Genomic DNA, 288,358 nt, shown 5'->3' with positions numbered 1-288,358 from the left:
CCTCCCCTGTTTTCTTGACTGATTCAAATATTAAATATATAATGCAGACTCACCTCATAGTGGAAAATTAATTGCCCCTCGGGAAGACTATTGTTACCTCCAGGGTACAATGCCTTATAGCCCCCTATCGGTAACAATAGTCTTCCCTCTGGGCAACAATTTCCCACTATAGCCCTCCTCTCCAGTCCATATTTACTATATATATATATATATATATATATATATATATATATATATATATATATATACACACACACACACACACACACACACACACACACACACACACACACACACATGTCTCAGTACATGAGTTAAGAGCTGTATTGATTTACTCACAAGTTAGGCTGTAATTTGATTGCTGAATCTTTTGCTGTTCTAAGTGCATTGCAGTTCTGACATGAACTAGTAAAGCTTTACACCCACTCATGGAGCACTTGATCTCATATGAGCACCACAAGCAGTATGCTTTCCCATGGGCTTTCAGTTTTCTTACAAAGACATCAAGTAGGTAGTCTCCTCTGTTTTTTTCCATCCACTTCCAATTCAATTTGTTCTTGATGTCCTTGTCAATTTATTTCACATTGTCTATTCGCTGTACAACATCCCTCTTGCTAGCCATGGTTAACTGAAAGCAAGTCTTTTATCTCTCCGTTAGCCTACATTGTACACAAAAACATAATTTATGAAAATGTAACAGATACTAAAAAGGCTGTTACCATAGCCACAACTTTTATTTTACTTTTTTTTTCTGAGGAGTCTATGCCTCCTTGCAAAACATTCAGGGGTCCAGTTACAATTTGTAGAGGGTAAATAAAACAAGCTATTTTTTTTATATGATTTAATTAATAATGTAGTTATCTTGGAATTTATTTATTTTAAATTAATTTTCAATATTTTAATTATCAGTATTTATTAAAGTTTAGAGCTTCCTACATGGGAACGTCTTCATTATAGGAAGCTCTGCACTAGATTCTTTTAACATTGTTAATGCAAAATATTAACTACAAAAATCTACTTGTTCTCCACTGCTCTGTGATTTGAAATAAATGAAACCCTCTTAATAATTTTACTTAACTGTTCCACCCAGCATCTAACTTTGGGTCAGACAACTCAAACAGGAAAGGTAGAAGCAGCAAGTAAAAACCAGTCAGCAAGGGAACAAGAATAGTCGCAAGTACGTTTATTGAAATATAAAAATATCAAACAGTAGAACAAACGTCAATGTCTGCATCACATTGGCCTAATTGAAAATATATTCAGCTGTAAAGCATGTTTTGTCATAACTAACTCCAGCATTGTGCAATTTGCATGTTTTGTGATTTATTGACCTTCTACAAACAAGGATTAAAACTTCCCACTGATACTACATATTTATGAAAACAAGATATATCGGGTACAAAGTCAAGGCTAATCCACTCACAAAAGTAATTAAACCCCCTATAAATGTTGTGGATGGAAAGCGATGGGTTAGGGTTAGGGTTAGGGTCAATAAGAAAACTTGGCAACTGACATAATAAATAATAAATAACTCAGTACAAGTGACAGTATTTGTAGACGTTTCAAGTAAAGGTATATTCTACTGATGAGTAAATAAGCACCATACCCTGTGCCATTTAGTGGCTGTTCAGTCTGTGTAAAGCACAGTTACAATCTAATCCAAGGAATGTTAGGTTACGGATGTAACCGTGGTTCCCTGAAAGAGAAGACGACCACCAACAATACTTTTGGGATATGCCTGCCACAGGTCAGGTATTCACTGAGCATTTTATGGCAGAGCTGACGATAGGCCCCTCCAGGGAGTGACGTTCTCGGCCCCGCCTCCCGAGGGAACAAACAGTCATTCCACGGAGCTCACTTCCTCTTTTGCATCAAACCCGCGGAAGTGACCGATGCAACCTCGCAATGTTTGGTGGTCGTCTTCTTTTTCAGGAAACCAGGGTTACATCCGTAACCTAACGTTCCCTTTCAATTTGAAGACGACCACCAACCAATGCAATACCAAAGCCGTTGCGAGGGAGTGTGAGCAGAGACAGCAGACGTATCACTACTGCAAAACTAGAATTTGTGGTGCGAGCGTGCAATCTTGGTGAAAGTATGCGGAGTAGCCCAGCTAGCCGCCGTACATATATCAGTCAGTGAGCCTTCTCTAAAGAGGTGGGGGTAGGCTGGCATTAGTATACGCAGTCGAAACTGTGTCCACAATCCAGTGAGATAGCCGCTGTGTCAAAAGGGCTTGATCCAGGGTCCTTACACCATGACAAACGAAGAGCTGGTAAGACTGATGCAGAGCTCTCGTTCTGCTAACATAACATCTCAATGCCTGAACTGGGCAGATGGAGTTTAGTCTCCAATCCTCCGATGAAGAAAAAGAAGAGGGATGGAAAGCCTCTAGTTCCACTGATTGATTTAAGTGGAAAGATGTAACCACCTTAGGGATGAAAACAGGGTTTGTACATAGCGACACCCTGTTTCCATCATCCCAAACACGCATACAGGAGCTGTGCACCGACAGAGCCTGGAGCTCACTGACTCGCTTTGCAGAGGTGATGGCTAACAAAAAGGCTGTCTTCCTGCAGAACCAACTCTATAGAATGCATAGTCAAAGGGGGCCTTAGTGAGAGCCTCCAGTACCACATCTAGGCTCTACTCGAGGAGGGCACCCTTTCTAGGAGAACGTAACCGCCGGGCACCCTTGAGAAAACGAGTTGCCAAGACATGAGCACCTGGGGACACTGAGACTACAGGGACATGGCACACAGATATGGCTGCCAAGTACACTTTTAACGTAGAGGGGGCTTTACCCACCTCTAGCAGTTTTTGCAGAAATTGTAAAATGACTGCTATAGGGCAAGAGATTGGGTCCTGACCGTTGGTCAGACACCAGTCTTGAAAGTACCTCCATTTGTAAGCGTACACCGACCTTGTGGAGGAGGCCCTAGCATTCTGCAGTGTACTAATGACTGCATCTGAGAGCCTAGGGCAGACAGACGGTCCCGTTCAGGGGCCAGACCCATAGTTGGAGTCTGCCTGGTTCTGAGTGCCAGAGAGTGCCTTTTGCCTGACTGAGGAGATCCAGGCGTCCAGACAAGGACATGTCTCCCTTCGAGCACCGGAAGAAAATGTTAGAGAGTGAGGTGAACCACTCGCAGCTCCAGCGCATTTATATGCAGGGATGTCCAACGGCCTGTCCATGACCCGCAGACGCCTCTGCCTGCCCAGACTGCACCCCAACCTAAGTTGGATGCTTCTGTCGTCACCACCTGACGGCTGTGGATCAACGTCAAAGTACTTGGAACTGCAAACACAAGTCAAAAAGGAAGTTAGAAAGGCCAAGAGAGAGATAGAAATCAATATTGCTAAGGGGGCTAAAACTAATTCCAAAATATTTTTCCAATATTATAACAGCAAGAGAACATTCAAAGAGGAGGTTAAATGTCTAAGAGACACAAATGGCAAAATCATAGATGAAGAAAAAAAATAGCAAATATATTAAATGATTACTTTTCACAGGTTTTTACAAAGGAGGACACGGACAACATGCCCGACATGTCGACCTGTTCCTATCTAGTTTTAAATAACTTTAGCATAACAGAGGCAGAAGTGTTAAAGGTACTAGGAGCTCTTAAAATAAACAAATCCCCTGGGCCAGATGAGATCCTCCCAATAGTACTCAAAGAAATGAAAGAAGTTATTTACAAACCGCTAACCATGAGCATGCAACAGTCTCTTGACACAGGGGTTGTACCGACAGACTGGAAAATAGCAAACGTAATACAGATCCACAAAAAGGGAGACAAAACCGAACCAGGTAACTACAGACCAATAAGCCTGACTTCTATTATATGTAAACTTATGGAAACTATAATAAGATCCAAGATGGGCTGAATGGCCTCCTCTCGTTTGTAAACGTTCTTATGTTCTTATGTTCTTATGTTCTTAACCCCATCCTTAGCATACTCAAAACCAGGTGCATCTCTGAAGCCACCAGTTCAGGTAGGAGCGCTGACTGCAGTACTCCATCTAGGTACACCGTTAAAAGGCCTGCCGTATTGGCCAGGCGTGTGACTTGCGCTTCTGCCGCATATGCCTTCTTTAAGTGGGTCTCTGTTACCCTGCATTGACCTTTAGTCTTTAGGTAGACCCCCTACTGGAGGAGCCTACACCAGGGCCGCGATGGTCGAGGCCACTGGTGGAAATTCCGTCAAGCCCAGTGCCACTTCTTTTTTTTCTTTTCTTTTTTTAAATTTAGTAGTCACCAAATATTTTTATTGTTTTGTCCCCAATTTAGTAGTGTCCAATTATTTTTAGGCTCAGCTCACCGCTACCACCCCTGCGGTGACTCAGGAGGGGCAAAGACGAACACACGCTGTGCTCCGAAGCATGTGCCGTTAGCCGCCCGCTTTTTTACAAATTGCAGACTCACTATGCAGCCACCCAGAGCTACAGCGTCGGAGGACAACACAGCCCTAGGCAGCTTACAGGCAAGCCCGCAGGCGTCTGGCCAGACCGCAGGGGTCGCTGGTGCATGGTGAGCCGAGGACACCCTGGATGACCTAGCGGGGGCTGCCCGTTTAAGCACGCTCGGTGCTGAGGCCGGGTGGTTCCAAGTGGACCGTACTTCTTCTAAGAAGTCTGGGAACACTGGGAAGGGCTGGGAGCAGGGGATAGGAGGCTGAATGTTAAAAATCAATCTGCGCTGTTCGGGCGCTGCTTTCCAAGGTACCTGCAGGAACTTGGAGGTCTGCTCCATAAGTGCTGGGATCGAGTTTGAGATACAATATATAATTGTAGCCTGGAGGATAGTATTTCAGCTGTCACCAGGGGGAGCTGTTTTAATTGTAAACCCCTGGTGAAAATGTCTCACCTTCTATCACAAAGAGGTGACCTCTCACAGATCAAAGGTTAATGCTAAATCTTAGTTTAAACTAGTCATCCAGTGCTAATTTCACTTGATATTGATTGCTAAACAATGGTTAAAACTTCTTTGATGGATATTGGTTGCAGAAAATGTTATTTTTTAAAACACAATTTAAAGAAAATGCATATGAAAATGTGGGTTGTGATGCAGTATTACTCGATGACAGTGTATAAGTGTATTTTTAATGGATGTACTTATAAAGTAATGTACAGTGTGCATTGGTATTTTGTTTTACAAGATGTATTTTAAACACTTTTTGATTTATTTGATGCATGCTGATCTAAACTGCCTGTAATATGGTATAACTATATTTTATTGTTGTGCTAAGTTATAATACTAATGTTAATGCTTTTGTTTTGATTATGACGATTGGGAAAGACATCACCTGTTTGACTGCTGAGATGTGATACTGCATGCAAAAAGGAAAACAAAGCAAAATAAAACTGTTGTTGATAACATGCATTAAAAAAAACTGTTAGGTTATTTTTAATTTACATTAAAACTGAACTGAAAGAATAAAAGGGCTAAACAATCATAAAATAACTCAACGCAAATCCACTACACAAACTAAGGCCTGAATACTATTCTAAAAAAAGAAAGGATTTTACTGGTTACTGGTTTATTTTTTATTTTTTGTTTATTTTATTACTGTCATTGTCTCCAATATATTGGAAGGCAGAGTTAAAGAGCCTCCTGTTTTCGTAAGGCTATCTAAACCGGTCATACATAATAATATTTATTTTTATATAGCGCCTTTCATAGTGGACCACCAGCACAAAGCGCTTTACAGAGGTAGGCTGTGAACTGTGCATTACATCATCCAGAAATTACATGCACAGTCACTTACAATAGGACATTGATTTAACATCTCATCCGCAGGATGGAGCACAAGGAGGTTAAGTGACTTGCTCAGGGTCACACAGTGAGTAGTCAGTGGCAGAGGTGGGATTTGAACCAGTGACTGTCAGTGGTAGAGGTGGGATTTGAACCAGTGACTGTCAGTGGTAGAGGTGGGATTTGAATCAGTGAGCTTCTGGTTACAAGCCCTGGACTTTAACCACTGGACCACACTGCCTCCTTATAAGGTTTGGTAATAAGGTTTGAACAACTCAATGATCCCATTCATAGAAAATCAGTGCGCTGGTCTGCATGTAGAAAATATTAACTTTTGCAGGGTGAATAGGTTAATTATCGATGTACTTTCAATCACGTACTTCGGCACGTTTCAGTTTTTATAGTGAGTCAATACGTAGTGTATTGGGTGTCTCTTATGACATCTAGTATAACAATAAGAGTCGTCTTACACATAACGTATTAACTCATGTGCATTTTCATTTTATGATAGTTGTATTATTGTTTGAATTAATTTTGTTGTCATATTTTTTTTGTTCAAACATTAAATTCAATAAAAAAGAGTTATAGGTCTAATAAAAAGTTCTCAATGGAAGCACATTCACATTACCTTTCCTTTTAGCTGTTTTTTTTTTTTTTATAATAACATCATCCATAAAAGTAATGTCATTGAAACAGTTAGGAATTAAGTTTGTTCTGAAACCAGGTCTTTCATGTCAATTCTCTGAAGAAAATCAGATTGGTGTAAGGAAAACATATGGTCTGTTTTGCACTGACTACTTATTAAATTTGCCACAACTGTCTCATTGGATAACAAGTCTCCCAGCTAAAGGAAACATATGCCTTTGAACATTTGTACTGAAATAGGCAACAAAGGTCAGAGCAAAACCTTTAAATGAGAATCTTTTGGTAGGTACAGAACACTTTCCCTTTGGAATACCCTTTGAATTTCTTTCTTGCATTTAGAAGAAAAGAGAGATTTAAAATGTTTAAAGCACTCTAGTCCGATTGTGAACTTCCCATGGTTATTACACTAATGAACCCACACCATTTTGTAACAGAGCAAAAGCTTACTATATTCAACAATGTAGAAAAAAAACAGTTTAAACATTAACTTCAGCATTTTAGAGAAGCAACTACCTGGATAGAGTACAACGTTGAATTCCTGCAATTGCTCACCAATCTTTTTTTTTTTTTTTTTTTTACTGCAATAGCCACAGCCTTAATCTGGCAATGTTTACAATGTGATAAGAGGTACTCTCCTGACATTCTGTCCAGAAAGTAAGCTGCAGGTCAAAGATAATAGTCATATTCTTGATCTCTGTGCTTGGTTTAATGACAAGATTGTCAAGTTAATAATACTTAAAGAAGCTTAAAAAATGACAAATATTTCTTTATCAGTGTCTTCAAATTAAGCTGGTAGCCAAAGAGCATCTTGCACTCTTTTTATACTACCTAAATATTACAGTCATAACGTTTGAAAAAACATGATAACCGTGGTTTCAGAATGTATAGATTTAGGTGGTGTAAATAAGATCTATAAATTTGACTGTGGGGAACTTTGCCACATCTACAATTTGTCGTTCAAGAGTGATAATACAGCTTCAGTTTTGATAAAACTAAAATCTATTATCAGCATAAAAACAAATGTCTTCTCCATGAAAAGCAGCAGTTGCAGAGCCTGATGAACTGGATTAATTATGCAGGTGTCAATAGGTCAATTATCTCTGTACTCTTAGTCAAGGTACTGTAGAAATCAATTAAATAACTTTATCAGTGAGTAAAAATAAGTAAAAAGCTAAATAAAATAGGCAAGAAAAAATACAGTTAAATAGAGCAGTACCTGGGGATGTCTAAGGGAAAAGTTTTTGTTTGACAAAGTGTGACCAAGTGGATAATGAGTCCGAAACAGGTTTTTAGGTGTAATTACCCCTGGATAGGGTGACAGTTTATTTACAAAAATAAATAAAAGTTAACAAAACAATCAGGGTCAGGGCATGAGGATTAAATCAAAAACAAAACAGGATCTGGTTTAGGGACACGGACCGCACCGCTCGCCTGCCTCCCCTCCATTCCTTAATTGTAGGTCCTGTTTGTAATAGGTCCAAAAACAAACACCAATGGTTAATCTCTTTTGTAATCCCCATCCTCATTCTCTCTCTCTCTTGCTCTCACTCTCTCCCGTTCATAAATCCGAACACCAGCCCCGAAGTACAACAATGCAGTTCCCTTTGTACTCAAAACCCCGCCCCTGAGATCAGTGAAACATCTATCCACGAACGGCAGGTGTTTTTAATAAACACTTTACCTGAGTGACTGGGTTTAAAGTACCTACACTGTTGCCCCACACAAAGATGGTGTCCTGGAAAAACATGTCTTTGGCCCAGCGCCCTCTGTTGTCGGGAGGCTGAATAACAACACAATACCCCTTTCTCCCATCACACAAAGGTAGATATTATTTGGGGAGCCTGGGTACATGAAAAATCATACTGTTAGTTGGATGGGAAAATGTTTATTGCATGTAAATCATTATATTATGGAACACATTTTTAGGTTTTCAATAATCAGTATAATAATTTGGATTAATGGACTTGAACATGCTGAACTGAAAAATGCTCCGAATCTCATTGTTGGGTAGATTTTCTATGGAAGGTTCCCAGCCCATAATAAAGAAAAGGAGACTCTCACTCTCTAAACTAGGAGGGCTATCCTTGCCTGTTCTTGAGAAATATTATTTGGCTACAAGGCTATATTTGGTGCGATACTGGATTTAAAAAAATGTTAATGCCGAATGTACCCACATGAAACCATTTGGAAAACAATCTGACTATTTACTTCTCCTAACTAGTCTCAAAAAAATATTTAAGCATTTTAAGTATTTGTCTTACCCTCTAAAAAAATAGGATTATTTAAAACTGGAAAACAAAGATATTCTGTCCACAAAATAGAAAAAGCTGGGTATCAGCACTGCAGGATATCTCTCACAATGGCACACTGTTATCATTTGACACAGCACAGTCACAATACAATATAGCAAAGGACTCCTTTCAAATAAGACAAGTCCTATAAATGACCACAATATAGCCTACACACTAATAGTATATGTCCAATTGAATAAAAAAGACCATGAAGCTGCAGGTTGAAAATAAAAACGAAAGCATAAAAAAATGTACAATATTAGCCACTTGAGCCCTTTTTACATAAAATATAGTATCCCAAAAAAATATAAAGGCCATACAGACACCACAGAAATAAGAAAAAATAAATAAATAAATAATAAAGAAAATACATAAAAAATCGGACGAAATAGCAGGTCAGAATAAAAAATTAAACACGACAAAATGTATGCAATAAAATTCAGAACGGAAGGCTTTATATTATAGCCTAGTAAAAAACAGGTGTGTGGGGTCTTTGTAAACACTGATATAATATTAAACAAATTTCGCTTTGTATTATAAGCTTTCACAATTATTTTCAGCAAATCGACCATGTTGTGGTTTGAGAATGCCAATGGTTCTCTGACCTCTGTTTTAGATATTCTGTGTCTTCGTTATTTGAAAAGACTAAATCAAGGCATGCCTCACCTCTAGTCGGTGCCTTTACAAATTGCATTAGGAAGCAGTCATTTGTCATTTCCACCATTTCAATTACGTTTGTCGTGCTCCCCACCGGGTTTTCCCATTTTATATGGGGGAAGTTGAAATCCCCCATTAGTATGGCTTCTCCTTTGCTACACGCATTTCTAATGTCATTGTATAACAGATTATTTTGCTCGGCATCTGAATTTGGCGGTCTATAGCATGCTCCTATTATTATGCCCTTTGAATTTTTGTCCATTATTCTGACCCATATTGATTCACCGCTGTTTTCTTTATCCAGATTTAACATCTGGGCTTCAAGCGCTACCCCTCCAGTATAGCGCTACCCCTCCGCCTCTTCTGTCCTGCCTGTCTTTCCTATACAGGGTATACCCACTAATATTATATTCATCTCCATCACTCTCAGATAACCAAGTTTCTGTAACACCTATCACATCGTAGTTACTTGTTAGTGCAGTAGCTTCAAGTTCTAACATTTTGTTTCTGATACTTCTAGCATATACTGTATATAAATGCATTGAATGGCTGTCTTACCTGAGTTTGTTGACCTTGTTTTGATGTGGTCTCCCTTCTGTTTTTTTGTTGATTTCTCCCCCCTTCTTTCTAGTTTAGTCTTCTGAACCTCCTTAAGGATCCTTTCTCCGAGTAGATTGGTTCCCTTTTTATTTAAGTGTAGTCCGTCCCACCTATATAGATAGTCCTTGTTGTAGAATGTGGTCCAATGTTCAAGAAAGGTGAAGCCTTCCTGTGTGCACCACGATTTCAGCCATGCATTTTGATTATGTTTTTCTAGCTGTCCATATTGTCCTTTGCAAGGTGCCGGCAGTATCCCAGAAAAAAAACAGTTTTGGTGTTGTCTTTTAATTTCCTTCCTAGCTCTCTGAATTTGTTTTGCAGGTATTTTGGTATGTCTCTTCCAATGTTGTTTGGACAGATGTGAAAACTAGATGTCATGTCAATTTTAGTACTGTTTAGCCAGAGAGCACACGCAAACACAATAAAAGGAAAATTTGCATTGGGAAACGATAAACGCTGAAGTTTTGGGGAGTGTCATCAGGTGCAAGTGGTGTGGGGAACAAAGTGATAGTCCAGACAGTAATTTCTCCCAAAACGATCCGTGTTTTATTTAATAAACAAAAGAAGCCACCCCTCTACCAGCAATGGTATAGGGGGTACATGGCGGGCTTGTGAACCTAAACAAATAATAATAATATAAGGACTCTGTCCCGTCCTATGTCCTCCGTGCACGAAAGTGTGCGTGCTCAACTCTAGGGGATCATGGTGTGTGTGTGTGTGTGTGTGGGTGTGCCGTGGAAGGAAGTGCTCAGGGATGAATGCTGGCTCTGAAGCGACAGCTCCTGGGTACTTACTCCTCCTCTATAAACCACAAAAACAACACATAACAAAAACAACAAACAATACAGGCTCTGGCCATATGTTACGTTTTCAGCACAAGGGGCTGTACTCATGTAGTTGCGTCCCCTTTGTACTAACCAACTCCTCTCTGCAAGAGCCTGGCGTCCCGGTGTACCCCAACGATGTCTGGCCTGCAGCTGATCGCATAGGAATTGTTTTGAGTATGCGCAACTACGTGCTTCCTCCAAGATGGCCGACTTCCTGTTTCCGCCCACCACTGACCCATCTATGGGGAAGTGTACTACCCACCTTAAGCAGTGCCCTTTCTGGTCGGGAGGGAGATTTACAGCATCGATTCTTTCTCTCTTTATCACAGGGAGAAATAAAATATTCAAGATGAATAACAAGGAAGATGGAGTGTACAACATGGTCTTTCACCAAAAATAGTGGGTATACGGTGTCCACTCATCCAAAAAAGTGAGTGTATGCTGTTCAACCTCACCCACACCGAGTTTAACACTGGAAATAAGCCTAAAATCACCAGTGTAGAGTCCAATAGATGGCTTTAAAAAAAAGATACAGTTAGAAAGGTGGAGGGGCGAGGGGCCGTGTCAGTTGGGTGTTAATCTGAGAATTAGCTTGACAACTCAAATTTGAATTGGTTCAAGGACGACATAAGATTAATTTATGAACTTTAAATAAAACCAACCCTGTAAAAACATCATTGTTACTTAACATTAATAATTATCTTCTGAATTGTAATTGTTTTGTTCACATTGTTTCTTTGCTAAAAAAACCAAGGTGATACTTAAGAGGAGACAAAAAAAGGTGTTCTCTGACAACCATTTTACTTTCCAGTAGGTTTGCAAAAGTTATTTAGAAAACAGACCTTTCTGCATTGACAGAGGGCAAGAGTCAACAAGTAAAGGCTGGTTGATGGACAGAAGCAATTACGTGTACAATCTCTGGCATATAGAAACACACTTAGAACAGATAGAGAGATCCCTTGCTTGACTACTAAATAATGCATGCCCGTAATATTTAAGTTATTTAACCAATGATAATGAAAACCATTACAAATACCACACATGATTGTCAGCGTCCTCTCAGCCTGCTGATCACAGAATGTGGATTGCAGCCAACAGTGGGTGTGAAGCAATAATTGGATTTCTGTGTTTTAACTTTATTCCAATTGTCACACTCCTGGGTATCGGGAGGTGGCTATCCTGAATTATTTTCTTGCAGAACAGACCCCTGCGCCAATTTGACATGAGTACACTTCAAATAAATTGTCATTTAATTGGGTTAAGACACTCAGATTCAATTTATCTGGACAGGTCTCTTAAGTATCCACAGGGCCAACAGAAATACAGAGAAGGAACCAGACACCATTTTTAACAAAAAGTTGACAGGTTTTATTTAGTTGTACAAAAAGTTAAATAATCTAACCGCATCATTACCCTCCCTAGTATCAGTAGCACAAAGACTGTACAGTGGGTTGAATAGTATGCTTAACAGTATTGTATATTTAATACAGGCATCGTTTACAGTCTGGGTTGGACAAAACCCTCAGAGACAACCCTTGCTCACACAACCACAGGCTAGACCCTGTGGGAGGATTCCACATCCACTTCTAACCTAACCTTTCTAGCTTGTAGCCAATAAGAACTCCAGAAACTCTGCTCTGTTACATTGGTTCCGTGACCCATATCTCATAAATTGCAGCCAATCACCAAGGTTAAAGGGGGGAAGAATGTGGTGGGCAGTGTTGTGTGATACATTACTGTTTACGGATTGTCGGTGAGATGAGATGAGATTAAAAGCTCTAAAACCATGAATGCAAACTACCCTGGCTCTTTTGCATTGTGGTTTAGATGCTCGCTTGTGGTGTGCAGGGTCGCTAGTTCATGCCCAGCCCCTGCCCTGTTATATCCATAAGCTTGTTTCTCCCCAGATCAATAATGTTAGTAAACAATTGAGAAAGGAAACTGACCCAGCAAATTCACTTAATTACACTTATTATGATGTCATTTCAACTGTATAGTTTATAGTTATTATCGCACAATCTTTTGATTCATACACACAAACAATCTCTTTAACAATAATATTGGTCAGGATTAGGGTGACCACCCATCCCTAATTGGATGGGACAGTTCATCTTATATCTTATTGTTATAAGATATATAAGAAAAAAATTGCTTTGAAAAGTGTAATAGTACATAAAAATATAGTGCCTTGCAAAAGTATTCAGACCCCTGACCAATTCTCTCATATTACTGAATTACAAATGGTATATTGAAATTTCATTCTGTTTGATATTTTATTTTAAAACACTGAAACTCAAAATCAATTATTGTAAGGTGACATTGGTTTTATGTTGGGAAATATTTTTAAGAAAAAGTGAAATATCTTGCTTGCATAAGTATTCAACCCCTGTGCTGTGGAAGCTCCCAGTTTACACCAATGAAAGAAATTGCCCTAACGAGGACACAATTACCTTACCATTGGCCTCCACCTGTGAACCATTAAAGCTGCTGTCACATTTTCTGGATAAAAACCCCACTGTTGAAGGATCATTGGTCAAGCTGTGAATCTGAAGGAAAATGAAGACCAAAGAGCATTCTACAGAAGTTAGAGATAAAGTAATACAAATGCATAGATTAGGGAAAGGGTACAAAATAATATCCAAGTGTTTGGATATCCCAGTGAGCACAGTTGGATCAAAACTCAGCGCTCAAACAAGAAGGAGACTTGTGAGAGAAGCCACAGAGAAGCCAACAATCACATTGAAGGAGCTACGCAGTTCAGTGGCTGGGAGTGGAGTAATGGTGCACCAGTCAACCATATCAAGAGCTCTGCATAACACTGGCCTGTATGGGAGGGTGGCAAGAAAGAAGCCGTTACTCAAAAAGTACCATCTGAAAGCACGTCTGGAGTTTGCCAGAAAGCATGAGAGTGACCCAGCTGCGATGTGGGAAAAGGTTTTGTGGTCAGATGAGACCAAAATAGAGCTTTTTGGCCAAAACTCAAAGCGCTATGTGTGGCGCAAACCTAACACTGCCCATGCCTCAAGACACACCATCCCTACAGTGAAGTATGGTGGTGGCAGCATCATGCTGTGGGGATGCTTCTCATCAGCAGGGCCTGGGCATCTTGTTAAAATTGAAGGAAGAATGGATGGAGCAAAATACAGGGAAATACTGCAAGAGAACCTGCTTCAGTCCGCTAAAAAACTGAAGCTTGGGAGGAAATTCACCTTTCAGCAGGACAATGATCCCAAGCACAAGGCCAAAGCAACATTGGAGTGGCTCAAGAACAAAAAGGTGAATGTCCTACAGTGGCCCAGTCAAAGTCCTGATCTCAATCCCATTGAGAATCTGTGGCACTATTTGAAAATTGCAGTCCACAAGCGTCGTCCAACCAACCTGAACAACCTGGAGCAAATCTGCCAAGAATGGGCCAAAATCACTCGGACACTGTGTGCAAAGCTGGTACATACTTACCCCAAAAGACTTAAAGCTGTTATTGCAGCGAAAGGTGGCTCTACCAAATATTAATGTGTGGGGGTTGAATACTTATGCAAGCAAGATATTTCAGTTTTTTATTTTTCTTAAAAAATTTTCCCAACATAAAACCAATGTCACCTTACAATAATTGATTTTGAGTTTCACTGTTTTAAAATAAAATATCAAACAGAACGAAATTTCAATGTACCATTTGTAATTCAGTAATATGAGAGAATTGGTCAGGGGTCTGAATACTTTTGCAAGGCACTGTATATACAGTGCCTTGCATAAGTATTCACCCCCCTTGGACTTTTCCACATTTTGTAGTGTTACAACCTGGAATTAAAATGGATTTAATTAGGATTTTTTGTCACTGATCTACACAAAATAGTCCATAATTTCGAAGTGGGGAAAAAAATCTACATATTTTTCAAAATTATTTACAAATAAAAAACTGAAAAGTCTTGATTGCATAAGTATTCACCCCCTTTGCTGTGACACCCCTAAATAAGCTCTGGTGCAACCAATTGCCTTCAGAAGTCACGTAATTAGTTGAATGGAGTCCACCTGTGTGCAATTAAAGTGTCACATGATCTCAGATTAAATTATTATTAATTTCTTAGCAGACGCCCTTATCCAGGGCGACTTACAATGGTTACAAGATATCACATTATTTTTACATACAATTTCCCATTTATACAGTTGGGTTTTTACTGGAGCAATCTAGGTAAAGTACCTTGCTCAAGGGTACAGCAGCAGTGTCCCCACCGGGGATTGAACCCACGACCCTCCGGTCAAGAGTCCAGAGCCCTAACCACTACTCCACACTGCTGCCCATAAATACACCTGTTTCTGAAAGGCCCCAATTTATTAGCGAGCATATCTAAACAAACAGCATCGTGAAGACCAAGGAGCTATCAAAACAAGTCAGGGATAAAGTTCTGGAGAAGCACTAATCAGGGTTGGGTTATAAAAAAATATCCCAAACTTTGAACATCCCCCAGAGCACTGTTAAATCCATTATTAAAAAATGGAAAGACTATGGCACAACCGCGCCTAGAGAAGACCGTCCACCAAAACTCAGTGACCAGGTAAGGAGGGCATTAGTCAGAGAAGCAACAAAGAGGCTAATGGTAACTCTGAAGGAGCTAGAGAGATCCACAGCTGAGATGGGAGAAACCGTCCATGGGACAACTATAACCCGGACGCTCCACAAAGCTGGGCTTTATGGAAGAGTGGCGAGAAGAAAGCCATTGCTGAAAAAAACCCATATCAAATCCCATTTGGATTTTGCCAAAAGGCATGTGGGAGACACAGCAAACATGTGGAAAAAGGTTCTCTGGTCTGATGAGACCAAAATTAAACTTTTTGGCCTTAGCGCAAAACGCTATGTGTGGCGCAAAGCCAACACTGCTTATCACCCTGAGAACACCATCACCAGGGTGAAGCATGGTGGTGGCAGCATCATGTTATGGGGATGCTTTTCATCGGCAGGGACTGGAAAACTGGTCAAGATTGAGGGCAAGATGGATGGAGCCAAATACCGGGAAATTCTAGAGGAAAACCTGTTTCAGTCTGCAAGAGACCTGGGACTGGGGCGGAGGTTCACCTTCCAGCAGGACAATGACCCTAAAAACACAGCCAAAGCTACACTGGAGTGGTTTAAAAACAAGAACCTGAATGTCTTAGAATGGCCCAGTCAAAGCCCAGACCTCAATCTGATTGAGAATCTGTGGCAAGACTTGAAAATTGCTGTTCACCAACAGTCCCCATCCAACTTGACAGAGCTTGAGCAATTTTGCCAAGAAGAATGGGCAAAAATTGTAGGATCCAGATGTGCAAAGCTGGTAGATACTTACCCAAAAAGACTCACAGCTGTAATTGCTGCCAAAGGTGCTTCTACCAAGTATTGACTCAGGGGGGTGAATACTTATGCAACCAACATTTTTTTTTTTTTAGTTTAATTAACTTTTGTGTCACAATAAAAAATATTTTGCACCTTCAAAGTGTTAAGTATGTTGTGTAAATCAAATGGTAAAAATCCCAATAAAATCAATTTTAATTCCAGATTGTAACACTACAAAATGTGGAAAAGTCCAAGGGGGGTGAATATTTATGCAAGGCACTGTATTCTAGAAGGTGAACAGGAAGGCAAGGAAACATTAAAGACAAACAAAACAGTCACACTTATGCTTCTAAAATAATTTCTCCATCACATACAAATATTGTAATGGCGCGTGCAGTCCAAGATGTTGGGGCTGCGCTGTTGCTGGTTCAGTCTCGCCAGCAGCACCAGCCCTGCAGGGCATTGAGCTCCTGTGTGCACGGTGCAGAGAGGCGGTGCAAGAATTATGTATATGTATACACTAACTAGAACATTATATATCTATAGCTGCCTAAACTGTGAAATATTTCAGAACATTTCTTTGTAAGAAACTTTGAAATAAATTCCTGTGTTAGCCATTTGGTGTATTGCAGATATGGGTCAAACTGAGTATCCAAAAAATTTAGAAATTGATGTGATATTTTTTTAGTGAAACAACCAAAATGAAATAAGAAAAAATCTTATCAGCATATAACATAACTCAGCCGAGCTGAAATTTTAATGTATTTTTTAATATTTTTGTTAAAAAGTGTTTTAGCACATACATCTGTCATTACCGTAACACAACTAAAAACTGTTGTATAAAGAGAAATATACATAAAATCAATTAGGCATTATAACATTACACATTAGTGAGCATATTAATTTCATATTTCAAAAGATCAATTTTGATTTTCACATTTATTGACTAATAAAATTAAAATTAAACTTAGTTTTGGCACTTTTATCAGGTTATGTACTGATATTTTTAATTTAAAAATATGTTAGCAATGATTAAAAGGGGTTCATATTTTTTAAATATGAACCCCTTTACCCTTTGCTAATTTAACTTTCACTCCTGCCAATGCTGCTGCAGTTTTATTCACTAAAATAACTATTGTTACGGTAATTACATTACAGTTACAGGAATGACAGCTTGTTACGGTAATGACACTTAAAGATTTAAACAGTGATTTAAAATAAATATGTAAAGAAATAAACCATTTATAATGACACTACACAGATTCCAAAATAGGTTTTACTGGAAATCGTAAAACACATTGGGGCTGATGTAAGGATAGGCGTTGTGCAAAATTGCCTAGCGGCCAGGCAATTATTTTGTACTGTGGCCAACACACACAAATGATGAGCTGCAATCATGATAATGAGGGTCGCAATGAGCGCCGCCTGTGCATCGAGGTATTTAGCAGACACACTTACAGCCCAGAGATGAAGTGAGTTAGGCGTGCAGAGAGCAGTAGGCACTGTATGAGATTTGTGGAGCACGAAAATCAAAGCAAACAAAATAATATGTCCGAGGAAGGGCAGCAAAGTCACACGGAAAAGAAAAGGTTTTTGGGGGGGGGGGGGTTTGTCGTACGACACATTCGCTTGTCACATCGCGTCCGGTGTGTAGAGGCCTTTACTCAAAAAAAAAAGTGTAAATACAGTAAAGCTTTAGGCTATGCACTGCCTGGCCACTTTACTGTGTGCATTTCTAACCTGCTGGATTTGTAGGTTGAGTCCTTTTCACCTTACATAACCCCCTTACTGACTAAATATCTTGGCAAATAGAGCAAAATATTTATATTGTATATTAATTATTATTAATAGGCACATATTTAAATCACAAGGCCATCTTATAAGGGAATATGCACCCCCAAAATATTGTAATGACCCGAGCCCTTGATGATAAAGCATGACGGTGACGGTGTTGCCAGGTGCAAGTAATAATCAATTTATTAATCAAAATAACACGGTCCCTATTCGGACCAAGACCATGCCACAAAAACAATAAAAAGGCCCTAACTCCTTCCTTTACCCATTGAACCCCGCTTTCACTTTCTCAAACTCTCACTCTCCCTTGGGCTGTCATCCCACGTCACTCCCAGGCTTCAGTCTCTCTCAGTCTCTCACAGGCCCAATCTCACTGGCTATCTCTCACTAGAATTCTGATTGTGCTTGGTTCCTTGATGAGAAAGTTTAAGAGCTGGAAGTGGGGACACTGCAGTTTTATAAAAAATCACCCTTAAATGTTAATATTGCATACAAATAATTATGCATATTTGCTAAATGTTAATGAAAACAGCTAAAGAAATAAATGTATATTGCATCTGACAAAAGGTGGGGATTCAATTTCTGTAGAATGACTCATATGCATTTTCATTTTTGTTTTTCTGAAAGAAAAAAAAAAACATTTTGTGGCATGCAACTGATATAATATTGTGTTCAAAGCTACCTAAGATGGGATTTTGTAACCTGACAAAGTGCCCAAAATGCTAATTGTGATACAAAATAGAAACCTGGTCCACACCGGGAAACACTGTTCCTTGAAACATGCTTTATTGTGTATACACCTTCATCCCACACTAGATATCAACAAGTAACAGCTGTAGAGCAGCCCACAGCTACTCCAGCTTAATCCTGTTCCTGTGGTAGTCACTGTAGGCGATGCAGTATGGTACATTATTTGGGAAGATAAGCTTTCCTCATTTTACTTGAAGCATTTATCCCAGAATTAATCCAACAAGACCCTTTAGGGGTTGGTGGCTTTCATATAAAACCAAAAAATGACTCACACCACCAAACCACTTCTGGTAGCTAATATTTTGAATTAGAAAAAGTAATTTGGTCTGACATTGATAAACACAACGCGCCGGTTAATATATTGTAACCTATCTATATGGCCTATGTTTCTCTGTTAAACATTTCAAGATCCAATTTATTCCAAACTGCCCCAGTTGACAGGATGGTCACCCAGGCACCAATTTACATGCGTTTTGGGAATGTCCCTCAGTGAGAAAATGTTGCTTCCACATGGGCTCTGTTTCTGGTCTGCTTGGGGTTATAGTTTCCTACATCACTTTCTTTTTTATGTGATAACTCAATGTTAGGTCAATCTCTGCTCCAAAAATACTACATGACTGCAGCAAAAAAAAAGGTTATTCTGTCCTCCTGGTTTGCTACAGATGCCCCTTGCCACCCTTGGTCTTATCTTTGTGTAACAGGATAGCTCAAATACACAATACACATTTGCACTTCAAAATGATGCAAATCATTGTCAAATTACATAAAACACTTTTCTGGAAGGTACAGTTTTAGTCCTGCCCAATTGTAAATACAATATCAGTACCAGTATGAGTACCTTTGCACAGACCAGGTTTGTGTAATGTGAAGCAACAACCACAAAAAACAGCAACATTTCCATTCTTAAATAAACTTTTTTTTTCTTTCATGTGCAACGTTTTGTACATGTCATTCATTTTTGTTACTGAAGATCTTTTCTGTTTCATTAAAAAGTTATATTAAGGCTTATATACAGAGAGAGATACAGATATTGTTTCTTTCACACACCTTTATTAACCACAACATTGTTTTGTTAATTACATTAATGAGTAGTTCCTTATTCATACATATGTGAAATAATATTTATAAATGCTACACTTGTTAACATCTGTCACAGCTTTAGTGATATGCAAATTAACCTCTTCATCCCAACCAAACAATGGACGGATGGTTGTTCAAACTAGCATAAACTGTTTAAATATTCAACTTGTATTTTGTGAGATCAAGTGAATATAATTGTTCTTTGATCCATTTTTCTCAAAATGTAGACACTTTTAACCCCAAAAGAGTTATCTACAGTATTTGCGCTAGCTTAAACACTTATCAGTAAAAATTGTATTACCATGCTAAAATCAGTGATGGGAAAACTCTAAATCAATAAGTGCTGCAGTTTTCTTTTCTTCATCTTGATTTATTTTTCAAAGTCTATAATGTGTGATTTTTTCATGTATCTCATGGGATGAAGAAAGTATAGAAGTGTAGAATAAAGGCAAACTACTCTTTATACTTTCTCTTACATAAGTCAGCTTTCAGGTTCACTTTCCTCTCTTTAACGGAAGGGATTCAACAACTGAATATTGAAGCTTCGCATTGACCAATGCTGTTTGAAACAAGGAAAAGTTTGAATGACAATTAATTTAAAATTTAATATAGTTGATGATATTCCATTCATTAACTATTTTAAATTGTTTATAGATTACTTAATGCAGTTCAGAAGGGAAAAGCTGATTTGTATTACGGTACTTAACTTTTTGAAGATGTGTTGGACATGGACATTTACCAAATTCCAGAACAGAATGAAAATACCAGAAATGTAAAGAACAAAGATGATCCAAAACCAATACCAATATAATACTTTCAAGCTGCACACACACACGCACACACACATATATATATATATATATATATATATATATATATATATATATATATATATATATATATATATATATATACACACACACACACACACACACATAAATACATACTGTATATATATATATATATATTTTAGCTGAGAGCCAGCTGCCCAACGTTTCGATATGTTGTACATATCTTTCTCAAGGGAGCCTGTGTTTGAATCCAAACATTGGAGGTATTTATAGGTTTTTGACGGCATGACAACTACTTGTTATTGTTTACATTCAAATCCATGATTTATTCTTACATGATGTAATGGTGTTCTATATATTGTGACATCATTTTTACTTCTATCTTTGAATCTGTATTAATTCTAATTAACACTACTTTATATAAACTTATATTTTTATTATTTTTAGGATCAGTCTAGATTTGGCCTCCCCAGCGCATCAGCATGCACAACTTTTGAATGAATTTTGTTTATTTATTTAAATGTTATATATTTATTGAAGTTAATTAGTTCATTCTTTTCTGTTGAGTCCCGCTGGCATAATCGTGTTCAGTCTATTTATCCATTTACTTTCTTTTATTCTTCTATATGTCGCATTGTCTAATTTGAGCTGTTCTAATACTACAAACTTTACATCATTTATGTCATGTCCCTGACTGGTGAAGTGCTGTACTATTGGTTCATTCATTTTTTTTATTTCTAATTAATGAAAGGTGGTTCTGAATTCTTTTATATAAAGTAGTTCCAGTCTCTCCAACATATTTGATTTCATCACATTTTTCACAGGCTATTCCATAAACAACATTGCTGTTATTACAGTAGGTATTAGTTTTTAGTGGATATGTGGTGTTCTTATGTTTAATTATATTTTTACGTTTGTCAATGTATTTACACACTTTACATCTACTAGTGCATATGTTCGTAGAACCTATTTTGTCAATTATTCTTTTATGTTTACTGTGAACTAAAATATCACCTAAATTAGCTTCTCTTTTGAATGCTACAACTGGGGCCTTAAGAAATACTTTTTTTTAATTTTTCTGAATTATGTAGAATCCACAAGTGTTTCCAAACTATCTTAGAAATATTGGGCAAAAGTTTAGAGTAAGTCATTATTAATGGGACTCTTTTGACCTTTTTATCTCTATTTTTAGATTTCTTTTTAGTTTATCCACTTTTCTTAACTCCGTCTCTATAATTCTTTCTTTGTATCCTCTTTTTTTAAGATTTGTTTTTAATACATTTCTTTGTTTTACATAGTCACTTTCTTTTGAGCATATTCTTCGTATTCTTATTCCTAGACCCTTTGGGATTGCCCTTTTAGTGTGTATCGGATGTGCAGAGGACATGTGTAAATACTGGTGCATGTCAGTAGGTTTACAGAAGAGGTCAGTCTCAATTGAACCTTCTTCAATACCAATACCATTAAAGGAATTTTAGATTTTAGAGAAACATAAAGACAACTAGCTGTGAATGCCACTTTTGCTGAAAAGTTTGTTTTTATGACTTGAACGTCAATTGCTTTACCTTAGAAGTGTTTAAAATTAAAGATAACATACCACTAGAGTGCAGACATCCAAGACCACCAATCAAACAGCAAATTGTAGATAAACAATGTACCCTTGTAGATGTTTTTAAGACAATTCAGATATACAATAAGATAAAAAACAGTCTTTCTTAACTAATCACACAGACACATGTAATACAGTTGGAAGTCCGCCTTGGTTGACTTTTGGAGCGCCCAGTTTGGACAACTTTTATTGTAAAAGTGAAAGGCAACAACTTACAGTTATACATTTTTTCAAAACAGAAAGGCATTTTTTTTTTTTTTTTTAAACAATCCACGAGCCACCCAACACTAAAACCTTCAAGGTGAAGTGAGGTGCACCTGTCCTATGCAGGACTGTCACATGTAAGGGGTTTATCCAGCCATGTAACCTGTGAATTGAATGACAACAGAGGAAAATTATATATAATTGAGTGCTATGTTATTCATAACTTATTAAAAAAAAAAAAATAAACTAGGGTGCTCCGTTAGCTAAGGCGACTGAACAGAACCCCTAGTTGCTGAGTCTTATAATATGCTTTAATTAACACCTTGACACACCTTAATACTCCTATCCTCAATTAGACTTAACACCTTTATCAACACCTGCAAACCGTTAAGAATTAGTATACTGCACTATTCAAGCAGAACCATCACTAAACGTATTTACTTCCCTGCAGATTCTGCCGATGGCTCTGTTTTTCAAGAACTTTGTTCAGTTTCAAAGCACTAACTCTGTCTAGCATTTCACTGTCAGTTGCAGACTTGAATGCCTGTATCATTAGGGAGGATTTAGTGCAAGGCTGTGAAAGACAGAAGGAATCTTAACTAAATCTGAGCTAAATCTACCTCCTGACTTGGAAGGGCACTAAGTGAGGTTGGTGGTACACTTTCAAAGGGATGGGCCGGCGCAGTGGTATTACGGAAGGCCATCTTGGTGAAAGAGTGTAGCTTTAAGACTGCTGAACACGGCGACTGGATAGAGTGTGGTGCTGTACTGATTACAGGGAGGAGTTTACCCTTACGCTGAGAGAGTAAGAAGCCAGAGCGTTGTTGTTTTTGTTGTTTTGGCAGACGGAAACCTGGGGAGCTGAAGCTATAGAGCCAGCACTACTACCTGGAGCCCCTACACTGCCACATCACCCCAACCTGTTCCAGTACTATGAGCACCCACACTTGCACACCCCCTCAACCCGTGCACCTTGGACTGTGATTGTTATTGCATTATTTTAGGAACCTTTTTCATTTGGGACTGCAAGTCCACCATTTAATCCCCAATACAGTTGCTGGTAGAGGGGACAGTTTTTTAAATAAAACGGTACCTTTTTGGTAAATATACTTTCCTTGTGGACATTTTATTATTACAGCACCACTCACATCCTGACAAAGGCAAAGAAATATGCAGAGAGATGGAGTTTATTGCATGGAGACCTGTTGCCATGTGAAAGAATAGAGTCTGAGTAACCAAGTATGGTTACTGTCTATCTTTACAGGACCATAATAATAATAATAATAATAATAATAATAATAATAATAATAATAATCTTTTGGTTATATGCTTGGAAAATTAAATAAATTATCTACAGTGTAAAAATAACTACTCTGTTTTCTTGCTCAACAGCGCCCCTCTCCTTTATAGTTATCTTATGTCATGCAGCTCATGAACATATGTTGTGAGCTTATGAGGATTTTATTGACAGCTATGTCAAGCCATCATTATATTTGTAATTATTTTTTGATGAGTGGGGATTTTGTTTCCAAATCACAGCAAAAACTTGTATTAATAAAACCATTGGATAGACAGTACATCTTCAAAACCTGAAAAGTATAATATTGTAAAGGATAAGTGTGTTTGTGAGAGGGACATTTCTTTTAAATTCAAAATGCATAACCCACAGCTGCATCTTGCAGACTACTTCTAGAGTTGTCTAATTTAATTATCAATCACTAATTATGCAATTAGCCCCAAGTGAGATGATGAGGTTACCACCAGTAATGGGGATATAGTGTGACTATACACATATATACACACTTTTAGCCTAATGTCTGCAGTTACCAAAATACATGTATTGGCCAAACATACTGTATAGCTTTACTATAGTAAATGGATGTTTGTCCAATATTTCTTAACTTTATTTTTTAGGTACATATGTGGGTTACGGTATTTTACAAACAACACATATTTATCTTATTGTGGACTCTGGCATTTAAAATGTCTAAACGCATTTACATGAGCAATTACACAAGCAATCTTAAAATATAATCTATGAAAAATGCCAGTGGGCTATATTTATGTGCTTGTGCATTACACCTGTTGCTCTATTCCCTGAATCATACCTTATATTATTATTATTATTATTATTTATTTCTTAGCAGACGCCCTTATCCAGGGCGACTTACAATTGTTACAACCTATCACATTATACATTATACAGATATCACATCATTTTTACATACAATTACCCATTTATACAGTTGGGTTTTTACTGGAGCAATCTAGGTAAAGTACCTTGCTCAAGGGTACAACAGCAGTGTCCCCCACTGGGGATTGAACCCACAACCCTCCGGTCAAGAGTCCAGAGCCCTAACCACTACTCCACACTGCTGCCCATGGTCGATTTGAGTCAGTTAAATGTACAGTCTAATAGAGACTGTGTCAGTCAACACAAATCAGGAGTGCTTGAAGAAAAATATCCTATTCATTGATTCGTGGAGGAAAAGCAAACAGCCAAGCATTAAAGAAACCCATGGCAGCCCAGGCTTCTGCCTCCCAATGCAATTCTCTGTTGCTGCTTGCAGTGCTTGATGCTGTTTCCAAAATGCCCTTTGAGGACTGAAAGTTAAATTGTGCAGGAGCTGAGATCACAGCTTCAGCATCATTTATCATCTTTGGATCTGGCAAGTATGACAACCATCTGACCAATATGTCACTTTCTAGGAATTTTTGGTTGGATGGAAGTTGCCGGCAAGGGGACCAGAGCATATTACTCATGGGAGGCAGGGAAGTTTTCCACCTCTTCTAATTTAGCGAATACAGTTTGCCTGGAAAAATGTGTAATTGAGTGTGAGAACAGAGTCCACACGCTTTAATGAGGAATAAAGTTGCTGCTTGTGCACCACATGCAATTTTCTCAGATGTTTACACTGGTGATTACTTCATTAGTATCTCCAAATGTTCCAGGGAAATTCCCCAGTTGGCCTTTCAATAGCACACAGGGAGGTGCAGTGTTCATATTGGTACACTATTAGGCCTCACACCTCATCAGCCAGATCTGCAGGGCTGTAAACATCAAGGAAATCCTGTCTTTCAGTCATTAATGACTAGGGAATTGATCGGTGTACATTAGCAAATTAATTATTTTGAATACTGTAAAAATATATTTTTTTTTTTAGGATTAATGTCAGAGCCAGTACAGTGAGCAGAAAAGCAATATAAAACACATGAACCAACTTTTAAATGTCAATTTCAGTTCAACATTAACAGTTATTTTTATTCATATACAGAAAATCTGTCTAATCCAGCCTCTCTACATACCGGCATTCAGTATAATTCGACATGAATTTTGTGTACCAACCAAATCTACAATCCGGAACCTTTCTATTCTAGAATCCAGCATGATTTTTAAGTCTCCTGCTTAAAATCAATGTACTGTAAATCTGACCGGTGCAATCCGGCACCAGGTAATGTTTTTTTTTATTTTCTTAGTTTAAAACAAAACAAAGCAAGGAGTTGTGTATATACACACATGGTCCGTTGGTGCTATTCTGAAGTGTGCATTTGTTGCACAGCAAATTAATGTCTGAACGTCCACACAGAGAGCTATTACTTGAAACTAAATGTGCACTTATCCAAAAAGCTGAAGGTTGACCAAAACCAACACAAAAAGTGAACATTTCTAAATCACAAGGCAAACCGTTTCAGATATTCTGAAAAGATGCCTACTTAAAAGCAACACTGAAAAAAACAGGACGCTAGCAGAAAGCTCCTGAATTCCCCATGCAGGTACAGTACAAACAAGGGAATGTCTTTCTATGAGCATGGCTTAAACAGGCTTGAGTTAATAACAGGTAAAGATTTTGTTGAGACATTGTTGTGTTTAAAGTTTGCTGAGGCATTATTGTATTTACTATACTGTGTATGTACTGTAATTAAGTTGTTTTTTAAAGCATTCAAATACAGTAGTTTTGTTATTTTACCTTTTTTAGGTACAGTGTTAGATTTGTTTACAGTAACTCTGTAACCCGGTCCTAAACGATGCCAGATTGGGAAGGTTTTACTGTACAAATAACCAGAACAGGATTAACAGACTTGCAGTGTGAAGTAGTGGTTAGGGCTCTGGACTCTTGACCGGAGGGTCGTGGGTTCAATCCCAGGTGGGGGACACTGCTGCTGTACCCTTGAGCAAGGTACTTTACCTAGATTGCTCCAGTAAAAACCCAACTGTATAAATGGGTAATTGTATGTAAAAATAATGATATATCTTGTAACAATTGTAAGTCGCCCTGGATAAGGGCGTCTGCTAAGAAATAAATAATACTAATAAAAAGGAAAAAAAAAAATATGAGGAACTCATAATTATTGTGAAGGACACTGGAATTTCACAAAATGTTTGCCAAATGTTGATATTGCTCTGATATTTCCAGCAAATTAAGAACTAACAGCAAGCAAAAATAGAAAGCAATGCATCATGGAAGATAAAAAAAACAAGCAGAGACTATATAGTGACAAAGAAAATTGAGTGCAGGCTGCATTGTTCAGAAAAAAACAAAGAGAGGGGAGGTAGAGCAGTCAGGTGGAGAGGCAGTGGTTCATGCCTCCAATGAAAGCTCTTTACAACCAACTAGTTCACACAAGCAACCAGCCTGTACCAAGTATTCTGTGTGTTGTATGTATTGCATGTTTATTAAAATGTTTTTTTTTCTATTACTTTTAAACAAAATTTCTTCTGAGAAACCCATTGTTCCTTTGACTAACTTCTGTTTGTAATAATATCCTAGATAAAATGGAAATTGTATTGGATTCATAGGGCTAGCGATTTCAAGTCTATATACACACACATTCTATATATATATATATATATACAGTGCCTTGCGAAAGTATTCGGCCCCCTTGAACTTTGCGACCTTTTGCCACATTTCAGGCTTCAAACATAAAGATATGAAACTGTAATTTTTTGTGAAGAATCAACAACAAGTGGGACACAATCATGAAGTGGAACGAAATTTATTGGATATTTCAAACCTTTTTAACAAATAAAAAATTGAAAAATTGGGCGTGCAAAATTATTCAGCCCCCTTAAGTTAATACTTTGTAGCGCCACCTTTTGCTGCGATTACAGCTGTAAGTCGCTTGGGGTATGTCTCTATCAGTTTTGCACATCGAGAGACTGAAATTTTTGCCCATTGCTCCTTGCAAAACAGCTCGAGCTCAGTGAGGTTGGATGGAGAGCATTTGTGAACAGCAGTTTTCAGTTCTTTCCACAGATTCTTGATTGGATTCAGGTCTGGACTTTGACTTGGCCATTCTAAACCTGGATATGTTTATTTGTGAACCATTCCATTGTAGATTTTGCTTTATGTTTTGGATCATTGTCTTGTTGGAAGACAAATCTCTGTCCCAGTCTCAGGTCTTTTGCAGACTCCATCAGGTTTTCTTCCAGAATGGTCCTGTATTTGGCTCCATCCATCTTCCCATCAATTTTAACCATCTTCCCTGTCCCTGCTGAAGAAAAGCAGGCCCAAACCATGATGCTGCCACCACCATGTTTGACAGTGGGGATGGTGTGTTCAGGGTGATGAGCTGTGTTGCTTTTACGACAAACATAACGTTTTGCATTGTTGCCAAAAAGTTCGATTTTGGTTTCATCTGACCAGAGCACCTTCTTCCACATGTTTGGTGTGTCTCCCAGGTGGCTTGTGGCAAACTGTAAACGACACTTTTTATGGATATCTTTAAGAAATGGCTTTCTTCTTGCCACTCTTCCATAAAGGCCAGATTTGTGCAGTATACGACTGATTGTTGTCCTATGGACAGAGTCTCCCACCTCAGCTGTAGATCTCTGCAGTTCATCCAGAGTGATCATGGGCCTCTTGGCTGCATCTCTGATCAGTCTTCTCCTTGTATGAGCTGAAAGTTTAGAGGGACGGCCAGGTCTTGGTAGATTTGCAGTGGTCTGATACTCCTTCCATTTCAATATTATCGCTTGCACAGTGCTCCTTGGGATGTTTAAAGCTTGGGAAATCTTTTTGTATCCAAATCCGGCTTTAAACTTCTCCACAACAGTATCTCGGACCTGCCTGGTGTGTTCCTTGTTCTTCATGATGCTCTCTGTGCTTTAAACGGACCTCTGAGACTATCACAGTGCAGGTGCATTTATACGGAGACTTGATTACACACAGGTGGATTCTATTTATCATCATTAGTCTTTTAGGTCAACATTGGATCATTCAGAGATCCTCACTGAACTTCTGGAGAGAGTTTGCTGCACTGAAAGTAAAGGGGCTGAATAATTTTGCACGCCCAATTTTTCAGTTTTTTATTTGTTAAAAAAGTTTGAAATATCCAATAAATTTCGTTCCACTTCATGATTGTGTCCCACTTGTTGTTGATTCTTCACAAAAAATTACAGTTTCATATCTTTATGTTTGAAGCCTGAAATGTGGCAAAAGGTCGCAAAGTTCAAGGGGGCCGAATACTTTCGCAAGGCACTGTATATATATAATGAGGGGTGGGTGTGTGTATATATATATATGTATATATATATATATATATTGCAAAGCACCTTTGACCATTGTTCCACGGTCCAATTGATGTGTTCTTGGGCATATTTTAGCCTTTTAGTCTTGTTCCCCTTTTTTAACAGAGGTATTCTTACTGCAACACATCCTTTAAGTCCTGATTTCAAGAGTGACCTTCGTTCTGTTGATTTGACGGACAATGACACCTGTCATCGATTGATGCGAGCTATTTCACTCAATGTTTTTCCTTCTTTATGCAAGTCACGGTTGTTATAATAGTAGAAAACTCTAGTGGAGGCTAATTGCCATTGATTGGTGCTCAATTGGAAACGTGAGGGAGTACAGCTTTTCTTGTTTTGAAATCAACATGTAAACGAATGGATTTACCTGCCAATAAATACTTCTTAAAGTCAATATTGAGTACGAGTAACAAGTTTTTACACAAGACTATTTTTTTTTTCTCGAAACGATTCACACTTTATATTTGTCCATATATATGGAGAACTGGTTATCCAATTGTCATGAAACCTGGAATTAATATTATAAGCATAAATTGTTGAGAATATCAGATTCTATGGATATATGGGTATGCCTGTCTGTCCATCTGTACTGTATGTCACACTTATATTTTATTATATTCTGAAGAACTGCTTCTAATTATTGTTAATTCTTTTTCTATACAATTGCGTGCCGACTGTTGATTCACATCATGGTCATTAACTTTTTGCTTATCATAATGCAAATAACCATTAAAAATACTGCTGCCCCCTTCTTATCATAAGAACATAAGAAAGGTTACAAACGAGAGGAGGCCATTCAGCCCATCTTGCTCGCTTGGTTGTTAGTAGCTTATTGTTCCCAGAATCACTAAGCTGTTTCTTGACAGATCCCAGGGTAGCAGCTTCAACAACGCTCTCTGGGTAGTTGGTTCGAGACCTATTTTCTGTTCTAAATACCCCTTTATCTAATCTCCATTTGTGACCTCTGGTCCTTGTTTCTTTTTTAAGGACGAAAAAGTCCCCTGGGTTGACATTGTTAATACCTTTTAGAATTTTGAATACTTGGATCATATCTCAGCATAGTCTTCTTTGTTCAAGACTGTATACAATGAAGCTGTGAACAGCCTTGTCAACGCTATATTAAATACATAAATCAATTATTTAAAGAAACATAATGTACTAAATCTGTGATAAGTGATGTATAATGTTACAATAAAGTTAATATCAATCAATTACATCAAACTGACTCTATATAGGTACAGTAGATAATCCAGACAAATGTAAATATAGGACGTTTAAAAATGATCATTAATAAATTGAATATTGTTTATATTGGTGTTTACTCTTAATGGTTAATTTGATGTGAAAATGATTAACTGCACAGACATACATCATTTAATGAGATGTAAATAATAATAATAATTAAAAAAAAAAAAATTGTTTATTTATTACCTTAAAAATAAGTACATAAATAAATAAATATATGAGTGTGTTGTCATGGCAATTGGTGATCAAAGAAATAATAAAATACAATAAAACAAAATAAAATCAATAAATACAAATGTCAAAGCCTTAAAGTCATAACTTTGAAGTAATAACGCATAGCATGTGTTATTAGGGAATGATGTGTTTTCAAACATTGTTGTGTTTTCAAGCACTTCACTGTGCTGCGATGCAAGGTTTGGAGAAGGTGTTTCTCTAGAAGCTGTGAGTGACCTCAGAAAGACAGCAGCCAGCGCAGCAAGCTGTGGGTAACAGAACGCAACCTCCCTCTCCAAACAAAGGATATTGCTCTTCCTTTATACAGGTGGCCACTCTACAATTAGCATGCAATTACCTAACTGGGGAATGGCCACACCTGTGATTGTTGGCAGGGATAAAATTAACCCTATCCCTGCCAAACTTACATTTGCCCTGCCACAGTGCACATTATTTTTACTAGTACTCATAGGCACAGACTGGTCAGTGCTTTTTTGGTTTAATTGCATGTATTGCTTAATTTAGTTTATTTTTAGTATTACAGTACTTATCATTTAAATGCACTTCGGGGTCTATTCATAAAGGTACTTGCCGAATACCCTAGTTAATTACATTTAGTTTTAAACTAACGAAAGTCGTTCATATTGCATTCATAAAATTATCTGTGCAGATGAGTGACTAAGAATGTGTATATAGTTGTTCAAGAATGGAATCCGTCTCCTTCTGATGACATCATCAGCCCTATAAATGTTCCCTGTGGGCCTAGGTAGCTGTTGAAAATATAAAGGAATCTACGGACAGCAATACAGAGGTACACATAAGCACGCCTAACAGGCAAAGGAAGAGGAGTTTTCTGGCACATGAAAACTCGTTATTGATTGAAGATGAAGAATTTAAAAATATTGAAGATTGAAGATTAAAAATAATTAGCTTCTAAGGGTGTTTATGTTTAATAAAGGGGAAAACATTCTAGCCTAAGTTATAAATGGTGCCCTCCCTCCCCCTCGTTTTTCAAAATATTAGACTGTGTTAATCTCAGGGACAGCAAAATGTATAACATAATAATAAAATATTTGTAAAAAAAAAAAAATGGTATGGTTTTGTGACAGGGAACCCTGTCGCTGGTTCATGGAGTGTATGTGTGCCTTCTGGAAAGCAGCAGCGATGCGCAGTAGGAGATGCATTCCTAAGTGACCAGCTGAGCAGTAGGCTCGTTCAGCCTTGTGCAGATCGGGAGGTCTGGATTGACTAGGGGGCGTGCCCGGGGATGCTGCACAGAGCTCAAACAGCGGCTGCGCCACAGCTTGGGGCAACTGTAATGCCACAGACACACAGACGGGCGCTGGAAGTTTGTTTACATCAAGGAGGGAGTGTCCGCTCGGCTGGAACTACCACGGAACCCTTCAACTGGAAGACAGTGCCTGTGAAGACGTTTGCCCAGCCAGGACTTTCGTAACGGCCCGTAGTCGCAGGACTTTGGGAGCAACAGAACAGAAGTAGGTCAGTTTAGGGGATGTTTATCCTAAAACAGTCTAGAGAGGGTTACGTAGAGTAGCAGGTTCCTTTGTTTTGTTTTGTTTCTTTATTAAATGTGACACTAGGGCTACCATTGCTGGTACACTAGTGTCAGCACTGTGTTGAAATTAATCTGCATACCTGTGCGGCTTATCAACACCAGTGCTCTGTGTCTGTCTTAGTGTTTTCCAGTGACTACCCACACACGTAACACATCACCCTGTTACAGGTTTATTTTTTAAATGTTCAGATTACTTGTTTTGACAATGGTGATCACTTTATATTTTTAAACAAGGCTGTTGTTAATTTAGACTTGACCGCACCAAGCGTTCAATAACACAGAGTTGTCAACAGCATTTTGCTGTCGTTCAGGTTTATCATTAGCAGGTTGATGTTCAGAACTGATGAAAATGTTATGCTAATGAGGTATTCGTTAACCTTTTTTTAAATTTGTTGAAAATATTCCTTCAGGAACGAATGTTCTTGTGGCTTAACTGCACATGTCAGATGTCCCTTATGAATAGCAGTGGTTGTTAAATAAGCAACTGTGGTCAAAATCCGATCATGTACTCCTGTTTTCCCCTTACGACAGCCGTTAACCCTTTATGAATAGACCCCTTAGAAACTAGCGAAGGAAAAAAATGCTAACAAGTGCCATGCAAATTCTAAATCACACATACTGATACCTTGGCTCATTAAACTGGCCATGCATACATTAACACTGATACACAGGGTGCACGTTATATTCTAAAAATTACGGTATGCGCACATAAACCCCAGTATGAAAATTGGCCCCATTATGTCTGGACGTTTTACTGAATAGTGACATCAAACAGGGAAACAGTATGGGTCAAAAGACATATCTCTATTTTTGATTGAACACCACCACTTAGTTTACTGACAGAGAAGCTGGATCCCAGAGACCTAGTTTTAAAATGCACCTTCTTCCATTCCCCAACAAAGTATGTCTTTATTAGTTTGACATCAAAGTAGTATAGGTCATATTTAACATGCCTCCACGCATATACATTTTAAAAAGACAGACATGGGTCTAAAGGGACCACAACACATTAGTCTGAAGGAGACACAAACAATACAATATGTCACAGTAGACTCACAGGTTTTGGTAAGATGCAGTCAAGGAAACAAGTCACATATCTGCAGTGTATGGTGGCTGTGTTTTAGTGCAGTCTTGGTAGAAGTAGAAATTAAATGTTAGTTACCAACAGTTAGCTTCCCATTCAATAAGTGAAAAAAGTGTGTGTATTTGTAATTGTTTTCATCTACTGTTATACATTTCATCACAGATCTACCTAACAATTCCTTCTCATGAATGCTCTGCCTCCTTCATCTCTTGTGTCAACTAGGTTTGATTGTTTCAATACCTTGTCATAGACATCAAGGGATACAATTTGTTTTTTATCTACAAGAAAATCCACTAGCGGGCTTAACAGGCAACATGGGTCAATGAGTGTACATTATTCAAATATTAGAAATGCTAGAGCGAATACAATAGAAATAAATGACAGACATATCCATAATAACGAATGTTAACCTGTAACCCCACTGTGGAATTCATAGACCAAATAGTAAACTAAATCCCAGAAGCCGTGTTTTTTTATTTATTTGCCAGATTAAAAATCCAAGTAAAACATATGCATATTTAATTCATAATTGCCTTCGGTAAGATGCATTTTGTAAATGTTGCTAGATCTGTACGCAAAGCCCTGGGCAAATTGTAAACTTAATTATCACCGTAAGGAAAACAATGCAATCGTGTTAGCTGATGTTTAACAGGATTTGAAGCCCTCTTAAACAGTTTCAGATTACAAAGCATATTCACTTATTCTTACTTGTTTTTAGTGAAATAGCTAATGCTGGATTCATGCCTGTTTTTCACCAATAATTTTGTCCATATGACTGAAGTTTAAAAAGTCTGGGATTACCTTAAAGCTGCAGTGTTCCGAAATGATATTGAAAGTACATTCATAACAATGGCAATGCTTTAGATTGATTAATTGTTTACTACGTTCTTAAATACAGTAGTGCCTCCTTTCAGGATCATTCATTATAAATACCTGTCAAAACTAAATACACTGGGGTTTTTTTGTTATGTGTTACAAGGGCGCTATTTACAAGCATTTTTAAAGCATGCATTACACAGTAATTAACTTGATAAACTGCATGCTACTGTATGTGAGAAAGGTAGGTAATAAATAATGGCTATAGTTATATCATTAGAACGCTTGTATAAAACTTTGGTTGACATTTGTGTTTGAGAGCTGAGTGGGAAAAGAATTCATGCAATATAAATAACGTTTAAAGGGTTGCCTAATTACAAGATTTCTCTATCTTTATTTGTTAAAACTGTACTTATTTTTGTCACATTTTGATAACTTGTCTAGTGTGTGAGAAAACTGCTGCTATGAATGATTTCAATTTCTAATGGACACAAGACCAGTAAGACAATTATATACATTAATTGGAATATAAAGTTGTAAACAAGCACTACCAATTAACCACTGCTTTAGATGGCTACATAATTGTTTCCACTATAATGAAAAAATGCAAGTCAGTATTTGCTTAGTTAAACCCAAGCTGGGTTAAAGTGACTTATGGTTAGTTTGTGGACAATAGCACACACTATGTCTGGTCATGTGACATTCCATTAGCCAATAGGACTACACGTTTCAATCTAAGGGATTAATAATTACATATACTGCCCTCTGGTGAGTCTGGAACAAAAGCCTTTAATCATATATAAATTAGTCAATATTGCCTTGAACTGTTAAAGCAACAAAAGATGGTTTCTTTATAATAACACTGTATATCTAGTTGCATCATCTTTTCTGTGCTGTTGTCTTTGCCAAATGATGACTGATTGGAAAGGTAATTCTCTGCTGCAGATTTAACCTGGCTTTATGGTCGATGTTATAAATTAAACATCCCACCCTGATTGTTTGATCAACTCAGAAAATTAGAAGCATTAAGAGGGAAACCTGTTAAGGGGCAATGACACAGGACATAAAGAATTTAAACTGTACAAGGAAGCAGATTCAGCTCCCAGAAAATGCTTTTACCTGATTAACTGCACTTCTGAGTTACAGAATTCTGTTTCACAGTCAGCTTCATTGAGATAGATGGCTGCACATACAGTTTCTTCCCATCTTTTCTGCTGATCCTAAATCCTGGACTGCTTATTCCAAAGACTGAAGCTGATAATGAATATATATATATATGGTGTAAGGAAATGTGAAAAAAATGTGTCAGTCAAATAAAAAGTAATATAATATAGTTATACAAATAATTGTATTCATAGGGCTACATTTTGCAAAAACTGCAGATTGTATTTTATTGTTGTCTGAAAATTATTTACAAAGTACAATAAATGGTAAACATCAGTAGAATTCTGACAAAAAGATCTTCTGCGGGCGTCATGCAGTGACAGAAACAGGTGGTCACAGGATTGGCATCATGCTTTTCTAAGAAATTTTTCAGTTCTTCCTTTGGTTTGTGGATACTGGGAGGCAGTTAAAGTTGATCTCAGTGTTGGTATATCAGTAATCTGACAAACAGAAACACTTCACCTGGGCTACACAATAAAAATGAGATACATTGCCAAGGAAGGCCATACATGTATGTATTTAAATTGATTGATCAAAATGAATGTTCCTAAATGATGACATTCTATACCATACTTCATTGTAGACATAGCTACTATCTGGAAAATCATATTCAAACGTGTATTTGTTAATCATCATTGGTATGTATGGTTTGTGTTTTTGTTTAAATTCTGCTTTGCTATCTCACTGATTGACTATTGCTCCTCGCAGGGCTTGGTGCTGATGAAGCTGAGACAAAGTGAGATTTTTTTTTGTTTCTCCCGCCTGTCGTGGCTGGTTTCTGACATTTTCCAATGTTCTCGTTCTCTTTGTTTAGACACTTGCTATGTGCAGGTGTGAACTGCAGTGGAGGGCTTTGTTGGCATTTGTTACCAGATACAATAGTGTCATACCAACTGTTATTTTCACACCTAAAGTATTATTTCTTGCACTCCATGTAGAGTGACGACAGGCTTGGATAGTCCATAGTCTTGGATAATCAGGTTTCAGGTAATTGAGTGACACATGTATAGTACTGTTATCACTAGTGGGGGTTACACACACACTGAAGGAATCTGTTTGCCAGATGTTTTAATCATTTTCAAGATAGAGCTGCCAATTGAACCAGTAAACAAGGGACATAATAAAAGTGCAGTCACAGTTTCCCAAAATAGTATATCAAACTACTAGTACTGTATTGAGGTGTTCAGCTTAACACCAAAGTAACGCAGATGTGGAGATCACTGGGGTGAGATCACTGAGGTGAGATCAATGGGGTGAGACAGCCCAGTGCCAGGTGCCAGGTGGAGACATGGCCACAAACTTGGTATGCTGTGCTTGTCAGTACAGATGCTAAACACTGCAAGAGTCAGACTCACTTGTACAATAAGTTACAGACCTGAAGTACTGTATTGCCTGCTTCCTTTTCACCAGTTATATTGTCTGTCGATCTACTTACACAAGCGACACACACATTAATACACAACATACTGTACAAATGTTCTTATGGTGACACATTTTGTGTTTAAGATGACTGTATGTGACATCTGTAGAGCATTTTAGCATTTTTGTATAGGCCTAAAAAACCAAAGCCATCAGTGGCACATGTGAGAAATGTAATAATAATGCAACCTGTGCCACCTGTGTTTAACAAAATACTTTTGAGAATACAGTGGATTTCTATTAGATCTGGACCCAAGAAATACAGTATGATTGAGCTGCTATATAGAAGCCACAATGCAATAAGCTAGACTGTCAAAAAATAAATTGATAAAATAACTTGCATAACTGCAAAGTGAATGAATTGTTAAATGCTGGCGTTTTACCTGTTAATTTATCTTTTCACCACTTAGTGCAGCTGAAGATAATTATTTTAGCATTACAATTTTAATGAGTTATACATCATTAGTACCCATGCAGCTGCACAAAGCATCCTATTACAACAAAGATTACAGCGATTTACTCGCTTTTATAACTTTTCAGATTTTAATCTTCAACACACATTTTTTTTTTTATATTGTGTTGCAATATCACATACTGTACTGATCCATTATTAAACAATCCAGCCTTGTTTGGCTGTAAAACGTTTTTAGATACTCAACGTGCAGGTACCGGTGTATGTTTACTGCTTTCTAGACAGAATACACATGCAGGAGGCAATAAAGATACCAATGATGGAATATTTAGCTACAATTTACAAACTAAAGGTGTATTGAGTGGCCAGTATTTTTTATTACGACTATCAAGTAACTGCATTGTATTATTATTAGATTATTTAATCCTGGCATCCAGCTTTACCATAAAAATAAAATAAATCCTAATTATATATATTGGGGGGAAGAAGAGAAAAAAATGTAGTCCAGGAGGGGCCAAAATACTTCATACCCCAGAATGCCACAGGAGGGAGCCAGGATGAGAATCACCTGGCTCCAATCTGTAATGATTATCACCTGATTAGCAGGCAGGTATATAGGAGATCAGAAATGTTTGTTCTAATGAAAAAACGGTGACATTTCAAAATCCAACATGCTTTAAATACTACTGTACAACTATTATTGCTTCCGGTAGACTTTTGCGATTTCATTCTGTAGTTTCTTTGATTACATGATGTTAAATAAAACATCAAAATTATGTTCATCTAGTTTTCTTTTTTTATTGTCTCAATCCAAAAAAAATATATAGGTGATGCAAAAGTTGTGGCCATAGCTGTACCATCTCTATCAGCAAAATGTAATAGTTGATAGTTTTCAAGCGCAGACGTTTAATATTTAATATCTAAAATGTAATACACTGTTAGTACTCATGAACACAAACTAATACATTACTTTAGTATAAAAGTATAATTAATATAAAAAAGAACTAAAAAACCTCACCAAAGAAGATCCCCCTCATGACAAAAGAAATAACATTCTAAATTCTAAATTCCTTTTTCGCCAGAATACTTCTATTTTCGCCAGAACACTTCTATTTTCGCCAGAACAGCTTTTATCGTGTTCCTGTTATCGTGTTTTGTGAGACGAGTGGCGAAAAAAGATTTTAAATGATAAAATAAACACAAAACGAAAAGACAATGTTACAATCTTATGGAGTCCCAATTATATACAGACATGTCATGGTTTACTAAAGATATATGATTTTTATGCAGTTTTTTTTTTTTTTTTTAACTGAAAACAAAACGTCCTCCTCACGAACAAAGATTTTTTCCTGATGAAAGAAGATTAGACCCTCGCAAAAAATAATCTTTCTAAAGATCAAACATCTAACTGCAAGAGACTAAGCATGCAAAATTTTCAAGCTAAATTTAAAATCACTCAGGAACAGATTCATATTTTTTCACCAAACCAGAAAAAGGCACTATTCTGGGCCAGTCCCCTTGTACCCTAAAATTGTCAAACTATAATTTCAAACCGTTTTGGAGCAGGAGACAAAACAAACAAACAAAAAAATAGCAAAAAAAACCCCTATTTTTAATTTTATTTCACTATCTGGATCTCAGAATCTGCATATCCGAGCAGAACAAAATGGCCCACATAAAGAGATCTAATCAAAGGGACCACACATCCAAATTTTCATGCAAATCCATTGAACAGGGTCAAAGTTATTAAAGTACAGAAATTGGGGTTTAACATTAAACTGCCTACCAGCCCTAACTATAGTGGAACAGTATATCTAATATAAATCAGTGATTGGAAAACCTGGCCTGTGATTGGTTAAAACCTCATCATAAAATGGTGATTAAAACATCACTGTTTTATGACTTCCTTCATTTCAAACAAATTAAACTTGACGAAAATAACTACGACAGGCAGGATGTAAACTGGATTATGGACCAGTCAGCAAACCAGACTGAGATGGAGAAAAACATTGTTAACTATATGGTATGAACTTCAAAAACATTTTCTGTTATTTATTTATGTTATTTATGTATTTATTTACTTATGCTGTATCAGCTATATTTAAATAAAATATATGAAGTCGTATTTAATATCCAAACTTGCCTCATTTATTTTCTTGACTGACTCATATATTAAATATGTACTGCAGATTCAGCCGTAGTGGAAAATTAAATGCCGCTGAGGAAGACTATTGTTACCTCCAAGATGCAATGCCCTCAGCCTGCAGCTTCTTAAGAACATAAGAACACAAGAAAGAATACAAACGAGAGGAGGCTGTTCGGCCCATCTTGTTCGTTTGGTTGTTAGTAGTTTATTAATCCCAGAATCTCATCAAGCAGCTTCTTGAAGGATCGCAGGGTGTCAGCTTCAACAACATTACTGGGGAGTTGGTGCCAGACCCTCATGATTCTCTGTGTATAAAAGTGCCTCCTATTTTCTGTTCTGAATGCCCCTTTATCTAATCTCCATTTGTGACCCCTGGTCCTTGTTTATTTTTTGAGGTCAAAAAAGTCCCCTGGGTCGACGTTGTCAATACCTTTTAGAATTTTGAATGCTTGAATCTGATTGCCGTGTAGTCTTCTTTGTTCAGGACTGAATAGATTAAATTATTTTAGCCTGCCTGCATATGACATGCCTTTTAAACCAAGAATAATTCTGGTCGCTCTTCTTTGCACTCTTTCTAGAGCAGCAATATCCTTTTTGTAGCAAGGTGACCAGAATTGAACACAATATTCTTGATGAGGTCTTACTAATGCATTGTAAAGTTTTAACATTATTTCCCTTGATTTAAATTTAACACTTTTCACTATATATCCGAGCATTTTGTTGGCCTTTTTTTTATAGCTTCCCCACATTGTCGAGATTAAGACATTTCTGAGTCAACATAAACTCCTATATCTTTTTCATAGATTCCTTCTTCAATTTCAGTATCTTCCATATGGTATTTATTGCCTGCGTGCAGTACCTTACACTTTTCTATATAATGTCATTTGCCATGTGTCTGCCCGGTTCTGAATGCTGTCTAGATCATATAAGTGGACATTTAAAATCAGAAAACACATTTCCAATAAACACGAGAACATAGTCATCAGTTATCAATTAACAATTAACACATTTTCTTCAATAGCAGCGACAGCAAACAGATAAAAAAAAGACTTTTACATTTATAGTATAATATAACGCAGTCTATCTCACATATCAGTGAATATAAACCTACATTTCATATTAAGGGACACAAGTTCAGTTCCTCATTAAGTCCAAGTGGTTCCAATGTTTGAAATGCAAGTATCCAATGTGCCTCTCTCTGCAATAAGAGCTTTACTAAACTTCCACAAAGAACAGGTACATTAACCTTCTCCACACCCACAAACCTTAGTGAGTGTGGAGAAGATCCATGTCCACCTTTTTATAGATTTAGCAATAGAATAGTCTTGATTATTATTTCTAATAGCTTCTTTATGTTCGCCCTTTTTGTCTGACCAATGTATACCAGCCCACAAGGGCATGTCAACATATAAAGTAGACTATGCTCCCCTGCCACCAGAGCCCGCTCCTTCTCCACCCTTGCTCCGCAGTGGTGGAATGACCTTCCTACAGATGTCAGGACTGCCCAGTCCCTGACCACATTCCGGCGCCTCCTCAAGACTCCCCTCTTCAAAGAGCACCTGTAGAACTCCTCTGTTTGTATCCTGGGACACTATCACCCTTCATGTAAATGTGCTTTATTTTGCTCTTATCTGCCCCCTATTTTACTGCATTTAATCCTGTACTTCAGAATACTGTAATCTGCCAAGTGTTTAACCTGTAGTACTTTGTATTTAATCACTTCCTGATGTAACTATCACTATTTAATCATATCCTGATGTAACTATCACTATTATCTGCTGTATTATTGAATTGTGGTTTGTCACACTTGTACTTTGCTTGAACAAAAGTTATTGTATTTCTTGTATTGTAACACTTGAAATGTATTTGCTTACGATTGTAAGTCGCCCTGGATAAGGGCGTCTGCTAAGAAATAAATAATAATAATAATTGAAATTGATACAACCTTTAATTTTTATTTTCTTACCAGATCTAGGATTGGAAATCTGGTTGGTAATGATTTTATTGGAGCAATGCGTACACTGGCCACATTTAAAATTACTATCAGGTGGAGTTGACAACCATGTTTTAGTTTGATCTATTTTAGGACTAAATGAATGAACCAGTTTGTCTCTGATGTTTCTAGCATTTTTTAATGCAAACCATGGTGAAGTATCTTGTATTGTTTCTTTGAGAGAAATCGCTTCTAAAATATGCAAGTATCCTTTTCACATCGTTAGATGGGTGATTATAGTCATTCGAGAAACAAATAGTTGTATCGTATTAGTACTCTGTGTTTTCTTTTTAAGTAGAGTTACGATAAAAACATTTAGCTTTCTGCATTGCTTCCTTCAAAATATAATCATCATATCCCCTAGATTTAAATTTAGAGTGCATTTCTTCCGATTTAATAGCAAATTACGATTCTGTGCTACAATTTCTTCTTGCATGTAAAAATTAACCCTTTGGTATATTTTTAAGCAAGTGGATTTTTACTTTTTGCGAGAAGTATTACGGTCGTTTGATTTCGTAAATACAGTAGTTTGTAAAGTATTTGTTTCATCTTGGTAGATTTCTAAATCCAAAACATGTATTTAAACAGATCTGATTCACATTTAAATTGTAAATTAACATCAACTGAATTAATATAATTAAGAAATTGATCAAGTTGTAATTTTGGTCCTGACCAAATCAATAGTATATCATCAATATAATGTTTCCCTATGAAAATAAATGGTGAAATGGTATTCATCTCACTGTAAATCCCATATACAGGTCTGTATAATTGGGAGCAAATGACGCCCCCATTGCTGTACCTTTCATTTGTAAAAAAAAAATTTTTGACCCTCAACGATAAAATAATTTGAATTTAGACACAATCCTAATAAGTCTATGATTAATTCAGAGGGTGGATTAGCGTCAACTGGTCTAGAGTTTAAATAAAATGTAACAGCATCAATGCCACCTGTATGTGGGTTATTGGTGTACTGACTAGTAACATCAACAGAAGCAAGGATACTAAAAGAGTCAACTTTTAAGTCATTAATACAGTTCAAAACATCACGTGTGTCAGACAAATAAGACAGAAGTTCACAAACAAAAAGTTGGAGAAAAGAGTCTATGTATTGACAAAGGGTTCAATAACTGAGCCGATCCCTGACACAATTCCTTCCTGGAGGATTTATTGGGTCCTTGTGAATTTTGGGAAGACCATAGAAAGTCGGACGAATTGGATGATCCACTTTTAAAAAGTCATATTCAGTTTTGCTGATCCATCCATTTTTCAAAGTTTGATCTAAAATTGTGTCCACTTTATCTTTGATCATAGATGTGGAATCAGTTTGCAATAATATATAGAAATTGTTGTCCCTTATTTGAGATAGTATTTCAGTTCTATATTTCTCTGCTTGCATTACAACAATTGCTCCACCTTTGTCCACAGGTTTAATTATCTCTTTGTTTAAATTAAGTTGCCTTATGGCATTTTACATCAATAGCTCTTTGGTCACATACATAATGTTATTTACATTTTAAATAGCAGACAGGCTTGTTGATTGTTTGAGTAGTATTGTCATACCCGATACTAACTTTGTAATGTAAGTCATGTGATTTCATAAAAACGCCAGGTGCTCAGTGTTTGGTATTTGAGTTGAGTTAAAATTGCCAAAATCACTTGATTAAGAATCTGTGTAAATAGCCATTCGAAAAAATACATGATTTTAATTAACGCAAGAATAGCGAAAGATACGATCATGCCCTGTTGAGTAATGAAGATTGACTGATTGGTATTGGCATGATTGAAGGCAGCCTGTCTGTGAGAGAAGTTGCCCAGAGAATGAGATGTTCTGCTTCAACATTCAGCAGACTAGTCCAGAGAAACTAGGAAACCAGGTCTGTAAGGGACAAGCCACGTCCTGGAAGGCAGAGGGTCACCACACTGACCCACCACGTGGTGAGCGTTATGCTGACTGTTGCATTGTTCAAGCCAACCTGTGGGGTGGTGGAAGTGTGATGACATGGAGAGGAATCTCCTTTAACACAAGAATGCCTTTGGTGCAGATTGAGGGCAACCTTACTGCTCAGCGATAAATTGACAAAGTCCTTGAGGCAATAGTTTTTCCGTTCCTGCAAACCAATTGATTTTCCAGCAGGACAATGCGAGACCACGCAGTGCTAGGATTACAACTACACGACTTAAAGAAAACAATGTCGAGGTCTTGCCGTGGCCACCTTCTTCTCCTGACCAGTCCAGTAGAACATCTGTGGTACCAAATCGCCAGTGCCATCCACAGAGACAACCGCGACCAGCCAGTCTTCACCAGCTGGCTGCAGCTGCACAGGAAGAGTGGCAGAACATCCCACAGCAGTCTATCCAGAGGCTGATCAGGTCTATGCGTCAACACTACCAGGATTGTGTTAATGCTCAGGGATATTATACCCGATACTAACTTTGTAATGTTTTCATTATGACAGTGTATCATGTTTCATACTGAAAACTTATCATGATTCATTGATCTGTATTTTTGTTCACATTTTCAGTGGTTTTGTTTGATATCTATGTTTAAAATATTTGATTAAATCCATATATATATATATAAAATAAAAATGTACACGAAAGGTTTAAAAGATAAATAAATATTTTATTTTCAGGACGTTTCTGTTTAACAGCTGAAGAAGGGTTTTTGCCCGAAACGTCCTGAAAATAAAATATATTTTAATCTTTTAAACCTTTTGTGTACATTTTTTAAAAACCTTTTCTTTCATATGCCTTCAATTTTGTACACTTCAGTTGTATGTGTGTATGTATTATATATATATATATATATATATATATATATATATATATATATATATATATATATATATATATATATATATTAAAATATATATAGATAGATAGATAGATATTTAAAGAATACATTTTTTTTTTTAAAGGATACTTCAAATTGAAATAAAACCATACATTGCATCACTGTATGAACTATTGGTAAAATAATATGTTTAGATATGTTTTAATTTTGTTTGCTGTAATTTACTCTTTTTAATTTTTCAGTGACAAAAATAAAGTTCATCTTGAAAAAGAAAATCAAATAAAGGCTATTTTTGTGTGAGAACAAAGGACGCTGATTAATGAATGTGTATCTTAACTACCAGCTTTAAATGGTAATAGCTGCCAATGGTTAACTAGCCCGATTGACAATGACTTTAAATAATGGAGTTGTCAGTGTTCCCTCTAACCTTCTGTAGCTTTTTAAAGTTTGTCACTTTTTTCTTTTCCCACTTCTTCATTATAAAATAGAATAAATTAAAAAGCTGAAATGAAAATCAGGCTGGCAGTTTGTTGGGAAGATAATTTGTTATTGTATGCATCCTGAAATGATGATTACAAAGGTGACCTGTGATCTCCTTGATTAACAAGAGTTCATTTTCTTGAGCAAGTCTCCTGACTGCCATAAACACAATTCATAATTCTTGTTCAGCATACATTGCATGCCCTTCAAACTACTTTACTGGAAAATGCTTGTTCTAAGTTAATTACCACATTTTAAGCTTCTGCAAATAAACATAAATTACATATTTGTTTTTCAAAAGATTGTGTTCCGCAGATGGACACCAATGCCAAGAAAACAAGTCATGAAGCATTTTGATGGTGCTTTTACATGCACAGTACATACTTTAATCATTATCAGTATTGAAATGATTCAAATTATAAGAACAAACTACCAAATGTGAGCCTCATTTTCCTCTTATACATAATTTAGAAGGCCTAAGGATAAAACACAATTTCTATTACCTAAATGATGACATGCGAAATGCATTGTAGGATGTCACTTTCATGACTAGAACATTTCAAATGCCTCCTATTACTACACTGCCATCTCTTTTGCAATATGATTATTGTCTATTTCTGAGTGATTCAGAGATGTGTAATGGCTTACTCAATTAATGACAATACCTGTATTATTAAATAATATTGTGTTTACGAAGTTATATTACTGCATACTGTAGTCACTTGAAATGAACCATTTAAGGAGAAATAAACCCTGTAATAATGTTCTCCCATGAATTAGCATAGCCTGTAAATTAAATCAACAGTATGCATACTTTAACAGTTGCAGTAAACTGTTGGTCTTGTATGTGCACCCAGCTTTCTGTTCTATATGATAGCAATACAATAATCTGTTGTACTTCCGTGTTTTGTGTAGATGGATATGATTAATTGTTTGTGGTGTTTTAAAGCATACTGCACACACTAAACAAACTCTTTAATAGTAACCTCTTGTTGTTTGTTATTTAAACTATACTATATATACTGCATATACAAAGGCGTTTAACGGGCTAGTCTATTTCTTGCATATCTGTAAATAATTGGTTTAGAGATTTAAGACTAGTTTTTCAAAAACTGGCTTATATTAAAGATTGGCCTGCTGTCATTCCCTCGTGCTCTGTTTTTCATCTGCAGCTTTTTACATTACATTGTCCTGTTTTGATCTGCTATACCTTATGGATTTATTAATGCTGATCCGTAAAAAAAAAAAAACCCATAGTAATCTCATGCCTTATGAAAATAGAATATATTTTGTCTAGATTATCATTTTCACTATGTTGGAGCCATGACAGCTCATTATGGAAGTTCTGAAGAAAAAATAACTGAAACAAGGACATTCCTAATGGTTTTCTATTATGGTAAAGCCGTTGTAAATCATGGATTCCTATATGCTGATCCGTAAAATGCAATACCCAATCACATTATAAATAGAGAGTATTACATATACACATTATCAGTCTTACTATGGTGGAGCCATGATAAATTACTGGAAAGTTTCTGAACAATGCAGTACAAAAAAGCTAGTATTCTTTTTCTTTTTTTAAACTGTAAAAAGGTAGCAAATCTTTTTCAGTACTCTGGGTCTGGGCCATAAAGAAGCTGTGTAGGAATGGTAAATATAACAGGAATCTAATGATTCCCATATAAGAAATACTATGGTACTTTCCAAAAACAGTACAGTATCCTACAATATGATGAAGTATTTACTGCAGTATACTAGTGTTTAAAGGGGGCAGTAATAAGAACATAAGAACATAAGAAGGTTTACAAATGAGAGGAGGCCATTCAGCCCATCTTGCTCGTTTGGTTGTTAGTAGCTTATTGATCCCAGAATCTCATCAAGCAGCTTCTTGAAGGATCCCAGGGTGTCAGCTTCAACAACATTACTGGGGAGTTGGTTCCACACCCTCACAATTCTCTGTATAAAAAAGTGCCTCCTATTTTCTGTTCTGAATGCCCCTTTATCTAATCTCCATTTGCAACCCCTGGTCCTTGTTTCTTTTTTCAGGTCAAAGAAGTCCCCTGGGTCGACATTGTCTTTACCTTTTAGGATTTTGAATGTTTGAATCAGATCACCTTATAGTCTTCTTTGTTCAAGACTGAATAGATTCAATTATTTTATCCTGTCTGCATACAACATGCCTTTTAAACCCGGGATAATTCTGGTTGCTCTTCTTTGCACTCTTTCTAGAGCAGCAATATTCTTTTTGTAATGAGGTGACCAGAACTGAACACAATATTCTAGGTGAGGTCTTACTAATGCATTGTAAAGTTTTAACATTACTTCCCTTGATTTAAATTCAACACTTCTCACAATATATCCGAGCATCTTGTTGGCCTTTTTTATAGCTTCCCCACATTGTCTAGATGAAGACATTTCTGAGTCAACGTAAACTCCTAGGTCTTTTTCATAGTTCCCTTCTTCAATTTCAGTATCTCCCATATGATATTTATAATGCACATTTTTATTGCCTGCATGCAATACTTTTCTCTATTAAATGTCATTTGCCATGTGTCTGCCCAGTTCTGAATGTTGTCTAGATCATTTTGAATGACCTTTGCTGCTGCAACAGTGTTTGCCATTCCTCCTATTTTTGTGTCATCTGCAAATTTAACGAGTTTGCTTACTATACCAGAATCTAAATCATTAATGTAGATTAGGAATAGCAGAGGACCTAATATTGATCCCTGTGGTACTCCACTGGTTACCTCGCTCCATTTTGAGGTTTCTCCTCTAATCAGTACTTTCTGTTTTGTACATGTTAACCACTCCCTAATCCATGTGCATGCATTTCCTTGAATCCCTACTGCATTCAGTTTGAGAATTAATCTTTTATGCGGGACTTTGTCAGAAGCTTTCTGGAAATCTAAATAAACCATGTCGTATGCTTTGCAATTATCCATTTTCAATGTTGCATCCTCAAAAAAGTCAAGTAGGTTAGTTAGACACGATCTCCCTTTCCTAAAACCATGCTGACTGACTCCCAGGATATTGTTACCATATAGGTAATTTTCCATTTTAGATCTTATTATAGTTTCCATAAGTTTACATATAATAGAAGTCAGGCTTATTGGTCTGTAGTTACCTGGTTCGGTTTTGTCTCCCTTTTTGTGGATCGGTATTACTTTTGCTATTTTCCAATCTGTCGGTACAACCCGTGTCAAGAGACTGTTGCGTGGTCTTGGTTAGCGAAAGAGTTGTTAATGTATATAGAAAGAGTTGTTAATGTAAATGTAAAAAGCTGTGGAATAAGAGAAGGAAAATGGTGTCCAGTAGTTTTAACAGATCACCCAGAGCCTTTTAATCACTGCTGGTTCTGTGAATGTACAAGATTATTCAAAAGTTATATTTAATAAAACTGCCCACATTTACATAAATACAAACTAAGCACCCTGAAACGCTGAAAATCATGGTGTGATTTTGGCACATTATACAGATTAGTGTATATTCTCATGTTGTCCTTCGGGGCCTTAAATTCCTGTGACTTGAGTTGTCTTACACAATGTCTTGCATACATTAAATCAGCTTCAAATGTTTGTCTATTGTGAATTTGAACACCATTATTTAGTCTCACCTGTAAATAGTTCCCATAGGTATAGTATTATGTTTTTTAATAATCCAGTATAGCGACCAGTGGAAGAGATCAGTATTATAAATTGGGTTATGTGGTAGACAATGATCAGTATGGACAAGCTCAACCAAGTTTGCCAATGTCAGTGGTTGAGGATGCTATTGAGGAAGGTTAGCAGAAAAAGTTAACAACAAAGGTTAAGCCTTCAGTGTTATGTTCTGGTATATATAGCATGCAGGACCTGAGGTCAGGACTTGAATAGAGAGATGCAATGATACATTTTTCAAAACTTTTGCTCTCCAAGATCTACATGGGTCAATATCCATAGCAGCATTGTATTGCACAACACTGCCTGTTACACATCAAAAAAGCGAATTGACAACCAATGAGGTAATAGTTTAATTAAACATTATTAAACATAAACAAATAACACATTACTTTGGTCCTTAAGCCTTTGCATTGGCTTCCTATCCAGTCCCGTGTTTCCTTTAAAATATTATTGTTGACCTACAAGGCTTTGCACAGTCAGGGTCCTAGTTGTATAATGGACCTTTTCATCCTTACATCCCTGGGAGGCAGCTTAGATCCTTTAACTCTGGATTGTTAAAATGCATGCTTCCAAAACGTGTTATGCTCAGAGGGCGTAGTTTTAACTGTGTTGCTCCTTTTCTATGGAACTCACTACCAACTTTCATTAGAGAATCCACAACAGTAGCCAAATTTAAAAATACCCTTAAGACGCACTTATTTTCCGCTGTCATTTTTTAACTCTACTGCGGTCTGCACGGTTTATTATAATATACTGTACTTTTATGTTGAGTGATTTTAGCTATATTTACATATTTTATTGTATTTTATTTATGTATGTATCTAAGTTGAACTGATTAATTGTTACTCATTGTGTTTTGTAATGTTGATTTGTGTTTGATTGTTTTGTACAGCACCTTGAGACACCTAGGTGTGAAAGGCGCTATAATAAAATAGTTATTTATTATTATTATTATTATTATTATTATTATTATTATTATTATTATTAATAAATAGACAGATTGGGGATATAAGTGGCTCAGACACTTTGGCCTTGATACTCTTACCATATTTGTGGATAATTAAGTGATTGGGATGTTGAAGACAGATTTGTCTCTGAGCCTCTCAGAACCACAGCCAATCAGATTTGAATGTAAATTAGTAAGGATGGGGCATGTCTATTTTTAATAAATTTCCCAAAGGGTTGGTACAAACCCATAGGAGTGTAAGAAGCATTATTTACAAGACAGAAACATGTGATGCATCTTCACAGGAATTTCAGTTATACCTCAGGGACAGAAAGTAACTACCCAAGCAGTTATAATATGGCACGGAACTGGAAAAGCAAGGAGAAGAGTGAAGTAAGATGGTCTTTATTAATGAGTGGGTCACAATACCAGAGATGAAGAGTGATTCTAAAACTGAGATTGAGAGGGCAGGCATATAAAGGCTGTTGGTAGAGAGATGTATTTCATATATGGCAGACTAGTTTAACAGCAAAGCAGTGAATGTGGGATTCCTCAGTTTAATACCCTTTTCCTTGAGTGTTCCAATGGTGACATTTGGAAAAAGACCAGATGGAAGACCTGAGGGCAATAGTAATGTAAATAACAGTGGTATGATGCTACGTCAGCTTACAGTAGACCAAGAGCTAACTATTCTTAACAGAGATAATTTGTATCAAGTCAAATGGGCAGATGCTCGCAGGAATGCTTAAATATAATTTTCTATAGGTGCGTTTACACTAGTGTTCTGGAATCTTTCTGATAAGATTCTGGGACAGTCTGTACCAGAACGGTACTTTTACAGCAGGGGGTACTTCTCACAGGAGCAGACTCTGAGCATGCGTAATTTGAAGTGGAAAGAAAAAAAAAAGAAGCTGACGCCCTGCTGTAGTAACGATTGTAGTGACAGATTTTTCCGCTGCCCATTTAGTGCTTGTTGGATCCTGCCTTCGCTCCAGATAGATATTAAAACCCAGTTTTCTTCATCAGTGAAGTTGCACAGATTTAGCTTTTATTAATGAGCTCCCCTAAATCCCTTGTTTAGAAAGATACAGGGTATTGTGACAGAGTAGCCATCTGCCATGTGGGTGCCAGTCGCTGCTGAATGTTGCTATTAAATGTTGTTCCGAGATTATATATATATATATATATATATATATATATATATATATATATATATAGTTATTGAATGTTATTGGTGTTTTTCCCCAAGATATTTCCAAAGACTTTTAGTAGTAAAACCTAGCATGAGCTATTGATCCTTTTTGTTGTCCACAATTCCATTTAAGCCAACAACAAACATTTTTTTTTTATTCTTATATAAGTTATCCACTTAATGTTGTGTCCTTTTCAAAGGTCAAAATAAATACTAACAAATGTAAGTTACAAACCATTATAGCTCTGCAGAGCCGAGACCTCTTGAGGTTTCCTCTGTGCAAAAAAAAAAAATACGACACACAAACACACATATCTTCAGACTGTACTGTAATTGGTCAGCATCAAACTAATGCACTTTATGATTGGACGTTTGATCGTATTTTTATGTGGCAGCATTAATATAAAGCAAACTATGGAAATATCTTGCATTACATTTAAAAGCAAACTGTTGCAAATATTGATAATCAGAAGTGGTTGAATTCAGGAATCACTGCATTTCATCACATATACATTTTACATTGCTTCCATTGGTGAGAAAAGGGAGAATACTGCAGTACAGAACACACAAGACAGATGCAGGTATAATGTGCAAGCAAGCAACTATTAGTTAATGAAATAACTAATAGTTGCTTGCTTGCACATTATACCTGCATTTGGGCACAGTGGAGACTAAGCAATTTGCAGTAGCACTGACTTTCTTTTAAAGAAGTTGCATGTCAAACCTGGTCACAACATAGATTCTCTGTAGACTGCCTTGGTCTGACAAACATGAGAAACATATACTGATTTGAAAGGGAGTGTTTTACGATTGGAAAAATGGGCAAAACATTTAAACTGACAATACTGTATACTAAATAAAACATTTAAATACATAGAAGCCATAAATTACATACATGTCCTTACACAACAAAAAATTATTTTAGAGGTAAGCAAAAAATTGGGGAGCCATTTGGGGTAATTTTAAAATTCACATTTATACTTATTTGTAAAGCTGCACTCCTGATTCAGATCACATATCAGACATACTGTCCTACTTATGAACATTAAACACTTTGCCTCAGATCTGTGATTCAGTCAATTGATCCAAAAAGTGCCAGACCATTGTTTAAATCATTTAGAATCAAGGAACTTTCTAAAGTCTTTTTAGTGTATTTTTTATTATATATATTTAATATATATTTATATATTTATTTAAACAGAGCCACTGTTTAGCTCAATTGAACAGCCCCCGTATTATTGTTTTTGGTAACTTTGAATAAACTTTAAAAATTGATTATCAGAAACATTGACAAAGTCATGTGAACTTCAACGGTTTTCCTCTGTTGGACTGGGTCCTTAACAACATAATTGTCTTATTTTCAAATAAAGCTGCTATTAATGTTATAATATCTAGTAATGATAGAAGAATACAAGCAGCATAGTTTTCTTTTAAATTATTATTATTATTATTATTATTATTATTATTATTATTATTATATTTAAAACTATTATTTGGTTAATGAAGCTAAGTTTAAGAAATTATTCTTGTACCTTTACAGTGACTATAGACAATTACTCCTGCAAAATTAGTTCAGGTTGGTTTGCTAGAATAATGAACCGGTGGGCTGCAGAATCAAACCGAATACATTACAGAATTTACGCACAGTCACTCCATTACATAAAGCAATCAGCTACCAGGGTTGTATAAATTATTGTGAGCATGTTAAAATGTTACAGAGGCTGAGTGCATTATTACTTGGTTCTAGTCACTTTTAGTATGTTATTGTTATCAGTGACAATAGCTTATAGTGGTATCCCAGTTTATTTAAATCTATATCTCTAAAGTATATTTAAAAAGATTAATAAAATGAAATTGACTGTTGTATGACATAGTCGTGTCTTGCCCTCTGGCACTGTCTCAGAAGTTAATTTCCTACGTAAACTTTTTTTTTTTTTTTTTTTTGTAATTCCCTCTCTCTCTCTAGTGATGAGATACACTTCAAAATATTTGCCAGTGTTGTTCAATTGCAGCTCCCCTGCTTGCAGAAAGTCAATAAAGACTGTTAGAACACTTTTTTATGGTTTGTTTTGTATTGATGGGGCCTTTTCTTCTAAATGCACTGTAATTGATAACTGCTCCTTGGAGAGTTTCTGTAAGGAGGCGCCGTTTTGTTTTGCAAAAAGCTGGTAGTTTCTGTAATTCCTGGTGTATAATGTATTTATAATAGTATCTACTGCATGTAGAGATTTTGAATTGTTAATGTAAATTGTTAATGTCCTCCCAATAAGCAATGACAGTAAAGCTGTCAGTAAAGCTACTGAGTTCAGAAACTGTTTTAGGGATTGCTAAGCAATGTTGTGTACATATTTAAGCCTAAAAGAGTGTATTCAGTCTTTGCTGACCTATCTTATTGTCAGTGTCAGCAGTAGTCCTGTTTGTCACATAAATATTTTTCAGAAGACAAGCTTTTTGCACCACTTAATACTGCTATAATCTTTGATTATGTGTTGCTTTGATAGTAGACAGCGATCCCACCTTAGCCTGTAATTTTGCTTCATTCTAAGCAAAGAGCCTTTTGTAGACAGCAATCAGAAAAATGGTTCACATTCAGCAGTTCTTGCATGTTCAATGCTGAAAAAAAGCTAATTATGTAGGTTGTGGTGACCTACTTTTTCATGGTTCTGACAGGAGTCTTTTGTACAAGGGATATGTACTGTAAGTACTGAAAAACACTAATATTACAGTAGTTACTACATTTTTAGTTGCAGCTTATAAGTCAAGTGTTTTTCTATTTGCTATGTGTTTTTGGTGGCAGGCAGTAATGGTCTGAAAAAATACTGACCATATAAAAAATAATAGAGTAGAACTGTAAGCACACATCTTTTCTTTCGCTTTGCTGCTTCTTCACTACCATATTCTGGAACCTTTACTGCAGGAGGCTTGGTGGTCCAGTGGTTGAATAACAGGGCCTGATAATACTGACTCACTGTGTGTAACCCTGAGCAAGTCACTTAGGGGCTGATTTAAGGATAGGTGTAGTGCAAACACTTGCGCCTGCAAAATCAAAATTGCCAAATGGCAAGGCAATTATTTTGCACTGCGGCCTATGTAAGCTTAAGAGCAAATTACTCAACACGTAAATAAATAGTTGCAATCGTGATAATGAGGGTCGCAAAGTCTTTGGTGAGTCAGCAATTGCCCAAGTGCAAGGCAACATTCTTACATCTCATTTGAGCCCGCTTAGTATCCAGATCCTGCCCAATTCCATGCTCTTTTCTTCATTTGAATACATTTCAATATAATTTAAATTGATTCATTATGGCAAAGTGCTAATTTGATAGCGGATGCAAAACAGCAGGTGAAAACCATTCTTTACATACGGCGCATTTTTAGTAACCGCTAATGTCCCACTTAATGCAGATTTTGGCCACAATATGGGTGTTTTTCAGCCGCAAATCACTTTGCAAGTATCCTTACATCAGCCCCTTAACCTCTTTGTGCTCTGTCCTTTAGATGAGATGTAAAACTGAGGTCCTATTGTAAGTGACTCTGCAGCAGCAGTTACTGATGTATAGTTCACCCCCTTGTTTCTGTAAGGCGCTTTGGATAAAATAATCTGCAAAATGTCTAATTCATAATTAGAAAAATAATAATTAATAAAGGTCACATGGTCTGATTGCAACTGGACCATTGAAGTGAGTTTGAACTACGAGTCATGAAACATGATTAAACAGGAAACAGCAGCCACTTTTTTTATCTGTATCTTTGCATTAGAAAGAGCTGTATATTCCACATTGAAGTATAAAATATAATCAAAGAACCAAACAAATAAAAAGGAACCCGTGATGACATTCTAGTTAGAGGCAAGAAAATGAATTTTGAAATCTTGGTTAGCACTCTTTTTGATCTGCATCAGTTTCAGTTTTGAAGTTGGTTTTACCTAACAAAATCATAACAACATCTAATGTAAACTTCTGGGATGAAAGTTTTGTCTTTTTTTTAAACTAGATTGTCTGTACTCACATTATTTATTTATTTTTAGTGCCCTGAGGCAACTGCCACCAAACTACATATCCAATCTTTATAACTGTAAAGTTCATTCTACATCAAGGAGGCTTTCTTTGTCAGTGGATTTTTGCAGTCAGGAGATGCAGTTTTATGAGCAAGATTCTTTTTCAAGTCACTAGTTCTTATCAGAAGCAGCACAGTGTGTGTGCTACAGTTTTGTTTATTCAGAGACAGCCAGAAAATTAGTTTCAGATGACTGAGTCAGCACATAAGCTTGATGAGCATCCATCACTAGCTGATTGGGGGCCCTAAGCGGCAATATTTTTTGGGACCCTCGGTTTCTATTTTTTATTAACCTCTCCTTTAAGTTGTAATGAATGATTTGAATGTATTAATAGTCAAACATCTGGAGAGTTAATATTATTATTCGTGGTCAATCCCAATAGCAAGAAAGAACCCAATGTTAAGATTAACATTAAGACTGATGTGTAAAACTTTTATTTATATGTTTTTAATTACAATAATTACTGTATTATTAGAACGCTCGCTGTGCCCCCCCCCCCCCCCCAAGAGAAAGAAAGTTGAGAACCTCTGACATACAGAGTAGGTTTTTTTTTTTTTTTTTTAAGATTTAAAATGCGGTGTTGGTCTTGGTAGGGAATTGACAGAAATTGTGTTCTCAATGTACCAACGTTATCAACTCAGATTAATAAATACGTACTGATCTTTTCAATACAAATAAAAAAACTGGTATGAAATTATAACATAAGTACTCATCCGATGTTAAGATATTGTAGCGATCTGTGTACTTCTATTTCCCTCCCCGTATTCCCACTGTTCCTTATGTGTTTACCTGCTGTAATTGTGCTTCCCGCTCTGTATTCCCGCCACCGCTGTGTTTACCGTCTGTGTAAATTCAGCTTGCTTGTGTGCGTTTGCGACTCCCCTGTGTGTGTTCACATTGGTCCAAAGTGTGGGGCCGAGGACCAATGGGATGTGTGTGGGCTCGGCGCCCTGATTTACATACACAGGTGGAGCTAAGTGTATAAAAGTGGCTGTGCCCGGCATTCTATGTCACTGTCTTGTATCCTGCATTGCTGACAGAGCTGTGGACTGTGCGTGTGAGAGAGCATGCTAATAAAAAGCATTACAAGAAACAAGCATCTTCCTCTGTTTTCTGCCTCTTGCGTAAAACGCTACAATATGTACAGATAGAACATTATCATATGTTTTTAATTAAAAAGTTCAAAACCCATACCAATAATAATAAAAGAAAATGTTAAAGATTTTTTCTTTCTTTTGTATGGATTCCATCTCCATTTTTTTTCTTTTTCCTTTTTTTCTGGCCCTGACGGGTAAGGTCTTTTCAACATCATTGCCTTGGCTTCGCAGCTCCGCTATACAAATCATGCACACTGTGCATTTACAATACTGCCCTGTGAAGACCTTACTGTCACAGCAAACCCTGCTGTTTATAAATGTAATCACTCATAGCTTTATGAGAAGATATTTGATTATAAAAAGTAAGCAGTTTGTGTACCAGTCAACCTTATTCCCTCCACCACCCCCCCACACCCCCCCTTTTTTATATAAATAAACTGGCTAAAAGTGAGGTTTCTGCGCACTGCCAGAGACACATGTCTCATTCTTTTACTAAATTTGTGTTTCAGGATCACTTTCATTGAGAAAAATACCCTGTTATTATATCCTATTTTTAAATGAGTACAATACTAAAAAAAATCAAAGTTCTGGTTTAAAAAAAAAACAAACCTAAATCGGGGGCCTCTTGACCTGCTCAGGCCCTAAGCAGTTGCTTTGTCTGCTTATTCCTTGTACTGTTACAAACATAACAAAGGTAAACAATACAATGGCACTTTTTCTCAAAGCATTCATTCCCTTTAATTACTTTAACCACACTAGTTTGTATGCCTGTAGGTTATTTACTTTAATTTCCTTCTTGGATTCAACCAACCTTTCTGTCTTTCAATACATCTATGCCTCCACCTACAAATCTGTCATTCTACTCCAAAATAACAGAAGGCTCTAAGTACTTCAGCACACAAATGTTTAATGACTGAGTTGTCTAGATCTTAAAATGGTGAGTTGATGTCATAGGTTCTGAACCTCACCGAGGCAAGAACAGAACTAGACACAAACACAGCAGGGCTGCGTATTGAGATCTTTGTGTAGAGTTAATGAATCTGTTTTTGGTTTTTTTTTTTACTTGACACCAGTGGCACTTATAGGAACAATACTGAACTATATAATTTACGTTTTTGTAGCATGCATTTCATTCTGATTAAGAATCCTGTGATTCTTAAGAATCATAAATCATATAAATCACAGCACATAGTCACATAAGTACAGTATTGTTCATTTATGCTTTATAATTAATATTTTTAAATGAAATTAAATCAATCGTGTAAAAATATATCCAAGCAAAATGCAACCCAGAACATGCCCCAATAAGTTTCTTATTGATAAATAGTGTGGGACTTTAATAATAAGCATAATTTTAACTGAGATCAACCGGCTCTGACAAAACAAGATTCATAGTACAAGGCACAAAAAGGAGAAAGTTCTTATTCAAATGATCAATAAATGAGGCATGATTGTTGAATACGAAGATGACAGTGATTTTGAAGGTGCAAAAGCAACAAGTTTTGTTTTCTTTCAGTTGAACAAAAGATTCCTTCATAATCTAGATGTCATCATTATAGGAATACATTATTATTTTTTTTTATAAAAACAATAAAAAAAAAATTGAGAAGAGCACATTGTATTTACTACCGGTATGTCAAATATTAAACAATATATTCTGTTTCTACAATGTACATTTTCATGCAAGTTCATTGAGGGTATACCATATACCCGTTTCAAGTGGATTCAGACTTGTCTGATAGAAGGAATAATTCATCTTTTAGACATCAAACCATTCTTGCCTCCCTTCCCACAGACCCTCACTGTGTATGTAGGTAGAAAGACAAAAAAGGATGCAGATTTTGCTCTCATGTTTACTCTACTTTTAATAATCTTTTTTTATCTTAGCATTTGTATTATTTACACTTTCATAACCATTAATAAAAGAAAATGTAAGTTATATTTTGTATTCAATATAAGTATATATTTGTTAATATGGAAATATAAGAAAAAGAAACGTCAGGGATAAGAAGGTTAAACATACGGTACTATGATAATGTTCATATTAGAAACTGCTAAGATATATTCACTAGAACAAATGTGTTTAGGACAAAGGCATCAGAAAAATCTATTCTCACTACAGTAACTATCTTTTCATTTAAGAACAAAATACAAAACACTAAAGTGTTCATTAATACTAAACCATCTTTTACATAGGTGAATTAAATCTATTAACATATTTTATGTAATAGTTTGCTCTTTCATTTTTGTAGCTCATTGGAGGTGGCTTTCGTTTCACAATATACAGGGTAGTAAAGCTATTTATAGATGGCTGGCTATATAAATATGACAGTAACCATTTATAAACTAGGGTTGTGGTGTGTTTTTGCTTACATATAATTTATTTAGCAATAAATAATTCAGCAATCATAAGCTGTAAAAGGACACATTTAAAATCCACATTGAAGAATTTGTGTGTGTGGTTAGGTGGGAGGCATGACTAATGTATTAATTTAAAGGGGTCAGCCTTAATGGAAAAAAATGCTCAGTAGTGCATGTTTTTATTTATTATGAGGAGATTGTAAGTGTAAACTGTACCTCCGAATTCCGTTCATGTATCTTCCTCTTCCCTTTAGATTTAGATCCAGATTTTATGGATACTGTATTATAGAAAATAGTCTTAAAGACTATGTAGGTCATGATCTCACTTCAAGGTAACATTTTTAGCGTCATTATGCTCAGAACAGAAGACAATATCCTGTCTTGTGAAACCATCTAATAATACAAAAAGCTAAATACACCAAAAGTTATTTGTGCTATCTACTATAAGGTAGAAATTCCCTATACATAGATTGAAGAAAAAAGGGGTAGATCATTAAAGTCAACAAGTCTCTTCTTTTCTGGTTGACATTCAAATATTACCCCACAAGGAGGACACTAGGGCTGAACATTACAGGTTGTAGGTCCTCTAGCCTCATTGACTTAACAATAAATGATCAAGAAGCCGTAGGGAAATCTGTCTGTATGAACACAGTCTGTTTGTCTGGTTACCGTGGTCTGAATATGAAGAATAGTATACAAGGAACAGCATCAGTGGAGTCTGGAGCAGCAGAAAGGTTGTACATGGAGTGACGAATCACTGTACATGCTGAGTAAAGCAGATGTCTGGGTCTGGTGTCAACCTGGTGAACAGTACAGTGCACAATGACAAAAGTTAAACTGGCAGCTGCCAGTTCTATCATGTTTTGGGCCACCTTCTATTGGCTTGGACTTGGACCAATACTGTATTTACAGCAAAGGGCACAAACAGTCGTGATGTATTGGTTCATGACATTTTAAGTCAGTGAGCCAGGTGTTCTTTCTCGCTCTGTAACCAAGTGGTTTCAGGTAACTCTTCTGTAATGGCTGGCCAAAGATCTGACCTGAAAGGCATAGCAGGTTGTGATATATATATACACTGACAACTGATCACAACTGTCCAGTGCTGTAGATAAGAAATATAATGCAATACTACCTGCAACCTACAAAAATCGTGCATGAAGTGTGTCTGGAAAAATAAAGGCAGCACTTAATGCAGTTTTGGTGCTATCCCTCACCACAGAGGTAAAGGACTGGGACAGTACAGAATGTGTTACTCAGCATAAAAGTAGCATTCCTTGGAATTATTTGTTAGATAGTAACACATTAATTTTGAGGCACTGTCTCTCATTTGCCTTCTTTTCCTGTTGGCTGCTTAAGGCTGTTATGAATTATTTTTTAATTCAGGGTCAGAATTAATAAGGTCTATGCTTGAGGTAGGAAAGTCACAGTGAAGATGGCATTGGAGAGCGTTGTTAGGGAGTGAATAAGGAATTACGAATAATCTGAGGCAGCATTCCCCATTTGAAATCCACTGATGGTATATATATATATATATATATATATATATATATATATATATATATATATATATATATATATATATATATATATAAATTTGATCCCACTACTTGAGTTTCTTTGTATGAAATTAACTGTTAGCTGATGTCTTCAAAAGGGGGTTAGGATGGAGGCTTTATTTTACTTCCACTGTGTGTACCTAAAGTAGAATTTAAATCAATATATTCAGTTAGCACAGTCAAGAATTATCATTCACCAAGATTTGAAAACAAGTTCTGTATTTTGCTACTTCAGTAGATGTGTACAGTACTATCAATCCAAATGAAATAGAAACATTTGGATTTGCACTTTCCATATGTTTTTTAGGGCTGGCAGATGGAGTAGTGAACAACTCCTTGTATGGGTTCCTGAGTAATTACACTGCTCCTGGATTGTATACTCTGGGGCATATTTATGGGTTTGCATATGTTATGGGGTGTAATGGTCACCTAAATATAATTAGTTTAACCAAACAGCATTTTACTGGTTGTCTGATACTAGCTGGATTCTGGGCTGTGATAGCAGTGTAAGCCTAAAGTTTGCTGACATTGTAAGAAAGGTAGATCAGCTTTGATTTCTTACTATTTCCTCCTTCTTGTTTTACCACCAGACTATGCACATATAACACCATTAGAGATCATAGCACTCAGGGACTGAGGAAGGGTTTTTTTTAGTATTATTTTGCATGTGGAACTACTTTGGAGATATTCTGAAGGCAGTCCCTTCATGGTGTAAATAGGATTGTCCATTGCACTGTGGATTATAAATAAAGTGATGGAAAACCCTGCTTGCCACTTCTTTTGGTTTATGTGGCCATTCCTGATTGGATTAGTCTTCATAAACCTTTTAGAAGGATGGGTTATCCTTCATGTTCTGTATTCCATTGTACGAGCTGTTTTTTAAGATATTACATGGAGTGGATGTCTCCACTCTATCCCTGTCTCTGGAGGTATGCATACCTGCACTGATAATAATATTGACCTTAAAAAGAGACCTATCAAGCAATGTTAATGCTTATATTGAGAGTGAGAGTGAATATGTAGTTATATTATAAGTATTCAATATGTGTGGCCTTCTAATTATTGTTGTTTTCTTATCTTAATCAGATGCTTAAGAATGTGAATAATCAGACTACAAACGTAATTATGATCATTCATTATAAGGACACACTGACTGTATATTTTACATGTACTAGCCCAGTGGCACTCAGCTCTGGCCCTCGAGATCTATTCCAGTCCTGGTCTTTATTCCAACCAGTTAATTTCCTCTAAGCAGCTTCAATAAACGACAGTACACTAGAACCTGCTTGGAGTAAAATCCTGGACTGGATTAGATCTCGAGGGATAGAGTTGAGTACCACTGTACTAGACATTCAGTAATTTACTCCCTGAATATTGTGTGATAGTGACAGTATACTTTTTTTTTTTTTTAGGGAACAAAGGCAAATATAATTTTATCAAAAGCAGTGACATTCTTTTCTTAATTGAATGTCTTTTGGTTATTATTTTAATTAATAAATCAGACATTTGTATTCATACACAGTTGAACAAATGCATGATAAACACATGTACTGTGCATTTTTCTAGATCTGAAACAGTAGCTTTTTATTTTTAATACAAACCTTGCATGGGGGCAATATCTTATTTAATTTCGACCCATAATTTCTGAACCTTAATAATACAAGTTTATCTTCAAACAGCAGGCTGTTCGATTCACAGGGACTGTTGAGCAGTTGATTCTGCTCTTATGAACTTACTAAACAGTAAAGCAATTGTTATATGTGGTCGTTCCACTTTAGTAAAACATATTGTGCTGATAAGACAACTCTGCTTGCATGAGGAAATATCCCCCTGCCCAGGAAAGTTGGATAAAACCACCACTATGTTTATCAGCCAGAAGGAATGAGCAGAGTTCTATTCTCAGGGACAATGCTTTCCCAAACAAAGAAACCATGCATTACCATGAATATTTCAAGTCCAGCTGAAGAAAAAAAAAATGATATTCAGTGCAGCAATAGCTCAAAGCTTACAAGTACATACCGGCTTGTGTTTACCAACACTAAAGACCTATACAGCAGTAATCTTGTGTATACCTATTAACGGTATATGTACATCTTTCAGTATAAGACAATTACATTCTTTCATTTTTTTTTAACCTACAATGTAACTCTGTGGGATAAGCTACAGCTGGAGGCCATTATGATAGAAACCCAGCAAAATTCTGAAAATAACAAGGAGTTTAATAGAGCTCACATTACAACAACATTATTCAAAGGTTACTGTTTGCCTTCCCAGATATTCAACAGCATGTAATTTAACAGGATTTTATAAACTGGGATGTCTTTCTTTTTTGTTCATTGGGTAACATGTGGCATAACTCCCCTAGAGTGCGAATTAAAATAAATAGATATTTCCAATAACAGTAAATTACTGGGGGATAGTGTGTTATTTAGTCAGATAGTGCCTTAGCATTGTTAAATTCAGTGTCTTCCGCTAAATTCACTTTTCTGCTGTATGGTTGTTCATTCAAAAATACCAGTTGCAGACTTAAAAAATTCCAGGAGGAAACTGTGCAACTCGTCCTTAGAATGTACAATAAATGTAAGTCTACCCTTTTCTTGGAGACAGTTTTGTAGGATATTCACAGCCAATTTAGAAGCCTTTATGTTTTATTCCCCGCTTCGGTCACGTTGGAGTTGATTTAGTTCTGGTTCCGTTATTTTCCTGTGCCGTTTTTTCTTTTAAAGACATTTGAATTACTGGGATTTTGTCTGGTTCAGGAAATTCATCATACCATTCTTCAGCAGTTTTTCCATTAAAAACATTATCATTTGATTGTGGGTCTGACATTTGTTTTAGTTTGTGGTTACTTATCGATATTAAATGTTAGGACAGGTAAGTGGCGGAGGAATTTGAATCAAAGGTGATGTGCCTGTTGAAAGGTTGTGTGGGATTAATGTATGGCTGATAGAATACAACTAACCAATCAAAGAGCAGGATTTTTCCAAGCAGGTTTTCATTTGTTATCATTTTGTTAAGAAAGAGTATATATAGGTATACAATGTGTATTGTCTACTTTTTGTTTGATTAAGTAGGAAAGGAAAAATATTTTCTATTACTCTTACTATTTTCCATGATCTATGGGCAAATAAATCTTCTCCCTTCTTGTATTTATACAGTTTAAAGTGCAGTCTATTTACCCAGTTACTTTTTACAGTAACCCATTTTCCTTAATGCTGTGGAAATGTCACAAATGAAAGATTTGCTATCAACTGTGTATTTTTAAGTACATCTATTTTCCAGTTAACTAAAGAAATGGGTTTATTATAGTCTATAATTGGGTTTACACATTTACACATCTAGGAAATGTTATTAACTAAATTGCAGGATAAATAGGATTGTATAAAAGGAATTTATCAAATCAATAGAGGCGAAGAAAGGATTATTTACTGGCTTCACCAGAACGTTTTTGGAGAGAGATATTAATATCTGCAGCCACTGTCCTTGAACTAATTAAAACAAATGCTGAATCACTTAGAAGTCCTACATGCTAAATAAATAAAACAATAACCATGCAGTGGGAATATATACATTTGTTCATTCCCATTAACAATGCTAACATGCTTGTATTTGTATATATGTGCCTAGCTGTGTTACATGCAGTTAGTTTCACAGTGGCTAAGCAATTAGACACCTAACAATACAGTTCTATAGCTGTGATCCCATTAGACTGCAATTTGAACAACACATAAAACAAAGCATATACTGCCCTCTGATTACTTTTTAATTGCGATATTCACGCGATGGTGGGAAAGGACACGACAGAGCAAAACCATCAGTGTTTGAGGGCATGGTGGTTATGTATACTAAATAGTTGAAGGATTACCATTCAATTACTTGATATTATCCACTCCTAGTTTTAATACATAATATCATTCTTTTTTTATTATACAACAACAAAACACCACTCCTCCATTTTATTTTATGAAGGTCAGCCATTTTGTTACTACTCAATAATGGTACAGCAAATAAAGCACAGCTGAGAGATGATTCTAATTGATGACACCTGTTCTAAAACTACTGCTAACTAATGCAACGCTTCACACAGATGCTCAAGCGCTGCTCTTTCAATCGACTGCAATGCTTATTTCAGATAAAGGTAAATAGGTCTTTAAAAGGTTGTTGTGTAATAGTGATGATGGCATTGCTGTGGCATGTTTCTCTGTCATAACGAAACTCCTTCATTCAACTAATGACTTGCCACAGCAATGCCATTAGATGCTAAATCCCCCAAAAAAAGTGTCACTACCTTTACATTACAAAAATACAAAAGTAATAATTACATTTTAAAATATATATATATATATATATATATATATATATATATATATATATATATATATATATATATTGTAATATAGCGGGTTGTGAGAGATGGCAGGGAGGGGGTTAAAACCTCCCTGCAAGAGAAAAGATGTGAGAATGCACCTTTTGGTTAATTGTTTGATTGCATTGATTTTTATTGTTTCATTTAGTTTGCTAATTGTAGAACCAGGTGCGGGATTTAAAAGGAGAGCAGGCAGTCTGCTCGAGGCTGCTGAGTAGAAGGAGGCAGAAGGAAGGTGCTCTGCTTCCGAGCAGTCCTGAAAAGTAAGTGCTGGAGACCTGTGAAGTTTGTTTGTGTTTGTGGTGTCAGGTAAACGGCTTAGCCGTCCTGCAAGTTAGTCAGGGAATAACCGGTATAGTTAGTGCTCCAAGAGGAGCTAGATGTTTATTTTGCATTTTGTTTTATTTTGTCTTTATTAAAATATAGCGCAACCACGCTGAAAAATCAATTTCTGTGTGTGCTGGGTCGTATTTTTAAAGGGGCACGAACCCGAGTGAGTGCAATCGTGTTACAATATATATATATATATATACACACACACAAATTGCAAAACTTGCTTAAAGCATCTGTTATAACTAGGCTTGCAACTTTTCGATATTAATCGGTAAAGCTCGTTAAACGTCGAATTCCCCAAAAATATGAGTTCGACTGAAATAAATTTATATAGGATAAACGTCGGTAAAACCACTCGCTATTTTTTATTTTCTTACCAAAAATAATCATTTAGAAATCATCACTAGTTTGTGTAGTTTTCATACTTAACTTTCTGTCCCGTCTCCGTTCCGCTCTGAATGGCTAGAGGTCGCTGTCGGTCATCTCAGTGGTCCCTTCGTAGGCTACTGTAGTTTAACTGTTTCACCCTGTTCTGACAGATCTTGTTGACTGAAGCCAGGGCCGGCGCAGGGATTTTTGCAGCCTGAGGCAAACTAAATTTTGCCGCCCTCCCTTTTCACTCTTTTTTTTTTTAAATGTGTATGTATATATATATATATATATATATATATATATTGTAATGAACTGCTGCATTGGAAGTGAAACAAGACTCAGGCAGACCAGATGGGATTACAAATTTGCTGCTTTTAATTACTGCACTAAATAAAATAAAATAACAGCAAATCTCTGTTTGGGCCGGGGTTCACGCCAAATCAATAAATAAAAATAACTCCCTCGCTCTCTCTGCTTTCTCTCACTTTCCTCTTCTTTTTCTTTCGTTCAACACTCTCACTCGCTCTTGTTCGCTGTTCTTCCGACTCACTCTGGGCTCTTTCACCGCTCCACAGATAGGCACTCGTTTCAGCCTCCCCCCTACTAATAGCTTGGGGGAGGGTCCCGCACACACATACACACACTAACGGCGTGCCCTGTACCCTTACAATACACAGAACACTAAACGAGACACAACAAACAAGACACACAAGACAAATGTCCAGGACGATGCCATCGTCATGGTCGTTACAATTTAAAGTATAAACAAATTATTGTACACCAGATGATGTTTTTTTTTTTACATCATCACAAAACTATATACAACTATATTCAATCATCACTCTGGTTACAGATGGTAGTGACATCTACTGTCAGCTCTAAAATGACAATATTTATGATCATTGGATTCTACCACCATGCATGAGCTATACGCAGGTTACTTCAAACACATCCGATTTGCATTGTACCTTATTCGTTTGTACCGTATTGCGTTCCTTAACTACTATAAAACTGGTATCTAACGTGTAGGTTAGTGATAATTGTGCACAGCAAATCCTCTGGTACTTTTTTCTATAGGCAGATCCTTGACTTGAGAATTAACTTTAAATAACAGAATCTTTACCGATGTGTTATAAAAATGCTTAAATAGCATGAAATCATTGTCAGGGAAATCCAATAATGCCCCACCCCATTTGAATACGCAAGGAACTGCATCCTTTGCTTACCCTGTTCTGCCTATATGGTTAAGCCGACCCTGACTGAAGCAGTGCTAGAATGCTCTTGTTCATTTAAATGAAATCAAGACCTGCACCAACTGTGCACTTTCATTTGCCAGCTACACTGCCTGTCATTCAAAGCGCCTACTTTGAAATTAGCAGGTGTAGGTAAGCTTTTGCTATAGGTCTATAAGTATACGGTGACAGTTACTAGTTTGATTTGAAAATGGGGCTCAAGAAGAAAACACTTAATGAATATTGTACACAATACCCTGACTGATGGCTGAAGTCTCCGCGGTAGGACGAAGCGGGCCAGTCTGCCTTGCGTTCCAGTGAATCCAGCTGTGCTGGTTCCGCTCTGACCAAACTTTTTTTTTTTTTTTTTTTAAAGCATAAAGGTCGATTTCACCCATTCTCTGCTTGAACTGAAAAGCAAAGATCGAAAAAAAAAAGGTAAATTCTTTCTAAAATAAACCCTTCGATATTAATCGTCGATTTGGCAAAAAAAATAATTATTGAATAGTAGTAAGCCTAGTTATAATACACACCAATTTCTTGCCTGCTATTGTGGAACTGTTCGCTCCTAACAGACCGTTCGATCACTGTTCTGAGGTACCACGAGAGAGCCCCTTTTCATATGAGTCACTTGTTTTCAATGGCTCTGCATTCCTTCATTTGCATTTTACCCGTGGTATGGAATGCACAAGTGTAGCATTGAAATGCATACAAGCAACACTCAGTACATTTTTCTTAAATTATTGTAAAAATATATATTTTATTAAATAAGAAAATACATGTTTACTGTAGATTTTAATCTTTCGCACAATTTGACACCTAAAAGAAATGGCAATTCATATTACAGTAGGTAAGATTTACTGGAAGTATCTGTGTATGCTCTATGTTATTTAAGTAATAATCTACAAAATGTGATTCACCTTTTTAGTACCAGAACTTTATAAGAGGTATTTACAGTTAACAAACTTTGACAATACCCCACTTGGAGTGTTGATAGTAAGCAGTTACAATGTCAGATACACAAGTCATGTAAACACAATTTTAATTAAGTAGCTCATATTATTGTAGCTGGAGTCAAGGAAGCTGTAATGTCAAATGATCATGTAATTTCTACGGATCCAGGTAACAAACAAAACAAAACAAAAAGAAAAAAAAAACAACAACACAGGCTTGCATTCAAGATGACAGCCATACAATTGAGAATATCTATCTATCTATCTATCTATATATATATATATATATATATATATATATATATATATATATATATATATATATATATATATATATAACCATTGAAATGATTGCAAACAACATCAAAATGGTAGTGGAGGGATTAAAAACAGGTTTATTTGTATATTGTTGACCATTCTTCCTATTATTGCTAGAACCCACCTACACAAATTCAAATTGCATAATATGTCGCCCGCACATTTATAATTTGACAAATTGTATAACTGTGCAGCTATGAATTCATGCAGTATCCTCTGAAACAAATAACCATTCCTTTCCACACATACAGGCTTTCTGCACAGTTATAGATCGGGTTGTTTTACCTCAACCTTTATAGAACAGTCCCGAACACAGCTGAAACGGGTTGGATTCTGAATTGCCTTGGGAACAATTATACATTTAAATAATCTAATGCAATATTGTCAGAAACGAGCCACCCCTTTAAAAAAACACCAACGCTCTTATTAACTCTACCACAGCACGAAGTTTGGTGACGACCTTTAGGAAGTAGATATGGCCAAATAATTGCAACGCCAAAAACGAATAAAAAAAAGAATCAAATACAAGATCGAGACTCTGCCTCTTCAACACCTACTTAGTAAGCACATTTCCAATCCTCCCAACCCCCACAAACCTCCTTAACAATAACCAGACCTGTGACTTCCCCGGTGTGGTGCTGATGCGATAGCTCCTTCAGGCTCAAGAAACGGTGGATCCAGGGCACGTTTACCACCCTGCCTCCCTTTCTAAACTGGAAGCAGTGGGCAAACGGTGGAAAAAAAGTACCAGACGCAGCAAGTACCGTCCTACGTACTTTATCTTTGTGGCTGTGACGTGATATTGCAGCCCCAGTCCTGAAGCTGAGAGAACAAGCAAGCCAGAGTGCTTTCCGATCTCACTCAGCATTCAAACATCTTCAGTCCATCAGCCAAGCATTTTTTTTTCGACCTGCTGCCTGTCTCGCAGTATCTCTGGAGAGACACGCGGATAGAAAACAAGAAAGGAAAGAAGACCCATTTATTTGCTTGCATTTCATTAAAAATATATATATATATATATAAATATATATATAATTATATATTCTGCAGCGATTTGTTTATCTCTTTTAATTAGTTTAATTGAAGGCACTCGCAATCTTTTTCCTCCCTGTAATAAAATTTGGACATTTGTGGTTCCGTTTTAGTGGAAGAAGCAAGGGGAATGAGCCAGGCTGGAGTTTGATAGCGCATTTCCCCCTACAACTCACCGTCTTTTTGTTGAACTGGACTTTTACTGCAGGCAATGGGAAGTGTTCATTTTAAAGAAGGCAGTTTTTTTTTTTTTTGTTATAACTAATGTGTGCTAGTATGATGGAAAAATAGCCACCGCTTCAAGAGTGTAAGGTAATTTATGTATGTATGTATGTATGTATGTATGTATGTATGTATGTATGTATTTACTTATTTATTATTATTTTTATTTTATTTAATTTATTTTTTTTCCGTAAATTGTACAGCAAAATTCAGCCAGGCAACTGCTTAGTTTAGGTCCTCGAACAGGCGCCTGCAGCTGTAGTTTGAAAGTTTAAGTGGCCCATTATATAAAAAGAAGAAAAAATATGTTTATAATCAATTTAGTATTGGTAGTTTTTTGAGCCTTAGTAATATGAGTTTGGCATTATTAAAAAATATTATATTGGGGTTAATGAGAATTTAAGAGAGGTGAAATTCAGTGTGTTTTTAGTAGGACGTTTGCTAAGGATGGAGTTATGGCGCCGTCTATGTTTCATTAAATGTGTGTCATCGAGACTGGAAATTATCAATTAAGATGCCCAGGCTAAAAACATTTTCTTGGAAACTTATCTTTGATTTTAAAATGTTTAGATTTGCCAGCAATTTATCGTGTTTAATTGTTTACCTTTAGGCTATATTGTGCAAGTATACGCATGGTATACAAAGATTACATAATATTGTTAAAACAAAAAAAACAAAAAAAACAAAAACAAAAAACAGACATCAAATATAGTTTTTGATAATGAAACACACGAAGTATCTATAAAAAAAGGTTCACTGCTTGTGGAACACTGCATATTGGAATGTTGCGCACCAATCGGTACTGTATTACAAGACATCAGCACAAGTCCGCTGCATAATCTACATACAATAAAGAACATTTATATCGGTGGTATAGTTGATTCTATAATGTAAACCAGTTATTTCCCAATACATATAAATCAGAGCAATTTAGAGGCTCCGCTTAGAGAGTTTCTCGACACCATCTTCTTTAGCATTTCAACGCCTACACAGTCCGCTGTGACAAGGCACGCAGCTGCATTGCCTGCAGGATTATTAATGCAATCAATCAGAGGGACACCGCACACCATTTTTAGCCAGTATGGCATTTGTTTTTATGCAAAACGTTAACAACATGTTTCAGACCTAAATATGAAATATCCATGACAAAGATGAGCGCATCCTAATAATGTAGAATGGGGCAGGTGAAAACTCCCACCCAGTGTATTTGATTCGGTTGTATTTTAGGGGGATAGTTGGTTGGTGGGTGAATTATTAAAATGTAAGTAAAATGTGTTATTTTTTTACTTCCTTCATTAGCTTCCACGAAGCTGACTAGGAACACTTGACACTTGATTTGATTAAAACCCCCAGCTTTTATGAGATGAACCGAAACACATGTTCGTTTACTTGATTTATATCATTTTCACACTTACTTGAAATTAAATAGCACTTAGTGACTCTGTTGAATGTTTTCCAAAGATGCATAACTTCTGATTTTATTGGGTGATCTCAACACTTCATCTGAGTCTACAGTTAGATCCCTAAAAGCCGGAGTATTAGCGCAGTGGGGTGTTGCTTTACAAACCAGGAAACATAGCATACTGGTTTATATTACAATGTAATTATGTGTTACAAATACACTATATACATCTGTTTATACTTTTTATTATTAATTTATTTTATGTAGATTGTATATAACAATGACGCGTAGCCTACCTTAAGAACCACGCAGCATGAATACGAGTACGATAATTACTGCAGTGTGACAAACGATTTACTTTTGTCAGTAGACAGTGGAAGCATTATCAGACAGACCTGGCAACACGCAGAACATAATGTATGAGCTAAACTCAAACTGTTTAATGGCACCTGCTGATTTCAGTAATATCCCAAGTCCTATACAAAAGCCGTGCATTATATGGAAAATTAAATGGTAATTAATATAAGCTCTTATTTTCATGTTAATCTGTTTATTGGTGTTTAATATAATTGAAAACTTGCCCACGCCGAATTCTATTTCAGACTAACTGGCATTATGGTGCTGACATTAAAGTAACAGAGCACAGTGATATTGAAAATAATGAACTGCAGCCGGTGTCTGTACATTGTCTGTAATACATTCTGCATATTTTGAATTGTTTTTGGTTTTAATACAATGTTTTATTTATATTGCTCTATGTTAGCTTTTCTGTAAAATACAATAAAAATAGCATTACCAGCATTATCAACACGAAGAAAATACAAGAATACAATTGTTACTTTTCCAGATATCCTCAGGTTACATCATTCAATTCAGCAATACAAAAATAAATAAGAAAAAAAAAAAAAATTTAATGTATGGTTTCCACATGGTGGCGCTGTTTGCCCAAAGTTAATTGTATCCTTCAGACAAAAAACTGGTTTCTAGAGTGTGTTAACCTATCAGAGAGCTGGCCAGGTATTTTCTTTCTTAATTTTATTGGACCGCTAAAACATAAAGATATTAGAGTCTAAGGGAAAAGGGAGGTACAGGGAATAACCATCAAACTGTCTATGGATCAGACGTTGCTGTCAGGGTTCACTTCAAGACTGTCTGTGTGTCCTCCTGCAATCTTTTAGTGTGTTACTTGCATTTTTGTTTCCTTCTTGCAGGCCAAATGACAAAGGATGAAGGCTATTCGTAACCTGCTGATTTATATATTTTCCACCTATCTCCTTGTTATGTTTGGATATATTGGTGCACAAGACTTCTGGTGTTCCACTTTGGTCAAGGGAGTCATTTATGGATCTTACTCTGTAAATGAAATGTTTCCGAAAAACTTTACAAACTGCACTTGGACATTGGAAAACCCAGATCCTACCAAATACAGCATCTACCTGAAATTTTACAAACATGACCTAAACTGTTCTAACTTTTCTCTGTTGGCTTATCAGTTTGATCATTACTCTTACGAAAAGATCAATGATTTGTTGAGGAGCAATGAATCCATCGTTCACCTGTGTGATTCAAAGAGCAGCTACATATTTCTGCAGCACGACAAGAATTTTGTGCAGCTGCGGAGGGTCTACCCGCTTGATTTCCCTGGATTGATACAGAAGAAAGAAGATGTTCAGAAGTCAGTTTTGGAGTTTTTAGTTCTAAACAAGGTCAGCCCTAGCCAGTTCGGCTGTCAGGTGCTGTGCACATGGTTGGAGACCTGTTTGAAAGCTGAAAAGGGGACTGTAGAATCATGTGGGATAGTGTATACAAAATGCAGCTGCCCTCAGCATTTGGGAGATGGAGATTTAGAAAACGTATTTCTGCTCAATAACGTGGTGTTGCCGCTAAACGCTCAAACAGAGGGATGTCTAACCCCACAGCTCAGGACTGCACAGGTTTGCAACCTCAGTGCCGAAGTCAAACGACCGCCAAAAGAGGGTGAGCATGTTCATTTTCACATCATCATAGTTCAGTGACGATATGACTGTTTCTGTACTTAAAAAAAAAAATCTAATCTATATAGGTTATTCCATAATGTAAACAATGCCATTGCATTACCCTCAAGAGTAATGCATGATAATTGAGCTTTTAAGGACGATCTATGCAATACATTGCGTCATTGGCTGAGCTGATCTGTCAGTTTACAGCGTGGTGTGATTGTTTTGATGCCTTGTCTTTACAGTACTGGCTAACCTGCTCTTTCCATTATTTTATGAACGCGATGAAGAACACTGGAGAGGGTTGCACTCTTGGCAGAGTCTTGATAGCTCTGCATGCTGAGCATGTGGCAGAAACACGTACTGTGCAGACAGTCTAGGCGTTATGTAAGAATTTCATGTCAGATTATATATATTATTTAAAATATATTTTAGTACCGTATAGGCAGGTATATACAGGTGCTTCTCTAATGAAATTTTCCTCCCACCCCACTTTTAAAAATTCTATCATGATTTCTAATTCAACAGTTCAAAATACATACTTATAAAATTAGGCTGTTGTGTTGCTAACCTCCACATTGTCAGTACTGTAGGCGCAATGCAATTTCCCTCTTTCCTACCTGCTCGCTATTTAAATCACAGGGTCTATTCAATTGATATAAACGGGTGAATCTAAATAATGCCACCACTTAAATATTACACTTGGACCAGAGCTTTGAAACTGACAAAAATACGCTCAGGAGACTCACACACATTGTTAGAGATGTTGGTTTCCTCAATCAGCCTTTGTTGTTTTTTTATTGAAAGAATGGTCTATTTAGATCTGCCACTGTTAAGCAGTAGTTTTTTTTTTTTTGTCTAAGTGGGACCCCATTTAATGTGACTTTTGTCTGACATGACCCCCATTGAAAAATGTTCTAATCATAGTTCATAATACTTATTTTTTAATGAATACACAAAAAAAATCATGACTAATAAAGCAAGATGCTAAAATGCTGAAATGTCTAGACTGTAAAATAACTAATGCTACAGTATATGCACTGTAGCCATTAAGTATGGTACTGGTTTTCTTGTGATGTGCTAATTTCTCAACCCCACTGAAACCTTTCCATGACCCCCTCAGAGGGTTACGAGCCCCAGTTTCAGAGTTACTGGTTTAGATCAATTGAGCATTGACCAGCTCCCCTGACTATTTTACTAATTATGGTGGTTGTAATACAGGGATCCACTGTATAGGGAATTTAACTTCAGTAAGAAATAGTATTATATTTATGCAAATGCACAACAGGCATCATGATTTTGAGGCTTTGTATATGAGTTAAAATCTCTCAAAGAAATATAGTAATAATAACAATAAACCAACCCAGGGTTTTCTATACAACACCCGTCCTGCTTCTCAGTGATTTTATTAGCTGCTGGAATTGCTTTTGTCACACTTGGCAGCCATTTTAATGAGGTCAGTATGGAGCATCCAATGAAAAAAATCATAGTGACACAGGTGTGCGGCAACTGTTTGGTGAACGTGTTAGAGTAAAGCCAATGGCAGACATTGTACTTTTCTAAAGAGTAGTTTTCTGTTGGTCTGAGCATATCCAAAGTAATTCAATTAAAATCACATTTTGAGTTTGTCCAGATGAATAAAGTTGGCGACAATTATCAGAAAACGGTTGGATGAGCGAGGGCATCATGTGGGTAATGGCATTTTAGAATGGAATACTGATTAGAGGGCACTTTTGTTGTACAGCAAGTATTATTGCATCAGCTACCTAAAGGATGACTTCCATCAGAAAGCTACAGATGAAAACTGAAACTCTGATAAACAGATAAATGTTATTAATTTCCTTCCATTGATTCTTCCTAGTGCCAGTGCAACAACACAAAGATAACAAATCAGAATTAAAAATTGTCATGCAATCATTCTCTTGTGCTTGTTTTTCCACAGTAGCTCACTTTTTTAATATTGGTACCAGTCGGATGAAAACTGATGCATTCCATTAGTTTTTGTTTCTGGCAGATGGAAATGAAGCACTTAGTGTATTCTGACAGACAGAAATACATTTTCATAAAATTCTGAATCATGAAAGAATCCAAGAGAGGCTATCAAAAGTGATTGTTATTTTTGTTCTGCCATTGTCTTTAAACATCAGTCAAGGTTTAAGAAATAACTTTCCTAGTTTTATGTTTTGCTATTGCATATTTGTTATGGTTCACCTTAATCTTATTTGAAGAAATTGACACAAGAATTGTATCCAGGGTCTTTTGTGCTGAAACTAATGTTTCAAAGCTAATTTTGTAATCAACCAAGCTATATATATTTCTACATAATCTGATGCCATCTTTTTACTTGCTAGTGGCATTTAAATTAATAAAAAAAAAAAAACTTGGAAGCAGTATTTTAGAACAAAGAAAATATATAAAATGTTTGTTTATTTGGGTAAGATGAAACCATATCAAAGTGTATCAATCTAAGCTTTGTTAAGGTTCAAAACTTCAATTAAATATAAATGATTAAAGGCAAAGGGGGGATTCTTCTGTTTGATAAAAACATGTTTTTTCTCAATATGTTGATAACCGCTTATCAGAGCCTGCATCAGCTTTAATGTTTAAAGATTTTACTTGAAGTTCCTATTTTTAGCACAGGGATGAAAACCCACCTTTATCTGGATAGCCACTAGATCACCAGCAATTGAAGTGAGCACCGTTGTCTGTTGCTTCCTGCATCAGAGTCAGCTAAGGGTTTTCTGATTAGAAAACTGTGATTGCTAACAGCTCACGGTGGCTCTGTTTGAATGAAATGGGGGTATTGTGGTACTGTTGAACGTACAGCACTATTTGGGGTTTCAGTTCTCCATTTTTATATATTTTAGATAAAGAATGGTTAGATTGAAAATACATAAAGCAAATGAAAGTAAATTATTTTTGATTCTGATGTTCAAATCTGTATGCAATTTAGCTTATCTTAAAAGTGCTGTGCAATTATTATAATCTTTGCTATTGTACTGATTCATTCTTCAGTTGGAAGTGTATTTACCAATGTCTCCAAATCATTTTACTAGCTCATTTGAGTATTATATTACTTTTGATTGGTTTCTAGTTACCAATGAATATTCATAGTAGTGCTAACAGAAACAAAATGTTAGAACTTGAAGCTAGTGCACTAACAAGTAACTACGATTTGATAGGTGTTACAGAAACTTGGTTGTCTGAGCGTGATGGAGACGAATATAATATTAGTGGGTATACACTGTATAGAAAAGACAGGCAGGACAGAAGAGGCGGAGGGGTAGCGCTATACATAAGAAATGGTCTTGAATCTTGAAGCCCAGGTGTTAAATCTGGACGAAGAAAATAACACCGAATCAATATGGGTCAGAATAATGGACAAAAATTCAAAGGGCATAATAATAGGAGCATACTATAGACCACCAAATTCAGACGCTGAGCAAAATAATCTGTTATACAATGACATTAGAAATGCGTGTAGCAAAGGAGAAGTCATACTAATGGGGGATTACAACTTCCCCCATATAAAATGGGAGAACCCGGTGGGGAGCATGACGGACGAAATTGAAATGGAGGAAATGACAAATGACTGCTTCCTAATGCAATTTGTCAAGGCACCGACCAGAGGGGAGGCATGCCTTGATTTAGTCTTTTCAAATAACGAAGACAGAATAACTAAAACAGAGGTCAGAGAACCATTGGCAAACTCAGACCACAACATGGTCTCATTTGAAGTGATTTTTAAAACCCCAAAAGTAATGACTAAAGCTAAGGTTTACAATTTTAGAAAAGCAAACTATGAAGGTATGAAACAGAGACTAACAGAAGTAGATTGGAGTAAAATAGAGAAAACATCCACAGAAAAAGGATGGCTGTTTTTTTAAAATGTAGTCTCTTGACACAGGGGTTCTACCAACAGACTGGAGAATTACAAACATAATACTGATCCACAAAAAGGGAGACAAAACCGAACCAGGTAACTACAGACTAATAAGCCTGACTTCTGTTATATGTAAACTTATGGAAACTATAATAAGATCCAAAATGGAAAATTACCTATATGGTAACAGTGTCCTAGGAGACAGTCAGCATGGTTTTAGGAAAGGGAGATTGTGTCTAACTAACCTGCTTGATTTTTTTGAGGATGCAACATCGACAATGGATAATTGCAAAGCATAAAACATGGTTTATTTAGATTTCCAGAAAGCTTTTGACAAAGTCCCGCATAAAAGATGAATCCTCAAACTGAACGCAGTAAGGATTAAAAGAAATGCATACACATGGATTAGGGAGTGGTTAACATGTAGAAAACAGAAAGTACTGATTAGAGGAGAAACCTCAAAATGGAGCGAGGTAACCAGTGGAGTACCACAGGGATCAATATTAGGTCCTCTGCTATTCCTGATCTACATTCATGATTTAGATTCTGGTATAGTAAGCAAACTTGATAAATTTGCAGACGACACAAAAATAGGAGGAGTGGCAAACACTGTTGCAGCAGCAAAGGTCATTCAAAATGATCTAGACAGCATTGAGAACTGGGCAGACACATGGCAAATGACATTTAATAGAGAAAAGTGTAAGGTACTGCACCCAGGCAATAAAAATGTGCATTATAAATACCATATGGGAGATACTGAAATTGAAGAAGGAATCTATGAAAAAGACCTAGGAGTCTATGTTGACTCAGAAATGTCTTCATCTAGACAGTGTGGGGAAGTTATAAAATAAAAGGGGTCACAAATGGAGATTAGATAAAGGGGCATTCAGAACAGAAAATAGGAGGCACTTTTTTACACAGAGAATTGTGAGGGTCTGGAACCAACTCCCCAGTAATGTTGTTGAAGCTGACACCCTGGGGTCCTTCAAGAAGCTGCTTGATGAGATTCTGGGATCAATAAGCTACAAACAACAAAACGAGCAAGATGGGCCGAACGGTCTCCTCTCATTTGTAAACTTTCTTATGTTCTTATGTTCAAAATAATTTTAAAAATCTCAAATGTATCCTGTGGAAACCAAAATATATGCCCATAAATAATACTAGTATGTAAAGGGCCAGGATTAGATTAGGTTTACTGTCTCTTTAAATAAGAGGTACTATACAACAAATACGCATAAATATTTAAATGCTTACCTTAAACACAGTACATGCTAAATTGTAGAACATTTAATTTTTTATGTCCACCTTTTAAAGACATTCTATTTTCAAATCAGTGAGTTATCAAACAAAATAAAAACATAAATAAATGTAAAAATAACAAAAGACAGTGAAATGCCCCCTTCTTGTACTAGACAGACTGATCTTTAGCAAAAATAACTTTTGAGCTCTCTTAAAGTGTCGTGGGCTAGTCGACGAAACACCAAGGACGGAAGGTGCCCACTTGAAGACCCCAGAGAAGAACCCTACTCAGCTCAGTCCAGACGGTTGTCATGCAGATGCGCTTGGGAGGCCACACAGTGGTTGATCCCTGGAGCCAGCATTGCAGCCGTTGTGTGTACTGATGTGTCAGGGAGGCAAAATAGGCTGATCCCTGGAGCCAGCATTACACTTCAGCCATCAACACCAGGCAGAAAGATATCTACATCATCAGATAGAAGGAAACGCAGATGGACATTAGTCTACAGCAAAAGAAGCTATGTCAGTTGGTGCTTATCTTGGCGAGAGAGCTGAGTCAAATATCAGCATGAAGTTTTAACACCTACTCTCGTGTAATGGAAATCTAATCTTTGATGCAGCTGGTGTCTTTTTCTTTTCACGTTCTCCGAAACGTGTGCCATCAGCCCTCTTCTTTTCACTCTGCAGGCCCGCCATGCAGCCACCTCAGAGCTACAATGTTGGAGGAAAACACAGCTCTGGGTAGCTTATAAGCAGGCCTGCACCCGGCCAGTCTACAGGGGTCCTCCCCACCCAGGCGGCGCTCGGCCAATTGTGCGCCGCCCCCTGGGAACTCCCGTCCACGGTCGGCAGTGGAATAGCCTGGACCCGAACCAGCGACCTCTAGGCTATAGGGCGCCACTCGGTCATTGAAGACATTTTAAAAAAGTCGTGCAGCTCTATGCAGTGTGTTCAATCATTTACCGGAAGCAGCTTAAACTGGCTGCAAGGTTCCTAAAGCAGATTGGGTCTTTGCCGACCGGATTATCGAAAGTGCCATACCGAGAGAGAACTTGCACGCAAAATCAGATTTTTTTTTTCTTGTTGAAATATTTTTAGATGATTTATCAATGTTTTATATGCGTCCACATGGGCGATGATAATGATGATCAGGAGGCGAGACCTGGTGATGAGAGTAAATGCTGGAGGTGATGATCTTGAATTGTGTTTTCGCTAATCATCCCGGTGGGTGAATATGTCACACAGACCCAAGGTACCGTCTGGTATCTTGTCTACGGTGACAAACTGTGCCTTAATCTACCTCCCATTTCTCATTATATCGGCTGCTGCATACTATGACTGAATGCTCACGAGATTATCAAACAATTCGCCCCGAGGCACACCAGTTTGATCGGCGGCAGCCATGTTGGGAACTTTAACGTGCATGTCATGTCTGAGTGAAAATGGATGGTTTTGTGACAATTGCTATTTCTTATGAAATCACTATATTGAAATGAACATTTCGATAGTAACCTGGTCGACAAAGACCTAATCTGCATTCCTAAATGTATTGCAGTGTATCTGTAAGACAAGCGTTTGCTGTATTTATTCAAGTGGTAAAAATATGTATATTTACACTGTTCTTTCAGAAATGTGAATTTTCAAGGGGAAATTTATAGTATTACACGGCAATGGGTACATTTCACTATAATCATGAAATTCGTGATAACTGTGAGGTCAGGGTTCCAGTCATGGAATGTGCTAGATTTCTCTTGATTGCAGTGTGAAAAATCAAGATGATTATCTAGACATGTTACCCCATATAGCCCCAATAACTTGAATGTCATAATTAGATCACAATTTCATAAGCAGTTGACTTTATACAAATTTAAATTAATTGTTACATAGGATAGATGCCATTTAACAGTGCAGTAGCTTTTTTAATTTAATTAACATGTTGTTCTATTTAATAAACTGTTGAGAAGAAAATCACATTATAGTAATGTGCATTCTTTAAATTAAAGTATATACAACAGATAAAACATTACTTATATACATATAAACTTTAATCAAAGTTATGATTAAGCTATCTTTGTAATTTAATCGGTACTGTGGCACAAAAATGGAGCGGAGATAGAGATGAAATGGCATTCTGAAGATATGTCATGTCCGTTATATAGCGCCTGCCCCATCGCCACATGTCGGCATACATTTCGGGGTGTGGTATCGTCAACATATTTGCCGAAGCGATTCTGATGACAGTGCAGTGTGGTCCCAAATAGACAACTGAGCACTGTGTTAAGACCCGCTGAAACCAGGTTTAAGTGGTGAAGTCAGGAACTTTAACAATTGAACACACTATAAAAAGTAAAGTAGTCCTAAGTAACAACTGTGTGTGTTTGGACTGACATAGAACAAAACATAAGAAACTAACAATATTATTCGTAAATTAATAATAAACAAATATATGAATTAAAAAAATCCTATTTTGCAGATACAATGGAGTACTATATTTATTTTCATGAGGACTGTAGCAATTTATTTTCATGGCAATTATTACAAGTGAAAATATTTACGTACAGTATATGGAGAGCAGCATAACAGGAGCGCCACTTCTGTATGTGTATGTCTGTCCTTCCTTTCCCTGATTGTTGTTAGTGCTGTTTGTGTGTGCATGTATCATGTGCAACTTTAAACGAGTTAACGACTTAACACAATGTATTTGCTTTGTTTCCGTGATTGAAATAAGTCACTACTATCGGCAGACCTGAAACAAGATATCGGTTTCGCTGCCTGATAATGTATGAGCTTAACTAGTTTGAAACTAGTGGTCCTCTGAATGTGGTCTGTCAATGTAAAATATTCTACTTCCTCACTGTCCTATCTATTTATTTAAATTTAGTATAGCAAATAAAGATAAAAAAATAAAATAATCGAGGAAGTGTTTGCTCTCAGTGGCAATACAGTAACCACAATACTATAGCAACTAGTCTCCGTTTTGAAGGACGAGTTGAAATCAAACAACTGCACGCAGACTGATTAGTTTCAGCAACTTTATTTAAGCATATCACAGTAACAACACAGGCACGTCGCATCTCTTCAAAAGCCAGGAGAAGGAGGCTTTGACTTTATGAATACACACTGTGAACAAGTAACTGAACAAACAGCACATTCAGGATTAACACATGCTGCAGATAACTAGATTATTTTTAATTACTAAAACATTTTACTTTATTTATTTTGCTAATAAATGTTAGGACCTAATGTACACAAATGCACAAACATGCACTCAAATGCAAAAAAAATAAAATAAAATAAGCTTAGCTATACTTTTATTCTTTACATGATCTTTTCACAAATGGCTGGGGACGATAGTTGGGGAAATATTCCATGAGAATTAAAGCCCTGGTTATATTGAAGCTCTAGTACATTACAAGCTCAGAGGAAACTTGATGCGACACCTCATGTCCCGCTAGAAAATGAATCAGCTGCTGCTACTGGTAGACAGATCAGGGAGGATAGTAAGTATTTTACACTTTACTTGTAGTAATGTCAGTGCAATGAAATAACGTACCTTGTATAATTATTATAAATAAATGATTGCCCTACATGCCTCTACCTCTTCTATTGTGTCGTGAAGCATGACCTACTACTTGCTGTTCTGACTTGCACTGTGATTTCTTGCTCTGTGCTACTGCTGCTCGACATGATCGCCACTTCTACATTCAAAATGGAGCTTGCGGTGACGCAAGCGCATTCTGTCTCTTAAAGGGATTGTTGCCTGGCCCTGATTGGATAGCACATTCCCCAACCTCCTCAGCATTGATTGGCTGTCACTGCGCCACTAAACGTGCTTGTGCTGGGTTTTTATTTTGATCAGAATCACACTTTTGGAGAAGCCACGGCCTCTGGGGCTGAAGCGTTTGACTTTAACTGCTGCATCTGCGATTGCCCTCGTTTCATCAGAATCGAGCCCTTAGAGTTTGTTAGTCATTCCATTTTGTAATAATTGGTGAATTACCTTTTTTCCTAATATTACCCACAGTAGCAACTTGGGCCATCAATTAAATTAGTACAGTGTGTTGACAGTTTTGCTGAAGAAAAGTAATCTTCTTTGTCCCACATAATATTGTTTGTGTCTAACTCTAAAGATGCTGCAGCAGCTACTGCTGCTTATCTGTCTTTTCTCTGCAGCATCCACCTCCTTTAGTGAATTAACCTAATCAAATGTTAATACTTCTGTTCAAAGAAATACACTCCAGTAGGGAATTACAGCTATTAAGGAGTAGTGATCACAGGTCTTATATTAAACGATTAACTTCTTTGGGGGGAAACAAAGAGCAAAGTTTGGTGCTGTATGGTTGAACCAAGAAACACTGTGTGCATGTGACCTTCTGGCAGACAATAATCCCCTTAAAGGCAATGCTGATCTTTCTTATATGACTAATAATCTCCAAATGTCAAGGTAATCACTGCTGTAGCTTTGTGTTGTAAATTACACAAGAGAATTTCACAGGGGGAAAGCTGCTGTCTTGTCACAGCTGTACTGCTGTTTCATGTGTGCAATTATTCATCTGAGAAAGGCCAGCCAAATGGATTTACAAAGGGATCTAGCCCATGAGACTAATTCCACTCCCAAGGTTGAAAATAAAAATGACAGCTAAGTGATACTACATTGGTTTCTGATTTAACAGCTGACAGCATTGAGATAAGCAGGTAAAATGACCGTCTGCTGGTAAAAAGACTCTTTAGGTTAATTTGGATTAAAAAAAAAACCTAGAAAATAATCAAACGTGGTAAATGGGGGGGGGGGGGGGGGGGGAAGTTATCGAAGGACGAGGCCAAATGCCAAAGATGTAATGGAAATAAGTATAACGTTGTATTTGTTGTTTAAGCGTTAATACATATTGTTCTCTATCGCATGAGTTTTCTTGACTGAACTAATACTATTTTATTTCCAGGCGTGAACAATTATGTACAGTACAGCTGAACAGTCATCAGCAGACATATTATCCTTTCCAGACTCAGCATGCCATTTTTGCAGCTTGCACACTGACTCAGCTCGCCAACCTGTACCTAACCACCAAATGTGGCTTCTGAAGGTTGATATTTTCTGTTTCGTTGCTGCAGTGTCTGGAAGGGGTTAAAATATTATTCTCAATGCAGGTTGTATTCAACAGCAGATCAGCAGTAACATTTAATACAGCATGTCTAAAAATGGAAGAACCTTTCAGTATTGGTTACATTTATATCTGTCATCCTTGATTGATGGTTCACTTAGGGACACTGCATGGCATAAGCTACAGGTTCAGATATGACACATTTTCACAGCAGGGGCATGAATGACAGAACATTATGAATAGCTTCTCGTTTGTGGGTTTGCAGGTATTTCTTCTTCTAGGATCCACTGCAAGAAGAACATTGATTTGACTTTAACATTTTTATTATAGTTTAAACAGACCTACATTTAGTCTTCCTTTACAGATTGAGTAATACATAGACAAGCTATTAGTATAGTCAGCTCCTTAATTAAACTGCTTGGCTTTTATACTTTTAAAAAAACATATATTTTGTACAATTACTCAGAATGTATAAGGATATTTTATAATGCATAGAAATGAAAAGAAAAATAGTGAATGAATAAATAGCAATTTCCAGCCACAGCCTTTCATCTTTAGTTTTGTCTCTGCACATTCCAAACATTTGCAACTGAAGAAAAGGGCATCCCATGGTAATAACGGTAGTTCTAAAAAAGAAGTAATTATTTTTAAAACGTGGTTGAGCACTGCTTTATATAAACTAGTTATATGTAAAAGCGCTGAAGTCTGACACTTTTAAATGCATTCGAAAACAGTATTACTGAACTCTGTAATGGTAAATTATAGAATGCTGTGTACTCCTGCGTGGTGCATGCTTTCTCTATACAGGCCACCAGGCTAAAGCTAATATATTTTGTTTTGTGTTTTGTTAGTAGCCGAATAAGGACTTGTGTTAAAATAAACAATTATTTATAAATTATTATCAAGTATCAATTATTTGTAAATAAGAACATATGAACATAAGAACATTTACAAATGAGAGGAGGCCATTCAGCCCATCTTGCTCGTTTGGTTGTTAGTAGATTATTGATCCCAGAATCTCATCAAGCAGATTCTTGAAGGATCCCAGGTTGTCAGCTTCAACAACATTATTGGGGAGTTGGTTCCGGACCCTCACAATTCTCTGTGTAAAAAAGTGCCTCCTATTTTCTGTTCTGAATGCCCCTTTATCTGATCTCCATTTGTGACCCCTGGTCCTTGTTTCATTTTTCAGGTCAAAAAAGTCCCCTGGGTCGACATTGTCAATACCTTTTAGGATTTTGAATGCTTGAATCAGATTACCGCAGTCTTCTTTGTTCAAGACTGAATAGATTAAATTCTTTTAGCCTGTCTGCATATGACATGCCTTTTAAACCCGGGATAATTCTGGTTGCTCTTCTTTGCACTCTTTCTAGAGCAGCAATATCCTTTTTGTAACGAGGTGACCAGAACTGAACACAATATTCTAGGTGAGGTCTTACTAATGCATTGTAGAGTTTTAACATTACTTCCCTTGATTTAAATTCAACACTTCTCACAATATATCCGAGCATCTTGTTAGCCTTTTTTATAGTTTCCCCACATTGTCTAGATGAAGACATTTCCGAGTCAACATAAACTCCTAGGTCTTTATCATAGATTCCTTCTTCAATTTCAGTATCTCTCATATGATTTATAATGCATATTTTTATTGCCTGCGTGCAGACAATAAAATGCAGAGAACTGCTGTGCACCACACACTTTAATTGAGACTCTGTGCGCACATACAGGACCAAAAGCTGCTCAGGGCCCAGGTAAGTTTAAACTTTAACTGATAAGAATTTTTAAAGCCAGCTGACCCTAAGTTTCTTTGGTCTTACTTGTGTAAAAGCAGTATTAAATACTAGTAATAATAATGCAAAAAAAATGTATCTGCAGTATGTATTTAGAGTATTTTGTCTTTCGAGTATAATACCACTGTAAAAGTGCAAACAACACGTTCAGCAGGTGACAGAAACAGGGACTGAGCAATAGTTCTGAAAATGACCCTACCAGTGAGCGAACTGGCATTTAAAATAGGATCTGTAATGCCAAAACACTGCAGCTGCAGCATCCATAGTTGTTGACTGGTAAAAATATACTTATATAGAGATTAAAATGGAGCAAAACATGGATCAAAATTCTCCCAAGGTGTAACAGAAGTTCACAAATCTCAGTAGGAAATGTCTAAACCTAAATAAAACCAATAAGAAACCAATCAGTGTTAACAGGTTTCTAACAAACTATGTGAAAGCTGCTATTATAAGTAATGTAATTATTAGGGGTGGGCATCGATATGAAAATTGTATATCTATATCGTGCACGTATTCCGATATCGATATCGATAATATCGAAGTCTTCCAAAATACAAAAAACTATTATAACACAATTGCAATATGAAACATATACATATAGACGTTAACAGATATTTACATAAGAAAAGCAATAACTTACTTTAACTTAGTATTTTAATATCCATGGAGAAAACAAGGTCTTGTTATATTGTTTTACTATTCCATGCCATCATCAGCTACCTCAAAACTGAAATATTTATATACTGTACTTCACTGCGCAGGCTAGCCAATCTGGAAGTAATTTAGTCTTCTTTAATGCACGACACATCTAAATGTATTAAGTAGCCTACGGTGTCATGCTGAATGTTGCATTATTTTGTGATGTGTTTTGATGTTTTAAAAGTACTTCTAATTTATAATACCTAAAGTTCACATTTTAAAAATACATTACTAATAGTGTAAGTAATCGCATGGAAAAAATGCAATGAACCACACTGACGCATGCTCACATCTCAAAATAATCAAAGAGTGCTTAATGCAACATGCAAATTGCACGTTCTGAATGGAAGAAAAAATAATAAAAAATAATATATACATCAAATTATTTAAGACCATTTTCCTGTGTATTATGTTTGTTTGTGTTAAGTTTGTTTTTGGATGTGTATCCCTTTTAAAAAAGACGGTCCTGTTTCTTAATTAGTTGATGCACGCACTTTTTGAAAACAGGATATATAAGTGATTGGCCGGTGAGAGGAAACAGGTGAAGAAACGGGAGTAGAGGAGAGAGGGTACACAGGTTATGGATTTGTTGTTTTTCTTGATTTGTAGCTATTGAATGTTTTAAATACATTTGTTAATCAGGTTCTTAGAAAAAGAAAAATGCCAATCAATGTAATAAAATGGTTAAATAATACTTTATGTGTGATGTTTGCCTACAAGGCTAACAATGATTGGTATGTATAGGGTTTGTTGTATCTTAATATAAAATAAACTTGATTATACTGTGTTTGTATTTTTAGCAGTATTAGCAATAAAAAGTCTCTGCGAGCATACTTTTTTTTTTTTTTAATCCCACGATATTGCGATATGGAAATTATTATCGATATCATATCAAAATATCGATATTGGTGCCCACCCCTAGTAATGATATATTATGACATTCCAGTAAAGTGCAATGAGTGATTGCGTTTAATCATTTAATAATGTGTTATTGTAATAGTATTCTATTTTTGTGTTAATACTTATTTGAAACATGCAGAATGCGGGTGTGGGAGGTCCAAGGGTGTGGTAAAGAGCATTTACAGAAAAAAGTCACACAAGTCTGATAAAGTTCAAGTTCAACATTGTTTTTATTTGTATACACCGTTAGTGATAAAAACGTCCACAAAGTAATAATCCCGAAACAAAATAATAAAGTCTGAAATCACCAGGTTCAGGACAACCCCATAACCCTTCCGCTACGCCGGAGCTAGAAATAGTTTATATAACAATGATGTAATGGTGTCCCCCTTGGCAGCAATTGTGACTGATATAAAGAATCAGATGCTCTACCCCATCAATCTCCTGCGAAAGTCCGGACTTGTTAGTGCTGGAGCCTGACTCAAATACGTTTTGATGGACTCAAAAGCCTCCTGGCAGTCAGTTGTTCACTTCACTCAGTTCAGGTTATGCTTCCTTGTTAAATCAGTGGGGAGCTGCCACTGTGGAAAAATTTTGAATAAATCTCCTATAATATCCCACCAACCCCAACACTGATTTTACTTGCGTTTTAGTTTGTAGAACTGGTGAATCTACCAATGTCTGTATTTTTGACAGGACTGGCTTCACCTTTCCTTGTCCTAAAATAAACCCAAGGTATTTAGTTTCATTTTTTCCAAATGCAATTTTTTAAAAAAATTAGCCGTAAGACCGGCTCTTTGAATAGCCGATAATACACCACTACATCATCTATGTATGCAGCAGCATACCCTCGATGAGGCTGTAATACTTTGAAAGGTTGCCGGTGCCCCATGTAAACAAAATGGCCTGGTTTTAAATTGGTACAATTCGTCGGGTCAATAAAGCACTCTTCTCCTGATTTCCAGTGATAGTGGAATTTGCAAATAGCCCTTTGTAAGATTGAGAGCTGAGGTGAACTTAGTGCCCCCTAGCTGGTTTAGGAGTTCATCCACATGGGGCATGGGATACGCATCGAACTTGGAGATATTGCTTACCTGTCTGTAGTCGACACAGAAGCAAATGGTCCCATCTGGTTTATCCACCAACACGATTGGACTGCATAACTAACTCTGTGAAGGCTCAATTACTCCAAGCTCGAGCATCGCCTCCAGCTCCCGGTGAACACCCTCCCGCCGACTTTCTGGAACCCAAGATGCTCACCCTCAACTTTAGCTGAGTTTGTATTTTATGTTCGATGAGGTCAGTTCTTCCAGGTCAGTCTGAAAAAACCCCATCAAAGTGTTGTAACAACTGGAAAACATCATCTCTCTGTGCAGGGTTTAAATTATCCCCCATTGGAGCCTCCGCTGCTTGCAGTGGTTCATCACAAGGACCTAAATAGATATCCAACGAGATAGGGGACATATAAAATTCTTCCTGTTCTTTCTCCTTTCGTTGGTCCGACAATTGGATCTCATAATTAACTTTCCCTATCCGTCAAATTACCTCAAAAGGACCCTGCCATTTAGCAAACAGTTTACTCTCAGCAGTGGGGAGAAGCAATAGTATTCGGTCACCTGGATGGAACACTCTCAATCGTGCAGACTTGTTATACTGTGCTTGTGGTGAATGCCGCACTGCGTTTACATTTTCAACCAATTCCAGGTGGTCTCGTAATTGTAGTACATACTTAACAACAGTATGTGCTTTTGGAGGACTTGCTTCCCAACTTTCTCTAATCAAGTCAAGAATGCCCCGCAGTTGATGGCCATGCAGTAATTCAAATGGGGAGAACCCTGTTGACGATTGGGGCACTTCTCGAATCGGAAAGAGAAGGTAGGGCTGCATCCTAACCCAATTCTTTGCAACATTCATTTTAGGGTCTGATTAGGATCCACAAGCCCATCAATCTGTGGGTGATAAACCGATGTTCTGATAGAGCGAACCTTAACCCTTTGCGGTCCTATGTCGGACCTGGTCCGCCATTGCAATTTTCCCTTTCCGGACCAATGTCGGACCCTGTCCAATATCATCAAAAAGATGTAAAAAACAGGTCTCTAGTCATTTTTTCTCCGGAAAAAGCCGAGAAAACCATTCAATGGCCGAGTGAGACCGATAGGAGCCGAGAGAAGCCGGAAAAAAAGGGGCGTATCTCCTGAATACAGATAGATACAGACAGGAGGCTGTGTGGTCCAGTGGTTAAAGAAAAGGCCTTGTAACCAGGAGGTCCCTGGTTCAAATCCCACCTCAGCCACTGACTCATTGTGTGACCCTGAGCAAGTCACTTAACCTCCTTGTGCTCTGTCTTTCGGGTGAGACGTAATTGTAAGTGACTCTGCAACTGATGCATAGTTCACACACCCTAGTCTCTGTAAGTCGCCTTGGATAAAGGCGTCTGCTAAATAAACAAATAATAATAGCCCCGGCACCACATAGGTAACACGGACATAAACAAACAAGATAGCTGCTTCTGCATCCAGCGCTCAAAGAATATCACAGACATTTGCAGAGCTTTTTTTTAGAAGTTACAGTAATAAAATAATGACTTGGATCGCATTATTGAGGAGTTTGGTGATAAAATGAGTGATCAGGAGGTGATTTATCGGTATGCACTACTAAGAAGAGGTATGTGAAAAATACAGCGAACAAGGGGTGGGGCAGGGCTGGAGATATGCAGTGCCTTTTAAACCTGTTTTACTGTGAAAAAAAAAATACTTTTAAACAGCGCATCTAAAATAAAATGCAAGTGTGAAAATAAATTGGACCTGACTCGCCTGAGACGCGCTGAATAAATGGACCGCTAAGGGTTAAGTAACCCACAAACGGGTTTCTCTGATCAGTAAGAATCTCCTTCGGAATGCCAACCTGAGAAAAAAGTTTTACTAGTTCAGTGGACTGACTCTGCAGTTACTCTACGGAGTAGCACGGCTTCGGGATATCTTGTGGCATAATCCACAAAAAACAAAATCATTATCTGGTCTCCGTGCCATCCTAAGGTCCCAGTGTATCCATCCCAATCCATTCAAAAGGAGTTCAAATGAGCAAACCAAACAATCTGCTATATAATTCCTTATACTGCGGTAAGTGCTCAGCCAGTAAAATCTCGCTGGTATGCGATCCTCCGTCTTTTCCATGCCGAGGTGACCCGAGAATGGAATATCATGGGCCAGTCTCATCACGGAAAGGCTTTGGAACCAACAACCGTGCGATTATATTACCAGTCCCTTAGCCGGTCATTCTCCACAAAACAAGGATACACTATTGGGGTTGAATTTTGTATGGGGTCAATTTCCAGGCCAAATCAATCTCACAATTCCAAAAAACAGGGATCATAGATACTACCCCCTACTGTTGTCCTCTGTGGAGCTTTGTTCACCTCTTCTTGTAGGTCACATTGAATACCACCCCCTTTCCCTTCCTTTTTTCCGCTTGGCCAGTATTCAGTCATTCCCCTGCCCGAATCTCTCGATTTTCCTCTGCTTTTTCCACTATATGCTCTCTTTTGCTTTTCCTAGAGCGGGTGTCAGGGGAAAAATCTCACCAATTGACTTTTCACCTGTCTGATTACTCTGAGTAGTGACATACATGGGTCGGGCCATAATCAGGTTGTCAAAATAGGGCCAGTCTCACCCTACTATTGTCTGATATGACAATCTTTTTGCAGCTGCCACGATTACATGTGCACTTTGATCCTGAACGCGGATCCTAACTTTAATGGTACCCCCCAAGAGCGAGGTTCGAATAATAGATTGCCCACACACCAGGCGGTGACATCCCGGCTAAGGACCTGAAGCAGCTGCTCGATTACCAGACAGTCCGTAATTTCTGTGACAGTCCTGGTCTCTGTCTTTAGTCAACACCGATAAAGTTGGTGTAAAGTCGGTGCGGCCACCCAGGTTCATATTCCTGGTGGAATATTGTATTCCCGGAAGCGCAACCGATATGTCTCCTCTGGTATGCCCAAGCGGTGAAGTATAGCACTTTTTATTAGTTCATAGTTTTGTGCGTCCACAGCATCCATAGTTCTGTAGGCTGCTTGAGCTTCCCAAAATAGACATGGGGCCAGCTTAAGAGCCCAGTGTTCTTTTGGCCACTGGGTGGCTTCTGCTACCTGTTCGAAAGTCACCAAATACGCTTCAGGGTCATCTTCTGCAGTCATTTTCATGAGCTTGGGCTGAACAGAAAACATATGGGTAAAGATGGCTTCCAGGTTTCCCAAGGATGACATCTTCTCGACCAGGCAGCCGAAGAACCAAGCCTGTTGTCCCTCTCATCACGGTTCTGCTCCTGTCGCTGGGGCCATTTGAGCAAGGTTTCTGCATCCATTTTTCTGTAATTTCTTTATTTGTTTACCACTAGAGGGCGAAATCCTATCAGGAGTCAGTTAGCACAGCGCCACCACCCATCGGGAGGCCGAACTTCACCAGCCTTATACTTTAACCTGTCACAGCAGGATATTAATTTTCTTGTTTATGCAGTTCAGGATCCTGCTGAGAAACCATGTTTAGGGCTTGAAGCAGATGGTTGTCTTTTAAACTTATGGCCTACAGTTTTAGTGAATGCTTTGTGAATTATTCTAGTCTAAGGAATGCAAAATTGGATAACTATAGCAAGGACAAAAAGTAAAAAGGAAACCTAACAGGCTCAATTCGATCATGTGTTTTATAAAAATAAAACAGGTTGTTAACATACATTCATTATCTGCAATGGTCCCTCTTTTAACTGATAATAGTTAATAATAATTAGGTTTAGGATTGGGACTTGTTTTTTGGTAATAACATTAAATAACATTGAAGAAGATAATTGTGTGTAAAATTACTAATCTCAGTAAAAACAAATTACTGATAATAGTTACATAAGAACGTTTACAAACGAGAGGAGGCCATTCGGCTCATCTTGCTCTTTTGGTTGTTAGTAGCTTATTTATCCTAGAATCTCATCAAGCAGCTTCTTGAAGGATCCCAGGGTGTCAGCTTCAACAACATTACTTGGGAGTTGGTTCCAGACTCCCACAATTCTCTGTGCATAAAAGTGCTTCCTATTTTCTGTTCTGAATGTCCCTTTATCTAATCTCCATTTGTGACTGGTTAAAGTAAAGTATTGCCCCAATCCAATTTACTTTTTTAGCTGGAGGGAATACTGAAGGAAATTATACAGTAATGCAATTATCAAAGCTAATGTGGAGCAATATTTACTGGGATTCAATGAACACTTCATCAATCTCCTGCAGCTAAAACGTTAATTAAATTGTGCCCTTCATTTGGAAGAGTGTGCTAATAACAACAGAACCTGTCCATGAGTGTTCTGTACCCTTGCATGTCGCTGTAATTTTCTGAAGGCTTTGCAGTAGTGCCAGGCAATACCCCAACCCCACCAGCCCTCCTATTACTTGCTGTCATTGGGAGATATATTACTTTGCACACCACTTAACTCTGGCAATCTTTCTTACTTCAAGCAAAACTGCATTTTTACAACTAATATTTCCATCACTGTACATATCTACAGCATTGATTTGCTTCCAAGTATCCAGTTTTTTTTCTTCATATTAGTACCCGCATGTTGTTCTGCTTTGCATGCAAATTATCCTTACATTTTACATAAAGCTCTACCAGTTTGCATATTTCATAGTCATGCATTTTTCTTTCTTGGCACAGGGCTCCTGCATTTCCTGGGGACTGGTTTATTCACGTGCACAAACCTTGTGTTAGTAAATTTATGTTTAATTTACTAAACATTTAAACATCTCTCAAAGTGTCCAATTATCGATAAAAAAAATCGCACACTGAAAGTAACATCTATATTTGGAACGCATCATTTTGTGTAGGGTTTAACAATTAAGCAAAATGCAGTACCTTGGAAAATGTTTAAACGCTGAATGATTAGCACCCCTATTATCAATGACTGCATTTTAATTTAAACAGACACATTCTACACAAATGTATTTGTGTGAGAAGTTTAGTTGTTAGCTGGAGAACAAAAATGACTCAGTGTTTCAGTGTTTTTTGGTATTCAGTGGAGAAAATAAGCAGGCTTTTTAAAGACTTTCCCTTGACACTGCTGCAGTTTCTGTTAACATGAACGATGGTGGCTTTTGGACTTTTAAAAAACATGTTTCATGAAAGTGTTACTAGTCAGTAAGGAGTTGTGGAGCTAGGGTGACGGACTCTGGTTACAAATGGAAGATATGTTGTAAATGTTATATATTGGCTAACCATTTACTTACAGATTTTTTGTAATGGGTTATTACGAATGGTAATGGGTATTATATGTCTAATAATTACACCCCCAAAATAGGACAAGATAATTTATGGTTTATTCATAGCACTGTTAATCTTTACATTATATTTCACTCTATTTCTTATAAAGGGTATGTTGAAATAGAGGTGAATAGTATGCAGTACCCTTATTTATAGAAATCTGTAGCAAACTTAAATGAAAGAACACATAAGTGTAGTATCAAATCTTGTAAAGATGTCAGTTTATTTACGACTACAGTTTGCAATTTTTAAATTGTTAGTCAAGGACCCATATATAGTAAAGTATGGTTCATCTACAATTTACTTTCAACTGATTGTTTGGGCATTCCATAAATATATAATACATGTCTTTTATTTGCTTCATTATTGCTTACATAATTATTTCAGTACATCACTGCTTACTAAATGCGACACACGATTTATCTGTGTTGATCTTAATCATGCAGTGTTTGAATTATTATTACATTTTCCTTGCATGAGATGGTTCCAGGCTGTATTTTTTTCTGAATCCGTTTCCTTCACATTAACACATGTCCATGTTTAAATGTGCAAGTTAGTTTTGACTGTATTGAATTACATCTTTCCCAGCCATCATGACAAATGTATAAACAATAACCATAAGTGTACAGAATATAAATATATCATGACCGATCTATATTTACAAACTCAGATAGCTTGGCTGCACGAGTGAAATTATCATTGCACTACTTTTTCAAAAGACATTATAGATACAACAGAAGGGTTAGCAGGATCCTTGCACATCTTTTTGTTTTTAGAATAGTGTGTATTCTGCTCACTCAAAGTGTTGCATATTTTATCAGATCAGGGCAAATGGAAGTATTCCTATTTATAGACTATTAACCCTTTCCGGTACATTGTCGGACTGGGTCCGACATTGCAATTATTCCTCACAGGTCCTTTGTCAGACTGGGTCCGACATCATTATAGCAACGCAAAAAACTGGTTTCTAGTCGTTTTTTCTCCGGAAAAAGCCGAGAAAACCATTCAATTGCCAAGTGGGAGCGACAAGAGCCGAGACAAGTCGAAAAAAAAAAAAAAAAAGGCGTATCTCATGAATAGTCATACATGGTATCTGGTATCAGATAACGGGGCGGGTCGTAAGTAAACAAGTTGGCTGACTGAATCAGCGCACAGAAAACACGGACATTTGCAGAGATTTTTTGAGATGTTATAGTAATAAAATAATGACTTGGATCGCATTATTGAGGAGTTTGGTGATAAAACGAGTGATCCGGAGATGATCGATCGGTATGTACGACTATTATTATTATTATTATTTATTTCTTACATAGGTGAACGCTATAGCAAATGAAAGGGTGGGGCGGGGCTGGAGATGCCTAGTGAGTGCTTTGTTGATATGCAGGGCCATTTAAACCCGTTTGACTGTGAAAAAAAATACTTTTAAACAGCGCGTCTAAAATTAACTGCGCGTGTGAAAATTAATTAGACCTGACGTGCCTGACGCGCGATTAATAAATGGACCGCAAAGGGTTAAAGCAATTATGCTTCCGCAAGACATCCTACACATATAATGTATATTTATTAATGTAACTGACTGAATTCACCGTTACTGAATAATGGGAACTATAAGACGTTGTTTTATAATATAAAATGCACCGCAATAAGGACTTCCTGTAAACATTTTATTATTTTTCTTTTTTTATCTGCCGGCTTAATAACTGTAAACTAAATGATAAAATGTGAAATGAGATCCTGGGTCTGGGGGGAGGAGGTGATGGGCAGGTTCCTGAAAGAAAAGAAAGAAAGTTTGTTTGTATCTGAATGGCAGGGTGCGCAGTGACAGCAGAGTTCATTGAATGGGGGCCTACGGTCAATGAACTTGCAGCATCTCTGTTAAGAAAATAAATAAATTAATACTAACTTTAATCCAGTTATACGGTGAATTTGCACTTAAAATAATCTAACCAGGAAGTTGGCACAGTTTCTTTAACTAAGACTTAAGAAAGATTGGCCGGGAATGTATGGGGATGTGAGAGGGTTTTGTCAAACTTGTCCGGACTGTCAGATTTCTGGAGGAAAGGCAGCAGCTCATGCCCCCTTGATTTCATTACCAATCATAGATGTTCCATTTGAACGTAAAGGAGTAGATGTGGTAGGCCCTACTGAATGGAGTAAAGCAGGAAATAAGTATATTCTGGTGATTTGCAACTATGCTACTAAATATCCAGAGGCTTTTCCAATAAGGGATGTGAAGGCAAGGCAGGTAGCATCAATGCTGTTGCAACTGTTTTCTAGAGTTGGTTTACCATGAGAAATTTTAGCTGAACAAGGAACAAATTTTATGGGCCATACCTTGTGTCAGATGTATCAGCTGTTAGAGATAGGGAGAATAGAGACCACCCCTTACCACCCACAGACTAATGGCCTAGTAGAAAGATGCAACCAAACATTAAAAGAATGTTAAAGAAGTTTGTTTCAGAAACAGGCAAAGACTGGGACAGATGGCTACCACACTTGCTGTTTGCCTATCAAGAAGTAGGGCTCCTGAGTGGCGCATCCAGTAAAGGTGCTCCGTGTGGAGTGCAGGATGTGCCCTATAGTCTGGACGTCGCGAGTTCCAGTCCAGACTATTCCTTTGCCGACCGAGGATGTGAGCTTCCAGAGGGCGGCGCTCAATTGGCCAAGCGCCACCCGGGGGGAGGGAGGGTTAGGTCGGCCAGGGTGTCCTCGGCTCACCGTGCACCAGCGACCCCTGTAGTCTGGCCGGGCGCCTGCGGGCTTGCCTGTAAACCACCTTTAAAATGCCATATGGACTTTACCAATTCACTGTCATGCCCTTTAGGTTACATGGTGCCCCAGCAACGTTCCAGACTGATTGATCAAGTTCTGAGGGGAACTTGATCAGTACAGCACAACCCCACCACCGCGTGACCGAATAGAGCGCAACCCCATCACCGCGGGACCCTTATTTTCCAACCGAGCAGATATTAGTGTGACATTGGAACTATTTTTGTTAGAGAGGGAAGCAGAATGTTGTTTCACTTTGTTTTGACTTTATTTATTTTAGTAATGCATGCCAAATAAAAAAAGGTGCTTTGAACGTGAATTCCTTCTGAAGTGTCCTTTATCGAAACTCTGCATGGAAAATACGCATTTAATGAAGAAGAGCAACTTGTTAAGATAATGTGTAAAAAAATAAAAATAATAAATAACAATAACTTGAAAAAACCACTACTTCACAATAACTTATGACCCTGAATGCATCTCGGGCAGGCAGCAAGTATAGCTACAAAGTTGTGTACAGTGATGCACTGTAACGGGGCTCATGGTGGTGGTCTGTCACTGTAAAGGTGTCCTGCGGTAAGGGGGCCAGTGGTGATGGGGTTGCTCTGTATTGGGTAACGCGGTGGTGGAGTTGCACTGTACTGGGTCACACGGTGGTGGGGTTATGCTGTACTGGATCATGCGGTGGTAGGTTCGCTGTAATAGACGCGCTGTAGGGTCTGGCTATGATCAATAGTCATATGTTGGAAGAACACCTGAAACATCTGAGTGAAGTGCTGACCAGGATAAAGGGCGCCGGTTTAACCATCCACCCTTGAAAGTGTTCTATCGCCAAGGAAGAGACCAAATACCACGAGTATGTGCTGGAACATAGAGTGATCCAGCCTCAAGTTGGGAAGGTGGAGGCGATAAAAATTTAGGAGGGACGGACAATGAAAAAACAGGTGCACTTGCTTCTTGGGTTGTTGGGGTGGTATAGATGCTTTATTCCCAACTTTACAGCCAGAGCTGCAGTCTTAACAAAGAAAGGAGGCTCTAATAATGTGCGGTGGATGACCGAATGCGAGATAGCCTTCCAGAACTTGAAAGAATCACTGTGTCAGGAGCCTGTGCTACAGAGCCCAGATTTTAACTGGCTCTTTACAGGGCAGACGAATGCGGAAGTGGGCACCTGACTCCTTCAAATATTAATGGACTTAATGGACCAGAAGTTTGTGCTTGAAACTGATCATCGTGCATAATCCTAGTTGGGACAGATGAGAGACTCTAATGCCCGAATAACACGATGGTTTCTGGCAATGCAGCCTTTTGACTTTGAGGTGCGCTATAGAGGAGGGGCACAAAATAACACAGCGGACTTCCTGTAGAAGGGGGTGGGGGGGGGGGGGTAATGTAAAGGACTGAATTCACCGTTACTGAATAATGGGAACCATAAGACATTGTTTATAACATAGAGTGCACCACAATAAAGACTTCCTGTACACATTTTATTATTTTTCTTTATCTGCCAGCTTAATAACTGTAAACTAAATGGCAAAATGTGAAACGAGAATGTACTTACCAATGTGGGGGGTTAGGATCCTGGGTCCGGGGGGAGGAGGAGATGAGCAGGTTCCTGAAAGAAAAGAAAAAAAAAGTTTGTTTGTATCTGAATGGTAGGGTGCGCAGTGACAGCGGAGTTCATTGAATGGAGGCCTACGCTCAGTGAACTTGCAGTGTCTCTGTTAGAAAATAAATTAATACTAACTTTGATGCATCCAGTTGAGTTATATGGTGGATTTGCACTTAAAAGAATAAAGAAAGGTCTAACTGGAAAGTTAGCATAATTTCTTCAACTAAGACTTAAGAAAGATGAAAGTAAAACTTACCGATTTGGGGTTGCCTGTCTCTCTGTGTGCGTGTGTGGTCAAAGGGGGTGTGCGCGATTGAGGCGCACTTTTTGAAAATGGTAGGGGGCGTGCATAATGCTATGGGGAGGGAAGTATCAAAGAAGAACAAAAAGAAGACTCGTTAAAAGAAATGTAATGTTTATGTATTGCCTAATTTAAACTAAGATTTCTTATTTGGTATGTTCCAAGGGGAGGGGCTAAGTTTGGGTATAAATAGCCTGTATCAAGCCCCAGTTGGGTTGGTTTTCTAAAGTGGTTGGTGCTGTGTAAAGGGCACCTGATTCTCCGAATATTGCTTCATTTTACAGTCAAGTGTTTATTGATTAAAAAAAAAAAAAGTTTTGTGGTGCGGTCCTGTTTATTTGTGGGCACAGTTGTACAAAGTGCAGTTCTGTTCCTGTGTGCCTCACTCCTGTTTGGATAATAAAAGAAAGCCATCTTGCCGAAACAAAAACTCCTCTGGTCCTCGCTTGGTACTTCACAACATCTTGCATTTCGCACACCGGTCCCTAACAATTAAATTAAACAGTTTTTGTTAAGTTTCTGGTTTACATTTTAATCGATGTATATGTATGTACTGAATACGAGACATTACTCATAAATAATCAATCCATATTACTTTGTATGTCTGTTTAATAAACAAATATATTTACTGTTAGTTGCTTTATACGGCGGCTCGTTGAGACCAATGAACAAAACAAAAAGAAAACAACCCATTGTTATATCAAGATCCTGAGATGAATGATCTTGTGATCTCAACATAACGAATAATTGTTCCCTCCAATGGCCTCAATGGGCTGCTGTAGCTTTCAGATACATTTTGATTTTTGTTGTGTAGTAAGTCATGATTTTTGATTAAATATCCAATAATGAATCACTACTCCATGTTTGTTTTATAAGAAATGAATCTAGTCTGAAATCATCATTAAAACATTGAAATGACATTCTCTTAATTCAAGAACAATGATTTAATCTAGCTAATGCATTTTACCCTGAGCAATCTAAAAAATCTGAAACTGCCCCAATTACCCCACTTGACCCTATGTACAGTATATTAAAGCGAGTCATGTCATTTAGCTTTGAAAGAAATCTGATTTGGATGTCTAGGTGTTCAAAACGTAATTTTTGGTCCTGATTACCTTCCCTACAGGAATAAGATATGGGTAGATACTGTTTAGGGTCCCCATTCAAGCGTGTTCAATCATATGATTTATTTTCTCCAAGCTCCTAGCCCCCTATAGACCTTTTATATTGCATTTGGGTATAATCAATTTTATGAGATTATGTATGTGTGTATATAGACTGGAGAGGAGGTCTATAGTAGAAAATTATTCACCCGAAGGAAGACTATTGTTACCGACAGGGGGCTATAATGCCCAAAGCCACAGAATCAGTCAAGAAAATAAGTGAGGCAAGGTTGGATAGTAAAAACAACTTTATATATATTGTTTAAATATAGCTGATACAGCATACGTAAATAAATATTGACTTATGTATTTTGTTTAAATGTAGCTGATACAACATAAGTAAATAAATAACTGAAAATGATTTTGAAGTTCATAACGCATAGTTATCACCATAGTTATCAGCTCTCCATGCAGCTAGCTGACTACTGCATAATCCAGTTAATATCCGGCCATTCGTTTACATAATTGAGTCAGAAAACAGTGACAGTGACGTTTTAATCACCATTTTAGTGTATGGAGTATGTTTTGTAATTCATTTTCTGTTAAGTCACAGAATCAGTGTTCAGCCATAATGGAACTAATGCAATTCCTTGTCGAAATGTATTTAGTTGTATCCTTCAGTTCTACAAGAATGCAACCATATCTGTCATCTAAGCATTTGATATGCCATCAGTACAGTTAACCAGGTTATGTTTCATCGGTTCAAATTAAGTGGTACGAAATTATCCTCATGTCTTCAGGTGTTGACTGAGATTTCGGTAACTAACAAATCATACACACCTATAAAGACAGCGATTTAAAAAAAAAAAAAAAAAGGAAAGTTTTTTTATCGTTGAATCCTGCATTGTATGTATGACCTTATAAATTATAAGGTTACAACCACAACCAAGCTGTTTTGAAAATGAAAGCTAATTCCAGCACGGTACTGCTACATTTAAAAGTTTCATGCAACGTGTTATACTATAAATATGTATGCTTGCACCCTGCCTTTTCACTGCATTTTTAAATGCTGTACAATTTTGAAGAACAGAATAAGGGATATCAACCAAGATTAAAAGTGGCAGGGGGCGTGGCAGGGGGCGTGGCCCCTGTGTGGGTGCCTTTATTTTACAGCAAGACGTTACAATATGTAACACGTTAAAATAGAAAAATATCCCAGGAGTAAAGAATAAGCTGTGTAGGACTTACTTTACCCCAGTGAATTAACTACAAAACAAAGGATGCCAAATAGCAGTTCAAGTTAAACGTTGTTTTGTTTATTCCCGAAATAGAGTACATAAAGTTCACGCCTCATATTATTTATTTTTCCTTTTTTTCATTCCTTGCCATTGCCGTTTCTTTACAGTAAACGGTGGCCATATACACATCTTCATAGAGTAATAACATGAGGTTTATTTGTGCCTTTTTGTAGCTGAACAAGCAAACGAAAACTGAAATTTTACTTTAAACACTTCAAATAAAATAAACATGGAAATGGCATAAAATGAAGGGGAAAAAACTCACTGTTTTGGTTCTCGTTTATTACATTCTACATAACAGAAAGTCGCAACAAAAATATATCATATATACAATATATAAAAAACACTGCACTGTTTAAGCGAGGCATTTCAGAATGACATGCTTGCCTGTTTTCTATCTCATGAGATTCTGACTCGGTCTAAGAGTAGCACAATGCTTTTTAGACCCAGATGGCCTTCCATAGATATTCCTATGCCTGCGTGCGCATAATCTGGTTTGTTTACTTTTTGCTTTCTAAAACTTTTAAATAGAGGCTCAAGAGCTGCTGTGCTGATCCTGTGTTTTTTTTAAATATATTTATAATTTATTTATTTGTTTATTTATTATTTTTATATATTAATCTCTTGTTCTTTTTCATTTGCCATTTTTGAAACTGTCGCGCAACTTCTGGTGAGGCGGTAAATAAGAGCAAGGTATTTTTGTCATTTCTAGTGAATACGAACATCTGATTTTTGTATCCGAATACATGTCAGAAAATATTTGTTCGAATATTCGGATATTTGTCCCAGCAGTAAAGAAAAACTAATACCGGTAATTATGTATATGTTCACTCAGGGTTGGTCATATGAACTACAGTGTAAGGTATCAGAAAAATAAAAATAAAACTAGTAGCAAATGAAGAGTTTTGGGAAGCATAATGCTACTAAATATATGTTAACTTCAAGGCCTGTTTATTACCTACCTACTGTCCTGCCATAGTTATGGTTGCAATGTTCTTTCCATTATTATATATACAGTATATATATATATATATATATATATATATATATATATATATATATATATATATATATATATATATATCTGTTTCCACTGGTATACATTTAAATGCATCTAAAGAAAGAAAAGCAAGCTCCCACAATAAAATAGGGCATAGTGACTTTACTTCAAAGTAAAACAAAAAAGTACATGCTATACAAAAGTAAAGGTCAACAGGCTTTGTAAAAAGCTTTAGTTTCTGCATTAAAACAAGGACTGCTTTTAAAGTTCAGTGTTTTTGAAGAGAAAAATGACAGTCTTGTTAGATGTAAAGTGTTCAAAGTAAGAGGATTCAGTGTGAAAGGTCTTGATGTGAAATGTGATCTACAAGTAATAATTATGCACATTGAGCAGCAGAGTACAAAAGCAGTCGTTTTCAATAGTGCATCACTAGAATTTTAATTGTGATCCAGATTCTGTATACACTGTTTGGAAAAGCTTTTGATATATCTCATGGTTGCTTTTGTTTTTCCAAAAATACAAAAAAATAAACAGAAATGTTAATAATTAATTTTGTTATGAAGCATGTCGTGAATATTTATAACACACATTTAATTGAAGTGTTATCAGCATGACTTCATATACATCCTCGTCATGCACGTTATTCCCTTGATGAAAGTAAAATAAAAAAAAAACACTTTTGTATAATTTGGACGTGTTTGAGACCCTTGCAGCACTGAGTCAAACCAATTCAATGTACTGAATGCTTAGCATCTTCTAGTTTGTTGTCAAAATATATTTAAAAGACTATAATTGTAATGAGAACACGTCTGCCTTTTATATGGATTATTAAAGCATGACAAAGAGCACATTAAAATAACCCAGAGCCCAAATGCCACACAAACATCTACTGCAGTTATGAATGTTGGTTCTTCAACTGTTTTCTCATTTTATTATTTGATTTTGCTACAGCAGTTTGAGAATAAACACTGTTTCCAGTCCATGTTCACTTTCTGTGTGGTAGACGAGGTTAGGACCCTGTCTTACCCGACGTAGGGTTCTCTCTGCAGCAGAATAACTGAATGTGAAGGGTTGGGTCCTGTAGTACAGGAATTTAACTAAAAGTATTGTGACGGGATAAAGTGAAAATAAAGTAACAGATAAGAAATAAGTTGCCTTTTTTGTAAGAAAATTGTTCTTTAGAGAGGTGGGAGTACAGCCAAATGTTCAGCATGTTACGAGACTTCACTGACAAGCAGCCGCTGGCTTAATTGTTATATAGTAGTAAATAGACTACAGATGGTTGTTGCATGGAATGGTTGCCAAATGCACAGGCACACATACTGCAGGTCATAGTTTGAGGCACAAACTGCAATGTATTCTGAGAGGTCTGTAATGAAAGTAACTGTTTAGAGCTAGCAACAAAGAACTTGGTTTAAGGAAGTAAAGCTGAAATATAATTCTTAGTAGTTTGTTGCTGCTTTAGACAATTAAACTGCAACCAGCGAATGAAAGAAAAAAGGAAATTGTTTGAAGCATGCAAAATGATAGAATCATATATTGTTAATTTTAATGTGACAATGAGGTTGTATTTTTGATAAAATGTATAGTTATGTATTATTTCAATAGTTTTTTTTTTTAACTCTGGCATCGTAGGTGAGGCTAAACTGCTTTAAAAAAGGTAATGTGCATTTACAAAAATCCAGTATCATAGCCTTGACTTCTTAAATAGTAAAACAAACAAATGCATAGAAAAACTCTATTGGCAAGAGTTCCTTTCAATATATCTGTTACGCATTTCAATAAACTTTTACATGAGGACCGAAAGACATACCTTTGTAAAGTACAGAACCTGTTTATCAGATGGTTGAAGGATATGTATTAATGCATTGTAAATGTGGGGTACACACCACTCTTACAAGTCAATGTAATTTGCATTAAAGGGGTTACTTTGTGAGATGGTGTAGACCTCATTTGATCAAAACAGTGCTGCTTGAAAAAGATTATTAGCACCAGCAATGCTTACAGAATCAATAAATGCTTGCTTCCTATCAATTCACAACGCTATGGCATACGATTATGATGCACATACTCTCGCCCTGCTAACGTAAGCAGGATAATGAGGGGTGCAAACATGCTTATCTTCTTAAAGAAATGTACACATCTGAGGTTTTATCACATGACGCTTAGTCAATGCAACATGTAGATTGTAAAGGCTAGCAACATTTTGGAGGCATTGACAAAGAAAATAGTTAATATTGTTTATGATTTATATGTAATGGACAAAAGAAATCTTAGAATGCTTTTTTTTGTTTTTTCTTCGAAATGAGATTGTATTTTAAAGTGCCTGTCTTCCAATTAAGGATTCAGGGGAAGTGTTATAGTCTCCTTGAATGTACGGTGATCACAGACATCCAATTATAGATAATGGGCCACTTGAGCTCAGGGTGATCAGCAGACTTGGAAGTTGTCTATAGTTTACCAATGTCTATTAATGGGAGTGACCCCAGCCTCGATACGCTTGTAACTGTGAAACCCTTGTTTGTTACTATTACTAGATGAAAGGTTCACCATGTTTGGGCTGTAGAAGGCACTATGTGGTGATGTAGCGGATCCTGACATATGAGCATAAGTCCTCCCCTATAAGTAAGCATTGCATACTTTATATAAAATCCATATCCATTTGGTGAAACTTCTCAATCTCTCACGGGTGGTTGCTGTCCAGGGTGCTCATTAACACTGAAAGCATGAGAATGTGCTCGAGTATTTTAATTAGTGTGAGAATTTATTGTCGGTTAATAGGTGATTAACCAATTCAAATCTATCAAGAGTGAAGAGCGTGGCAGAGGAGCTGTGACCAAGAGCCTGTGTATTTCAATGGGAGGTGGGGCTGCCCTTTTAAGCTTAACTTTTGTTTAGTGAAGAGTGTTACTCTTTTTGAACTCTGTACTTCAAGCCTTTCCTCTAATGAGACACAAGTCGAATAAAAGTGGGCAAGAGTAACACACTCTTTTGTGTCCCTGCTTGACCACAAGCTACCATTTCGCAGTTACCTAAATTTAGTACAGTTTTGAAGTTAATTTTAATATCTTATGACATTCTGAATTCATGGACGGTATTCTCAAAGAAAATGTATATTTTTTGACAGGAAAACAAGGATGTCCTGAATGAGCTTCATTGTAGCACGATTCACAGTCTTATTAAAAATACATGAGTTACAAACTTTCACAGCTTTCACAGAATCAAAAGTCGTCTGTCTCCATCATCCGTCCGCCCCCCCCCGTCCATCCCCCCCGTCCATTCCCACCCCCCTCCCTGGTACATTTTCTGATGTGGGCAGATGAAGTCAGTGTTTGAGAGCCATATGTGTACATTTGTCTATTAAAAATAAATATTTTTTCCTTCAGAGAAGCTTAATATGGTCTGGGAAATTATTACTTGTTTAAAATGGTTTAAATACACTTTCATAATGATAATTTATTATGCAAAAATAAAAGAAAAACTTATTTCAAAGGAAATAATTATCTTTTTAATACATTTAGTATACTCCAAGTCTCCCTGAAAACATGCAAGGTTGTGACACAGCCCTGCGCGTTCATCCCCTCATGGGAAACTCCAATTAATTTCCCACCACTACATTCTGCCATCATTTTGTAATTTTAAATATGCAAGCCTAATAGTTTCTACCATCAGAACCAACCAGTGTACTGAAGAGCTTCTAAAAGGCATACAGTGTTATGGGCCTAAGCCAGGAAGTATACTATCGAACATGACGTGTATTTGCCCAGTAAACATGCCTGATAAGTATGCAAAAGTTCTTATTGTATCTTGCTCTTATTGTATTACTTGTATTGTAACACTTGAAATGTATTTGCTTACGATTGTAAGTCGCCTTGGATAAGGGCGTCTGCTAAGAAATAAATAATAATAATAATAATAATAATAATAATAAAAAGTCTCAGTAACACTACGGAATTGCTCCTCTTGAGTATCCTGTGATTTCTGCAGTCTGCCCTTGTTAGTTACAAATTAAGTGCTGTGATTAAACAGAAGAAAAACAGCCTTAAATAATTAAATGTGTTTCCCTAGCCCTAATAAAAAAAGCTTTTTTAAAGTTCTGATATATTATAGTCATTAACAAGTTGGTTTATAGTAACCTATTTAAGAACAGTATAGTTTAGATGTGATGTACATTTTTAATGTACCAAAACAAGCTTTAAAAAAAACATTTATTGATTAACTTGAGGTTAAAACTATTTGAATAGGGTCCAATAGTATTTGTAGAACTGTATTGTTTTCAGTACTTGTTTGCAGATATGTAAGTTTATCTTCCAGGGTTTGGGGTTTTTCTAGTGTTAATTCATTATCATTTCTTAAATTCGGTAGACATGTACAGCTAAATACTGGTATGTTGTTAAAAAAATTGTTTAAGTTCTACTGGTAAACTGTTCCAAGAAGAAAATGCAAAGATAGCGTGAGTCACAATTATAAGTACCATGTTTTTTATCCTTTAAAATAGCAAGGTCATAGTCAAGGTTATTGAGACATTTGTATGCATCTAGACATGCAGACTTAGTGCTCTAAGCCATCCAAAATAATTTAAATCCTCTCACTGGTGGATAGTTCAGATTCATAGGGCTAGATCAAGGATTCTGTAATTTCCTACAGCGGGCAGTTAACATCTTTCAATAACTTCATACTGAGCAAGTATTTGTACAACAAGAGTTCAAACAACCTCAACATTTCAACATGTGATATACTGTACCTTCATGGTGAGCATTTGAACATTATTATCAGTGGCTTAAGTGAGTGATAAATAAAGTTTTAAAATATACATTTGCTCTTACTAACACTAGCAAAATATAACTTGGGAGTTGAAAATGAGATTTGGTTCAGACATGGCTAATTTCTATTTGTTTTAGTAAACATCCGGATGTGTCATTTGGTTGACGATAAAACCTATTTCTTTTTTATTTCAAACAAATAGACGTGGGGTTCATAATACAGGTGCACTCCACTTATAACGGACTCCAAGGGACCATGGAAATCAGTTCTTATAAACGACGTACGTAGCAAACACAATTCACAATGCTGTCTGTAACTGCGAACAGAAGTACCTTAAATATAAACAATACAAGAAAGCTTAACTGCCAAAGAACGGGAGTTTACATGCCCCTGTGGGCCGTACAATGTAATTAGTAGTACCATTTTACGAACTTATATTTTTGCTAAATGTAATAAAAATTGTATGTGCTATATGTTTAAACTGTACGACGGTTATGCCAACAAAAGCATAGACGAATAAAAGTAAACAGCAACTATTTTTCCTGCCTGACATCACAAATGCCGCCATGATGCAGCAGTGTGGAGTAGTGGTTAGGGCTCTGGACTCTTGACCGGAGGGTCGTGGGTTCAGTCCCTGGTAGGGGACACTGCTGCTGTACCCTTGAGCAAGGTACTTTACCTAGATTGCTCCAGTAAAAACCCAACTGTATAAATGGGTAATTGTATGTAAAAATAATGTGATATCTTGTAACAATTGTAAGTCGCCCTGGATAAGGGCGTCTGCTAAGAAATAAATAATAATAATAATAGTAATAATGACTGTCATTTACTGTCGGATGTACCTTATTTGTGCAAAATATCTGCCTGTGGAACAGGAAAACTGTACGTATTAAACAGTACTAGTATGTATTAAATTGTACTTATTAAATGCCGGACCTGCCTGTGGAACAGGAAAACTGTACGTATTAAACGGCATATACGTTATAAAGTTTTAACCACAGTAATTCCCCATTAAAACCCATGTTGTCTGGCAGGGACATGCCTCCTCAATACGTTGTAAACGGAACTCCGTTCTAACAGGGTGCGTATAAGTGGAGTGCACCTGTATAAAAGATCTGTGTAACTCATAACCCACATGGTGAAAATGAAAGTTGCAAAAATATTATATTATATTATCATTCTTTATGTTGGCTGTTAAATGGTTTTTGGTGGCCAGTTTACTGCATGCGATGAGCTTCCACAGTTGTCCTACTTCTGTCGGTAAGTCTTAATTGATTACCTGCTGGAAGGGATCGAGGCAACAATAAGCAGTTTACTCAAAACTGTCTGGGTACAGGGAAGATGGATTTTCCAGCCCTGCTTTTAATCAGATTATTGCATAAACCTGAAGGCTGACTGACAATCATTTTTGCTGGAAAGCCCTTGAAAAAAGCTTTAAACAGAATTATTTTTGCAGGACCCACCTACATAGAGAAAAATATATCAAAGGTCATTAAAATGTTTTTCTCCACTATGAGCTGCACTGATCTCCTTGTGAACACGCAGTCGGGTTTTCTCAGTCGCCTGTGTGGTTCATCTATTATCAATAACACACCAGGGAACAGGAGAGTGACATTTCATTTATTTTTCAAATTTCAAAACTGAAAATGAAATTAAATCACTTAGTCATTACGTTAAATCAGTTGGCAAATTTGGAACATTTTCTGCTTTTAAATTGCAGCCATTAATTAAAAGTGTGACCTACATTCCATTTTAGCCCACAAGCTAAATCGTGACATGCTAACTGGTAGGGCTACACACCTGCAATATGACGTTTATGAATCTCTCTGTGTGGTCATTATCCAGGATTTGCTTTAATAATCTTCAGGAGGTTAAAGAACCATCACAAAAAATATTAATGTCAGGGTGTCAGTTATTCTTATAAATGCAACCTCAGGCATTGAGCACAACCTTAAAAAGCTAATATTGCAGGATTAAGTGTTTCTCAAGTGACGGCTACAAAGAATTAAGTAATCTTCGAATGGTATGTTTTTGTAAAGAGATTCCACAGAGAAAATAAAAGCTAGCAATAACCTTGCAATAGAAATCTTAGTTAACAAATCCCTGGTGTGTAAAGCCCACACACTTTTCTAAATGGCGTTCTGAATACACTGTAGAAAATACGTATTGTCTATAATAATCTATATAAAACTGCTTATATTCTGTCATGTCCCTTTGTTTTGTTTTTTGTTAGTTTTGCTTCCCATTTGTCCGCATTTTTGTTAGATATTTAGTTTTTTTTTTACTTCAGCTAGAAGTGTATAGGATATATCATTCCAAGCGTTTGACTTCCATGGTCACCATCTCCAAATGAAAATGAAAGCATGAAGGCAGAAGGACGGAGGACAGGAACAAGATGTCAAATGTCATCTAACCGAAGGTTGTGGATTACTTCCATTTGTAAACCCTAGTTATATCCATATTGATTATGAAAACTACAAAAACGATTTTAAAAAATTGTTTAAACCTAAAATAGGAATTTTAGAAACTGAGATAAAGTAAGAGGCTTCCCCATAGAAACAACAGCTGTTTACTGTGGCATTACAGAAAAAAAGCTATGAGAAGCCACCTGTGCAAGTTTCTTATTGCACTATCCATACTCGTAAATGCTGGTTGATTTGTGGGCTTTAAAAAATTGTCGTTAAAGTTCATAACTGAGGATGGCTATAGTCATCCATTAGGGCAAAAGGTTTAAGAGCAAATCCCCAGTCATGTGTTCAGTGCTTGTTTATTTATTTGGAGGCATATTAATTCTTTTTGGTTGTTTTTCTAGCACATTCCTCAGTGTATTCATTAAAAATAGGGCTACTGATTTCAGTTTTTCAAAAATGACGAATTACGTTTTTTGAACGTTTTATCAATTTATTGATAAACATGGCATGTGAACATAAATATACTGTTGACAATTAAAATCAGTGAGTTTATAAATATTACCTCAATTTACTTTTTTTTTATTTTATTAAAGCCAATCAGACTCTTTAAGTTTAAATGAGACTCTTGTTGCTGTAATAGTAAGTAAATCACCTGAAGACACTTACATGTCATAATGTTTATAAACATCACTTGGCTCATTGCTGGCATTAAAATAAACATGAATACTTAATTATATGTCAACAGTTCAGAAAACAAATGTCCAGCACTGTTGTGAGAATCATATTTACAGTCTTCCATTAACACTGTAGTTCAGTCTACAAATGAAGGTGTTTTGAAAAGACCTGTTTAGCTTATTGCTGGCATTATAATAGCAATAAAACATATGAAACAGTTAAGTCACCATCGAGCAATGTCATGTGAGAGTAATCCTATTTACAGTGCTCCACAAATTAAGTTTAGCGTTTTACTGGCATTATAATAACCAGGGTAAAATATGGAACACTTTGATAAAGGCGTGTTGACTGAGTCGTTGCTACACAGGTTCACTGCTGTGTATCACCCAATTATAATTTAAATAGCACCCCTTTTAATGTAAACGCATAATTAATCCTCCCAATTGTTTCTTTGCTAATTCTGCCTTGTTATTTGTTAAATTTAACAAGAGGCGTATCTCCAGACAGAATGTCTTTATAAAACAAATGTGTAGTGCAGTGATTACATCCTTTACACAATAAAGTGATCAATTTCCTTTAAAAATAGCTTTGAGCTTGTTTATTCATAGTTAGATAATACAATTTAATTAAGAAACGGTCATGGTTTAACATTGCAAAATATAGCTTTGGTAAATGCAGGTAGAGTGGAAAGAAATAAACTAAACAATAATGAAATACACAATTAATTTAGATTACTTACGTCGGGAAATGTGGCAATATGACCTTTAATGGTATTGACTCGTACATGGTCAATCGAATGACAGCAACATTTGCAGAATAGTATCCCACAATGCTCTTAGATAACCAGAAAATGTTTTAGCTCTGTCTTTTGCTGAAACTTTTTTTCTTCGTTGGCGCAGTTGCCATGTTGAGTTTCAGCAGACACATGATGAATTAACTCAACTTGGCTGAGTGTAGTGCAAAAAAAAAAAAAAGTAGAAAACTGGAGTTGCGAGGGAAAAACACGACATTTTCAGTTTTCAAAATGCCTGATTACGTTCCCAATGACTAAATATCAGTAGTCCTATAAAGCCTGGGACACACATGTGCGGAAATACCGCAAAATTGGTGCACACATTAAAACAGCGTATGCGGTGGCAGTTTCCAAAGTAAATCATGGCCCTGCCAACACAGCCAAACTGGCCACAAATGATGGACACACAAGTCTCCCAGACATACGATGAACCTCGACCTTGTGGAATTTTCTGTTTGCAGGTATGTGCTTCAATGGCAATAAAACCTGTGCTGTTTTAATTTTATTTCTAAAATGAGGCTTAAATTAATAAATCATGTAATGTAAGTGATAAATATCTGACATCCCTACAGTCGGTGCAACTGTAGCCAGGCGTTGTTTTTCCTCTCAGTGTCCTTGTAGTACCTGTTCTTTGGATCAAACAACTCTGGGTAATGCGAAACTTCAGTTTAAGTGGTTCATCCATGTTTTCACATTCTGAAGTTTTCACTGTGATCACTCCACATTATATTGTTCAATTCCAGTTTCTAGTTATAACTCTATGAAACTGCCACCTCTTGTTTTTGTCAGATTTGAATGGTTTCTTGACTGGAACTTTAACCTCGAGGCCAGCTTCTCATAGCAACCTCCTTGCATTATCAGGTGTGTTTTCCCTCGCTTCTGTATTAACTTAATTGGAAGTTTTGATTGTCAGTTTTTTTCACATTGTTCTTTTCTACACATTTGGTGGCCTTCTTTGGCCTCCCATCAAAGTTCCAGATTTTGCCAGTCGTCTTTTCATTCTTTGTACTGCACCTGTGTTCTTTAAACAGCACCTTTTATCTCCATTTGAGCTCTAGTTTCTGTTGACGGTTCACACATTTGGTGAAAAAAATAATAATTAGAGGAGAAATAAAATGCATTTCTGAGGCCTAAATCATTTTTTATCCTTAAACAAAATATACAAAATATATATTTTTTACGTTTTTGTTTTGCTCTCCTAAGCTATAGAGGAACGTGCAGGTCACACTTAAAACTTCTGATTACTATTGCTGGTAGCCAGACTCGACAGCGTGAAAAGAAAGCTTTGAGCCTTAGAAAGGCTGTGTGCCTGCGACTGAGTCAACCTTTAGGGAATGTAAACAAACCACTGAGGCCAAATGATTATGACATGTGCCCTGAAGTGTAAACTAATAGAAAAATGTAACATACAGTCAAACAGGAATAGTTGACTATAAAATGTAATATGATTGTGAGAAACTGTGGCTTTTAAGATTTAGTTACTGTGCACAAGTAAAAACCAGTAAAACAGTTGTTTAAAAAAAAAAAAAAAAAAGGAAAAGTTAAACAAAATGTCACTAATGTAATATGGTAATTAATTGCATTATTTAATAAATATTTTTAATAGATCATGTAAGAATAAAACTGTGTTGCAGTTTGTGCAATAACATTATGTTGACTATAAAAATGTAATTCCTTACTTCAAGATTATTAGATCTAAGCAAATAAAATATCCGGACAACTAAAAGTGCCTCACAGTATATTCACCAAAAGCCTTGTCATCTTGGTGCTGGAACAATTGTTCAGTATGATACAGACTCGGGAAAGTAGCTCCTTAATGTATTTTGTGTCACATATGTGCACAAATCTGAACTGGAGAATACTCCAGGGAACAATGATATGATATGATGCGAGTCTAGCAGCTATTACCAATCTATTGAAGACGGTGAAAATACTTTATTTTCCACTCAACTTCATCTTGATTCTGGTCCTTGAATACAAAGGAGGAATGAAAACATGTTTTGCAAAATCAAGTGTGCAATTGCTGTAGCAAAACTACATTTATCAGCTACTGTAGGTTGCTATGGTAATACAAGTGTGTGGTTTGTCATACTTTGGCAGTGAGGATTTACATAACTAATCTGTCAGTACACAAACTGTGATTTGCATGAAGAGTTTAAAGAGTAAGTAGCAGGGTTTCAAAAAAATATAGTGTAATAAGTCACCACGTGTTGCTACAACTGTTTAAATAATGTACCTGTAATTGTTCTTTTCACTGTTAACATCCTGATAACCTTTTACACTTAAAACTTTAAAGTCTGTTTGAGATCTGTCCTCTAAATCACTGCAGGAAGCTAAAAATAAAGGTTTGCCACACAAGGCGAGCACTGGCCTCATTAAAAGAGACATCCCGCTGCAAGAACCTACTACCCTACGACAACACTCTCTATACTGTTTGGGATCAACATCTGCTAAACTAACCTACTGGTTGTTGCAATGGTCCTGTTTGAACAGAGCTTTCTCAGGCACCGTCTTGCAGTTAAAGGGCTCCGTAGTAGTAATCCTGCAGAGCAGACTCTCTTCTGGATATAAACGAAGCGCCCATCTGGGTAGCATTGCGGTGCAGTCGCCTTGAGCTGCACGTAGCCTCCCCGAACACACCCCCGAGCCAATCCGGACCACCCAATCAGCTCAGCGCTGGGCGAGCCTAACTGCTCAATTGGTTGCCTAGCGTCACATCTCCTATTACACGTCCCAGCTGCACACATCTGCACAAGAACCAGCAAAAGGGTTCACCCTGTTACACACATCATGGATCATTATTGCTGTGTTACCTGTTAGAAAATGTGGGCAATAATCCTTACACTATCAGTGGACTAGAGCGGCCATTTTGAAAAGAGCTTTGAAACAGAATTTAAAGTGTAAACAGTTGTCAGGATGTTAACAATGTCAAGAAAAATTACAAGTACGTTATTCAAACAGTTGTAGGAACACGTGGGGATGTATAACGCTATCTTTTACAGAGCCCTGCTACTTCCTCTTTAAAGGGGATGTCAAAAACAGCCAGCAGCGCTGTGGTGCCAGTACATGTTATAGTTGTTGCTGTTTTATCTCTTTTATGCCACTGGCATTCTTCTGAGACTAATGTGGAATAGATCAGTGTGCTCTGACCAGTTGTCTTGTTTAGGTGACAACTGAATTACTCAACTCAAAAAAACATACAAAGCATGTTTGGTTTCCTAAGGTAAAACTTGTAGGTCTATTCAAAATTGACTGGTTTACCACCCATGTGGAGATCATAGAACCTTCACTAAATAAATAGTTTTTTTTAGGAATGGTGATAAAAGTCAAATGTGGTGATGATGAAGATATTATACACATCGTTTGCAATCCCTAAACATTTATGGCAACATGCTTTTGACATGCTGGTTTTTTTTTTTTGTTACCAGTAGACACAAAAGTCATCATTTGATTAAAATGATGTGTTCAAGTAATGTTTTAATTGTAATAGGCCTAATGCTTTCAGTTTATTTTTGAAGTATACTACAATATATAGATGATTGGAAATATCAAGATTTTCTACAGCTCATGAAGAAGGGATATCTATGTAAGGTTAATAGCACACTTACATGGATGTATCAGATTTCAAGTGTAGTACCGGTATAGTTGTTGAAAAAACTGAAATCAGAACTATATAATGTAATATTCTAGCTGATTGCAGTTGAGTTACCTGGCACCCTAAGTGCACACTTCAGTGTGTTACTTACAGTCCATTGCTTCTGTAATTATATATATATATATATATATATATATAGGGCGGGCTCATTTTGGAAAAGACAAATCAATTAGCTCGTATTCTCTACTATTACTTCGCTGTGATGACAATAAATAAATAAATCATATGACAGCGCAATATTATGAACTATCTACACAGCACCAATTACCACAGCTCTTTCCGTAAAAGTTTTTTTTTCTTTTAAATTATTATTATTACCGCATTAGCAACAACGTGGTGTCTGAGCAACAGTCCTTGAAACGAATACAATCATACAGTGAGCAGGCCCTCTACAGAGATTGCAATAATCAGATTCCCACACACACCAAATTACTGTAAAGTAACAAATGTACATATAATTCTTACTTTCAACTGACTATTCAATACTGAATATAAAAAGCATACGCTTCCAAACACCAAAAGCAACTAGACAGTCGCACCCACAGTTTCTCATTCAAGTTCAGCGCTGGACTGTCTCCAGTCCCCAGGCTCATGCACTCCCTTACATAACCCCCCCGCTGTTTCCCGCCGCTATCCAGGTCATCAACCAGTCACATCCATGCTCTGCCAACTCCCAAAAACAGCAACACACATTCTCCCCACTCAATCACTCACTCCCCCTTCCCATGCTAAGTAACGGCGTAACCCGTTCTGCTTACAATACATGTAACATAAAAGACAGACGAGACAAACTGAACAGACAACAAGTCCTGCAACAAAGCACTTGTCCAGGTATTTTTTAATTTGAAAGTAAAAATATATGAAAGCATGACAACCTTTATGTACAAAAATTGTCACTAATATATAATTGCACAAGAACTGCTGAGTATTTATTTTAATTTCATACAGTATTAAATGGCAGTGTTTATATCTGATAGTGAAAAAGAAATAAATAAATATCAAGATAGATAAAGAAATAAATGTATTGATTTGTGTATTCCTTTATTTCAATATTTATTAAAGTATTTATTTATGTTTTACTTTTACCAAATAATTAGGCTATCCTTCAGCATAGCTAATTCTCAGACATTAACGTTCCTTTTTGTCCAGTGGGGACCACAAATAGCATTACTCTTATCAACCAGTGTTGAGAGGAACCGTATTTCCTTGCACCAATAAGGACCACAATGAGCATTACACTGAAAGGAAACCAAAATGCTTCAGAGATCAAGATCAGAATCCATAGGCGGAATGTGAGTCTTTCGTTTGGGGAGGCTATTCCACACTTTCCCCCCTGCATTTATTAAACCCAACGATGTACAGTAAGATACACACACATTATATATATATATATATATATATATATATATATATATATATATATATATATATATATATATATATATATAAAAATTTAAGACTTACATTATTTTTTTTATTACTCTGTTAATAGTGAGTCTCAATACTAAGTTTCATTCATTGTGTTGAGTTTGAAAATAGTCGGACTGATGGACACAAATAAAAGTTGTAAACTGGATTCATTCTCCTGCGACTTTTTGAGAACTTGTATAATAATTTATAGCTCAAAACCACTCAGGGATGCTACATATATATTAGACATTGTTTTTTTTCCAACATAAGGCGGCCAAATAAATTAAGCTTAATATAGCACTAGCTTGTACAGTACCTACACCAATTTCGAACACCATTTCCATCACTTCACACCAATTTAAATAAAATATTAATACTGACAATTAAGCTTCTAAACACGCACTTACTATCGTACTTATAATCAAGGGGCATTCAACGTATTTCATAAGGTATATTTGCAAAAAAAAAAAAAAAATGCCCTGTTACTGAAAACTTTCGAATATCTATATGGGGCTCAGATCGGCAGGAAGAATGGGCGTTACAATCTGGCACCACAAACTGTGTTCTGAAAGGTGACATTTGTTCAAACAGTCGAAGGAAGTATGTTCTGACTGTAGTGTCACAGTTATCAAATTCTCACAAAATGATGAAAACAGACAGTATGCTACGAAAATATTTTGCCACAAGTTCGATAAAATCAGATTCTGATCAAGCAGTTTGTATAGATAACAGCAATTTGAATAAATGTAGAAATTGTGAAGAGGATGTTCAAGGCAAGGGAATCAGATCGGCGGGAAGAATTGACTTTAAACCAGCCAAGCATTGTCTCCTCCAATGACATTGAAATGCAACTAAATCCTGTATCTATACTAGTGTTGATTTTGATATCCCAGCTGCCCTAGTGGTCTGGCTGCGCAGTAGGGAAACAAGAAATACAGTGGTTTGCAGAAGTATTCACCCCTACCAATAATGTCACATTTTGTTGAATTACAAATAATTTATGCACAGTTTTTCAAACAAACTTTTTATATTCAAAGCTGCAGTGGTTAAACTGAACACTGTTATATGAGGAGGAGGTTAAATGTCAGCAAAACTTGCAAAGAAAATGTACAAAATGAAATGTACTGGTTGGATAAGTATTCAGCTCCTTAAGTCAGTACTTGGTAGAAGCACCTTTTGCAGCAATTACTGCTAGTCTTTTTGGACAGGTCTCTACTAGCTTTGCACAGTAGGATGGTGAAATTTTTGCACATTCTTCACAGGAAAATTGCTCCAGTTCTTGTTGAGGAATCTTCAAGTCTCGCCATAAATTTTATTGGATTCAAGTCAGGACTTTGACTGGGCCACTCAGGAACATTAATTCTCTTTTTGTTCAACCACTCCAGTGTGGCTTTGGCTTTGTGCTTCGGGTCATTGTCCTGCTGAAATGTGAATTTCCTCCCCAGTTTCAGAGTCTTGGCTGACTCAAACAGGTTTTACTCAAGGATTCGCCTGTACTTTGCACCATTCATTCTCCCCTCTATCCTGACAAGCTTCCCAGTCCCTGCTGAAGAGAAGCATCCCCATAACATGATGCTGCCACTACCATGCTTGACAGTTGGGATGGTGTTGACTGGGTGATGTGCAGTGGTGGGCTTGCGCCAGACGTAACACTTGGAATTTAGACTGAAAAGTTCAATTTTTGTCTCATTTCATGTAAATGTATAAACATGTATTATTCCAGTAAGCATTAATTTCTGTTTTCTATGGTTTAAAAATGTGCAGCAAAAACATGTTTTATAAACAAAAGGAGATTTATTACAGCACTGAAGGACACTGTCTGTAGATAGAAACAGAAAGACATCGAAGAGTAAGTTTATATATATATATATATATATATATATATATATATATATATATATATATATATATATATATATATACAGTGCCTTGCAAAAGTATTCAGACCCCTGACCAATTCTCTCATAATACTGAATTGCAAATGGTACATTGAAATTTCGTTCTGTTTGATATTTTATTTTAAAACACTGAAACTCAAAATCAATTATTGTAAGGTGACATTGGTTTTAAGTTGGGAAATATTTTTAAGAAAAATAAAAAACTGAAATATCTTGCTTGCATAAGTATTCAACCCCTGTGCTGTGGCCAGCTTCTAATAGCAACATCCTTTCATTGTCAGGCGTGTTTTCCCTCACTTCTGTATTAACTTCATTGGATGTTGTTTTATTTATTTATTTATTTATTTTAATTCAGAATCGGCAATTGTATTTTACCCCTTTTCTTCCTAATTTGAAATGCCCAATTCGTAAGCCTTGCTCACTGCTGCAACCCCTGCGCTGACTCAGGAGAGACGAACACATGCGTCTTCTGAAACGTGTGTCGTCAGTTGTCCGCTTCTTTTTACTCTGCAGCCCTGCTGTGGAGTACCTCAGAGCTACAGTGTCGGAGGACAACACAACTCTGGGCCACTTGCAGGCAGGCCTACAGGAGCCTGGCCAGTCTACAGTCTACAAGGACACCCTGGCCGACCTAAGCCCTCCCCACTCTGGGCGGCGTTTGGCAGATTGTGTGCCGCCCCCTGGGAACGCAGCTGGCAGTGGAATACCCTGGACGAACCTGCGACTTCCAGACTATAAGACGCATCCTGCACTCCATGCGGAGTGCCTTTACCGGATGCGCCACTCTGGAGCCCTCTTCATTGGATGTTTTGAATGTCAGTTTTTTTCACATTGTTCTTTTCTACACATTTGGTGGTCTTCTTTGGCCTCCCATTAAAGTTCCAGATTCTGCCAGTCGTCTTTTCGTTCTTTGTACTGCACCTTTGTTCTTTACACAGCACATTTTATCTCCATTTGTGCTCTAGTTTCTATCGACAGTTCACAGATTTGGAGGAGAAATAAACTGCGTTTAAATTATTGTGTCAGGCAAAAATAATTTTAATCCATAAACAAAATATACAAAATCTTTTTTTTTTTTTTTTTTACATTTTTGTTTTGCTCCCCTAAGGTATAGAGGGACTTGCAAGTCACATTTAATACCTCTGATTAAGTAAAAAAAAAAATGTAGACACACTTAGTGACTGTGTCTTGTGTTGGCTGCATGTGCTATGGACATATGGGCTTCTTTTTGGATTTCACTTTGCATGTTGCTCCTATTGTGTCCTGCAAGTTGTACATTCATGTTATTATTATATTTGATGCTATGTCATGTTGAATTGGCCTAATCGCTGTATAATCCCCCCGTGGGCAGTACATCATTTTAAAATCTTATCACTAATATGTGAAATGAATCTAGTGTGATTAAAAAAAGCTGGAGAACTATATAGTTAATTGAGTTGGAAAGACTATTAGCAATGTTTTTAATTCCCTCGAAACACTTTAGCTGATGCTCTAAAGCAGTTTTTGATTAAATATATTTCAACTATTAGTAGGTCATTTCTGGTGACACATTTCAAAACATGCCTTTAGTCTTAAAAAAAAATGTAATTTCACAAAAGATCTGTCTCTTTGGATTTTCAGAGTCTGTTGAAAATCAAAGTAAACATGCCAATTGTTAAATATCCTAGGCATTCCAGAACCATTGTGTGTGCTTTGTTGAGGAGAGCGGTTCTCTAAAAATCATTAGCACAGCTTGTGTTGTTTGCTCATTATTATGCAGCATGGTAACCTGTAACTGCCGAACCTTATGAAAAGCCTTTTCACAGTAGCTGTAAATAGATGTTAATTGCATATTTTTTCTATAGTACTCAATCAATCTTCATCCTGGTTTATTGTATAAGTTTGTAAAGTTACATAAGTGTATACCTTAACTAGAAGAAAAGAAAAAACACAAGGCCTTTATTGTACACTGGATGACACTGCCATTCCCTCTTGAACTGAAAAGTGTCTGAATCCCTGTGTATTAATGTACCGTATGTGAAATATGAGTTTTATTTTGTGTTGTAGCATGGTTTTGCAAACCACAGGCCACTGGGAAAAGCAAAACATGTGTCTACTTTATTTTTACTGGGGACTGAAGACTAATTTGACATGTGGCTTGGACTTGACACATGTACAGTTTGCTAGCCATAACTGAAAACAATGGTCGCTGCTGTTTCACAACTAACTACTGTAAAGAAAAACAATAAAACCTATTGAATAAACATATTTATTTCTAAGACAGTAAGATTTCACTAACAGGACCGTAATTAAATGCAAAACAAAAGCTATTTTAAATGATCTAATTAACCTTTCAGTATTCAACTGCTGGGTTGCCACCTAGGAAACCATACTCTCTAATGACTTAATTTATTAGTACAGGTTTTTTAATTTTATTTTTTTTAGCATTTTGTCAGACAGTAAAAATTTGAACTTTGAAAGTACAGCTAAAACACTTTTTACTAGTTCTTGATCTTCAGTATCTTCAGAATGAAACTCCGTTTTGTTGAAGCTATTATTGCAGTGAAGACAGATTTTAACCTTAAAGTATTTATTCACTTTTTAAAAATTGAATAGTGTTTTTTTTTTTTTAAGTTTTAAAGCAAAAATACTTTTCATTAGGTTGGGGGTGGGTATGCTTTGACACAATAGACATTGCTGAGGTGGAATGATTGTAACAGGCATACAGATTGAGAATTTTTAAACATAATATTTTGCTTTAAGATATCCATCTTTCAAATTTGTATGTGTGATACATTTTGTACCAAGTGAATAGATGTGCACAAGAGGTAAGAGTCTTGTCATCCTTTACATTTTTAGACACACTTAGAAAACAGAAATTAACTGTACTGTCAAATTCTAAGCAGTCATTTCCCTCTGCGCCTCAGAATAAATTGACATATTTTTCTTTGTGTTTGTGGCTTATTTTAAATCTATATATTTTCAGTCTCCTTGGACGTTGGTTGATTGATACAGTGCCCCTCTACCAAGAGAGCCATCTTGCAGTAACTATTCACGGAGTGTTAGCATGCATATAGTCAATGCTCGTTATCAACATGTTCACTGAATGAGGTGCACATCCTGTAGACAGGCAGCACAGCATTTACATAAAAGACATCTCAATATAGGTCCATTCATGGGAAGTGTGGACCTATGCTAAATGTGATCAGTATTTAAAAATTCTTAAACAACGCTGTCACCGCTAGCAATCTCCGTAGCACAGAGTGCTATTTGAAATGCTGATCCCATTTAAATTAATCTATATGAAAAAAAGAGAAAACAATAAAATGGTTTCAAATAAAGTGTCAGTTGTATTTGTTATATTAGCTGAAACATTAACCTGTTATGACTCCTTAGATCAGCTAACAGATAGAACAAGAATAAAGAAGCAGACAGTGAGGTTTTAGCCTTGGTCCTTGGTAACTTCAGAGCCCTGAGTCTCTTGAAGACTGTTCCTGGTGTAACAATATTAATTCATATTAGTCTTACTGGGGAACTATACTCACCCTACCTATGTTTTTGAGGCAAATAGATAAGATTTTTTTATTTTTAATTTTATTTTTTGTGCTTGTTAAGAACTAGATACACCATAAAGAGTTTTAAGTTTAATACAGAATATACATATATAAATTATGATATAAATAGGATAGCTGATATTATGCTATTAGATTTGTATAGAACATAATACAGTATGTTCTGACAAAGCTACATAAATTACTTCGCCCTTTTCATATTGTAAAATATTGCTCTGACATAAGTTATTAAGTCATATCTAATAGTCTAGCCTCAGCTGTCCTACAGATACAGTATATATCACTATAGATGAAAAATGTGTCTTCTAGATTCTAATTGACTTTTAGCTGAATATAAATTGATGAGATAAAATGAAGATGTAATCTTATTTTTTATATCAAATGAGATTCAATATTACTTTGTATTCCCCTAGTTTATTTGCATTAAAAAAAATCCCCAAACCTTACTTAAAATTGGTTATATTTAGGCTTGAATTTTTCAGTTTTTATTTTTTGTTCAGTTCTGGGGGGTATTTATTACTATTTGGCAAAATCAGTCATTTTCAGTTATTAAAAATAAACACCACTCAAACACATCCATTTTCAGTTTCTATAATCATTGAATGTACGCTTCACTACATATGCAAACGTTAACTTACTGTGTTGAAGTGAGGATTCCGGCAATGTAGAACTCTGCATGCAGCTTGAATCCGAGAATTGTGAGAAGTAACAGAGTTCATTTTATGCCCTTTGTAGAAGCATAGCTGTACAGCAGTTTTATATTTACAATACGTTTTTCAGTTTACCACTGAATAAAACTATAACGCCATACAAAATAACTGGCTACGACATGTTGCTGGTTTGTTTGGGTTCGTGATTGTTAAGTCCGTTGCTAAGCAAATGACGCGCATTACATAGTGCACAAAATTGATGATTGGTCAGTTGCAATTAGGGATGGGCAATTCCAAAAATTTGAGTCGATTCCAGAATTGATTCCTGATCTGGGAATTGATGAAATCGACATTGGCTTGGTTTCCATGCACCTGAAAATCGACTCTACAGTCATGACTGTGTGACATTATCACACAAATACATCGTGAAAGGACGATAACATAGCTGTAAAAACCCATGTAAACTGGAGCAGGAATCGTGCTTGTGGCTTATGATCAAGATCCCATTCTTCTGACTTAATATGACCTAATCTCTAGCAGAAAGGCCGTACAAAACAACAACACACACATACACACACACACACAGTACATTTATGGACTACTTCAACACTAGAACCGCCGCGGTTATAATACCTGCCGATGACCGTCATTATCACGGCACGTTTTAAACGTCATCAATATTAAAATGAAAGACAAACTATTGGATACAACTCAAGCACATTATGTCAAACATTTGCACAGCCGAAACGCCATATATAAATGAACAATTATACACATAAAAGGGTTTATTTTCTTACTTACCACATATAAAGCACTACTTAAAAAAATGAAAAACTATAATAAAATGAACATTTCAAAAGAAACTAGTGTGACATTATTTTAAATTTGTTGCCAAAACCTACATTTATCGGTTTAAAAAAATTAAAATCGGATCTTCTAAATAGGCCTTCGGGGGTGTTTTGGGCTATTATCGGTTAAAACTAAAAACTCCAAGCCCTAGTTATATTGTGTAGGTAATCATCACAAGCATCTAAACAGCTAACTTCCAGTAGACCTAAGAATGAATGCATGAATACCAGTAGACACAATATAAATTACTCTTTGCTTTGCATGTTTTACTATCTCTATCCTCGTTTTAAGAATATTTTACAGCTCAATATACATAATCTTTATGGTGTTAGTTACTAAAATGCGTTCCACACTTAGTAATCTAGAAATAATTTTTATTTCAGAGGAAGTGAAATCCTATTAAACTTGTGTGATATTTCTGGGTTAGCGCTGTCCATGGAACTGCAGTAGAATAAATGTAATCCTCTCAGACCTGCTAATAAGGAAATGTGCAAAGATTTTTCAGGTGTTGGAAATTGAAATTAGCATCACTATTTTTTGCTGCACCTTAAAAAGTGGTAGAATTTACATATATATTGTGAAATGGTTTTTTTTTGCAAGTCTAACTGGTTTTAGGTGCTTTGTAATTCAGTATATGTACAAGGTCTTTTCTGTTTATGAAGGTTACTAAGAAGTGTAGTGCTTATGTAAAAGCTTTTAGCAGTAATTCAATTTGCAGACCAGAGGAGAATCAAGAATGTACTGGAACTAAGCAACTTAGTGTTATGATGGCAAGTAAAAAAAAAAAAACAGAGTGTAATGTATAATAATCTGTCAGAAGAGCAGCAATGATATCTTTAAATGTGTATATATTTTCAGCTGAACTAAACTAAATATATACATTTACATACAGTGCTTGCAAGTTGCATTCGAATGTCATTGTGTTTCTACTGATGAACAGGCTTGTCCTTGGTGATGGGTTTTCAGAACACGCAATTAACCTATAGATTTAATGGATTCCATTGAGCCGGTTAATCCAAACTACAAGACGGAAACTGGTTGCTGGCTGTACTTTACATGGAAATCCTCCTGTCATGCTTGATTTATATAATTTTAGCTCTTTACCTGAGTGTCGTGTACACAAAAACCATACATTTATTTCTGTTTCAGCGGACCAGCAAAATAGCAAACCAAATGGGACATGACAACCATCAACATTTAGGAATAAAGTGCAAAAATACACAATCTTAAAAAATAAAAAAATAATAAGCGATTTTATCTTCGTCATAATGGCATCGTAATGCTGTCTGGCTTTATTGATGCACCAAAACAACTGCCTAATGCACTTCACTTTGTGACCCCTTGAGCTGTTACTAAAAGGAAAGGGGTTCTGATACAGTATATTAGTACAGCCCTATAACCCTGGAATCTAGCAACTCCAGCTGGGCAGGGTTCTTCACTGACCCTGTGTGGCAGAGAGCGAATGAATCCGAGTCAGCAATCTAACTCCTGACATGTGAGGCCACGGTATAACAGGAACAGTGTGCTCCAGACTGGATGGTTTGGCAGTTCATTTCAGGGTCAGTTGGAAGTCAGCCATCCAGGAAGGGTGGAGCCATAATACCAGAAGTCATTGCCTTAATAAAATTGAATATTGTAGGCAATGTGTCAGTCATAGATTGGAGGATACATGATTGCACTCGCTACCGAAGGGGGCGTGATTGAGGGTATATCAGGGGATGTGGCTGAGCAATCTGTTCCTTTGTGATGGTTACGGATGGACCTGTAAAAGAAGTACAGAGATAAAATAACTGTGAGTGTTTCGTGTTTTGTTTGTTTGTTGTTCTAACTGTCATTGTTTGTCATTGTTAGCCTAGCTAACACTAGTGGGGAACAGTCGCTAAAGGCCAGCACTAAGCCAGACAGCACTGCACTACTGTTCACTAAGAAATTGTATTTCACCACTTGCACCAAAGCACTTACTCTGGACTTGTGATCGTGTTTGTGTTCTGTGTGTGTTTATACCGTGTTTATTATTTCGGGACTATACCCCATGGTTTAAACTGTGCAGTACACATCGCTGTGCATTGCCAGGGATTATTTTTTACGGTCGACAAATGACCGTGATTATAAAAACAAATAAAGAATTGTTTGGACTGTGAACTGTGTTGTTTGTCATCTGTTTTACGCATTGCATCACCTCTACACCTGTGCACTGCAAACCCACTTTGCCACACCCTGTCATTGGGGTGATTTATTGTTTCTTTGTTGATCTCTGGCAACAAGGAGCCTAGCATGTCCTTAGTGATGGAGAGGAAGAATATCATGAGCCAGCCGAATGAATAGCTCTGAGATCTTGCAGCTGACTCAGGTGTGGGGATTGACAGCCTCTGGCAGAGAGGCTGCTTATAACTCCAGTCCCAGCCTGCCGCAGCAGGAACCGCTGTAGGCCATGGTAATTACAGGGGACAAAAGAACAGAAAATGTAAATTAAAAACATTGATGTCTCCTGATGAAGAAACAAACAACAATCTGTCCCTCTTAATTACAAAGTACAAAAAGGCTTACTGCCGGTAATACAAACAGAATAATAATTAAACAAACTTAAAAAAAAAAGAAATGATAAAAGTGGCAAGTTGTTTTTTGATATCAACGTTTTTTTTTTTCTTTTATAGCCGACAGTAATATATATTTTGCATTAAATAGTTTATAAGGATTTTAATATATCTCCTATATTGCTTTTTCATATTACAAAAACTGTAGATTAAGGCATTTTCATGGACAGGATTACAATAGGGGAATAGACAACATGCTGTTGTACAATGGAAATTTTAGCAGGCATCTTCTGTGTACATATCTTATAGCCTTATTATATAAGTTACAGGAATGCTAAACAAGGTTATATTAATGTTGTAAACTGTTACTGGCATTAGCAGCATTTTCACAGACCCTTTTTTCTTGTGTTGGAATTGAAATTATATATATATATATACAGTGTATATATATATATATATATATATATAGACGTGCTCAAATTTGTTTGTACCCTTACAGCTCATTGAAATAATGCTTCATTCCTCCTGAAAAGTGATGAAATTAAAAGCTATTTTATCATGTATACTTGCATGCCTTTGGTATGTCATAGAATAAAGCAAAGAAGCTGTGAAAAAAGATGAATTATTGCTTATTCTACAAAGATATTCTAAAATGGCCTGAACACATTTGTTGGTACCCCTTAGAAAAGATAATAAATAATTGGATTATAGTGATATTTCAAACTAATTCGTTTCTTTAATTAGTATCACACATGTCTCCAATCTTGTAATCAGTCATTCAGCCTATTTAAATGGAGAAAAGTAGTCACTGTGCTGTTTGGTATCATTGTGTGCACCACACTGAACATGGACCAGAGAAAGCAAAGGAGAGAGTTGTCTGAGGAGATCAGAAAGAAAATAATAGACAAGCATGGTAAAGGTAAAGGCTACAAGACCATCTCCAAGCAGCTTGATGTTCCTGTGACAACAGTTGCAAATATTATTACGAAGTTTAAGGTCCATGGAACTGTAGCCAACCTCCCTGGGCGCGGCCGCAAGAGGAAAATCGACCCCAGATTGAACAGAAGGATAGTGCGAATGGTAGAAAAAGAACCAAGGATAACTGCCAAAGAGATACAAGCTGAACTCCAAGGTGAAGGTACGACAGTTTCTGATCGCACCATCCGTCGCTTTTTGAGCGAAAGTGGGCTCCATGGAAGAAGACCCAGGAGGACTCCACTTTTGACAGAAAAACATAAAAAAGCCAGACTGGAATTTGCTAAAATGCATATTGACAAGCCACAATCCTTCTGGGAGTATGTCCTTTGGACAGATGAGTCAAAACCGGAGCTTTTTGGCAAGTCACATCAGCTCTACGTTTACAAACGAAAAAATGAAGCTTTCAAAGAAAAGAACACCATACCTACAGTGAAACATGGAGGAGGCTCGGTTATGTTTTGGGGCTGCTTTGCTGCGCCTGGCACAGGATGCCTTGAATCTGTGCAGGGCACAATGAAATCTCAAGACTATCAAGGCATTCTGAAGCGAAACGTACTGCCCAGTGTCAGAAAGCTCTGTCTCAGTCGCAGGTCATGGGTCCTCCAACAGGATAATGACCCAAAACACACAGCTAAAAGCACCCAAGAATGGATAAGAACAAAACATTGGACTATTCTGAAGTGGCCTTCTATGAGTCCTGATCTGAATCCTATCGAACATCTATGGAAAGAGCTGAAACTTGCAGTCTGGAGAAGGCACCCATCAAACCTGAGACAGCTGGAGCAGTTTGCTCAGGAAGAGTGGGCCAAACTACCTGTTAACAGGTGTAGAAGTCTCATTGAGAGCTACAGAAAACGTTTGATTGTAGTGATTGCCTCTAAAGGTTGTGCAACAAAATATTAGGTTAGCGGTCCCATCATTTTTGTCCATGCCATTTTCATTTGTTTTATTATTTACAATATTATGTTGAATAAAAAATCAAAAGCAAAGTCTGATGTCTATTAAATATGGAATAAACAATGGTGGATGCCAATTACTTTTGTCAGTTTCAAGTTATTTCAGAGAAAATTGTGCATTCTTCATTTTTTGTGGAGGGGTACCAACAAATTTGAGCACATCTGTGTATATATATATATATATATATATATATATATATATATATATATATATATATATATATATATATATATATATAAACGGACAAACTAAGCTACAGGACAGGACAACATTTTGTACTGAAACCAACATGTATTTCTGTGGTTGCCTGTTTATTCCAAATTGAGGTTTGAAACACCAGCAAATAACCAAAAGCCCTTCAGTTTAAGAAAAAGGAGGACTACCCTAATATTGCCTTTCTGTGACACCACTCTTTGATCTTTTTATTTCATTAATTCTATGGCTCTTCTAATTAAAAGTGGCTGTGTGGCTTTGAAGAGGTGAACACTGGCATAGACGAAAGCAAGTTGTTAGTAAAGAATACAGGGCTCCCCCCTGGTGCTCAGGGAGAGCCGCCCTCTCGGAGGTGAGACCGAACCGATCGACCTCCCAGGCTGGGAGCACCGAGCTTCCTCCAAGGATAACCTAGTGTTAGAAAACAGAGATTTGAGTAAAGAGAAACAATATGGAAATGCAAAAAAGCAAGATGGAGAATGAGTGTTCAACCTGCAGAGATGAAAAATCTCTGCTAATTGCCGCTTTTCCGCTTTTACTCAGCCCCGCCAGGGCTAGTGATGTGATCAATGCAGATCCAGGGGGAAAAAAAAATCCCAATGCTTTTTTTTTTAAGCTATTAACACATTTATGACAGTTGGTGTAAAGGGTTTTTGCAGTGTAACACCACTAAATTATTATACAAATCGATCTCGGCAAAGTAACAGAAAAAAAACTGAAAAAAATAAGGCATTTGCTTTTACATTACATACCCCAAACAACGGGGGAAAGAAAGGTGCCACAAAAATAGACATTAACAAGAACAATTGAAAGCGTACATAGTTCTTTTGTGACCTTTAACAATTAAAAGGGAGTGACTTTATGATGTAAACAAGTTGCATTTGAGATCCAAAGGAACAAGAACATTAAAAGAAAAGACATGCTGTGCAACATTTATTTAGGGAAAAATAGGTTTCACTTGAAACTATATATATATATATATATATATATATATATATATATATATATATATATATATATATATATATATATATATATATATAATTACCTCAACTTTATTTGACTGAATACTTGCATCAAGTTTCACAGACCCTAATTTACCTAATTTTGCTTGGCAGGTGCTGCTTTGTTCACTCTCAAGTATTGGCATCTCTGGGTTTGTGAAACCAGCAGTTGAAGTTCACTTATTATTTGGTATACATTCTAATTTCAGGTGTAATCTGAATCTTAACTTCATTCAATTTGGGTTCCTGAGCAAAAAATCCAACAAGGCAGTGGATCCCAGATTCCTGCCAGTTTTCAGCTTTTTTTTTATTTTTTACTTCTCCTCACTTTCATCTCTGAAATAGGGAGGTTAAGTGATAGATTGGCTGGATGAACTAGGGAGGAGCCCCTGCTCTTGCCCCCCTGAACAACACATAATGGTTACAATTAAACTTGATTTTCATGCGTATACAGTATTAAACTCTGTACACATGCACAGTACAGCTGTTTACTTATTTGACGTTGGGTTACAATGAGATGGAATGTATTTACACATTAACTCTGGCATGTCTGCAAAACCACATCCATTGTCTTATCATAATGCTGTGAAATCTTACATACATACATATGATGTGCGTAGCATCAGAATTCTCAAAGTAATGTTGATGTCACTAAGTACATATGTTAGATTTGTATAGTTTTATTCCATTATTTAAAAGTTTGGCACCAAGATAATCTGCTATATATATCTTTTTTTTTTTCAAAAAGTCAGTGAGCATTTTTGTACTCAAAGCACCTGCAGCCCACAGCATTCAAGCACTGTTTACATTATTTATGACGAGTACTATGAGAGCCGATTTGTCTAGTTTTGAAAACCAGTAAACAGCATGCACACTGAATTTTTATTTTAAGAAAATACTGTTTTTCTTAAAATAAAAATTCAGTGTGCATGCTGTTTACTGGATTTCAAAACTAGACAAATCGGATCTCATAGTACTCGTCATAAATAATGTAAATAGTGCTTGAATGCTGGGGGGCTGCAGGTGCTTTGAGTACAAAAATGCTGACCCGAAACAATCAGTTCTCAATCAAGTTCATATTGAGAGAATGCTGAGTGCTCCAAACTAGAAAGGAATGAAGAATTCAATGATGTCAGGTTTTTTTTTCCTGATGCAGTACTACGGAAGAAAAATCTATAATCCTATGTTGATGATACTGTATATCATATTCCTATCCAGTCTGTTACTCAGTTTTGGACTGTACATTTTTCTTTTGTATCAAGAAAACATGTGATTACATTTTACTTCAAGAAACTACACAGGACAAAAAAGATTCCATTTAGGCATGCCACTTCCTCAATCACTTAATTGTAATTACATCACAACTAGTAGAAAGTTGTTGTTTTTTAACATGAACCATACTGCTTCTTTCTGAAATAAATCATCCAGTTTTTGTATTGATATAATGGTTCTATTGAAATCAGTTCATATAAGCTACTTAATTTACTTTAGTTAGTGCAGTCATTAATGTAAACCATTAATGATTGCTCTAACTGAAGTAAATTAGTGAAAGCTTTGAGCTTCTTTGTCTTGGCCATCCTCTTCTGGAGATTCCTGTGTGCTGCCTGTTTCTGGGAGAAAGTCCAACCCCACCCTCAGTTCTTCTAATAAAATGGCCTGCCAAACTGGAGCTGGCGTGGATTCTGACTGAGGGTAGCTACTCTCAATGCCTGTCACACCTCCCCTGAGATGTGCTGTTCCTTCTCCCGTGTTGGGCTCTCTGTTGCCGCAGTTTCCAGCCCTTCTGGCCTGAACTTTGCCTCCATTTGCCACTCATCTGTCCCTCTTAACAGCAGACTTCCTAAAATTGACAAATAACCCTTCTTTGTGGTATCTGGTATGCAGATGAGGAGGGTCTACATTTGCTTGGATATTGTTGCCTGGGAACTGTCAGACAAGCTGAATAAGCAGCAATAGTGTTTTTGCCTTGAAGATGTATCCCAGCTCTGTTTGTCAATGAGAAATACATATACATAAATGTATATTTTAAAATATGCAGGCAAAACAAAATATAAAAGTACTTAAAGGAAACAGACACACAAGCTATATCTCTAAATCAAGAAATATAGAAAGCTGAAAGAACATCTCATGAACACTGCATGGTCACACTTTTTTATCCTACACTACTTCTACATGAACATTTCAATCTGAAAATCTCCATTTTAGTTTAACTGTTTATTTTAGTGCCACACAGCAATTTCCATCCAAATCCAATGTCTTTCCATCATTTTAGAGAACAAGGAACATGAAAATGCCATTCATATGATTTTAAGTAACATCTTTGCTTATTTGTGGTGTTTATACAGAAACCAGTAATTCAGGTTTAATTTTTTTCTTTATTTGACATGCCTAAAGGAGTCCTAGCAGCAAAACTATTAAAAGTAAAATCCTGCTTAGTTTTATTGTACCGTTTGCATTTTTTTAATGGTGTTTGGGTTTAGTTCTAACAAATATATTAAATAGTAAATATGGACTGGAGAGTAGGGCTATAGTAGAAGATTATTGACCCTAGAGAAGACTAGTGTTACTGACGCAGGGCTATATTGTTACCCTGGAGGTAACAATTGTCTTCCTGAGGGGCATTTAATTTTCCACTATGGCTGAGTCTACAGTACATATTTAATATATGAATCAGTCAAGAAAATAAGTGAAGCAAGATTGGATAGTAAATACGACTTTATGTATTTTATTTAAATATAGCTGAAACAGCATACGTAAATAAATACTGATTTATATTTAGTTTAAATATAGCTTATACAGCATAAGTAAATACATAAATAAATAACATACATAAATAACAGAAAATGTTTTTGAAGTTCATACTGTATATTTAGCAAAGTTTTTCTCTGTCTCTGTCTGGTTTGCCACTGCTGCATAATCCAGTTTATATCCCGCCTGACATATTTGTTTTCATCGAGTTGAATTTGTTTGAATTTCAGGAAGTCAGAAAACAGTGACAGTGACATTTTAATCACCATTTTAGTGTTTGTAGCATCTTTCTTTTGCAGTATGCTTTGTAATTCATTTTCTGTTAACTCACAGAGTCAGTGTTCAGCCATTTTCTCTTGTGAAGAGTGCAGGGGAGAAAGGCGTTCCTTTGAAAAGGGACGGACCAGTCACATGACAGACAGAGACTTTACCAGTGGTGTAAGATGTTCGGGCATTAGTTCAATCTATTTTTCGTCCTATGAAGAGGTTTTAACCAATCACAGGCCAGGATTGCCAATCAGCTGGCTCTTCCAGCTAATATATATATATATACAGTACTGTGCAAAAGTTTTAGGCAGGTGTGAAAAAATGCTGTAAAGTAAGAATGCTTTCAAAAATAGACATGTTAATAGATTATATTTATCAATTAACTAAATGCAAAGTGAGTGAACAGAAGAAAAATCTAAATCAAATCCATATTTGGTGTGACCACCCTTTGCCTTCAAAACAGCATCAATTCTTCTAGGTACACTTGCACAAAGTCAGGGATTTTGTTGGCATATAGTCAGGTGTATGATTAAACAATTATACCAAACAGGTGCTAATGATCATCAATTCAATATGTAGGTTGAAACACAATCATTAACTGAAACAGAAACAGCTGTGTAGGAGGAATAAAACTGGGTGAGGAACAGCCAAACTCAGCTAACAAAGTGAGGTTGCTGAAGACAGTTTACTGTCAAAAGTCATACACCATGGCAAGACTGAGCACAGCAACAAGACACAAGGTAGTTATACTGCATCAGCAAGGTCTCTCCCAGGCAGAAATTTCAAGGCAGACAGGGGTTTCCAGATGTGCTGTCCAAGCTCTTTTGAAGAAGCACAAAGAAACGGGCAACGTTGAGGACCGTAGACGCAGTGGTCGGCCAAGGAAACTTACTGCAGCAGATGAAAGACACCTCCGACGTGGAAACAAGGCCAAGCGACTCAACTATGCACGAAAACACAGGAACTGGGGTGCAGAAAAATGGCATCAGGTGCTCTGGACTGATGAGTCAAAATTTGAAATATTTGGCTGTAGCAGAAGGCAGTTTGTTCGTCGAAGGGCTGGAGAGCGGTACACGAATGAGTGTCTGCAGGCAACAGTGAAGCATGGTGGAGGTTCCTTGCAAGTTTGGGGCTGCATTTCTGCAAATGGAGTTGGGGATTTGGTCAGAATTAATGGTCTCCTCAATGCTGAGAAGTACAGGCAGATACTTATTCATCATGCAATACCATCAGGGAGGCATCTGATTGGCCCCAAATTTATTCTGCAGCATGACAATGACCCCAAACATACAGCGAAAGTCATTAAGAACTATCTTCAAATGCAAATCAAAACAATTAACACAAGGGCCAATGAAACGCGGTATAAAAATAAAAATAAAATAGGACACAGAGCTACATCAGTGCTTCCCCACAACTGACAAAAGGTCCCCAGTTCAAATCCCACCTCAGCCACTGACTCATTGTGTGACCCTGAGCAAGTCACTTAACCTCCTTGTGCTCCGTCTTTCGGGTGAGACGTAATTGTAAGTGACTCTGCAGCTGATGCATAGTTCACACACCCTAGTCTTTGTAAGTCGCCTTGGATAAAGGCGTCTGCTAAATAAACAAATCATAATTAAAAAGTATATTCTCAGGAATTTCAAAACATACATCTCTGAATAATATCAAAACAAGTTAATCTGTTTATACTGTACATGTTTTATACATATACATTGTAAATGCAAATACAAATGGATATAAATACCTGCACTGTGACTGATAAATCAGTGAAATCTCAGCAACAAACTGAGCTCTTTGTTTAGATGAAGCAATAAACCCTTATCTTACAGTCCTTAAGCTCACAGCATCAAATACCGCTGTTGAAAAATGGTTTCATACAAACTATTTCTCTTATAATAATTACAGTAGTTATAGCTTTTCTTTGAAAGTGAATTAATTTGAAGTTAAGAACCGTACATTTTTTACTGGACACATTTTTTATGAAGTTCATAAAGTGTAGCGATTCACAGTGCTAAATAACTTATTTTAATTAGTTGCAGCAATAGCATGTTGGCACATCTTTAGTACACCAGATTAAGGAATTCCTTTTGTGCTATGAGGGAATCATAATACAAATAGTTAACAAATAATTACATTTACCATCCTTGGAGATAGAATAACACAGATGAGCTGTAGAATCTTACTAAGTCATTGTAAACAGCCTTTTTAATACAATGCGTGTTTAATTATTGGTACGTTCTTATGATGCGTGCGTTGTGACGTATTAGCATATACCCTCCGTAATTACCATAAAAAAAGGACAGGGATTTTTTTTTTTTTTTTTTTTTTTTTTCAGGAATGATAATGCAACAATCATAGTGTGCTACCTCTATTTTTGTATGTCCGATGTCCTTATATAACAGTAATTGATGTACTTGTATAACAGATCCATGGTCATTTTTTAGGGCAAGTAATTATTAATAGGAACAAGTTGTGTGCAGTTCATTAAATATTAAATATTAAAACCTGAAGAGTAGGTTTATGATCAATAATTTATAGTCACAGGAATAAAAGACCTTGGACAGATCCAGAACAAAAATGTGCTTCCATGACAGGATTCTAGTCCCTGGAGCCTAATATGTCCTCTGTAACTTTTTCATTAACAATTCGTAATGAAGTAGATTTGATTGCATTGTGTTTTGTGGCATTTGCTTCAGGCAGTTTTGTTCTGTACTTTGGGATTTGCATTTATTTTCCACCTTTTAAGGTGACTCTGTTTCAGACAGTGAAACTGTGTGCTTGTTTGATAAATTTGCCACATGATTTTGATTTATAGCCTTCATTGAGCCTTCTCAGCCACAATCGCTGCTTATATGCAGACAGTTTAATAAATAAACCACCTATCCTTCCATTAAAAGTTAACGCTTTTCTATTTATGCAACAACCCTTTTTTTACAAAAGCAGCGCCATGGGAACAGATATACGAGGGTTCTGAGGACCTGCTTATTTTTCCCTATGCGGTGTATAGGCTGCAGTATAGTACTCCTGTCTTTTACTGTAGTTTAAAGTAAAGAAGCAACAGAAGCAACACAGTTGTTTAGGCTATATTACATGTGTGCCATATGGTTGTGTTTTTTTTTGCTTTTTGCAATTACATTCAATTTACATAAAAAAATAAAAATCCTGTGTCAAAATGCCCTGGCCCTGGCGGCTTCTCTGGGAGGAATATTCTGAGGTGGCTTCAGTGGTTCAAGTTAATGCGCTTTTTCCTCCTCACTTTCTTCAAGTGCGTCGAGCGTTTCTTGGTCAGCCAGCGACGTATAGCTATGTTGTGCAGGATACAACATGCTACAAAGATCCTAGCCACACACCCTGATTTGTTGAGGCACTGAAACCTCATTTTTAGAAAACCAAAGGTCAGCTCGATCACATTCCTGTTAGATCTGTGTGTCCTTGTATGTCTGTTCTTTGTTCTTGTGCATATTAGACACAGGTGTTTAAAAGCCAAGGATGCGTTGCAAATCCGCAATCACCTGTAAGGAAACTTTATTGTAATATCTAGTATGCGGTTTTCTATACCAAGACTTCATTAGTTACTTTTAGGTTTTGTATAATTCAAATAAAATCTACAGTAGAGGTCAGTTTTCAAATAATGTAAGTATCCAGAGTTCAGGCTATAGTTGCATTGATCATTTCTTGGTAGTAACATTACACTGGGTGCAAATAACAGCATATCATTTTAACAATACAACAAATGTTTTGTAAGGTTACAAATGGTTGAAACAAGTGAATAAATCTCATTCATAACCACAAGTTAATAACTACAAATTTTGAATTATCTAGGTAGTCTTACAGTAATAACCTACTAATATGCCAGCTGGTGTATTGGGTCCTGAAATGATTAAACACAGCGGATTGTGTCAAAATGTAAGTCATGACAGGAGCCAGAGGAATTTGCACATACATTCCAGATGTTATAGGATGCATCACAAATCACCTGCACGCTTAGTGAATGGAACTCCTTCCTGTTCACATATGTATATGCATGGTGCTGCGGTGATGTGAGTGCAGCATGTGTGCAATCGATGGCTTCCATTACTCTGGGAAATCCAACAATGTCATAAAACTCCCTTTTAATATTTTGTAGCTGCTCCTGATTAAGTGGGATACTGATATAATGGTTATTAACCTTCTTTATCAAGTCACCCTTGACCCTTTGAAATGACCCAGAGATATAGAAGGACAATGATGCCAACACCTTTATACGTGGGGTTACGGCACAGCCCCGTTTACGTAAGTAATTCAAGGTCCTCCCGCAGAGTCTGACAATAGCTGCCCTATCCAGACGCAATCGAGTTATTAGATCGTCATCTGATGAATCTAAGAAATTAACCCTGGTCCTGTACACCCTCTCTCTGTATTGTCGGTGTCGCAGCCGGGGTCTGTCAATCTCACTCACACTCAAGCTCTAAAATTACATTTGCTGCTTCTGCTGCTGCAACTGCTGCCTCTCCCAGCAAAGCCAGACGGTAGTTTGTTTATTCAGTTTTTTTTAACACCAAAGAACTTAAATACTGTTTAAAGGTAAGTTATATACTTTTTCATTAATTAAAAACCCTCATTTTCCAAGTGCAAATTAACTCCTGATAAATTATGATAATTAACAGAGATTTAAATTCCCACGCAAACAGAATAGTCGCAAGAAGCACTACTCGTTAAGATATTAACATTATTTCATTAATCAACATAATTTATAGAATTCACATTAGCACGATTATTTAATAACGAAATAGGCATAACAACCGCTTGAAAATGCCAAAATCAATGCTACATACCGATTTGTTCATTAACACTGGAGTTATCATTTACAAACTTTTGAAAATCCCCCCCCCCACTGTGTGCCAAAAAAGCTTTAAAACGACAAAACTGATAAAGTACATCTGTTGTGTTGTCTGTTACATTCTGTCTGTGACATTATCTGTAGTGAAAGAACAGTGTGCTGATTTACACTTAACACTGTTTCGGCCGTGTGCTACAGCCACTAAGTACAGTCTCTAGTTCCTCGTTTCTGTAGTCGCGCTTCTCTTTTGCTCTCCTTGGCTGTTTCTTCCATGCTCTTTCTCTCACTCCAGCATATCTCTCCGTCTCAGCAGCAGCACGCAACATATCCCCGCATCCAGGCCACGCCCCCAGTGCACCAGACACCAATCCCAAGCAGACATGGCTTCCCACTCTCGATCCCCTGATTGTTACAACATGTCGTCGATTGGTTTGTGCCAACAATGTTGCAAATGGGTACCACTCATGCGGCAATCCGAGCGCGATTGGTGGCGATCCTCCCATCTTTCACATCCCTGAACACCTGCTGCAATTGAACTGTTGACCCTTCCCAAACGCGGTTCCAGCAGACCCAGGGTCATTACAATATGATTAATGCCATATGGAACCTATTACACATTCAGCTGCAAAATGTAATGGGCCACAAAGAAAAAGCCAATTTTCTGTACATATATAAGCAATGTTTGATGCCATTTTGCTTATCCAAATGCACATGCTTCCTAACAACAGCCTGTTCAGAAACTAGACAAACATAGAAGTCTCTTACGAAACTAGGAAAATTGAAAGGTACTACATACAGTATGTTTTGTTTACATGCTCTATAACTACAATAACATAAGAAAATCTTAGATTGTATATGTGTTAAAAGATTAATGGTTCAATAGTTTGTCTAAAGAGACATCCCATAAGTCCGATTTTAAGTGTCTCAGCTGCACAATTTAAGTGATTTTCAGCCTTTTAACTATTGATGCCCTTGGCATAGTACAAAATGACTCAAAATGGTTCTATAAACCATTGCTAATTAGTGTGCAAATATTCACACTGAATGTTTTAATGAATGAGGTTCAAGAGAATGTCTGTCCAGAAATACATACGTAGTAAGAGTTTGAGATATGTCAAGTCATTCCAGTGTTTAAAGCTAATTGGAAGTTCCTTTTCAATCAATGCTTTCCTACTGAATAGAACTACTTCACAAATATGCATGGCTATTATCAAACAGTTCTCATAATTACAGTATTGTCTGGTAGACCTGGGACAAATATAGTTGTATTTGATATTGTATTTGTAAACACCAACTATTTCAAATAGTTGCAATATTTAAATATTACAATATTAAATATGCACAAATAAATCAGTTTTGTTTTTACATATTCAAATATTAATTGCACAAAGTCAAATATTATTTGGAAATATTTCAATATTTTTTGCAGAAAACAAATACTATTTGAAAATATTTAAATACATGTAAGTTATTTGGAAAACAATATATATATATATATATATATATATGTATTCAACTACAGTGCTCCTTAGCTAAAAGGCTCTCAGTTATAACACGCCTTGGATATAACTCTCCTACAGCATGTCCCCCATTTCCCTATCCTAGTGATTCATGCAATGTTTCTACAGTAAATACAGTACCGGGATTGTTCAAACTGCAAACAACTTCTCAGTCTAACTTCCATTTCTGTCTCTCCCTTTTGATACAGTATCAACTCAAGAAAAAGTGTGCTGGCACTTTATAACATACATCATATTCAGCATTCGTTTTATAACTAAATAAATATTAGGCCTATTACATCGTTATCTTTCCTAATGTATTTACTTTTTTTGCTGCGAGAGGAGCTGCGGCTTTCTCTGGGAGATGAGACGCTTCAGCCCCGCTCCGGCAGCCGAACCTGGGGCAAGCCCATTCCCTCTTCCCCTCGCCTGACCCGCTCTCCTCCTCGCACTTGGTTTGCTTGTCTGTCGCTTTGAACTGAACTCCCGTCCGCCGCTTAGCCAGGCTATTTATAGTTTAAAAACTGCTAATTAAAATGATCCATGAGTGGGAATATTACCTTTTTTTTTGTAAAACAATAATTCATGGAAAGTTACAATTTTGCTTCACTATATGTGCATTATAGAGAGGGAGTTATTTTATTTTGTCATTTAGTCAGATGTGTGTTGTTATATGTCCCGCTTTGCCCCCCTCTCCCCTCCCCCTCCCCCTCCCCCTCCCCCGTTTATAACGCTCTTCGGTTGTAACACTCATATTGTGTGTCCCCGGAGACCCGCATTATAGCGAGAGAGAACTGTATTCCCAAATACATAATGAATATTCAAAAACTAAAACCTAATTATTACGCTAAATGTATAATTATGTACCAAGTCTTGCAATTACCACATGGTGGTTGAGGAGGATTTCTATCGAGGAAAATGCTAAACATGTTCAATTCAATAACTTCAAAACAGGCCATTAAACCAGTGGTCAAAGATATTTCATGGTTTTCAAATATTTACCCAACTATTAAAATAGTTCAATTAATTGATCAAATTAAATCTAATTGAAATAGAGCAGTTTCCAAAAGGTAATTGAGTGGTTAACAAGGACAAGGCTTAACTTGCTTAGAATGCAGGATAATAATTGTTACAGTTACATATTTATGAAGAGTTTAATGTATTTCAATGCATTTCAACTACTTTACTCGTATTTAAAGATTTTCAAATAATAATTGCTTTCCACAAACCATATTTAAATATTTTCAAAGAATAGTTACTTTTTGCAATCTGTATTTAATTATTTTCAAATAATAGTTACTTTCTGCAATCTGTACTTAATTATTTTTAATTATTTACAATTTGTATTTAATTATTTTTAAATAATAGTTACTTTTCACAAAATGAAGTTCTTAACTAAAGTTCGGGAGGACGGTCAGACACCAATCACTGCATCACCAAACTGAATCATTCAATTTACACATTAGCTAATTAAGAGATTGTTAGCACTATAAATACCCTCTTCACTTACCTCTCAGTTGCGTTTCGATTTCATCGTAACCCACCACCTCCCCATCTCCACCTTTCTTAAAAACAATTTCTAGGTTTTATCAATGGGGTCTCCGCCTCGTCCAGTCGGCCAGGCAGCGAACCCTCAAACCAAGTTAGGTTTGATGCCAAATGAATGTGTATATACAACATACTTCTCTGTAAAATCACATACTCCGCATTCTCCACAATAAATATTTGTACTAAAACATTTTGTGATTGGTGTTTGGCCTGAACTACTGAACCACATTTATAACTATATTTATCCCAGGTCTGCTGTCTTCAGAGATAGCTACAATAAATCATGTATTAATGGTGGCCACTATTCTTACCGGCAGTCAGTAAACTTGTATGTTTATAGAGGCACCTGGAAAAAGTAGCCTTGAATGAGCAATAATTCTTTTGATTATCAGCTAGTTAGGATTTTGATGTTTTTACTGCTTAACCACAACATTGGGTGGATTCATACCAAACTGATATGAAAACAGTTTTTGTCAATTCTGAGTAACTTCAAGAATGGGACCAAAAAGCTTTTTCAGAAAAAAAATAAACATGTCATGAATAGATTCATTTACTGAACATAATGACATAGAAATAATTTCAGCAACCAGTTCAAGTCCAGGCCCAGACTTATGCATCAACACTTAATTGGAGAATCATACTGTATACTGGCCCTTAGTAGTTAGCATGGGAATTAGAACATCTGTATAATTCTTTATGTATACACTGTAGTTTTTATAGAGCATCCATGAGTGGACATTGGCAGTGTTGTGTACTTTCACATACATGTGCTGCAGGCCAAAGAAAAAGGTATTAACTCTCAAAGTATGTGGATGATCAGACGGGTCAGTCACTCTTGTTTTTTGTATTGCTTAAGAGTCCTCTTTTCTGGGAGGCCAGCTTCTTCACAGTACATTTTCTGCTATTTTGACCATGCAATCCCTTACAAACAAGTCTTCATGAAAAGCTTTTGTTATTATCTCCAATAAATCATGATAAGCTTTTTGAACCACGTCATCTAATTCATTTTTTAATGGCTGAACAACTACTGCAAGCCTCTTTTTCAGTGGTTTGTCTTTTCCTAGCCATTGCATTTTATATAGAATTTATTTGTCTCAGTAAATATTCTAAAAAGATATTTAAATGATAAAGTTTAATTCTGCTCAAATGAAAGCATGTAGCAGGGAAACCACAGCTAGGTTACGTAGGCTCTTTTTGTCAACAATCTCCATTGCTTAGTAACCAAGGGCCTCACAGGGGCATTAAAGCATTAAAGATGTACTAGTGTAGCAAGTAGACGGTTTATAAATAAAACATTAATATACTTTGGTTTCATAGCAAATCTAATAACCATACTGTTTTTTAAAAACATTGCCTGATATTTGGTTTATATTTAAACACAGGACAGCCCCTTATATAATCGTGTAGGATAGATTCAATCACTAACTCAGAATGTTTGTTAATTTTGAGAACTCTGCTACAGTAGTGTATAAATAACAGATTGCAGTGTTTGCAAATTCACCAATTCACGAGCAATGTGTCTTAGCACTCGTGCTTTTTAAGAAGTGAGAATGCCAGACGTAAGACGTCAGTTAAATTCCTATAGAAATAATGTTTTGATAGAGTTATAGAATATTACCACACTTGTATTGAATTCATTTGTTGCAAGGAAGCAAGTACTACTTAACCACTAAAACTAAACATAATCCTTGAGAGACAACTGACTTGTGATTAACCTAAACTGCTTGATATAGTTTAATGAAATGTCTCTAATACCGTATGTGAAGATGTATATGAAATGTATTGTCAATGTCATATAAATGAAGAAATGTACATCAATATCAAACAAAGCTAAATATAGACACTTTAGATCTCACCAACATTCTAAACAATATTTTAGACATAATATACAGCAACAAGTTACAAGATAATTCTACTCTTGGTCATTCTGGCAAGCCAATGACATGCATCAATTTACAATTTTTTGCTGTTGGAAAACTTTATAAACAAGATTTAAAATTATACTTGTGTTATTTGTCTAGGTCATCTATTTGTACCATGTGGACAGTGAGTTACACAACCCTTATAGGTATTATCAACTACAAATTGGGAAAAATAAACTGTAATTCATTCCAAGTCAGAAGATCTGCTGTTTGTGTCTCTGCTGTGTAAGAACAGTTACAGTACATGGACAACAAGCTTGCTCCATACTGAATTGATGTATTACCATTTCCACTTCTCTGGCTGTTCTTGAGGCTGGTCAAAATGGATTATGTGCAATAAGTGAATGACCGGATGCTAACATTTGCATTAAATACAGCAGACTGGGTTCTGATCAAGACCAGGTATAGTCTCTACCTTAATTGGACGTTCCCGTGAAATCATTGGTGATCTGGTCACCTGGTCGACAGATGAGACAGTTTTGAGAGCTCTTTTTAAACCTCAAACTTGTCACGTAAAAATGATGTTCTTAAAGCCAAAAGGAACAATATTTTGTATCGTCTTAGTCGTGTCCATTTCATACCATGTTTTCTAATTCAGATGTACAGTTTCTCTATTAAACATTTGTCATTTTAAGATATGTCAGTGGAATATCTCATTTACATAAATAACCTGTTTACTAAAGTTTAACAACAAGGTGCAAACAGGTTGTTAAATGACTTGTTTATTTGCATGTAGTAGACTTTACTGTTTTTGATGCAAAATGAACTGCTGACTGCATTGAAATACCTCTAGGGGACTAAGCTTTCCCAGCACAAGAATGGCTTTTTTTACCTAATGCAAAATATGCTACCATTTGGCTTGTGTCATTTATACATACTTCTACCAACTGAACGGTACTGATGGAAACTGATCAATGCACATTTTAGTATGGGTCTAAAACAGTCAAATTCATCTCTTAGCAGAACAGAATGGATTCATGGATGCATTAAAAAGCAAAAAACAAGATTTTTTCACAGACCTGCAAATCCGGTTTGTGTATGTGTGTGCATTTTCTTGTTGTTCATGTGGTATAGACTGAGAAAGCACAGTAAGAACTGTTTTTGGAATGCTATTTTGTAAATTGCTAAATACTATATTACAGTACTTTGTTTTACTATAATTTTCAGATTTACTTTGTAAAGTATGCATGTAGTACCGTACTGTGGTGTTTTAGAAACACTAATGTACCTGCAATTATTAATTTATAATGTCCTGACATTAATAACACAACTACAATGTAATATAACGGCTCCCTGTGAGATACAGTATTTTTACATATCCGATGGACCCTAGAACAAATTAAATCAGATATGACTGGTAATACTGTATAGGTTGATATCTGAAACATTTACTGGTAATACAATGACAGGGACATTAACATGTATATATACAAAAGTTTGAATATTGTACATAACTTGTTTTAGAATAAGTGGGCTATTCCGCTGCAGTCATTTGTCTCTGGTAATTGAGACACTGAAACTCATATTCTTTGTCATTGAGTTTCCTCAAAAGCATTATCAAAAGAGTGTCAATTCACAAAAATATCTTACTCAGACTCTTTGCTAAGGCTGCAGTTATCATCGCTTGGTTTAGAAGCATGTTTGCAGTAGAAAAATGCAAAGGCAAAACAGCAGTGATGATGGTGATTGACAGTCAGGTCAAAGTGCATGGAATGTTCCAGTAGCACTAAGACTTGTTTTGTAAGGACGTTGAATAAGGTGTTCATGTGAAATTGGCCTTTTCCTTCACTTTGTATAGCTTAAACCACTGTATGCTGTAAACTGCGGTGTATATAACAATGTACCTAAACCACAAAGCCAGTATACAGACTCACCCCTAATCAATCAATCTCTCTCTCTCTCTCTCTCTCTCTCTCTCTCTCTCTCTCTCTCTCTCTTTATTATGCTTATCAATTAATTACTCAAAATAACTTACTGGTCTGTGGAGGAGAATTAAACATGAAATAATAACAAGTAGAAATGTAATGCATTGTTTACATTTTGCTGATCTCATACTGTGCATGGGTCTCAATAAAAGTGTAAGAGTGGTTTGTTCTGATTTCATGCATATTGGATGAAGTCAGTTAATTGAGCGTTGTTTCCAGTCTGATTGACATACTTGATACGCTTTCTGCCTTTTAATGCAATGCCATCTTCCACATGCATTTCTTACCCATCAAAACAGTTTCAGGAGAGAACATTTATTAAGGAAATATTCCTTTATGGTGGCAAAAAAGATCATACTGTGCTACAGTGATAAAACAGATATTCAGATTCAGAGACACAGGTTGCCTTCCATCTTAGTAACAAAATATCTAACACACTGCTACAGCAATTCATTTTTGGTTTGCCAAAAAATATTTCCACTTATTGTGTCACTTTTTGTGACACCTCTTCAAAATGAACACTGGCTACTGTAGTTCAAGCCCTATTTATAATGCATTTAGATGTTCACATTTGTATTAAATACAATAGACTGCAAGCAACAAGCAATTGAGATGAGGTTAAATTCTCAATAACCGCTCATGTAAAAAGAGCCTTCCCAGAAGGCAAAACGCATCGTGAAATTTTAAAATGTATTGGATTTGCAAATGGATTGAACGTTGCATTGTCAACATTGATTCATCGTTGATTTCATTAGCAAATCCAACCACTATCTGTTGATTCAACCTAGAATAAAAAAATCAATACTAGCGGATTTTTGGCTGAAATTATTTTATTTTTTTTTGTCATATAATTTTATTAATTTTTCCAAAAAAAACCAAAAAAAAAACACAAGCAAAACACAAAATATTATTAATAGTATTGAAAACATACATTAGTAAATATAAAACTAAGCTTCTAATCAAAACATTATTTATATTTAATAACCTTGGATATTATTTTTAAGCAATCCCTTGGTTCTATTGTATTTCTAGATTATTAAGATAATCAGTAGTTTCAATAATTTGGATATAATTGTCTTTTTTAAACTACATGGAAAGATGTATTCTTTCTAAAGATATTCTCTCTTGGGCAAAGTTCTTCCATAAAGCAGAATGTGGTGGATCTGTACATTTCCATAAAAACATTATAGCTCTTATTGCCATATGCAACAATGTTAAAATCATTATAGCTCTGTAACAGGGTGATGTGTGGGTAGTCACTGGAAAATACTGACAGACACAGAGCATTGGCGTTGATGCGCCACTCAGGTGCCATGCAGATTTAATTTTCAACACAGGACTGACAGTTGGGTACCAGCAGTGGTAGACCTAGAGTCACATTTAATAAAGATATAAAAACAAAAACAAAGCTAAAAATAAGTTTGTCACACAAAATTACTTCATAAACGTATTAAATTCGAAGGAATACGGTAATTGGAATATACTAAATAAGTCAAATGTTGCACAACAAATCAAAGAAGCTGTATTCACTAATCGATGCCAGTCAGACTAGTACATTAAAACACAAATCCTATTCAATACTTGGGGTTAGAGACCTCTTCATTAGTATTATTTTTTAGTGACACCTGTGGCAGTGTGCCCCACCCTGTGTGTATTTTGTGTTTTATGTTGTCAGTTATATGTGGATATAGTGGTGCACGGGACATTAATGAGTATTTAAAAATATATAGTTGTATTTATGCACGGGAATTGCACAATCACTTCACGTGCAGATAAAATGCGTATTAATATGTGCACACAAGGAGTGCACAAATTAGTTCACATGCTGGGATTCAAGTGAATAATTAATTAGCAATTGAATCCTAGCACAGCTGTATAAATATTTGCACTATTCATTCATCGGGGTTGGGTGTTCGGCGAGCAGAGAATGGGAGAGAGAGGAGAGGATTTAAAATAACAATTGCTATTTCGTGCTGGTAGGACCAGCACAATTCTTGTTTGTTTATTTCGACTCACCGTGTTCGTCCTGTCTGTTTTGTCTGACTATGTTTCTTTGGCCATTGTGCCCTTTATTTGGAGTGTTTTGCTTTGTTCAACCTTTTATTTTCTGTTCAATAAACCGGTGCAAGCAAGCGCCTTCATCATTTCAACTCGCAGTACTGTGTGTTTCTTCTGGGTCTGACGTCACCGCTCATGCCAGCTTGCCACACGAGGTGTCAGAACAAGGGATAACAACGCCTCCAGGAAAGTACCACAGGTGACAAAAAAATATACATTTTTTGTTTGGGGCCGAGAACCTGTGCGCTGCCTGCAGGGAATGGGGTCACTATGTGGTGAGCTGCTCCACCCTGCTGGAGGAGGAGGAGAGGGAGCACCACGACCGGGCGGAAGAAGTTACGACCACCTGCACCTTCCTATGACTGGAGGAGGATTGCTTGCCGCTCCTGTCTTCACCACCATGGAAGGGCTGCCTGTTGCTCCCGTCTCCACCACCAGAGGAGCTGGAGCTACCTCTACCACTGCATTTCATGATACAGTACAATTTACAATGTTAACTGTAGGACACATCATAGCAAGAAGTTAAGTTGACATACCCTTTACAAAAAATGTGATTTAAGTTTTCTTTGAAATTGGTAGCTGCGACTAATTCTGGTATCGTAAAAACACAAGTGCATCAGTCTGAAATATTCCTGCAATGAGAAACAGGAAATCTTTTCTTTTAGGCCTTACGTATCATAAAATGCATACACATCAATGAACTTACCACATAATAAATTGTTTGTGCGTTACAGAAATCTTTTTTCTGTAATTTGTCTTTCTTTCTCGTTCAGATGCTTGATGGGTTTTTAAAACTTGAATTGCTCTCCGCTTCTACTTGCACTGCTTGCAATGCATATTGAATTTGTGCGACTAACATCCCATTGTACAAGCACAACCAGTTAGGAATCCCCCCACAAAAAATAAATAAATAAAACAAAAACACAACTAGAAGTGAATTTAAAAATAAGCAACCACCATACACTGCTGTTAATATTGCAGAGTTGTTTAAGCATATAACCTAGCAAAGTATTACCTGTGACCATGTGAAACAAAGCTTTCCCACCAAATGCCATTTTGCCTGTTTCCCTTTGTATTCATATGTGCCATCACCTCATTAGTCAGTATTGTATTGAATTACGTGGGATAAAGAAAAGAGCAAATAAGATTATTGTTTTTATGTGGTATTAAAAACCATCAAAACAAAAGATGCAAGTGTGACCTTTACCCTTCATAGACCACTTCAACTATGCATATCCTCTGTGCGAGGTATTACATATCACAAATATAAATCTGATTTGTTAATGAAGTCAACACCAAGAATTAGAAAGGAATTGTTATGGTACCATCTTAAGGCATTTATAATTTTTGTATATATACCTGTGCATCGCCTTGTTCACATTGTCCCTAAGGCTGACCCCACCAATCTTTTAAATATCTGAAAGTAATAAAATATTAGATATGAGAGGGAGGTACCCTCACAAACAGCAAAAAAAACATATTTTAAGAGTTTAAGGGATTTATAGTAAAAATGTGCTCATTATGAGTTATTAGAATTATTACAATAGAGTGAAATATTCCATAGATGTTACTGACTGTATCATGTGTATCATTAAGTATTTTTAATACGATATGAAAAATAGAAAATAAAATTAGCATTTCCCAAGTCCTTCATGTGCCATTTTTATGAACAGACATGAGAAATAATTTTCAGGTACAAGTTAGGTTGTTGTTTGCTAGGCAATTTCCTTCCAGTTTCACAAATAACAACAAAAAGTAATTATAGTTTATAGCCACTTACTTGCTTCAGACACAGGAAAGAAGTCTGAAGATTCTGTAGTAGAGTTTGACTAGCTCTTCTTGCCAGTAGATGTGTTAGGCCGCACCGTCTGAGGTGTTACTCTTGTTGATGATTCTTTTGTGATTTTTGACCATTCTTCAATGCAAAATTGTTCCAATTCATTCAAATTCTGAGGACTTCTCTTGTGCACAGCCGTCTTCAACTGATACCAAAGATTCTCAATCGGATTTAGATCGGGACTTTGACAAGGCCATTCCATAACCTTGATTTTATTCTTTAACCATTCTGAAGTAGATTTTGATGTGTGCTTTGGATAGTTGTCCTGTTGGAACGTCCAGTTGTTTTGTAGCGGAGGGTTTCAGATGATTGGCCAATATTTTTTGGTATGCTATGGCATCCATTTTACCATGTATTGGAACTAAATCTCCACCTCCATGCTTGACAGTGGGTATGGTGTTTTTTCCTTTGTACGCCTCAATGGACTTTCTCCTAATGTAACGTATATCAGGGTGACCAAATAGTTTTATTTTTGTTTCATCACTCCACAAAACCTTTGATTAGAACTCATATCCATCATTGAAATGCTGTTTTGCAAACTTTAAGCGATTGTCCTTGTGACGTTTTCCTAAGAGTGTCCTTGGCTTGCGACCTTCACCATGCAATCCTCGACCTATGGTTGAAATGGAAACCCCAGTCCAACTTGCAGCCAATTCACTTTGAATATCTTTGGCAGTCAATCTCAGATTGTTATTAACTTTCTTCACAATTCCTCTACTTGTTCTTGGTGAAAGAACCTTCTTTCTTCCAGACCGAGGGAGCGTTGTGACAGTACCATGAGTCTTGTACTTCTTGATAATAGAAACAATAGTTGAAATTAGGATACTCAAAAGCTTGGAAATCTTATTGTATCCTTCTCCAACTTTATGACAATAAATAATATTCTGCTTTAGGTCTTCAGATAGCTCTTTACTTTTTCCCATATTGACTTATTGGTAATGACAGCAACCATCCTATGCCTAACCCTTTTATTCTCTCTAAGAATGGTCACCTACAATCCAGCATTTTCTAGACTTTTTTCTAGAATTAGGTTCTGCATTATCATATTGAAATTTCTAGCACCTTGTAGACAATACTATCATAACATCAAAGGGTATGAATGCTTTTGAATTAGCATTTTTTGAGTTTTGCTAAAAAAGAAAATGCTGAAATAAATAATTGTAGATATCTATTTCTTCTAACTTTTTTTTCTCATGCACAAAAGGAAAACATTTGCTACAAAAGATTTTTCCTAAAATATGAATTTCCATTGGGGTATGTAAACTTTTGACTACAACTATGCATATATCTATTTATATCTTTATATTGTTTTTGTCACATTTATAATGCAGTACATTAATAAAATAATTTTCTTTTTGTGTGTTCGGTTCTTCTTAACAGACTGTGGGAATTGGGCGCACCTCTTAAAAAGGGGATCTGTCTGAAAATTGCGCTGAAATGCAGGAATTAAAAAAAATAACTGACAGCATCGATTGGGGAAGGGAATTCCATAATTATGAAGGATACAGTATTGATTTTTTTTATTTTTAATTATTCAGCAATAAAATCAAGCGAGCAGATACTCACAGTATTTTTTCATATAGTGAGCTATTGCTTTCGATTGTGTCACATAACCTCTGTTCAACGTTAAAGGAACGACAATTTCGACATTGATAAACCAACTTCAGACACACGTTGAATAGATGTTGTATTCTTGTTCAACGTCGCAACGTAATTTCAACGAAAAAACTACATTGAAACTATGTCGAGTGCCTGCTGGGTTGGTTTTTTAGACAGCGTTAAAGGTAAGGTTTGTGTGGGTAATAGACTAGTGACAATCATAGATTCCAAAAACACACTGAGTGTGAAAAAAAATTAAAGGGAGACAGAAAAAGATGGGTTGAGTCCACTTCGACTGCATTTTAACCTTGAGAAAAGGACATGTCAACAGTAAAAGCCACAATATACCCACCATTTGAATTGGTTTTATTGGCTGTATCACTGTGTACCATTCATTGTGCAGTTCCAGTCAAAGGGGGCGATTCACCCTCGGTTTAATAAGTATAATGAAGTAATGAACTACTTTCGGACCTCGGTGGAGGTTTAATTGGTTCAATGAAATCATTTTGAACCTGGACCTGAAGAAGCTCACTTTGCCCACCTCTATTGGTCTTGGCAATGGAAATCCTTACTTACAATTCTTGAGGAAAAACAAAAACAACAAACACTAAATGCAATGCTGTTAGTAGCCTACGAAGTAGAAACTCCAGGGTCATATTTAGCATAGTGTGTGTAACATGTTTTTTTTTTTTCCACATTCATATAGCAGAAACCAAGATGACCAAAATAGTTTATTTAGCATTCAAAACATAATTCAATATTGAATAAACAGTAGGCTAACATTCATTAAAACAGCCGTTTAGAACCAATTTAAACTCTGTTCATGTTCTGTTTATATTATGTTTATGATGTTTGATTGGTACTAAGCAGCATACTCTTAGCTGCACTTCTGGCATATCAGTAGGTTTATACAACTGATTCTTTTAAGAACATTATTTCTGTGGTAATACTGTAGCTAAATGTACTCAGAAAAAAAAATTCTAAACAGACAAATGTCCTGTATTCTTGCATTTACTTCAAATAATAAACCTAATTTCTATACTTTGTTTGATACAGGTCCTTATCTAATCTACCAGTAATGTATAATAGAGGAGACAAAAACAGGTGGCACAATAAAGCTGAATTTGCAATAACTATGGTGGGTCATAAGGGTAGACCTGAAAATATAGAAAGAGCTGGAATGCTGTTGTTTTGGCTTCATTTAAAAGCAAAGGTGCTAGAAAATATTTAACATATTTCACACTAAACAGATATTTGTCCATGCTTGGAATACAAGCGAGCTGGGGGTGTTTGTGAATTCTGAGTGTTCCAAGCCAAGCCCCAGAGCCTGTCAACCACTTTCAAGAGTCCTTGCCTTAATGGTTTTGAGCTGGAATAACTCAAAAAGAGTATATATATAGTTGTGCTTCATTTTAGACACATTACAAATTAAGGCATATAAACATATGTTGGTATCTCGAATGCTACTGTAGATCATTGGATTAAGAAGCTCCAAAGCCTGTTCTGATGTTTAACTCAGTTGTGTTACAGTAGGCTGTGTAGCAAAGGATGTAGTGCTAATGCCAGTCTCTTCTGGGCAGCAGTGTGGACTAGTGGTTAGGGCTCTGGACTCCTGACCGGAGGGTTGTGGGTTCAATCCCAGGTGGGGGACACTGCTGCTGTACCCTTGAGCAAGGTACTTTACCTAGATTGCTCCAGTAAAAACCCAACTGTATAAATGGGTAATTGTATGTAAAAAATAATGTGTAAAAAATAATGTAATTGTATGTAAAAATAATGTGATATCTTGTAACAATTGTAAGTCGCTCTGGATAAGGGCGTCTGCTAAGAAATAAATAATAATAAATAATAATAATAGATAACGTGTGTATAAAGGCAGATTCACCTTGTGTGAAGAGATGAGGAATTAGAAATCGCTTAGCCCCTGTATTTACTATATGACACTGGTGGATAAGTGCAGTAACTTCCAACAAAGCCTCACCACATATATAATGTGAAATCTTCTAATGTGAAGTTTGACTGTCTTGCATAAATGACTCTGCTGAAAAGAAGAAAATAAAGATGTTTCATTTGTATCTTTCGAACATATCAAATGTAACATTTAAATTAAAAAAAAAACAAACTAAACACATTTGTAAACTTTAAATTAATTTGTATCGAATATCCTTTTGTCAGTGCTTAGCATTTCTAGAAATATATTTGGGTAAATGTTTGCTGCTTTCAATCCTCCCCTGAAATTATTTAATGGTTTTAAATATAGCACTGACAGAGAGTACAATAGTAAATTATGAAACATGCAGCAGGCTGTGTAAGTGATGAGCATTCTAAAACAGGCTTATGCAAAAGAGCTTGAGGAAACAGATCCAAAAATAGCATGATAGCAAGTATATAGAGTGCAAATGGTCTTCTATACAGCATTTTGCTAATGTGAGAGCACCATCTAGATGGTTTCTAGTGGTACTGCAAAATATTGTTCATAAATAACCCCATCCCAAAGCTGAGGTACAGAATAAGTATATGAAACTTGGTTCTTTAAGGGAACTAGACCCATTTTTAAAATGTTTTATTTCTATTTTCTTAAAAAAAAAAAAAAGATAAGAAAAAACCTCTGTACTCTATGTCATTTGCTTAAATAATCTCTGTACAGTTGTAATTTACTTAATCTTCCAGCCATCTTATCTTACATATATGTTATACTGTAAGTGTGTTAAATCCCCACCAAAAAAAGGCTTTATTTAAGCAACAAAGTCTTAAAATTGAGCAAAGAAATCTGAAATGCTATTTGTGGAGTTAACGGGCAACACATTTGTTCCTCTTGTTCCTGCTATTTCCAATCAATTCTACACATGCTATATACTGTAGCTTCTACAGTGCTGATCAGCTGATGGAATGCCCCATGCTAGTATATAGCAACTGACTCTGTAATATAAATGAATTAGGCAGAGGTGGATTACCATTCTATTCAATAACTGTGTGGGATTGCTGTGGTTGCAACAAAGACCCAATTGAACCATTTTAGATCTCAGCAAATGGTGTCTCTTCAAACACTGAAGTTGCAGTACTATTGGAAACGACATAGATGGTGCTCTTTCTGTAAATAAGAAAAAATGTATGTCAGACTGTGCTAGGAGTGGTGCACAAAATATATGAACAAACAAACAACAGAAATGGAGAATGACCTCTACAAGAATGTGAATAAAACAAAAAAAACAGAGGAAATTACGTGACATTTACTTATTAATTACCCAGTAACCCCAGTTTATAGGAGCTGTGACTAAGAAGCAATTTAGAACTGTACAAATTGTATTCAACTTTTTAACCCTTTTTTAAAAAACTAAATACAACATATTATGAAGTGTTATGTGAAGTAGAGTCTATGCCTGTTAGAATGAGGTATTCAAATAAATACCACTTAGCAGAATGAAGTGTAAGCAAATAGAAGTTGAACTGAAAAGTAACTCAGTCAGAGTATAATAATGGCATCAACTGTAAAGATTTTCCATTTTGATAGAATGACAAATAGGTATATAAAGTACTCTAGAAAGTGGAGCATGAAATTGGTTATTGCTCATTACACTATCCTATCAAAATTGTCATTACTTGAAGTGTGTAGCAAATGCATAATCCAGTAAAACATCCACTGGTTTTATGCCAAGTCATTCAGTCAAATGTGGTGGCATAATCTGTTTTATAGACAGAAGTTATGTAGTGTAAACATACTTGCTGGGTGGCTGTGATCTAGTGATTTTAAGTTCACTTTGATTATATTCGGTATTTTTGTATTTTTTTTTTTTTTTTTTACAGATTTTCTATCAATGGCTTCTGCAACAGAAATCCCTTTGTTTAAACATAATGTTCCTTCTTTGATCATACTTCCCAAACCTTTGCTGCTCTCACCTCGTTGTCGTGGGGGGATTGAAATGACTAGTTTCTTTCTATTCCTCCTTCTTAAAACATCTTACCACCCTCTTCTGAGTGCAGCATCAAACAGAAAAAAACTGTGCATAATAAATAAAGGGAGTATTTTGAAGGTGGAGGTTCTTTATATTTTTGTACATAGATGCGTGCACATCACATGCATTATTAAAGGTATTAAAGGAGGTTGGTTAACCTGTCAAATGCCAGCCCCAGCCCCAGGGTAATGCATAATCACAGCAGGAAAAAAAAAGAGGAAAACAAAAAAGGAATGGTTACTGTACGGATACTTCACAATTGTGTGGAGGTCTACAGTGTATCAGAATTGGCCCTGGAAGTGCCCTTCTGTCCCTACAGTAGTGCCCCTGGGGAAGATGTCATTGCTGTGGTCAGAGAGGGAAGTGTGGCGGAGCAAGCTAGATAAGAGATTCTTGAACTTGCGTTATAAATTCAGGCTCCCATTTGATTTGATAAAGGGCATCTGTACTACCTCCTGACTGCAGCAAGGCTACTGCATACTCAGGGGGCCAGAATTTAAAGAATGATTGGATCTCCGCTTCCCCAATCCCTCCTTAACATGTATATCCTGCACTGTAATTTAGTTAGGCACGACAGGGGGTGGGTTACCAAGAGATCAGTGCATCCAGCATATGACAAAGAAGCAAGTAAAACAGAAATACAGTACAGTAATACAAGCAGCAGTGTCCAAAATATATCCAAAGTCTCTTTCCTTATTTGCTTACTATTGCAATCATTATTTTTATTTTGTGTTTATTTTTTAACATGTTTGTTAGTCACCAAGCATAATCTTGTAATCTTGCTATATATTTTTTTGTTGTTGTTGTTTTGGTTTGTTTTGTTTGTTTTTTTCACGTTAGAGAAAGGAATTACACTGGAAATTTGTAATGCATTGAGTAAGAATTTCAAGCAAGCTCACAAATGCTGTGTGGTGTAATACCTAGCTTAAGGGAAAATTAAAGAAAGTATACATTGTTTCATATCCACATATAGTTTAAAATTTAATGCAAATTTCAAACTAAATCTCTCAGAAGCCAAAGCTTTATTGACTCACTAGAAGAGTACTACCACGGTGTCTTATGTAAAAATTCAATCTCAAGTGAATATGAAAGCCACCAGCAGCATCAGTAGCCTAGACCTCCATTACATTACAACTCTCTCTTTCAAGTGTGGAAGTACAGTGCGTAGCAGTGATGAGTAACTCATTTAAAGCTACATATGTGACATGCTTGCAGGCAGACGGCATGCATGAAAGGGCTACATGCTTGATTTAAATTCTCAGGCCTCTATAGACTCATTTCATGCTAGGTTAGGCATCTGACATGGCATCTTTTTCTTTAAATAAAATTCTGCTCAGAAATGGTCTGTGGTTAATGTTGACAATTATTCAAGTCTACCCTCGAATGAAATGCCAGGCTAAAGACTTTTGAAGCTAACATAATCAGCAATGTTTATTTTGACCCTTAATTTAAAACCTCACCGTTCCATGGAGAAGTAGGGAGGAAAACATCTTTGTAATAGTTTTGGACACTGTGACTGCAAGGTTATGAATGCCAGATTGGCTTGGTAAATCCAGATGGATTATATCAGGTTTGGACATACAGTACCTACAGGCATCAGTGGAAAAAAAATTAAGTGAAAGTACAGTTTTTCCGAAATACTGTGTGGAAAGGCTCAATACAGATTTGCTTGGGTTGAAGGAAACGTTCAGTAGCTCTGCAAAGGGGGGACATATATTAAGCCTGGTGCACCAAGAAAGATAATGATCTTTGAGGTGCCAGAAACTCTTTTGATCATTTAGTAGCCTGAATGTAAATGTGCATTTAGATACGTTTTTTTTTTTTTTCTTGGCTTATTAATTACTTGGTAATGTTGACATGATCAGTGGTAAACCACAGTGAACATTTGTTCTTTTTCACCTTGACAGACTGTTTCACACATGTACATACACTTTTTGAAACATAAACCAGGCACACATTTTTATATTATCAGAGGGCAGTGGTGTGTGTTAAGTAACAACACGACATTTATATATATTTGGATTTTTAAGCTGATCCTTGAAGGTCTGCCAAACATAGACCGCTATACCCCGGTCAGTTCTTTGTTTCACTCCTGAGCTTGCATGTGTTTTTTTTCCATGTTCTGTAAAAAATGGAAGACATATATGGTTATCATTTTTTTACTGTATTTTTTTTACACTTTCAGTATCACCATCCAGATGGTTAACCAGCTTGGGTGGGAAACCTATCATAAGCTCAAATTTATGAACTTTTTTACCTTCAGTATATCTCTGTTAAACACAGTTACTTTTGGCTGATTTCACAAACTTTGATCTTGGACTTTCTAATGTTACCTTAGGTAAAGTTTTACTGTTGACATGTACAGTCCATAATAACTGTTATATTACATTGGGATATAGTAGTTTACAGTATGCAGTAGCTGGCCTACTTGTTGCAACTGAATCTTCAGCTAATTACAAAGCGGTGGTTCTGGCAGGGAACTCACTTTAACTTTAGATCTAATCATGTCAACTTCAAGCATATTTTAGGAGCTTCCAATACCAGATCACATTGTCAGTTGAATAGCTAGTATTTGTCCTTCGATAAACAATATGTCTAACGATCTTACCTCAATCCATTATGTCTCCTCTGTGTGCCAGAGTTCACCTACCTAGGCTCCATCTGGTTTTTGGCTTTTGCCAATGGCTTCCCTACGCTCAGCTTCTCCCCTTATCTGCAAGCTAATTTATGGGCAGCGGTACGTCAAAAGGTGAAGCCAAAGGCCAAAGAATGTAGTATAAAATATGTATAACGTAGTAGCATTCAATCAATCAGTCAATATTTATTTTATATCGTGCCTTTCATAGTGGACCACCATCACAGAGCGCTTTACAAGATGCAGTAACAACAAGAAAATCCATAATACTTTAAATATAGAGAAATGCATGATACATGATATACAGTAAAAAAAACAATACATAATACATTAAATACAGTGAAAAATGCATAATACATGATAATAGCATAATACATGAAATAGTAGCAACAACACAGCCGCTAATAGGCAATATAAGGCTTAAAGAGCATGGAAAGCAAGCGAGAACAGATGGATCTTGAATGTTAATTTAAAGCGAGCGACGGTGGGAGCATCACCCACCAAAGCTGGGAGAGAGTTCCAAAGAGTCGGAGCCATGAAGCTAAACAAGCGTTCTCCAAGTGTGGTGCACTTTTGCTTGGGGATAACAAGCAGGCCAGAATCAGAGGACATAGCGGGTGAGAAGGATGAAAAGGTACTCAGGACCTGTGTGATGAAGGGCATTGTAGGTGAGCAGGAGAGTTTTGAAAGTAATCCTGAACTTTACAGGTAGCCTGGGCAAGACGGGGGGTGATGTGATCACGTTTTTTACATCTGGTAAGGACCCTGGCAGCGGCATTCTAGCTGCAGTCAGTTTATGGTGCGTGCCGGAAGACCACCATATAGAGAGTTGCAGTAGTCGAGTCGAGAGGAGACAAATGCATGACAAAGTATCTCCACATCTGGGAGGGAAAGGTAGGGACGGACTTTGGCGATGTTTCGAAGATGGTAGGAGAAAGATTTGACCACAGAGGTGATGTGGGCATCAAAGGAGAGGTTGCTGTCAAGAAGTACACCAAGGCTGCGTACTGTGGGGGAAGGCAGCAGCAGACAGTTTCCGAGGTTCAGGGCTGCTATATTTAGATGCTTAAGTTGAGTTTTAGATCCTACTAGAAGGAGTTCAGATTTGCTAGTGTTCAGATGAAGAAAATTGGCAGGCCTCGATGTCTTGAATGCAAGCCAAGAGCCGGACCATGGCAGAGGGGCTTTCAGGATTGAGTTTTAAGTAGAGCTGGGTGTCGTCAGCATAGGAGTGAAACATGAGGCTGTGTTGGCGGATGAGGTGGCCCAAGGGAAGCATGTAGATATTGAAGAGAAAGGGCCCAAGAACAGATCCTTGAGGGACACCACAAGTGAATGTGTTTGCGACACCACTGCATCCAGCATAGAAAACAGACTGCATGCGTCCGGATAGGTAAGAGGACATCCAGGAGAGACAGGTCCAGGGATCCCAGCATACTTCTGAAGGTGATCAAGAAGAATGCCATGATCTATGGTGTCAAAAGCGGCTCTTAGGTCAAGGAGGACAAGCACATAGGGAGCACCAGCATCAGAATTAAGCAGGAGATCATTCACAATCCGGAGCAGAGCAGTTTCAGTACTGTGATGCAGCCGGAAGCCAGACTGTAGAGATTCAAGCAGATTGTTATCCGTGAGATGTTTCATCAGCTGACTGGCTACAGCCCTTTCTAGAGTTTTAGAGAGAAAAGGGAGATTGGAGATGGGATGAAAATTAGATAAATCAGCCGGGTCGAGGGAGGGTTTTTTGAGTACTGGCGTAACTCGGGCAAACTTTTTGCCTAGTCTATGTTTAAATAAATAATCTAATACATGCTAGATCATAGAAGTCTCTGCCTGTATGTAGGTGAGTTGCAGGGACTGTCTCTAGACTGAACACTTTTTAGCATTTGTTTAGCAGTTATTTATATTTGGTTTGTATAGGACCTTCAAATGTAAGAAGGTTGAAGTCGTCGTCTATTGTATTATCACATTAATGGCTTATATGGACATTATTCTCAAGTAGGGCTTTTATAGTCAAAATAATGTTAAAATGTAGCCGAATGCTGCTTCTACACACATCTTGACTCATGGCATCCTTAATTTGTAGCAAAAAGTATGTTGTATTGGAATTTGTTTCTACAGGTGCCACAGTGACCCAAGATACTGTTTGAGACATCCTTATTTTTTCATGTTTTTTTAGACCTGGATAGACAAAAAGACTTAAGTTCCAGAAACTAGTATGGTTTGTGAACTTTGTGAAGTGGTCAAAGCTTTGTAATGATATATCATTTTTAATATTTTGTAATTCAGCACAGAATTATGAATCCCCTTACTGTATTAAATGAACAAAATAATATAAACATGTAAATACATTATAACCTACCTTCTGTGAACTTGATAAAGTAAAACCTATCTAATACAGACCCTCTATAAACCGACATTCTGTATAATTTGGCATGATTTTTGGGTCCAGACTCCAGACCAAATCCCTACTGAAATTAATAGTGTGATACCCTCTACAATCCGGAACCTGTCTATTCTGGAATCCGGCATGATTTTTAAATAGTGAACTGTAAATCTGACTGTGCAGTCTAACACAGGGTCAAGTGATGCTTATTTTCTAAGTTTAAAACAAGACATTGTGAATATACTCACTCCGGCTCCGTTCTGAATTGTGCAGTTGTTGAATAGCAAATAAAATGTCAAAGCGCTCACACAGTGAGCTATCTCTTGAAAGATAATGTGTGCTTATCAAAAAACTGAACGTTTACCATAACCAGAACAAAAAGAGCTAAGTGAAAAATTAAAAATGGCAAGCAAACTGTTTCAGACATTCTGAAAAGAAAAGATGTCTACTTAAAAGCATCACAGAGAAAACTGGAATGCCAGCAGAACGTGCCTGAATCCTGAATGCAGGCACAGTACAAACAAGTGAACATTTTTCTGTGGGAATGGTATAAAAAGGCTTGTGAAAACAACAGATAAAGGTTTTGTTGAGGCATTGTTGTGTTTATTATACTGTGTGTGTACAGTAATAAAGTTATTTTTTAAAGCGTTCATATCTTCTTTTTAATTTTACCTTTTTTTTAGGTGCAGTGTTTTTTTGACATTACTGTAACTCTGTAATTCAGCACACTCACTAATCTGGCACAATTTTCCAGTCTCAAGTCCCAAGTGGCGCTGGATTGTACAGGTTTTACTGTATAGAAAATGTATTTTTAGAAATGTAAAAAGTTATTTTTTTTGCTGCTGTTCATATGATCAAAAGATGCAAGTTAATATATCAATACAATGTGGATTCATCTAGTTACCTCCTAATTGGCAATGCGTTGGCTCATTTTGGTTTTGATAGCAGCCTAATTTCACATCACGACACTGTACAGAATACATCTGTCAAATAGAAGATCATCTTTTGACATACCAGCAATTACCACAATAGCTTATTATTTCCAACCGAAACGGTCTCTCCTGTATTTACAAGCTAATTGCTGCAACCCTTAATTTGTTACAGACAGTGGATCAATAGGATGTCTGCCTCTCTGGGCTCCTCTTCTGCTGTTTGCAGAGCATGGAGTTACTTAATTATTTTAAGCCATCTTGCTGATTCCAGATGGTTTTCTGTATTATATATTTGTTTAAAGCAGTATGGGTTTATTTACATGTGTTGCTATTTTGTACTTCAGTTTATGCATTAAATATAAAGTGGTACTTTATATCATGTATATTTTTTATAATATTTAACTTATTACCTTGTTAATATCCCATTACGTATCTTGTGTATTATTTCCTGTTACAGTCAGAGAACTGATCGATTTTTAACAAGTCTGATTACTGCTCTGATAACAAGGAGGCTTCACAGCAAGAATGCAATGCCTCTTACTTGAGCTGCTGTAAGTGTGTGCACCTTTACCCCCCAGCATTGTGAGTCAGTATGCTGTAGATTGTTAATGGGTCCTCCTACACATTTAATAGGCTGTGAAGAAAGTGGAAATTATTGCAGTAGTTGCAGTATGGTACAGGCTTTTAAATCATAAGAAAATTATGATAAAATTAGTATGGATAAAACTGGACCTACAGTATACGATGTGTTCAAGATTAACTCAAGACATATTAAAACTGAAACCTTTGATTTGGGTTTATCCAAGCCAGTGTTCGAGCCCTTTGGCCAAGGTCTGACTAGGTTTTGAATCCATTGGTCTAGTCAATTAAAAAAAAAAAAAAATCATTAACATATTCACAAATACCACAGTAAAACTTACTTACCTCACTGTCCTACAAAGGCATACAGTTCCATCTTAAAATAATAAGTATTCACAATGCAGGGGGAGAAAAGTACACTACACATGCAAAATAGTTTCTAGCAGCTACTTTCTCTTCACTAGACCAAACAGCTCTGGTAAGAGGTTTTCCGGTCTTGCCCTGAAGCATTTTTCTATCAGTAGCAATACAAAATTGCAATTGAAAGTGGCAGAAAGTGTTCAGGGAATAATGCAAAAGACTTATAGTGGAATATTAAACATATTAAACAAGTCATTGCATAAAATACTCACGTATAAGTTACCAACAATGCTAAGTAACCTAAATAACTGTGTTCCTTTGTTCTAACCATGTAATCATTATTTAAACAGCTTGGAAAAAATGTAAATCCTTGAAAATCTTGTACAAGCATAGCTTTCATAAACCTCTATTCTGTCTTTAGAATTTGGAATGATGGGCGAGCATACAATAAAAAGTCAGCGGCCACGATCAGTTCATGAGAAAAAGGTCCCTCAGGAGCAAGCTGATGATGCTAAATTTATGGCACAAACTGGTAATACACTAGTTATATTTTCTTTCCTTTTTTTATTTACTCAAATAAATTCCAGCTAAGCCACTGCATGCCTTCTAATCACAATGCACTCTTAGTAACAATGCTTCCACCTATTTTTAGCTATTTATTTGACATCACCAGTTACATAAAGAAGCCAACACATTTTTTAAACACATTCTAAAAATCTTTTGTTAAACAGATAAACATACTTTAGGTTCTCCTCAGAATGCCCTCTAAATAAACAATGTAATTGGGTTGTCTGGTTGTTTTCTGTTTAATTAAGGACGAACTAGAATAGAATAGAATTCCTACTTTCCTAAAGCATGACTATCTTTAACATTGAGATCAGCCTGTTGATTAGGACCCCAGAGACATGTTTTGGCTGCTTCCAAACTTAAAACGTTTCCCTAAAAGCTAGAGCTTTATTGAAACTGGAAAAATGTCATTTGATTGGTAGCATTTAAAAAGTACAACAGTTCTGCCAGAGGTAAAACTATTAAAAAAAATAAAGTAGACAAAGGCAACAGAATGAAGACATAGAAAAATATATTTTTGAATATCTTCATTTCCATGGTTTTCCTGTAGTTTTACCTCTGAATTTATGATTGAATGTTTAAAGTTATGGGTGGCCAAAAATCTTAATACATGTTTCACATTGGATAATTTTTGCATGATATTCTTTTAATTGTTTCTTTAACAAAGTTAAGATTTAAAATAGGTTCAGGAAAAATACACACTGCTGTCATTTGTCGTTTTTGGGCACAACAAGTCATTTATGATTAAAAGATATATGGAATAAATGTGATCATACTGTATTACTTATTTATATCTTAGCATAGGTGTTCTCATTGAAGCCTCTGTATTTTACATACAGCATTTGTGTTCATTTTATGTTGTGCAAGTTCCTTTGAACTGAACTGTGATTTGTTTTTTTTAATCATCCATTACTGTGCCTTTTAGATTTTTTAGTTTTTTTTTTCTTTCTGAACTCTATTAATTTTGTGTTTTTCATGCAGGTTCATGTAATAAATAGTTCCACACTTCATGGGCAGTTTGGTCTAATATAAATTCTAACCTGTTAATTGAAGTTAAGGCTTTGATCTCCTTTAGATTGAATAATTTCACCCTCCAGTCTATTATTTCAGTAACAGCTTCATTTTTTATGTATTTTAAAGCTTCATAAGATTTCTATTAAATGTGAATGCATTCAGAGCACAGATAATATACATTTAGTTTAATTTATGGTTGCTGCACTGAACCATACATTCCAGTGTATGTATGCATGTAAAATCCATGTAAAAATATTTCATTTTAATATTAAAAGAAAATGTACAGGCTTTGGAGTTGAAAATCAACACTCAATTGTATTTTTTTAAAAGTCTGAAAGTCTTTGGTAACTATTTAAGTGCATTTGACAGAGGAAATTGGTGCCTGCGTATCATAAAAAATAATGATCACCTGAAGTCACTAAATACTTCTTTTTTAATTAATTTTCTCCTCCACTATGTGCCTGGGTATACATTAAAAATAATGATCACCTTAAGTCACCAAAGATTTTTCTTTTTTTAATTCATATTTTCCTTTACTGTACATTCCCCAGGAAGCTCTGTTATATAAAGTTAAATGGTTAAACAGTAGGAGAGAGAGAGAGAGAGAGAGAGAGAGAGAGTGAGAGAGAGAGAGAGAGAGTGGTAAAATAGAATTACTAAAAAGATGTAATGCTCATTACAATATACAGTGCCTTGCAAAGTATTCAGACCCCTTACCAATTCTCTCATATTACTGAATTACAAATGGTACATTTAAATTTCGTTCTGTTTGATATTTTATTTTAAAACACTGAAACTCAAAATCAATTATTGTAAGGTGACATTGGTTTTAAGTTGGGAAATATTTTTAAGAAAAATAAAAAACTGAAATATCTTGCTTGCATAAGTATTCAACCGCCACACATTAATATTTGGTAGAGCCACCTTTCGCTGCAATAACAGCTTTAAGTCTTTTGGGGTAAGTATGTACCAGCTTTGCACACAGTGTCGGAGTGATTTTGGCCCATTCTTCTTGGCAGATTTGCTCCAGGTTGTTCAGGTTGGTTGGACGACGCTTGTGGACCGCAATTTTCAAATAGTGCCACAGATTCTCAATGGGATTGAGATCAGGACTTTGACTGGGCCACTGTAGGACATTCACCTTTCTGTTCTTGAGCCACTCCAATGTTGCTTTGGCCTTGTGCTTGGGATCATTGTCCTGCTGAAAGGTGAATTTCCTCCCAAGCTTCAGTTTTTTAGCGGACTGAAGCAGGTTCTCTTGCAGTATTTCCCTGTATTTTGCTCCATCCATTCTTCCTTCAATTTTAACAAGATGCCCAGTCCCTGCTGATGAGAAGCATCCCCACAGCATGATGCTGCCACCACCATACTTCACTGTAGGGATGGTGTGTCTTGAGGCATGGGCAGTGTTAGGTTTGCGCCACACATAGCGCTTTGAGTTTTGGCTAAAAAACTCTATCTTGGTCTCATCTGACCACAAAACCTTTTCCCACATCGCAGCTGGGTCACTCTCATGCTTTCTGGCAAACTCCAGACGTGCTTTCAGATGGTACTTTTGAGTAACGGCTTCTTTCTTGCCACCCTCCCATACAGGCCAGTGTTATGCAGAGCTCTTGATATGGTTGACTGGTGCACCATTACTCCACTCCCAGCCACTGAACTGTGTAGCTCCTTCAAAGTGATTGTTGGCCTCTCTGTGGCTTCTCTCACAAGTCTCCTTCTTGTTTGAGCGCTGAGTTTTGAGGGACAGCCTTTTCTTGGCAGTGCCTGGGTGGTGTGATGCAGCTTCCACTTTCTGATTATTGATCCAACTGTACTCACTGGGATATCCAAACACTTGGATATTATTTTGTACCCTTTCCCTAATCTATGCATTTGTATTACTTTATCTCTAACTTCTGTAGAATGCTCTTTGGTCTTCATTTTCCTTCAGATTCAGCCTGACCAATGATCCTTCAACAGTGGGGTTTTTATCCAGAAAATGTGACCGCAACTTTAATGGTTCACAAGTGGAGGCCAATGGTAAGGTAATTGTGTCCTTGTTAGGGCAATTTGTTTCATCGGTGTAAACTGGGAGCTTCCACAGCACAGGGGTTGAATACTTATGCAAGCAAGATATTTCAGTTTTTTATTTTTCTTATATATATATATATATATATATGAATCAGTTCTTAGAAATTTTGACATGTGATTGATCCAACTATTGACGCTGCTTACAGTCAGTAGTTTTTTTTTACAAACTCCCTCAAATTACATCCTCACTATGAGCGTCCTTCCTCTCCTCACACAGCAAAGCAAAATGGCGGACAAACCCACCGCTCAACCATCTGGACAGCGATTTTGTAACGTAACAGAAAATTAATTACAAAATATACTACAAAACAAAGATGCTGCAAACACTAAAACCATCATAAAAACTTTGCTTTCAGTGTTTTCTGACTTCCTAAAATTCAAACAAATCCAACTCGATGATATAAATAAATACGATGTTCACTAACTGAACTCCGAGAATTCTATGCCACTGTCAGAAAGTCAGAAGGACAGTTCTATGTGCTATGGACTTCAAAAATATTACTTCTTGATTGATTCAATAGTGGGGAACTAAAGGCCCCTCGGGAAGAACTATAGTTATTCCCTCAGGGGTTCATAGTTTACCACTATTAATCTCCTCTCCAGTCCATATATATCTCGAATGATTTGGGTTAAAACCACAATGGCAGTCAATATGATTGCTTTTATTAAGAAATATTATTTGGATTTGTAAGTGTTGTTTTTTTTTCAATCAAGAAGCTAAAAATAATACTTTAGATTATAATGGACTGTCACAAAGACGGCCAGAGTGGGTGGCGTCAGACCAGAAAAGGAATACACAGAGAGATGTGGTTTGGTATAAGCTGGGCGCGTGATCGCGCTCAGCATTTAATAAACAGAAAATAAAAGGTTTGAAACACAAAAACCACTGGACACGGCACTTGACGCCAAAAGAAACATATAAACAAAACGGACTAAACAGTGAACAGACAAACGGACAAACACGGTGAGCAGATAACACTAATTACTTTACTTTACTTTTGACTTTCTTTTCTCCTTCTCTCTCTCCCGTTCTCCACTCACCGAACACCAACCCTGACTGACTAAAAATGTGCCTATTTATACTGTTGTGCTGGGATTCAATTACTAATTAATTATTCACTTGAATCCCAGCACGTGAGTTAATTCTGCAACCCCGTGCCACACATTATACACATTTTATCTGCACGTGAAGTGATGTGCCATCCTCGTGCCTAAATATAATTATACACTTTAAACACACGTGAAACACAGACCCGTTTATATCCCGTGTACCAATCTATACACCAACATTAACATACGCACGCATATATACAACACAGAACACACAAATGCACACAGGGGCGGGGCACTTTGCCACATATACCCCCCCTTGTGCGCAGCACACATGGCCTCAACGGCCACCTCCCCCCTTAAATACCCAGCAGTCCAGGCCAAAGTCTCGGGCTGGGAAGGGAGGCTTTAGTGGGCCCATGGCTGGACATGCTGTCAGCTCCCCTGCCGGTAGTGGCACGGCTGACAGCATGCTGGTCCCGTCCTGCAGCGAAAAAGCTGCGGGGGCAGGTGGTCCCCCGACCTCCCCCTTCTTCATAGCCGGCAGCTCCCTCCTGTGGGGCTCCGGCCACAAGAACTCCTGCAGCGAAACTGCTGCTGGGGAAAGTGGTCTCCAGACCTCATCCCCCTTCTTCGTGGCCGGCAGCTCCCCTTTCTGGGGCTCCGGCCACCGTACTCCCTGCGGAGGTACGGGCAGCAGAGGCAGCTCCAGCTCCTCTGCTCCAGGCGGTGGCGGAGGCAGAGGCAGCTCCAGCTCCTCTGCTCCTGGCGGTGGTGGAGGCAGAGGCAGCTCCAGCTCCTCTGCTCCTGGCGGTGGTGGAGGCAGAGGCAGCTCCTGCTCCTCTGCTCCTTGCGGTGGTGGTGGCGGAGGCAGAGGCAGCTCCTGCTCCTCTGCTCCTTGCGGTGGTGGTGGCGGAGGCAGAGGCAGCTCCTGCTCCTCTGCTCCTTGCGGTGGTGGTGGCGGAGGCAGAGGCAGCTCCTGCTCCTCTGCTCCTTGCGGTGGTGGAACCAGCAGGTATTCACCCTCTGCTGGTGGAGGTGGGAGGGCCCAGCAGTCCTCCCACTGCGGTGGAGGTGGAACCAGCAGGTATTCACCCTCTGCTGGTGGAGGTGGGAGGGGCAAGCAGTCCTCCCACTGCGGTGGAGGTGGAACCAGCAGGCATTCACCCTCTGCTGGTGGAGGTGGGACCAGCAGGTATTCACCCTCTGCTGGCAGCTTGGGTCCTAGGGCTGTGGAAGCCCCGACTTCCCTCTCTTCGGGCTGTGGACGCACCGACTCCTCCCTTTTGGGCTGTGGACGCCCCGACTCCTCCCTGTTGGGCTGTGGACGCACCGACTCCTCCCTGTTGGGCTGTGGACGCACCGACTCCTCCCTGTTGGGCTGTGGACGCACCGACTCCTCCCTTTTGGGCTGTGGACGTTCGGGCTCCCCCCACTCAGGCGTAGGACGTTCGGGCTCCTCCCACTCAGGCGTAGGACGTTCGGGCTCCTCCCACTCAGGCGTAGGACGTTCGGGCTCCTCCCACTCAGGCGTAGGACGTTCAGGCTCCTCCCGCTTGGGCTCCTCCCATTTGGGCTGTGGATGCTCAGGCTCCTCCCATTTGGGCTGTGGAGGCAAAACCAGCAGGCATTCACCCTCTGCTGGTGGAGATGGGGACAGCAGGCACTCACCCTCTGCTGGTGGAGATGGGGACAGCAGGCATTCACCCTCTGCTGGTGGGCCTGCTACCTGGGCTGCTGTTCCTTTTATCGTTGCCTCCAGGTAGCTGAGGAGAAACTCCACACCTTCCTCCAAGGTGTTTGGGGTGTGTTCCTCCTGATAGGCCTCCCATCTCTCACTGTCCATCATCCACAGGGCCCGGACGATTATGGGCAGAGACTGGGCCTCCAGCCCAGCATTCTCTAGGAACCAGCCCCGCAGTTTGATGGCGTCTTCTGCCATTGACCTTTTTTTTTTTTTTTTTTTTTTTTCTTTTTTTTTTTTTCCAGACCCCTCCTGGTCTGACGCTTGGAGGCGCGGCTATCCCACGATGACACCACGTGTCACAAAGACGGCCAGAGTGGGTGGCGTCAGACCAGAAAAGGAATACACAGAGAGATGTGGTTTGGTATAAGCTGGGCGCGTGATCGCGCTCAGCATTTAATAAACAGAAAATAAAAGGTTTGAAACACAAAAACCACTGGACACGGCACTTGACGCCAAAAGAAACATATAAACAAAACGGACTAAACAGTGAACAGACAAACGGACAAACACGGTGAGCAGATAACACTAATTACTTTACTTTACTTTTGACTTTCTTTTCTCCTTCTCTCTCTCCCGTTCTCCACTCACCGAACACCAACCCTGACTGACTAAAAATGTGCCTATTTATACTGTTGTGCTGGGATTCAATTACTAATTAATTATTCACTTGAATCCCAGCACGTGAGTTAATTCTGCAACCCCGTGCCACACATTATACACATTTTATCTGCACGTGAAGTGATGTGCCATCCTCGTGCCTAAATATAATTATACACTTTAAACACACGTGAAACACAGACCCGTTTATATCCCGTGTACCAATCTATACACCAACATTAACATACGCACGCATATATACAACACAGAACACACAAATGCACACAGGGGCGGGGCACTTTGCCACATGGACAGATAGCTTAAGAAAGACATTTATTACCGCCAGGTATTGATGTATTTTCTCAGACTGGTGTTCAATACATTCTCATTCTGCTGAATATATGTTCTTTTCATCAGGACCAAAACATTCACCAAATAACAAAAGCAGCTAAAACTATGATAAAGATAGCTGATACTTTTGGATTGCCAGAGCCAGTCTAAACTCACTGAAACAGCAGCCTTGTTTGAATAACTAAATTTGAATCTAATAAAAGAAAGAAAACAACTCATTAAAAAAGTCATTTATATATAAATACATTTTCTGGTACTAATAATAGCTTATAATAGTCCTCTGCAGTGGCTATTCCAGCTTGACCTTGTCTTTGGCCCAGGACACTGCTGCCACAGTCAGATAGTAAGCAGGACTTTCTACTAATGCTAAATCATTGTTTTCAGAGTTTTTTTTTTTTTTCTTCTAATTTGTGTTGTAATTGAATTCCATCCTATGCGTCGGGTAAAAAAAAATAAAATAATTGACCACCCTGCTTATTTACCTGTCTGTTTGGTAGCTATGTCTAGTTATAGTGGATAATACATTACTTAAAAATCGATTCCTACGTTTTTGATTCTGCCATTCAGTGAATAACATAATCTGCAATAGACTATTGATTTGCGATCAGCTCAACACTAGACCATTACATTGCATTGTTGTCGATCCATTATTTTATTTTTTGTACTGCAGTATCTTACATTTCATAAGTTAACATAAGGATTTTCATTTATAACACTTCCATGTGGTACCTGCATGTTTTTCTTCATTTCTATTATTCTTATTATTCTTATTTTATGTCAGTAAATTAAACTGTTGGACAACTATTTAAGAAAAAGCAGACATGCAATGTGTGTATCATAAAGCCAACACATTAGATAAAACATAAAATAAATGGCAATGACAATTAAGGGATGTTCTGTATCCATTATACCTATCCTAATGGATTCTTCACAGTATTGTTTGTAATGTTGTGCATTAATTGATGTCAACCTTCTTCTACACAGGTGACTCTGGCACAGAAGAGTGGTCCCAGTGGAGTTCATGTTCAGTTACATGTGGTCAAGGGTCGCAGGTGCGAACCAGAGCTTGTGTATCACCTTACGGGACACACTGCAGCGGCCCTTTAAGAGAATCGAGGGTTTGCAATAACACTGCCCTCTGTCCAGGTAGTGTTAGCAGCAGATGGTTGGATGTTACCTCATTTTTCAGAATAACAAAAAAAGTGTCAATGTTTTCATGCTTTTATATTTCTTATTTTGAGGTATATGCCTGTCTTTTTAATTTGTTGTGGTTTTTTTTGTCACAGGGATGTGCAATTCATCTACTCATTGTGGTTTTATTTGAATTAAAGCCTCCCTTGCCTATGTTTTTAATCCAAATGCTCAAAGCTGCTTCACAAAGAATCATTTCCATTCTGATGGCCTAATCTGAGGTTCCTGGCATCATTTAGCTACATCGCATTTTGAATCTGCCAGGCTAAAAGATTATTTTTAATCGAAAATAGATCATACATTTGCGGAGTTTACATGTGTATTCTAATTTAACTCGACACAGTTTGCTCAAGCCAAAGAAGAAATGACCCTATCCCTCTTGTGGTTTACATGGGCTCTGTATATGTTACTCGATAAGAACAGCTGTCAACCCGACGTCATGCAAATGAAGGGGAAAGGACAGAGCTCATATGCAAATTAGCCATGCGCACAGTTCTCGTGCTGTTTCGCATGGAAATGCCAGAATAGTAGTCCCCCGTGAAAGTGCTGCAAATTTTCCAAATTTTGTGGCAAGGGTCTTTTGCAACAGAAATTCTTGAATTCTGCTGTAGCCTTTTAAAAGTTAAAACCAACCGGTTCTTTGTTAATTTCTTTTTTTATAGGGCTGTTTTCAAAGTTTATTACAGTGCATGCTAAATCAAATAGAAGAATGAATATACAAAAACATTTATTGAAACTTTAATAACTTTTATTAATTCCAAAAACAAAATTGCAAGGCCTCTGTCAGCAGGTAGAAAAGTAAAACTAATTATCAAGTAAATACTGGCGTTTTGCAGTTTTAAACCTTTACTGCTATGAGGACTAAATACTTTGAAAGGTGAGCAACTGCAACTAACTAGAAACAATACTGAAAGTATTTTGCTCAATTCCCTCAAATGTCATATTCCTTCAAATAGTGTTGATTCTGAATAAAACTGACTGAAAGAAAAAGAAAAAGAAATTTTAAAAATGTTCTCCTTTTTCTCAGGACTGTGTGTCAGGTGGTTAATGTCCTGTTTTCTCATTGAAGTAGAGGAAACAGAGGGCTCTGATAGTTTCTTCAGAAAGTCCCTGGCGCCGATCAGTCACTATTAGGTTGTAGTGACTGAAGCTTCTTTCAGCATCTGCTGAATTTGTCACAGAGTTTATGTACTTCAGTGCCAGTACAGCCAGCTTTGGAACCCTGTTAGCGGCGGATGCCCAAAAGTCATGCAGATTTATCTCCATGTTTCATATCTCCATATCTTTTTTAGAACCGCAGGAACAAATGTGTTCTGTGGTACAGCTGTAGTTCAAATTCTGGTACATCCATAAACCGTGGTATTGCTGCATCATACTCTGCCCTCATGGGATATGAGACACATTTTAGTGGGGTTGAAAGTGCAAGCAGACTTCAAGAAAGGCATGGCAGGCTGTGCACCATCCTGCTATTTAAAGAGCTTCTCTAGTATATCTTCAAATGCCTGCTACATGGTCTGAAAGAGGGCTTGTTTTACACCAGGAGGCAAGTTATCAGCATTGGCTGCAAAGCTGCTGTACTCCAAGTGTGTCATAGACATCAGTCACCACTGGCTTCTAGCGCTCAAACACACTGCTAAGAGTTAGGATTTTCTTTGATTTCTCTTTCAGGAAAAAAACAAGCAGATTTCAGCTCAGCAAAAGTAGTTGCATCTGACCACATTTCAGTGTTTGCAGTGAAGCAGGGGGAAGCCTGGACACATGCATTTCATTTGTTATGAATTCAGAATAACAGTCCATGAATTCAGTATGGTACTCAACAGCATCATAAAAGGAGTTCCATCTTGTGGCTACAGGGTCAGGCGGGAGTCTAATTTTGGAGCCTTCTGGGGTGTGGGTCTTAAGGTACTGCAGGTACCGCCCCTTCCTTGCCCCTGCCTGATAGAACATGTGCTTCATGTACTTAACAAACTTCAAAACTTTAGGGAATGGTTTGTGAAATGTTTCACCAAGCAGAATATCAGTGAATGATTTCATGTACTGGGCATTATCAGTATCTAGGATTAAAAAGTAATTGTAATTCACGCCATACTCTGTGACAGTTCCTACAATGACGTGACTGACAATGCTATTGAAGAATGATTGGTCACATCAACAAACTTTGTGCAAACCAAATATGATACCACTTTCCCTTCAGCGTTTGCTTCTAGAGGTGCAATCAAAACATTAACCACAAAACGGAAAACATTGTTAAACATTTTGTCAAAAATTACAGCTACTGGTTTGCTTACTGGCGTTTCCTTCATCCTCTGTTTCTCTGACGCATAGTAGTCTGGTAGATGTGCTCTTCGTAGACGGTCAGCACATGGTATAGCACCCCCCGTTGCGAACCTGTGTAAGTAAGAAGTATTTGACAGCGGGATTGTTAGACTTTTCAAGTGGGATGTTCGTGTTTGACCACATTTCAACCCATGCATGGCAGGTTGCTACACGGTCCTGGCAAGATTCAGTTGAGCGCTGAAATGAACTAGTTAGTGTAGTTTGCTTTGCTGTAGTTTCTTTCCCTTTCGCTAAATTTCGGAGATGGGAATTGCACTTTAAATGATCATCAATCACTGATTTCCTCTGATGTGCAGTAACGACATTGCAAGGTCTGCAAAACACTTTACCCCCGTCCTCATACAAGTGTCTTGGGTATTCCCAAGCATGATCAGCTGCTGTTTTATTTCCTAAGTGGCTTTTGCATCCAGACACATGTTTGCTCTTAACAAATGTATCCATTTTAGCTCAGGATTTTAATAGCCACAGCCACAGTGGTTTGCTTTTCCTAAGAGTGGGTTGAGCAAGATAAACAAAGCATAGGTATTCAAAAATCTCACTGCGTCACCTTGTGGAATGTTTAAAAAACTTGAATTTGTTCTTATGAATACTAGTCAGGCGTGTTGCCATGGAAAATCAATAATTCTGCAACCCAGGGTGCATTCCGCGAAATCGCACCGCGATCTGTGATCGCGTTTTTCATGGGGGACTAGAAAAGGTGATTTACATGCGCAGAGAACATTAACACGAGATAATCTCATCACGAAATCCATGGTTGTGTGCCATGTGACATCTTGTTTTAATTAAACTGTTTAAAGGTGCAGTATTAAATTGGTGTAATAAAGCTGTGGTTTGTAAATGGCTTGTGTCTGATCGTTTAATACTTTGTTTTACTGTCATTGGTAGGGTAGCCTGTCGTTTAGCAGTGAATATAATTTACAACACTTTATCTCCTGTTTCATTAATTGAAGATACAATTAGATAATTAACTCAGAGATATATAAAATGAAGCTGTCCAACCCAGGTATTGCAGATCACCATGGCTGAAAACAGTAGGAGACATAGGATTATAGAGATCTGTGCCAGACACCTTCCACGTATGCACCCAAGGCTGTCTGGATTGGAAGCTGTGGACATTTTCACATGAAATGTGAGTTTCCATGTGAAAATGGATGTGGATTTCCAGTGTTTTACGTCATGCTCACGGGTAAATGAGATTTACCCTATCCCTCGCTGTGGCCGTTTTTTTCTTATTCTCCCGATTCTCCACATGTAAACTCCGCCATTGTCAACCCTTAGTGAGTGCCAAATGGAACTAAATTACAAAATGATTTTAGTAACTACATTTCTTTAGCAACTATAACTAATTATTTGAAATATAATAACTTAGATAACTTTTTTTATTACAGTAGTAGCTAAAGTAGCTTTAGTGGAGAAAAAGTAAAACTGTAGCATTCCCTCTCTGAATGACTGCATGGTGAATATACAGTATGTCGGCATGTTCATTCCTGCACTCGTTCATACGGTTCCTCCTTTTCATAGGCTTCATGTTCCCAGGTACCTGGAGTGAAAAAAATCTATAAAAATATAGGGCAGGGCACAGCTATCGGGGTGTTTCAGACTAACAAGCATTTTGGATGACAATCTTTGACCCCACTGTCAAATTTTAATCATGTTTAAGTGTATAGTTACTGATTTAATTAATTAAAAAAAAACAAAAAAACATTGACATTTAATTATGCATTTACAAATATACAGTATTTTTGTTTACTAAAGAGGATAACTTTCACAGGAGTTTATTTCAATACACCAATACCTTCTACAAATAACAAACAAGTGACGTTTCTAGAAAATCACACCAAAAAGGAAAAATGAAAATCAGCAGAAAAATTACACATGGTTAAAAAATATCTAATTCTGATATACTTGTGAAATACGTTTATAAAAATACTTCTCAACCTTAAATGTAAATTAACAATAGAGCAGCTTTATCTTACTCAGTCTTACATCGCTACAGCAAAGGATATTACAATTTAAACTTCCAATATACATTTTTTTCCATCGACGTGACTTTCAAATACAATCGCAAATAGTTGAAAATCAGAAATAAAATTGCAACTCACTATATTAAATGATACGAATCAATTCAAGATTGCTGTCTAGCAGCAGCTTGGATCATTGCAATTTCACCTCCAGTGTACAGTAAGTGTTGTGCCATTGAAGAGTTTCCTCTCCTTTTCATTTGAAACACAATTGTATACGCTGGAGTTCAAAAAGGTTTCCGTCATGTATTTGCAGTTGGTCTTGAAATAAGCAGTATCACACTACGTAACCAGCAAAGGCTACTTACAGTTCTTCCCTTGTGATAACAACTACATTTTATTGTTTCATTTTACAATCTGTCAGTACACTACATATCATGTGAGGAACACAAATCTGATATCCTTGTCTTTCTTTGTCTTCATCCATTATTATATCATATTCTTACACAATGTGGTCATTCATTCAAGTTAAAAGAAAAAGAAGATTGAAAATATAAAAACAATTAAAGGTTGTTTATTTGGTGAAGGACCAGAGGCATAGAATAGCTCTTTATTTCAATATGTAATATATATATATATATATATATATATATATATATATATATATATATATATATACAGTATGTGTGACAGTCACAATTACTCATAGAACCGTTGTGTCCAATAGGACTTACCTGTTTCTTTAAAGTGATGACGCATGGCCTAAAAGCTACTGTAGGTACAGTATTCCACTGAGATTTTGAGGTGTCAGAATTATGACACGCTCTTTAAATTTAATAAGCAATTTAGGTTGTTTAATTACAATCCCATTAGGTGCAAAAGAGGTTCTATCAAATTTGCTACTTGGGGCAGTTATATTGCGGCAGCATGACCAATCAGTTTGCCAGAATTTTTTTTCATCCTGAAGTAAGAATATTTCTAAAAATAGGTAAGATGTCCTGAGAAGTTACTCACACCACATGCATATTTTAACTCCATGGTGAAGCTTAGTTGTGGTCTGATCATATAGGGAATTAACTTTCTCATGCATGATTTTTTTTTGGCCTACTGCAGTCTTTAAACTTACATTTGTGTTATCAGAAGAAGCTTTTAAATCCCAGAAGGGGCATATAAATCCTAGCAGACAAGTCTACAGCTACACTGTCACATTCATGACTGCATTTACTGCAACTCATGCCTCCTAGATAGGGAGTTGTGGTATTTTAATGTTTTCTTCCAAAAGGCCTGGCCTTTTACGTATTGGGCTCATTAAAATTGACTGGTTGAACTTGCTGTCTCAAACGATCCCTCTTCCTGCAAAGTCACTATTATTTCACTTATATAGACATATTTTTGGCAGTGAGGATGTTCTTAAAGTCACAGAATGTTCTAAAAAGCGTTCACATGTTGAGTGCAAAAAAAAAAATCAAAATACACCTTAATTAGCTGAATTAAGTACTTATCTAATGTGTACTGAAAGAAAACAAATATTTTATGATGAAATAATGAAAGCACTTCTTATTCTAAACACTTTTAATAATGATACAAAAAAAAAAGCTTTCGAAGGGGGCGGGCATTGGCCTGCAAACAGCAAAACTGCTTTCAGCAGGCCGAGGATTTCTTCATTGACCAGTCCAGTCTAGTGCCCGTGCTCCACCAATATTCAGGAACGTGGGCCCCCCTCCACCAACGTTTGAGCTTTTACACACATTTTGATATGAACAGTAGTTCGAGTCGCAGCTTTGTGGGCGTGCTTAGCTTTTGGGAGCTGTTGCTTGTGACTTGAAAACATCACTCTGAGTCGTTGCATCATTTGAAAGGCGTCCATATGAGTGCCTGAGGAAAAGAAAATCACACAACCTCAGTGGGTAGTTGGAGGTGTGATTGTGTTTAAAACTTCAGACTACACTTGAATATGCTCTAGTCTTTAAAAAATAAAGTGTTTAATATAAAATATGTCCAATATAGTAGTGTTTTAAAATATTCTTTATCATTTTATAACAAACATTACACATGGCCAAAGGTTTATATGCAGTCAAACATTATTATACATTAGTTATTTATTGCTTTTATTCTTATGCTTTATTTATGGGACTATAATTGAAATTCATTATTGTAAGGCTGCTACGATTAAATCGAAAATCGATTCCATTCCTCATTATATACATCGATATAAATACTGGATAATCGATTCAATAATTACTTTTTTTTTTAAAACGCGCATAGTTAGTAACATTATTTTAGTTGATCAACGAAACTATACCGAATGCCCTGCCTTGCTACAGTATTTCTGCCAGACAAGCAGCGGGCGTGCTCTTCTTCACCTGCTCGTGTTAACCAGCATCTGATTTGCTGGTCCCATCCTACCAGCAAATCAGTTTTGAAAATGTTTTGTAAGTGCGCCCGTGTGTGTGTTCGATGTAAACAAACAAACAAACAAACAAACAAAAAAGCGCGCCGCCTTGAATCGAGAGCAGAAAGACAGACTTGTATTCCTGGCAAACAGCCTGTAAATAAATTGTGCACATTGAAGAAAACTGACTGTGTATAGTTTCATAATGAACTGTTATGTAATGAATATTTAACACTATTCAATAACGTTAAAAAATAAATAAAAAAATAAACGATCAGTGATGTTAAACGCAATTTTGGAGTAACGATCACTGACAGCTTGACCTATATCGGGTATGCTCGTTGTGGTAAGTAAATCAATTTATTTGTAATTATTATTATTAATAATATTATTATTATTGTTATTATTATTATTATTATTATGATTTTTAGGCAGGGATTTCCACATTGTGTGATAGTGAAGGTTAGGTGGTACAGTATTGCAATGCGTGCTGCAGCTGTCACTAAATAAATAACAAAAAAAACGTTTTTTTATAAACTCGTGTCTAGTTTATATAGATTAAATATCAAAGTACTGTAATCAGTTAGCAATAAATATTTTAGTAACACCCCTGTAAAACTTGCTTTAGGCTTGTTGCAAATGTTGTTGTTTTTTTTCTCCTGGCGCTACCAAGGCGCAATTACCGCTGGCATTCATACTGTGCGCAAGCTTTTACTCAACAGCAATGATATTAAAATAAAACCGTCACGGGGCGGTGCAATCATCGATATTTACGTGTGTGCCCAATTAATCGATTGCTATTTTGAGGTTTAACTGACAGCCCTATTGTGAACCATATCATTTATGTTTACTGTCTGTGTTGTTGCTTTAAACCGACTTGACTGAAATATTGATTACACTCCTTGCTCTTTTGAAGTGAAATGCTGGTTTAATCATTTAAAGTTTTTGAGCGGCCAGAGCAGCACAGAGAGAACTTTGTCAGGTTACCTGGAAACAATTAGAACATCGCAAAAGTAGGGGGTACTTTTTTGATTTACTTTTAGGAAGTATTTGCTTTTGTGAGTTATGGATCCATCAGCACTTGGTTGTTACTGTATTCAGCAGAGCTTTGTCGTTTATCCTCTAATATACAATTTTATAGGACAATGTACTCCAACTCAGTATGTCATACATAAGCAATAATATATACTATATATAAATTAAAATAGATAGTCTAAGTTAAGTACAACCACAATACGTTTTTCTTACGGCAGTGGTTTTATGCAATATAGAGAAACTGTTAAACATTTTACTGTTTCCAATCCATCCGTATTTTTTTTTTTTTTTTTTTTTAATAGGACTGCAAGTATAGGGGGCGGGACTCTGACCCTTGATTGGCACCACCAAAAATTATACAAACCCGGCGCCTATGTGCATATCCCAACAATGTCACACACCACTACAGTACACTATCCGGATCACCTAATTTCAGTAAATTATGTTCAGTTTGGTGGATGCAGTACAACAATCAAACTGAAAAGGCATAACTAATATTTCAGAAAACAAAAACATCTTTTCATGTATTGTAAACTACAAGAGGTATAATTTGAGAATCGAAAGATTTTTTTTTTTTAAATATAAAATCTGACACCAAAACATGTGGTTAGCCCATGACCAAAGACATGTCTGTAGTAGACAGCAGATATTGGTATGTGTCTGAAATATTACTAATGTTGTCTTCCTGTTTATATTCACTTTGTATATCACATTCTGTTTTAGTAAGCACATCTTGGTCAGAAGTTTAAACCTGTGGTCTCAAAAAGACTGACAAACATGTATTCAGCTGGTAAATCAGAGTGTACCCATTTGCCTGGCCCCCTGCAACACTATCTCCAGTGGATGCAAAGAAATACCAGCATTGTTCCATGTGGTATTTCTCACTGCTGTATTTCTTATATCCACTGGGGGCAGTGTTCCATGGCGACAGGGCAATTCTTACACTTTTTTGTACCAGCTGAATTAAAAGTCAGCAAGACATGATGAATGAAATAGAAAATGATAGACAAAGTCATTCTAAACAAGAAGAAGCGTGCATTAGTTCAGGTAACTGTTATTTCAGGTCAGGGTTCTCCTCTGGAATTCTGTACAGCCGGGCAGCAGAACATTATAGCCGGGAGCGCTTTCAACGGAAAAATTATCTTGCCTTACCTTAAATATATAAAACCACAAAGAATTTGAATAATGTGTTTTCTTTTTCATTACTGTTTTTTATTATGGTAAATTACTGTGATTTAGGCACTCTACGATTTGACTGGGGAAAGATAACGTAGGGTTATTGGAGTTCACAAAAAAAAAAAGGTAACCTTTGCACTTCCTTTTTAGCTTAATTATTGATCTTATTGCTTCATTTAAATAGTTTTCTTTATGTTAAGTTTTCAGGGCATTTTGTTAATGCACGTCTGTTTTTGTTTTTCACTGTTCTACATTTTTTTTTTAAATACAACTGTTCGTTTTAACCATTATTTTTACACAACCCTACTCACAAACGTTTGGCCACCATAACTGGTGGCGAACAGCCTCTATACATGAATCCCCAATATCTCTCACAAGCACCTGGGTACTTAGTTTTACGATATCACAAAAGGAATAGGCTTTTTTTTGGTGAATATCTATAGTTATTATGTACTATGTATATATATATATATATATCACCTGACAGTACAATAATACAACAAAAATGGACTGATAATACCTGAAAATAATCTTAATATTTTTAATAAAGTAGTAAGCGCAAATATAGTATTAGGTGGTGGATTGCGCCGATCGCTGGCTTATTTTGAAAACCCTGCATTCATTGTCACTATTTTTGCTTTGAAAATAATCGGTTATTTTTTTAGCAGTCATTTTAACGTTTTAGCCTCTCGAAGTGTTTAACACAGAAAACCCGCCTCTTCAACTCTCTGATTGGTTAAATGTTGTGTCAAGACGTAACAGAGCTGTCATGTGGTTCCAAGCTTGCTTTTATTTATTTTTCCACCCAGCAATGTGCCAGTGGTCTGGTCTGCTAGAAGTGCAATCAATCCTTATTGTTAAAGGCACAGTAGCATCTGCAAGACGGGCGGATCGGGTTTTTTCAGCCGGGCGGCGACAGCCACTTTGCCGGGCGGCCCGCCCAGCTAAAAAGGCCTGGGGAGAACCCTGCAGGTCTCTATCAAGTTCTTTAAGTGTAATGATTTCTAGCTTAAACTAGAATAGTTAACTTTGCTTCTGCAATATTATATGGACTAAAATAAATTCCCTGTAATTAAATGTCTGTTTATTTAAACATGTACATCACTGATCAATGGATGACAAGAATGACTTGTGGAAAATGTATAATTAACATTAATTATTGAGATAATTACAGTTGGTCCCCAGTTGAGGTGAAAACCTGTGACTGAATGCCACTCTGATGATATGATGATTAGATATACAGCATGTGCCTCAGTATCTGATAGTGTGTTTCATGTGCCATTTAAAAGCATGTTTTGGAAGCCTTACTGCCATTAAATTCTTTGTATTCAACAGAATGGTATTTTGGATTACACTGTATCCTCTTGCATGTGATAAGACATCAGTGGGGTGCCCTTTAAATCATCCCTGATTAGCCTAATGTAGTAAAACAGCCTAGCAGAAAACCCTCCTTGTCTTTACCTCTGCTGTTTCCTTGTCTTTCTCCTAAGATGCAAACTAGAGCAATGATGTAGTGTTTTTGTGATTTCTTATCTGTATTGTTATCCCATTTACTTTTCCCAAAAGAATGTTGGCAATTACAGCAATGCAATCAAGCACTCCACATGTTCACAGTAGTCGTGTTATAAGCCTTGGGGTTTTCTGTGTTCTTGGCAAGCCAAAGTGCCTGTGTTTGGATAATCATGATCCTATTTGTGAATGAAACGCATACTTGTAACTGCAAAGTCTGCTTATGTCTGTTTGCAGTGCATGGCGCATGGGAGGAATGGTCACCCTGGAGTTTATGTTCATTTACATGTGGTAGAGGGCAAAGGACAAGAACAAGGACATGTGTTTCGCCACAGTATGGGGGCAGAGCTTGTGATGGACCGGAAACACAAACAAAACTGTGCAACATAGCCCTGTGTCCAGGTTTGTATTGTATTATCATAATAAACTAACTCGATTCTTAAGTATAAAGTTGATAAAACATAATGTGTCCCATAAACATGTTTTACTTGTTATACGGTATTTAGTACAGCTGGTATAATTGCTGTAGCTATAAGGCTAATAGTTAGCTAGTAAAGATTTGTTATGTACTTTGCAGAAAGAAAAGAACATGTTTAGCTCATTCATTGATCTGGCTCTTTAGACATGACAACTAATACAAGGTTGTAATAAAGGGTTTAAGTTCAGGCTAGATGCAAGTCTACAATAAGTACTTGCAGGTACTATAATGTAAGTCACTCTAGCTTTTCTGATTGAAAGGAGAAGGTTAAAGTCCATAAAAATGGTATGCAACAAAAAAAACTGAAATAGGAAAAAATATATTGTATTCAGTATACCTCATTGAGAACAAATAAAAAAGTGGTGTCAAATTAGACATTGGAATGGACTCAAATATTACAATGGCAGCAATAAACTGTAATGTATCTACAATTGTAGCCACGTATGGTTCTGAAATAAATGTGGTTACCTGATAGTGAAACACAATATTTCTAGAAAGGTACTGTTCTTCCAATTCTCAGCCATTAAATGTAGTGCATTATTAAACAATTATCAGGTCTTTCTATTTTAAGTACTGGCTTTTAAAGGGTTGAATATCAGTTGTTTTGAGCATTGCAGTGAAAATGACACGCTGTTGGCATCCATCTCACTCTGTACTGTATGCCCTTTTTTTCCCCCCGTTGTTTGATTTGGGTTCTGACTGATGCCCCAGTTGATGGACAGTGGCAGGAGTGGACTGCGTGGAGCGAGTGCTCAGTGACATGTTCCAACGGGACTCAGCAGCGCACCAGGCAGTGTTCCGCAGCAGCTCACGGGGGCTCCGAATGTCGAGGACACTGGGCGGAGAGCAGAGAGTGCTATAACCCGGACTGCACTGGTGGGTGTACAGCTCCACCTATCTGGTGGTATTGTTCTTCTTATCATTGGAAAGATAAGGGTTCAAAGAGCTATTCATGTCAGCCCATGTGTTGCAATATTTAGCCTACTCAGCAGTATGCATAATAAATGTGTCTTTACATCAGAAATTAATATATTAATTGTTTGGGCTTTATAAAGTACCACAACAATATAGAGTCATTCTCTGGCCTTCTAAAAACACTTTTTAAGTATTTTGCAACACTGAGCGGGTAAGGCATCTATTGCCCTCTTTACCCACTTGTTTCCTTTCTAATACCTTAGTCATACTACTTAAATAATGCACAATTAACACATAAAAACATTGACATCATAATGTCCTATGTGTTGATTATGCATAAGTGTTGTGAACAGACAATCATCCAATTGCAAATTACTTTAATGAATAAACTGTCTCACCAGACCAGTGAAAAAAAAAATGTTTGGAATTTCAATCTACTGAGGGGTAGGGATCTCAAATTTACCATTTGACCTCAATCAAATTCCTTTTCTTGGTAGCAGTAAATTTGTATCCAAGAATAGATAATTCCTAGATAAATAGGAAAACAATTTTAATAAGCAGGGTGTCCCACAAGTTCTGTGGTACCCCCAATGATATCCATTTACTCCCAATGCAGAATCATTTTGTCCCAACACAATGGCTTTCTGCACTGCTGACTGCCAGAACCAGTTTTTTTTTTTTTTGGGGGGGGGGGGGGGGGGTGCTCATATTTTTCACACAGGAGTGAATAGAATTGTAAGACAAGTCCTGTCTAAATAGGAGATTTGAAAGAGACTCATACAGAATTGAGTTGTGGAATGATTTCCATTTATTGTTGATGTATTCACTAATGCGATGAGGACATTGGGTGCATTTAGAGAAAGAGATGTGTCTGTTTTTTAATGTGCTAATTTCACTGCTTTTTGTTAAAGGTGATACAAATGATATGATGTTTTCAAAATGCATTGCAATATGTGTTTTAATACCGGATAGAATGTATAAAAAGGATTCCAGTATCCTAATTCAACCCCTAATGAATAAAGGGTAGTGCCTGATAACCAGATCACTAAAATGTTAGCATTTGTTTTGAATGGTTAGTTAATATGCAGCTCCAAGTCGATCTGTGACATTGTTTTAAATGTTGTTTACAGACATTTTTAAAGACAACAGTAATTGTTTAAAGATAGACTGCTATACCGGGTGATTCATAATCTGCACAACTGGAGAGAACATGGGGGATTATATGAAAAGGACACATGTATGAGCCAGATGCTCTGTGGTGCACTGTCTGGCCACCAGAGGGTTGTTCAATAATGTCAGCATTTAAATAGAATTGAAAACAATGCAAAACAACAAATTATGAATCACCCCGTATATCACTAACCAATGCAAAATGCAAAAAAGAACATGTTAGTATCTTTGTTGCCAATGGTTAAAAGTGCACACCATAAAAATGAAGCACACAGAGGCATGGTAAAGCAAAAACAAAGAAAACGTGGAAACCGTTTCAGGGAAGCAGGGGCGTTGTCCACATACAATTGAAGAATATAAACAAAAGTCCTGTAAATAAACGTGTCAATAAAATAGTGTTCTGGAAAAGTAGAATGCTCAAGAAGCTAAACTGTGGCTGGATTATAGTAGATAGCTTTTATTTGGGGGTACAGTAGACTTTTTAGAATTACAGTATCTATTGATGTAATTAATTATATTCAAACAGCACTAGCCTTTTTTACTGAAGCATAAGCAAAAGTAATCAGAACCCAATAAATTAACAGGAGTAGCCACCATTCTCATGTTAAGGGTTATTGAAATATTCTGCCTAATTTGAAAGGAATGAAACTGGTTGAGACAAGTGAACACATTATCTGCTTACCCCTGGATTCTGAAAGTTTACACTTCTCGAGAGTGTGGCTGGTTTTATTACATTACTGTATTTGATATTCAGTTCATTAAGCTCATGAAATACACAGACAGGGCTTTTGTGTGTGTGTGCGTGTGCGTGTGCGTGTGTGTGTGTTATAACATTATCAATATACATAACAGCATTTTTTCTCCTTTGGGATATATGTACCATCATTTATTTTCATTTGCGCTCATTTTCAATTAAAATAAATGGTCTGGGGGGGGGAATGGATTGCTATTATGAAAAAGGAAAACTGCTGTATACCAAAATGATCAATAAGAAAAAAGAAAAAAGAAAAGGATATTTCAGATACTTAAAAAGGTAGAATAATTGATTACAAAGGTGTCAGTATGGGAACAAAAATGGGGCCCTCTTATGTCTGTCTTTTTATGGGATGGATCGAAAATTTTTCAACAGTTCAAGGGACATACACCAATGTTATATCTTAGATACATATATATATATATATATATATATATATATATATATATATATATATATATATATATATATATATATATATAATTTTTTGTTTTTTGTTTTTTTTTTGTTTATAAATATTAGATAGTGGCTTTGCAAAAGGGAGAGTATTTGAAAAATCCCCATTTAATTTTAGTCCCAAATTGAAAAGTCATTGACGTACATTAGCTGCGGCTCACATCATTAAACTTCACTCAAAATATCTCACAATTGGTGTAGGGACTAGCAGCTTTCATTTAACCAATACATGTTCAAAACCAAACCGGTATATTGTTTGTATCAAATTTTCATAATGAAACTATTAGAGGTTCAAGATTAATGTGAGCTGTGGGGAACTGATTGGACGAAACATTATGTGCACAGGCAGAGGGTCCCAGGTAAGGTTAATCGTGTGTGTGTGTGTGATGGGGGGATGGGAAACCCATTGAAGTATTCATTTATCTTTCATTTCTAGCCAATGGGCAGTGGAATCCTTGGGGGGACTGGAGTGGATGTTCGAAGTCGTGCGATGGGGGCTGGCAGAGGCGGATCAGGGTTTGCCAGGGCGTGGCGATCACTGGCCAACAGTGTGAAGGAACCGGCGAAGAGATCCGCAAATGTAGTGAGCAGCGTTGCCCAGGTAAAAATTTAATTGGGCAAGAAATCAATTATCTTTGAAAAGGTACTGGCGGTGAAATCAAAGGCTGATAAAAACAGCTACAATTAGCTTTACTCTCTTGCAGACCACGATCCTCGTGTGGCTTTATTATTATCTTCTGCAGGTTTTAAAAGCCAGAGACTATTTTTGATGCCAGGCGGCTACTGGAGCATTAGCAATGATGACATTGATTGCGCTCCTTAGTTATCGTCTCCATGGAGATTCTTACTATTTCACAGATGAGTCTCACAAAGGGGAATTTTATTTCAGGTGTGCCTTTAGAATTGCGTTTATTTTTTATGCATCAGAAAGTTTGCATTACATCTGAAGGGCTAATACAGTGTTTATTTATAGTATTTTTTTTAATGCATCATAGACAAAAAATGGGACACATTTAAAACTACAGGCATTGCAATTGTATTTCTCTGTTTTTCTCAGCTTGTAAGTGGATGGGTGATAATGCATAGTACTGTAAAAGCAGCAGTACAGTCAAAATACTGCCCTCTAGTGTGTAAATAATATTATTTTAATTAACTGATTGATACAGGGGATGCACCATATTGTAGGAATGTGCAGCAGGCACATTAAACATGTAAGTGAGATAAGTGTATCTCCAGTTTAAAATGCAGAACTCAAAATGACCTTTGCATAATGGTAAAGCGAGGTAACAAGTGGCAAGCAAACTGTTTTAAAGCCTTGGTGGTCACACTTTAAATTATACTCCCTGAGAAAGTCCAAGGAAAAAGGCAAATTATTTTCTACCTGGCATTTCCTCTGGCCTGCTTATAAACCAAGTTAATTAATCTTTGTATCTGGCATAACATGCGCAGCTGCACATTATGTACTAATTCTGTTGCCAGAACTTTTCTCTATCTTTTATAACATAATACTTAATCAAAATGAATCACTTCCATGGCCTAGTTCCTGTCATCATTATTATTATTATTATTATTATTATTATTATTATTATTATTATTATTATTATTATTATTATTATCTGCACTAAATATACTCTGTAATTTATTTTAATATTATAGTTAATTTATTCTGTTGTAAATAAAAAAAAGTTCAGGTCTTATCTAGTGTTAACCCATTTGTTTTGACCGATTTAAAAAAAAAAAAAAAATAGACCGTTGATTTTGTACCTACATTGTTACAGAAACAGGATCACCACCAGACTGATATGATTGGGAGTTGATTGATTGTGTCTGAACAGAAGATCATTAATAGGCATCTACCACACGCAAGCAGGTTTTCAATTACCCATGAAAACCTTTCAACTGGACTGTGCTGCTTCAGATGTAGATTGCTATCAGTACAAGAGTGATGCTGCATAAGAAACATTTTTTATAAACATGATTATAAGGACAAAAGGTTTTTCAATTACTGTAAAAAAAAAAAAAAAAAAAAAAAAAAAAATCAATTTTTAAGGGTTTTATTACATGTACGAATAAGCAACACCATGTATCTGAATGTCATCAACGGTAGCAATGGTAACAGTATTAGCAATTTTACAGCACCGTACGAGATATGTCCTGAAGACTACGCTTTGGCAATGGTATGGAAAAGAACACCATCGGGTGACCTGGCATTCAATAGGTGCCCACCGAATGCAACAGGTAAGCAAATAAAGAGTAATAACGACAGCATGGTGCCCAGGCAAATTGAGCAGAGTATAGGCTGCTCTTACCTAGCTTTACATTGTGAGATGTTTGATAATGGAAGCAGCTTGCCCCCCATCTGAGTTTGTTTAGGGCACAAAACTATCTCCTGCACCAGCCAAGTTACCTTGATGGGCCTTAGCGACGTTATAGAATGTACGGTCACCATAGACAGCCTGTGCTCCACTGATTTGACAAGTCAGCAAGGTGATAAATGGTTCTGTCATGTGACCCGATACACACAATATCAGTAGCGTCTATTCGCTTTGGAATGTGAATTTTTGTGCAAAAAGAATTGGTGGATTGGCTGGTTCCAGAGGGATATGTGACCATTTCTCTAATTCCTTCAGGGAAGTTGGGAGTATAAATCTGTCTCTTCCAAATGCAGCAGGGTGTTATCACTTTTGAGACTGTTTTTCTACAAAAACATCAGTAATTTGTGGTGTTACGAAAAAAGAAGCTCCTGCTCAGCATGTCTGCTTTCAACCCTCTGTCATAGTCTGTCAGATCATCTGGCTGACTTACAGCCAGGAGATGCAGCTTTTATGTATTACAGAACACTATAGCAGTGCCCTTTGCAGCACATGTAATGGAGTTTATATCTAATTAAATAAGTGCATAAATATTACTTGTAGTGAACATTTGCTATGCAGGTCTAGCGTGTGCTGTTTTAAAAGAAAAACGTGTTGCACTTTTTTCATTTAAATAAAGGGAAAATGTTCACAGTTAGTATGCCTTATTGTAGGTCATTTCACCTCAGCAATGTCTTTGGGTCAAAGCATGTCATTGGTTAGTTAATGACAGGAAAGAAGACAGTGTGGGGGACGAGAACAAACATGTCAGGATTTGACCCTGAAGACATTGCTGTGGTGAAATGACTTAAGAATGCTACCAGATAGCATTAAGAATTATCATATGCAAAATATGTGTAAACTATTGCTGCCATTATTTATTTTTTCTTTGGTTATTTGTATTACTGTTAAAGTTATGATTACAAATGTTTTACATGTCAAGGCTTTAGGGAAGAGATGGATGCACTGCTTTGGTACTTTATGAAGAATATGTGTAGAAAATTATTATTAGATAATTATTTAATCATAATTAGTACACTTTATTTAGAACCAATTTATTCTGGCTAGTTACTATGCATGTATGTTCTATAAAATAATAGCAAATACTTTAATAATTGCTAATTAAAAGCCATGCTCAAACTAGTACTGTAATCGTCTTTGCTCATGGCCAGTAGACTCTCTGATGAGAGACAGGATAACACTCTATACCATTGTATTATATGATATATACTGTGTGTGTGTATTTATTATTATTATTTATTTCTTAGCTGACGCCCTTATCCAGGGCGACTTACAATTGTTACAAGACATCACATTATTTTTACGTACAATTACCCATTTATACAGTTGGGTTTTTACTGGAGCAATCTAGGTAAAGTACCTTGCTCAAGGGTACAGCAGCAGTGTCCTCACCGGGGATTGAACCCACGACCCTCCGGTCAAGAGTCCAGAGCCCAGAGCCCTAACCACTACTCCACACTGCTGCCCCTGCACACTGTGTATATATATATTAGAAGGGTGTGTATACCAGCACTAAAAGAAAGTTTACAAACATTTCTCAACCGGGGTGCCTTGTCCTGGGGAAAAAAAAAAAAAGTACTGTTCCAGCCGTAAAGGCACAGAAAGGAAAATACGGCAACTCCTAAAAATCCAGGTCCACCACCAAGGTTTCAACAAAACAAAGTTTTTATTCTTGCAAAAATTAGCTTACACATTTTGACAACATGTCTTCATTAGAGCAGTACATGAAACGTGCACCTCAGACCTTAAATACATACCGCACCCACTATCATAGCTATGACAATTGGTTCCTCTCTTTCGTGTTGTCTTTGAACCTGATTTTGATACACTCCTGTTTGCAGTATTTGCTTTAGTGCATGACAGGCTTCTCTTTCTCTTTCGGATTCCCAGGCACCACTAGTAGACGCTGCTCTCTTGATCTTCATGGAGTGGCCTACTGGGAGCAGCCGAGCTACGCCAGATGCATATCAAATGAATACAGACACTTGCAGCATTCAGTAGGTGCAAAGTCAGCTTCATTGCTCTTGCTCTTGTTTATAGTGTGCCATAAGTTACACCATTTTGCGTAGCAGAGATTTACTGTTTCAGATTACAAACTAAGTTAAAACCTTAATGTTAAAGCAATTTTCCCGGTGTAATTCATTTTATTAAAACTACTTTTTCTTTTTTTATTTCTATGTTTATACTTAATTTGAATGAACTCTATATAAAAATAATTGTATATATTTTGTACACATTATACACATGCATGTGTAGTTTTGGAACCTGCATTACAAAGCTTTTACATGAAAACCTGAACTGCCACCACCTATGAATTGGTATTTTGTTTCTTTCATACACTACTCACAGGTTAAGATGTTGTATTTGAGGGCTGTGGTGCTGTGAAAGAGGCATCACTGACCAGTTTGACCACCTAGAATTGTGAGGAAGGTTAATAACAATCTGAGATTGACTGCCAAAGATATTCAAAGTGAATTGGCTTCAAGTGGGGCTGGGGATTCCATTTCAACCATAGGTCGAGTTAGGGTTGTCAAAAATACAGATACTTTGATACTACCGCGATACCAAATTTCAAAAACGGTTCTGAGCTTCTTTAATTATGCATTCGGTAATACCGAAAAACAGAAAGTATCGGAGGACTCTGTACTTGTATAATGAAAATTGCGTGTTTGCGTCCTTCATGTAAGATGGAGTCGATGGAGCTTCCCTTTATGTCCGCGCAGGGACACCATACACTCCAGGTGGAAACAACGACAATGAGACAGCCAGGATTCAGGAGTAAAAGGTTAAGATGGAAGGCAAACAAGCTCAGCGGCCCGCGCTCTTAGAAAAAGAGAACAGCAGGAGTGCTGTGTGGAAGTATTTCGCTTATGAAGCGAATGAGCAGGGCAAAGCAAAATATCCACCCAAGCACATATGCAAACGGTACTTAAGATGGTACAAACATTTGGCGGACAAGCACCCTGACCTCTTCAAATAATTCAGACAGGTTAGCGACAGCGTAGATTATTGAATGAATGCATCACATATATAAGTTAAAAATACATGTCCTCAAAGAAAACGATGGGGAAATGTGAAATTAAGAAAGCAAGCTAGCTAATTTAGCGCTAATGTTACGGTGTTGTGCTCTACGTTGGAGTGATAGATAATATTTGCCTTCACATTATGTTACAGATAACCAGCGAGCAAGCAAACTAGCTAAGCTAATACATCGGTAGCTTTGCTAGTTAGCTCATTTCTTTAAACAACAACAAAAAAAAATAAAAATAAAAATATATATATATATATATATATATTTAGCTCAAAGAGCCAGCTGCCCAACGTTTCGATATGTTGTACATATCTTTCTGAAGGGCACCACACCGTAACATTAGCGCTAAATTAGCTAGCTTGCTTTCTTAATTTCACATTTCCCCATCGTTTTCTTTGAGGACATGTATTTTTAACTTATATATGTGATGCATTCATTCAATAATCTACGCTGTAAAGTATCAAAGTATCTGTATTATATATATATATATATATATATATATATATATATATATATATATATATATATATATATATATATATAAATTACATTGAAATAGCACACTGTTTGTATGACGAGAGGCTTGAAGAAACACGTCATGGGAACGCATGAACAAAGTATTTTTGCACCTCTCAGCCACCATACAAGAACGGGATTTCAACTGTAACTGTAATTATCTGTCAACGTATCAAACACACTTCACAGATTTCTCTCAGGTTAGTCTAGCTTTATTGCGGTCGCCCCCGGGCTCGGCCTTCTACGACCTATTACACGAGAGCGGTATATCATAGGTGCATACGGCTGTCACTCTTGGAAACGGGCGGACTGTGGCTTTCTAATTATACCAAATATTGGCATCTACATCGGTGAGAATCTGACTGACTGCTTCACGCTGTGTGAGAGAGCACTGGATGGAGCAGACGCGCAGGATAGGAAAGAAAACATTGCCAAACAAAATAAAACAAGATTGCGTTTCCCTTGTTTTTGATCATTTTCTTTACTTTTATATGTTGCATTTCTTGCGTTTTCTATAGTTTTGTTATAAATGGCTGTAACTTTTGTTCTGGTGTTCCAATTTTAATTATTTCATTTTAGACATGTTCCCAAGACCTTGAAGTTTGATTGTAAAATATTTTTTTTTCTACTCAGAGCACTGAAAAAAATATTTATTGACAACAAATGTTCTTTTTTTTCTAAAAAGCGTATTTTATTTATTTTCATCCTGCCATTCATTAGTTTATTTATTATTATTTATTTCTTAGCAGACGCCCTTATCCAGAGCGACTTACAATTATTACAAGATATCACATTATTTTTACATACAATTACCCATTTATACAGTTGGGTTTTTACTGGATCAATCTAGGTAAAGTACCTTGCTCAAGGGTACAGCAGCAGTGTCCCCCACCTGGTATTGAACCCACGACCCTCCGGTCAGGAGTCCAGAGCCCTAACCACTACTCCACAGTGCTGCCCTACGTTTCCGTACTAAATTTAGTGGGTATCAAATCAAACAATGGATTTTTTTTATTTTCTGAACCCCCAGTTTGTGCTGATTTATTCCACATATGGTACTTACCTGAAACCCCTGTAGTCACAGTTATACGCACAAATATAACAACAGGAAAAACTTTTCTGTCAATAATGTAACAGTCACCTGAATCACTTAATAAAAATCTCAAATTCATACACTTTGTAGTTTTACTTCATCCTCTTTATTTCATTACCAAAAACAAGCAGAACTATTAAAGGGCCAGTCAATCATAGTCCTACACAAAAAAAAAATCTTAAGTGATAATATGCAAATTATGTTTACTGCACCTGCACCGTTTAACCTAGAGTCAAGATTGTTTACCTTTATTAAAGGAATGTTCTCTTATTTTGCGTGTTCAGATGTTTTGTTTTTTTGCCGTGGTATTGAAGAGGTATCAAGTATCGTGAAACTGAACTGGTATCGTATCGAAGTTCAAAATTCTGGTACCGTGACAACCCTAGGTCGAGTATTTCATGGTGAAGGTCTCAATGGTCGCAGGCCAAGGAGAAATATTGTCCTTGTGACTCTTAGGAAAACGTCACAAGGACAATCGCTTAAAGTTTGCAAATATTAATCCCACTGACCTTTTTTCCTCTAAAAGGGTGATTTATAAGACAATAAAAATCTAGTGAAAATATGTTTATATTTGAGTATGGCTGCTTAACTCATTGAAATAAACCCCATAAACAGAAAGGTCCTGATAAAGGAATATGTCCCTGCAGGGGGCACTGTGGAACATGGTGAGGACTTTAACAGCATAAAGAATAGACTGGCAAACATTGCATATTGATTTTATTGTGCTATGCTATTCTCTATTGGAAAGTGGCTATATATTTATGTGTTTATTCTCACAAAATTGCTCAAATTACTGCATTCAATGTTTTATCGCCTCAGTAAACTCAATGGCGGAAACCAATAATGGACAATAATGCTGCACTATACAAAGACTCAGTAGTCTAAAGGGTTGTCTCATTGGTATTCAGCATCTGCTCCCTCACTGGATTCAAAATGGTATTGATCTAAAATGTAAAGGCCAGGACTGTTACATATTGAATATGCTTATTGATTAATTCATGGACCCATTACTGAGTAAACGAACGAATTAACTGTTTTGCGATATATGGTCTAATTTGTACTTGTTATGTTGCTTAATCAAATTTACTTTAATAAAAAATATAATTGCTTCTAAATAATGGTACATTGTGCTATACCACACGGTATACTATAGTAAACCCCATCACTCAAATATAAGACACTTCTAAAGATCTCCCCACCAGCCATATATTAAGACCATTGTAGAGGGATTTCTCCTGTACCAACATCCTGTAGTACTCTGAATGTGTACTGTAGTTAGAGGAACATTAAGATTTAAACTTGTTTGTTATACTAGATGAATGCAGGTTTAGATCCCAAAGCGGGTATGTGAATGTGTTATCTCTGTGCACAGAGAGTCACTGACAAAATAAGTGTGAGGACATACTTTGTCTCAAGGGCACTCTTTAACAAAGTTTTTTTTTTTAAATATTATTTTAGGTTAAAGATCACCTTGCTAAAGGACAGAGGACTTTGGCAGGAGATGGAATGTCTCAGGTGACCAAAACTCTTTTGGATTTAACCCAGAGAAAAAACTTTTATGCCGGGGATCTGCTAGCCTCTGTGGAAGTTCTCAGAAACGTTACAGATACATTTAAAAGAGCAAGTTATGTCCCATCTTCTGATGACGTACAGGTGAGTCACTAGTTATCGATTTAAAGCCAAGTTAGAGAAAACAACTGTCCCTAAATACACAGAACCTGTATATATCCAGGGTATTAGGGTAACAAGACAGTTCCACTTAGTGCCACATGCTAACTTTGCATATGTGTGCTATATTTAGAGAAATGTGCAGCCCAAAAGTGTGAACAATTAAATGATATTGTCGATATTATGGTGGGTTGTCTCCAGTCGGGACTGATTCATTCTTGATGGTACAGTAGTAGTAAATAAATACTCAATGAGAATCTTCAGACCCCTTAATAAATAGATCTGACCTTATGAGAAAGTAAGATCTTGAGGCTAATAAACTGATCGGTGGTGTGTTTCTGTATGAGACTGACATGCAGTGCTAGATGTTTGATTTTCATAATCTTGGTACACAAAGAGACCCATTTTAGTGATCTACAGTAAACAGTGACTGTATTTAGATCATTTGAATAGAACTGCTGTAGTTCCATGGCCAGTGCTGCGCAGTTTGTGCAATCTCAGCATCCATGCAGTATTACTAATCACCTACTGTATAGCTATGGCCAAAAGTTTTGCTCCACCCTATAGAATTAACAAGTTTTGATTCAATAAAGTCGAATGAAACATGCTGAATGATGTTACGTTAACATATTGAATTACATACCGCTTTGTAGTTTTCCATATACTTAACGAGAGACAGACACAAATTTAAAAATATGACATTTTGAAATGTTAAATGAAATACTGTACTACTATTATGACTTCTGGTATATCATTTTGAAATTTCTTTGATTACATGATGTTAAATAAAATATCTAAATGATGCTTTTATATATATATATATATATATATATATATATATATATATATATATATATATATATATATATTTTCATTTATTTATTTTTTTAATGATGTCTCAATCCTAACATTCTAGGTATTGCAAAACTTTTGGCCATAGCTGTATATTGTTTATCGCAGGTAAATTACACACAGTTATACAGTACGTGTGTGGAATGGGGAGGTTAGAGCTCCTGGACTGTCTGGATTACCTCATTTATTTGTTTGTTTGTTTTTGGCATGGTTCATTTTGTACCACAGAACTTCTTCCAGATTATCAGTAATCTTCTGGAGGAAGAAAACAGGGACAAATGGAAAGATGCACAACAGGTAAGATAAAGTAGAACTTGATTCAGAAATGATTCAGTTTTATCCCTAATTCAATTATTCAGTTTTATCCCTAATTAAATCATTCAGTTTTATCCCTAATTAAAACTGCACATGGCAATAAGACTGGAGTTAAACTGCCTAAGGGAATACAATTGGGCTGGGTTAACAAAGATATAGGAAGATTTGTGATAATTAATTTGCAAATGATGACTGTCCAGGGAAATATGTAAAACAAATTAGTTATGGGGCAACTCAAGTTTCATACGGACAGATGTCCTCAACAGTAGCTTTTAGTTTGCATCTTTTACAATGCAGGTTGAATTGGTGTGTTTCCTGATAGTTAGTTTAATATGTAACCAATAGGGGAGTTGGCTTGGTCTAGAGTTTATGACTAGAATATGGAAGTTTGTTTGAATCTAAGCTTGACCAGTGACTAAATAATTAAGGGGGTGTACATAAAAACTTTAAAGCCAGTTAGCATTTATACATATACCACTTGCTGGTCTTCTAACACACTACACTAATTAGCAAATTAGCTTAAAACAAACTGGCGGATACTGCCTACTGCTTGATTTGTTCTGGGATATTCTGGTACTGCTTTCAACCTTAATCATTCATCATTCATCATTTTCCTAGATTTAGAAAGACTATACTGTTCCTTAATCCCACTTCTTCCTGTCAGACAGTAGCTACTGTTGTGTGAAAGTCCTTAATGCTTCTGCAATAAACCCTGTAATGGGGTCACAGAGCCAAGGGTTGTCACGTTACATATGTTTTTACTGCTGTTCTAAGTTTTATTTTATTTTATTTTATTTTAATTAACTGCTGTAACTTATTTTAATGTTAGGCTGTTTGTGTGGTGTATTATTTTCTGGTCCTGAATATATGTAGTTTGTCTTAATAGAATTAGAAAATTCAGTAATGACATTTAGATATTACAACTCATTTTTAAATAATGCAGTCTGCAGGAGATATTTAAATATGCTTATTTTTATGTAATTCAAAATAAGGATTAATAGGAAAAAAAAGGTTTATTTATGAATTTTCATTATTTTGATTCTGATTGTTTAAAAAAGATTACAAAGATTTGAGATCTTCAGAATAACTAATCATGAAAGTGCTATTTAGTGATAGATGAGGGCTGCAGATGTGGTACTTATTTCCAGGTTTCACATATAGCACAGTACATAATGTCCGCAGTGTGACAGGCACATGGTAATAAAAAAAGATGTGATTTCAGTTCACAAAACAAGAAAAATTATCTGCTGCTGCAGAAGTTGTAAATGAGATCTAGCTGATTTACAGTCTCTCACTGCCATCTGAAAGGCATGTTTCTATGGTGAGTTGTTGCCATACTTTGAATTGCAATGGGGCATATACTGTAGGGTGATGCAAAGAAACTGAAATACACAGTGAAGGCTTAGAAAGCAAATTAAATTCCAGACTACACGGCTTTGTTTTAATATGGTGAGAAGTGCAAGGGTTATTGTAAATAAATAATCAAATATTTTATTTATTCTGTTTTATTTTCGAACAAGCTAATAATAAGTCATTTATTTGATTTAATTTCAAATTCATATCTGACCACATTTGAAATCAGCTCAAATCCCCACAAACTAAAACATCATCATAAAAACACAGTGGTCAGGTTATGGTGATTTACTTTTTCTTGGTAATGACCTCTACTTCTGTATACACAGCTGTGGTGTGAGATATGGTGGGTTTTTATGTGTGTTCGTATGTTTAAGAGCAATGCTTTCTTTATTGATTTATTTTCATTTTTTTTTTAAATAACAGAGACCTAATACTAGGAAATAGTCACTACTACTTGTTGGCGTTTAAACACTACATTTCTAATTGTCATTGGTTCTGTGGTGACCTTTTGTGGTTCCATTCTGTTCTTGGTGTAAGTGTACAGTACAGTATTTTAGCGTGGGCGATATGTATGACTGAATCTTTATGAATTGTTTTGCCTTACTTCAGTTAGCCATTCTTTTGCAGTGGTATAGTTCAGTATAATGAATTAGCTGTCAGGCAGATGTGGAAAGCTTCCTTAATTTGGTCTTCTTCCTTAGTTATTAGTCTGGCTGTGCTCCTGTTAATGGTGTGACCTGTTGCCATTGCATGCCAGCCTAATTGGAATGTTGCATATCAAGTTTGTGTGGGTCTACTGTCACTTGATACTGCTCATTTGTATCACCAGTGTAAGTGTCACTACAGCATTTTGCACGGCATCATGAAAACAGAAAGTTTACCTGTGTGTTTAGGGGTGTAACATTAAATGAGCTTGGAATCATGTGAAATCAGTCAAGGGTAGGTATTGTAGGTACTGTATGTAAAAAATAAATTGGCTGCATTTCTTTTACTTTGGTATTAAAACCTTTCCTAATTTGCCTACCCATATGGATATTAATTCAGTACCATTCAATTCACTTTCACCACCTTAAATGTTGCAGTTCAGAGAGTTTGTTGAGCGTTGCAAGGAGATGTTTTAAGTTACAAGCTTCTCCGCGTCTTGGCAGCATTACTGAACAAAATTCAGTTTGTTACAGGACCAATCAGAAAACATGTGAGCAGTAATAGAAAAATATATCTACAGCATGCAATATAGAAGGAACGTCATCATTTTTTAATTATGAATGACCCTTTAACACCATTTCATTAAATTAAAAATGTAAGGCTTATGAATAATGCAAACATAATACGCCTTATTAAAGCCTAAACAACATGGAGAAAGAATGCAGGTAATTAAATAGTTGTGACATCACTGAAAGTCTTATTGACCTTATAACCAGGAAGTTGTATGTGTATAGTCTGTCCTTAGTGTGCTCAAGAATAACATGCCCTGGTGGTCAAAAGGTTTGCCACAGAGCAACAGCTCTGGAGCCTTTCTAAAAGTGGGGGGGCTGTACCGGGGGAGGTTTTCAGAAATAAATGCCAATATTATTTTGAGACTGCACTTTTATTTCGAACAAACATCTCACGAAGTAAAAGTAAAAGTGTAACCACAACTTAAGATTGTGTGCCAGAGGTGCCGTCAAGGATAAAAAAAAAAGTGGCCACAAAGTTGAACGATAGATCTGTGCATAAAGTTAAAAACACAAGGGTAGCTCTTGCTTCTGGTAGCATTCTTTAAAGAGGTAAATGTAAAGCATCTGACTTTACTCTGAAGCTTGTATTACTGCTGCTGCTTTGGTATGATAGGGTCAATCACAAATCTGCACATTAATAATGTATTCCTACATGTGTTACTGTATATACAGCATTCACTAAACTGATACATGCTTTATGTAAAACACATAATCTGGACTGTAAATAGCTGCATTAAAAAATGTGGCTTCTGTCACACATCTAATGTTGTTTATTTTAAAATGAGTAGCGCAATATACTGAAAAAAGTAACATTTTTAAAAACATTGCTAAACCAAAAATGAAGAAAAAGGTGAAATGTAAGTTTATATATATATATATATATATATATATATATATATATATATATATATATATATAATGTCTGTTAATCGCAAAAAACCTAATAACGCATTAATTTCTTTGATGCTCGTTAATCACAGTCCTCTGTTTTGATCCTCTTAACTTCCCATATTTCATTGTTGAGCAAGATCAGAAGTAAAAAAATACCAGTGAAAAGCACCAAAATGTGCAGGAAACCAGTGATAAGTGACCAGAAAGCAGACTTAACCCTAGCCTGGCAGTCTGAGTGAGAAAACGATTATAAATTAATATCAGTGACTTTTTTAAACCAGCTCCCTCAGCCCCTGAACAGCGCATATAATATACCGGTAGGTATGTAATGTAACTTTTTTGTCTGTCGGCACAGGGATATATTGTTATGCATACTAATTTGTGCTTTCCACTTATTCTGGCACACTTCGGTCCCTATCTGCACGAATTAACGGATGTCTGATGTGTTTACATGAGATACAAGCAAAATTCAGTTGGCATGTATAAAGTGATTTGGAAAAAAGTTTTTTGACAATGCAAACATTTGTGGTCAAAAGTAAATTGAGCATTGTATACCTTGTATTCTGTATTGCTACTGAAACCAGTGGATTTAAAGTGGTAAAAAAAACATCCAAGCGGAGCAAAAATCTTGCTATAGATCCTAATGTAATAAAGAGCAACCTGGAAAAGAGCTGGGCTGGTGCTTTCTTGGGAGGCACATTACGAGTGCAAGAACAAAGAAAGAAAATTAACAGTGGGGGCTCCCGAGTGGCGCATCTAGTAAAGGCGCTCCTCGCAGGATGTGCCCTATAGCCTGGAGATCGCAGGTTCGAATCCAGGCTATGTCACAGCTGACCGTGACCGAGAGTTCCTAGGGGGCGGCGCACAATTGGCTGAGCGCTGCCCGGGTAGGGAGGGCATAGGTCGGCAGGGGAATCCACGGCTCGCCGCGCATCACCGACCCCTGTGGCCGATAGGGCGCCTGTGGCTCTGCAGCGGAGCCACCAGATCTGTGTTGTCCTCCGGCACTATAGGTCTGGTGGCATTGCTGTGGATCTGCAGTGCGAAAAATGACGGCTTGGAAGGAGCACGTTTCGAAGGACGCGTGTTCCAGCCTCCGTTTCCCGAGTCGGCGGGGGGGTTGTGAGCGGTGAGCCGGGGATACAGATAATAATTGGGCATGCTAAATTGGGGTGAAAACCAGGGTAAAAATAATTGGCGACGACTAAATTTAAAAAAAAAAAAAAAGAAAAAAAAAAGAAAACTAACAGTGAATTAAAGAGCAGTGTTTTAATACTGAACATTTACTCGTTCTTTACATTTAAACAAATTCATATAGTTTACTACAGGAAAAATACATTTTGTATCATTAACTGGAACAAAACCGTTTGCGTCCTAATCTAAAAAGGCATGAATGTCGACTGATGAGAGCTATCAATTAGGCGTTGCACTTTGTGGGGTTTTTTTTTGTTAAAAGACTATGTTAAAAAAGAAAAATTTGGTGATGTTGGTGTTTTGTAACTGACCTGTACCCCGTTAAGATCGCCCAAGCAGCATTTGACAGGATGCACAAAATATCAGTTTTTCAGCCGAGATAATTTGTTAGTTGCTTTGGAAATTATTTCTATCATGTGGTTACTTAGTAAAGCCCTGCCACGCAGCATTTGACAGGCTGCACAAAACGTGATAATAAGTGGGTTTGTGAGATGATATTAAGAGAGGTAATTTCTTAAAGAAATATGGTGCATGAGGAGTGGTTTTTGAAAAATCGTGATAATAAAGGGGGCATGATATTAAGCGAGGTGATATAAAATGGGTTTCTCGCAGTTTAAATCTGAATGGAGGAATATTTGCTTCTTAACAATGAGATTGATTATTTTAATTATAGAGCAATAAGGATTAGAAAAAAAGATTTACCTGATAAAATAAATGGTAGTTCAGTGGTGTCATGTTCAATCCAACCTCTTCATTTAAAATCCTGCAAAGAAAATGTTATATTCAAACTTACGTTTCCCTTTCCCATAACGAACGGTTGGTTATATTGTTTGTGGCTATGACTGCTAGAAAACGTTTGCTAATTTAAATGAACCACAGTGTATGAAGAAAAGCACCCTAATACACAACACTGCCGCACTGTCACAAGGAGGACATTTAAAAAAACGTAGGCAGCTTTATTTTTTCAGAATAAAAGTAGGGGGGGCTAAACTATATACTTCCCCCCATAGGAAAATAGTGTGATGAGAGGGGGACATGCCCCTCTTGGCCCCCGTGGTGGCGGCGCCCATGCAACATGGCCATTAGGTCCTGTCTGCCGAACGGAAAAGGGCCAGATTCAGCCATGAAGAAAATGCAGTGAAATGGGAAATTGTCCACTGGTTTCTTTTAACCTAATGCATTATCAGTCGAGCAACCTTTAAAATTCCATAACATGCCATTTTTTTCCCTTTCATCTGCCCCATCTAAAGTGTGTCTTAATTTTTTTTTTTTTTTTTTTTTGAACAGATCTACCCAGGTTCAGTGGAGCTAATGATGGTGACTGAAGATTTCATACACATCGTAGGGCTGGGGATGAAAGACTTTCACAACTCCTACCTGATGACTGGAAACCTGGGTAAGTGAGAGAGTATTTTTGTAGGAAAATGTGGCATGCATTGAAACATGTCTTTTGACACATATTGATTAGGCCCTGCTTTGATGTCAATTGCCTGACAAACAGTCACTAAGAATGAATGAGCATGGTGTCTGTAAAAACGTTACTTGAATGTGCAAAAGTCCTCAGAAACAATATTAAATATTAAAAAATAGCTGCTTATATGCTCAGAAAGTGCTACTCTGTCTTTAAAGTGTATTCACTTAAGATCCTTTTGGGAAATAATTCAGGAATGTGGGTAGCTGAAATACACAGAAATGGGAAAACAGAATGTAGAAACTGTATAATCAACTACATTAAACATTTTTCTTTGTTTTCTGCCATGTTGCAATAATAACCTGCAGGATCTGACCGTAGGATTCAAATAGCTCTCTGATGAAATGTCAAAAAGAGCGGTTTATTATTGCGACACACAGACTAGAAATCTGGAACAAAACAATGTGGGATACAAACTACTTATTTAATAGTGTGAAAAACTATGAAGTGTCATGGGCTGGACACAAATGATCAACACCTGTTATGTAATGTAGCACACTGAATGATTTACTGGTTTACCAATGAAAATAACCCAGCTACATCATACTTTGTTGAGGACCTATTCTTCGTCATGTTCGCATGAAATCGATCCATGTTGCTCACATACAGATTTTGGTCAAAAAATAGAAACACCTGCTGTAATAATTCTTAAAGGGTGTAGGGCCATTAGCAACAAAGTCTGTTGATTAAAATGTCCCATTGAGACTCCTCATGAAACATCTGTTTTTGGTCTTGGACACAAATACTGTAAACCTGCCAGCCGAGCACCTAATAGCATCCTTCTATCAAAGTCTGCTGTCTGTGCCCATTGTGACTGAAACTGGCTTGTGCTAGGGAGATGTACTCTTTATAAATATTACAGAAAAAATGTAAGGGAAGCCATATATCAGACACGGCAGACAGACTATTTACAGAAAAATGTGTGTGCTGCATAATTTATGAAGATAAAACTGTGGCTAGTATAATAAGCCTTCAGATTAAACTGGTTAATAACCAGGGATGCTTTACCTAATATCCTTAATAGGAATGCAATTTTAAAAAAAGACAATATGCACGTGGGTTGATTTTAAATTGGATTCACAGTTGGTACTGAGACATTCCAGCGGGCATCTATTAGAGCCCTAGAGCTGAAAGCTGATTGGTTGACAGTACTGAATCATTTTATTTATATATATATATATATATATATATATATAAAACTTTTAAAAAAATGAAAAACTAAAACCGTTTATACTCTGTGGTATCTGAAAATTAAGTCTTTCAGTTGTCAGTAAGATATGTACTGTAAACAGTATAGTGTTTTGTATTGTTTTGTTTACTGGAGCAGGATAAAAACTGGGCTACATCAAATAAAATGGAAAATGCACATTCAGTAGGTTAATTTGGAGGCCAAATTAGTCTTATTAAATTCCAATGAATTCAATGCAGGCCCTTTAATTATTTTTCTTTACAATTTTGCAATATCAGTCGAAAAATGTCAAAGCACATACCAATAAAAAAAAATATATATATATTAAACATGATTTTTTTATTTGTCATGTCACAGAAAGTATTTGTGTTTGCAAAATAAATAGTGTCTTCCTAAAAAATGGTTATTATTAAATCCCGACATGTAGTGCCTTACCTTGTACTGACTGGCATCTGTATGCATGTGCTATGGTGTGGGCATTGAATTATGTCTTGCCAAGGACTGAAAACAATAAATATCATGCTGTCATTCCTATAGTGTCCTCAGTGGGGCACTACAGTGAAGATCGACTGCCACTTTTATTTCAGTGCATTAACCTTTTGGTAACTAGTCTAATAACAACTGGAGCAAAACACAAAGTAGTTTCATTTGGCATCCCCTGGAGATAGTGGAAGAAGAAGAAGAAAAAATAAAACAATTAAAAAACAAGTCATTCCAGGAAGCTGCATCCAATTGTCAAGAACAGACCTCCCTCTAGAAACCTTTGTCACGGGTCTAACCATTTAGATTAATTATTGAATTCCGTGTGAGCTTTATACACATTTTACAGCATGTAGTGTCGTCGCCTCCTAGAGTGAGTATTGTACGTCAGTTACATGTTTACTTACATAGAAAAAGGCTTACCCAATTGTGATAAAACTTGGTTTCAACATCTTTACCACAAGTTAATGAAAGTATAATAATCTGGGGATACTGTAGAGGAGCCAGCCCATCCATACGTGCTACACTTTTCTTTTTACTGCACAGTGGATATAGGTCATAGTGATCTACTTTTAGCATAGCGGTTTTGCTAATCATATGACTCGACTTTCTGCATTTGGTGTCATAGCACATCTTTGCATTATCATGCTTATTAGATGTTTTTGCTTTTTTGTCACATTGCTGCTGGGCTAGTTATACTGTACAGAGTATGTATGAGCTCTCAGGGATAACAATTCCGTTTGTATTCACTGTATTCTAGTGTTATTATTATTATTATTATTATTATTATTATTATTATTATTATTTAGAAAAGCATATTCCCTTTTGCTGAAGTAAACTACACTGTACATGTCTCCATTTGTAATTGGAAGATAGGTCATTATAGACAGTTTCCTGAAGCAACTAATATTGTACTGTATAATTGTTAAGAAAGTAAATGGCTGAACAGCAGAACTGTAGAATTTACATTTGCAATGTGTGTGGGTGTGTGCAGGTAAGTGACTAAAAAAACAAGGGGTGTATACTCTGTCAATGTCTTAAGCTTGTAACTCAGGCATTGTTTTTTGTATTGAACATTTTAATGCTATAGTGCTACTTTGGATGTTGGATGTTAATTTATTATTTGTGTTGTTTTTTCACAGTGGACACTGCCATTTCTTACTTAGAGATTTATGTAAAGCCGTGTATTTTAGTGGACCAAAAATGTCATGTGTTTATATATTTTTTAAATGTAGCGACTTTTATTCTAGCATTTTTCACCTACAGATGTGCTTTTGCGCTGCACACTGGGGTAGATGTACAAAGATGGGCCACTTGCAGAGCAAGCATACCCAGACATGTCAACCCCTAAGGCTTCACACCAGTGAGACCCCTACTGAAAAACCTAGACCTACACATAAGAATTGGAGGACAACAAGTCAAATATATTAAAACGTTATTTATTTAATATTAATAAAACAAAAAGTCACCAGATTAAAACAAAAAAAATATTTTTTATATTAAATGAAAACAACACTTGTCCTCTTACTGCTGTTTACAAAAAATCTGCTGAAACATTATGCATGCTCTTTGTTATACTCATGAGGTTATGCAAAATTTCTCCCTTTGTGACCTCTTCAGTTATTGGTGTTGGTTTCTGAATGTAGGATCGTATCGACTTATTCGTCTGTTTTTGCTTAACATTGTCACTGTAATTTTGTTCTGAAGTGCATTCTCAGGTCGTACACCCCTGACACCGTCACTTTGATATCTCAGCTACAAACGGCGCAGAAAGCATACGGTTTCCCTAGTTTCTACGCCACAATGCAGTCAAACTGAGTTGTCCACTATGGTAAAAATGTAGAAGAATACATCTTCTCCCTTTTAGGCGGCTCCATTTCCCGCTCTCAAACGCCTCTCTGAGTGATTTGTGTACAGAAACATAGAACTCTCGTGCAGGCGAGGGGAGTCTATTTTTGGAGAAAGGGGTTGCTAAATGAGTTTGCATAGCAGCTATAGGCTAATGTACACCTCTTCATAGTGAACACCCCCATAACAAATGAAATAATATTAATAACCTTGGAGGGTGGTAATTTCCCTCATTATCATGCACAAAGTCTGTTTCGTAGTCTCACAAATATTAACAAACCTATGCTGACAAATCACGTTAGTTAGATCAGTTGGTCATTTGGCCTGCGCTTTTAAAACAGACTGAAACTGGGTAGACAACAAAAACCGTAAGAATCCATTGCATGGATGTGAGACCCTCAAAATTGTGAAAAGACGTGAGTTTCAAGGGTAAACCTTGAGACTTGACATGTCTGCATACCGCAATTTTTATTTTCGTTGCAACAATTCTCAAAGTATACATTTTGTCATGTGTACCAAGAGAAATCATGTCAATGAAAAGCTGCAATATACTCATTTAAGTATGTGTTACATCTTCTGAGCGAGATCTCTAGCATTGCGAGAGTCGTGCGACATTGTTCAAATAAATAGTGGGAGTTGAGTTGTGGTTTGCTGCAACAGAGGGTGCCGGAAGGATAATGTCTATACATGCAAGGCTGCAAGAAGAAAAATAACATTGTTTTTGTTAAATGTAAAAGTCATCTGTACAATGCCTTTCATTTATATATATATATATATATATATATATATATATATATATATATATATATATATATATATATATATACTGTATATATATCAGTATTTTAATACTGATATATATAAATGAAAGGCATTTTAATCCCATCGGATTCTATAGTGGGGCCCCCACCTTCAACCCCAAAAAGCTTTTCATAATCACACAGTAGCCCCTCGCTGAACCGGATATGTTTGTCCAACATTAGCAGGTGTCGGGTTTTTAAAAAATTACAATACAGTCGCACACACATACATTTGTAGTGCTCAATGCATTTTAAATGTAAATCATTGCGCTGAAATACACTACTGTGTTTTGGGTAGGCTACACATTACATTATGTAAAAATATCAGTAAGTACAGTAGGCCTATACAATATACAGTACAGTAGTAAAATCAAACGAATACCTAGCACACTTTCTTTTTACTTTAGCCTGTAGGCTACTGGTAACACAAAATAAATCATGCTGCTGCATTGTATACATTGGTGTACAATGCGAATAAAATATTATTTTAAATTGAAAGTAAATGATTTTAGCTGTTTTTTTTATTATTATTTTTAACTTGGTCTACTTAGTAGCCTAGACAATTAACACAAATAGATAATGGTCCTATACAGATGCTCAGAATGAGCTGGAGGGGTTAGTGGCACATGTGTGCAGTCTATTGCTCCCAACACATTGGGGAAATAAAGTTTGGTGATAAAACGAGTGATCAGGGGATGATTTATCGGTATGTACTACTATCAAGAGGTATGTGAAAAAAACAGCGAACGAGGGGTGGGGCGGGGCTGGAGATGCAGTACTGAGTGCCCTGTTGATATGCAGTGCCTTTAAAACCTGTTTTACTGTGAAAAAAATACTTTTAAACAGCGCGTCTAAAATAAACTGCATGTGTGAAAATAAATTGCACCTGACGCGCCTGATACGCGCTGAATAAATGGACCGCAAAGGGTTAATATTTACCTTTACCATAAAGTTGTGGCCTCCACATGCCACATTTACCGGGTTTACCAGCCCACACTCAGTTTCTTGACCCCCCACATTACATTGCATAGATTTGGGTTCGTTTGGACATTGTACCGAAATAGGAACATACTCATTACAGCGGTAGCACCTATAACTCTTGTACAGGTCACCAGACCAGTCATTGTTTCTTCCCTTTGATACCCCATTAGATCCCAGTCCCTTCACAGCAACATGCGGCTCTTCAGCGCTCCTTCTTCCCCTTACTTGCTTACCTGAGTCTCTGTAGCTCCTGGTTTTTGGGGGGGGGGGGTTGCCAGTTGCTCTGTGAAGACTCGATGACCGGTGTCCGAGATGGTTCCCCTTGGCCGACCCACTTTCTAAGGGGAGTGGGCATGGCACATAGAAACTGATCCATAACCAGAACCTCCACCACTCTTGTGGCAGTCTTAACATCAGGCTGTAGACATCACCTGGCCAGGTGTACAAGATCAAACATTTGTGACCTCGGTGACCGATCCTCCTGAAAACGGCACGAGTGGAACCTCTGTGCACGAACTGCAGATGTCACTACAGCTCAGGCTAGGATTTCCGCCTTTAGTCAGTCGTAGTCCTCTGCAGCTGCTGAATCCAGGTCATAGTATGCTCTTTGCGTGTCCCCTATCAAGAAGGGAGCTATTTTTCCAGCCCACTGAGCTTGAGGCCAGCTTTCTTTGGCTGCCACACACTCAAAAGCCAGCAAGTATGCCTCCACATCATTGCCTGCGGTCCTCTTTTGCAGAAGATGACTGGGTCACATCGCTCCAGGAACAGGTTGGGCACTCTCAGCTACGTTGATCCGGCTCATCAGCTCCTGCTGTTCATGCTGACTCTGGTTCATTTGTGTCAACAATAAGAGATTAGTTTATTGCTGGGCTGCAGTCTGCTCTGGATGCGATTTGTCTGAGCAGCGGTCATTTGCAGCAAGGCAATTGCAATTGGTCTTCCAAACTACCATGGGCGCTTTTATTACACCGCTACCACCAATTGTGGTAGCGTGGCCTGTGCAAGGTGGGAATAATAGATAATTATTCGTCTGGAGTCCTTATTCACAGTTCAAACAAACAGGCTTTTTTATTATGGTTCTTCCAACACACAAAACAAAATAAACAAAACAACACTTAACTTCAGTTGAACTACTTACTACAGCATACATAATTGTCCCTGACTAACAACAGGATGGTTAAGCCGTTTTCCTGTAACATAACACTGTACAGTTTCCAGAGTTGTAATTTTCACTTACATCCAGTTTTTCCAAGTTTAACAGTACAGATTTGTTCTCTCCTTTCTCCTCCACACACTACACACGCCTCCGTAGCACCCACACAGTTTGAGGACAAAGGAGAGCTTAAATAAAAAAAAGTTAATATTTAATGTAACAAGTTTTTTTCTGTTTTTTATCCTCACTGTCTGATACCACTGTGGCAATTGATAGCCCCATTTACCCGAGCAGAAGCCAAGGAGTTGTCAAAAATGACAGAAACACAAGGCTGTAGGCATGTATAACAGCACTTCAGGGAACTTTTCAAATGGGAGCAAAAGCCTTCTTTCCTACACTTCCCCTGGATTAAAACACATCCAGCTGCTGCCCCAATCCTTCCCCACCCAAGTGTACATTCCTGGTGACTGGCCTAAGGCAACCCCAAAAATAAACATGAGTCAATTTACCAGGATCCTCTAGAAATTTACCAGGATCCTCTAGCAATTTGGCCAAAATGCAAGCCAATATGCTCAAGCTGACAGAGCAGCCAGGAACTAGATCGATGTGACAACCTTGCGTTAAGTAACCTTGCGTTAAATAACCACCTTTACTATAATACAAAATCTTGTAGATTTCCAAAACATTGAACCCAAACAATGGTTGAAGAAAAATAAGAAGTAGAAGAAAAATAGCTGGAGCACAACCTCATCCTTTGGAACTTTACGGTGCCGCCTGCTAAAAAAACAAGGAATAAAATAAAAAAATCTATGCGACATGCTCAACCCGGTTAATGAAAAAATATTAGGCAGAGGAGCATTGTATACACCCCCCCACCCCCTCCGGACGAGGCTGGGAGTGAGGTGGTGGTGGTTGGGGAGGAGGTGGTAATTCGAAGCATGGCAGGACTGCATTTGTGAAGTAGGTTTATATAACTAATAGGTTGATGGGAACTTGCCGATAATTGCCTTGTTGATTGACCAATGAATAAATGTGATGTACTAGGAACTGTATTTATGATACTATAGATCTCCTGCCTGAAAACCTTGCAAGCTTTATAATATAATTTTCTACATTAGGATGCGATCTTATTTGCTTAGTTTTAGAAAAATACTTTTTTAAATATGCCTGCACAGTCAAGCCTGATGGCCCCAATACTATTTTCAGATAGTGGCTGGTGATCTTCAGTGGCTGTATTATACACAGACTGTGGTTTCTGTCCTTGTCACTGCTGTACAGCACTGCTGCATCTCATTGGAGATTACAATCAAAAACAGAAAAAAGAGGGTTTACCTATTCATTGTATGTACAGTCAATGATGTATCACTTATGTAACATACCATTTTAGAACTTTACGGCTGAGAATAATAATTGAAGAACCATATATTTGCACATATTTTTGGTCATGAGGGTAGATCTTAACCAGATGGTATATGAATAGGAAAGGAGCTCTGTTCGAATTCACAGCTTAAAAATTGCACATATAGGTTATTCATCTCAGCGACTGAATTACTGTAAACATCACTGGGACCTGTTTATAAAATGTAGTTCTTAAGATTTGTCTTATTAAACCTGAATGAGATTAATATATTTGCTGAATTGCATTTGCTATATTACATTTTCTAACATGCTTTGTAATGGCTGCATTATTTATTTTTTTATTTCACCAGTGGCTAGCATTCAGAAACTTCCAGCAGCATCAGTTTTGACCGACATTAACTTCCCCATGAAAGGCAGGAAAGGTATGGTTGACTGGGCAAGAAATTCTGAAGATAAGGTGGTTATTCCAAAAGGGATCTTCATTCCTGCATCGACAGGTAAAAATGAGTTCCCAAACGTGTTTGATTTTATCTGTGTAAATGAGTTACTCACCATTAATATTTCTGGATTTCTTTTACAGATCTGGATGAATCCCCAGTGTTCATTCTTGGAACTGTGCTGTACAAAAATCTGGGACTTATTTTACCATCCCCAAGGTGAGCTGTTTAAACATTGTCACATTGTCACATATGATAAACATTGTCACATTGTCACATATGATAATAAAAGGTTCACAATCCTTTTAACCAAATATTAAATAACATACTAGACTATTCGAGTCCAGTGTGTTATGACAGGAGCAGAAGAGCGTCACTTAGCTCTGGTACCTGAAGCTATGCATTTATGGGTTTAAGCATTAATTAAATGGTGTTCAAAACACAATGAACACAAGTCACTGTACAATATCCTTCAATTGGGAATTAACTATATGGGTGACTGAAAGGGTGCGCGTTGCCAAGGAGACTCAGAGACCATAAAGCTGCAGTTAAGCATTCACATGCGCATATTTATTTACAATATACAGTGCCATGAAAAAGTATTTGCCCCCTGTCTGATTTTCAGCATTTTTGCACATTTTTTCGCATTGTATTTGGTCAGATTTTTTTGTGGGTTGTAGTAGTATATAGAGGTTCTAGAGGCACATCATGCCACGAACAAAAATTCCTGAAGACCTCCGGAAAAAAGTTGTTGAATTCTGCTCTGTATCAGAGAATTCTACAGGAGAATGTCAGGACATCCGTTCGTGAGGTGAAGCTGAAGCGCAGCTGGGTCATGCAGCAAGACAATGATCCAAAATACACAAGCAAGTCTACATCAGAATGGTTGAAGAACAAGAAATTTAAAGTTTTGGAATGGCCTAGTCAAAGTCCAGACCTAAACCCCATTGAGATGTTGTGGCAGGACCTGAAACGAGCAGTTCATGCTTGAAAACCCACAAATGTCACTGAGTTGAAGCAGTTCTGCATGGAGGAGTGGGCCAAAATTCCTCCACGGCGCTGTGAGAGACTGATTAATAACTACAGGAAGCGTTTGGTTGCAGTCATTGCTGCTAAAGGTGGCGTAACGAGTTATTGAGTCTAAGGGGGCGATTACTTTTTCACACGGGGGCATTGGGTGTTGCATAACTTTCTTTAATAAATAAAAGAAATATGTATCAAATTGTTGTGTTATTTGTTCACTTAGTGTCCCTTTTATCTAATATTAGGTTTTGGTTGAAGATCTAATAACATTCAGTGTCAAAAATATGCAAAAATGCAGAAAATCAGACGGGGCAAATACTTTTTGACGGCACTGTACATTTCACAAACACAAAAACTCCCTCCCTGCCACCCAATATTACCCCCCCCCCCTCCCCCCCATACACCCATTTGCCATGCTGCCACAGTGGCACCTTTACTTATTTACTGTATTAATTACATGTTTTAGTTCTTGAGGGTATCAGAATGTAGGTCATAATTGGAAGGGCTAATTGAAGACTGTGGATGGGCATTCAGCATATTCCTCATTCTGTGAATGCATGTCACAGTGATCTCATTTTTCACGCAGCCTTATTGGCTGAGCTATTGAAGCCATTTTAGGAACCACGTGATTTTTGTGTTGTGAGCTGCTGTCCTTTCATGTAAGTCATGGGAGCTGTTAGCATCATGTAATGTGTATCTATATTTATATCCATGAGAGTGGAGTTAACTGGTGTTAATTTGTTGTTTATAAAAAAATATATACATCAAATATTTGTTTTTTATCTAAACAATCAGCGATCAATACCAGTTCTAGCTAAGTGATTGCCATTCACTTCGTTCACAATTATGTTTCCAAAATGTGATGAATGTGCATTATTTGTTAACAGAGTATTATTGTGTTGAAATGTGTTCAAAATACCATATAAGTCAATACACAACTTGACTAGCAGAGGTTCCTGTCTAAAAGTGAAAACAAGAGTAGTTCCCTCTTAGGACCTGCCTGCTGCTACTCAAGGCAAATTCCTGAGCACAGATACACTTGCAGGCAGAGTCCTATGGGTCAGAGGTCACACCCGCTTACCAGCTGTCAGTTCTTATGTATTCCTCTAGGGATCTGAAATGTGTGGAAAGGCTGTTGATTTGGGTTGAGGTACTGTACTGTGTGCTAGGCACCAAACACTAACCTCTAAAACTGTAGTTATTGGAAACCAGGAAACCCTGCAGGGGACAATTGGCACTTCATGAGGGGAAGTTGAGGTGTTTGACAATGAGAAGCAAAAAGCAAACCACAGAAATGTGATAATTCGATCAATTGAAAGGTCAAGAGGAAAGAAGTCATTTGGGATAATTTGTACTATGCTTTTTATTTCTTAACCCTTTGCGGTCCTATGTCGGACTTGGTCCAACATTGCAATTATTCCTATCAGGTCCATTGTCGGACCCTGTCCGACATCATCAAAAAAACGCAAAAAACGGGTTTCTAGTCGTTTTTTCTCCGGAAAAAGTCGAGAAAACCATTCAATGGCCGAGTGGGAGCGACAGGAGCCGAGACAAGTAAAAAAAAAAAACACATTAAAAAAAGGGCGTATCTCATGAATAGTCATACTTGCCCCTGGCATCAGATAACGGGGCAGTCATAAGGAAACAAGCTGGCTGATACTGCATCAGCGCACAGAGAACATCATGGACATTTGCAGAGCTTTTTTGAGATGTTATAGTAATAAAATAATGACTTGGATCGCATTATTGAGGAGTTTGGTGATAAAACGAGTGATCAGCAGATGATTGATCGGTATGTACGACTATTATTATTATTATTATTATTATTATTATTTATTTCTTACATAGGTGAAAGCTATAGCGAACGAAAGGTTGGGGTGGGGCTGGAGATGCCTAGTGAGTGCTTTGTTGATATGCAGGGCCTTTTAAACCCGTTTGACTGTGGGGAAAAAATGCTTTTAAACAGCGCGTCTAAAATTAACTGCGTGTGTGAAAATAAATTGGACCTGACGTCCAAAGCACTGTACAGTACATAGCAGAAAAAAAGAACAAACCACCATACATTTGTATAGCATGTCACTCATACGACTGCCACAGTCAGACCAGTTAAATAACAGTATACACATAATAATACAAAAGCAGCAATTTTAAAGTTACATTAAAACCCACTAAGATAAGAAAGCCATTTTATAAAAGTGCGTTTTTAGTCTTGACTTGAAAACTGTAACGGTCCCAGCTTCCCTGACAAACAAAGGCAGAGTATTACATAATTTAGGAGCTCTACAAGAAAAAGCCCTAAGAAAAAGTATTGCTTTTGTTGACCCTAGGAATAACCAGCAGTCCCACATCCTGTGATCTCAGAGAGCGGTTTGAAAGATATGGGATCAGTAACTCCTGCAACTTACTAGGTGCTAATCCATTCAGGGTCTTGTAAGTTAACAGCAAAATCTTAAAATCAATTCTATACTGCAAAGGGAGCCAGTGTAAAGAGGCCTACACAGAGGTAATATGTTCACTTTTCTTAAAAAAAAAAAAAAAACGTTGTCATGCTGGATAAGTCAACTCTTTTCATTCAAACTTGAACTCTATTTGAAAACTGCAACACTAAAGTGTTTCAGTCAACCCCTCACAATCCCTAGCTTCCAAAACATTGAGTGTAACCCTTTACAAAAACCAAAAAACACATACAATGGAAGTATTTATAACACACCAAAAAATGTGTTGTGTCATAATAGCATTATTACAGCCCTCAGTGGGCATTACCAGCAATATGGTTGACCTTGTCTAACATTAAGTGCCTATGCCTTTGGCTCAAGATCCTTCACCACTGTTGCGGTCAATTATCTAGCAGAGGTAATGTCTGCTTTGGCTCATATTAATATTTAAAGATGGTCTGAGCCTGACTGTTACTGATGGATAGAGGGGACCGCAGGGACCAATCATCTTGTCTAAACGCAGGAACCAATCTTCTTGGCAAAACGCCTCAGCTATTGTTCTGCATGGGTCAGCCACCTTTTATTCATCAGTCATGGTCAGGCTACCAGTCATTATTGCTAAAATACAATCTATTCAATATCTTTTCTGAAGTAGTTAATTTACATTTCTTATGTTACAATTTAGAAGCCAAATTAGGGCTAAGCTAGGTAAAATGGATGGAATTTGGAATGACTAGCAAATTCCAAAGTTTTTTATGCAGAATATTAAGAATAAAGGCCACTTATTTTTAGTAATGTTTTATTCTCTGATTGGGGTAAAATGGGCATGATATATACTGTGTGTGTGTGTGTGTGTGTGTGTGTGTGTATATATATTTGTAGCGGATGTAGCAGGACAGGGGGGCCTGCAATGTAAAAATGTTTTGTTTATGGCAGGGACAGAGTTAAAGACTCCCTGCCAAGGTAATTGCTTCGGTTTAATTGTTTTTTTTTTGTTTTGTGTAATTATTAATTTATTACATGCACTTGGCAATTATTGTAAATTTTATACCCTGTACCCTGTACCCAACCACGTTCATAAAGATGGGGCAGTCCCCCGTGACATATCCCCCCCCCTTGTGCCAAGCACAACATGACCTAAATGGCCACCTCCCCCCTCAGTCTCAGTCCCGGAAGAGGGGGAAGCACAGTGTCCATGGGGGTGGCCATGTTGGGGGGTCCGGCACCCCCCAATTCTTCGTGGCCGGCAGCTCCCTCTTCCGGGGCTCCGGCCACACACTATCCTGCCGCGAAAGTGCCGCTGGGGGAACTGGTCTCCTGACCTCCCCCCCATTCATGGCCGGCAACTCTTCATGCGGACAGGCGGCAACCCCAGGCGATGCGGACAGGCGGGCAACCCCAGGCGATGATGACAGGCGGGCAACCCCAGGCGATGATGACAGGCGGGCAACCCCAGGCGATGATGACAGGCGGGCAACCCCAGGCGATGATGACAGGCGGGCAACCCCAGGCGATGATGACAGGCGGGCAACCCCAGGCGATGATGACAGGCGGGCAACCCCAGGCGATGATGACAGGCGGGCAACCCCAGGCGATGCGGACAGGCGGGCAACCCCAGGCGATGCGGACAGGCGGGCAACCCCAGGCGATGATGACAGGTGGGCAACCCCAGGCGATGATGACAGGCGGGCAACCCCAGGCGATGATGACAGGCGGGCAACCCCAGGCGATGGTGAGGTGACATCCCTGAGCGAAGTAGTCGGAGCATCCTTGGGCGGTGCTGTGCAGGCATCCTTGGGCGGTGCTGGTGGGAACAGCCTGTATTCTTCCCCTGCGGGTCCCTTCAGCCCTGGGCCTGTGGGCTTACCCTTCTTGGGCCGTGGACGCGCCGACTCCTTCCGCTCAGGCCGTGGACGCACCGACTCCTCCCGCTCGGGCCGTGGACGCACCGACTCCTCCCGCTCGGGCTCCTCCCTCTCATGCTGTGGACGTTCGGGCTCCTCCCTCTCGGGCTGTGGACGTTCGGGCTCCTCCCTCTCGGGCTGTGGACGTTCGGGCTCCTCCCCCTCGGGCTCTCGGGACGGCGGCTCCTCCCCCACTGGCTCTCGGGACGGCAGCTCCACCCCCTCTGGCTCTCGGGACGGCAGCTCCACCCCCTCTGGCTCTCGGGACGGCAGCTCCACCCCCTCTGGCTCTCGGGACGGCAGCTCCACCCCCTCTGGCTCTTGGGACGGCAGCTCCACCCCCTCTGGCTCTTGGGACGGCAGCTCCTCCCCTTCTGGCTCTCGGGATGGCGGCTTCTCCCCCTCTGGCTCTCGGGACAGCGGCTCCTCCCCTTCTGGTTCTCGGGACGGCGGCTCCACCCCCTCTGGCTCTCGGGACGGTAGCTCAACCTCCTCTCCAGACTCCTCCTCGTCTGGCTCCCAGTCGAGCTCTTGACACGCGTCCTCTTCATGCCCGTACTGGCAGCAGTGAGCGCACAACTCCTCTACTTCCATGACGGGAGCCCCTCCCATGTCTACCTCCAGGTAATCCAGCACCATGCTAGCTATATCCTGGAGGGAAACCGGGTGGTGCCGTCTCTCCCACTCTTCCCACCTTTCCCCATCTCGACACCACAGCATGCGGATGGCTATGGGAAGGTCGTGGGGGAGGTCTGCTTCGGGGTGCACCAGCCACTCCCAGATCTCCCACGATGGTGGTGAAGGCGGTGATGTTAGAAGTGGTGGGGTGGCTGCCGAGGACGGGGTTTGCAGCTGCTCCTGGTCTGGGTTGTGGGGGCATCCTGCCCAGCTGTGGCCATCCGCCTCACAGCACCCACACCAGTCAGCTGGTGGCCCATCTGGACAGGACCTCCACCGATGATCCTCCTTCCCGCACCAGGAACACCACGGGAAGAGGCTCGCTGGGTCCTCCCACAGGGTTTGGGGTGGTGGTGGCAGCTGCTGTTGTTGCTGCTTCTGTCGCTGCCTCTGTCTGCTCTTCTTGCCCATTTTTTTTTTTTTTTCAAAAAAAAAAGAAAAAAAATTCCCAAAATTAAAAACAAAACAAAACAAGAAAAATACTGCCCTGAGCCTCCAGGTGGCGTTATTCCACTTCTGAGCACCAAATGTGACAGGATTGGCAGAGGGTGAGGCTCAGAGACAGTTTGAAAGTTCAAAAATAAAGTTTTTATTTAAACAAAATACACCAAATAAACAGGCACGTGGGCCAAACAAAAAGGTTTCAAAACACAAAATAGACACAAAACAAAATAAAGCTTCCAGGCTGGGCAACACTTTCACTGGATTCAAACCGAAAAACAGCACACACAGAAAAACACTGGCTCCTTCTCCTTCCAGAACTCTCTCTCTAGCCAGGGCTTCTCCCCTGGCTTTTATCCCTTGTGGCTGGAGCCCCATTAATCAATAATTGCTGATTATTCAATTAGGGCTCCAGCCACATTCTCACATGTTTTCCTGGCAGGGAGGAATTTAACCCCCTCCCTGCCAGTCCCAACCACATTCATAAAGACGGGGCAGTCCCCCGTCACACCAAGTTTGTTTATTAAACTTAACAAAAGTAAAAGAAATAAACTTGCTCGCTTACTTCACAAAAGAAAATACCATCCTGGTTGCGAGATGAGATGTAAAGAAAATAAACAGTTAAAACAGGATTTGAAAAAAAAACAACAACAATGTAAATTAACTGGACAGTTAACCACGCCCAGTTGAATTAATTGGTTCCTGGGTTTTACCAGGTTGTTTGTTGGCTTCAGCTTGTCCCCAGCATGTGAAAACCAGCGGCGTCTCTTTCCCCATTGCTGTATTCCCTTCCAACAGCGCCGACCCAGGAAAGAAGATTTCAGTCGCAAAGGCAGTTTTTAGATTCGGTTTTGAATTCCCGTTCAGTCTTGGTTGTAGATAAGCTCACGCTGCTCACTGGTTGGAAGCCAACCTTGACTTGGTGTGAAGGCTTTCTTTTAAAGGTGCTGGATCATCTGGTAATTGGACGGTTACAGGCTACAGGTGCGGGCCAATTAAGGCTAATGAGAATTAACCATGGTACAACCTTGATCCCCTACCTAACCACACCTGCAGCCTGTTTACCCGTTAACTCCCTGACGTCATGGCAGGCAAGTACGCTGACCACAGGTCTATCATTCTGTTATCTGCAACACCTGTGGGCTCGTTCCTAGCCGGCCATGAACGCCTCCTGCTGGTGAACCTGTGAGCTGGCTCACTATATATATATATATATATATATATATATATATATATATATATACACACACACACATACATACAGTCGTAGACAAAAGTATTGGCACCTGCGTATTTGTGTGTTTTATGTTGTGTGTATGTGTTGGTGCACGGAGTGTGGGTTATGTAGTACGTGTGATTTAAAATGTATAGTTGTATTTAGGCACAGGGATTCAGTGTGGAGAGAACGGGGCAGAAAGTCGGGGGTAAGCTTTAAAAACCAAATACTACAATTGCTATTCGTGCTGGCGATACTTGTTTTAGTCAGTATTTCTCCAGTGTTTGTTTTGGCCAACATGCTGTTTGTTTTGTGTGTGAAGTGTTTGTTTTGTTTAAACCTTTTATTTTGTTCATTTACAATAAACCAGAGCAACAGCGCACTCACCAGTCCTGTCTGTGTCCTGCATTTCCTGGCCTGATGTCACCACCAGCCAGCCTGCCACACACCATACACTTAATATAAGATAATGCAAGAAAACATGTTCAATACAAGGATTTAGTGAACATTATCCACTAATTAATATGACAAAGACCAAAAGCACTTAAGCAATTTTACACATTTGTTCATGACAAAAGTATTGGCACTTTTACATTAAAAGTCTATAAAAATTTAATAGAACTCATTTTTAAATATATTCATTGATTGGGAATTATTTCACAGTAATTAAGCTGCTTTATAGTCAATAGCCAGAAAAATAGGTAATTATTTCCAGCATCTGTTGAAGAAAATTTTGGCACCACAGCATATGATATGATGTTCAAGACAAACGAGTTGGATTCACATTTGAGAAAAGCACTTGTAGCAACTACATCAAAGGAAATGGCTTCAGAACAGTATTAAAGAAATATGGAATACCAAAATCCACAATCAGAGCAATAATTAAGAAGCACCACAGAACAAATTCAACTGAAACGCTAAAAAGAAGTGGACGTCCAGAGAAAATTACAGGGAACAGCATGTAGGAGATTTAGACTTAAAGAAAGGTTTAGAAGCATAAAAGTGCACCAAAGAACTGTACAAAGGCACCTGAACACAGAAGAGCTGTGTGCACATAGACCTCGCTGCAAACCACTTTTAAAGAAAATTCATCAAATAAACTGTCTATGAAATATGAACAGGAATCTGAAACTTTCTTCAGCGAAGAAAACCTTGTACCTACAGTTAAACATGGAGGTGGTATGATCTTGATATGTGGGTGTTTTAGCAGTTCAGGGACTGGAGACATTCGTGTAATTGAAGATTGAATTAAATAAATGCAGCCATGTATTAAAAACATTCTACAAAGCACAGTGATACCATCTGCTTGTAGGCTGATTGGCAGACAGTTTTTCTTCCAACACAGCGAGTACCCAAAGCATACAGCTAAGTCAACTGTAATTCTTGAAAAAATAGAAGACATAAGTTCTGGAATGACCTTCGTAATCTCTAGATAGCAGTCCAATAGAAATGATTTGGACTGATCTGAGAAAATCCGTAGCCAAGCATTGTGTATACAATCTGTCTGAACCGAAGGAAATATGCAAGACAAAATGGGCCCAGATTTCACCAACAAGATGTAACTTACTGGTTAAGAATTATAAACATTTGAAAGCTGTAATAAAAGCAAAAGGAGGACATGTGATATATTAAAGCAGGGGTGCCAATACTTAAATAAAATACATTTTTGTTTTTTGATAAAGATTATTTGTTAAATTGCAAAAAATTGGGGATTTTGCTTTTTGTCTTATTAAAAAGTGTTCAAAGTTTACTAAACGCTTGTCTTTAAACTGTTACCTTGAATTATGGTATAATACATATTTACTTCCGAATTGCATATTTACCTGAATTACAACAGCAAAGCCCTTTTCTGTTCTGCTGGGACCAAAGTATGTTAGGGTGGGGGTGGGGATAAATGGGTGAATCCTTCGGAAAGAATTTAAAATCATACACAAAAGTTAGTTCCATGCATTCCTATCAAGAAGCGTGTTATGAACAATACCATTGTTAACAATATTGTTATTATTTGTTAAATCCCATGAAAATGTTTACTCTTAGTGTGAGTTAGAAAACGTTTTCATTTATCTTGTGTCAAATGCAGGTTACATTTTAAAGCACAACCAATAAGATTCTTTACCGTAGTTCTTGATGCTTTTGAACAGAGGTTGGAATTACTGCTGTTAGATAATTATAACAACATTAGTCTGTATGTTAGAATTGACCTCAAATGCTGTAGCTAACATAGTACATTGTTCTTCCAGGTCTATTACTTGAAAATGTGTAATAAAATCATTGTATTAAAGTTCTGAGATATTATTAGTTTACCCTGCTGGTAATGGGCAGGCCCATATTGCTGTACTTATGTCACAATTTATAGTTTTACAATTTACAGAGTTTTGCGATTGCCTTAGGGGTTTGTGAACATTGCTAAATACGGCCCCAAGTGTTTCTGACATTGACAAGTGCAGGTAAAAGGTTTAATGTCCAAGTATCTGTACTTGAATGCATGCACTCTGTAGAAATGTGGCCTTGTTGACATCTAGAGAACGTATGCTTGCAATTATTGAAAAAACCTTAGCTAAATCAGTACAGCTGCTTGATTTTTCCTACCAACCACAACATACAGTTTAAGTGCCCACCAAACTGGGTTTTATTTTGAAAATTAACCAACTGGTCAATGAAATGACAGACCACAGAGCAAAATCACAGTTAATATTTTTTTTATAATAAAAAAACAAAACATGACGTTGTCTCATGCTTTACAATTAACCCCTCAATCACATACAGAACTGAAGGGTCATTGTTACACTGTGTAGGCCGAACAGTGTGGAAGTGAGATATGTATAGGATGGCTGATTAGGTACAATCTAAAAAGTGATGTTGATGAAAAAAACATAACCAATTCAATTCTGTTTTGTTTTCTGTTTCTGTTTTGTTCGTTGTTTTTTCTTACGTGGGAACACTCAGTGGGGGATCTCCACAGTTTCTTGTTGGAGCGGTGGAAGCTAAAGTAGCCCTGGGATTTCCCACCTCCAATGCTTGTCAAAGCCAGCTAACTCCTCAACCATCTGCAACCACTTGCTTTACCCACACAACAGCTGCCAGTTTTAATTGGTCAAACATGAAAACGAGGTTCAAAAACACCTCAAATCTGAAGATGAATTCCAAATCACATTCAAATTACTAAAAAAAAAAAAAGTGGTGAAAGTTGTGACATGATCTCGTTGGTTATTATAATGATCAAAAATATATATAATAATCATATTTGCTAATCAGCTACTGATTTTATCTTTTATTAAACTTACAAATAGCCTGATCAATGCCATAGATTCAGTCTTGCATTTTGAAGGAATCCTTGGGAGAAATGTGTTATTGATTACAAAATAATGTATTAACTGAATCAGTAGCAACACTTCTTAAGGCTAGGTTTATCTCAGTGGGCTGAGATGCTCTCCTTTAATGCAACACCACAGATAACAAGTGCAAGAATGTAGGAATTGTTTCCTGATACATCAGGGAACGATTATATGGCAACAGACACTAGGGCCCCAAAACCTTTGATAAAGCTTTAGTCTTTGCTATTTGTATAGCTTAAAATAAAAATTGTTTTGTGAGAATGCCTGAACTCACATCATTGTGCAGTTAAGAAATAATGAAATTCTCAATGTTAAGAACATAAGAACATAAGAAAGTTTACAAACGAGAGGAGGCCATTCAGCCCATCTTGCTCGTTTGGTTGTTAGTAGCTTATTGATCCCAGAATCTCATCAAGCAGCTTATTGAAGGATCCCAGGGTGTCAGCTTCAACAACATTACTGGGGAGTTGGTTCCACACCCTCACAATTCTCTGTGTAAAAAAGTGCCTCCTATTTTCTGTTCTGAATGCCCCTTTATCTAATCTCCATTTGTGACCCCTGGTCCTTGTTTCTTTTTTCAGGTCAAAAAAGTCCCCTGGGTCGACATTGTCTATAGCTTTTAGGATTTTGAATGTTTGAATCAGATCGCCGCATAGTCTTCTTTGTTCAAGACTGAATAGATTCAATTCTTTTAGCCTGTCTGCATACGACATGCCTTTTTAAACCCAGGATAATTCTGGTCGCTCTTCTTTGCACTCTTTCTAGAGCAGCAATATCCTTTTTGTAACAAGGTGACCAGAACTGAACACAATATTCTAGGTGAGGTCTTACTAATGCATTGTAAAGTTTTAACATTACTTCCCTTGATTTAAATTTAACACTTTTCACAATCTATCCAAGCATCTTGTTGGCCTTTTTTATAGCTCTAGCTTTTATAGCTCTAGCTTTTTTATTGTCTAGATGAAGACATTTCTGAGTCAACATAAACTCCTAGGTCGTTTTCATAGATCCCTTCTTCAATTTCAGTATCTCCCATATGATATTTATGATGCACATTTTTATTGCTTGCATGCAATACTTTACACTTTTCTCTATTAAATGTCATTTGCCATGTGTCTGCCCAGTTCTGAATGCTGTCTAGATCATTTTGAATGACCTTTGCTGCTGTAACAGCGTTTGCCACTCCTCCTATTTTTGTGTCGTCTGCAAATTTAACAAGTTTGCTTACTATACCAGAATCTAAATCATTAATGTAGATTAGGAATAGATTAGAATTAGAAAATCTAAATAAACCATGTCGTATGCTTTGCAATTATCCATTGTCAATGTTGCATCGTCAAAAAAGTCAAGCAGGTTAGTTAGACACGATCTCCCTTTCCTAAAACCATGCTGACTGTCTCCCAGGATACTGTTACCATATAGGCAATTTTCCATTTTAGATCTTATTATAGTTTCCATAAGTTTACATATAATAGAAGTCAGGCTTATTGGTCTGAATTTATCTGGTTTGGTTTTGTCTCCCTTTTTGTGGATCGGTATTATGTTTGCAATTTTCCAGTCTGTCGGCACAACCCCTGTGTCAAGAGACTGTTGCATGATCTTGGTTAGCGGTTTGTAAATAACTTCTTTCATTTCTTCGAGTACTATTGGGAGGATCTCATCCGGCTCAAGGGATTTGTTTATTTTAAGAGCTCCTGGTCCCTTTAACACATCTGCCTCTGTTATGCTAAAGTTATTTAGTATATGTTATTACTGTAGCATAAAAAATGCAGCTTAGAATCTTGAGCTTTTCATAATAATAATAATAATAATAATAATAATGACTATATTAAGCAAAGATATGCACTCCCAATAACAGACTAAATCGTCATTTGAATCGCTAGTTTCTTATTCGTCCCACGATAAACAGTATGTCCAATGATCAGGCAAGGAAAGGATTTACATCTTGCCTCAATCCACTACGTCGCCGCTATGCGGCAGAGTTCGCCATCCCTTCCCCAGCCTCCACCTGTTTATTTTGGCTTTGTCTAATGGGGGACAGCAGCTATCCTGCCCCCCTGCCCATGGCTAAAAAAAGGCAAGGCCAAAGAATGTAGTGTAGTCTAGTCTGTTTAATAAATTATCTATTGCATGAGTTCACTGACTTCATTACAAATGAACAAGCCCACGATTGTCAATTGGTACACGTAATTTTCACAGCAGTTAGTTACATTCTGGATGGTACAGTAGTATCCACTGTGTCAAATTGTATGTTTCATTATTATTATGGCTACGTTATTACAGACTATATAGATCTCTTAAACTAGGTTAAAATAAAAAGAAAATATCCCAGTATTCTGCATAGCAGCGTATGTTAAGGTTTCAATTGTATTTCAGCCTAAACAAATACAGTATTCCCTTGTTATAATTCAACCCCATTTCCTTTGCACTCCCTATGAGGCTGAACACAATCTCTTAAATATGGTTCCTGTCTGCAGCACTATAATGAGGGACTGCTGTATATAAATCATCTTCTCTGTAGGATTTTCATTCCAGTTTATTTTAGATTCGTTTCAGATATGAATAATATCAATACATACTCTAGGATTGCCAGAGGCACAGGAACTAAAATGTATCAGAAGAACAAGTACTGCATGCTGGGCTTCTGTACTTAAAAGCCTGAAAGTGGATTTAATATGGCTTTTGAATGTGAAAAGTTTGGTCCATTTGAAGAACAATCCATCTTGCTAAAATAAATACAAAAAAAAAAATACTTACACACAAAGGAGAGGAAATCTCTTTGACATCATTGACATTTACAGTTTTTGTTCTGGTGAATCAGATGCCAACTTGGATTTATTTAAAACTTTATACTATCAAACTAAAATAAAATATACCCTTTAGCAAAGTCATGATTATGTAAAGTTGCTGGACACCTAATGTTGTTGTTGTTAATATTATTATTATTATTATTATTATTATTATTATTATTATTATTATTATTATTATTATTATTATTATTATTATTTCTGGTGGATGTTTCATAATAAATTACTGCAGGGCAAAGATCAAGTTGTGTGTAGAGTGGTATGTACAGGTAGATTTCCACGAAAAGCAAATGGGACTTTAAAATCATGAAACTCGCTTTAAATTACAACATGTATTTCAACCTACCTGAAATATAACCTGAAAAACATAAAAAAAATGTCTTCATACACAATAACAAATATAGTTTAATAATGTCATTGCTGTCTTCTGCAGTGGTCACTTCCTGTCTTTAATGAAGTGCCCTGACCTTTGACCTGCTCATCAATAGTGTTGTACGTTGTAATACTCTTGGGTGGATCATTTTGACTCGGCAGTTACGAGTTAAAACCGATTTGTTTGACCTACACGTGGTTAATTTCATTAGGATCAGTACAGTTCCCCAAGATGCAGGCTCATGCTAATTTATAATTAGGGCTTTCTTTTTTTCGGGTTGTATTAATTGTATTTTTCGGTGCTTATTTTTAGCTATTTTTTAGTTTTATGTAAATCATTTTTTTTCGGGGCTTTCGTTTTTGATATACTGTATACATCTATCATTGATTCATTCTGAATACTTTAATCCCACCCCAACTACTGAGTGACAGCACATTCCTACATTTCTATTGGAGACTCTGCTTACGAGATTTAAAATGAGATTACAATCAGATTGGAGGCTTGTTAGCAGGATTTAAAGCTGTATTACAGTTAAGATACAGAGGATTTTAAACAGAATTGTGGCGAAATGTACAAAAATGCCTACACACAAAAACCCCAGAAGAATGTGCCCTTATGGGATTTCGTTGTGGAAGACAGCAAAGGAAAGAAGGTACAACTTAAGTGTGCAAGTACTGTCGAGTTACTGCTATACATACTTTGACAGAAAAAACCATTTTGGAAAGTAACTGAAAACACTAATTTCATACAGTATATCAAAAACGAAAACCCGAAAAACAGAAGACCTAGTTATAATATGTAAAAGCTGCTGTTTCAGTCACAGTGGGCTAGACAGTAGACTGATTGGAAGGGACTCCCATATGCAGGAATGCACAGCTACTAATGATTCATGAGGAATTGTCTCAAAACCCCATAGGTTGCAAATAAAATAACTTGCAGACTCAATTCAATTAATCACTGCCCTCCTACTGGCACCTATAACCTCAGATCTTACTCCACAGCTGGATGTTGCAAATACAAATACAGTACGAACAAAAAGATCTAAAATCATGTATTATGCAAAGGTATACTGTGGCTACATCTGATACTAGGAACACTGCAATAATTCATTCATCCAGTCAATCCACCAGGATAGGGAAGATGTGTATTTCCTTCAAATAAGACATTAGCAGCTCCCAATGGTCCTTCTATATTATAGTACATAACTGCTGCATTTGCCTCATAAATAATCCCTACAGTAACATAATGGGTTTCAATAAAACAGCTAGTCTCCCCACTTTTTACTGGGAATATCTGCTTCACATGGTCTTCGACTGCAGTCTCATCCATCTTAACATTTTGAAGATAGCGGCCAAAAAAATGCCTAGACAGCGCATTTTCTAGAAAGATGCCTGTTCTTGCCCTGACTGGTGAGGTTAGACGAACCTTGAGATATATGAGTGATATGCAGTTAAGTATTCTGAGATACATGAGTGATATGTAGTTAAGTATTGCTCTTAGGCTCAGCTTCTCTGTCCAGTGTAATAAACAGTGATTCATGCTGCAGAAAAAGAGCAGAGCAGTAGCAATGAATGCCTAATCTTTCTTATTTTCTTTGTACACTCAGTATGATTATATATATACCAAGTGAAGAAGCCCTGATAATATTGGTAGTAGGATACAGAAACACCCTGTTTACACCTGGTTAAGACAAGCAAATAAGTGGTGCAGAGCCAAGCTGTAACGATCCCCTGTTTGAGTATTGGATCTTCTTGCAAAATGGCTTTGCAATTGCTTTGGCGGCGAAGGAGACGTAGACCTTACCCTGAAAATAGAATTTACAGAATGTGTGAAAAACTTTATGGATGCTTGGATGCTATTGGCTTTGTAACTTTGTTATTTTTTTTTTTTTTTGTACTTGCACTTAAGTAGATTTCAATAATTTTTTGCCCTGGATAAGGGCGTCTCCTAAGCAAATAATAAAACAAATCATTTGTCTTTTTTCTCCTGCTAGGTGACAGTAGTTACCCATTAAAGGAATGGCTAATGACTCCTATCCACGAGCCTCACAACGCGTCCGAGAGAACTTGCAATCAGGTCCATTCATATACCAGAAATGTTGTTGAAAGACCCTTTGGTATATTAAAGAATCGTTTTAGATGTGTACATATAGATAATGGGTTTTTAAAATACACACCTGAGAAATGTCATATCACACAATTTGGCCATGAAAAGAAATATGCCCATTGAAGAAGAACTGGATCTGCCTGCTGGTCACATTGACGAGGGGGATGTGGAAAATGAGCATCTCATAGGAAATGTTGACTTGGAAACAGCCATGGAGACCCGTTAAGCATTAAAAGACTTTTTATTTTGACCCACACAGTAATACTCATTTACACATGCTTTGTGAAAAAAAATATGAAATCATACAACAAACCACATAAATGTGTTAGTATTCTCATTTTACTACACAATGATGCATATCAGAAAACATTTCAAATAGTCTACTGCAATATTCACATTTTCAACTCAAACAGTGTCAAGCCATTATAAATAAAGCAAAAACAAATGAAGCCATTATAAATAAAGTAATTAAAACAAATAACGCGTTAATCTTCTTGGAGATCACTTGCAGTAGTTAATTGACAGCCCTAATTTAAAGAAATTATGATACGTAACTTGACAGGATTTAACTACAAATCCAGTATGTATCTTTTTTTTCTTTGTCTACAACTCTGCAGACAAGCAACTGGCTTCAGCAATATGATTTTTCCTGCGGCGTTTACCACATACATTTTCATGTATAATTGAGTCACGGGTGTCTAATGGACTTATGTGTATGTTTTCCTCTTCATGTATATTGTTATTTCTTAAATTATTTGCAGTGATTGAGCAGCCTTCTTCCAAAACATCAATATTGATTGTGTCCCTTTGACTACCAGTCTGAATGTGATCACTTTGAATATATATGGAATTGAATTCTTTCTTTTGATACAGCTCAGTAGCAATACCAATTTGAGTTCTGATAGCTTCCAATGGATTTGCAATTCGGTTCATACTGGGAATTGCTGTATCAGTCCAGTGCTTTAATAAATTGTTATTCTGTCTGTAGCATTAACATCTCATTTTCAGGGTAAACATGTGAATTACTGGGTGTAGTTTCAGTCTCTTGCGTGGAATGTTCTGCAGCTGTCTCACAAGCTGGATCTTCAGACGCATCTTAAAAGACAACGTTATGTTAATTACAATGCAATGGTGGATTATTGTACATGTATTCACTACTGCACATTAACAGTCTCTGTAGGATACCTAATTGTACCCCGGAGCACACCTAAAAGTAAATATGTGGTAACTAAGAAACACGTACAATATCGGTCAATTGAGCTCCATTAGTCCGCATTATTAGCCTATTATCCTAGTAGATGCCCTTATCCAGGCCAACTTACAATGGTTATAGAGTATTACAATACAGTTAAGTGCAAGTACATGAATGCAAATACTGCTACAAGTACATATTGCAACATGACAGATTTTACATAGATGAGAAACTATCAAGCAGGGTTGAATAATTCGATTTGAGGGTCAATTGAGATTTTTTTTTTTTTTTTATATTAGGTTACTCAGCTACTTACATTTTGCAGCATTCATCTGGGCAGAAAGAGTCCTGTACACCCACACCGTCCAGTGCATATTTGTCTATAAGGTGCAATACTTAATGTTTCTCTGGGCGCTGGTCCTCCACGTGTTCCTGTCTCGTATGCTCGAATACGTGCTTGCTTTTCTTTTGTCCTTCTTTTAAGATCTGCACTTTTTTAATTTGCTTTGTGTTTCTTTTCACACAGGAGACTGCATTGATGTTGTCTCTGATTTGATTCCATATTCTTTCTTTTGCGGTTGCTCCCAGCCTCAAGCTTCATTCTCCAAACAGTTCTTCTTTGTGTTTAAGGAGTCCAGCAATCAAAAGATCAGTTTGTCGGCTAGCGAAGTTATCAATCCGCCTCCTGTCTTCCTTTGTTGTGTTTCCTACTTGTTCAATCGTTTGTTCGTCCACAATAGCGCCTTCCCTCTACTACGCACCTGAGCACACACCTCGTTTAAATAGGGGGGTTCATTACAAATTAGCCTCATAATGCATGCAAACACCTGTTGCAGGTGACAGCAGCGCTCCCCTGTGTTACAAATCAACACCAAAACAGGTGCGCGCAAGGCGAGCGTAAAGTGGGTGCAGAATTTGAGCGCAAGTGGGACTGGATTGCACCCTATTTGAAATCCACCTGTTAGTGCACAGCAGTGATAAATTCAGTCCTGGGGCCATGCTTTTTTTATTTTGTATTATGGTTTCTTTCGGGAAGAAGTATGCAGGTTTTTGTAAAAGTAGTTCTTCATTACAAATGCTAGGTGCAGATACACACGGTTGAAAGGTCGCAGCTATCTACAGGGTATTTGTGTCCCCTAACAAGCAATATTTATTGACAACACACCGTAATACAGGAACAAATGATCTCTGAACTTTATCTGGTAATAATCCTTCTCCTTCCTTGTTTACAACACTGTATGTCAGCTACCTTCAATCAATAAACTTTAGTCGTACACTCTACACTCTTTAGTATGCACATCCATTCCCATTCATGTCAGTATACTCCATAACCCATCATTGAATTTTTTTTTTCAGTTTACTATTATTATTATTTAACTTTTTTAGATAATTACTCCTCTCCTGTAGCTTCTATCTTTCCTGAAGGTTGCTGTTTAAATGCTTGCTAGTCTCCCTGGTCCACTTCTGACATATTTTATGCATAAAATATTTTTTATGCATGCCCGCACACAGTGGGGTGTAGCCCCCTCAATATTTTGTTCTGCCCCCCCCCCCCCCTTCCACCACATCATGGAAAGTCTGGAGCTGCAGTCATGGCAAATCTGCCACGCCACCGCCACCACCCCCCCTCCCCCCATATGTCTTATCTGGCCCTCCAGTGAATGTAATTGAATACCCCTGGTCTATAGAGTAGTCACATCAGGAGCACCCAATGTAACACTCTGCTGTTACGGTGGCCACGTTCCTGAAGGAAACAAAACTACCCTCTCTCCCCTTAAAGAGAGATCCACAAATATAGGTCTTCAGTCTTTTGTACCATCAATTGAGCACAGTGTATAACTCACATTTATGAGTTTTATTGATTTGTGTCTAATGCAATAAACGCACAAATGCACTTATTGAGTATAATCATTTTGTTTTAAATCCGTTTTATCTGCTTTTACACTGATTAATTCTTCATCAATATAACCTTATTTTCTTCACAGAAACTATACAGTTGTGAATTCCAAGATCATTGCTGTTACTGTAAGACCCAAACCTAAAATTGCTGAATCCCTACTGGAGATAGAGTTAGCTCACCTGGCTAATGTGAGTACTAGATGATTGTTTTACGCACAAGTTGCAATTGTACTGTTATAATAAATATTCTTACCATACTCACGACTAAGTCGCAAAGTTAACTACCTTGTACTAGTTTCTTGTTTGGTTTGCACTTGCATTTTTTTGCTCCTTTGTCTTCCCCAGAGAAAATGCCATTTTTTATTGGACCAGTTATGAATCAGTAACTGGTCTAATTGGTCCAATCATTAATATGTGGCTGTCCTGGATTGGTTCTCAAGTAAGAGAACATCTGAAGTGCTCACACTTGACGTTAGAAACAATGTTGCCCTTTAGGTATCACTTCTGTGAAACTGAATGGGTCCCAGACGTCTTCCAAGGTTATTTTGAGTCCCAAGAATTATTTGGGCAGGCTAGTTAACTGTTTAGTAAGTCTCTTAAAGTTCATTCATTTTGCTTTTGGCATTTGAAATGTAAATAGCCCCTGGACTATAACTTTATTGTGCTAAAAATGATACTGTTAATATCTCACATGCAATTTATAAATACTGATCATACTTTCTTTTTTTTTTAGGGATCTATGAATCCTTACTGTGCACTTTGGGATACCAGCATAATGTAAGTTGCATATGCATGTTTTGGACTCAGATAAATGTGTTTACCAGTGGTACTTTCCTTTAACTATAGATATTGTTAAAAATGTAATGTGTACATAACGACACTGAGGGCTCTGTTTCTGTTTGCTGCATTGCTACACTGTGCAGTTTACTATGTCTGTGTTCACTTGGGAACTTGCACAACACAGTACTTATATTACTAACACGCAATTCACCAAGGATTATTATTTTTATTGGAGGAATGACAATTCGTATCCAGAATGACTGTTGTTTGATAAACAAATCAGATAATAAACAAAAACAACCATACGTTGTAAAATGAATATCGTTGGTAAATTCATAGTAAAATGTGATTTCACAATTACCATTAGTTAGCAGTGTGTTCTGTCTTTTAAAACTTTTATATTTCTTGAAGCTCTTTAAATTCAGTTATCATTTAGACTCCCTTTGTAGTATTAACAATGCACTGTATTTTTATCCAAATGGCAGTACATCCCTATAGATTTGTTTAACAGCATTATGTGCCTGCCTTATGGGACTGCTGTAAACATTTCTTGTCAAGGGTAATTACCTTCGCTGTAGATAATAATGAAAGCATATTAAGAGGACACAGATTAAAACACTTTAAATGGTATACATCATAAACATTTTCCAAAAAAAAAATCTGATAAAACTGGACCTAACTTTACAATGTATTCATGAGAACTGTGGAAGTAGTTCTGATGGCTTTACACACAAACAATAACTTGAAAGTCTTTAAAGTTTGTGAATTCAACTCTTGATGACTCATTGAAGAAATCATTATCACCTCCTCCAAACAAAACACATTTTAATATTTCAGGTTTTACTTGAGAAATAACACATATAGGTAACTTTTTTTTTCCTTTAGTTTTGATTCCCCTTCTTATTGTATAGCTTTACTGTCACTTACACAAGAAAACGAATGTACTGGAACATGCTGCCAAACTGAAATACAGATCTTTTCTGAAAATGTTTGCAATTTGCTGAAAATACTGGGCCAGTTGATCTGCCTTGACAGTGTTAACAATCTGTGGGAACATTCACATAGCTACCCTGTAAAACTGTCATTTGCTACTATTACTGGAGTACTGTGTAACACGGCCTGGTGTTGCTAAGGAATGACTCCCTGGAGCCATACATTAGCCATAATCAATTTCCATTGAACAAAGAAACATCCCCCTTCAAATTCAAATGTATAAATTAAACATCTCTGAACAGTAAATATTTAAGCTGTGGCAATGCCCCAAGTTGTTTGCTGTGGAGTAAAAAAAATGTATATCAGAGAAAAGTAGAATTCATGAAGAATTACATCATGGGAACTCAGTTACATATTTATTAGACAGTTTGAATCATTTAATTAATAAAAAGTATAAAAGTGTCAGGTCCAAGTCACAATTAGCCTGGAGTTTATTACTTGGTATACAGTATCATGTAGTAAGCTCAATGAAAAAGTGACTTTGCAAACAGCTTTACATTAAAAGATAAACTTAATAGAAACATAGCCACTCTGTCTTATAGAACAGTTTACAAAAATTTAAATACTTTTAAGCTAGAAGTAATAAATTGTGTGAGCGGTTTTAAAGCAGTGTGGGGGATTGAGAATAAACGGATTGTGAAGATATAAAAACCAAAGATGCAACAAAGCTGTTTTTCTTTTCCAAGTCCTGAACATGGAAGGGATTTGAAGGCTGTCAAGTTAGATTACACAAGTGGAGCTGATTCAGTCCTACAGCATTGGCATTTTTTATTCCCATGCTAAGACATGAATCAGATGTGCAAAAGCTTGTATCTTGCGTTTATTATTAGGACCCGTGCTCCATGGTGTGTTAACAGAAAAGTGACATGTTTTTTTTTTTCATGTAAAGCATCACTGTAAGCATGAGACGCGACTAGAAGGTCTTCTTGTCAGACTCCTTCAGATTTCCTTCCTTTATATGCCAACGAAAATGGAACCACATTCATTTTAGTAACAAGAACAAATGGCATTTCTGGTTTAATTTGCTTGATTTGCAATCCCATCAAATAAAATAAAGACGTTCTGTTATTCATTCAAATGTCACACATTTTTACTTATGTCAAGAGAACCACTTTTTCTTTAGTTTTTCCGTCTTTCCTTGGTTCATGGATCTTGCGATATTGTGACCCCTTTTGGCTCCACCTGCTTCTATACTATACCAAACAAATTCAAATTCAAATGTATTTATTTAACCAGGATAGAACCTTTGAGATCTACATCTCAAATTCAAGGGGGTCTTGGCAAGAGAAGGTGGCAAGAAATAATATTATAAAATCAATTGCAAAATAGGATAAAAATAGTTCAAACAATCATGAAAACAGTCGTAAAAAAAACAAAAAACTGTAGTATGTTTGGTTTTAGTAGTATTTAAAACCAACTTGCTGTTTACTACTTCATTTTGTAATGCATCATTGTCTTTTTGAAGGTTATGTTGGAATTCACTCAAACAACTTCCACTGACATATATGACTGTATCATCCGCATATGCAAGAAATATAGAATATTTAGGAACAGGAGGTGAAGCTAGTGGCTTCACCTCCTGTTCCTAAATATTCCACATTTCTTGCAAGTTGAAAGATGGCCATATCACTCAGGAACCAAAGACACATTTCAGAACAGTGCAGTAATATTGAGCAACAGCGAAAGATTACACTATGTAACACAATTTTTGTTCCTGGGTAGTAAGTGTTATTTCCTAATTGCTTATGCCTCAAAAGTATAGAAAATGGCTATTATTCCCCATAAACTTTGCTTTTGTGACCAGGACAGGGATATTTTGAAATTTACCTATTTCCAATGAGAAAACGGGCGAATTTGTGTCTTTTCGTTCACATAAAGTCAGAAAAAAACAACATATGAATCCAAATTAACATGTATTTATACTAAAGTAATACAAAAATGACTACAAAAGATTTAGAAGTGAGTAGTTTTTCGAGATTAACGATTATACTGTAAATCACTTTCACGAATCAGCCCCCAAATGTAGTCTCCCATCATGTTCTCGTTATACTGTCCTTGGTAGCGGCTTTCAAAGTCCAGTATATCCTGGTGGAAGCGCTCGCCTTGCTCCTCCGAGTACGCTCCCATGTTCTCCTTGAATTTATCAAGATGAGCATCAAGGATATGGACGTTATATGGACAGTATAACGAGAACATGATGGGAGACTACATTTGGGGGCTGATTCGTGAAAGTGATTTACAGTATAATCGTAACTCTCGAAAAACTACTCACTTCTAAATCTTGTGTAGTCATTTTTGTATTACTTTAATATAAATACATGTTAATTTGGATTCATAAGTTATTTTTTTCTGACTTTATGTGAACGAAAAGACACAAATTCGCCTGTTTTCTCATTGGAAATAGGTAAATTTCAAAATATCACTGTCCTTGTCACAAAAGCAAAGTTTGTGGGGTATAATAGCCATTTTCTATACTTTTGAGGCATAAGCAATTAGGAAATAACACTTACTACCCAGGAACAAAAAAATAATAATAATTGTTACACAGTGTTATTTTTTTAAAAACTCAGTATCGAATCAAAAAAACTTGAAACCGTTCCGAATGATTGCAAATATCATAAAAACAGGGAAAAAAGGAATTTGTTGGCATTTACTGTAGTTAAAATATCCCTAATTCAAGAAAAAAAATTAAAAAATAGGCATCAGCACAAAGATCTTCAACACAGCAATATGAGGTCCGGTGGTGATGTTGACATTCGAGAGTTAATTTAGCAGTAGCTCGGAGGAGTTGGTAGTGTAGACTGGCATGCATTATGCTACGGATTAAAATGTATGCAGCAATCTGAGGGCTGCTGACACTTCCTTAAAGCTCCATTAGGAATCTGTGATGTCTGATGGCTAATTAATATTCAGTGTGAATGTTATTCCATCTCCAACTGCTCCTCAATGAATAATCCAACATGCCACAGAATTTGTTTTGCTATTCATTTTAATTCTGCCCTTGCTTTACCCACTGTAGCTTAGCCTCTGCCACCTAAGCGGGCGGCTATACATTTCAAACCTGGAAAATCATTAAATCAGTTTTTCTTTTTTTTTTTTACAGTCGTCTTCGAAATAAGGACATTTTAGTTTAAGGCATATTTCAGCCTTTTATAAAAATGTAATCACTGGAACATTTTGTAAATTCTAAGTAGTGGTATTAAAGAGTAAGTAGCGGGGTTCTGAAAAATATAGCGTTACACGTCCACATCTGTTGCTACAACTGTTTAAATAATGTACCTGTAATTTGTCTTTTCATTGTTAATATCCTGACAACTTTTTACCATAACTTTAAACTCTGTTTCAAAGCTCTTTTCAAAATGGCCACTCTAGTGCACTGCTATTGTCAAACAGGTGACACAGCAATAACAATCTGTGATGTAGTACAGAAAAGAAAAGACAGAGCACTTTTTTTTTTTTTTTTTTTTAATCGCTCTTCCAGCAGTGATTTAGTGGGCAGAACTGAAACCCCAGTGCACTAGAGCGGTCATTTTGAAAAGAGCTAAAAAGCAGACTTTAAAGTTATAAGTGTTACAAGTTGTCTGGATGTTAACAATGAAAAGAACAATTACAGGTACGTTATTTAAACAGTTGTAGCAACACGTAGGGATGTATAACACTATATTATTCGGAACCCCTGTACTTACTCTTACTTAATAAAATGATGATGTGTCAAGACAAATCTTGTGAAGACATATAAAGTGCTGTTCAACAAAAAACTAAAAAAGAATAATAATAAAAAAAAACTGATATTTATCTCAGTGAACAACATGTATCTGTTCCTTTCCCTTTTAATCAAATCTTTTGTCATCTATTTGCTGAGAACTCGTTATGCTCCTAATCTAATTCAGATATCGGGTTTAATAAATTACATGTTTAATTTTTAAACAATCCCCTGACTATCCATCAAAAGCTTTTAAAGAGATTTCCATCATCGTGAATACAATTATTGTTTTTTTCTTTTTTTTCTTTGAGACAATGGAAAGGCTTCATTAAATATGGATACAATATAATGGTGCCTGTCAGCTCTGTGTAATTGTAAAAAAGAATTATAAATTCTAAGGACCCATTTAAGTTACCTTCTTATCAAATCTACTTTAGCTAAGGCAAAGGCAATTAAAAATGTAAGATAATGCTGGAATAAATGCTTTCAGTTCACAAACTCTGTAAATATTAACTCAATAATATACATGTTTTAAATAGTATTATAATAGAAGAGTATGATTTTTGATACATTTATTGCAAGAAAAAAAGCCAACAACAACAAAAACATTTGATTGGGCCCTAAAAGAGTGGATTATAAAAATAATACAGACATGTTGTTCTATTGCACAATTCAATAAGCTTTTAGCCACATGAAATATCCTCTTGACAACCTTATGTTTGCTTTAATTGAAAGCTGTTGTGTTAACATTCAGCAAGCCAGAAAATGTTATTGAATGACACCTTTTAACAGGTAAATAATGAAAGACCTTGTTCTGGATATTAACTTATTCAATAATAGCACAGCTTCAGCATACTGTGAACTAAACTGGCTTGCTTGTGCTACTCCCTGCAAAAGCAGGAGGTTATGCTGCTGAATAGAAAGGCTAAATGTGTGGGAGGTGGGGATGGGACTTTTTTGGTTTAAAGAAAGACATTTCAAAGTATTCCAGTTACATTCTACACAATTGTTTTCATTATTGGATGTTAGCTGTTTTATAACTTCCCCCATGGTCCAAATTTAACTTCAGTGCTGTTGTTGTCTCAATTTAATAGCCCATCTTATGTAAATAAAACTGTTAACATGAATGGGAACTTAATGTACTGGTTTTGGGATCAATACAGCAGAAACCGAATAAAATTGCTTGGCATACATACCCATGTAACCCAGCAATACTTGTTGTGTTCTTTATCGTCAAACAAAAAGAGAATAAGTACTTGCAGCTTATGGTTGTGCCTCCTAAAGAACTGGTTTCAGGGTAATTTTAAGGATGCCCCGAAGAGAGGGCAACATCAATTACTATAATTATTATGTCGTCACTTTTATTATGCTTCCTCTGTTTAAAAAAAAGAACATGCTGTGAATCACTGACAGACGCCCACAGCCAGTAAAATTGGCCCTAGTGATTTCCCTCCACGCAATCTGAGCTTTTGAGAAGCAGGTGTACCACTCGAAATGGAAAATACTTGGAAAGGTAAGGAGGCTTAGGCGAAACACTTTGGGCACAGTAAAGTGGAACTCACTTGGCTGGAGGACCCCCTGATAATGCTATCTTGCTTATTAATTGCACACCTTTGAGTATGTGTCAGTTACTGGTAAGAAGTGCAAGACCAGGGAATATGCTCAGCTGCCTGTGAAAGCAATTTGTGTGTTTTTGGAACCATGACAAGTCATTAAACAAGTTTAAATGTGTCTTAAAATGACTCTTTAGATCATGGACTGTCAAGCAGTCCGTGTGCAATAGGTTCCTATAACACCAACTGGCAGCCATATCCTGTTACAGCTTTGCTAAATAGAGTAGGCATAATGTGAAGAGTTAAACTAAAACCTTAAATGGATAAGGCTTGCAAGTCTCTTGTCATTCTTCTGTAGATTGTTTAGTTTTCCAGTCTATTTTTTTTTCTTTAACTCTAGTGAAGTTTATTTAATCTGCTACCACGCTGTAAATTCGGTCCCTGTACAACAGGTAGAGGGACCCCGTCTAAAACTTGAAACTTCTTTAGTGGTGTCAGGAAGGTTCCACATTCAACATTCTGCCCTAGTATCTATTGATTCTGGTATTCAAAGTAGACAGAAACATGCTATTTACTGTTATATGAGTATACTTTAATGACCAAAAATGGTGAATGTTTTTTGATCTCTAACTGGATATACAGTACTAATAAAATAAACTTCACATACAGTAGGATTGTGGACCAGTAGAACCTACAGTAATAACAAAAATCAATTTAGACACTCCTGTTACCTTTTCTGGAAGAAGGTATTCAACTTTTTTTTTATGAAAACAAAAAATTAGAACTGGAGCTTTTAGGCTGATACATAGCAATTAAAAAAACTAGATAACATAAAAAAAAGTTTAATAAAAGAGTAAGCTGATTCATGAATCATCAACTCACATTTATTCTTTGCAATAATATACAGTATCTTCACCTTTTGGGTGTTTTTTTAATTATTATTATTATTATTATTATTTATCTTACCCTATTAGCCCGCTTGTCTGAATTAATATTAAGAGCCTACGACCCGATTTTATTATTTATACACAACCTTGTGATATTAGAGGTCACCCCACCAGGACAGCCACTACATAGAAGTACAGGATGGATTACACCAGGGGGTTGCCAAATGGCTCACCCAGTAAAGGCACTTCTATGTGAAATGCAGGATGAGTTTGCTGGTTTTCAGTCCTGGTTGTGCTGAGTTGACGATTTTGGCTGCAGGGAGCGCTGCATTGGCCTTTGTTCTCTTATGGGTTGTGAATGGCTGGCCAGTCATCCCAAGACAGAGACTTCCCAGGCTAGGCCCTTACCTTCGGGGTTTCAGTAGCTTGGTAGAATCCATTGCTTAGGTTCAAGCAATTGGTTTGACAACAGGAAACTAAGACATGCTTTGAGTTCTTTGATTGGTAAGTGGGTTGCACAGTGAGGCACAGTGGGTACTTGACTCTGATGTCCTACACATTTTAGGCATGAACCCTAAAGAACAGGGCAACTCTTTTATTTGAGACTTGTATTTTTTTATGGGATATAACATGAACAATGGAGCTACTATAGATTGGCAAAGCTTTTTACTCCAAATCATCATTAGCTTTTTTTTTTTTTATCATTCATCATTTAGCAGACACTTTTATCCAAAATAACTATCCATTAACTACTCAGATGTTCAATTTAGAGGTCTCAAGTTGTTTCTTATTAAAAGTAATTGGCATTGTTTCTTTTTTTTCTTTGAATAACAAATTGTGCTAATATAATTTTAGAGTCAAATGCTTTTATAATTTAGAGTTACCTTGTGGTTGATTCACAAATCCTAAAAAGTAAATTCAGTTTTTTACCCAAAGGTATGTACAACAAGCCCTTTTATATTGTATACAGTTAGGAAAAAATCAATATTATATTCTACTACATACCTAGTATTTAACTTTCAGTTTAAGGTTGTATCAATTCTTTTTTTTTTTTTTTGCATGTGCATAATTAAGCACAGTGGTAGCCATGGCCAGCTATAAAAATGTGACACAATATGCTTCTGAAAAAGAATACATCATATTAAAATATTTTCCACTTCTCTCTGTTTCCCCCAGCTTCCCTTTTTAATTTGATGAATCTTGGTCTCATTTATACAGGCGAGACTGAAAGGATATTTCTTAAATATTTGATGAATTCTTAATTAAGGAGCATTTTCATGAAAAGATTCTGAGATTAACAACACTGGCTTCTTAAAAAAAACTTATACCAGAAAACTCGCAGCTCTCATTCATTCCCCACATTTAATGCAATTTACTTTAACAATGTTTAAGACTATACATTCATCAAACTAGAAATGGCAGACTGGGTAGCTGTGACAAGAAAAAGTGGACAACTGCTAACATATAAAATGAAAAGATTTTAAGAAAATCAATTGACAGTATATTTTATTAAGTGTAATACCTAATGTAGAATTACAGTAGAAGTTAACCAGCAATCAAGCCACGTGTGTCATGAAAACTGAGTCAATAGAATTAACATATTATATTTATACTTTAACAGGTTTTATTTTTATTTGACTAACTTGTACTCATGTATACAAAACATACACAGACTTTCAAGATTGCATTACCTACAGACTGGTCTGTAGTCTAGTGAAAATACTTTAAAAAATACTTAAATACAGTAATACAGTAGAGATACCATAACCTTAGCCTTATTCAATCAATTATTTGCAATTACCATAATAATTATGAGCATAATAAACTTTTAAGTGTTTGGAAGATTGCTATACATACAGTGCCTATAGTAAGTATTCACCCCCCTTAGACGTTTTCACAGTTTGTTGTGTTACAACCTGAAATCTTGATGCATTTAAATGGGATTTTTTTTTCCCCCCCTTTGATTTACACAACCTACTCAACACTTTCAATGTGTGAAAAAATGGGGGGGGGGGGTGGGGGGGTGAAAAAACAAATCAATTAAAAATAAAAACCTGAAAAGTCTTCATTAGATAAGTATTCACTCCCTTTGCTATGACACTCCTAAATAAGCTCAGGTGCAACTAATTGCCTTCAGAATTCACACAATAAGTTCAATGGAGTCCATCTGTGTGCAATAAAAGTGGTTCACATGATTTCAGATTAAATACACCTGTCTCTGTAAGGTCTCACAGTTGGGTAGTGCATTCAAAGCAAAGATACTACCATAAAGACCAAGGAGCTTTCAAAACAACTCTGGGATAAAGTTGTGGAAAAGCACAGATCAGGGGACGGGTATAAAAAGATTTCAAAGGCATTGAATATCCCTTGGAGGACAGTCAAGTGTATCATTAAGAAGTGGAAGGTATACGACAGCACCCAGAATCTGCTTAGAGCAGGCCGTCCCCGAAACTGAGCAGCCGGGTAAGAAGGGCATTGGTCAGAGAAGCCAGCAAGAGGTCATTGACAACTCTGAAAGACCTACAGCGTTCCATGGCTGAGATGGAAGAAACTGTCCATGTGTCAACAATAGCTCAGGTACTCCACAAATCTGGCCTGTATGGAAGAGTGGCAAAAAGGAAGCCATTTCTGAAAAAAGCCCATGTAAAATCCCGCTTGAAATTTACAAAAAGGCATGTGGGAGACTCTGAAAAGATGTGGCAAAAGATTCTGTGGTCCAATGAAACAAAAATTGAACTATTTGGCCTAAATGCAAAGCGTTATGTCTGGCCCAAACACAACACAACACATCACCCAAGTAACACCATCCCTACTGTGAAGCATGGTGGTGGCAGAATCATGCTATGGGGATGCTTTTCATCGGCAGGGACTGGGAAGCTTGTCAGGGTAGAGGGCAAAAAAATGGATGGAGCTAAATACAGGCAAATCCTTGAGGAAAACCTGCTTCAGTCTGCAAAAGACCTAAGACTGGGACAGAGATTCACCTTTCAGCAGGACAATTACCCCAAGCACACAGCCAAAACAACACTGGAGTGGCTTAAAAAGAAGAAAGTGAATGTCCTAGAGTAGCCCAGTCAAAGACTTGAATCTGATTGATAATATGTGGCAAGACTTGAAGATTGCTGTCAAGCAATGATCCCCATCCAAGTTGACAGAGCTGGAAAAATTTTGCCAAGAAGAATGGGCGAATATTGCATGATCCAGTTATGCAAACCTGGTAGAGACTTACCCCAAAAAACTCACAGCTGTAATTGCTGCCAAAGGTGGTTCTACCAAGTATTGACTCGGGGGTGAATACTTATCTAACCAAGACATTTCAGTTTTTTATTTTATTTTTCATTAACTGTTGTTTCACAATAAAAAATTCTCTTGCCTCTTCAAAGTGTTAAGTAGGTTGTGTAAATCAAAGGAAAAACAATCCCATTTAAATGCATCAAGATTTCAGGTTGTAACACAACAAACTGAAAACGTCCAAGGGGGGTGAATACTTACTATAGGCACTGTATATTCTGTAGATGTGGAGTTCCAGTGATTGCAATTCTCACAATTCAGTTTCAAACCCCCAGAACTTTAGTGGAGGAGAATTACTGTATTAAATGATTGTTTTCATGTTTAGATACTTGGTCTCAGTCCCACTTGGCAAAGGGTCTATTGTCAGACCATTGGATAAGCTGCAAGGGCACATGTGGGGGAGGTAGTGAGTTGTGAATAAAGATGAACACACAGAATGTAGGCAGCTAGGTAATTTGTAATGATTACTGTTTGACTGGGAGAGTGCTGTGGTGGGGGTTGACCCTTCTAATTTTTCAAAATTCATGTTCATGTTAATAATTATACTGTATACTGTTCTAAGACTTTATAGTACAAATTAATTGTACTATTTCAATTAAAATCACTATTAGCAGGCTCTTTATTATTGGTGTACATTTTAAGCATGTATAATTTTTGAAGATAAAGAGTTATTAAGTAATTTTTCATGCTGTGGAAGATTTTTGGAGTGTGACAACCGAAGAGCACCCAGTTGGGAGTTTGTGCAAGAGGACAGCGATAGCAGTGGGAAACTGTGTCACACACTGCATAACAGTAAACATTTTCAGTGCATTTGGGCATCCAGCATACAGAACAATAAATAATACACCAGTAATATATTACTTCAGCAGTCCACAATATATTTTGAAAACACCTTTGTGCTCCTGATGAAATGCTAAAAGTCTGAGGGAAGAAAATTACATGGCAGCCTCTGCTGTATAAGTTTGTAAATGCTTTGTACAGCAGACTAGATAAAAATGATGATCAAATAATATTTGTAGGTCCTTACTAATCATATTTTGCTGTGCAGTTGTTAACAATGATGTCTTAATGTCATCACGACATATTCTTTTTTCCCCATACAATTTTAAATTGTGGTATGATTACATACTCCCAAGTTGACCCCATTTCACTTACATTAATTATTGTGTATTTAATATACAGTATTCATATACCATAACTTGCTGCTACTTGACACAAGGACCCCCCTGAGCCAGGTCTCAGTTTCTCTAGTGGAAAACATTTAATAAATAAATAAGGAGACAGCACATTAAGCCACACATTTAGAGTACACTTGCTTATGCTGGATAAGTGACCAAAGGTAATTCATCTTCTGTTCTCACAAATGCTGTGAATTGTGTCATTGCCATAGGATTTATTTGATGGTTTAGGAAATGTTCTTTTTTTAAGTCTTATCAGCTTCTCGTCTAAGTTATGGCTGCGTTGATGTGATCCGTTTGTATGATAGAATTATTTCAAACTGTATTTGGTTTGTTTGTGCTTCAATAAAAATAGCATGTCAAAGATACCAATGCATTCTTTAGAAGTGCTTGTAACATTAAATTGTATTTAAATCTTGACATGGGCACCTGTTGTTATGTTATGTTTTGAGTTCTGTCGAAGAGGTCCACAAACATGGAACAGGTACTGTTGTTTTTCTTTTTGGTTGTATGTTCTGCTATTTTATTTTTACAACACAGATAGCTTAATTGATAGAATATATTGTTTCATTAAACCTGTCAGGATTGTAACTAAACTTTGTGTTTAAAGACAAGAGTATTTTTTTTTTCTTTAATAAAAATAATGAGTTAGGGTTTGCCTTTACTGGTTTTACCCGACAGCTTAATATACTTGTTGTGGACATAAGCAATGTCCAGTAATGCCCCTGTCTACTGGATTTCACTAAGGCAGTTTATTATACACATAGCCTTTATCTCTAGGAAGTCCTTCTTCCTGCATGACTGCCATTTATCACCATACATTATGAGTCAGCTCATACGGGAAAGAACTCATTTAAGTAGCCAGCAGATTATTGTTGTGTGGCTGCCACATCTGGTTTTATTTGAGTTGTAAATATTGGACTGTGATATATTTGCTGGCCATCCATTAGGGGACTTTATTTCCTTTGGGTTTATGATGGATTTGCAGACAAAAACAGATACAAATTAGGGGATTTCTGATTCAGAGTATTGTATTTATTTTCTCCCATATTACGGTGGAAGGCATCATGCTGCTTAAGTGTACATGTAGCACCAGTGTTTATCAAGCATTGTGAATAACCTTATAAAATGCATTTCTGTTGCCTTATCAATGTATTTTAACAACTAGCATGAATTAAAATGCTATTGGGTGGGTCTATTTCTTACAATGAAGTTAGTATGCATAATAATATATACCTGGTGATAAAATGAAAAGAAAGTTTTTTTTTCTTTTAAAAAAAATCAAGTTGCATGTACCATTTACTTATTGTTTCTCAGTAAGTAGTACGAGCTAAAAGAAAAAAAAGATCAGATAAAAATGATAAGGTCACCATGTCTCTAATGATGGCATGAATTGGATTAAATGATTAGATTAATGTTTGCATTTATAACAATTGGGGTAGGACATGCTAGCACAGAGGTGTTCGTTTCTAGTTTATTGTGCACAAAACATTGAAAATAGTTTAAAGCATAAAGTACTCTGTAATGTAAAGTGGGGATTCACAATATACAGTATGGTAGTATTTAGTTAAAGTAGGTGTGAAAAAAGGTTATTCACAAATGATAAGACAAGAATAATTGACTACATGAGTAGGCTCTCAGACATTTCAAATGATCATCATCTTCCTGTTAGGCCATTTAAAAAAATATACAGGTGGGCTACAGACAAATAGACTGACAGCCAGTTTTATAGACTGATAGATAGGCAAGCAAAGGATAAAAAAGATTGTCTTTGTCCAAATTAGGCATAATTACAGTAAATCCTAGTTCAGGTGCAGATTTTAAAAAGCAAAAAGGCTGCTTACTTGACTCTATTAAGTATTTTGGAAAGTGATAATCTAATATTAAAGTCTACATAATACAAGGTGAGGATTATCTATCTGCCTAGGTGTAACGCAGACATATTTTCTCTGTGAGATTTCAAAGTGGGGAAAAAAACGTGTGTAATAAATAGAAAAACGTGTTTTTCTTTCATTTTGCTTTTACAAGAGAAAAAAAAATATGCTGGGCTGCTACCATCATCGCTATTGCTGTGGGGTGGAATATAGTTATGTTCTGCCGTGTACTGGTATCAAAAGTGACATAAACTAAACGTGTATAGCAAAAGCAAAAACAAAATCATCTAAAAATTGGATTTAAAATATCTCTGGCTATTTGCAAGTGTGGGATACAAAATAAATAATATATTTAAAAAAAAAAAAACAGCATTGGTGCCATGATTGTCTTGTATTACAGAAATCCTCCCCTCCACTGTAGTCCATGTAAACGGAGTAGAGTATCAATCTGATGCTGTCCGTTTCCAGGGTGAAATTTTCCCTCAGGAAGCATCCAAAGGCTGCTAATTAGAAGAGCAAGGGGAAAAAAATACAAACCAAAAAAAAAAAGGACTTAAAACATAACAACAGTACATCAAATGTAATATACAGAAGAGTTCGTTTAGTTTGATTTCAGAAATATTGGTACAACAAACATTTTAATTTAACTACCTTTAGATGGATTAAAATGCACTGCTATTTCAGGAAATGGGTAGGTGTTCCTATGATGAGGACGCTGTACAGAGGAATTTAATCAATCAGAACCACCGCCGTCGGACAGCTCTTTTTTTCTCGCATCTATGAAATTATTTTCTTTTTTTCCTGTAAATATTCGTGTCATAATTGCGTGATGTAATTAAACAAAAAAAGAGTAGGTTAAATGATGTTACGGATTTAAATGCTGGCTGCTGTTGGAAACTATTTGTTTAATCGAGCTTCTATCAGCTTTGATTAATTCTGCCTTTTCTTGCAGGAACGATTCTTGGGGATACTGGTCCACCAAGGGATGTAAAACTGTGTTTACCGATGCATCCCATACGAAATGCTTATGTGATCGTGTATCTACCTTCGCCATTTTGGCTCAGCAACCAAGAGAAATAGTAAGTAGCATAAGGGGGGTGAGGGTGGGGGGTCTATTGTGATCTAAAAGCGATAAACTGCACTCCACGACGTTTTTTCATGCTGTTCCAATGAAATGCATATGGTAGGATTAACTAATGCTAGATTTATGGAATTATATTGTGCAAAAGTTTCGAAGCAATTGTAGGTAATGAAGTTCCAACTGTGATATGTTCTGTTTGTGATTGTAGTTGTTGCTTTGATTTGTATGATACCGTAGCATGGTTGTTTTAAATATACCTGCGTTCTCAAGAGCTTGTGGAAAGTGTAAAAAGTGTATTAGGTATCGTGTATTTCAGAATGTATACAGTGATATAATGTTTTGTGTGTATAGTAAACGCTAAAGATCTTGCTGCATCGGAGTTGTGATGTTAACATGTTTAACTACAGTATATGCGGTTTATGTGTTTGTTATGTGATTGTATGTAAAAAAAAAAAAAGTCAACTGGGTCTTTTGCATAAAAAACATAAATCGAAAAAATCCGTGTCATGCATATGACTATAACAGTTATAGACAAGGACAGAGATAGAGGTCTGATACTGTATGCCACAGGGAAAATCATTTACCTGCAGAATTCTCAAATTAAAAGTACCCCCGCCCCGCCCCCCCCCCCCCCCTTTTTTTTTTTTTTTTTTTTTTACAGAAAGCCTTTCTTATTATAATTGAAAATTATTTATAAGAAACATATGTAACACATCCCCCAATTTAAGTCTTTAAAATCACTGCCTATATGGTTATGTATTTGTAATGCATGCATGCATACATATATACATCAGTTGTTTTTTGTTTGTTTTCCTGTGTCAGTAATTACACCATCTTCTTATATTCCCAGTCCCTGGATCACAGTTTGATACATTTACGATCTATTCTAGCTAGCTTAAACGCACAGGCTTATAATTATTTAAATAAAGCAAACGTTTAATATATAAGATCTGTTTATATACTTGGTTTCTGCTAAAAGGCAAAGCATTTTAATCTCTTATATACAGTAACATTATTTTACTAGCACTATGGGCCTATGGATTATTTCTTCAAAGCAAAATATTGTACTTTGTTTTAAGTCTGCAGAAGGAGTATACATACAAGGTGAAATTATACAGCGTAAAAAATAATGCTGTGCAGCAATACTTAACACCAATTCAGTGGTATATCTGATCAACTTAACTTCTTACAGTAAGAAGATGAATGTCTAGCATCAGTCTGTTTTACTTGCACATTGTACTTTGTAAACTCCATAAAGCTATTCACCGGACGAGAAAATGTACTTTTGTTCATTTTACAAAATGTGCACTAAAATGTTTTGTGAATGTGACTTAGTGTGTAATGAATTAATATGCTTATGTACAGTACTTGAAATATGTTTCCATGTTTCCATGTGTACAGTGTTGGGGAGTAACACATTCCTGTAATCTGATTCCATGTTTCAGTACCTTGTAACTGTAATGGTTCCTTTTTCAGGCAGGTAATGTAATGTGGTAATGGATTACATTTTATGTGAAAAAAAAATAATAGTTAATTTTCGTTACATTTGAAAAAAGGGCTACAACTAGGTAAATCAGAAAGTGCTTCAGCAGTGCAAGTCAAATCTTACATGTATTGCGTGTCAAATCAATTCAATTGGACCCACATGTCTGTGGCCTGGAACTTCAAAAGAGGGTGGGGGCAAGGACACAGAAGTAACTTTGTAACTGTTACTGTAACGATTCTGTTAAAGTAAGTTGTAACTACAACAGATTACCTTTTTAAAAAGTATCTTCCCCAACACTGTACTGTTAGAATTTAAATGTATATGTTTTTTAATGACTGATAAAGAACATTTAATGGTCAAATTAAGTAGTAGTAGGGAAAAGTTTTAATAACATGAAAAACTTAATGATAAGATACATTTATTAAAAAAAAAACATTTAGTTATAACATTACAACATTTTAACCAGTTTTCTGGTTATAGAGTTTGTCTAATTTCATAACTAAGTTTTTCTCTTAATACAGTAAGTGCTACTGTATTAGGTAATTAGACACAAAAACATTTTTTGATGGAGAAGTGCTAAATATAAAATTTACAAAGCTTTTATAAGTAGTTGCTTAAATACAAATAGTCCTATTCTTCTGTCATATTATTGGCACATATTTAAAAGTGACCATGTAGCTTTTTTATTGAATTATAATCACAGTTTAGATATTTCAATAAGCTGAAAGTAGCTCTTTAAATTAGATTTTTGGCCACGGCACCTGCATTTGCTTCCTTTTTTACTAAACATGTACTATTAAATATTTCAATTCAGGAGGTAGGAATCATACAGTTAAAATGGGCTTCAAAGACTAATAAAAGAGTGATATATTTATATTAGTGAATCTGAGCTGCTAGAAATGCTCAGATTCGCTTTGTGGTCTGCACAAGATGGCATCTCTTATAAAAATAAGAGACAGCCTACACACAACATATTAACTTACAGTATAATCAGATCAGTAATAACAAAGGTACAGTACCAGAACAATCACAAACCCATTTACTCCAAAGCGGTATGATCACCATTTCTTTCTGAAAGGAGTAAAACACCCATTAATGTAACAAAACACAAATTTAATTCAAGGGCATTTGAGTATTCCTATTACTGTTTACGTCAAGTTTTGAGGGGTATATAATGACACTTTTCAATAAAAGGCTTTGCAATTTCCCCTAGTATACTTACCTAATAGACATCTTTAAAAATGACTGTAGTTTACGTTTTTTTTGTATTGATAAGTATGTAAAGAAAAAATCTTTTTTTTTTTGTACACTACACTTAAAAGTGTACTTCTTAAAAACACACAGTTTTGTTTTTACCAGTGTATGGCTTGCCAAGACCTCCCAAGCACTGCCACTTAGGGCTACAGAGTTACAGTGTAACCACTTCAATATTAATTTGTGTTTAAAGTTATAGATTGATAACCTTGTAGCTGCAGCTTTATTAATGATTATGTTATTTGGTAATAGAGCAACATTCTCTGTATTGTGTTTATTTTACAGAGCATGGAGTACTCAGGCGTCCCTTCAGTTACATTAATAGTAGGCTGTGGTTTGTCTTGTCTGGCGTTGATCACCCTCACAGTTGTGTATGCAGTGCTATGGAGGTCAGTACTGTTTTAATTGCCTAGGCATATAAAGTATACTGTGTTGTAATCCTGTATAATGTTGGATGGAGGAGGTTGAATTCTGTTTGCTAATTTACTTTTCTTATCTTGTTCCAGGTATATACGATCAGAAAGATCAATAATATTAATAAACTTCTGCTTGTCAATCATCTGCTCAAATATCCTCATACTGGTTGGACAGACCCAGACACAAAATCCGGTAATTAATTAAAAAATACATTAACTTTTTACAAAACTTTCATATTGTGTGTCATGTTTTCTATCATGTGTTTTCTATCATGACATAAAAAAAAAAACTGTAATAACAGCTTCTGCTATTTATTAGAAACTGATTGCCAAGTTTCCAGTGGGCAGATTTATCTCCACCACGGCCACATACTCTTGTAGTGTCTCATCCAGTGAAAGCACTGTGCGTGAGTGCATGGTAAGTCAGCTTGCTCGCTGGTTCAAATCCTGGTCTTGCTGAGTTTCTGGTCTTGGCTAGGGACTCACAGGTAGCACTGCATTGCCCTGGCACACTTCCCAGGCTGGGCCCATGCCTCCAGGGTTCGGTGGCTTTGTAGCATCAGTTCCTTTGTTTTAGTAAGTGAAAAGAGACGGTTGACTTCACAGGGTGGCGAGGTGACATTCAGTTTGGGCATTTTAAAATGAGTTAGAAAACTGATTACAATAATGATGATAAAATTTCATAAAATTTGGGCTTCGTAACTGTAGTCGTATGGTGAGTTATTAGATGAGGTCCACGGATGTGAAACGTTAATCAGCGATGTGTCCACCAGTTGTCTTGCTCTTCTCTTTTTTTTTAAATATATCTTTAACAGCCCCTCCCTCAGTCAATTATATTGACTGCAAAGGGAAAAAAGCAATGGCATTTAGATGAACAGGGTTAGTCATAAATGTTTCAGTGGATTGAAAGAAGAACATCCTTTCACAGTTCAAACTGAAGTGGCACTTTCTCATTTCAAGTTTTATGTAAGGCCTGAATATTTGCTTCCTTTTTTTATTATAAGAACCACTTATTGTTCCCCTGCAGTATATACTTGACAAATTATAATATCTTATCTCATAAGCCTCTCTGTGGTTAAAATGTATTCCTGTGTATTGGGTTTAGCTTATTCTTGAAGGATATTTTAAATTACAATTAAATGCCCTTATTACGTAAGTCAAATGATTAAATGTGTTTTGTGGAAGTGCCACAGTGATTTGACAGTTGCTGTTATGGATTGAGCTGCCTTGTCAGAAATATTCTTGTTATATTAGGTTTTTAAATGTCTCTCATTGCCACCGTAAGTGTGCTCAACTAGTACTGCCATTAAATGCTAGTAGAATCCCTTGGTGTGAAGCACTACCATAAAGAATAGTCCTGCCCCTTTTGGTGTGACAGCAGATTCTGACAGTCCAGAGGAATATTCATTTACAGATATTAAAGTAGTTAGAGGTTTAAAAAAATATCAGTGGATGAAAAACTTCCCATTAAAATGTAATGCATTTTTAGCCTAAAAATATGTGGTGATGGAGAGCACTGTACATAGAATATCATACAATATCATTCATGATAGAATATCATACACCCTACAGGAGGGCACAGCAGCTGCTGATAGTTATATGCAGTGTCTACTATATATAGATAGATACATAGATAGATTATAAGGGTTATAAAAGGCTTTTCTCACATCATTTGTTTAGTTAGGTGTTTCATGTAGGTGTTCTGTTGCTTTCCTGTGCACATCAAACATGTATATTGTGCCTAAAAAAATCAACCCCCTTTCGTTTGTTGTTATTTACATTTTGATTCCAGCTGGGTTTATACATAACAGACAGCATCATCTGTTAGCCTTGTGTTGTAATTATACAAGTCAAATGTGCATTTTCTGCAACTATTTTTGTTGCTGTCAAATTCTAGACAGTTTTATTCAAAATAGTAGATCAGACTGCCCTACATACAGTATAAATGTTTTTTTGTAAGGACCTAGTGTTGACATAAATCTGTCAGAAGAGAAATATACAATCAGTGTTATATATGCAAGTGAGTTCATATTTACACGTTTGTGATTCTTTTATACCCTTCAAACATTCATGGACTTATTTTACTCATATACTGGTAAAGTGTGTCTAGACCATCAACAGGTTTGGACTAATATGTTTTGACAACAACAGTGATGCATTCAAATTAAATACATCCTTACATTGTGTAACATTTTTCCTATCCCCAGTATGATTAGGGATCGACATTTTTAATACCCACAAAATGTAATAATAGGCAACAATAGTTTGAGAAGAATTGCATTAAAGTCCTTGGTGGATATCTCCACATGGATTCATTACTGTTTCTGCTGGAGTTATTGTATTTGGTTTTTCATTTTATTGCAAATTAAACTGAACATGACAGTTCTTAAAACATACACATCTAGCTTGATGCTATTATTATTATTATTATTATTATTATTATTATTATAATTGTATTATTATTATTATTATTATTATTATTATTATTATTATTATTATTATTATTATTGTACTGTCTAAAATTAAAAGATCACCCTTTTCTAATCCTCAATAACACTATTGCAGCCCAGCATTCTTAAGCAAAACTGTACTGGATATTAATATCAAATAGTGTGTATGCAATTCATCATTTAGAGGAGATCTGTGGTATGTAATGTCCTTTGAAAGCTACTTATGTTCACATGTTGTGTGAATACTTACATTCTGTAGACATTGGAGAAGCCATCTAAAACATCTTGGGAGATCCCTTGTCTTGTACAATGACAGAGCATCTTTACAAATAAATAACAAGCATATGCGACAGACTCGTGTTGAAACATATATAGTAGAGGGAGGGCTCTTATACTGCAACTAAAATAGCGTGAGATTTCTACAACACTGAGCTGCATACATTTCAAGTTCAAGAGGACATCTGCTATGGTGATCTGTCAAGGAAAGCTAAACAGCAACCCTTGCCCTTTCTGAGCTCTGTGGGGTATCGAAAAGGACACGAGAAAAACATGCTGCTGCCCAAATCAGTGCATTCAAAAGAGTGGGGATGCTGGGAAATAAGATGCACCATGTAACAGAATGGGACCATCAAGATTCAATAAAAGCATTATTATCTTAAAGATATGTACAGATGTTAGTAGCATAGTTTAAAAGGCCAAGTGCCAGATTTACTGAGCTGGGTTAATATTTGTCTTCATCCACAACTTTTTAACCAAAGACTTTTTTCTTTCTGATAGGCATTTCTTTCAATTGTGTTCAATGAGGTGACAACACTAAAACGTGAGTCTTAAGTGGGTTTTAAGGCAAAAACACCTTTTTGAATTACATAGCACTTAAATGAAACAGATAAAATGTAAAGCCCTATAAACTCATGCAGTTCCTTTCGGTTGCATAAATGCAGCATCACCTTTACATAAACCCGGACTTGGCCAAGATTTAAAAACTTGATCACAGTACATATACAGACGTGCTCAAATTTGTTGGTACCCCTCCACAAAAAACGAAGAATGCACAATTTTCTCTGAAATAACTTGAAACTGACAAAAGTAATTGGCATCCACCATTGTTTATTCCATATTTAATCGAAATCAGACTTTGCTTTTGATTTTTTTATTCAACATAATATTGTAAATAATAAAACAAATGAAAATGGCATGGACAAAAATGATGGGACCGCTAACCTAATATTTTGTTGCACAACCTTTAGAGGCAATCACTGCAATCAAACGTTTTCTGTAGCTCTCAATGAGACTTCTGCACCTGTTAACAGGTAGTTTGGCCCACTCTTCCTGAGCAAACTACTCCAGCTGTCTCAGGTTTGATGGGTGCCTTCTCCAGACTGCAAGTTTCAGCTCTTTCCATAGATGTTCGATATATTCAGATCAGGACTCATAGAAGGACACTTCAGAATAGTCCAATGTTTTGTTCTCATCCATTCTTGGGTGCTTTTAGCTGTGTGTTTTGGGTCATTATCCTGTTGGAGGACCCATGACCTGCGACTGAGACAGAGCTTTCTGACACTGGGCAGTACGTTTCACTCCAGAATGCCTTGATAGTCTTGAGATTTCATTGTGCCCTGCACAGATTCAAGGCACCCTGTGCCAGGCGCAGCAAAGCAGCCCCAAAACATAACCGAGCCTCCTCCATGTTTCACTGTAGGTATGGTGTTCTTTTCTTTGAAAGCTGATGTGACTTGCCAAAAAACTCCAGTTTTGACTCATTTGTCCAAAGGACATTCTCCCAGAAGGATTGTGGCTTGTCAATATGAATTTTAGCAAATTCCAGTCTGGCTTTTTTATGTTTTTCTTTCAGAAGTGGAGTCCTCCTGGGTCTTCTTCCATGGAGCCCACTTTCGCTCAAAAAAGCGACGGATGGTGCGATCAGAAACTGACGTACCTTCACCTTGGAGTTCAGCTTGTATCTCTTTGGCAGTTATCCTTGGTTCTTTTCTACCATTCGCACTATCCTTCTGTTCAATCTGGGGTCGATTTTCCTCTTGCGGCCGCGCCCAGGGAGGTTGGCTACAGTTCCATGGACCTTAAACTTCTTAATAATATTTGCAACTGTTGTCACAGGAACATCAAGCTGCTTGGAGATGGTCTTGTAGCCTTTACCTTTACCATGCTTGTCTATTATTTTCTTTGTGATCTCCTCAGACAACTCTCTCCTTTGCTTTCTCTGGTCCATGTTCAGTGTGGTGCACACAATGATACCAAACAGCACAGTGACTACTTTTCTCCATTTAAATAGGCTGAATGACTGATTACAAGATTGGAGACATGTGTGATACTAATTAAAGAAACTAATCAGTTTGAAATATCACTATAATCCAATTATTTATTATCTTTTCTAAGGGGTACCAACAAATGTGTCCAGGCCATTTTAGAATATCTTTGTAGAATAAGCAATAATTCATCTCTTTTCACAGCTTCTTTGCTTTATTCTATGACATACCAAAGGCATGCAAGTATACATGATAAAATAGCTTTTAATTTCATCACTTTTCAGGAGGAATGAAGCATTATTTCAATGAGCTGTAAGGGTACCAACAAATTTGAGCACGTCTGTAACTCTTTCTGTGTTGGCGTTTTTTGTTGTCTCTTAAAAAGTCATGCAGAAAAAAATTGCCATTTGTTTTTCTACCTAGACTTTGAAGCTAATGGCTGTAAATCTCTTTATTATGCCCCAGCACCAACCTATTGAGTGCCTCTCCATGTTCAATATAGTGCTGACTGACGATGGCGTGGTTTCATTTTCCCTGTTTTAAATAGGCTCCTTCCATCACCCTCTCCTGCTTTTTTTAAAGAAAAGATCTGTGATTAGATATTGTCCAGGATTACCTTTCCTTCCCTCTCTTGGCTTTGTATTGCTGCATACCCATAAAGAATGCTAGACCTACATACATACAGTGTATATATATATATATATATATATATATATATATATATATATATATATATATATATATAAATATATATATATATATATATAGTAAATATGGACTGGAGGAGGGCTATAATGGAAAACTAACCCAGGGAAGACAGGGGGCTATAATGCCCGAAGCTGCAGGCTGCAGTACATATTTAATATATGAGTCAGTCAAACTAATGAGAGGCAAGGTTGGATAGTAAATATGACTTTATACTGTAAAGCCATAAATATTTGCGAGCCTTTTATTATGCCTTTTTCACGTATGAAAATAAAACGTAAACATGTTTGGCACGAATCTCTTAGTGCTGTACATATAATGAAGTCATATACTACTACCAGTGCAACAGGTCAGCAACATTTCTGGAGCAGAATAGGTTTTATGGGTGTGATTCACCAAATATTATGGTCGCAAATATTTATGGCTTTACAGTATTTTGTTTAAATGTAGCTGATACAGCATAAGTAAATAGGGCTCTGGACTCTGGACTCTTGACCGGAAGGTCGTGGGTTCAGTCCCAGGTGGAGGACACTGCTGCTGTACCCTTGAGCAAGGTACTTTACTTAGATTGCTCCAGTAAAAACCCAACTGTATAAATGGGTAATTGTATGTAAAAATAATGTGATATCTTGTAACAACTGTAAGTCGCCCTGGATAAGGGCGTCTGCTAAGAAATAAATAATAATAATAATAACTAAATAACATAAATAAATAATAGAAAAGGTTTTTGAAGTTCATACCGCAAGCTTTTTTCTTTCTTTTGTAGTATGTTTTGTAATTAATTTTCTGTTAAGTCACAGAATCGCTGTTCAGCAGTTTTTTCATTCAGCCATTTTATATTGTTGTTAAGAGTGGTGGTGGAGGGCATTCCTTTGAAAAGGGATCGGACTGACGTTGATGTGAACCAATCACATGGAGACTATTGCCCGGTGGTGTAATCATGTTAGGGAAATAGTCCAATCTATTTTTCCTCCTATGATGAGGTTTTAACCAATCACAGGCCAGAATTTCCAACCACTGACCAGTGGTCATGAATTACAGATAGGAGTGGCTTGACATCCTAAGAGGACAGCTTTAAAATAATTTTTACTGGGTGTGAGGTTGCTTGTTTTTTCAACTATTTTCTATTAATAAAATTAACTGTTTTTAATTGTACAAGCAAATACAATGTGGACACATTTTTTTTTTTTTTTGGTTCTTGGTTAGGGTTTTGACACTGAAAGTGAATGTAGTTCTTCACTACCACCCTATTCATGATCTGACCTTTGTCAGTAACAGCATGTTGTGTGAAAAGGTCCCTAACAAGGAATAGGCAAAGGTTTGATTGAAGTGGCTTCAAGCTGATCCTCAGTGTCTGGAAAAATGGTAACTCTGTTTGACGGCTGCAGCCTTGAAGACGCCTTGGGTTTTTAATTTTAATAGAACACAGGTCACCAGCTGGTGAAAAAAGTGATCGACTTCCTGAAATGTCAGGTTGCTCAGTGTATAACAGTGCTGTAGGCTGGATAATGCTGATTTCATTATCTGTTCTTTTACAAAACTGATCTGTCATCGGCAACCTTGAAGCTATAGCATGTGTTTTTAGACTCATGATCAAGTGTTAGAATAGTACTAAAAATTGTGTTTAAATGTATTGCTTCATCAAGGAATAGGAAGGTCAAACAAGTGGTCTTGCAAAAGATACTGATTTCCCATTTTGCCTTGTTAGCTGTTAGGGTCACGTATTATTTCCATGAACAATGTTAAACTGATCCAAGCATTTTTGGTACATACATAAAAACTTTTGACTTTTTCTCTAGGTGGTTCATCTGGCCAAATGCTCTGGCTTTTTGTGAAGGCTGAAGTTGTCTTTTGTACCGGGAAGGATGTTTTTAAATATACAGGAGTTTATAACAATAATTGTAGAGGCAGCTGGTCTGTGCGTAATAAGATTAGTAACTCAACGCATTGTTCAAAGCTAATTATCATACTAAAGTGGATTTTGTGTTTGTTTGTTTGTATTATAGCTCCAATTATTGTTATCTGTGTCAACTGCTGTTGTTACAAGACTGAAGGAATGGTGAATACGGGACTCCTGCCTGTTGTGTTATTATCAATCCAGTCATTTTATACTTCAATCTTGTCATAACAGATCTTCTGAAAGTTAAAACAAAGCAAATATATTGGTTGTATTTGTATTATATATATTCAATGTCTGTAGGCAGTGTTTACTATTTAACTATGTTTTGCAATCAAGTCAGTTAACTAGTATTGCCATGTTGTTATATATCATTTATATTCCTCCCTAAAAACATTTTTAGTTTGTGATGACCATGTTTACTTTTGGATGAGCAGAGATATAGCCAGAAAGCTCTTCACTTTCAATGCTATTGACATTATATCCAGAAGTATTTTTTTTTTGTTTTGTTTTTTTACCCACTGGCACCCAAGGCATTGTGGGAGTTCATGCAGAGCAGAATGTGAAAGTTTCCTATATTTCAGCATGAAAATGCCATTGTTTTTCAAAGGACAGGTACTTTATTTTAAATGCCAATGTGCAACTAATTGTGCATTATTGTGTTATGTATATTTACAGAAAAGACTAATTATAGTTGGATACCTTTAAAACCAGTGTATTACTGCACATAAACAGTAGCAGATCACAACGTTATCATAAATGGATTTGGAACATATAGTGGGCAGCGATGCTAATTTTATAGCAAGCTCATGCTTGAGTGCCTCACTATCTGCGCACTCTAATGCCATTGCAGAAAATGGTGTAATTGAGGTTAACACTTGAACAGTCTGTAATCCACACATTTGTTGTACCATAGCACTTTTAATAAAATTGAGTTCAGAGACAACTAACATAGCACACAACCCTACCCCATGAAGTCATGTGGGTCTAGCTTTATTGCACTTGGGAAATAGTAACATTTTTAATATTCAATGCTTCATTGAAGTACTGCATAATCATACGCCTTTGCAATGCTGGACTTGCTTTTATTCTTTGCTCTACACATATATCTTCTGACTCAGAGCAATATGCAGCATTCTACTGTCCTGCAGCTCTGGTTTCTTGAGACCTCACTTCTTACCAGCTCCAGTGATTCCATGTAACATGAATGGGACCATGTATTTCAATGTTAAATAGCCTTAGGTTTGATATCATCAGAAACTATTCACCAAAACTACATGCTCACTATGTGCACATCACAACAAGGTTAACATGAAGGATCTTGCTATTGAGAAACAATACTGGTACAGCATATTCTGTTAGTGGAGATGCAGAATGGAGCAAGGTTCTTCTGTACTGCAGGACAGAAAGAAAATAATATTGGCTAAATGAGAAAGGAATTGCAATGGAATACCTCACAGTATATTAGATCATGCCCTTGGGGGTTCAGTCTTAAAGGTAATATGCAGCATACAGCCAGTATAGTATAAGTTAGCATCATTCATTGTGTATTTCTCTGTTTTTATACCCTATACTGCCAAGCAATTTATTCAGGTTTTGCAGCCTAGTATGTACTGGGTTCAGCACATATGTGATGCAAACTAATTCACATTTGCCTGTTCCTAGTATTCAACACATCTGGTTTACATCAGTGATTGTTGTTAAAAAAAAAAATACTGGTCATAGTAGTGACATATTTTTGCTCTGCAAGAGTCCATGGCAGACATGTGGCATTTGTCATGTGGCAAGATAAGGGGGTCTATTCAGCAGATCTACATTCTGCCATTGTTAATTAAATTAGGATCAAACCTGTAGACTGTTATATTTAGATCCATTTAGGTCTATTGAATAGACACCACTGCAGGTTTGAGCAAGGTTTTAGAGCTCAAAAGGATGCAGATATGGAGGAAGATGACCGGATCCTGCACAGTAAAACATTGGCAAAGCAAACTGAATCCACTTTAAAACCAGCATTCCAGTGCTGTCCCTGTGTTCAGCTTCTCCAACAGACATCTGCAAATAAACCCACCTAATGTAATGTCAATCACATTTGTGCAGAGTACAATAGAAATCCAAATGAATAGTCTTCTGTAATTTATAGTTCCTTATACTGATACCCCAAAACTCAAATTGAACATCTCCTACTGCAGTCTTAAGATTGATGTTGTTGATCCATTGTAATGAAAGTTTTGGCAGAGATAATGACTGTAAGTGCTTAATCCCAGTGAAATTGAGTTAATTAAGGTAAGATTCAGGACTCTAAAATAAATTACATACCATATACAAGTGCACTCCACTTATAACGGACTCCAAGGGACAATGGAAATCAGTACTTATTAAACTGTAGAAAACTGTACATATTAAATGCAAAACGTCTGCCTGTGGAACAGGAAAACTGTACGTGTTAAACGGTATATGCGTTATAAACGAGTCTGTTTTAACCAGCGTAATTCCCCATTAAAACCCATGTTGTTTGGCAGAGACATTTCTCCTCAATACGTTGTAAAGAAACTCCGTTCTAACAGGGTCCGTTATAAGTGGAGTGCACCTGTATATCAAAGCCTCGTAGTCTCGCTATTGCTTCAGCTCCTGCTCTTCAAGCTCACAAGCTTTGATTTAGAATGTTTGAGGGGTGACATGGCGCTTTGGTACATTGCTACAATCTGTAAATTATATGGAAACTATAATAAGATCCAAAATGGAAAATTACCTATATGGAAACTTATGGAAACTATAATAAGATCCAAAATGGAAAATTACCTATATGGTGACAGTGTCCTGGGAGACAGTCAGCATGGTTTTAGGAAAGGGAGATCGTGTCTAACTAACCTGCTTGATTTTTTTGAGAGTGCAACATCGACAGTGGATAATTGCAAAGCATAAAACATGGTTTACTTAGATTTCCAGAAAGCTTTTGACAAAGATTCATTCTTACTGAATGCAGTAGGGATTCAAGGAAATGCATGCACATGGATTAGGGAGTGGTTAACATGTAGAAAACAGAAAGTACTGATTAGAGGAGAAACCTCAAAATGGAGCGAGATAAACAGTGGAGTACCACAGGGATCAATATTAGGTCCTCTGCTCTTCCTAATCTACATTAATGACTTAGATTCTGGTATAGTAAGCAAACTTGTTAAATTTGCAGACACAAAAATAGGAGGAATGGCAAACACTGTTGCCACAGCAGAGGTAATTCAAAATGATCTAGACAGCATTCAGAACTGGGCAGACACATGGCAAATCACATTTAATATAGAAAAGTGTAAGGTAGTGCACACAGGCAATACAAATATACATTATAAATACTATATGGGAGATACTGAAATTGAAGAAGGAATCTATGAAACCTGGGAGTTTATGTTGACTCAGAAATGTCTTCATCTAGACAATGTGGAGAAGCTATAAAAAAGGCTAACAAGATGCTCAGATATATAGTGAAAAGTGTTGAATTTAAATTAAGGGAAGTAATGTTAAAACTTTACAATGCATTAGTAAGACCTCATCTAAAATATTGTGTTCAGTTCTGGTCACCTTGTTACAAAAAGAATATTGCTGCTCTAGAAAGAGTGCAAAGAAGAGCAACCAGAATGATTTCCTGGTTTAAAAGGCATGTCATATGCAGACAGGCTAAAATAATTTAATCTATTCAGTCTTGAACAAAGAAGACTACGCGGTGATCTGATTCAAGCATTCAAAATTCTAAAAGGTATTGACAACGTTGACCCAGGGGACTTTTTCAACCTGAAAAAAGAAACAAGGACCAGGGGTCACAAATGGAGATTAGATAAAGGGGCCTTTAGAACAGAAAATAGGAGGCACTTGTTTACACAGAATTGTGGGAGTCTGGAACCAACTCCCCAGTAATGTTGTTGAAGCTGACACCCTGGGATCCTTCAAGAAGCTGCTTGATGAGATTCTGGGATCAATAAGCTACTAACAACCAAACAAGCAAGATGGGCCGAATGGCCTCCTCTCATCTTTAACCTTTCATATGTTCTTATGTACAATCTCTAGAATTCTTGAATATAAGCCCTAGCCTACCAGTAAGTTACTCTAGAACACACCATGGTACACTATCATACAGTCCCAATACCTTCAGAAAGACTACCAGATTTTGTAACCTCATATGTTTTTACTGTGTATTTTATTGTAATTGGTTTGCTATGAACAAATCTAGATAGTATGTTTTTAAGGGCTGTTCATTTCAGTTTTATGGAATGGAATGGAATTTCAATTGAACAATTTCCCCAAACAGTTGCCATGTATAGTACTGGAGATGCATGTAGCTGCCTACTCCACAGCACAGTAGATCATATAATATAAGATGACAGTTACTTAAAAATAATTGTAAATGCAAGTATCCTGTTACAAGAAAGGTCACTATTACAAGTCAAGAGGGGATACAAACAACCTCATTAGTCCTTAGTCATCAGCCAGTCTGTGAAAGAAGTATCGTTTTGCATATGGATCTCACTACCTAAATGCTCTATAGCTCTGTTTCATTTCCATGGTGTTTACCCCCACGAGAGATTTGTTGCCCCCTTATTAACTTCACTAAGCACAGCTACTGTAGAGGTCTGCCTTACAACAGGTTTATGAGATTTAGGAAGGCAGCTGCTTGGATCATCATCAATAAAATAGACCCTTAATCTTTTGCAATAAAAAAAAGCTATTTTCTGGTATAGAACATTTTATGACTGATTTAGTACAGTGCAAACATAGCATGCATCTTGCATAAAGGTATAAAACTAACATTGCTTCTAGTTAAAAATGTGTCTTTCTCTATTGGGAAAAATAATAACCATTACATGTTATTGCAACAGCAAAACTAAACAATTAACTTTTTTTTTTTTTTTACTTCTGTCTATGCCCTATGGATATTTAACCAGTTAACCATGACATTTCCTGATTTCTATTAAACATTGTGTTTCCTCCTTTAAGTACAGTACATCAATTACGAAAAACACTTCGAACTCGTAAAGAACTTGTTCTCATTAAATATTACATGACATAAAATCAAATTCAATATGAGTTTAAAAATCTCCTTTGGGGCATCAATTTGTTAAGTGCCTTCATCTCAGAGCATGCATTAGTTAGACAGTCCTGTCTTGGTAATTGAAATCCACGGCAGATCAACAAGACTGGAGGTCTAACTAATACATTTCTCTTCGACACGCGTGATACCTACATTTAAATGCTTGCTTTTCAATAAAACTCAGCATATCATTAAATAAATGAAGCCAGTTTAGCACACAAATGCAAAACAACTTAAAAAATGAAAAACAAAATCATTTTTTTGTCTGAGAAATTGGGATTTTACTAATGACACGTTGTTGGTGTTTTAATTGAGCTTTCAATGACTTTGCAGTAATCATACTCTGAGTTCTTAACACATGTTTTGATGCAGACATGTCATTTATCAGCGGAACATATTACAATTATTAATGTTTTTTAATAGGCAAAAGAAGAGTATAAATAGACATTTTTTTATCACTTAAAAATAAATACAAGAAACGCTTGCCTTATTGATGCACTACTTGTTACACTGCATTTAGGAACCTGGCAGCCAGTTTAGTTTGCTTCCTGTAAATGATTTAACACACTGCATAGAACTGAACGATTTCTTTAAAATGTCTTCAATGAAAAAGACACCAGCTGCGTTAAAGATCGGAAGTATTTCTGCTAAACATCGCTGTGTCCGGTACAAGAAAGGGACATTTCATGTGTCATGTTATTTTTACATTTTGTTTTATAATTCACTGATGGTGAAAATAGAACGTCTTTAGGTGGACATAAAAAAAGAAATATTATACAGTTTAGCATGTACTGTTTTTCGGGTAAGCATTTAAATATTTAGGAACATTAATTGTATAATAATGATCAATTGTGAATGTGACATAAAATGGTAAGCCTAATTTACCATTCTCTGTGCAGAATGGCAGGATATTTTGTTACAGTGTTCTTACAGAGAACAAACAGATTATTCTGGATGCAGGAGAACTCACCAAAGGTATTGGAAATACAGCAGCTGGTTCCATAGCAGGGGTGACATAAAGGGAAAGTCAAGGTCTACTGTATGTTATACCAAATTTCCAATATTTCCAAATAAACTATTAAACCTCCTATGGGTTAATCATGCCTCATGGAAGAATCAAGTGTGCATGGCCTTAGCCGCAGAACTGAGAGATTGTTTCCCTGATAACAGAAAAGCTTGAGCCCTCAGGATCATTCGAGTAATGTGCAACCATTCCCAATTACTTCGTGAGAGAATTCTGTTGGTTTTCAAGCTTCACTTATACAGTAATTGTGTTTGGGAAATACTAATTTGAACGTCTGCAGTGTTTGAATGTTTGTTCCCTCGATAGAATTGCAATGTGTTACAGTTAAAATACATAAAAGTTCAAGAGTGTCTGGAGAAAACTTTTTCCTCGACAGCTTCCATTGGGCAGTTTCTAAACAGTTATCAAGCTTAAAAACAAGTGCAGTAGTATTCTTGATCCTTATATTCAAAATGATTATTCTGTGAATCTACTGTAGATATTCAGAATACTGCTGGAATGCATGCCTGGGTGGTATTTTAAATGGCATTTGTATTTGCAATCAGAGTATACCACATACCTTTCAAAATACTGGTATCACAAGCACAAGTATGGGCTACTTTTTGACGCTTCTATTTTAGAAAATATAGAAACTATTTCAATACTTATCTTGTGTTTTTGTAAGGCATAGGGGTATATATTTGTTTTTGTTTTGTTTATACTTTATTTTAAACGTGCCCTGTACATATATTCTGGTCCAGTGGTTAAAGAAAAGGGCTTGTAACCAGGAGGTCCCCAGTTCAAATCCCACCTCAGCCACTGACTCATTGTGTGACCCTGAGCAAGTCACTTAACCTCCTTGTGCTCTGTCTTTAGGGTGAGACATAATTGTAAGTGACTCTGCAGCTGATGCATAGTTCATACACCCTAGTCTCTGTAAGTCGCCTTGGATAAAGGCGTCTGCTAAATAAACAAATAATAACAATATAATTACATTTTAATAACCCCCTTTTTTTGTTCTCCAGTTCAGTGAAGACATTTAAAATGTTTTGTGGTGGTTTATGTAAATAGAACCTGTATCTGTGGCAAATCAATGTTGTCATGGCAGCAGATTGTGTGGCCTCAGGGGTGAAATTCTCAACAGAAAAGTGCAGGTACTCATATGCACAGCCGGGTGTAAACATTTTAAAAACTGAGACAATCTGAGTGCCAATGAATAAATACTTTAAAAATGTATACATATTGGTACACGATACATTTATAAATACAAAATAAGCCTTAAAAAATAACTGATCAATTATAACCAAGTCATCATAAACAAAGAAGCTGAAAATACTGAAAGCTTTGTTACTGAAAGTTAAACCTTAAATGACGAGCATTAAGAAATATTACACTGTGCAGTAACTACTGTAGAGAGGGAGTTTTGTTTCAAGATATCCTAAAAAAGGGATGATGTTATAAAAAACGGTATTAAAAAAACACTGTGCTATGAAAAAATTATACAATGCACAATAGGGGCTAAAATACCCCTCAGATGTATTATGTATCAGGCACTACTACGACTAATGATGTACTTGGCCATTTTAATCTCCATAGTATTCTCTGAAATCATCCCCATACTTTCCAGACCCTGGGTACTCACCCACAACGGGACTTGGCCATGCTACAATAATAGCCTTGGATTAGAACATATATCCCTGTTTCTTTTATTTATTTTGTACTTATTACTTATCTTACAATGATATGTTCTGTGTGCTTCTCTGTTGTGTTTCTGTGTAGCTTAATTACCGTGATCTATTCCAGAAAAAGATTTTTCAGGCAAAAACAATATGAAAATAGAATTTTGTCCCTGGTATTGTGGTTTCTGCACAAAAGACACATTTTCATAAAGTAATATCATTACTGTGGTTTGCTTCTGCTGCCGTTTAAATTTTTTTTGAGAAACGAAAACAGGATTGCATTGTAGAAAGTAATTTTTGTTTAAATATGTTGTCATCTTATTTATTGAAGTGTATTGCAGACCGTATTTTTTTGTTTAAAAAGGTGACATTTATCGTAATGTATATTTACCTTTAATTTTTATTATAAATACATTTTATCTTCAGGAAATTGATCGCTGTATTTATTAATTTTTTTAACATACACAAATATTTGTCAGTATAATTTATGTCTATGCATAGTTACAATCACTACTTGCCAAATGTTTATTTCCTTTCAAAAATGTCGTTGGGAAAGTGGGTACAAACACTTTACTTCATGTAGAAAATACTGTTTATGACATTTTAATCAAGTCTACGTGGGATATCTAAACCTGTTTTAATATAGAAAACGTACACGTTTTTAGTGGAAGATGGTGTTTTAAGGTGTATATATAATTTGAGAAACGCACAAAACGATTGGCTTCCTATACATACCGTGCTAAAGAGCTGTTAAATTATTTATATGAACATCTGTAATCCTAGTTGACATGGTAGATGTACTCGCACAGCACCAAATACTTTACTAATAATTCAGATAGCTCTCCAGTTTAATGTAGTACCCTGTGCAAATCTCTGATCCTCACGGCTACAATAAAAGTCTCCACTCACCAGTCGTATTTCAGGAATGATAAAATCACAGGTTATACTTGTTACTTGTAGATTATTATGTGAAGCTCCATGTGAGAACTTGCTCTTAACGTTATCTGATTTGTTTTAATTATTATGTTTTACACCAGATCTCATGAATCAAATATAAAGACATCATGAATATAGTATAAAGATATCATACAGCATTCATTGCATACCATACAGTAATACTTATGTCTATATACATTTTTCAATAACAAGTATATTTAAAAAATACACTTTTATTAAAAGAAAACAATATACACAATACATGTACACAATTCAAAATATACAACAATACATACAATAAAAACAAAGGTGTAAGGGTGGGTATGTTTTACATATATATATATATATATATATATATATATATATATATATATAAAACAGATTTTGTTGTGGCACATGTATGATTAACCTTGACTAAGATAATTTCACATTTACTCCTTCTACTTACTAAGGTGATGGTGTTATTACTGTACATCATCCTAGTTACCATGGTTACAGAGACAGTGGGCTCAAAGACAACATCACCCAGCAATCAGACTTTATAAAGGGCACTATATAGAGTCATTTTCATTTAAGAACCCTAGGGTGCCTCCTCCCCTTTCTCCTCCTTCATATTTGTCTAACAATGATTGGAAGGAGGTTGTCATGCAAATCAAGGTTAGTCGTCCTTCCTCACAGAACAATAGGTGCGCATGCTTGCACATTCCACTTGTATGGCATACTGGTGCATCTGTACATGTTGCTTCTAGGCTAGCTTTATCAATCTTTTAAACCCGTTTTTATTTTTCTATACTATATAATGAATTAAAATATATTACGATGTGACTAACAAATCCCCAGGTTTAAAAAATGACACTACTCAAAATTTGGCACGGATCACCTTTTTAGTTATCCCCTCAAAGCTTGCAGGTATCAGGTGTGGGTAGCTTGCCGTCGATTGTTCATGTGATAACCATGCATTTTAAATAACACCTTTTCATCAGAATTCCTGTAAAACCCTTGGCACAATAGCGTTAGAGACAGCAATGAAACATTGAGGAGCTGGCTCATAGTGTGGAGGTGCTACAGGCTGGGGAATTCTAATGTCTAGTAGGAGTTTAATTGAGCCATGTGATCATTTGCTGAGTTGTATATATGTATATTATACAGGACTATTCATTTCAAAACATTTCAAGCAAACAGGACTATGTGGATACTGTAGCTTTAGAGAAATGAATGTTGAATTGAATTAGCCTTGATGCTTTGTTCTACTTGTGACTAATATGTAATGCAGGATAGGCCGTCCTTATAACAAATTTCTTAGCTGCGTAGCTGCAGATAACATTAGCATATCAACAATAATAATATAACAAAACATCACATGCTCTTGCATATCATCTATCTAAAATCGCAAGCAGGAATTATTATTGTTATTTTTTTTTTTAAAGACATGCAAGAAGCTTCCAAACTATGGGTTCTAAATTAAGTTTAAACCTTACAACACAAAGGTTAATTATAGAGTGAAAAGAAAAAAAAGAGCCAATTCCCTCATAAAGAATTTCAATCTGTAACACAACTATAATTAGTGACTAGAAGCTTTAGGGAAAACATGTCACACTGTGACCCAGGTTTACAGTTTAAACAAAAATTATTTGTTTGGAGTCGCTTGGATCGTGTAAGTCATGTATGAAATAACAATATAAGCTTTAGATGAACAAATTACTGCAGTTAAGGACAGGCAAGCTCTTTATTAGCAGTAGCTTTCGTGATCTAATCCTGGGAGAACAAAAAGCTATTGTATTTTATAAGGTTATTTAACATTTGCATAGCTTGAAAGGTTTTCCCTCCTTTACAAGAATCCCCCCAGCATCTCTGTCTGATACGGTTGCTGTATCTTTACTCTAATCTTAATGAAACAACGTTTGAATCATCTTCCCTTGTAACAAGCAGCCCATTACAACACAGACGGAGACTATTGTGCAAATATGAACTGTTGGAATCCATAGGGCATAATCCATGTGGTTTCATGCTTGCCATAACTTTATAACATTTGAGTGCAGAGTGCGATTAGAGTGCTTCTTACAAGAATCATAGACAGTTGCAACTAAATCATTATTAAACAAATGAAATGTTGGAAATGAAATGTATTTGCTGCTGTGCATTATGGACGGGATTCTAAGTCATAGTTGCCAAAAACATCTTTGACAGAGTAGGATACTCTTTTAAATTATCCATCTAATTATAAATTATCCATCTACTTAAACCTGCTTTCAAATGCCTTCTACGTTAAGCAAAATGGCTGTAATATAGTTTACATAATCTGTCATGTCTTCTAAAAAACATTGCACTGAAAACTTGTTTAATTAGCAAGTGTAAGTAGGTTCTGTTGTGCACTAATTATGTTATTTTATCCTCTGTACAGTGCTTGTCATTTCTTTGTCATTAAGAAAGCATTTTTTAATGACCGAAAGCAATTTCTGTCTTTCTTCTCTCTATTGACAGGGTGTCTGTACAATGAGCACAGCGTTTTTACACTTCTTCTTCTTGGCTTCATTCTGCTGGGTTTTGACAGAAGCTTGGCAGTCTTACATGGCTGTTACTGGGAAGGTTCGGACAAGGCTAATAAGGAAGCGTTTCTTGTGCCTTGGATGGGGTGAGTCTCAAACACAGTTCTACCTGAACAAATTCACACATATCATTTCTATTGGAAGCAGAGTATCTTTTTTATTCAAATAATATTACTTACATGCTTTCCAATACATACTGCATGTGGAAACCCAAGACACGGAGCAAATCCATTCCTTTCTTGACCAGCCCAATAGTATGACGGCTTGTTGAGGCCATCAGAAAAAAATAAAAGAATGTTCACCCATTTATATAAATGTTCACCCATTTATATTATGAAAAGTCCATTCAATGGGACAAGGATTATCAGTTTGTACCTAATAACCTATTAACATGGCGTGATCAATGAGTCATATAGGCTGATTATACATTTTCTATCCACAGTGATATGCAAACATAATTTGTTTTCGGTCTAGGGATGATTCAGCTTGAAAGGTATAATTATTGAGAAAGACAGGAAGGGGCATTTCAAAGGTACACAGAGCTGTGATTTATTTCTCTGGTAACCTAGCAACACAGCAAGACTCATTTGTTCCTGAATCCTTTGTACGCACACAAACACACACACACACACATGCAGACAGAAAGAGATTGGCAGTAGATCATATAAAAGCTTATACTCTGAAGGCAGCTCCCAATGCAACATTAATTGCTGGAGTCCTTTAAAGTCCTCTCATGTAGTGAAGGGCTACCAGAGTATCAGAATTTAATTGTATTTGTTTTATTGAATATGGTAACATTATTATAACAAGGGCAGTTGTGGGACATTTCTATAACTAAAGCTATACAAAACGAAACAAAGGTTTTTTAATTAGAATTTATATTTACTTTAAGATAGACATGCTTTCAATGTGCGCCTGCAGCTAGATGATGACATCATTACATTTCAGACATACTGTGCAGCGCTAGGCAGGGAGAAAATGGGGGTTTTGAACAGACAGATTCATGTGCAATACTTAATCACAGAGTTAAGTGGAATAGATACATTTCATTGCAGCAATCAATAACCAGGCTAACGAAAAAGCTTATAAATGATGTAGATTCAGAAATACATAAAGTATGCTGTATATGAGGTAGAGAATTACTGTACATGCACATCAGTATATGAGTTTTAGTTTAATCACAGTGGGCTAGATTCTCAACGCTATTTACTCCAAATCATCATTAGGGCAATTGTTTTTTATCAATGGAAAAAACACCTTTATAATTTAATTTAATACTTACATTACAACTTAATACAATTTAATACTTAATTCAAGTTTATTGGGTGCATTTTTTCCCCTTTCTGAAAAACTTGGAGCAAAAACCTTTGAGAATGTAGCCCTGCATTTTTATAGTGACGCATTTGTTTTCCCTGAGCTCAACAGTGTCTTGTGTCAGTCCACCATCATCTCTCCAGTATGTGTTTGAATCAGTTGAATTGATTATGTGAAGCTTTGCGGCAAACTAAGTTGGCACACATCTTTAAAAAGCATTTGGACCTATAGGGATGTGCAGACAGTACTTCCTGTGCACATGCCCATTCTGTAAGCATTAAAGAGCTAGAAAGGTTTGCTCACCTAATTTAGGGAAAGTATATAAATGGGATCTCTCTAACCAAAGTTTTTTTTCTTCAGGATTACCAGCATTAGTTGTTGCCATTTCCATGGGATTTACAAAGGCTAAAGGCTATGGAACGCCTCAGTAGTAAGTACTACTATTATGCAGTAATAGTTGCAGAAATGTCCCTTTTCATTTTTTTTTAGCCTGGAAAATGTTTTTTTTGGGGGGGTGTATATTAAGGGCGGGTTAAAATTCTAAATGATGAATTTCTGATCACACAAATGGACTGAAATGTTAATATACGTTGTGGTGGTTTTTGCAAGAAAGGTATGCAATAGGAGGCAAAGATGTCTTGAGACATCTGGAACACAGCCAACGGCCTCAGGCCCATAACTCCAGACACAGCCACGAAGAACCCAGTCAGGTATTCAGTGCATGACAAAGCACAGAGAGGATCTGTGCTGGCGAGGAAGTTAATAAGGGACCTCAAAGGGACAGCAGATTAAGATTCCTGTTTTTAGCACACAGGCATGTGTAGCGTACTGTCAGACAGGGATAGATAGCCTGCCTTATTTAATAACTGCAAATAATCTGTGTTGAAATTAATTATAAGGGCTTACACTAGGTACCTTTGAGAAAGCCCTGTAACAGGGATTTAGTGTGTGAAACCTCTAGCAGATTCTTTTGTTTAACAGATTGCTGTCTTTTTTGGGTGTGTTTTAAAAAGAAAAAGAAATGTGTATTTACTATGGATGTCAGCTGACTCTTTAAATTAAATGATAGTGCTGGGAGACAAAAAGTGTGATTTTATAGTCTAGTTAAAGGGTATACGTTGCTTTATTTGCGAATTCTTAAACAAAATGTTCTACTAAGGACTCCTTTATGGTCTCTAATTTCTTATGATTTGTGTTCCTATTAAATATGAATATATTAAGTGTGTTCTGTCAGCAGTTTATTCCCCTGTAAACCTTTTCATGTAGAACTATGCCATATGGCAGAATTCCCCAGACAGTAGACAATAATACAACTGTATACTATACTTCGTCTCTGCACCATTAATTTAATGCCCAGTGTTAATTTTTATGAGTAAGCTGTTGTTGTCTTGTGTTCTTTCTAGCTGCTGGCTGTCTCTTGAAGGAGGACTTTTATATGCCTTTGTTGGACCCGCAGCTGCTGTTGTCCTGGTAAACATATGTGTCATCAAAAATAGAGAAAATAACAGAGTAACTTAGAAGTTAATATTGTCAGTCGACACCTAAAGCCAGCTATAACTTTAATTAAAACCTCCTTTGATATATCAGTAGTTTGGGGTGTAAAAAGTAATCAGACATTAATAATAGAATTGCTCTTCCAGGTGGCATACTGTCATTAAGAAGCTGAAGTGTAATTGAGTAAAACTAAAATCAAAATATAATAATGCTCCTTGCAATGTTGACATGACATTCTTGTTTAAATTCATATAAACTGTCACATCAGTGTAAATGTTTAACAAAACTCAATCACAGCAACTCAGAATGTGCAATGATTGTAATTAACAAAATTAATATCAAGAGCAGGAAAAGGCTGTCTGGACCATCACTTTTCCCTTTCTGCCACAAAGGGATTAACCTTAACTCTTCATAGGGTGTTTACTAAACAGTAGTTTTTAGAGAATGGGCACAGTTAATTAAAGGGAATATTTTTGACAGCAGTCATTGGCTATGAGACCAAGCTTTGTTTTTTAAGCCAGGAATTTACAGCATGATAGCTCCTGGAGGTTTTAGTGTAAAGCAGCGACACTCAATCCATTCAATTCAATGACCTTGTTCTAACCACGTGCTTAATTCTTGAGTCGAACCATCCAGAGCTGTGTTCCAAACAGATCTTTAATTGTTTAATTGTTCGAAGAAATTATAGACCTCATTTGAACAAGATCCCGGTACGGAATGGACTGAAAGAATCACAAATTGTAGAGTGCATACCACAGATATAAAGTAAGTAATAGACTGGAATGTCATCTAAAAAAAAAGTGATATAACACTAGTAGATTGGGTAGGCTTTATGCTAAACATCTTGCTAGAGCAGTTTCCCTTACTGAAAGATGACTAGCATCCTGTTTCTAAGAAAACTGGCAAGGTCATCACTATTCAACATGCACTGAAAACCAAAGTGACAGATGATGAAATAGACACCCGTTTTGTTGCTGCACAGGGTAAATCCTCAAGTAGATGACAGAAAGGCACCACACACTTGTCCTGGTAATGCAGTTTCCTGTCAGAACTTGGTGAATGATGGTTTTTAATCTAGCTCCTGATTGGTCAGCCTGAGGTTGCCCGGTGAGGTCATTTTGAAACTGCTGGACAATAGACAGAGATGTCTAGATACACTATCAGTTATCACAGCTCAGTACATTTTTACTTTCTAAACTTTAATACAGTATAATATACTTCACAGTGTCGTGACCGGGGTTGGGAGTTGTCAACATGGTGGCCAATATTGTTGTTATTGGAAAACCACTGTGAGGGGAAAAAGCAATTATGTGTGGCAGATACTGGCCATTGATAATGCTGAGGGAAAAAAAATTGAACAGGGAATAGATATATAGAAAAAGTCAACCAGAGGAAATTAAATATTGTTTTGAAGTGTCTTTCCTGGAAGCAGATGTGCCATGATACACTACTGTGTGTCCACAGAATGAGATTAAGAATAGAATAAGGGATAATATAGAACAGGTAAGAAGAAACAACATCCAAAGAATATGAGTGATGAAAAAAGAAAACTGTTATGAAAAAAATGCAAGGACAACAGAGTTGGGTTTGTCAGCGATAATCGCAGACTGAAAAACTGGAAGCAGTCGGCAAACTAGACCACGATAGGAGAAGAGGACACTGAGGTCCGAAACGCTATTCCAGGAGAAAGCATCACCCCAAGAGGGATTGTCAAAGCATTGTTTTGTATCATATACATGCAGGGGTAGCCAATTCGTATCGCCCAACGCCCGGGCCAACAGGATTTGTAGGAAGGGCAAGTTTTGCCGTTATAATTTGCCTGTCGGACAAGTAGTTTGTATTTGTTTATTTTTCTTATGTTCGCTCTGCTGCTACAAAGACAGATATATTTGTAGAGAGCCCCGCAAATTTCGGAAGTCTAGCACATACACATACATTTTAAAAAGTGTTTACGTCCCACCCCTGTTAATTCTGATTGGCTAGCTGTGGAAAAAGCTGATCTTCTGTTGGTTACAAAGAAACCCAGAAATGGCTGCCAAGAGAGTGAGAGCATCTGTCAAGACAAATGCTAATCTTTTAAACTTAAAGGTATTATTTACGTTTTTTGTAAATTAGCAAATAAGTTACTATATTAACCTGACATTTAAATGCAACAACCTAGTAAGGTTTTTAAAAAAAATTACACCATAGTCGCTAAATTATTAGCGGATTTGAAAAAAATGTGTTGTGTAATTTATAACAGTTCATGGTCATGCGTGTAGTTGTTTGGAATATGTTTAAAAAAAAAAACGTAAAGTATACTGTTTAGAAGCATTTCAAGACAAGCTTTCCCTGGCAAAAAAATTAGGATTTTTTTTTCTTTCGATTTTAGTGTTGCTAACCTAGTTTGCTATTTACCTTATTTACATGTTTTTAATTATATATATATATATATATATATATATATATATATATATATATATATATATATATATATATATAAATGCTATATTAAATAAATATATTAGTATATTAGTTATTTATTGGACATGCACAATTCATCGATTTGTGAAGCTATTAAAACATTAAGATTGGCAAATATGTTTATAATAATAGAAATGAAATGCTTAAGCAGTAAGGCACAAGAGGGCATGCAAAAAATATATATATTCTTAAATAAAGACTTTAAATAACTATAAAAACCTTGCTATATGTGTTTAAATTCATTTTTCTTACTTTAAACAACTGTCCAAAAAACCTTAGTTGTGTATCTGTGAGGTGCTGCCTTCCTGCATGTTGTACGTAACTAACACTGTTGCTAGGTAATTGCAAGAGTGCAAGAGTTTAAGATGTTTTGTTGGGATGAAGATTATTAATTAAGTAATTAATTTAAAGTCAAATTGTATTTTTTAAAGCCAGTCATGTAAGCTCTTAACAGCCCAATTTGTGTGGTATTAATTTCATTTAGAGTTTTTTGTATCTAAAGAGTGAGTAAGCGGTAGTAAGGAGAAGAGAGTGAAGATAGGCGAGAGTCAGGTGATTAAGACATCGCGTGTAGTAATGTAAATACTGTCGACAAATATTAAAATATCCTCAGTTCAAAATGAATTTAGTCAGTTTCACAAAACGACGGCTGATACCAACTAAAATAAAACGGAATATCTGACAACTGGATCCGACCGAAGTTACAGAAAATGAGGCCTACTACAAATAAAATACCAAAACAGCGTGGTGTTTAAAATAGTGAACTGGTTCGTATTGCAAATTAATATAAACTGGAAGATATTACAAAACACCTTGATGTCTTCAGTATCTTTCATGACAGCAGGTATTTTGACAGATGTTTTCTTTGATTTTAGTGGCACAGTGATACGTGGTTAGCACAGGTGCAGTGATTTGCCTTTGTTCCTAAGTAGTTCCTAATCGTGGCATTGTGTTTGATATTGTAACAGCTTGGAACACTGATGGATCAATTACCATGCAGCATTCTGACAATCCGTTTTATAATTATAAGTATAGTACTGTTAAGTAAAATAAATATATCATAGAAATAAACAAAATAAAAAAAAACATTTTATGTCTGCAGTATTTGATGGAGCCTACTGTAAATATTGAGTGCATTTTGGTAGAAAAACACACGTTCTTTATAAATCTGGGGTTCAGCAGTTACAAAACTGAAAGAATGTCAAGAAAATCTGAATTCCACAAAGCAGCAGTAATAATTGGAATGAAAACACCTGTACATCAGAAGTTGAATTCAGCTTATAAAGAAAGAGTGGAAAAAACAGGCAGAAGCAATTTTATATTTGAATAACTCCAAGTATTGCTTATTATAGTTGTACTCTTAGTATGTTATTTAAATGTCCTAGCAAATGTGTTGCAAACTGCACTGAAATAAACATTTCCTTAAAGTATGGTATAAATTTGTTGAGGTGAGGTGGGGTCACAGGGAACCTTTTGTGTATCTTGAAGAATTTAGTGAACCAGTCAAGCTACAAGGCTAGACCCGCCCCAGTTAATCACTAATTGATTGATTGTGTTCACTGTTAAATAAAACCAAAATCCTACAAGTCATATTCTACTTTTTTTGTGTGTGTTTTGTGCGACGGGGAGATTTTTAAGAAGGGCAAGTAGATTTTTCTAGCATTTGGCCCCTTGGACAACAAGTGACCAAATGCTTTTTTTTAGAAATTGGCCACCCCTGTACATAAAATGTCACAAACAGCAGCACCAGCATTGACTTACCCAAGAGCTATCAGAAGGCACAAAACAACTGTATGGTCACAGAGAAGCCATGAAAGACATAAAAATGTCAGCTCGTGAGGGAGTGATATTACAACAGTATTGTTCTGAAGAAAGGTGACTAGTGTGTGGGGACCTAGTTCAAATCAACACCTAAAACATGGTGTGTAGATTGGCTAAGACGACTGCAACACTCATGAACTAAAGGAGACTTAATTCAGTGTGACAGCTGATGAAGAGTCACCGCAATACCTGGAAAGGTCATCTCCATCTCTACTCAGGAAAATTAAATCAGACGTCATCTGGAATATGCCTGAAAGCCAACATGGATTTTTCCTTAGTAGGTGATATGAATACAAAATGTATACTGTATACTGGTGTAGATGTATGGGGGTTTGGGCATCAGGCATGTTTAAGAATAGATGAGTAGCTGTAATGTTTTACATTTAGAATTAACTTACACTGATGTATGAGACAAAGTTCAAACATTAATCTGAATGATCCCAGGCAGTTAAACAGCAAGACAGATGCTGTAAAATATGTAATCTGTGATGGTTACTGCTGTTGATGCGGCCATGGTAATGTAACAAAGAATGAACTGGATTAGATTACTTTAAGAAATGAAATGCCAGTTTACTGTATTTAGGGTCCCAGGGAGGCGTCTGGGATCAAGTTTCACAAAACTAAGGGGAAATTGAAAATTCCAATAGATGTTGAAGAATTATTTATATACAATATATAGTATACAAATTATATAAAGCGAGGCATTTACCAAAGCATATCACTGGTTGAATTTGCATTTCCACTGGCTAGTGTTTGTTTCAAGTTTAAAAATGAATTTAATTATTGATGTCTGAATGCTATTTTTTCTTCAATGTTAAGATGTATTCTCTTAAGATAACATGCTGCTATTAAATGAATATGTTGCTCATATTTGTTGTCTTCCGGATCACCTTCGTAAACTGGGTGAATAATAGATAATAATAATACAAATATGTGGCTATTGTTACAAAATGGGTTTCTGTTTTCACAGGTCAACATGGTGATAGGCATTCTGGTTTTCAATAAACTTGTATCCAGAGACGGGATCTTAGATAAACAAATGAAACACAGAGCAGGGTAAGTAGATAGAATGCAAATATAAATAATGTACCATATCGTTTATAGTCTACTGTTTGTTTATTAAATGGAAATTAGGCAATTTCTCCTTGCTATTGTAAAATGAATGTCAAAGTGCTTGGAAGAAATATAATATTATCAGCTGTGCTTCTTCTTTGGCAGTATCATTTATGATGGGAATGCTTGCTGTATTATAGTATAATAGTGCATCTGTCTGTTAAAAGGCATAATCTGATTTGCGACTTTACTTCAAGTGACAGTTTTGCAAGCATGGCAACATTGTGCTTTTTTTGTTTCTATTATTTACAGGCAGATGAGCGAGCCCCATGCAGGTTTAACATTAAAGTGTGCCAAATGTGGAGTTGTTTCAACAACAGCTTTATCTGCTACTACTGCCAGCAATGCCATGTAAGTCTCTTGTATTGGCAGTTGAGTACACTGTTTGAATTTTTAAATAACATTAGGGAATTTAAATAGCTGATCTAGCAGTGCATATGGCTAAAAATAAAATATGGTTAAAAATAAACTGGTGCAACTTATCGTAGAACATTTCACACTGGAAAACATGGTATAAAGGTGAAAAAGAAATGTTACATGCATGTACTGTCACAAGAGATCCGGTCCACATTATACAGTGAGGCAATCCAAAATTGTTCAGGTATGCAAGTTATTGACCTTTTGCAAACACGTCACCAAATCTCGTGACCCAATGTGTGGTCGGCCATTTTGGACGGTAAGCTTCACTAACTATTTCGACGGCAAGTTTTTGCGAACCGCGTCAAGTGTATGTGTGGGAAAAAAAGAAAAGAGCGTATGTGTGTGATAAACTGTATAGGCAGTCCAAAACATCTCAGGGACGGTCTTTTACACTGTCGGATGAAGTCAGCTATCTCTAAGGTGCACATCGTGAGAGATATATCAATGCACGGTCATGATTGACTCATGTGACATGTGCATGCCACTGTTTATGTCAGTGGTTCTCAACTCTGGTCCTGGATTACCCCTGTGTCTGCTGGTTTTTGTTCCAGCTGTGCTCTCAATTTCAAATAAAGCCCTTAATTAAACTAATAATTGGCTTTTTTAGACCTTTACATTTACAGAAAAGTTTTGAAATCGTATAACTCAATGCAAATATATCCACGAACAAAGGAACACAATTTAAGTCGATTGTATTGTTTTATTATGTTTTCTAACTTTTACACACGGGACCCGTTCTTAACTCTGTGTGATGGAGTCGGGCTCGTGAGAGTGCAGTAACTATGGCCAGTGCTGCTGCTCTAGCTGCTGTATGCAGGTTCCCGTTCACACTGGGCAGCAGTGTGGAGTAGTGGTTAGGGCTCTGGACTCTTAACCAGAAGGTCGTGGGTTCAATTCCAGGTGGGGACACTGCTGCTGTACCCTTGAGCAAGGTACTTTACCTAGATTGCTCCAGTAAAAACCCAACTGTATAAATGGGTAATTGTATGTAAAAAAATAATGTGATATCTTGTAACAATTGTAAGTCGCCCTGGATAAGGGTGTCTGCTAAGAAATAAATAACAATAATAATAATATGAAACCCAGACCAGGTTTTATGAGGAGCAGGAGAGCATTCATTTATTTATTTTCCCTTATACTGTAAGTATACTTTGGTCAAAATAGTACAACATATTGTACTAATAGCAGACTAAACCATACTATTTTGACCCAAGTATACTTTCCGTATACTTCTTTTTATAAGGGTTAAAGAGCTAAACCACTTATATACTCACTTTTTCACATATTTACCACAGATTGCTTGATTGCAAAGTGTACAGTATTTATACAAATAAAATTAACGCTAGAAATTATTTTAACTCAAACACGAAAAACAAATTCGCCACTGTGGTGTGTAAATTTGTGAAATTTTCCCACCACATTCCAAATTAACCCTTATCTAGTTGGCAGTTGCTAATTCCAAACCCTGAAACATATTTTGATCATGATTATGACAAATATAACACTGAATTGGAATGATAACATAATAAACTCTTATATGATATCGGAAAAAAAAAAATTAAAAATCTTACCTGACACAAAGTGTTTGCTACATAAACGGCTGTAAGTTGTTGGCTCCCAGCCTTTCCTATTTACCGCATAAATCCACTTTTTTCGTCTTTCAGGATCCTTCAGAAAATGATAAAAAGAAAGACCTGGCTTTGGGCCTTGTCTGTTGGTGCATCCAACAGCACAACACAAAATAAACATCTTCAAAACTTACACGGGAAGCTCTGTGTCAACATGCCTTCCAAGGCTTCTTAACGTTCAAAATGGCCGACAAGTGCGGTCATTTGATCTGTGACGTTGCATGCAAAAGGGCAATACTCATGTTGAACGTTATACACAGGGTGCCTTTTTACACAAGGTTTACGTTATGTTGCAAGAATTACTGTACAGGTCCTAAAGTATTTTTGAAGTAAGCTCCAAATCAACATGTCTAAACATGTGTAGGCACCTGTTTGTTTTTCTCCTTCAAAAGGGACCTTTATGCTGACACCCCCATGTCATATAAGGAACCCAAGTGTTGTGGGGGACTCAGCCTTTCGGGCCTCAAGCAAACCAGCACACTTCAGGAGAATCTTGTTGGCTGTCATATAAATAACTTTTAACAACTTTTCTAAATACCCCACCATGTTCACTGTGGCTTTCTCTCTCTCACAAGTTAGTATTAAATAATTCTCAGCACTGAGTTAAGTCTGTCCTTGAGTGGCTTACACAAGCCTGATTCAGTAATCTTGTTTTAATTATTATTCTTTCCTGTTTGCTCAGGGCATCCCTGTGGAGTTCGTGTGTGGTTTTGCCGCTCCTCGCACTAACCTGGATGTCAGCAGTCCTGGCAATGACAGATAAACGATCCATACTGTTTCAGATACTCTTTGCAGTGTTTGATTCATTGCAAGGATTTGTTATTGTCATGGTCCACTGTATCCTCAGAAAAGAAGTAAGAGTAAATAAAGGGAATTAATTGCAAGAATGTTCCTTTGACTGGCATGGTGTTTCTGTTGCCAGGCTCTTTGTTAACGACAAACTGAGATGCCGCTCTGTAAATCTGTAGATGCCATTTTGTAAACCTTAGCAACTGTATCCTATGGTGCATTGTACCAACCACACTATCCTCTTTCTCTTGGGCTGCTGTTGAACCTGCCAAGCCGTTTCTCTACAGCACATATATAGCTACTGTACATACAGAATAAGCATTTAGAAAAAGCTACACATTTTGTGATCAGCGGTACAGTTTATTTTTGTCTTACTGTCACAGGGAGAGTTTAATAAGTTGTGTTTATTGCTTTTAATGTGTCATGCACATCTATGTAAGTGGTAAAATATCTGTATTTTTTATTACAGGTCCAAGTTGCATTCAGATGCAGACTAAGGAACTGTCAAGATCCAATCAATGCTGATTCGGCTGGTTCTTTTCCCAATGGGCATGCACAGATCATGGTTAGACTGACCTTTATTCTTTTATCCACAATGTACTTAAAAGAAAAAGAATTGCAACCAGTTTAAGTTAATTTTCCAAAGTCAAACAGCATATTTACCGTAGCTTAAGGAAAAAGTTCAGGAAATTACTTTATTTTTTTGTCACATTTTTGTATTTGAGAAACATTAACAGCAGAGTATGGTATGGAGAATATACATTTTTAACATCATTCCCTTGAAATGAACTGATCACAAAAGCTGGATATGCTATTTAAATGATTCTACATTTAGATGATTCGGCATGTACAGTTTGTAGATTTGACTGCCCAGTAGGAAACATTAAGAAACGTTTCCAAATCCTAATCTTATTTTCTCCATATTGTAAACCAGGCCTACAAGTCACCATGGGTAACGTTCAGACATTATTCATGAACTAACAAATGTCTTGCAGTTGTTCTTACGACCTTGAATTTGTGTTATCCTCTTTGCCTAATTTATTATGATGTTCTGTTTAATCTTGGTGTTTATCTTCTCCATACCCCATTCTGGATGAACTGTAATTACAGGCTGGTTATAAACTTAGTGCTTAACTAGTGGCTCCAATTTAGACAGTTTGCTGCTGGAGTGAAAACTGCAATTTGCTTTAAGTTATTCATCCCGTTCGTCAGTTAGCTTTTTATCTTGTATCCTGGATTACTGTAATAATGCAGTGTTCTGTAAGTGTCCTTTGAAATGAAATGTCAGTATCTTCATTCCTAGTTAATGCACACACATTTGTCACTGTGAACTGTTAATAATAGTATCATTTTGCTCATGTTTTTTAGTGAAAGCATGGGTTTTGCTGTGGCTGCGGAGCTCAAATCAGTTGTTCATTTCTAATTAAAGTATCACATGGGTCAGCTTTAAGATGCTGCAACAGCAGTTTTTTGCACTCTAGATTTAAATGATCAAGTGTGTGTAAAAAGCATATGCTTTTACATATGAACAAATTAATATATGATGGTCATAAAATTGTATGGCCAAGATTTGGAAATGTATTCATTTCCTATATAAAATATTTACGTACATTCAAAAAAGCCTTACATAATCACTAAGTAAATGGCAAACTCACAACTGTGTTTAAAACACATTCATCAATTGCTGTTTAAAGTACCAGGCACAATTTTTAAGATTTTTATGTAGCAGGTTTTAACTAGCAAAAGTATAATCAACTTATTGTGTCTCAACAGACAGACTTTGAAAAAGATGTGGACATAGCTTGTCGATCAGGTAAGGCACACATGGTTTACTTTACCAAATTAGGTGCTAATTCTTATAGATTTCAAATGCTTGAAAGCCATTAAAGTCTGTTCAGTTTTTATCCAAAAGGTTGACATTGTGTAACCTTGAATAGTAAATACTTGAGGTTTTCAGTAACAATCACTTTTAAATAGTTATACAAATTTCTAGCAACTAGCACTCTGCAAACAATATATATATTGATCTGCAATATATATGGGCTGTCACTCGATTAAACATTTTTACTGGTTAGTTTATGGGCATTAGTTGATTAATTGGTAGATTAATCCGTCCAGATTTTTAATAAAGGTAATGATGTTATAGCGGCTGTCCTGCATAGTAATACTTAAAAAATCAATACTAGAATCTGAAAAAAATAAACCCAGTGGGAATTTGGTCTTTTTAAAAGCATTTTTATTGTTATTTTTATTTTAGTAAATGTAACAAATTTTCACAGAAGAACCGTTATTTCGGGCCACTGTCAGTCACATACCTGAAAACACAAGACAGCTGAGCTGCGTTTGCAACATCGGTTGCTTCATCTACCATTACAGCTACGTACTTGGCTTGCTATTTGCTTTTATTGCATCTAGCAGAACCTGAGACAACGAAGAGATTAAGTTGTTCTCAATCTTGTTAGAGGTGCCCGAGAATACTGTGGCTATTGACAAGTGATTGCTTAACATGCAGTCATAATCAGAAATCAGAGAAAGTAATTCCACATAATTACCTGTATTTGAGGAATTGGCACCTTCATCGTTAGACGACTTCATTAGACATCCTAGATTGTTGTAGCCAGTGCTGTTCCATATCACCTTTTCTGTACTGAACAAAAGACAGTTCCAACAGTATAATTTGCTAACTGTAAACCACAAATACCTTTCATAATTTGAATTTTGGAAGTGACGAGTATATCCCTTCCTTTCCTGTGTCAGTTCGGGTATTTGTGGTGTATACCTCCCTTTTTTAACAATCTCCAAATTTGTTAAGAAAGTTTTTCTTGAAAATTGATTCGTAACCAAATCGACTACGATGTCTCCGTTGTCTGAATACATTTTTTTTTTTTAATTTGTAAAAAGCAATTCGAAATATTACTTTGAAATTCTCAATAACGGTCTCTAAAATAAGCAATATCACGTGAAATTCAGCTATTCTTACACCGCTTACCCTAGCATATTTATGTCCCGCCTTTGCTCACTAATGATTGGACAGCTGCAAAACCAGGGCAGATCTTTGACTTTCCCTTTGGTTAAACTCCACTCACTTATGATTTATTACTATAACATCTCATAAAGCTTGACAAATGTCCGTGATATTCTTTGAGCGCTGGATGGGAAGCAGCTATCTTGTTTCTTTATGTCTTTGTTATGTCTGTGATAGGACCTGAAAGGGTTAAACATAGATATCAAACAAAATCACAGAAAATGTGAACAAAAATACAGATAAAAAAAGCATGATAAGTTTTCAGTATGAAATGTGATGCACTGTCAAAATGAAAACATTACAAAGTTAGTATCAGGTATGACCTCCCTGAGCATTAACACAATCCTGGCAGCGTTGACACATAGACCTAATCAGCCTCTGGATAGACTGCTGTTCAACCACTCTTCCTGTGCAGCTGCAGCCAGCTGGCGAAGGTTGGCTGGTCGCGGTTGTCTCCTGTGGATGGCACGGTTGATTTGGTCCCTCAGATGTTCTATTGGACTCAGGTCAGGAGAAAAAGCTGGCCACGGCAAGACCTCGACATTGTTTTCTTGAAGTCGTGCAATTGTAATCCTAGCACTGTGTGGTCTTGTGTTGTCCTGCTGGAAATCGACAGTTCCGGATTGGCTTGCAGGAATGGAAAAACTATTGCCTCAAGGACTTCTTCAATGTATCGTTGAACTGTAAGGTTGCCCTCAATCTGCACCAAAGGCGTTCTTGTGTTAAAGGAGATTCCTCCCCACATCCTCACACTTCCACCGCCCCACCAGTTGGCTTGAACAATGCAACAGTCAGCATAACACTCACCACGACGTGGTGGGCCGGTGTGGTGATCCTCTGCCTTCCAGAACATGGCTTGTCCCTCACAGAGCCGGTTTCCTGGTTTATCTGGACTAGTCTGCTGATTGTTGAAGCAGAACATCTCATTTTCCGGTCAACTTCTCTCACAGACAGGTCGCCTTCAATCATGCTGATAGCAACCAGGCGATCTTCATTACTCAACCGGGGCATGGTCGTATCTTTCGTTGTTCTTGTGCTAATTAAAATCATGTCTTTTCGAATAGCTATTTGTACAGATTCTTAATCAACTCATTTTGGCAATTTTAACTCAAATACCAAACACTGAGCACCTGGCGGTTTTATGAAATCACATGACTTGAATTCAAGATTTTGTTATCCCAAGGAACAATACTACTCAATCAACAAATCTGCTCACTATTTGACATGTGAATAACATTATGTATGTGCCCAATGAGCTATTGATGTATAACTTAGACTGTTGCGTTTTCATTGTACATCAGTATATATATATATATTTTTTATCATATTGGTCTCTTCATTTCCCCTTGCCAAATGGAATCCATATCCATCAGCTTACTAGGGGGCAGAAGGGCAGTTACAATTATTTGCAACATAACATAAGTACAACAGTTGTAACATGTTCCATTAATGATAACAGAACTGTACTGAATTAACCAATACACACTGCTAAGCCATAATGCTACATTATCAGGACAACTGTGAATTTTTTCCATATCCTGTAGTCATTGCTGGTTATATGTGATCCATTTTTAAAATCCCTTATTATTCAAGATAAAAACAGTAACACAGCATCATGAGTGTATCATTTGCTGGTTAAGTGTATGTGCATTGATACACTCAATCCAAAGCACCTGCTCAAACTGAAACACTGCTATATGGCTGGTATCTTGCTGTCTGTTTAAAAATAATGTTTACTGTTTGTCAAAGCTGGAACTGAACAAACACGTTGAAGGTCTTTTCAATGCTTTGTGATTTAACCCTTTAGAAAATGAGTTTATTACACAGGAGGTCTTCATAGATTTGTTTTTGAGTAAGGCCTGTTCTAAACCATCAAGGACAAACATATTGATTGACTGTTAGAAAGCCAAGAGGTTTATTTTAACAGCATGCTGTTTTTAATGAACAGAATCAACAATTAATGCAAACTGCTAAGCAAAGACTTGGTTGAGTTCAAATGTGAAACGCCTGGTAGCAATTGCTAAATGCTAAAATTAAACAGTAGATTTGTTCTTGTTTTTTTTTTATGACGCACATTCTTGTTGCTATGGTGATGCTGTATTTCAGTAACCAAGCAGGGTTTCTCGCACCCTGTGGTCAGCTGATACCAAGCCTTATCAGAGTGAACAATGGTAAATGGATTGTACTGTACTATGTTCCCCCTTCAATTCAAAGGAAACTGCACTAAACCGTTGCTTGTGAATTAATTTAAAGCATTTATAACTCTTGTACATTTGGAGCTTTGTTTTTCCAATAAATATTTAATTGTATACAGTGATGGTATCTAGCCAATTTGATTGTGTACAAAATGTAGCTTTACCAAACATGCATATTTTTAGCATGTTCTCTTAATTCACTTTATTTAAAGAAACTACTTACTAATTACTGTTATTTTGCATTTCCAGTTCTGTTAGGCATTCCAGGCTGTGAGTATACAGCTACTTGCATACTGCAATAATAACTCCAGACTTAATGATATCTGATTATGAAAGCAAGCCTGAGTTAAGAGACCGAGAAAGGATGCTTTTTTTATGTGCAATTTATTTTAAAACTGAGTGATTTTGATACTTAGTACTAATGTTTTCTAAATATTCATTAACTTTGTAATTACCCAGTTCCACAGCCATGTCCTGGTTACTGGAGCTTGTCTGTAATATCTTGTCTTGTCTTGTGTAGAAACTACCCTTGCATTAACTAACAATTGTCCCCCAGTGCATTTCTGCTTGGCTTTCTGAACATGAAAATTAAAGATTATGATATACACTGTGTTTATGAAAGGATGCAAGCAATAGGTCAAATTAGTCAAAACATTGATACTTAACTGGAAGGGCACTGTTTTCTACAGATGTATTGACCCCTTTTAAAGATTAATAAATAAAAAATACAGTGCAAACAGGTCTGTGTTCTTTTAGGGTGGTGGTATTTCGCTACTGTCTAAATAAATATGTTAAAAAAAAAAACATTTGAGGTTATATTTGAAGGGTTTAGCTGTTATTATTTCAAAACAGTCTAAGTATCAAGCTGTATTTTACTTTAAAAAAAATAACTTGTTGTTTTAATAACACTAATAAAAGTGCTTTGTGACCAGGGCACATTATGCTAAAACAAAACATAGTGTTCATATGAACATTTACTGAAAATACTGAAATATTAAGATAGTTAATGAAATACGAAAGGATTTTGGGATATACTGCCCATTTCCCTTATCAAACAACTGCAAGAACTGAGCAGCAGTCTCTGCTCTCCTTTTGAAAATGTATAAGATTGAGGAAATGATAGAAGCTAGAAAATTGGCTACCACTGACTACCAATAGGAGCTCAACTTTATTCTGTTTAACTGTCTTGGTTTTAAATTAGTGAATTCTACCAGCAGTTGTATTTAGGGTGAACAAGAGGCTGAGTTCATAAAATGGAAATGTAAGTGACAAATCCAGTAGAAATAAAATACAAGTGAATCATAGTGATGTTCAAAATTCAGATTTCTTTTTATAATGAATGTCAAATTCCCCTGATTTATACCGTGGCTCTTGCTTGCCTGACAGCAGAAAGCAGTCAATGAGGCTTGCCAAAATGAAGAGTAAAAAAAAAAAAAAACTACAGCTTTGCCGCCACTTAAGTCAAAAGTTTGCAGTTCAAGGACACTTTTATTAAAGTGAGCTTGAAATACAATTTTCTTTAAAACTGGTTCTTCAGTTTTTCTGTGGGCCATTTGGTGCAGTCAGATTGATCAGTGCATCACATACATGTCTAATCTTCTTAGTGGCCTACATCCAACTTTCCCTGATCTACCCCCTGCTCTGATAGTTCTAAACTCCCGCCCACAGAGTCATGCATCCAACATGCTGCAACAACCAAACATAACTCCCCTTCTATGGCATATTGTGCTACTCGGTTGTAAACTGTAGTAACTGGGGATTTAACACCGTTCATTACATCTGTTTTAATAGAGGGGATGGCTTTTCCCGCAGAGGGACGCAGGTTCGTGTCTGTGTCTTTACTGGGGATTCCAGAAAGACATTCACATTGGCTCTGGCACTGTCGCAGGTTAAGGAGGCAAAACCGTCATGGACTGTGTCTCTTCATTGCACTGCAGCAGACCCTAATGGCCTGGGGCCTGGTGAGCTGAGGCAGTCTGCAGGGCTGGCCAGTAGCTCGCTGACATCCACTATCGAATTCCTGGGTGTAAAAAATGAAATGTGCTTTGTCGTGGGATCGGAGGACACCCCACTGAACCTTCAGTTCTCCTGAGGGCATTCTAAATTGGAGGTAAAATAATTAAGCAATCTAAATAAAAAATAAATAAAATAAATACAAAAATATAATTAAAAAAAAAACAGATTGGATGGTACATTTGTTAAAGCTAGGAATAGAACCCACAGGATAATGGTTTTATGGCCATTCCTAAACCACTCATTTACCATCTCTCTGTGCCTCAGTCCCACTCAACTTTGAACGTGGCACTTCACCTGGAGCAAAATGAAAATGTGTTGCAAAAGAACATCCAAAAAATAATCAACAACAGTCAGAAACAGTAAGGAACAGTGCTTGTACTACAGCTACGATCTAAAACTACCGCAACTTAGCTGTGGGAGTGTCAGGTCTTATTACCATCAACCGCAACAGAAAGCAGGACCATCTGGCACCAGAGGAAGCAGTGAAGATCTGTCTGCTGTATTGCACATGAATAACAGAAACTGCAAAACTGGAACCAAGATGTTTAAGTTTGTAAATTTAAAAATCAACACAAATTAAGTTAAAGGAATACTTAATACACTCTAGTTGCCCAATATTTATTTTTCATCGGTTTATTATCCAGTGATATGTTTTTGTAATCATAATTTATTACTGTTAAAGTCTGAGCAAGGTGGCATATTTGTTAGGTCACGAATTAAGTGTTGTAAAGTTTTAAGTGATTTGTTTACAGTATTCATCAACATGCTGCATCTAGAGAGGTCTTGTAGTTTTGGTGTTGCAATAACCTTGGATTTTCATTATGAAGAATTAAGTCAGTAAAAAACACAGGTTTGTTAGACATTTAAATAGATACAATTACTTGATTCCTTTTTTTCTTTCATTTGGCAGTTCTTCACAAAGATCTGGGACCGTGCAGGGCTGCCACGATAACAGGAACCCTCTCTAGGATTTCTCTGAATGATGATGAAGATGAAAAGGGACCCGAAGGCATGAGCTATTCAAACTTGCCTGGAAACATCATCTCCAAAGTTCTCATCCAGCAACCATCAGGACTTCATATGCCCATTGGAATGAATGAACGGACTGACCAGTGCATCAACGACAACAGCAGCGATTTGAGACGAACAGTTTATCTGTGTACTGATGATAACCTGAGGGCAGGAGACGCAGAGCTGATGCATCCACAAGGCCAGATGATGGAGGGTGACTACATTGTGATGCCAAGAGGCTCAGCAAATGCTCAGTCTCTCATGAAAGATGAAAGCAAATTCAATATTGGAATGGATACCTTACCACATGAAAGGTTAATGCATTATAAAGTGAATCCTGAATTCAATATGAATGCTCCTGTAATGGATCATATTAACATGAATTTAGAGCAGCAATTTGCTGCACAGGAACAAATGCAAAACATGCAGTTTGAACCTCGAACAGCAGTAAAAAACTTTCTTGCAGAAATGGAAGAAAATGCAGGCTTATCAAGAAGCGAAACTGGGTCTACAATATCTATGAGCTCTTTAGAGGCAAGTACAAATTTGAGTTTTTTTACAATCTACGAACATTAAATCAACACTTGTTGACATATTTGTTTTCATTATTTTCTTTTATTAAACATAATGACATTTATTTTCATTATTTTTAACAGAGACGGAAGTCACGCTATTCTGACTTGGACTTTGAAGTGAGTATGACAATTATAGTGACATCTTTTTACAGTTTAACATATTGTTGCAAATATTCAAGTTTCATTGACTTTGATTTCCTGCAAACCACAGCACCAATATTGGAAACCCCAGCAAGGGTTGTGTTGTCATTAATAATATGTTGTGTAGTTACACATTCTGTATTATTATTATTATTTTATTATTTGTATTATTATTTATTTCTTAGCAGATGCCCTAATCCAGGGCGACTTACAATTGTTACAAGATATCACATTATTTTTTACACATTATTTTTACATACAATTACCCATTTATACAGTTGGGTTTTTACTGGAGCAATCTAGGTAAAGTACCTTGCTCAAGGGTACAGCAGTAGTGTCCCCCACCTGGGATTGAACCCACAACCCTCCGGTCAAGAGTCCAGAGTCCTAACCACTACTCCACACTGTTGCCCTGTATGCAATGAAGTCTTTCTGTATTATGTTTGACAGAGGTAACATGTCCCATCCTAAAGTGCTTGAGGACTAAGTCCACAAAGCCAATGGAATTTTCAAAGACCAGTGGCAGTACACCTCATTTACCAATTTTTGCAAGTTCATAAGCGTGTTTAAAGTATTCTGAAAGGGATTGTTATCTAGGAAGAGTAGAGGTGAATGTTAAACAATAAGCATCCTTAAAGAAGCCTGCCCAAGTTCCAAGTTTAGTATTTCCATTGTAAGCCAAAGATTGATGCTTTTATTGGGAAGCAACAATGATATGTTTTGTGTCATTAAGCAATTGTTCATTAATTGATAGTCATTTGCATGTGATGTATTCAGCAGCAATGTCAACATGACCGAAAAATAATTACCGTAACAGCATCAATACTAATTACTATTTAAGGAGACATCAAATACGTGCTGCTGAAAATGTCACCATTTTGTAAATTAACATTATGACTAAACAATGTACTATAACCCCTTTTGAAGTCATGTCAAAACAGATTTAAGGTTGTATTGCTCGACAGTGATTGAAATGACTTTGAACATCACATTGAAAACCTGTCCCTTCATGTTGAAATCTAAATAAAGCAAATGTGGTTATCTTTTGATACATAAAAAACAAAATAATCTGTTACCTTTGATGCTGTTTGAAATCCCCCAGTTCAGCTAGTGGGAGGAAACTTCATGTTGTCCTTCCTGATAGGGATGTAACTAGTATCTCATTTTGGTAAGTCAAATCTGCCATTGTATAATGGTTTTCCGAACCAGGTGGAACTTTGTATATGGTCACAGTAGGCAGGTGGTTCTGGATGGTGGTATTTATTACAGGTTGGACTGTAATGTATATTACAAAAGATAAAAAAAAAAAAAAAAAAATGACATTGACACTGAATTCAATTATTCGATTTTTTTTTTTAATTTTTAGAAAGTAATGCACACAAGAAAACGGCACATGGAGCTGTTCCAGGAACTCAATCAGAAATTTCAAACTTTGGACCGATTTCGAGATATACCAAATATGGGCAGTATGGTGAGTAACTGGAAGCTGCTGAAAAAAAAAATGAATCATCCCTGAATTAAGACTTTTTTTTTTGCATTATATTGGTTACTTGCACAACACGGCTGTCTTGGTGATTTGAAGGGATTAGTAGTGATCCCACTAATGTATTCATTCAAAGAATAGCCTGCATACAAAATGTTACCTGTCAGAGGAAAATGTAGCTTTTAAAAAGACTGCACAAAATAGGGTGCTGTAGGCAGTGAGAGACAGGGTTGCATAGCTGTCCAGCCACATTAGTCAGCTTTTCAGAAAGAGCTATATTCAGTAAAAGTCAATCAGAGTTAGTCATGTCCGCCCTGGATAAGGGCGTCTGCTAAGAAATAATAAATGTCACTAAGCTACTCTTGATAGCAAAAGTAAGCTGTTTTTTTATTATTTTAAGAGCTTACAGTAAAGATTGTTTTTATTATATGCTTAAGGCTATATAATTGACATTTTGTATATAAAGGGCATAGCACAAGGTAAACAATACCTTCAGTTATTTATGACAAAAATCTAAGATCAGCTGTGTGTTTGGTTATAAGGTATAGACGATTAGCATTTAAAATAGCATTAATTGTATTGCATTAAACCCTGGGAGACAACCTTGTGGTTACACACCCCATTATCTATTCCTATTTAGCATTTAAAAAGGTTGCTATCCAAGGGAGTAAGCAAGTCAAATACATTATGTTTTAATATAAAAGTATGGCACATCTTCTTTATACATCAGATAAAACGGAAGCCCTGCCACACTTTTTATGCCACTTTATTTACTGAAACATATAATTTCAGCCCATAATTGGTATCTCCCACAATTACAGTGTTTAAACTATATATATATATATATATATATATATATATATATATATTATTATTAAAAAATTCTGACGATTTATATCATAATTCCTTTTAAAGAGTGGAAAATCACGGACCCTATCTTCTGGCCATAGGCGAGGGCATCTAAGTGTAAGTCATTTTAAAGTTATTGCTTTCATGCACGTCAAGCACTGCACCTAGTCGTTTTCACTCAAATTTCAATCAGTCTTTCTCTAAATGTAATTTAGCTCTCGTTGCTTGGTAACCACTGCAAAGGCATTTGTAACAGAGCTCATAACCATGTTTTTTTCTTTCTTTCTATAGTACAGTGCACCAAAAACCATTTGTGGAAATGATTAGCATCCTTAATGCATTAATTCAGACTAAAGCGTATCAGAGCCCCTTTCCATAAGCATGTTAGATTACCTCAAGGGACTATCATTGAGAATAAAATGGAATAAAAAAAAATGTGGCAGGGTTTTGAATAAAACCCAGTCTGACGGATACAGAAAGGGCACCAAAGCAACACGCTGTATTATTTATGCTTCTCTTTTTCTGCTTCTGTTTACAGGAAAAGGCAACGCCAAACAAGAATCCATGGGACAGCTACAGTACCCCTTGTGAATATCAGAATTACGCTACAATGAATGTATTAGAGACAGATGCAAAGGATATGTTAGAAATGACAGCAGCAGAATGGGAAAAGTGTGTTAGCTTACCTTTAGATGTCCAAGAAGGAGATTTTCAAACAGAAGTTTAAAAGAAGAGACCAGTCTGCTTGCACTGACAACATGAAAGACTTTTTACAGCCTGACATACATATCTGGACTTTAAAAGTATGGCAGGGACATAATGTGCCAATAAGTAAATGCCAGTGTTTCATTGTATTCTCACTGATGTACTTAGTGAGACAACCAGGTGTACAATAATAATTACCATCATGTGTTTAAGTACCTGTGGAATGAGTTGGTAAGGTAATCTTTCTAGATAAAACCTCAAGCAACGGTTCATGTTGTAACAGCTTCATTGGGTTTAGTTTTCCAAGAACTTCACCCTGAAGCACAATGTAGATATTTATGCAGGTTTTTAAAGTTTATAACAGTCTGTTTGGCCATTACTACACTTTTTACTTTATAATATACAAAAGCAAAGTTTTTTCTGTCATTTAAATGAATGTTTGTTGAGCTACATTCTTCATTGCTTTAAATGCAATAAAGGTAATACTCACTTTTATATGAATAATATATTTCACATCGTTATTACTGCAGGCTTTACGTGAAAGCTTCATAGCTTTCTTGACTGCAGTCCTGTATAAAATATTTAAAATGTTGTATGGTGTAAATAAACTTTTGTCTACATATATGTTTTACTTGTGCCATTTATTTTAGTCACATTTAAGACCAGAGAAAGTGTAGAGAAATGTTATAATCAAAAAATAAATGTAAATAAAAAAGTGAATTATGTTCTTACTGCTTCAGAGGATTTGTCTGAACTCAATGCTGGGCTCAGCAGCTTTAGCTGCAAAAATCAATTTGCCCCATATTACTTCTAAAAAAATATAAAGGGCCCAATTGAATTAACTTTTAGCAATACACAGTGCAAAGGAGCAATTTATATTTCAGTTGGATTAACAGATGATGAATAAAAATGTACATGCTCTCTGTTTATACGACATGAAGTGTTACAGTTTTACATGAATTGGGCCTAGTCCAGGTTACTATAACGATGCAGTTATTTGGCATTCTGATTCACCATGTTGGATTACATTCTCAAAGCTATGAACTAAATTGCCATCAGCACAATGTTTTTAGATAGTAAAAGGTTTTGTTTCTCATTATAGAATTGTAATTGATGTTTTTTTCCTTCAGATAAAAACTATGTTCATGATGATTTGGAGTACATAGCTTTGAGAATCCAGCCCATTAGGACTGGTTTATATAGTACTGTTACTAGCCACTCAAGTATTAAGGACCAGGTACCACAGGACAAATATAAGAATTGACACAGACTGATTCAAGATGAAATGCCTTTTAGCGATACCACTCCTAATGTATTGTCTGTTTTCCCAAATACTGCTTTAGGGTGGTTTGAGAGTAATCAAGAAAAATCAACCCTATTTGTTCTAATTACTTGTCATTATTATCAAGAATAGTCTTGAGGCAAGGGGCATTAGTGCATTCACAGTCACGCTTGACCCAGCGCAGCCAGATTAAGAGCAGAATCCTTGGTGGTTTTGTGATCAGTCCAGAAAGACCTAACAACTGAACTGTCGACAGCAACAGGACACCAGGTAAATATATGGTACCAGGAATCTCTGAGGAAAATGGCTAAGAAATTGGACATTTCTGAAGGCTCTGCAGGTTTCATTCGACACAAGTTAGTTTTATAGGATGATGTAAAACCTTTGGCCATAACTATAGTAGCAAGGATGTGTTAGCAGCTGTGTATCACAATTGGCCTCTTCCATAAAGTCATATTATTGATAAGACATTATACTGATAAATAAATGTACTGAAAGTAAAACAGTGATGGAGTAACACTGTGTGAACAGGAAGATGTCACTGGCAAGCTGTTTCTAACCAGGAAGAGACTCAGACACCAGCGAGCTGCAGGCTTAAGCGCGCTGTTGTGCTTTTTAATAATAAATTACAAAACGATAAACAAAACACAAAACAAATAGGCACAATGGCCAAAACAAATTGCTTAAACAAAACTATAAATATTTTTAAACTCCGCTGGTTTAGACCGAGCCGCCGCTCGCTTTCACAACACACAGCTTCAAAACTCCCCTAAACACCCACCCTCTTTGAGCAAAAACGTATATATACATATACCCCAATGGAAATTTCTAATTTTTGGACAAATCTTACAAGAAATAGATGTCTACAATTATTTATTTCAGCATTTTTTATGCAAAAATCCAAGTTGTAGCCAGACTACGCCATGCAAGGTATTGATCCTTTAGAATTTAGTTTCAATTTACTAAATCACCTAAAATATACACAGGTTTGTTATATCAGGCAAAATACTATACTGGGCAAGAACTGAGAAATCACCAAGTACTAAAAGTATAACTATAATAACATTTCTACCAATCAGTTATTATTATTATGTATTTCTTAGCAGACACCCTTATCCAGGGTGACTTACAATTGTTACAAGATATCACATTATTTTTACATACAATTACCCATTTATACAGTTGGGTTTTTACTGGAGCAATCTAGGTAAAGTACCTTGCTCAAGGGTACAGCAGCAGTGTCCCCCCACCAGGGATTGAACCCACGACCCTCCAGTCCAGAATCCAGAGCCCTAACCACTACTCCACACTGCTGCCCTCAGTTACTGGTTATAGTCTATGCATCAGATGTACAAAACCTGCAAATAGCAGGCAGGTATATTCCATAGACAAGAAGGTAGATTATAATACAGTACAAAGAAACAGATCAAAGGGAAACGTTTACAGCCACATTCCATTAAATGGGGGCAAGTTACTGACAGTTATTCAGAACAGACCATTAACAACCAAATAAATGACAGCCAATAAACCAGATTTTTTATATAAAGAGCAATTACTCAATCAAATATTCTAGCAACAATAAGGAAATTAAAAGATAGAATTCAGGAGGGGGAGTTACAATCAGTAGCAGTGGTGTAACAATTAACAGCAGTGAGGTAGTTAAATATAGAGTTTAGTATAGGGGAGTAACAATTAGCAGCAATGGCGTAGTTACATATAGGATATAATACAGGGTCACAACAATTAGCAGCAATGAGGCAATGAAATACAAAGTTTAACACAAGGGAGTAACATTTAGCAGCAATGAGGTAGTTAAATATAGAATTTAGTACAAGGGAGTAACAATTAGCAGCAAAGAGGTAGTTAAATATAGAGTTCAGCACTGATAAGTTCTAATTGTCCACAGCCCATCATGCAACTTTTTTTCCTCATCCAGAAAAGCAAAACTTTTGCTACAAAAATTTTTTCAGCATTTAAACAGCACCTCAAAACATATACCTTCACCATGAACACCGACGTAGATTCTCATAACTAAATCTACATTAGCACCCACGAACACCTATTTTATACACCCATGGCTAGAGCCTGAATTAATCATTTAAACATTTATTCACTTGACAGCTCCAGCCACATTCCCACGTGTGTTTGCAGGGAGGATTTTAACCACCTCCCTGCTTCCCACTATTCCCTACACAACACACACCAATGCTCTGGCAGGACTTTCACCCTGCCCTGCTGCCACACACCTACACTAATAATACACACAATACAAAATACACAGGGGCGGGGGTACCCCGTCACACATTGGAACAAAGATTTGAAGTTAGGTTTCTATTACAATCATGGACACATTTTGCTGTTGGTCGCAGCCCTGGTGCTACTGCAGCAGTGGGAGAGTGGAGTGGAGGAGCAGAGATGCTAAAAGCAATGCAACAAAATGGAGACTATGCGGGCAAGTTTAAATATAATGAGATGTTGGTTACTTTGCTTAAAAGGACAAGAGTCTGATAGGGATTTCGCCTACAAGTTATGACTAAAAATGAAATATTTCAGTTTTTCACCTTTAATGGACCTTTTATTTGCAGAGATTAACTTATTATAATACAACAGAAAGTATGTTATTGACTTGTAGCTTGTGTTTGGATGAACACCCTAATATTGAAATAATGTTTATTTGCACTTTAAACAAAATAGTTTGAGAGAGTTGTTAACCACAATCACACTGGTAATGCTTTTCATTTCAGTTCCCTAATTAAACAAATAATTGTTATTTTAATTAATCAATACTGTGGCTAATTTATTTTTCAGCACTGCTAAAGCACAAAGATAATTGAAATGTATACATTAAAATAAATTGGATTAACCCCTTATAAAAACTTTTTTAACACTGCTGTTTTATGCAGCACTGGGAAATGGTGTGGGGATCAGATATTACCTTTAACACTGAGTGATGGAGAAGCTCTAATTTAGAATCCTTCTCTTAACAATGCATCAGTCACCTTAGAATAAGGCTGAGTGGGAGGGTTGCAGTACAGATTTTGCTGTAACAATAGGCTGCTAAAGCAATATGACTCAGATAATAATGATAATAGCTGTATCCAGATAGGGCTTCCAGGTAGACAGTCAGCTCTCACATATCTGACCCTATAAAAGTTTGACTTCAGTGACGGTTAAACAAGTGTGATGCATATCTGATTATTTCATTTTGGCCCGTTCCAACCCTTGTCCGTTTTTCAGGGAACACAAAAAAGATACAATGTCAAAAATACCTAGCTGAAAGGACTGTGTTTTAAAATAAGTAGGCTTCCATTTATATGTACTGTAGTTGGTTTTAATAGTACAGTACTATTTTTTCAACAGAAGTATTTTAATTCAGAACGATGTCATTCTGAAAATATCACTTGCCAAAAGATACGACATGTGGACTGTAATACAGTACATACCTTTAAATCTGGTGCATATTGTAGCAGTATGTAACATCCCCCATTAACGACTCAACAGCAAAATGTTCCCCATGCACAGAACTGCGTAAAACATAAAGGCAATACAATTTAGCAAAAGATTTTAAAAAAAAAGTTTCCAGAATTAAAACAGTATCCAAAGTCAATATTCAAAATTGCACAATATAGTACTCGATAAGGCTCTGAAGTCACAGTTCACTTGCAAATGAAAATGCACAACTAAAGATCACAGATTTTTAAAAAAATGCAGCACAGTATCTAAAACTGATTAACTTTTACATTGCCATAGCTTGTCTCATTCGCTTTGTTTTTGCTGCATTTCGTCATGTGAAATTGGAGGAAGCGCTGTGTAACTGCACAATAAAAACAGACTCATTTGGAATGCGAGAAAAAAAATCGTGGGCTGTGACGGATAATCAAATAAATTGCAAGACTGAAGAGATGGGCTTTGTATCAGAAAACTGGTG

The 288,358-nt window shown here is 36.8% G+C and overlaps 1 protein-coding gene across 4 annotated transcripts; it reads left to right on the top strand.

The window, feature by feature from the left end:
- Positions 1 to 67,280: 67,280 nt before the first annotated feature.
- Positions 67,281 to 283,770, top strand: adgrb3 (adhesion G protein-coupled receptor B3). 4 transcript variants are annotated; one of them, XM_059025011.1, is made up of 32 exons: positions 67,283 to 67,965; positions 70,489 to 71,254; positions 157,067 to 157,177; positions 165,029 to 165,190; positions 175,883 to 176,047; positions 176,835 to 176,999; positions 179,855 to 180,019; positions 181,555 to 181,656; positions 183,681 to 183,787; positions 187,889 to 188,083; positions 189,179 to 189,247; positions 195,211 to 195,319; positions 203,558 to 203,704; positions 203,788 to 203,863; positions 223,140 to 223,242; positions 223,787 to 223,830; positions 238,265 to 238,391; positions 241,419 to 241,522; positions 241,640 to 241,742; positions 260,042 to 260,192; positions 261,781 to 261,850; positions 262,824 to 262,890; positions 268,169 to 268,254; positions 268,564 to 268,662; positions 271,042 to 271,213; positions 271,618 to 271,713; positions 272,922 to 272,961; positions 279,295 to 279,929; positions 280,052 to 280,087; positions 281,478 to 281,582; positions 282,510 to 282,560; positions 282,982 to 283,770. In XM_059025011.1, the coding sequence occupies exons 2-32, from the start codon at positions 70,504 to 70,506 to the stop codon at positions 283,168 to 283,170; spliced, it is 4,602 nt and encodes a 1,533-aa protein (XP_058880994.1). In that variant the 5' UTR covers positions 67,283 to 67,965; positions 70,489 to 70,503; the 3' UTR covers positions 283,171 to 283,770. The 4 variants fall into 4 exon arrangements, with proteins under 4 accessions (XP_058880995.1, XP_058880994.1, XP_058880996.1 ...); XM_059025012.1 differs by lacking the exon at positions 282,510 to 282,560 and having other exon boundaries at positions 67,281 to 67,965; XM_059025013.1 differs by lacking the exon at positions 157,067 to 157,177.
- Positions 283,771 to 288,358: the final 4,588 nt, after the last annotated feature.

This window comes from Acipenser ruthenus, chromosome 6 (genome assembly GCF_902713425.1).
Source record: "Acipenser ruthenus chromosome 6, fAciRut3.2 maternal haplotype, whole genome shotgun sequence".
Classification (NCBI taxonomy): Eukaryota; Metazoa; Chordata; class Actinopteri; order Acipenseriformes; family Acipenseridae; genus Acipenser; species Acipenser ruthenus.
This window is presented reverse-complemented; position numbering and strand designations above follow the sequence as displayed.

What these genes read in the sequence shown, in the direction of transcription:
- adgrb3 (XM_059025011.1), top strand. Translation starts at nt 70,504, where the DNA reads ATGAAGGCTATTCGTAACCTGCTGATTTATATATTTTCCACCTATCTC. An exon ending in GTGCCCACCGAATGCAACAG is followed by an intron (nt 181,657 to 183,680) that starts GTAAGCAAATAA and finishes TCGGATTCCCAG; the next exon opens with GCACCACTAGTAGACGCTGC. An exon ending in TACCAAATATGGGCAGTATG is followed by an intron (nt 281,583 to 282,509) that starts GTGAGTAACTGG and finishes TTCCTTTTAAAG; the next exon opens with AGTGGAAAATCACGGACCCT.